General features: G+C 44.5%; 1 protein-coding gene and 1 long non-coding RNA gene across 4 annotated transcripts; one reads left to right on the top strand and one right to left on the bottom strand.

Moving 5' to 3' along the window:
* Positions 1–27,243: 27,243 nt before the first annotated feature.
* On the bottom strand, positions 27,244–154,179 carry LOC101432510 (uncharacterized). 3 transcript variants are annotated; one of them, XR_011646079.1, is made up of 8 exons: positions 143,834–143,971; positions 74,805–75,340; positions 66,686–68,498; positions 61,478–61,643; positions 58,049–58,232; positions 54,700–54,876; positions 33,044–33,116; positions 27,244–29,306 (listed from the first exon to the last, which is right to left on the bottom strand). It is a non-coding gene; the product is annotated as an uncharacterized lncRNA (long non-coding RNA). The 3 variants fall into 3 exon arrangements; XR_011646078.1 differs by having other exon boundaries at positions 66,602–68,498; positions 75,026–75,340; positions 143,834–143,906; XR_011646080.1 differs by lacking the exons at positions 66,686–68,498; positions 74,805–75,340; positions 143,834–143,971 and adding an exon at positions 153,931–154,179.
* A 2,172-nt stretch (positions 154,180–156,351) lies between these two features.
* POU3F3 (POU class 3 homeobox 3) lies at positions 156,352–159,439 on the top strand. Its single transcript, XM_058278260.1, has one exon. The coding sequence runs from the start codon at positions 156,352–156,354 to the stop codon at positions 157,858–157,860; it is 1,509 nt and encodes a 502-aa protein (XP_058134243.1). The 3' UTR covers positions 157,861–159,439.
* The last annotated feature ends 128,919 nt before the right edge of the window (positions 159,440–288,358 follow it).

A 288,358-nucleotide genomic window follows, 5' to 3' on the forward strand; every position in this document is an offset into this window, starting at 1 on the left:
AGTTGAAAACCATAGGAATGCCTCATGGTACTTTCACTAACCACTCCCTTACCTCCTCCCCATTGTGGGGTGGCATCACCCTCTGCACTCACTGTGAGTCCCTGGCCCTATTCCAGAGGGAGCAGAGCAGTCCCTATGTGCATAGCGGAGTGCCTGTAAGTCAGTTCCAATCTATTGGGTGGTTACCTAAAGGACTGAACCTGGACACTTACCTCTGGCTTCCCCTGCCAGGACTTGCCTAACAGACAGAAATAGCTTATTCATAGCTAAAGCAATGTATATCAAAGTCACCTGGGCAAAGTATTACAGCTTTATAGAACACCTGGGGGAAGTGAGGAGTCTGTTTCATAGGGAGTTGAGGGGGCATTTGGATTGCTATAACAAGGGAATGCCCAGAACAAGGCACAGGCTCAAAAAAGATGGAGAGGACCCCACATTTCTCACACTGATCTTCTTGTTACAAGGGGTAAATTCTGTGGGAGAAGACCAGCCAACTAAGACCCAATTAGCAAAGACTGTGAAAGATATTTTTTTCTTTCCATTGGTTTGTTTGTTTTTGCTTGGCACTCAAGGAAATCTCTCTCATATCACTAGCTCGATACAAATTTAAGGAGCAAACAAATTAGGAAATAAATCCTGGAGTTAACATATTAAAATATTAAAATGTACAGTGTGCAACAAAAGATTACAAGACAAACCAAGAAACAGGAAATCATGTTCCATCCAAAGGAACATGATAAAAATTCAGAAACCATCAAAAAAGATCAGACTTTGGACATACCGAATACACACACACACACAAAGAGGGAGAACTTCATTATGCTCAAAGGGCTAAAGGAAAATACAGAAAAAGAAAGAATAAAAGGATATCAGGAAAATAATGAATTATCTATATAAGAAACTAAATAAAGAGAAATTTTTTAAAGGAACCAAACAGAAATACTAGAGTTAAAGACCACAATAACTTAAAATTTTTAAAAATATATAAAATCTATAGAGGGTTTCAACAGCAGCTTACAGCTGGCAGAAGAATCAGTGAACTTAAAAAACCAGATCATTGAAATGGTTCAGGCTGAGGAGGTGAAAGAAAAAAGAATGAAAAAAAAAATGTGAACAGAGCCTAAAGGACCTGTGGAAAACTATCAAGCTTACTAATATATGCATTATCAGAGTACCAGAAGGAAAAGAAAGAACGAAAGGGACAGAAGAAATATTCAAAGAAATAATGTCAGAAAACTTCTCAAATCTAACAAAAGACATAACTATACACATTCAAGAAGCTCAACGAACCCCAAACAGAATAAATCAAATAGAACCACACTAATACACATTATAATCAAACTGTAAATAGCAAAGAAAGAGAGAATCCTTAAAGCTGCATAAAAAAAGCAAAAAGTCATGTATAAGGGAACCCCAATAAGACATATTTCTAATTTCTCATCAGAAACCATGGCAGCAAGAACAGAGCAAGGGATGCAGCAAGGGAGCAAGGGATGAAATATTTACAGTGCTGAAATAAAATAATTGCCAACCAAGAATTTTATAACCAGGAAGAGTATTGTTCAAAAGTGAGGCAGAAATTAAGACATTCCTATATAAAAAAAAAAAAAAAAGTTAAGGGAGTTCATTACCACTAGACATGCTCTATAAGCAAAATTAAAGGGAGTTCTTCAGAATAAAAGGAAAGGACACTGACAGCAAAGCAGCATAAAGAAACAGGGATGTCTGGTAAAGGTAAACATAAAAGTAATTATAAACATCAACACTACTATATTATATTATTAGTCTGTAACTCCACTCTCTAGTTCTTACAGGTCCAAATTACAAATGCATAAAAAGTAATGATAAATCTATGGTTTTGGACCTACAACATATAAAAATATAATTTGTACCAAACACAACAAAAAGGTGCTGGGGGGAGGGATAGAGGAGTTTAGTGCCACTGTCTGTGAAGCTATTAAAGTTAAGATGATACCAAATAACTCATGACTGTTGTAGATTTTGAATGTTAAATTGAACCTCGTGGTCACTAGAAAAAAAATATCTGAAAAAAATATACAGAAGGAAATGAGAAGGGAATCAAAATGGTAAAACAAAAAATAAATAAAATAAGAAAGTAAGCTTTAAGGACAAACAGAGGGACATATAAGAATTGTAAAGACCAAAAAGCATAATGGCAGAAGAAAGTCCTGCATTATCAGTAGTTATTTTAAATGTAAATGGATTAAACTTACCAGTCAAAAGGCTTAGGTTGGCAGAATGGATAAAAAAACATCACCCAACTATATGTTACTTACAAGACACTCACCTTAAATTGAAAGATACAAGTAGGCTGAAAGTGAAAGAATAGAAAAAATGTATATTCCATACAAACAGTAGTCAAAAGAGAGCTGGGGTAGCTATACTAATAGCAGAAAAAATAGATTACAAGTCAAAAACTGTTACAAGAGACAATGAAGGTCACTGCATACTGATAAAGTGATCATTTCAGCAAGAAGATACAACATTTATAAATACATATGTGCCTAACTGTAGAGCCCAAAAATATAGGAAGCAATTATTGACAAATCTGAAGAAATAGGTGGTTCTCCCTTAATAATAGAAGACTTCAATATACCACTTTCAGTAATGGACAGAACATCTAAACAGTATACCAATAAGGAAATAAAATACTTGAATGATACTATAAACCAAGTAGAATTAATAGATATACAGAAGAATTCATCCAACAACAGAATGCATATTCCTTTTTTTTTTTAAAGATTTATTTATTTATTTAATTCCCTCCCCTCCCCCGGTTGTCTGTTCTCTGTGTCCATTTGCTGCGTCTTGTTTCTTTGTCCCCTTCTGTTGTCGTCAGCAGCACGGGAAGTGTGGGCGGCGCCATTCCTGGGCAGGCTGCACTTTCTTCCGCGCTGGGCGGCTCTCCTTACGGACGCACTCCTTGTGCGTGGGGCTCCCCTACGCGGGGGACACCCCTGCGTGGCAGGGCACTCCTTGCGCGCATCAACACTGCGCATGGGCCAGCTCCACACGGGTCAAGGAGGCCCGGGGTTTGAACCGTGAACCTCCCATGTGGTAGACGGAGGCCCTAACCACTGGGCCAAGTCCGTTTCCCCCAGAATGCATATTCTTCTCTGGTGCACATGGAGGTCATTCTCCAGGATAGACCATATGTTAGGTCTAAAACAAGTCTCAATAACTTAAAATATTGAAATCATACAATATATCTTCTCTTATCGCAATAGAATGAAGCTAGAAATCAATAACAGAGGGAGAACTAGAATGTGCACAAACATGTGGAGGTGAAATGAGTCACTCTTAAACAACCAATGGATCAGAGGAGAAATCATATGGGAAATTAGGAAATATCTTGAGAAAAATGAACAAGGAAACACAACATACCAACACTTATAGGATACAGCAAAGGCAGTACTGAGAGGGGAAATAACAGTACCAACTGCTTATATTAAAAAATAAAAAAAGATATCTTTTCAGAGACCTAATTTCACACCCGGAGGAACTAAAATAGAAAAACAAGCTAAACCCAAAGTGAGCAGAAGGAAGCAAATAATAAAGAATAGGGCAGAAATAAATGGAATAGAGAAAAAAATAGAATGAATAAAAACAAAAATTGGTTCTTTGAAAAGATCAACAAAATAGACAAACCTTTAGCTAGATTGATAAAGCGATAGAATTCAAATAAATAAAATCAGAAATCCAAGAGGCAACCTTTAGATTGTCCCCACAGAAATAAAAAAGGGGCTATAAAAGGATTCAAAGTGCAATCATATGCCAAAAAAGTAGATAACCTAAATGAAATGGACAAATTCCTAGAATCACACAAACTACCTACACTCACTCAGGAAGTAATAGAAGATCTTAACAGATCAAAACAAATAAAGAGATTGAATTGGTATTCAAAATCCTCCCAACAAAGAAAAGACCAGGACCAGACACTTCATTGGTGAAGTTTACCAAACATTCCAAGAGAATTAACACCAATCCTGATTAAATTCCTCCAAAATATTGAAGAGGAGGAAACATTCCCTAACTTATTCTATGAGGTCAGCGTCATCTTTACACCAGAGCCAGATAAAGATACTGGAAAAAAAAAATTATAGACTAATATCCCTCATGAATATAGATGCAAAAATCCTCAACACAATACTAGCAAACCAAATCCAACAACACTACGAAAGAATTATATACCATGATAAAGTGGCATTTATCCCATATATGCAAGGGTGGTTCAACATAAGAAAACAGCACATAACAAAATGAAGGGGGAAAAGCCCATGATTATCTCAACTGATGCAGAAAATGAATTCAACAAAATCCAGCACTTCATAAAACTAGGAATAGTAGAAATATCCTCAACATAATAAAGGACATACATGAAAAATCCACAGTTTCTATCACATTCAGTGGTGAAAGACTGAAAACCTTCTCCCTAGTATCAGGAATAAGACAAGGATGCCCACTATCACCACATAAACAATAAGCATTTAATATCCAGAATATATAAAGACATCCTACAAGTAACAAAAAGACAAACAACCCATTTTAAAATAGGGCAAAGGACTTGAATAGACATTTCTCCAAAGAAGATATATAAATGGCCAATGTGCACCTGAAAAGATGTTCAACATCATTAGCCATCAAGCAACCACAGTGAGATTTCATTGTATCTCACACCCACTATCATGGCTACTATGAAGAAAGTAAAAAAAAGCAAAATAAGTGTTGAGAGGATATGGAGAAACAGGAACTCTTATTCATTGTTGGTGGGAATGTAAAATGGGGTAGTAGGTGTGGAAAGAATTTGGTGATCCTTCAAAAAGTTAAATATAGAATTACTGTATGACCAGGTGTTTCCGTTTTCTGACTGCTAACTCAAAGACCAAACAATGGGAATTGATTGACTCACAGTTTTGAAGCAAGGAATATTCCAAATCAAAGCTTCATCAAGGCAAGGTGATGCTCTCTTCTGGATGACTGATGTTCTGGGGCTGACAGCCAGTGATGCTTGGTCCTGGGCTTCTCTATCACATGGCAATGCAAATGGTGGCTTCTCCTGGCTTTTCCCTTCTCTTCCATTAACCTCCAGCTTCTTGCTTCCCAAAGTTTTCTATCTAAATTTGATTCTGTTTATAAAGGACCCCATAATAGCATTAAGACTCATCCTGATTGAGTGGGGCCACAACTTAACTGAAGTAACCTCATCCAAAGAACCTACTTACAATGGGTTCATGCCCACAGGAATGGATTAAGTTTAAGGAAATGGTTTTCTGGGGTAGATAGTTCCAAATCATGATACCAGGTAATCACACTTTTAGATTTATACTCAAAAGAAAGCAGCAACTCAGATATTTTAACACTGTTATTCACAATGGCCAAAAGATGGAAGCAACCCAAGTGTCCATCAACAGATGAATGGATAAACGAAATGTGGTACATACATACAATAGACTATTATTGGACATGAAAAGGAATGAAGTTCTGATACCTGAAACAACATGAACGAAACTTGAAGACATCGTGTTGCGTAAAATACGGCAGATGCAAAAGGACAAATGTTGTATGGTCTCACTTATGTGAAACAATTAAGTATGCAAATTCATAGAGCCAGAAACTAGAATACAGGTTTCTAGGGTGAAGGAGTTGTAGGAAATGGGGAGTTAATGCTTAATTGATATAAAGCTTCTGTTTGGGGTGACAGAAAAATTTTGGTAATGGAAGGTTGTGATGGTAGCACAACATTTTCAATGTAATTAATACCACATGAAATTGTATATTTGAAAGTAGTTAGGATGGAAAACTTTAGGTTGTGTATAACTTACAGAATAAAAACTTTTAAAACTGTAGAATTGTACAACACAGAGGGTTACCCTAATGCAATTCTAATAGTCTTGTTTCTCTTGTTTCCTCAATTGTAACAAAGATCACACTAATGCAACATGTTACTAATAGCTAAAACTGTACTGGGGAATGTGAGAGCTTGAAGCTGTATGGACCCCAGAAAAGTATGTTCAGAAAGCTAATCCATTTCTGTGGCTGTAAACCTATTTTAGGTAAGTCCTTTTGATTAGGTTATTTCAATTAAGTCATGGCCCTGGGTGGGTCTTAATCCTCTTACTGAAGTCCTTTGGAAGAAAATGAAATTAGGCAAAGAGGAGAGAATGCCACAGAAGCATGAAGCTGGAAGCAATGAAAACTGGAAGAGAAAGGGGAGACCACCAGATGCCACATGTGTCTTGCCATGTGACAGAGGAGTCCAGGATCACAGGCAGCTGGTCTTCAAGAAGAAGGTATTATCTCGATGATGCCTTGATTTGGACATTTTCAGGGCCTCAGAATTTGTATGCTATTAAATCTCATTGTAAAACCAATCCATTCCGGTTATGTTGCTTTCAGCACCCTAGCAGACTAACACAGGGAGTGTATATGGGAACTCTGCATTTTCTGCATGATTTTTCTCCAAACCTATAACTTCTCTAAAAAAAGGGGAGGGGGGGTGGAGAATTAATTTTATTCTATATTATAAGCACGAGGATGACAAATGCAGACCAAAACACTCTACAATCAATTATGAAAAGTGGGATGTGGAGGTGACCTCAGGTGAGAAGTTTAATCTAGTTTAATGTAGGGATCATATGTGTGAAATGGTATCTGATCCACGAGAATGAACAACAGCTTCAGGGAGAGAATGCCAAATGAGAATTGGTGAAGGCCAATGACGGCGGCCCAAGGTGCCTGAGTTTAGTCAGGGATAAGCACGGGGAAAGCCAAGAGGCGTGTGATTAGTAGGAGAGAGCAGTCAATTGCTGAACACTGCTGAAGGTGGCAGAGTCAGAGAATGGAGCAGCTCCTGCATTTGGCAACCTTGAGAGGGACAGATTGAGTGCAATGGGGACAGCTGAAGCATGACCATGACCTGCTGAAGAGTAGATGACTAGTGGCAAAGCAAAGGCAATGGCCAGGGCAGCCACACAGAGCTGGTGCTCAGAAGGGTGCCATGGGTGGAATTAAGGCTCTGTGACCAACAACATGAAATTCTTATCAAATTTATCCTTGACTTTCTGTCTTGCAAGTGAAGTCTGATGAGATGATGGGACAATAGAGCCTGCTTGGGGTCTCTGAACCTAAGCACTGCCCTGCCTCCTCCTCTGCTCCCCAGGATTGGTTCCCATTCACCAACTTCCCGCCCCCTGGCACCTCGGGCTTCCCCCTCCTTAGCCCTCCTCTACAACCACCTATGATGGCAAATGGACCCAGTCATATTGGCAAGAGGAGGCCCACATTATGCTGTGGCCCTCAACCCCTGGGGGGAACATGGATGAGGGCATGGGGAAGATTGATGTCAGTCTCATATCCCATAGCATCTCAGGGCAGGGGAAGCTGATGGCCATTGTCAGCCCAGGCTGCAATGCCATGGACCCGTCAGCTGCAACTCAGTGGTGTCTTCTGATCTACCCCAGGTACATCCAATTACAGAGCCCACCCAGACACAGAGGTTGCTATCTCTTGAGAGGCATCTATCCACCATGGGATAGATTGACTTCCCTGCCCCAGCCAGGCTCTATATTTTCATTTTGCCTTGGACCCTCCCTGAAAATAATGTAGCCAACTCTGGTAAAGGCAATAACTTTTTAAAGTTTACCTTTGAAAAGGAAGAGAAAAAAATGAAGCAAAAAGTGGCCAGAGATGTAAGGTTCAACAAATTTTGTTATTTTTTTCAGTACGGCAAGTATTAAGATTGTGTGCATGCTGTTGGAAGTAATAGAGTACAAAGGGAAAGAATGATGGAGCAAAAAGTGTAAGAAGTATGGTGGGAGGAGGATAGCAGGTGAGGGTTTTGGAAATCAAGAGGGTCAAGAGCTAGAACCAGGTGAATAATTGAACCGCTTCTCTCAAAATAAGAAAGAAGACAGAGGATGAAACTGTACTACATGTGTAAGTTTGGTGGTAGAAGGATGAGGTGGAAAGTCTACTGGCTTCTGCTTACTCAGTAAAATGTAAGAGATGGTCATCAGCTGAGCACAAAAGTGGAGGATGTAAGAAGTTCAAGAAGAGATGCAAGTCAGAGAAATGAGAGAGCAAGAGAAATAGAAGATACAGCATAATTAATGATTTTCTCCATGCCACTTATGACAGTTTGGATTTGGTGAATCAAAAAAAAAAGACTAAGTTCTTAAACTAATCTATCCCTGTGGGTGTGGTACACTTTGATTGCATTAGATTCACTTCAAATCATTTGATTAGACTGCTTTTGATCGGACTACATTGGAGAGGCATGACTCAGTTGAGTTTCTGTCCACTTACTGAGTCTTATATAAACAGAGTCACAGAGAGAGAAAAACACAGAGAAAAGGGAAGCTGCCATCTTGATCCTGCCATGTGTGAGAGAGGAATTCAGGAAAACAGAGAAGTTCCAAGAGACTGAGAGAGCACCCAGAGTCTGGAACCAGCAGAGCACAGAGGCACGGAATGAGGCCCCTGAGGGGCTGGGCCCAGGGAGCAGCTCAAGGCTGAGAAGACAAGCCCTTCCATATGCCTGATTGCCACATGGCAAGACACAAAGATCACCAGGAGCTGACTTTTCATGGGAAAACATCTCTGATGGTGTCTTGATGTGGATATTTTATAGCCTCAACTGAACTGCAGGAATTACCCCCAGATAAATCCCCTTGATAAAAGCCAGCACATTTCTGGTACTTTGCATCGGCAGCCCTTTGTCAAACGAAGACACCACTCATCACAATGTTTGCTTTGTATATTGACCTGTTCATTTGCATTTTGTTTCTCTCCCTGATGAGGATGTGTAGTCCATGAGAAGCAGAACATATCATCTTTTTCAAAGCTTTGACCTCAATGCCTACTGCAGGGTCTGGCTTTTGGTAGAACGCAATGAAGAGTTGTTGGAAAGAAGGAAAAGAAAGAAGGAAGGGGAGGAGGGAGGGAGGGGAGGAGAGAGTCAGGTATGATGGTCTAACGTAACTGTTATTTATATTTAGGCTATGACTCCTAGAAAAATGTGCGTTTGACATAATTAGCATGCCCGGGATCAGATAATAAGAAAAAACTTTGCACCCTTGTGAAATGGTGCAAATGTGAGTGGCCTTAGGTTGTACATTTGTGAAGTAAGGTCTCCATCCTGAGCAGACTCTTGCCTCCCCCACGCAACTACTTCCGTCTTCTTATCCCCTACTAGATATAGGTAGAACTCCCTTTTGATCACTCCCTGTCTTGGTTTGCAGTCATAACTTCCCTGAGGGTAGAGATGGTTATGAAACAATTTGTCTTCTCCTGGGGTGGCTGAGCCCTTCTAATAGACAGGAATTGCCTTTCTTTCCAGTGTTTATAAGGCAGCAAGTCAAAGCCTGGCCCAGACGAGAAGGTAATTGCCATGACTAAGTTCAGGCCCTTTCCAAAATCATACCGGGCCAGCTGGTGAGGGAGGTAACTGTTTAATGAATAAGGTCCCAAGTGCAGGCCCAGGGGCTAAAGGTTAATAAGCAGGGCTTTAGTGTTTTGAAGCAGATGTGCACCAGAGTAGTGTCGACAAAAGCGTTCAACTGTCGCCGAGCCACCTCATCATCCCCACCAGGGAGAGTTTAAACCCTGCTTCTGATGCACTAAATGCAGGTATTCTGCTATTGAGTAGTGTTGGCTTTTTTTTAGCTCCAACATATGCCATTTCTGGAAAGACCTACCTATAGTCCATGTTCTGGATAATGATATGCAGGTCAAGTTAATCCGCTTAGCAATATTTGCTACTGTGGAGTACATTTATTGTCTTCAGGACACTTTCTCTTGCTAGTCATTTCTAGCCACATAACCCTCCTCTGAGCTAAGCTGGAAGCCAATGCCAAGCTCCCCATTTTAACCATAAAGAAACTGAGGCAGAAAATGTGAAACAAAAGGACTCATAGATCCTTATATTGTAGAAAACTTCCCAAATTTACAAAACATGTCCACATCTATTATCTCATTTGGTTTCCACAACAACTACCTAGACAGATATTATTGCTCCCATTTTACAGAACGGAAATGGAATTCATAGGTGGTAAGTGTTAGATTTAGGAGTAGAGCCCAAGTCTTTGGATTTCTAGGTCAGTTCACTTCTGCCCTCACCACTCTGCTTCACACAATCAAATGAGGCCAAAGAGAGCCCCAGCGGAGGAGTCAGTTGCTCCCAACCGCTGGGGGCGCCGGCTGGAGGTCACTGGAGACTGGGAATCCCTTTATTCCTCTCACAGGAAATAAGTTCTGAAGACCAGAGAGCAAAGTGGAAAGGATACCCAATACGAGGAAAGAAAGTTCTCCACGACCACTATAAAATAATCGAATGATACTTTCCTCAAAAGGGAAAGAAACTCAAATAGATTTGCAATCATTTTGAACCTCAATGGGAAATGGCCAAAGTGTCAATCCCTCTTGTTCTGTGTCAATCTCCCATATGGAATCCATGAGTGCAAAAAGATACATGGCATGGGAGACTGCCCCACTCCCCGGGGCTGCTTCCAAGATCCAGAGTTGCTGGGAGCAGTGAATGTCACCGTGTGCCAAGAGCTTGGGGCGGAACCTCCTCAGTGCTTTCACTTTCACGAACCCCTTTCTCCATCAAAAGTATTAACAGTTATAGTCTACAGCAGCACTGGTATAGAGATGAATATATTACTATTATGAATATATTACCGGTATAGAGATGAGTATATTACTATTATGTATTAACACATTTTGTTTGACCTAAAAATTCTCTCTTGCCCTCTGATTTTAAAAGAAATTAAAACATTTTTGCGAGCCCCTGAAAGAGTGTGGGCCCTTGGTGCTAGCCTCCCGTGTTTGCTGGGAAAGCTGGCGCTGGCCTCAAAGCTCTGGCCCTTGCAAGCCACACGCGCTATCAGCTTTCCCTGTTGTTCTTTGCTGAGTGTTTCAGGTTTCTAAAATGATGATGCATCACACCCATGTCATATATAAGATCAAAGAGAAAGAAAATATCTTTTATTTCTTCTCTGTCATTTAGGATGTCAGAGAATCTGCAAACCTCTAGCTATGATTTTAATCTCTGCTTCTGTTAAGCTTCCAAGAGCTGAACTGCCACCAAATATGTTAGTACAACAAAATATCATTAAGTCAGCTGAGCTCACCCTTCCAGCTGTTATAATAAACGGACAAAATAAAGGGAAACCAAAACCCCAAGTGGTTTTAACAACACGATGACTGATGATTGATTTCTCTTTCCTCCTCCCCTGATTTTGGCCACAAACAACTTAACTACCTCCCCAGTATTTTTGGCCCTCGATAGGAAAAGGCCCGTTTCCAACGTGGCAGAACCGAGCTCGGCGCCCATGCCTTGGAATCCGCTACGTACTCAACCCCCCAGCCTTTTGAACTTCAGCCATAATTAGATGTAATGTGTTTACGGGGCCAAGAGAATTTAAAACATGAAAGACATAAGTCAGGGAAGGATGATATCAAAATCCCTGTTTATTCTGGGTTTTAGTCTAATCTCATTGGGTTCCACACGCCTTGTTTTTCTTGAATATTAGCAATGTAGGGAGGGACTGGAAAATCCCCCACAGGATTTAGACGTTCAGGCCTCTACCAGACAGCTTCAGATTTCCTTGTGGAAGGGTTTCTGCTCCTCAGACTCACATCCAGGAGAATAGGCTTAGCCCGGGAAGGTTATGTTTTGTTTTTCTTTCATTTGGCTAATAACCCGGTACATATTTGCTCTCATGACCAAAAATTATCTTGACATATAAGGGAGCAGATTGAATGTCAGAAAGCACTGCCTACAGTTAAGAGCTGTGATATTGGAAGCCGGATGCAGCACCAGGGGGCGGCGCTCCCTCTGTGCAGCCCTCAGAGCAGTATTAAATAAACGAAGCAAACTCCTGATAGGGTGGTTCGAAACCTACGTTACTTTCAAAAACCTCGTGTAAATGTTTCCCATTTACATGACCCATAATTTCTACAAACACTTTTTTCAGAAGACAAAGCCTGGACGGCTTCAGAGAGCAGCAAAAGAGGCAACTCGCGCCACAATGTGATTTGAACCCCTCCCAGAAAGCCCCAGAAAGGATCCTTTCCCCCAAGGAGCTCCTAATCCCCACCGTCTCTATCCCACCCCTCAGCCTGGCAGCAAGTCGAGATTCCACCTTCCAGGTCATTGTTTAGTTTAATGGAGAGCTCCATCGAAATGCAAATGGTTTCCCACGGTGGCCACAAGTCACTAACATTCCAAAGCGGAGGTTCTTAGCCTGGGGTCCATGGGTGGGGAGGAGGGGCATCTGTAAACTGTATGCATAATCGGGACCTGGGGCGGGGAGGGAGAAAGAGAAAACACAAAAGGATGGGGTTGGGGAGATCATTTTCATTGGCTTCTCCAATGAGTCTGAGCTCCCCCTCCTGCCCCAAAAAGTCCCAACCTTACAGGACATTAGTTTACCGTGTTAATAATGCCTTGTCTTTTGGGGGGAGAGAGGAATAGCAACAAATACCAGAATTGTTGTAGCTGTCATTTATGGAGTACATCTTATGTGCAATGCACTCATCAGATCATTTCTCCCTGTGACTTTGAAATTATTTTTTGATCCCCCAAAAGGGAAAAGATTATGTTTGTAAACCAAGCTATTCTTCGGGGTGTGATACCCTTTGATTATACCAGATTCCGTTGAGGGGCCCTTGATTAAATTACCTGTTAAGATCAGGGCTTTGATTTACCCCATCAGTAAGGCGAGACTCAGGTTGAGTCGGCTGTTCCCCGCCCTCTTGGTGACTGGCCCACCACTCACTCAGGAAGACACACAGAGGAGAGAACTTTGTGGTTTTGATCCTGCCATGTGACAGAAAGAAGGTTCAAACAGCTAAAGCCCCTGAGAAAGATGGACCATTTGCCTGATAGCTTACAGCTGACCTTGGGAAAAGAGCTGACACTGATACAGGAAGCCCAGAGGGGACAGCAGAAATCCCGCAGAGATCACTGGCCATCTTACTTCAACACATGGCAGCTGACTTCGGTGAGAAAGCAATCTTGAGTTGGACTCTTTACAGCCTGTATCTGTAAGATTTTATCCCAAATAAATACCCTTTGTGAAAACCAACAAATTTCTGGTACTTTGCATTGGCACCCCTTTGGCAGACTAATACAGTACCCTTTGTCTCAAATGATTCTTATTACAACCCAGCACAGAAGCTGCTAGTTTCATCTTCATTTTACAAATAAGGAAAGAGAGACTTAAGTCCCTTGCCCCAGGTCTCTCAGCTGGCTTTGCCAAAGCCAGAACTTGAACACAGAGAGCTAGACTCTAGAACCAGGCATTATATTGTATCTAGAAGGGGCAGAGCAGGAAAAAATTGGATCTGATCTCACCCAGTTACTAAAAGTAGGCAGACTCAGGCTATCCAGCTTTGTCATGTTTACATCTCTTGTCTCTTTACTATACTCTACCAACGTCCAACAAGCACTTACAATTTACTGGATAAATATCATAACATTACAAACCATTAAAAAGAAAATGAGCAAGAATCAAGTAACAGACAAATGTGTGATGAAGCAATAAGGATATAAGAAGCCCCATCTTCTTACCTGAATGTAAATGGTGGCAAGTCTTTCTGGAACATCTATTTTACTCATATATTGAGGGGGTGGGGAGCATTAAGTTAATTCACTGGTATTTTTAAAGCATATTCTTGGACTAGAACAAATTTTGATACAATTTAAACTAAAATACAAAAGTCACATGAGGGAAACGGACTTTGGCCCAGTGGTTAGGGCGTCCGTGTACCATATGGGAGGTCCGCGGTTCAAACCCCGGGCCTCCTTGGCCCGTGTGGAGCTGGCCATGCGCAGTGCTGATGCGCGCAAGGAGTGCCCTGCCACGCAGGGGTGTCCCCCGCGTGGGGGAGCCCCACGCGCAAGGAGTGCACCCCGTGAGGAAAGCCGCCCAGCGTGAAAAGAAAGTGCAGCCTGCCCAGGAATGGCGCCGCCCACACTTCCCGTGCCGCTGAGACAACAGAAGCGGACAAAGCAACAAGACGCAGCAAATAGACACCAAGAACAGACAACCAGGGGAGGGGGGGAAATTAAATAAATAAATAAATCTTTAAAAAAAAAAAATTTATCTTTAAAAAAAAAAGTCACGTGAATTTTTATATCTACATTTTCGTAAACTGTTTTAATGAAAAAATTCAAACATAAGCAAAAGTAGTCTTTTAACCTAACAAGGCCCTGGCTAGCCTCACCGAGACTCAACTCTTATCAAAACTTTTGCATCATTTATTCCTTTTACACTTTTCTCTATTGGCTTCCCTTACTTTCTTTTGTTGTTGTTGTTTAGTACAATATTTTAGAATAAGTTCCAACATCCATATCATTCATCTCTCCTTATTTAGCATATGTCTCTAAAAAGAGACATTCTCTTACATAACCACCAAGTCATTGTCACATATATATGCTTGATTCTTTCCCTTTAATTGCCAGTGTTCCCACAAATAATTTGAAGTCCCAATGACCTTCAAGGATGACCAATGAATTATTTTGTTTGGGGTTGTGTGTGAGAGTGTTTGTGTGTCGTTGTTGTTACTGCTGCTGTTGCAGCTGCTGTTTTTATCCCCCCTCCTTTACAGCATCACTCAGAAGTCAGGTTTTTAACTATTTAGTGTATTTCAACGAATTACAGTCATCATATTTTTGATGCTCGGATTGCTCAATCTTTGGACAGCATTCGCCTTCGTGTTGTCTCAAGTGTGTCCTTTCGACATGATCCCTTGGTCTTTGATAGCCTCCTTGCTTTCTGACACACCCAGATGTCTAGGCTTATTTGAATATTTCCTGTCCCAGAAACTGGATCCTTTCGTTGGGGAAGTATTTCTAGGCACTAGGGATGGTCACTGCCACAGAGTTATCTTTGTTTCTAGACAGGGCTAGAAAATACTTTTTAAAAAAACATCATGAGTCAATGCTATTTCTAATTCACATTTAACATTGTAGGGATTTTGCTTACCCTCTTTGATTTTATGCTAGTATTTCTTTTCTCTCATGCCAAACCTACTGGCTCCAAATTACATATTTGCTTTATTATAAAGAAAAATGCAAAATAATTTCCAAGTAATAATAACAGTATTACTAATAACAATAAAATTACCAAATGAAGTTTAATACCACGATGCAGCCCTTTTTGTCCTTATGAAACACCTACTACCATGTGTGCACGTGTCAATGTCTTCTCCAGCGCTTGAAGTCTTTCTTGTCCCTGGGCAATTATGATGCAAAATTGATATAGAGTAGATTCATCCATTTCAGTTAGTTCTCAAATTTTAGGGATTTTTAAATTTTATATTTTTTGGAATCATCAAAGCAATGACATGAATCAGAGCAATCTCATTTCCATCTCGTCCCCTCTGTCCTCTCCTGTAAGAAGTAATCAGTATCATTTTTGGCTTACCACATTAGTATTATCTTTTGATAATATAAGCAAATAGGTAAATAAATTCATATTGCCTCCCTTTCTTACACAAAAGATTTGTGTTTTATACTTTGCCGTTTTCACCTGTAATATACACTAGAGATCATACCATATCCATGCATGGAGATCTTTCTCATTTGAGGCAGGGGCAGGCATTTAGAATTTTGTCATGTGGACACTCTATTGTTTATTCCCACAGTTGCCTACTGATGGAGACACCTGTTCTGTTTCCAGTTTTTTGCTAATGCAAATTTGCTGCAATGAATAATTTTGTGCATATGCCTTTTTAAATTTTTGGCAGTGTATCTATGGGATGGATTTCTAGCAGTAAAATTTATAGAGTAAAGAGTAAAATCATATGTAATTTTTCTAGCTATTGCCTCCTATCCCCCTTAAAAGGTTGTACTATTTTATATTTTCACCGACAATATAGGCTAGGGCCTGTTTCCTCACGGCCTTACCCACAAATTTTGCTGAACGACATTAGAGATTTTGCCAGTCTGAAACATAAAAATGGTGTCCAAGTGTACACTTAATTTACATTTCTTTCACTCTAAAGGAAATTGAGCATCTTTCCATGTGTTTTAGGGCCATTTTCCTTTTTCTGTGACCTGCCTATTGATATCTTTTACCCATTCTTGTCTCAGGTTGTTCATATTATTAAAATTTATTAATAATGACATTAGCCCTTTATGATACAGTTTTGCCAGGATTCATCTCTTTACTTTGTTTATGGTATATTTCTTTGCCTACTTGGGTTCTTGAGGTGACACCTGATATTTTAAAGACGTTCCAGTTATCAGCTCTCTCTTTTCCACTATCCCAGGAAAAAGTTTGAGAAGCTGCCAGTTAGATGAAGTGAAGCTACTGAAATTGGTCATTAAAATCAGCTCTGAACTTTCTGGATCCTGCACTTCAAAAGCCAGTCCACTCAGACGTTTCTTGGCAGACAGGAGGGTTCAGCTTGGTCCCTTTGCCCTGGAGGGAGTGGAAACGTCTGATCTCAGGGAGCCCTTGGGGAGGAGAGCCGCGGCAAGGATCAGAAGCAGCTGAGGCCTGCTGAGGCGCCCCCCGCCCCCAGCCAGCGCTCCTCATCTCGAACGGGGTCAGCAGCTGCGGCTTCCAAGAGGCCACAGTTCCCTGCGGGTGGCTGGGCCTTCCCACCTGGGCTGAGGGAGAACCGTGTCCTCCCGACTTAATGAGGGCTCCACATCATTCAGATTCCGAAAAAGCGGCTGACTCAGGGGCTTCCCTATTTTAGAAGCCCGGGCACACCATAAATTCTTGGTGACAGACTCATTCTGAGGCTCTGATGACTTGGGGAGGAGGGACCTAAGACCACGGGCAGAAGTTGGCGGTGGTTTGCGTTACAGAGGAAAGCGAGGTGGTGTGTTCCAGTGATTTGGAGCTCGGGGAAGCCTAGAAGGATATCAAGTCATTTCACTTTAAGGCCAGAGAAGAGAAAGTTACATCCTAAGCTTGTCTATTCCCAGCCCTGATCACAAGCCAATAATTTAAAACGTAAAAAATAATAATACCTGATTTTATATCACGCTTTAAAATGTACAGAGCCTGTCCACACTTGATGCTCACAACAGCCATTTGAGTGTACGGTAAAGTGGCTGAATGAGGCTTTACAGACCAGAAAACCAGAACTGCACGAGGTTAAGTTGCTCAAGATCACACAGTCAGGGAACAGTGGAGTCAGGACTTGAATCCAGACCCCAGGCCGGCCTCAAGGTGCGTGACCAGAGCAGTTGCACAGAGCCCGGTGCCCAGAAGGGCCTCCCGCTGCGTTCCATGGTCGGCCATCGCCACCTTGAAGTTCTCGGCAATGTTGGAGCACGGGCCCTGCGTTTTCACTTTGCACTGGGTCCCGTGAACTAGGCAGCTGAGCCTGTCCAGACTCCATGGTTTCTCTGCAAAAAAACTTATTAAAAAACAAGATTTCTTGAACAGCTTTTGTTTCAAATAGAATTGATATTTAGGTTTTGTTTAAAGATGATGCCCAAATTATTGAAAATCTTAGCGCCTAAAAAGCAAAGCTCTGGCTGGTTCCCTGGACTTGGCCAAGTGCAGGTCAGGACCGCACAACCATTTTTCTCAGCATCTTTGGTGCTTAAAATGCATAGTGAATAGCAGCTTTGTTATTTAAATAAGGCCAGCCCACCCCCACCCCCAAAAAACAACAAAAAGCAAACATAGTAAAAGGAATTTTTTAAAAATTGCTTGTTTTCCTGGAATTTTATTATGCATCATACTGATATATCCAATACACGGACCATCACGTGGAACTCTAAAATCTATTTTTTGTCAAGTGCTATGTATTAAAACCCTGTTTGTGTTAATAAGCTGTAATCAGTAATCCCCCAGGTACTTGATTCCACAATAAGACCCAGAGAGTCTCACTCGTGGTGTCATTCTAGGGTCACAAAAGTCTTTCATTTAAAAGACATCTTGGATTTTTCTATAAAAAATGTATCCAGGTTGCTATTTAATGTTTTAAAAATCACAGAGTAATTAATTTTAAGGATGTCGGAGGACAAGAGAGGAGAGAAAATGACCAGTGATGGCTATAGATAAAGAAAGTCTGGTCAACGGATATTTGTTTATTCGGAAAGTACTTTAGAGGGAGACCTTTATATCCAGAGCCCCTTACTAAGCATTGGGATTCAAAGAGAAACAACATAAATATAAAAAGCTTTCTAGTAAATATAATTACAGGGGTCCTAATTACTTAAGGAACATGTAAAGTATCCATTGCTTTCTTTGCTGTCATGGGTCAGAGGCTAAAATACATAGTCCAAGAAACGTCGCATACATTTTAAAGGAAAGAGAAATGCTTCCAAACATCCATTAGTGGGAATAACGTAATGGCCGAAAGTTTAAGCAGTTTCTTAAACAAGTCGATTAGAGGAGATCTCTCAGGTACCCAATTTGATTTATTATTCACTTGGGAATGAACAGCGAATGGACCCTGATATGAATTCCTCAGTAGGTTTTCTTGTATTGACATTTCAGTGGATAGATAATATATAGAACCCCTGGGTATATCACTATCAAGGACACTATTGATTCTATCAGCAGCATTATCCTGCAATTTTCCCTCATAACTATTTATGCAACTCTTCGCGATTTGTAATTCAGTAGTAATCATTTTCTGTGGCTGCTGCAATTTTCTTTCCACAGGGTACCTAGACTATATACTGAAGCAAGACTTGATTTTAAGCCAAAAGATTTGGGGTTTCGTTTTAGAATAATGGCGAGCAGATCAAAGACATTTTCGAATTAGAATTAATTGTTAAGGATGCGAAGGAAACGTTGGTCTTTTTATTTTATTAGTTTCATGGAGTGGATAAGAGATAAGCAGTGGCAAAGTGGAAGGACATAGATAAAATCAGAGGCATTTTCATAAGGCTAGAGTGAGAGGAAATTAGCAGGAACCTGATGCTTGAACAACGTTGCCTCCAGTTTTCCTTGATCTCTGTCTGTGCCGGCTGCCACCCTCTGGGAGCTGCTTCGAGGGCTTGACAGGCCAGAACCCGAGGCCGGCTGAGGGCAAGGTGGAGGGAGAAGGGGGTGCTTTCACTGCTGAGTCGAAGGGTGGAGGGGAGCATGAAGGCGATTACAGAAGACGCGTCCTTCACTTTTCTCCATCCTTCGCCAGGAAGAAACTAACAGAAGCAGATTGATATTGAAGCACTCGGAGTGCAGATGCAGCAGAAGTAGGTCCAAGACCTGAAGCGGATGCCGAGGCCTTCTTTGGAAAGCTCGAAGAAATTGGAAAAGAATACTTTGATCAGATCTACACAAAGCAGGGTAACTAAAATTCCAGAACCTTTCACTCACAAGTTTGCTCAAACTTGGTCTCCGTGATCTCATGTTCTCATCACAGAATCACGAGGCTCTATGTTTGTGCAAAGGTTCTTCCGCTGCACAGCAACCTGCCACATCTAGAGCCCTGGCCTCTTTTTCCCGCAGATTGGAATGTAGAAAACAAGCTACCGCCACCTTGCCCAAGGAAAACTCTAGCGCACCATCGCTTCAAACCATTGCATTGCAATTTATATGATGCTGCAAATTGGACAACAGCTTCTACCCTTCCCCACTGCTTTGGAATGGCACCTATTCCTGTGTTAGAATCTCTCTCCATCCACGGCTCTTATATGCCTGCCTTATTGAATGCATCATTTCCTCTTATTGCCTCTCCGTGGCAAGACTTTCTGGCCAAATCTCGTCAGTGCGGTTGACTTCGCTCTACCTGCACATTTCTCCCAAAACCTAGAAGGAAGCCTCCCTTAACACTTGCTTTCTTAATCTGGGAAACACACAGAGCCTCTTGCCTTGTACTACACAGTCTGTCTCATTCATAAAGTCTTGTCCTGGAAAATGCCTCATTCATTCCTGCAGAAACCCACAGTTGGGAGGGCACGGGCATTCAAAACCTTGGGAGATAGAAGACAATAGCGGGATGCTTGGCAGCAGCTTCGAGGCTGCTTTAGCAACACGCACCAACGCCAGGGAGGAGATGAAACGCTGCAGTTGTTTCCTTGTCTTTCCAAGGCAAAGGACTCTCCTCGCCAACAGTATAGATGCCAACTCCTCGAGACCTGAGCGATGGAACGAGGCACTGCGCCGGGGATCGGCATGAAGTCATGTTCTCCGGGATAGCGAGGCCCTCTGCTTGAAAGCGTTTGTTGTTTCGAGAGAAAATGAGGATCGTGGGCTTTTGTTGTCAAGCAGGGGTCAGCTGGCTTCCTCTGCCACTGGAAGTTGCACAAAATGCCCACAGTATACTCTCAGGCCCCGCGACCCAACCAGGCCCGCCTTCTTGGTTGCCACCGAAGGCATGTGCTCCCATTTCAGAATCTAATCATAGGCAACTTCAATCTTTCCAACATCACCCACATTAGTAATTGCAAAATAATAAACATGACAAAATTCAGATTAATAGGGCATCCAGTGTAACTCCTTTTGCAGCGAGAGCCCTCCGGAATTCTAAGCATAATAGGTCTGTGTTTATTTCTCAACCAGCAGCATAATGTGACTGATTTACAAGAGTTTAACTCAAGTGTTAATCTGACAGTGACGAAGAGCTTCTGACTGGCAGAGTCCCTTACACTATCATATTAGTTGCCTCCTCTATTAAAGCAGTGTGGTCGATAATTGGAATGCTTTTATGTCTAGTGGTTCTGACGAGCCTCTCTTCAGGTCACATATGGGCGGTCTAGCTCTCCGCTCAGCCCAACAGTGGCAAATAATTTAAACTGAGAAAGTATTGTTCTCCTCGTATTGTGGAGCAAGGGCAATTCAAGGAAAGTGAGACTGTGCACTGGCTACCTGCTGGTGTGTAGTAAAATAAGATGGACATGATACCGGGTTGGGAGTACAATTAAATCTATTTTGCACCAATGTGTTGGTGGACAGATGAGTTTCCACATGGCAGAGCTTTATGATCTTTAAGGTAGACTGAACTAATAGATTGGTGTGGAGCGTACTGAAGTTACTAAGGATGAGAAAGCAGGCAGCAGTACATTTGAACTACAGGTTTCTCATATGCTCCACGTCATGCTGAGTTTTTATAGCTCCTGGCTTTCAAAAAGCCTGTTTCAAAGAGGTTTGCGCTAGACTGGGCATGCAGTTTTGCTCTGCAGATATTGTCGCTACCGATTTAGTGGAATGCAATTAGGAAGCCTAAATTAAGTGGTAATGGAGAACCAGCTCTTGAAACTGGGGTTTCCACGGCAACCACTGCTTACAATACAGCCTTCAGTTAGTTTTCCCACTTTATCTGCAAAATGCACAATTGAGCTTTAAAACAGCTCGGTGCTGAAAAACGCACTGTAAACAACTGTTTGCAGTGAGAGTTTTACACTGTCTTTAAATACAACAAACTATCACATAAAATTTACTTGTCCGCACTAATAAAGAAAAAAACCCGGGTTGCCAATCAGGGAGGGATTTTTAAATTTATTACTCCTTTCCCATTTGGGGATTTGTTTTTAAGGGAAGACGTCACGAATCATTAGGTCTCTTAACTTTGGTCATTCTTGCTCAGTTTTCAGCTCCCCTGATGATCTCTATGTACCATCAGTCCCTGGTTGAGATACATCTTTTCATTTCGGCGAACACAGAATTATCTTAAATACGCAAGATGCTCCTTTCTCTTTTTTAAGGTTCTTTTCGTATTTTAATAACATCTTGCCGGTTTCAAACATTTCCTGTGTGTAACATATCATGGACTTGATGAAACGTTCAGATTTATTGATTTGAGTTGGTCCTCTCTCCAGACTGCTACCCATTTGAGTCTTTTAAAGTCCACGTTCCATTTCTCTAGACATTCAAGGGTCGACGACAAGTAACTTCTTGTGGATAAGATCAAAGTTCAAAGACAACACTGAGGTCGGGCAGTATTTTTAAACGCACAGTTGTTTAAAAGAACCATGGAGAATTTGTGTTTGTGTAATAACCATTTCCTTTCATGGGAGGGAATCCCTTTTTTATTATCAAAGGGGTTGTTGAGCTGAATCAAGAATCCACACACACATGCGTGTATACAAATATATGTACACACGCATTTATTTAGTGCAAAACTCGAATTGGGCTTTGCAAAGAAGAGCGGAGGATGGAATCAAATTTGGGATCTCTTAGCTGCAACACTGTTTAATTGCCAGTCTTAACGGGATGAGCACTGGAACATGTCTGGACAGATTCAGGCAGCTGGTGAAAACTCATGAATCCTCTGCAGCGCAGAAGGTAATGTTTCCCAGCAGTCTGTGCTCTCTCAAGGTTGTCGTATTGTACGTGTGCTATTTTCACTGCGAGAACATGCAGAGAGAGAGAGAGGCAGAGAGCATGTGTGTGTCATAATATTACCTCCCATTTAGGTGGCTTTGGGTGAGAAAACCAGATTCTAGTGTCAGCAGTCGTGTCTGAGGCTCCATTTGATGTGTTCTCTGTAGACTTTCGGTATACCAGGTGGGGAACCTGCCCTTGGCTGTAAGCCCAGGCGGCAGCAGTGTGGACAGGCTGTTTGAATTCGGATTTGTGGCTGTCTTCGGTTTTGACCTAAAGCAGATTTAGGCGGTGCCGATGAGGTAGGGAGAACACCATTTTCCCCATGACTCCATGATGCCCTCTAAGTGGCTTCTGACCGCTCCATTGTGAGAAGACCAACTAAGCTACCTGAAATAATAATAAAAGTACGGCTGGGTCTTTTAAATAAGGCTCGTGATAGTTTTGAAGTGTCTTTGTTCTATAGGTTGACAATGCTGTGACCCTCCATGTTTTAAACTGTAACTCTCTGAAAAGAGGCCAGCTCAACGTAAACCTTTAGGAATCTGAATTTGGTTCCTTTTGTTCAGTGATGGCTAAACTTGAGAGAAATCACTGCCTTTCTTTCCCATGTCTTGAAATGCCCATCGTTCCCTGAATCCTAAGTCTAAATCTTCTAGGAGAGGACACCGAGCCGGGTCACGCGCTCACGGCTCTCGTAAGGCTTCTCCTCTCCATGGCACCAGCGTTGTCTCCAGAATGCACAAGGACATCCTGAAACCATTCCACTCTGCCACCAACGCGCCTAACGGCGTTTACGCGCTCAAGGCCCCTTGACACATCTTGGGGGGGGGGGGGGGGGGACCAAAAGGGAAGGTTCTAGGGTGGGGAATAGCTCAGCATATTCCAAAACGCCGGGTTTCCAAAGCACCAGTTTTGGACGAAACACGTGCTCAAGGGATGGGCGCTCTCCAGGGAGCAGGTTTGAATTCGCCCGGGTCGGCGCGCTTCCCACGGCGCTGGCGGCGCGGCTCCCGCAGTGCGAAGGGCGCCCGGGCCCCGCGGGCTCGCCGTGGGGAGCGGCCGCCCCGCCCGGCCGCCTCTGCGCATGTGCGGGGCTGTCGGGGGCCCGAGGCGGGAGCGCGCGCCCGAGGGGAGGGTCCTCACCGCGGGCTTCTTAGCGAGTGGCCGCGGGCGCCCCAGCCCCCTTTCCCGTTCTTCTCGGTAGACGGTCCTGTCAGGTCTCTTCTGTAGACCAAAGAGGCCACGCGCTGGAGAAGTAGCAGAAACATTCCTCGGGGGTCTTGGGGGGCGGCCCTCCGCCTCATCTTGCCACTCGGTCATTCCAAGTCACGCCCGAGGAGTGGCAACGCGCTTCAGCCAGGACCGTTTTTCTACTGAAAGTCACGTCTTGGATTTTGGTTCCAGTCGGTGTTATTTGAATCACGGGGTTGGATAGTGTGCGTTTCCCGATGAGAAAGTGTGCTGGGAAAGTTCTAGTGGGCCTTTGTTTCGGTGTTAAGGACGAAGCGCGTGTTTAATGTTTAAATAAATATTCGAGGCCGTTGACTTCCTTTCTCAAGGAAGCTATGGTTAAATTATTGTGTGGGATGATTATATTTCGTCCTGCCTCCGTGGGTGTCTGGGGGGAGGAAGGGGGGTAGCGGAGATAGGTGTGTTTTTTCGTAAACAATGTTCGTTTTAAACATTTAAGAGACCCAGAGGTTAATGTGGATTAAAATGCTGCCCGCCACGAACTTTAGAAATGGAAATGTCTGTAAAAGAAGATGATCTTTGTTTTGATTACATCGAAATTCTTGTGCAGTCCGTTTCTTTCAGGTGAAGTAAACATCTTAAAAATAAGCACAATAAATATGTTTCTAGGCACGGTGTATTGTAATTGTAATTAGCTCTTCCTCCTTTATGAGGCTGCAGGCAGCAGCTTACGTCTAATTACTCCCAGCCAGTTTACTAGTTTCCTATTTTTGTGAAAAGTCTAACAATACATCTTTACAACCATAAAGACACTCATTTGCTTATGCCGAGGCCTTTATGGGCAACTAGGCTTTTTTTTCCCCCTGAGGGAAAAAAATTAAAGGTGAACATCATTAGGGGTTTCTCTTTAAACCCAGCAATCTTTGCATACTGTGAAGAATCAATGCCCAGTAGGCTGACCGGTAGTCTGCAATAAATTCTTGCATTTATTGACATTTCCTTGACCAGGTAGCTGGCAATGCCATAGAAATTGATTGTTTGTGATGCTCTTATCACTGCTTAAAATATCTAATTGCTTTTCCTCCACCAATTTGAATTTGGCTTAGTGGATGCTGGGCAACTAAAAGGAAGCCCTTAACTGGACAAGGGAGAGAGCACAGTGGTGTCGATAACAAATCTGAGCTGCATGAATTGCGTCAAACTTGATTTCAACAGAATGTAAGGCCTCTGAAAGGAAGATGCACCTGAGTTTTCTGCACTTCAAGCACTTCTTTTAATAAAGTCTTGAAACCCTCTAGAACAGGGGTTCTTAACAAGGGGTCAATGAGCTTGAATTGAAATTCAAAGAAAACATTATTCTTGTGGGGACATGCTGGTGCGGGTGTGATATATTTATTAAATACTATAGAGTGTGGACTTACTAAGGGGTCCACGATTTTCACCTGACTGGCAAAGGGGTCTGTGGAACAAAGAAGGTTAAGAACCCCTGCTCTAGAAGGTGCTCATAGCCTATAGATTTACTTAGAACACCTGGGTATTTATAAATCTATTTTACACTGATGTAGTACATTCTATGGTATTATTTTGATTAGCCTCTGAGGACATGTCACTTGTAAAGCTGTGGATGATATTAAATGCCTAAAATACAAGTCAATACAATTCACAAGTAAATTAAAAAGAGAACTGTAGATGCAAAGGACTAATCCTCCAGGAAAAAAATATATGTAACATTACAGCAATAATCTAACAGCAGCTACGCTTAACCTCATAGGTGCATTTATTTGATTTAATAGTTCTGGATATTACATGGTCTCCTGATTAGAGTTATATCAATTCACAGCAAAATATTGTTTCAATACCCTTAGACAACCCTTATCATAAGAACTGCGTTCACTGAAATAATTTTACATACTGATATGCTGAATTAATGGCTGGATAAAGGTTTCTTTAAGTTGGAGTTCACTTTCTGATAATATGCTAACAATTTTGGGTTGAGCCAAACAAATTATGCTTCTGTTTTAATAGAAAATAGCTCCACTGATCTCTAAACCTGAGCACATGTAAGTGTGGGAACTTGGGCCTTGGAAATCTCACATGAAAATTTTGTTCTCAGGCTAAAAACAACACAGATAAATTCTTTAGGTTAAGTTTTCCTAAAACATCAAGTCAGGCTAACCCGGTTTTGTCCTTATAATATGCCAAGTGTGCCCGCATCCGTCTGTTCCTCCTCGTTCTGCCATATTCTAAGATGCATCCTGCTTTTCCAAAGCAGCACTATTGCTAAAACTCCAGTTCCTTTGCATGTAGTCAGCTCTTAATAAGTATTCTCTGAATTTAATCTAGAGAAGAAGAATGAAAAAGTTTAATAATAATCACATTGCCATATTCTACTATATCATAATTATTTGCTGAAGTAACTGTCTCCTGCCCATTCGGTGAGGCCTTGGAAGACAGAGATTCTATCTACTCATCTCTGTCTCCCCAGTGCCTAGAAGAGTGCCTGACCCTGGGGTGGACTCTGAGGACCCCTTGCATGGCTGCATGCAAAGCATTCTCGCTCAGTGGCTAGGGGAGTCCCGACCTGAGCAGAGTCGGACATTTTCATTTTGCAGGAGCCCTGCATCAAGATGAAACCACGATGAATTGAGATGGAATCATTTTTAAGAGCCAGATATAATTTGTGCATGGCCCCATGGGGATCAGTGTCGTTTGGGAAAAGTATCATTAGGCTTTGAAACCAAATAAACCAAATATAAGTTCTCTCTCTGCCACATTCCAGCTGCATGACCCAGGGAACATCACGTAACCTCTCAAATTCTCTGTTCTTTCCTCTTAATTGAAGAAAATAAAATCCTCCTTCAGGTCAGCTATGAAGATTAAATAAGATAAATATGTCCAGTACTTAGAACACTGTAAGTACTACCTACCGTTTAATACTGTTCCCTGCTCCTGATTTTTGGTGAAATGTAATCCTTGATTTTCATATTGAAAAGTCAGAGACCCTGACCTCCATTAAAAGAGTTCATTCTTGGGAAACGGACTTTGGCCCAGTGGTTAGGGCGTCCGTCTACCACATGGGAGGCCCGTGGTTCAAGCCCCGGGCCTCCTTGACCCGTGTGGAGCTGGCCCATGCGCAGTGCTGATGCGCGCAAGGAGTGCCGCGCCACGCAGGGGTGTCCCCCGCATAGGGGAGCCCCACACGCAAGGAGTGCACCCCGTAAGGAGAGCCGCCCAGCACGAAGGAGGGAGCAGCCTGCCGAGGAATGGCGCCGCCCGCACTTCCCGTGCCGCTGACAACAACAGAAGCGGACAAAGAAACAAGAAGCAGCAAAAAGACACAGAAAACAGACAGCCGGGGAGGGGAGGGGAATTAAATAAATAAATAAATAAATAAATCTTTAAAAAAAAATAAAATAAAAGAGTTCATTCTTATGTGTCATAAATTTTACCTCTCTCGTATTTTTGATTGTTCGGTTTCATTTATTGCATTGGCTGTTCCTTCAGATGAAAGCAAAAAAAAAAAATAGTATAAAGGACCAAATTTTTGTTTGGTTTTCAGAAATTTTTAGGAGGAAAGGAATCTTTGTCTCCCCAGCCTCTCAGACTGTGTCTGGAATATAGTCTGCACTCAGCAAATCCTGCTTTTCTTTTTTTTTTTTTTTTACATTTTTCCTCCCCTCCCACCTTCCCTTCCCCCTCCCCCTCCCCTCCCCTCCCCTCCCCTGCTGTTTTTGTTGTGTGTGTCCATTTGCTGAGTGAGCTTCTGTATCTATTTCTCTTTTTGTCTTCTTTTCTTGTCTTTCTCCTCTAGGATTCACCAGGACTTGATCCCAGGGAACTCTAATGTGGAGAGAGGTTCCCTGTCAGCTGCGCCACCTCAGTTCCTGGTCTCTGCTGCGCTTCACCTTGACTCCCCTTTGTCTCTCTTTTTTGTTGCATCATCATCTTGCTGCGTGACTCACTTGTGCAGGCACTGGCTCATGGCACAGGCGCTTCGTTTGCTGTGTGGGCACTCAGCTCACCATGTGGGCACTGGTTCACCACGTGGGCACTTGGCTCGCCACATGGGCCTTCAGCTCACCAGGCGAGCACTCAGCTCACCACACCAGCACTGGCTCGCCACGCAGCCATGCTTTTTCTTCTTTTTCACTAGAAGGTCCCAGGGATCGAACCCAGGTCCTCCCACATGGTAGGCAGAGGCCTTATCACTTGAGCCACATCTGCTTCCCAGTAAATACTTTTTGAGTGAAAGCTGACTGAATATAAAAAGTGCATCTATGATATGAAAAAGTAAATAAAGAAAATCAACTGTTACACACACACCTGTGTGTGTCTGTAGGCTTATTACTCCAGTTTGGGTAGTAGAAGTGAAGAATGCTAGCTTGTCCAAATACCTCATCTACCCCTTCTAAATCCCCCTATCCCTCCCCTGTGTTATCTTGACTATTCTGCCCAAGCCTCTTAGATACCTCTAAGTAAACTTCTTCTCTTCTAACACTACCACCAACCACTGCCCCCCTCAAATACCTGCTGCCCCCAAACGTTTTCTCCATTCCAACTTACCCCGATGTCCACAACTCCCACTTGGAAAAGTACTGCTATACTCTCTGTCCTATGTCTCTAAAATATCCTATAATTTGTAGTTGAGACTTTTTTCTATTGACTGCCATAAACCATTTATTCATTGCTAATGGAAAAAAGCTTTTAAAATTAATAAAAATTATATGTTAAATTTTCTTGCTCTTTAAAACCTTGTCCTGAAAACTGAAGTTATATTTAATGAGTTATCTAACCTGCCCTGATGCATTTCAGGAAATGAAACGCTCCCCCCAGTCCCATAACGTTATTTGAAAGGAGACTGTATATGATGCCTCAAGATGCTTATCTGAGTCCATTATTTGAAAGTGACAAGGCAGATGACCAAATAAACTCTTCCATGCTGCATGTGATTTTTTTGTTCTGCCACCCACCCTTTCCTTTTAAAGAATTTCATCCTTTGTATAGTTAGTCCACATTCTTCCGATATAAAATTTGCTTCCTTCAGGTAGGTCATGTCTGAAAACATTCTGTTTGCAATTTAGACTTTTCAACAACTGGAAACTGGGAGCCCTCATTTCTTCTCATTGCTACCAGCTAGGAACAATTGTTAGGGAGTTTTCACTTTGTACGAAGAGTTCTCTTCTGACTGACAAGTGACTAGGGGAGATTTTCAAAGTGGTCTGGGGAACATGTGCTCCTCTCAAAAGCAGGAAAATGCAGTTCCAGTGTTGTCCCTCTATTTGAGAGCAGAGCTGAGCCTTATGCATTTGTTTGTCATTTACTGCATGTTTGCCAGGAACCATGCCAGGCAAAGTCTACATGGAAAGGCAGACATGAACACACATGAGTATTCAAAATAATAAAAATCATAGTATTAGCAAAGGCAAAATGTGATTAGAGCATAGATGTGAGAACGGCTCATTCTGCTTGGTGGGGCCTCTGGAAGGTATATTTTGGAAAGCCTTTTTTATTTTTTATTTTTATTTTTAAAGCAACTTTTAGATTACATAAATGATACACCCAAAATATGGGGGGGAGCAGATGTGGCTTAACCCCTTGGGCACCCACCTACCACATGGGAGGTCCCAGGTTCAGGTCCTGGTGCTTCCTAAAAGAAGACGAGCAGATCCCACCTCCCACCATAACAAGCTATACTCCACCCCTGCTGCAACAAGCAGATGCCACAGCCCACAGGGAAGAGATGTGGCTCAGGTGGTTGGGCACTCGCCTCCCACATAGAAGATTCCAGGTTCGCTTTCTGGTGCATCCTGGAGAAGGTGAGCAGACAAACAAGAGAACCATCTGGAGGGGGATAAAGAAAAACAAACAAAATAAATCTTAGAAAAAAAAATAGAGGGATTCCCATGTACCCAACCCCCTCCTCCTCCCACACTTTCCCATATTAACATCTTTCATTATTGAGGTACATTTGGTACGTCTGATGAACACATATTGAGGCACTGCTACTAACCACGGACAATAGTTTACATTATAGTTTACACTTTGCGCTGCACGGTTTTATAGGTTTTGCCAAAATGTATAATGGCCTATATTAGTCATTGCAATGTCGTGCAGAACAATTCCAGTGTTCGGGAAGCCTTTTATGTCTCAGTTTTCCAATTGACATAAAGGTGGAAAAATATGACACCAAGAAAAAACAGCATGTGAAAAGGCACAAATATCCTAGAGTATTCAGGGAAGAACAAGAAGTTTGATGGAGTTGTAAGGTTGTAAGAGTGGGGAAAAAAGAAGTAAATCAGATGCTTTTGAAGAAATAGGCAGGTAAACTGATTTATTCATTCATTCAACAAATATTTATTGAATGCATACTAGATCAGAAGTTAGTATGAATTGGAGCTACAGCAGTGAGCAAGCAGACAGGACACCAGCCCTCGTGGAACTTGTAGTCCAGTGGAGAAGTCAGATATTAAGAAACAATTAACCACTGGCCCAGAGTGTGGCGTTCTGAGCTACATATTATTGTGCCTTGTTACTTTAAAGCATTATAGTATAAGAAAAATGGAACCTAGAATTTTTTTAAAAACCATCATCCAATTTGTCAAATCTTTAATAGTACACATCTTCCAAAGTATGGAGTTTTCTTTGCCTCTTCACTCAAAAGAGCAACAATGGAAACAAAAAAACACCAAGAAATAAATGTAATGAAGAATTGGGCAGTGCCTAAATGAATAAAGATTTAAAAGTCTACTAAGGGGTGTGAAAACGGGATCAGCATCCTCAGAAATTCTAGCAACACATGCTAGCACTTTGTGTTCAGCCTAAACTTCGTGCCAGGTACTCTGGTGAGAATTTTACATGGGCCTTCTCATTAGTCCTCACCAAAAATCTTTTGAGAGAAATGGACTTGGCCCAGTGGTTAGGGCGTCTGTCTACCACATGGGAGGTCCGCGGTTCAAACCCCGGGCCTCCTTGACCAGTGTGGAGCTGGCCCATGCGCAGTGCTGATGCGCGCAAGGAGTGCCCTGCCACGCAGGGGTGACCCCGACATAGAGGAGCCCCACGCGCAAGGAGTGCACCCTGTGAGAGCCACCCAGCGCGAAAGAAAGTGCAGCCTGCCCAGGAATGGCGCCGCCCACACTTCCCGTGCCGCTGACGACAACAGAAGCGGACAAAGAAACAAGACACAGCAAAATAGACACAGAGAACAGACAACCGGGGGAGGGGGGAGGGGAATTAAAATAAATAAATAAATCTTTAAAAAAAAAAATCTCTTGATAGCCGCAATATCCATCCCTATGTTAAAGATAAAGAAACTGAGACCCAGAAAGGTGCAGCAATTGCTGGAGGCCTCACAAGATAAAAGAGCACTGAATCGAGGCGACTCCTGCGCAGGCCACTTCCTTGCTGACCAGGCAGTGCTGCCTTCCGTAGTTCTGGGTGGGGAAGCAATATGTTCAAGACGTCAACTCTAGCTGGATTAATCCAGTTGGGTTTGTTTTCCGAAACCTTTACAAAAAGTGTCTGAATTTGATCGGCATGAGTTAACTTGTTATTTTTAAAACAAGATTACCAAAGTGTGATGATACAGAATCAGACAGAAAGATCGATGGAATAGGATAGGAAATTCAGACCCAAGTGCATGCAGGAATTTGGTATATAGTACAGTAACATCTAAAATCAATGATAAGAGAATGGATGTTCTAAATAGTGTGAGGACAATTGGATAAACAATTGAAAACACAAAGTTAGACTCCTAGTATATATTATACACCAATACACATCACAGATGGGTTAAATACTAAAATGTAAAAATAAAACCAAAAGGTACAGAGGAAAATTTATATAACCATGAAGTATAAAAGAAACTTTTAAATTTTAGCCCCAAAAGAGCAGCCATAACAGAAAAACTAAAGATTTTTTGTTGAATGTGAAAATATTTTAACTTTGTATGAACATCTTTCCAAAAAATGAAATAAAGAGAAAATATATAATGAGCTCCTACAAATCAATAAGACAAAACTAGGTACACCTATATAAAAACATAATTAACAGAGATTTTTTAAAAAAAGAAACACAAATTAGCCAGCAGAACTGAGAGAAATGTTCAGCCAATGAAATGCAAGTTAAAATAACAAGGAGATACATCATTTACCAAACTGAAACTTAAAAGGGTGCTAATACCCAATGACTTGAAAGTTAAGGAAACCAACATTTCCATCCAGAATTGGCCTGGTGGATACTATTGACGGTCTCGTCCAGCATCCATCTCATCTTGCTTTTATTGTGTCTTCCAGTACTGCAAAAGCTGGAAAGCTGAAGTTCATGTTACCCAGACTTCCTTGGAGCTAAGGTTTGGGTGTGATTTAGGATCCACCAATCACGTACACTCACAAATAACGAGGGAAAGAGATTAGCCTGTGGGACACCCACCTGGCAGTTGAAATAGACTCTTCCTGTAATACCTGTAGCATCTCTCTCAGTTGTAGTGAAGGTGATTCTAGATGGTACTTTTTTCCTGAGGACTTAGCTAGAGCCTCACTCTCCACCATTATAATGATTTTGAAAGTTACCTAATTACTTAATACCTTTCTGCCTAATCTACATAAGACAATTTGTTTTGGCTGCAACTAAATCCTAGCCTTTAGAGTAATTAATACCAGCCAGTCACTGCGTAACAGACTCTTGGGAAAATGGGGAGCTGGAATTGGATCCTGTTAACATAAAAGGACCGACACTGGTAGTTCACAGCATACAATGTGAAAACTTTTGCCCAAATGGCCACCTGAGGCCCCTGAGAATGAAGGACCTATTGAAGGCAAAGCTTTGGCCAACTGAGGAGCTGCTTGGACCAGCCATTATGTCACAAATTAGGAATGCAAGGGCTGTGGGTTGATCAACTAGAGAACTCTAATTGTGCTAGAGAACTTAAAGAAAGAAAGGACAAGCTCAGGGTGTGGTGGGCAGAGGACCAGGATGGCTTCTTGGCTTCCCTAAGAGAGTCTCTCTTTTCTTGTAGCAGGCCTAGAATAAACCAAACTGGAGCAAACTGGTTCTGATCTTGTGGATTGGTAAATGACAGTAACTGGTAGCCTTACAAGGTCTCATGTAAGTGTTAGCGAACTGACTACAAATTGAGGAGTCCTAAGAGTTGGAATGGGGACCTCTGGGGGCACTTGAATGACTGAGTCCCCTCAATCCTCAAAGTTCTCTGAGCCTCCCTTTGCTAAGAGAGCCCCACTATGGGATGAAGCTGTTCCTGACTTGATTGAAGACCCTGCAATAACCTCTCCTGCGGTAGTTACTTTGCAAGAAGACACCCATTCCCCTCATGTCCCTGCCTACTATTTACATACCTTCCAGGCCTATAACTAGATCCTAGCGGAGGGGAGCAGGTGCAGGGAGAACACAGTTCCACCAAGGAGGTGAAGGTTTACTCACCAAAAGAGTTGCGAGATTTTTCTCATTCAGATCATCAGAAGCCTAGGAAATGTGTGGAAATAGACTGAGAAAGGGCTAGACTAGGGAAGGAGAGGCATAACTTTAGATTGGGCCAGGTTTATTAATACAAAGGCACTTACCAAAGATTTGCTGTGCTGTTCAGGAGGCTGAGAGCAGGTCTTTGCTTGTCTGGTTGCTTGCATGGTAGCTATGCTAAAGAAAGGAAGTTCTTAGTATAACATGGTAAAAGAAATCCAACAATGAAAAAAGACAGTAGTGCTGGAGTGGATTCATCACGTGAGACTCACTCATTTACCCCTTCACTACGTTTCTCAAGAAGGTCCAGCAGAATCCCATTCCCCAAGGTATTCAGACCTACACTGCAGGGGGACATCTCCACAGCCTTAAAAAACACAATCTGTATTCTATAGGACAGAAAGGAAGGTAAGAGATACTGCCAATGAAATGGGCTCCCTGATTTCATCAGGGATAATGGGACCCCAGATTTACTGAGGCCAAGTGGCAGCTCTTACCCAGTGAGGCAAGGGGCATGGCTACCATAAAAGCAACACAACCAAAATGGCCATCAAAGTGGTCTGGTCCAAAAGGATCTTTGGCAATGGCTAATTGAGAGTGGGATCTCCTGGTGTGAAATGAATGGGCAGTCCGCTAAGATCCTACTTGAACTGTATATTACTCCCCCCCACACCCACCCTTCACCCAAGAAGACCTTCTAAGTTTGGTTAATGAGTTCTGACTTGAGCAGCATGAATGGAGATTCACATCAGCTTATCGAGTTTCCAGACTTAAATCAACTCACAGACTAAGAATTCCATGTTTGACAGGAATTCTGGGTACACCTGAGAAAGGATCCTGTGCTAATACCACAAGTATAGACTATATGCATTCCTCTTGCATTTTTCCAGAAGGTCTATGGCTCTTTACTTAGTTAGCTATGCTATGGGAAAGGAAAATGCCCAGATTATTCAAGGATTATTACATACTGACTCTGAGTTAACACCAATTTCTGGAAACTCAGAATGCCATTGTGGTCGACCAGTCAAATTGAAGAGCTGTGATGATGAAGTGACAGGTCTGTGAACTCACTCTGTAGTTATCATCTCAGTGCCTAAGCGTAGAGCTGAAATAGCCATGCTTAGAAATTGGGCCATGCAGTGAGCAAGGGTCAAGTGGAAGCTCTTGGAACCATAACTTATTAGAAGCAATTTGCTTTCACCTTGAAGAAGTACACCATTTCCATCTCACTCAGGGCTATGTCAGTTCTCTGGCTGTGTCATAATTTAGTCCACAGAGTTCCTGATCACTTCACCATTGCATAAGCCATAACCTTGAATGCAGGCACCCTAGATTTCTTGGGGAAACACAAGAGTACCAGAGAGTAGGGCCATAAAAATTCAAAAACTTGCCATCACATTGAAAGTTCAGTAGTTTCAGTTGTTTAGGCCCTATCTGGATATGATGTCTGCATAGTACCTCTGAAGTACAAGAAAATATATTCTGTCATGAACCCCTACAACTAAAAAACAGGTAATATAAGGCCTCTGAACTTAGGGGATATATATATACTATACATTAAATTGTGCTGCTTCTATCCATTTACCAAGTAACCCATGGGAGCACCACCTTTTAAGGAGGTCCAGGACAAGGGAAGACTTTCTATATGGTCCAGGTTGCTGTCAACCTTTGGGCCTTGTGAGCAGATCCAATTGTGCTCAAAGTGTCTGAGCAGAGTATATGGTGCCTGCAGCAAACCCTAATGGGAAATAATAGTCAAGGCTCATAGGACTTTGAAGCCAAGTCATGTTCCCAAGAAAATAATTGTTCTCCTTTTAAGAAATAGTTCCTGGCTTACTTTGGTTCCTGGCAGACTAAATACCTGACTATGGGACAACAAGTAACCGTGAGTCCTGAGTTGACCATCCAGAACTGGGTGTTATCTGAGTCACCAATCCATAAAGTCAGATGTCCCCTGCACTCAAGCATGTCAGGCCCAAGCCACATGAGGAGTTCTCTACGGACAGTTGGTTAAAAAGAGAAAACAATGCAACCTGTTTACAGACAGTTCTGATGATAATGCTGGTAACAATCACAGGTGTATTTTGCACCATTACAACTACACTCTGAAGAAAATGGTATAAAGAAATCCTCTTATTTAACAGAAATTCAAGTGGCACTTCTGGTTTTTTACTAGGCTTAGAAGTAGAGCTAGCCAGAAGTACTGATCTATATTGATTCATGGGACATGGTTAATGGTTTGGCCAGACAGTCAAGGTTTTGGAAAAGCCAAGAGTAAAGAGTTAATGACAGGAGGTTTAGGTAATAGGTATATGAATGCATATGTTAGATTGGGCCCAGAGTGTGGGATATGAATGCTCACCAAATCGTCTCCTCCTTGCAGAGGAGATTCTCAATAATCACGGGGACAAGATGACTAATTGACTAGCTGTCAGTCAGTCCTTTTCCCCAAATACCCCAATGCTTTCTCAATGGGCTCATGAACAAAGAGGCTATGGTGGCATAAATGGAGACAGTACATGGATTTCCCTTCTCCAAGGCTGACCTAGCAGGCATCTCAACTCAAAGGGGCCAGCCAGCCACCTGGTAGCAGATCAGTTATAATTATAATTATTTTTATTAAAAATTATTATCAGTTATAATTCCAAAATGGCAGGGACAACAATATCATTCCTGGTAGGGAAGTCTATGGATCTGGATGTTTCCTCAGCTGCCTGCCTTGTTTCTGCCGACAATGCTCCAGGACTTACTGACTGCAACATTCACTAACACAGTATCCTCTGCATTGTTTCTGTTCAAGGAAATGATTTTATAACCAAGTAAGTGATGGGATGATACTCAAAGGATTCACCAAATTCACCATGCAGTACATCCTCAGAAGCAGCTGGCCTTAAAGAATAATGCCACGGCCCTACTGACGTCTCAGTTTGCGCACTAACTAGAAAGCAACACCTTGCAAACTCAAGGTGCTCTTAAGGTTGCATTATATGCTCTGAACCAGGAACCCATATATGGTGTTGCTTTTTTCTTGCTGGAAAACGTGGGGTCCAGTATCCAAGGGATGGAAGTGAGCTTATTTCCTAGTTTTCCACATACTAAAGCACCCATAAAATTTATCTGCTGCTTGTCCCTGAAACTTAGGGCATTCCTTCTTCAAAGGATTTAGCTCCCAGAGAGGAATGCTTTCAGAGGGGAATGCTGCAACAGTACAGTGATGTGTAGCTTGAAACTGCTACCTCTCCACACTCTGAGGCCACCTATCAGGATCCTCTGTGGCCCTCATAAATCATCGGTAGGTTTTAGTGGTGGCAGGTAGGGTTTATTACCAGCAGCTTCTTGATTCAGCATATTCCTACAGCAACAGTGACTTTCTTCGTCATGGAAAGGGTAATAAAATTCCGGGGATTCATTGTTCCCTATAAATTTAGCCTGGAGACAGATCCTCCAATCTGCCAAAAAAAATTTAAGTACCAAATAACTGGTAATAAATTCCTTTCTATCTAGAGTGATTTTGGTTGTTTGCAACAAGTCAATAACCAATCAAATGGTGGAAGCACATTTTGGTAACATGGATCAAAAAACTTTTAAATTATGTGCACTCTTTAACACAGAATTCTCTTCTAGGAATTTACCCAAAGAAAATAAATGAACAAGTGCACAAAAATGCATGTGCACAAATGTATCTTTTGCTAATTCAGAAAAATTGAAGTTAACTTCGATCACAAACAAAAGATTGTTAAATGAACAAGAGCATGCTATAGAATCAAAATTAGCCCAGAATATTCAGAATATTTTACTTTTCAATATAGAAGAAGTCTCTTGTGGAATTTAGAGTTAATGAGCTTCCCAAAGAAAACTCAATGCAGGAAGACAAGTGACTTAGTACTTAAATTTCCATAAATGGTTGTTCTTTCATCTTGAATTTGGAGAAAAGGAGAAGCAGTGAAGAATAGCAGACAAGACTCTGAAACACTTTCTATTTAACTTGCCAGATTTCCAATCAAAAAATAAAATGTGGGGTTTTTTTTTCCTATTTAAATTATAGGAACTCATGTCATAGTGCACACTTGAATCATTATTTATTTCAAAACCATTTATTGAATGCCCACCACATGACACAAATGCTAAGAAGACAAAGACGTAAAGGACATAGGCCTGCCCTCGGGAAGCTTTTGGAACAGGAGGGGGACTGAACTTATTGGTTACATTTCCAGGGTTGGTCCTAATCACACTGCTGTTCTCTCCTCCGGCGCTCTCTTTCTGCCCACTGGTCGTGTTAGGATGGCGCTGCCAATTGTACCAGAATATTATCACAGTTCTACTGTAATGTATGACAAGAATCTTAAGTATTTTCCTTCTCCTACTTTTTAGATTCAGGGAGTTTGTCACATAAGAACTTTAAATCTTTTCTGACGTGTGTTCTTTCTTTGCAGAGCTCGGGATTTTATTAATATAGTCCTGCCCTTCGGTCCCCAGCTTATCTAACATTGTTATTGACTACAAAAGTTGGCTGCCTTGACCCAGAGGGAGTGCTGGTTATGCAATTTGTGGCACAGCCCCAAGTTGTTCTTTTCTTGGCCTGAGCAAGTTAGTTTCAGTTGAATGAAGTTCCCAGTGTTATACTATATGACACACTTTCGAGATTTCTTCTCATGCTTCAAGTTGAATTGACAGAGGCACCGAAATCCACTGTGCATTTGATGGAGTAAAAGGACCTCTATAAGTAAGTCCTGTTTTACAACCAAATTTTTATGAGATGAAGAAAAGGACAATACCACCAACTGTGCATTTGAATTAAACAATCAATATTCAAGTGTTGGAATGTATCAGAAGAGCCCCTGGTGCACCTCTCAAGCTACCCACCATGTGTGTTTTGGGGCTGCAGGAAACAAAGTGTTTCCACTACACTTATAGCTCTTTTTTAAAAACCAACGACCAATCAGTTCACTCACTTAGTATTTATGTTTCATACCCTGAGCCCTGCCCCAACCAAGACATGGTCCCTATGCCCAAAGACACATGGGCAGGATGGAGAGGAAGAAGGCAGATGAATCAGTATCAAAGATTTAAGCATTGTATATAATTATTAAATTCTGTGCTAGGGAAGCTCAATCTAGACATGACACAAAGATAGAGATGAGAGATGGGAAGATAGATCTAGAAATCAATAGGGATTGCCCAGCAAGGTAGATAAGATTAAATGGGAAGATAAAAGATATCCCAGCTAGAAAAGGATAGTGACCTCAGAAAGGACCCTGAGCCAAGAGTGATGTAGGGAGCAGGAAAACAACTTTGAAAAGGTCCTTAAAAACTTCGACCATCCAACTTCATTACATAAAAGGAACCAATGTGCCATCATGATGCCAGTCCCTGTGTTCTGTGCTTTACACTTTTCCTAATTAATCCTAATAACAACACTCTGAAGTCAGCATTATTATAAAAGGAAGAAGCTAAGGCTCAGAGACATGAAGAACTTTGGCCAAAGTCAGCAACCAATAAGTGTTAAAATCAGAGCTGAAGCCCACATCTATCTGGCTCTAAACTGTACTTTTATTCCCTCTGTGCTTTTTTTCCCTCTCCTCATTTCCTCATTTCCATGCCATAAATTCTAAGTTCAGGGTGAATCCTTCTTGGCTATCATAGCTGAAACTAGAGCCACCCTAATTTGACAAAAAGCTTGGGGTCACTGACTGTGTATTTGGATTTTTTTTAAAAATCAAAACTCAGAAATGGAAAAGCCAACCATCACATTTATTTAGAAGGATAAGGAGCCCCCAAACAGTGAAAATCATTTTGAAAAAGAATAAAGTTGGAGGACTTACACTTCTGGAATTTGAAATTTCTTATAAATCAATAATGTCAAAAGAGCATATAATGATATAGGCCAATGAATCAAACTAAGTACAGAAATAGGCCCTTATATCTATGGCCAGTTGATTTTGACAAGGCTGTCAAGTCCACTCAATTGGGAAAGACAGTCTCTTCAACAAATAGTACTGGGAGAATGGGATATTCATATGCAAAAGAATGAAGTAGGACTCTTATTTCATACCATAAACAAAAATTAACTCAAAATGGATCAAAGACCTAAATATAAGAACCAGGACTATAAAACTCCTGGAAGAAAATTTAGGGAAGGATCTTCAGGATCTTCTGTTAGGCAATTGTTTCTTAGACTTTACACCCAAAGTACAAGTAACAAAAGAAAAAATAGATAAATGGGACCTTATCAAAATTAAAAACTTTTACACTGGACTTTATCATGAAAGTGAAAAGACAACCTATTTGACAGGAGAAAATATTTGTAAACCACATATCCAATAAGGGTTTAATATCCAGAATATATAAAGAAATCCTACAACTCAACAATAAAAGACAAATGGTCCAATCGAAAAAAAAATGCGCATAGACATTTCTCCAAAGAAGATATACAAATGGCTTAAAAGAGCATGAAGGTGTGAAGCCGATGTGGCTCAAGTGATTGGGCTTCCAACCACTATACGGGAGGACCTGGGTTCAATCCCCAGGGCCTCCTGGTAAAGGTGTGCCCATATGGCGAGCCAGTGCCTGCACGGCGACCCGTGCAGTGAGACAGTGCCTGCATGCCAGTGTCCCATGGCGAGCCAAGCAAGATGATGATGAAACAAAAAGAGAGATGAAGGGGAGAGTCAAGGAGAGATGCAACAGAAACCAAGGGACTGGCACAAGTGACAGGGAACCTCTCTCCACATTGGAGGTCCCCAGGATCAAATCCTGGTGAATCCAAGAGGAGAAAACAAGAAGAGAAGACAAAAAAGAGAAATAGACACAGGAGATCACACAGTGAATGGACACAGACAGCAAAAACAGCAGGGTGGGGGGTGGGGGGTGGGGAGGGGAAGGGGAAAAAAAACATGAAGAGAAGCAGATGTGACTCAAGCAATTGGACCATATGGGAGGTCCAGGATTCAAATCCTGGGGGCCTCCTGGTGAAGGCAAGCTGGCCTGAGCAGAGAGCTGGCCCACATGGAGTGCTGACCCGTGCAGGAGTGCTGGCCCACACGGAGTGCTGGCCCATGGAGAGAGCTGGCAGAGCAAGATGATGCAACAAAAAGGCACACAGAGGAGAGACAATAAGAGATTCAGCAGACCAAGAAGCTGAGATGGCACAAGAGATTGAGTGCCTCTCATCCAATCCTGAAGGTCTCAGAATCAGTTCCCAGTGTTGCCTAAAGAGAAGATAAGCAGACACAGAAGAACACACAGCAAATGGACACAGAGAGCAGACAGCAAACACAAAAACAATGGGGGGGGGGGTAATAAATTTAAAAAAAAAAAAAAAAAAAGAACATGAAAACATGCCCAACTTCATTAGCTACTAGGGAAATGAAAATCAAAACCACAGTGAGATACCATTCCCTCCCCCTAGAATGACTATTATAATATTTAAAAAAAAAAAAAAAACAGAAAATTACAAGTGTTGGAAAGCATGTAGAAAAATTGAAATGTTCATCCATTACTGGTAGGAATGTAAAATGGTGGACCCACTATGGAAAACAGTTGGAAATTCCTCAGAAAGCTAAGTATAGCATTACCGTACACCTGGCAATCACACTACTAGTAATAGTCCCCAAAGAATTGAAAGCAGGGATTCAAACAGATATTTGTACATTGATAATCATAGCAACATTATTCATCATTGCAAAGTGGCCATCAACCAAAGAATGGGTAAACAAAATGTGGTATAGAGATACAATGGAATATTATTCCACATTAAAAAGAATGAAGTTCTTGCCATATGATCCCACAATCCCATCACTAGGAATATACTCAGTAGAACTGAAAGCAAGGACATGAACTGACATCTGCTCCTATGTTCACAGGAGCATTATTCACCATTGCTAAAATATGGAAACAGCCTGAGTATCCATCAACCTATGAATGGAAAAGCAAAATGTGGTATATACATACAATGGAATACTATTCAGCGATAAGAAGAAATGAAATCAGGATGCACATAACAACATGGATAAAACTTGAGGAGATTATGCTGAGTAAAAAAGCCAGCTAAGAAAGGACAAATAATTACACAATCTCACTAATATGAACTAAATATGATGGGTAAACTTGCAGAGGCAAACTCTAGAGTATAGGTTCCTAGGAGATAAAATGTGGGTTGAGAATGTGAACTGGTGCTTAATGTATGTAGAATTTTTAACATGGATTATTTTTAAAGTGTAGAAATGAATAGAGTTGATGGTAACACATTATAATGAATATAAATAGCACTACTGATCTATAAATGTGATTGTGGCTGAAAGGGGTAGTCTGTGGACATAAATGTCAATTAAAAGGAGGCTAGAGAATAATCTAGGGACTGTGTAACAGAGATTTTGGTGGTGAATGAAGATTGTGGTTAATTGTATATATATAATATAAATTATACAAATATAATCTGCTTTTACGAAGTGTTACAAATATAGTGAAATGGGAAAATTACAACTAAAATGTATCTTATGGATGATAGTCAACAGTAATATTTTAGTATTTTTGCAGCAATAGCAAAGAAGATATTATATCAATTCTAAGGGACAACAACAGGCAGGTAGGTATAAAAGGGTATGGATGAAACTTGAAGATACCATGTTGAATGAAACAAGCCTAACACAAAAGGACAAATGTTGTATGATCTCAGTGATGTGAAATATTTAGAATAAACAAACTCATAGAGTCAGAATCTAGAATATAGGGAAATATTTAGAATAAGCAAACTCATAGAGTCAAAATCTAGAATATAGGTTACCAGAGGCTAGTTGTTGGTAAAGGACAAGGAGTTCATCCTTAAACTGTACAGAGTTTCTATTTGGGTTGATTGCAAAGTTTTTGTAATGGAGAGTGGTGATGGTAGCAGAACATTGTGAATTTAACTGAATTATACATGTGAATATGGTTTAAAAGGAAAATTTTAGGTCATATATATGTTACTAGAATAAATTTTAAAAAGAAAAAAAACAGGACTGTACAACACACTGGACCCTATTGTAAACTACAGGCTACAGTTAATAGTACAATTATGAAAATGTTCTTTCACAGATTATAACAAATGTACCACACTAATGCAAGGTGTTAATAATAGGGTGTTAAACAAGAGCTCTGTATTTTATGTATTTTATACATGATATGTCTGTAAACCTACAATTTCTCTAACAAAAAAAATGTTAATAAAAAAGGTGAATCAAATATTTTTAAAAACCAACACACAACAGTGAGGATATGTAAGGGAAGTCCCTGGCACAACCCTCCACATAGCCCCCATATGAACTGGGGTGCCGCATGCCCACACCCCTGGTTTTCAAAGGGCACACCTTGCCAGACATGCACCAGTTGCTGGGCTGATTGCTTTTCTAGGGGTGGGCCTGTCTCCTTGGAAATCACTGGGGTGGCTGGGGAACAAGAGCCCTGCCTCTGCCCTTAGGGAGGCCTTCCCTCAGCCCGCTAAGATACAAGGGAAGGATCACTCCCACTGCATCTCCCTGGGCACTTAGGGAAGCAAAGGAACGTATTAGTAACCGTTACTGCTATTGTGACAATGTTAGTTAGGCACTGGGCCGCCACATTGGGCTCTAATGCTGCCATTTGCTTAGCAATTCCATGGGTTGGGGCGGGGGAATTATCTCTCTCCACATGAGCATCAGGAGGTGTTTTAGTTTGCTAAAGGCTACCAGTGCAATATACCAGGAATTGGTTTGTTTTTACAAAGGGAATTTATTAGGTTAAAATCATACTGTTCTGGGAAGTGGATGTGGCTCAAGTGATAGAGCTTCCACCTACCACATGGGAGGACCTGGGTTCAATCCCTGGGGCCTCCTGGTGAAAAAGAAGAAGAGAAAGCGTGCCTGCATGGCAAGCCAGTTCCTGCACGAGTGCCCACTTGGTGAGCCAGTGTCCCACACAAGTGAGTCACACAGTGAGATGATGGCACATCAAAAGAGAGACAAGGGGAGTCAAGGTGAAGCACAGCAGAAACCAGGAACTGAGGTGGCACAATTGACAGAGAACCCCTCCCCATCAGAAGTCTCCAGGATTGAATCCCGGTGAATCCTAGAGGAGAGAAAATGAGAAGACAACATAGACAGCAAAACCAGCAGAGTGGGAGGAAGGGAAGGGGGGAAAATAAATAAATAAATAAATCTTTAAAATATATATATATAAAAAACATTTCTGGGGAAAAAAATCATACAGTTCTGAGGTTGTGAAAATGTCTGAATCAAGGCATAAGCAGAGATGGATGTGCCTCATCAAAGGTCAGGGGCTGGTCATCCTGGACTCCCACCATGTGGCAAGGCACAATGGTGGCCCTGCAGGTCTCTGTCTTCTCCTCCAGGCTCACTTTCTCCCTGAGCTCAGCTATAGGCAATCGGTCACAAGGCAGGGCATAACGGTGGTGGCAGCTAATCTCTCCTGGCTTCTTTCTGTCTCTGCAGCTTTTTTTCTTGTGTCTACAGCTCTTTATTCCTCCATTTATAAAGGCCTGCGGGAAGAAGATTAAGACTTACCCTGAGCCTAACCCTACTGGAGCAATCTAATCAGATGACCCTTAAGTGATCTAATCTAATCAAAGGTTCATAATAGGTCCAATTTATGAACATAATTTTCTGGGGTCCACACAAAAGACTCAAACCAAATAGGAGGGAAAATACCATTGCATAAAGGAGATACTTGCCAGTGTGGTGCTCCTACAATGCATCCTTAAATATGAGCTCCAATACCCACCATAGACATCTGCAAAATGGAAGAACCTAAGGTGAACTGGGAAGGTTTTTTCCCTTTTATTTAGGGAGATCATGTGATTTATCACCGAGACTTGGACACTTTAAATAGTGAAAGGGATGCCATTAATAAACACACTGAAACAACAGGTATAAAGCAGTCACCTACTTCTCAGGCTCTCTGGGAGAAATTACATTTTAAAAATTGTATTATTTGTCTACCTAGCAACTGCTATTAGATACATCATTTGTGACTCAAAGGAGGGGATAGGATTTGAAGAAAGCCAAGGGAGACAGGAGAATATTTCAGGATATTTCAGGGAAGCAACCTCACAGATGTTATAGTTCATATCTAATTGGATAGGATATCATAGAGTGATAAACAGCACAATACAAAGGTGTATAATTTTGCCCACATTCCTTTACAAAGAAAGGCCATTTTCATATTGAATAGTGATTGCTATATTTTTGAGTTTTCATTAGTTGCCAATTGCATTGGTTAGCTATTACTGTATAACAAACTGCCTCCCAATGCAGTGGCTTAACACAGCCAACATTGCTCATGCCACTAAGGGTGAAGACTCCAGGAGTGGTTTAGTATGTGGTTCTGGCTCAGGGTCTTCTCTTATGATGTCAGCTGGGGCTGCCATCATCTGAAGGCTCGACTGGGGCTGGAAGATCAGTGTCTGTGCTCACACACATGGCTGTTGGCAGAGGCCACAGTTCTTTACCCCAAGGTCTCTTCAAATGCACCCATCACAACATGGAAGCCAATTTCCTCCAGATTGATGGATCCAAGAGAGAGAGAATATGACCAAGCAGAAAACTGCAATTTCTTGTATAACTGAAATCACCATCACTTCTTCTGTGTTCTATTGTTCACACAGACCCACTTTTGTAGCAGAACCTACACAATCTTGTCAACACCATAGGGTGGAGATCATTGGGGAAAACCTTGGAGACCAGCTACTACACTGATTTTTAATTTTGCTAAATTTTTTTTATCACTATCTAATATCACAACTATTTCATAAATATAAATGAAGCTTTAATTTCAAAGCACTAAGAACAATATGGTTTGGACACAAAGGGCAATCTTTTCATACAGTTGTATGAAAACATACTACATTCTCCTTATTTCACCAAGAACAATTATAAATCAATTTGTTTATTTTCTATTGTCTCTCTCTCCCAAATAGGACAAATGATTTTGTCTGTCTTATTGACTGCTATATGCCCAACATCTAGCAGAATAGCTGACATAAAGGAGACACAGAAATATTTGTTGACTAAATGAGTGATGAAAACTTTAACTTGGATTGGTAATAAATAGCGGACCAAAGCATGGGAGCAATGCTCTTGGGCCCCAATCCTGAAGTTATTCTTTCTGTTGAATGCGGAACACTAAGGGATAAGACAGTGATGTCACAGAGCACTGAAGTTAGAGCGACAAGCTGCAGCACAGGCAGACTGAGAAACCACGTGAGGGATTTTCCTGTGACTTAAGAAGATAACCTCACCAGGAATAACGTTCCTAATATTTGGCCTGTAAAGGAAACTTAGATCAATTATAAATGTAGATACTGAGAACAGTGGTCTTAGAACAATTTCTCTGCATTAGCTGAATTTCCATGTCCTTTTTACAGGGGTAAAGCTAAGCCCGAGAGAGGTGTGAAGCCTTCCTCAAGGTCATAGAGCCTGATTACAGTAAAGCCAATGGCTTCTCCCCCTTGTTCTTCACTGGCCTTCAGGACCAGGGATCATCCCCTTCCCCAGCCCAACCGCAAAACAGAAAGGTTCAGCCCACCTCCACCATCTCCCCACTGGAAACCCAAGGAAGCCTGGGGACCGCCCACACTCCTCCAAGTGTGGTAAGGCATTCAGTGCAAGTGGCAGCAGTGCCTTTGTGTCTACAGCGGTGTGCTTCTTCCTCTCTAAAGGAGTCTTGGTAGAAGTGGTCGCTTGGAGCTCCAAACCCCAGAAAAACTTTCTTAAACTTCATCCTTTCCTGTGGGTGTAAACCCATTGTAAACAGGACATTTTGGTGCATTTTCTTCAGTTACAGTGTGGCCCAGCTGAATCAGGTTTGGCCTTAATCCTATTGCCAAAGACCATATAGAGAAGGCCATAGAGAAGGAAAAAGCCAAAGGGAGCAGCCAGAAGCTGGGAGCCAAAAGAACCTGGAAGAGAAAGAAGCCAGGAGCAGCTGCCACGGGCACTACCATGTGATGGAAAAGCCAAGGATCAAGGACGACCAGCAGCCAGCCCCAGAGCACCACAGTCTTCTGGGAGAAAGCACGGCCTTGATTTTGAGCTTCTCCTAGGCTTAGAACCGTGAGCCAATAAATTCCTCTTGTTTAAGCCAACCCCATTGCGTGGTGATTGTTTAAGCAATGAGTAAACTGAAACAGTAAATATGAGTTATGATGTAACCTAAAAAAAATTGCTTAGGAAAAGAAAAAATCATTCAGCTTTTCTTTAATTGACATACTTGTTTTATGCAACAGGTGTGTTTCTTTAAAATAAAATTTTAAAAAAAGAACAGGAATTAATTTTAAAACACACACACCAGTAATTTAAATTCACCAGAGAGTTAGCTATTTAGAGGAACCCTGTTGTAAATCCTTTCACAAACTGAAGAACATTTAAGTAATTACCCTCTAATTTACGTGCTCTGTAAGGTCAACTATTTAAATGTCTGGCTTTCTTAATTCGAGGCACACCCGCATTTATAGAACCTCTTTAAAACTCATTACGGCTAACAAATGTATTTCTTTATTTTCTTTAACAAAACAAAAAATATTTTGGTGAAATAGGCCGAAGATGCCAATTATTCTGGCAACTGTTGAAATATTTGCTTATTGCAGAGAGAATTTCTGTTGTACTAACCTAGGCTAGATATGATCCTGAACCAAACTGTCTTATATTCAAAAACATATTGTTAGCACATACATTTTAAATCCCTGTAATTTGTACTCAATCTTTAAATCCCTATAATTTGTACTCAATCTAGTGATAATTTATTTGGTGGTTAACCATGATGTGTTTTTAGTTCTCAGCAAACTTAAGGAAAAGCTGTTATCAACCAGTATACATTAATAATAGGAATACTGGAAAACATTTGAAACATCGGAAAATATATGAAATAGTCAAAACATTCAAAAATACCCTTAAAAATATTCCTTTAATGAGAAGTTCTCTTTCACATGTCATTAAGCCAGGGTTAAAAGACTCAATGAAGAATCTGCTCCTTATTTGTGACAGTGTCATTTTCTAAACACAGTCTCTGTTTGATGGAAGTCAGCACGCTGTGGCAGAGTACACCAAAATGAGTACACTCAAGAGGAACAAAAGTCTGTCTATAGTTGGGGGATGGAAGAAACTGCTTGGCCATCCAAGTGAAGAGCTGAAAAGAATGAAAACAGCTGAAAGAAACATGCTGCTGAGAAATATGCCACCAGAGCTACCAGAGCTGGGGAACCATGGCACACCTCCAATGGTGCTGTTCCCACAGAGCATGGCAGGAATGGCACCCCCTAGAGCACAAGCCAAGGACAGATTTTCATATTTGTGACTGGTGCCTCCTGGACGTGTACCACGGCCCTCTTCTCTTCTCTCTTCAGGTTCAGCTCCACAAGGCTCTGGTCTAAATACAAGCCAGTGAAGAGGTTTGTGTTGGCCCTTCCCAGTTCAACCTAAACATACTCAGAACAAAATGGCAGCTGCGCTGTAACTCTTCCACCCTACCAGCCACTTCTCCAGATGTCAGGACCACCTGGGAGATGGTACCTTTCAGAAAAAACTCGTGAAATAGCTAATAAGGTCAGAGAATGTGGTGGAGCTATAGCTAAATGGGTCAGGGCAGTTCCTTACTCAGGGCATTGCGAGTCACATATTTTTAAACTAGGGGACCAGATTCAACTGACAGGCTGCCAAACGCTGGCCCACACCAGGGAGCAACACCGAGGATGTGTCTACAGTATGTAACGGCATCCTGGGAGGGAGACAGGCATGCTCCATCTGTACATTGTTGCTTGGTTCTTTATTCTCTAAAGATTACGACTATCATCACCATCACAGCTGACTTTTTTTAAAGATTATCACACGCCAACAATGTCTGAGTGTTTTACCTATATTCCTTTCAACTGTGCAACAACAATCTGTGTGCCTCCCTGCCCCCATCCTCCCAGCCTCGCCCCTGATTCCAACCGCAGCTGCAGCCATCCGCTTGACGCCGGCCACAAGCGGTTTTCACAGGTGCCACATGATGGTGCTTTGCTTCAGGTCTGCTCCACACACCTGCTTACTCCCAGCGTTCCTCTCACGGCGCAGGGTGGGCCCCAGACACCTGCTCAGCCCTGACGCATGTGCACCCCCCTAGAAGTGCCAGGGTATTAGCACTCCACTGGACAGCCTTAGGGTGAAAAGGTATACAGTTCTGAGGCCCAGTTCATAAGCTCCCAGGGAACCCCACAATGGCATCATGGCCACTGCAGTGAGCCATCCTTGTTCAGGGTCATCCTCCTACTACTTTCCTCTCCCATTGCTCCTCACTTTTTGAGTTTGAGATGCCATGGGACAGTCAAATAGAGATATGAATAAATAAATGAATCTGAAGATACAACAGGATTCCCTGGATTTTTAGGAGAAAGCTCCCCACTGAAGGGTGCACAAATGGGGTATAAATGATGGCAGAAACTGCAGAAGAGCATGAGATTTCCTAGGAAGGGAGTGGAGTAAAAAAAAGACAACTAGCCATATGATATCATTAGCAAACCCAGTATTTAAGAGTCTAAGACAAAAATAATCTTCCATAAAGGAGACTCAGAAGGAACAGACTAAGTTGTAGGAGGAAAACGGAGAAATGTATTCTTCAAATAGAAATGTAATATTGTTGATTCACATCAAAAGGGCATGTAACTAGAGCTCTCATACCTAGAACAATAATAGTTATACCTCAATCCACCCCTCTCTCTCACTCCTGTTCATCCTTACTGCCAAATGACAGACATACAAGATGGTTGGCCAAGGTTGGGTAACATTGGTAGTCACAGGGCCAAAGAAATCAATTGCCCCATAGGATGATGATGCCTACATTGTTTTCCTTATTTTTATCAAATGAATGAATCAGGTCCTGACAGTGCTAGGCATATTCATAGATGCAGAAATCCAAATGTAAATGAGATTTATGTACCAGATAACACATTTTATCTAAGATTCTAAATATTACATATAAGTACTCAGGTTATTGCTGGAGAATAGGAATTTGAATTCTGTGTATAATTGCTTCAACTGTCTATTTTATTTTATTTATATAATCACAATTACTTCATGAGTATGAACTCATGAAAGCAACAAGCCAAAGAAATAAAATTGGCTGCATACAGCAGACAAAATGAGCCCTGTCTTCCAGGTGTCCTATTCATTTTTATTAGCTTTTTAATTGATGCCCATTACTGCAGAAATCAATTAGAAGCTTTTCTACCTTGAATATTTTGGCAGTTTGATATTATTTATGAATTCCAAAAAGGAGATATTGATTATGTTTGTAAACTGGTCTGTTCCTCTAGGCATGATACCCTTTGATTATATTAGATTCAGCTGAGATGCTTTGATTAAATTATGTTACTATTAGGGCTTTGATTCAACCACATCATTAGAGCCCAGAAAGAAATGAGCACTGGAGAGAGAGAGGAGCCTCATGCCAGCTTACAGCTGAGATCAGAAGAAGCTGGGACCACGGAGCCTTAAGAGGAAGAAGGAAGACTGAACCCTCACAGATATCACCCTCCATCTTGTTTCAACACATGGCAACAGAGTTTGGTAAGGAAGTAAACTTGAGTTGATTTCGTTAGGGCCTTGTAAGGTTCTACCCCACATAAATACCTTTAATAAAAGCCAACCGATTTCTGATAATTGGCATCAACACCTCTGTGTCTGAGTGATACAACCATTAAATGCCAAATTCAGTTATTGAACCCACTGTGTTCTGAGGATGCTCATTTCAATTATTGCCGATCAGATGATTTCTTAAAACCACACTTGACATCATCCCAAGCCAGATATGAGATTCTCAGATTCTTGGATGGCCTAGAGACTATAATTGAAAAATAACTTTGGAAGAAGGTTTAAAGGTAGGCTTAAGCCTGGTCATGATGAATTTGCCTTTGAAGTCAAAAGGACATGGAAGATTAAGTAGAGGCTTCATCATCACCATCATCATCCTCATCATCATAACTTGCACTGTTGTTTCTTACTCCATGGCCACAACATGAAAAAAGAATTGGGAGAATTATCTACAAAACACCCAAATGATGCTTTAAAAAAATATTCCAAAAAATAGAAAAGAAAAAAAAGGAAAAAGAAAACCCAATACTATTAAATATCAGAGGACAATATTGATATGGCCCCCTGAACAATGCATTTGTTCATTTGAACATTTCTCTGACTGCACTATGTCAAGCAAATATGAAGCTTAGTGTTAAGGGAAAATCCTAAAATAATGCAAAAAAAACTGCAAAAGTACATCAAATATTTTTACATTTCAAAACATCTTAAATTTCAAGACCTTAAAAGACCTCGGCACTTCTTGGTTCTTCCATATCTTGGATAAATCTGAGTGAAGCAAATCTGAAGGTCTAGCAGTGCCCCTTTCACTCTCATTGCACCACAGCCAACACTAGGGAACTACAACCAGCAGTGAAGTTGTCACCAACCTCAGACCTGGGTTGGTGCTTATTGAGCACAAGCTATGTGGCAGGCGTTATTTCATGTATTCTACCAAAAGACAAAAGCAGATGACATAGGTATCATCAAGACCATTAAATGCTTGAGGGAACTGAGGCCAAGGAAGTTAAATCACAGACCTGAGACCCCACTAGATTTCACGTGCCAAAGCCCAGGGGCTACTCACCAAAGCCCACCTACCCGACAGGTGAGTTAATAATCGGTAGCACACTGACCATCTTCCCTCTGGATAATCCTGATCCACTTCACTCCTGGTTTTATCTATTCACAATTTCATGGAAAGAACACTTTTAAACACTTTTCACCAGTCGGTAAACTGATTTTTTTTTAACTTGATGAATACTGATTAAATGACCACTCATCAAATAAGTGGAATAAGGTATTTCTTTGTTGGATAAATTCTAATGTTCCTTCTGACTCTAAAATACTAGGCCAAATAACAAGACTGACCAGCTTTTTCCTGAATGGATTATTACATTTATTTGTACAGGAAGTGGTTTGCTGCTTGGAGCCAGGTAAGCAGAGACTAGGAATCTTTTCTTGGTTCTCTGCAGGAAGGATTTCTTTTCCTTTAATCACAAAGAATGAACCCTGAGGTTCTACATTTGATTTTATGGTAAAAAAAATAATAATTTCAGGTTTTTTTCTCTCTCTTATTACTGGAGGGAAGGTAGACAGGCTGCTCTGTTTCATGCAATCATTCCGGGACTTGGGTTCCTTCCAACCACTTTCTCCACCATGCCCCAGGGTAGTGCCCTCATCTCTAAGTTCAAAGCTGGTTTAGGTTATTCTGTATTTCAGCACCCACCAAAGGGAAAGGCTATGTGTTAGATAGATCCTAGGCCTAGACATGCCTCCTCTCACTTCTGCTCACATTCCATTGCCAAGAACTTAAGACACATGCCTGCAAGGGAGGCTTGACATGTGGTCCCCAGCTACAACTGTGTTATTACCTTGAAAGATATGGGAAAATAATTCTGGTGGACAGCCAGCCTTCTTTACATTGGTGTATGTCCACAATTCTTAGGCACATGATAAAGCAGACGCCTACGTCCCCAGTACAAAAACGAAGCAATGAATCGAAAAAAGAAGATCTGATGAATTCAAATCAACCATAAATGAAATACTATTTTACCTGCGTATAACATTGTCAGCCTGAATTTTCCACATAGTTACTTTGGATCTCCATTTTACTTAGAGTAACTCTTTAAGAATAAAAAGCCGCAATACCTTTCTAAGCATATGGACAAGGGACCCATCTAGGAAGAGCAAAAATATTTCCACATGACACAGAAGGTCAAGGAAGTACCCAGGATGCCTCCAAATCTGAAAATGATGCCGAGTTGGAAATCAAAACAAAATCTCAGACTCTCCAAGCCAAAACATAAGGGCCTTAGACACACATATGGTTTCCATCTCTAGCTGAAAGAGCTGGATCTAAACGGAGTTTCAAAGCACATATGCAGTTTCATAAATAGAATTAGGTAGATCAAGATGCCTTCCAACCCAGAAGTTTCAGCAATACCATTTGTACAACTAAAAATTTGCTGTTCTGAAATTTAGTCTTTGTTAAAGTTTCCTGGCTGATTTTGAATCCTCATATAATTTGGTTCTCCTATGTTTGGGGGAGGTTTTAAAGGCTTGCCTTGTGAGAAGCCTAATGAGAATGCCAGAGTTTTCATTTGGGGTAAAGTGTATAAACTAAGCCATCTACCCAAAATTTTAACATGTGAAAAGTATCTCAACAATATGTATTTTGGGGACACCTTAATAAAACATACATCCCATTCACTGAGCTTGACCAATGACCTAGTGATATAAGTTCAAACTAAGATATTTCTATGGTGAAGAAGAATTTGCAGAATCTAGAATTGTAGCTTTTTCAGTTTCCATTGTCAAAATACAGTACCCTGCTTCCTCTAAGGACCATAAACATGAAAAGAAAAAAAAAATCTAAAATTATAAATCCAAGAGGGAGCAAAAGGAGTGATGAGGCTGTTCTTTAAGGACCTAATTGTCCCTAATGCCTCAATGATCCCCTGTTCAATTCTCAATTTTATCAAAGTAATGGAAACCCACCAAAAAAAATCCAAGTGGAGAGTTTTTTTCACATGGGCATTTTGCCTCCTGCCTATATTTAAGATAAATACAGTAACAAATTGTTTCTCAATAGGTGTCCATGTAGATGTGTATGTGAGGTTTGTTTTACAACTACTTTTGAGCTGAAATGGACTCACATCCTATCTAATCCTCTAGTTGCCCTGGTGCTAGTCAAAAATAGCTGGACTGATACCTAGTCTTCACATCATGGTCAACTGACCAAACTCTTGTCATTTTAATAGATTTTTACGCAGCCAACACTATCTAAATACAATAGTTACTTAGAACCTTCATGAAAAAAATTCCCTTTGAGGTATCTCAAACCAGGCTGGATGTACAAAAATCAAATTTCTCAGAAAAGTTCCAACCTGCTCCTTTGCTTTGTGATCTGAAGGCTTGAAAGCAAGTGTCTGGATTAATTAATCTACTTTGTTAGGTAAAGGCTGGAAGTCAGCCAGTTTACAAACCTCATGGTGAAGGTATCGAAACTGTGTCTTCAGTGTTAAATTAAAATAGGGCAGGTACTAGGTGAATTCTGAACTCTCTTAAAACTAGTCTATACTGTTTTGATAAGAGAGTTTATAAATACACAGTTGCTACAGTGCATTTTCTTCTATAGAGCAGACTTTCATGTGAATTATAGGGTTCAATAGGTATTAACAGATTCATCTTTAATCCAACCTCTTAATTTTATAGATGATAAGAATGAGGCTTAAGGAGGTGAAGTAATTTGTCCAAGTTTACAACGCCTTTGGACTCCCACTCCTTGTCAGGTAGCTCGCTGCCAAACTCGTCCTGATACTCATCTTGAGGAAAACTGGTTGTGGGAATCCTGAAACCACATTGCCAATTCTAGAATAACTTTAGTTTCTAGTCAAACATTTGAAAAGCTGATAAGAAGTTACAGAAGTGGAAAATGTGACAATCACAAGCTATTACTGAAGGAAGAGGAAATCCTCAAGGATTTCAAGCTCATGCACAAGCTGCTGCTCTTCTGAGTCAGGATAAAAGGGGTATTCCTGGAGAGGGTCCTGGAAAGGAGAAAGAGAAAAATCTCATTTGCTCATTCTCTCCTTTCTCAGAAAGACAAGAAAACGTTGGCAACACACCCACCTGGAGAACAGATATACTAGCCTTCAGGACAACACTCGGGCGAGCATTCACCTGCTAGAGACAGGGTTACTGAACACATGTGGCAATTCTTGAAGCTCCTCCTTGAGGTTGCAAGTCAAAACAAACCTTTTCCTTCCACCTTTCTTAGAAGCATCAGACTAAAGAGTCTCCTCTCTCTCTTTCAAGATGAAAGTCCGAAAGTCCAAAAGTCGGATTAGAAAGGCAGCATGTAGTCAGACAAAACCCTAGGGTCTTTGGTTGTATTAGAAAGTGGTTTTCCTTTTAATGCAATACATTCTCTTATATCCTAGTGTTAGTTTTTGTGTTTCTTTCTGTATCGAGGGTTTCTCTGGAAGCAGCAGAGATAACACACAAGAGTAGTATTTTTCAAGTGCACTCCGGCAGCAGTTTGGCTTCGACAAGACTCCCCTAGATGCAGCCAGCTACTATTCTGTGGCTGGAACGCGTATACCCATGAAAATAGAAGGGCGAATGCAGGGCAGAGAATTCCACTGGGATTCCAATGGCAAGTCCCAGCCAGCTAATGCAGGTTTAGCTATCCCAACTTTCTGAGTCTCTCTATTAGTTAGTAAGCTGTATGGGAGAAGATTAGAACTAGGATTTATGTACTCTTTCCTCCTAGTCAGAATGAGTTTTTAAATCATGATCTCTACTACTAATTGACATTTTTACTCTTGACTCATAGTCACCATTTGAGCAATAAATATTCACTTAGGGCTTTCAGGGTAACTGACACTGGGTTAGGCACTCTTCTAGCTTCCAAGAGCACAACATATGGATTCTCTGCTATCCTAAGCATCTTTGGGGTTTCCTTTCTGTCTCCTACTTCTCTAACCACAGTCCCAATTTGCCAATATTTCAGGCACGTATAGAATGGACACAGTATCCTCCAGGGATTTTCTAGCCTGGCGTGATAAGTGTTTGTTATGTTTGGTGATTACTAATGGAAGCTGAAGCTTCCCGTTCTTGGCTTTCTCAAAAGGCAGGATGGTAGCATAGAGATTCCGCACCACGCTCCCCTTTTTACTAACCTGCCGGAGCACCTGTGTCAGGCTGACTCGTGGCAGAACAGCATGCCAATTAAGCAAGCAGAGGCTCGAGGGCTTTTCAGGGTCCCTCCTCCCAAACGCGTCTCTCCAGCGCTGTCTGTCAGTGTTTTTCTTCTGTACTTGCCACTTTATCACTTCATCTCTTTAAAATGATGGCCACTTAAGAAAAATAACACAAATAAGTGAAGGCTACAAAGAATTCTTCCTTCCTTCTAATTCCAAACATCCCCTGACTGTCAAACCTTTGCAATCTATTAGACATTGCAGAGTATCTCCACGATGGAGCTGGGCAAAACATATATAAATTGCATATTCTCTGCATTTGTTGGGACACTCTCTGCTATGCTATAATAGCAGACAAAAGCCAAAAGAGCAGGGGCTTAACCTAAAGAAAGTTTCTATCTCACTCCCACAGAGCCCCGTGCGGGTCGGCAGGGCTCTCCTCCAGGTGGTGTCTCAGGAATCCAGGCTCCTTTCATCACCTGGCTCTGCTCTCATTCCAGATTGTGGCATAAAAGGAAGAGCAGGTATGGAAAACCATACCCTCTTAACTGCCTCTAACTGAAAATGGCACACTTGGCTTTCACCCCGAGTCCACTGAACAGGACTAGCCACAGGGCCCAAACATGGCCGGGGCGTGCACAGGAACGAGAGGCGCTCCAGCTAAGGGAGCTACTAGGCATCTCGACCACTTCCAGCAGTGGCCAAACTCACACACTCTGTAGCCGACATTTTCAGCTAACCATCTTCACGATTGTTACCAGCTGCCATGTCCGAAGAGGATACCAAGTCCTGTTACTTCAGAGACAGGGAACTGATGATGATCCCAAGGTCCTGTCCTACAGGCCCATGCAAGGGCCAAGGTCTTTTTACCTGGAGCTTCCAGGAACATCATGACATCCCTTTCTTATGTAGAGCTGTAGTTACTTTTTGTTCTACCAATCTACCACCAAAATATCAAGAGTTCCAAGATAAGAAAACTCTCAGTCTCTAGAATTTTGTATAACATGGGATATCAGTTTGGGGTTAGAAAAATACTTTGATCAATATTTAGGTATAAATTCAAAAATGCTGAGAAATCATGTGTTAGACAAGTAGAGTAGAAGTTACTCCAGGGCAGGAAGGAAAAGACCAGGAGGGTGGGGCCAAAAGAAGTCCTCAATGCCTGAGATATGCACCCTCACTAGGAATTCCCCTAGTCTTTGATAGAGCTACTAAACTCAAAATGCACACGGGTAAGGGTGACCTTTGCAAAAAGCAATGGCATGGTTCTAAGAAGGTAAACTGAGGTTAAAAAAAAAAAACAAACATGAAGGAAATGAGCACTAAGAATAAGAAATTGCAGGAAGGCCTCTGGCTTCTCCCAAGGCCGTGGAATTAGAATTCCAGTCAAGTTGGACCAGCTCTTCAAGGGCAGGAGCTCTGCTGATGCCTGGCTTACCCAGGACAATGGCTTTAGTCAGGTCATTAGGAATTCAGGCTCTTTGGGCCTCCTGGGTCAAGTACTGACTCAGCAGATCTTATAGGCAGGACAATTCAGAAAGGCCTTACTGAAGCAGGCTCAGATTTAAACCACTGGATGTAGACTCTCTGAAGGCCCCAGCTAAGCCACAGGAACTGAGATGTAGCTGGTGTAAGGAAGAACCTGTCTTCTCACCCCTCTGGTTCCTGAACATGACCTCTTTTGAATGCCTACACTGAAAATATGTCTACTTTCACCTCTTATAGAACTTGCACGGCTTTGTAGTCATTTGGGAAGTCATTTTAACTTCTTCCACCACTACTCCTTACACACACACACGTTGAGGAACTAGAATCTAGAGAAAGTTGCTTCCTCTACAGGAATCAGCACCATGCCTGGCCTCTAGCAGACACTTGATCACCCAATCACCTGCCCTATTGGGTGGGTACGGTTACAAGGCCATACAGGATCAAGGTATAATGGTTAGCAACAGGGAGAAGGAGAACGACAGTGCCAGCATGCATCCCAGCTGCAGTTCCTCACCTCTGTTAAGAGCCTTCATCTCACAGGGTTGTGCTGATGATTAAATGAGAAAACTAAAGTAGAACTACGAGCACAAGAGCTGTCATGTAGTACGCTATGTTGACTGCTATAATAATTACTGCCCTCGATGAATATGGACAACAGAAAGAAATGGTGTCTTGGAGGTGGACTCACCGTGATGCCAACTCAGCTGGCCTGGGGAATATTGCAGAGAAGAAGAACTGGCACCAGGAAACCTACAGGTCACCCAGAAAGGATCACAGCATGAGAAAGTCCATTTTGTTTTTAGGAAAGATGAGATGCAGTTTGTGAAATTTTAGGTATCAGCTAAGTGGCCTGGAAGTTGTGGACAAATAAGGGAAGGTAGAATGCATGTCCCAGAAGCCCAGAAGTTATACAGTGGGACAGCCTGTTAGTGGTCCCCAGTACCACAGTACTTGGTCTGAGCAGGGCACTGGTCGCCAGAATGAAGACAGCTAGATGTAGCCAAGTGACTAATGCCTGGCCAGTGTAAGGAGCAGCTTCGCAGACCCTTCCTTAAGAGACAGCAGGCATATGCTTTTACCCCTTCTCCTTCATCCCTCTTTCATGCTGGGAAGGTTGCAGGTGCAATTGTCAGAGCTGGAACAGTCATCTTGGACCAAGAGGTGTTCTTAGGAATAGATACCCATGTGCAACCACAAAGAAGAAAAGGCAATAAGAAATGGAAGACAGACATCCCTGGAGCCTAGAGCAGTAGATAAATGAAGTCCCATTTACTCCAGAGGAGAGAGAGAAAAGAGGGGAGGGTGGGACTAGCAGAACTTTGACCATCTATGTCTAAATTTTTATTTAAAAGGGAAACAAACCTTTATCTTGTTTAAGCTACAGTTACTCTGGATCTCATTTTACATACAGTTAGACTACAGCTTCTGTGGTAGTAACTTATTCTCCTATGTGGCTGGTGTGACATTTCCACTTGTTCGACCAGCCTTGGCTCTTCATTATATTTCTATTCAATTGTTCTAGAATGCTAGCATTTATTATAACATTAATCTTCTTTTAACAATGTTATAACCTCACTCCCATTCAAAATGAAGATTGAATGTCAGTCCTAATATTGTCCATCTTGCCTGGATACTGTAGTGGCTTTCATACATTTAATAAAAAAAAATTTTTTAAAGGGGGGGCCAAGACAAAGCTTCACAATGTTACCTAGAGCTGGCCCAAGGAACAGCTAATTTAGCCATGATAACGCATACAAAAAATTCTTTGAAAAAGACTTCTGGCCTCCCTTCAACCAGAAGAGTCACCCTCCCACATGAACCCGCATCCTCTAGTACTCACCCAGCGTAAATCAGTGTTCATCATGGGTGAGCGCCGATTGACAAAGCTCGCTGAACGCAGGGGCAACTCCTGAGAATGGCCGGGCTGGCAGCACCAGCCTGCCCATTCACACAGCGTCTCCTCCCCAGAAGCCGGGTCCTGGAGATACCAGCTGCTGGCACCGGGACCTGTGCTGCCGACCGGGCTGGCGAAGAAGAAAGCCAGGGGAGGGGACGCAGATGCAGCCAGGTGGCACTCGGCACCCCAGCCGCTCCAAACGCCATTATCTTCCATGACTGATGGGAGGTCACGATACCAGGGTCAAGGCTCTTTACTGTCCTCCAGGCATGCAGAGTTTGGCCTGGGGATGGAACTAATCCATTATGTACTTGGCAGGGATTTTTTTTAACACCTTGGATGATTATGCTGCGTTATTCTTTTGCAGACCTTAAAAAAGTGTGACCCCCATTTAATCCTCATTAACGACCTTTAGGAAGCAGGCACCGAAGATAATGTCCTTGGTATTTAGAAGTGAGGAGAGCAGGGCACTGAGGTTGTCCACCGTTTGGCCCCGCGGGGGGCTGTGGGCCGCACCTGAGGCTGGGACTGCGCCACAGCCATTCCCCGGTGGAGCACACAGAAGGCGCCCCCCGGCTATAGCCCCGCCGGTCCCCCTGCTTCAACCCCTGCTCGGCCTCCCCAAGGGCTGGAGGCCCACCCTGCTGGGGCCTGGACCTGGTGGCACAGAAGGGCCCTGGTCCCGTGGGTGCAGACCCACTGGAGCAGGTTGACGGTTAAAGCGTCCAGTCGTTTGTGGACAGCCTCTTGAAGTTCCTGATTAGAGGCTGAGTCGGGGCCTTGGCCTGCAGGCTTGGAGTCCTCCTAAGGCCGAGGAGCTTTGCCACCATCAGAGAAGCCACCGGACACCAAGGAGACGCGTCACTGCGGCCGCCCAGACTCGGAAAGCCAGCGCCACCCTGATATGGGACTTCAGCCTCCGAAGCCTCAAGATAGTAAAGCCCAGTTGTGTAAGGCAACCAGTGTGTGGTATCTCACCCACGGAAAATGGAGACACGCCCCCAGCAGCGCAGGCGCCAAGCCCGTGGCAGGTAGCCACCGGCCTGCAAGCGAGGCGCAGAGCCGCAGCACGCCACCTTCCCCGCCCCTCTGGGGACAAGAACCGCATTGGGTCTGCCGCGCTTCTGCAAGCTGATGGCTTTTTCATTAGAGAGGGGAAATACATGCAATTTCTTCTCTTGGTTTTTTGCTACAGCCCAAGTAGTAAATGCCACACTTTGCCAAAGAGAGCAAGAGGCTTCTCTTTTAGCCTCTTACAGAGTAAGGGGACATTTGACCTAAAAAAGGAAGTGTTGAGTTTAAAATGATTAAAAGGGGACAACAAAATAAAAATTTTAAAAAACATGGGCTGGAAAAATAAATCAAATTTTAATGTTCTCTGGCACAGGCTTCTCTGTCAAGTAATATAGTCTTCCGGGCAGTCAATGGGCTTAGGAGATCGCTAGCACTCAGACTGATCTGAGAGTGTATAAACACCCCAAAAGGAGCGCACTGGTGTCCGGGACATCCCTGGCTGCTCTTTGCACATGGGCACAAATGAGCAATGTGCATCAAGCTGCGTGTTATCCTGTTATGAGTTCAACACTGAAGGACCGAGGAAAGGTTGTGATGCAATTAACAGAGCAGAGTGACCTGCGACGAGGGTTAACCCAAGAGGGCAGAGGAGGCCATAAATCAGCATCCAGGCTTCATGCAGATGACATCAGAAAGAAATTAGAAAGCGGGGTTTTATCTCAGCCAAATGAAGAGCACTACTATATCTAGACAATATTTTTTTCTAGAAACTCGAGTAGGTCTTTAGAGACAGATGGACTTTTGGTTTTTGAAAACTGTAAAACAGGGAGACAAAATGCAATATGCACAGGGAATTGATGTCAGTTGTGTTTATGCCTTTTTTTTGGCTTGCCAAAAAAGAGTAGGTTCTGTTTTCTTATGTGGTGAAGGCTCTGTTTTCTTAAAAATCTAATAATACATTTCATCGCAAAATAGAAAAATCTGGACCTTCCTGGTCTTTTTTTTCTTCTGAGAATTGATGAGAGCTTATTTATGAACAGACATAAATTGGTCATGTTGTGATGAGAACAAAACCATTTGTTGAATGCCTACTACGTGCCAGGGCTTACCTACCTTATCTCTTCTATTTTTTTACAACAGTCCCCTGAGGAAGGTTTTATTGGGACCATTTTACAGATGATGAAACTTGAGGCTTAGGAAATGTAAAGACTTTTACCGAAGTCACACAACAAATAAGTGTTAGTACTGGAACTCAAAAGTTTGAAGGGCACAAAATTCCAGTAAACATCTCAGAGTACTGAGGGTGTTTCACTTGGAATTCACCAACTACTCAGTATGGGTAAGAAATTTACAGAGGGTGAATTATAGCTGCAATAAAAGGCCTAACTTTTCTCGAGGCTGGATTCTGCACAGTTGTTTTCCTTGGATTGTTTGAGACAGTCAAGGTGAAGTCCTTAGCCTACCATCTACCTGTCAGCACTCCATGTTTGCAGCTGTAGTTTCTGCTCCATGCAAGCCTCTCAACACACCTGCCACATATATAGTTTCATACCCATTCTACAGGTAAAGAAAATAAGGCTCTGCAAGAAGAACGCACTTACCCAATGTCTCACAAAGCAAGGAAGTGCCAGAGCCAGGAGAGACACCCAAAAGCCTCTTTGAATTCTAAAGCTCATGTCCGTTCTACATATCATATGAGTCTCTATCAATAAATAAAAATAGAAGAGACCTGGAGGCTGAGCATTCCAAACCCTTTATTATACACAGAGAAAACAACCCAGGGCTCAAGAGGAGAAGGAGCTGGCCCAGCTCACAGAGGCAGGCAGAGAAGGCGCCAGGTGGGTGGGTTCTGGGTCTTGGCCGTCCCACCACGCCCACGGGGGCATGTCAGGGTCCTGCGTTAGAGAAGGGAGGCCGGTGCATCAGCTTTCAGGGGCTGCAAAAGGAACACCTCGGTAGTTCATTTAGAAAATGACACATGGATTCAGGGAAAGAAATTTGGATGAAAAAGGATTGGGCCCTTTACGTGAAATGTGAGCTCAGAAAAGCTTGCAAGTGGCCAAGGTTCCTAAATAATTAATCCGGAGCAAGCAGGTGGCAGTTTGAAATGTAAATGGGAAGGATGAAGGTGTGCTGCTGTCATCCAGGAAAGGGTGATGTGACTGGAATAGCGAGCTGATTGACCGCACCTGCCCCCAGCAAAGACACCACATCGCCCGAGGGGCCCCAGAACCCCTAATTCCTGCCTTTGACCTGCAGTTCACTTTCATGTCTCTGTCCCCAAAGAGATGTTAAAAAATGATGAAGAGCCAGCTAGGCGTGAGGGAGGGGAAGCGGCGCCATCTAAAGAAATGTTACCTGACAAGGCTGCAGGCGAGGCACGAGAGAGCACCTTTATTTTCCTGATGTTTTCCTGCTTCTTGAAAAAAAATGCACCTTTTGTCTCTCCTTCCTCCCCTTTCTTCCCAAATTCTCTAGAGCTCTTCCTGCAAGTGGTTGTGTGTGACTCAAAAGCAGACGACAGCTGCAAGCAAAGGAACAAAAAAGAAGACTGACAATGGGGAAGGCGGCAGGTGAGACAAACGCCTTTACCTTATCAAACCAGGAAATGCTGTGGCTTTAAAAACAAACAACCAACCACACAAAGAAATGAAGGCTGTGGAAGACAAAATGTCACTCCTTTAACTAAACAGTGATCAAAAACCTCTGTTCTGGTAGACTCCAAGAGCTGGCGTTCACTCCCAGAGTCTTAGATCTGGAAGGCATATTCACGCCTCGCACACACACCCTGCCTGGTGCATAGTAGGTGCATAGCAGGTGCTAATGTGCATTCCTTCTGCTTTTCTCCCTTTCCTCATGGAATGCACCTCCCCATATGGGCCACACTCCCCTGCAGAGCGTTTACCTGTGGAGGCTTCACTTTACTTCTCTGTACACTGGAGATAAGCCCGGCACCCACCTCACAGGGCTGATGCCATCTTACCTGGCACTTAGGACAACTAGGGGAATAGTGGTGCCACCCAGTGAGGGAGCCTGGCCTGCTTGGGGACCCTGCCAGTACTCCTGGGCAGCACATGCACAGGGTTCAAGGCAGGGAGGGACAGGAGAGGCAGCTGGCGTGGTGGGCATAGACTAGAAGCCAGGCCTGGAAGGACGGGGGTGAGCTTGGAGCCACGTCATCCACCGTGTGTGACGGGAAGCTTGCTGCAGCTCCGAGGAAGGGGGATGAAGTGGAATGGAGCCAAACGAGAGAGAAGGCTCAGGAGGCTCTGAACTAGGCCAGGGACCATGAGAATGCAGAGAGAGTGGGAACTGTGCAGGGACAGCTTTGTGTTACCCTAACCCCACCCTTGGGGCTCAGCAGAGGCCAAGCGGGAGGAGGGGGACAGATGCTAAGCTGCTAGTTCAACCTGGGGACCCTCCTGCCTCAAGATGGTTATTTTCTGGTTCTTTTCGCAGCTGACAGCTGTTTCCCTGCCTTTGCCCTAGCTTCCTCTCTACTTTCCTTCCCTTTATCATTCTTCCCTTCTCTCCTTTAGAACAACAGGAGAAGTGCTTTCTTCCTCACCAAAGTCTGCACCTCCATGTACCTTCTCATGTTCCTGACATTCCACTTTTGCTGGTGGTTGTGATGGTGAACGTCAGTGCCAGGAGTCAGAGTCAGGACAGCTGAGCCGAAGCAAGAAGATTTTTGTGTGGTTGAAAGTGATTCCTGTGCCCTTGCCCACTCCCTCTCTCACCACCCCCCCATCTCTGATCTTTGCCCAGTACAGTCAGGTATTGTCCAGCTGGGAATCAACTATATACTTGGAAAGTTCTGGCTACTTTCTGAAAGGAATCTCATAAATTAAAATACATATATACAAAAGTAATCCATAATGGAAATAAAACTAGCACCAAGACAAGCACTGCAATTTATCCTCCTATGTAGAACAAAATGTTATTTTTCCGAACGTAAAATCTACTTCTTGATATTTTGAAATTCAGGAAACAATATTACATAACTCTTACATTCATGGACACTTTCTAAGAATTTCTTATTTATGTATTCTATAGGAATGTATTTCTATAGGAAGATGGTCTGTTCATACAATGAAAAGTTTATTGGCAGAACTCCTGAAACTCCATAATCTCAAGGACATCCACCATTTCACTATAAAATATACATTTTGAGATTGGAGTTCAATGTGTCAACTAGGAAATATTTTTTAAGAGATTGAAAATTACTTTGCATTTAATCTGGAGACCATTTCCAGACGAAAAAATTAAACCTAAAGACAAAACTCTCAGTTCTTTGCAATGGCAGTGAGAGTAGAAGAATTGGGTTGTTAAGGGGTGTGTGTGTGTTTTCATTTTTTGAAGAATTGTGGATATACGCGCAGGATATTGTAACCAGCTGTTCTTCATTCCTATCTAGTATAGAGTAGGAAGATAGAGGCTTAAAGTAGAATGAGAAGGATTTAAGGTTCAACAGGAAAAAAAGAGTTCTGGGCAATGAGGACTGCTAAGTCATTGGTGGAGGTTGCCAAAGCAGACAGCAGCAGCGTTCTGGAGGGCATTAGCATTTCAATAGATTCTCATCTCTCTGGGATGGGCTTAGGTTGTCAGCTTAAAAGGCAGGCAAGGAGGCAATTTCCCCCAAGTTCATCAGTTGCTCATATCTCTAGGACCACAGTGACTTTCCCATGGGCAGGATGGTAAAAAGAGTCCATTCCAAGGTCAAAGAGCTGCTCAGCCACTCACCAGCCGTGGCATCTTGGGCAAGTTACTTCATCGCACTCTGCCTCAATTTTTCAGCTACACAATAAACATGATAAGAACCATGTATGATAGCCATACATCACTCCTAAGCTTATAGTGAGAGTAAAAATAGGTGTGAAAGTGCTTATTAGGGTGAAGCCTCCTACAAGTGTTGGGCCTTATTAGGTGTTGCATGAAATACACAGATTGGTAGGTCATGATCCCTGCACCAAGGGTATTAGAAACCTGCAGAGGTGCTAATAAGAGTTTCCAGGCCCTTGGGTCTATATTGCAGGGTTTTTACACATGTAAGAAATGTGTTAACTTGTACAAATAGGCAATTCAAAGCCCAAATCAATGCATAGCCAATGTCCAAGTCACTGATGAGTTCACACCATTCCCTTCAGTCCGTATACTTACTAAGAAAGGCCCAAATGTCTGTTTGAACAAGGACTCCCATGAGTTGAACCATCGGTTCAGTGTCTGTCCACACAGAGGGTCAAAGACCCCAGAGTATTGTTCAGTCTAACCACATAGATGAACTTCACTGGCTGACTCTGTGAGTCGAGTCTCCCTGTAATAGTTCTGCAGATAGAAAGCCTCACAGACACATCATGGTCATCATGTGCCATCATGGGTGGTGCACCTATGAGCTCCTGGCTCCCCAGGCAAACTCTGATGTGCAAGTCCCTCGAAATCTAACTAGATATCGTTAAGAGGTCAAAGCTATTTAGATATGTGATGCAATCCCAGTCAAAATTCCACCAGCCAATCATTTAATCCATCTGGAAGGGCAAGGGTCTCAAATCATCAAAACCATCTTGAAAAAGAGGAACAAAGTTGGAGATCTCACATATCCTGATTTAAAAACTCATTACAAAACTAGTCTCATCAAAATGGATGGTACTGGCACAATGACAGGTACAGAGACCAACAGAATGAAATTGAGACATCAGAAATGAACCCATACATCTAAGGCCAACTGACAATTGACAAGGGTACCATGTCCACTCGAACAGGAAAGAATAATCACCTCAACAAATGGTGAAAACTAGAAATTCACATGCAAAGGAATGAAAGTGGATCCTTATTTAACACCATATACAGAAGTTAATTCAAAATCAAAATGGAGATGACCTAAACAAATGAGCTAACACTTGAAAACTCTTAGAAGAAAAGATATGGAAATATCTTCAGCACCTTGTGTTAGACAATGGATTCTTAAACTTTACACCAAAAGCATGAGCAACAACAGAAAAAATAGATAAATGGGATGTCAACAAAATTAAAAACTTTTGTGCATCAAAGTATATTACCAAGTTTGCAGATGTAGCTCAGTGATTGAGCAGCTGCTTCCCATGTACAAGGTCCTGGGTTCAATCACTAGTACCTCCTAAAAAATGTTTTTTAATTTTTAAAAAGTGAAAAGATAACCAAAAGAATAGGAGAAAATATTTGGAAGCTATATAGCTGATAAGGTTTAACATCCAAAATATATAAAGAACATCTACAGCTCAGTAACAAAAAGACAAACAAACCATAAAAAAAACATGGGCAAAGGACTTGAAAAGACTTTTCTCCAAAAATATACGTATGGCCAAAAAACACTGGAAAAGTTTTTCAAGATCATTAGCCATTAGGGAAATTCAGATTAAAACCACAGTGCAGGGGAAACGGACTTTGGCCCAGTGGTTAGGGCGTCCGTCTACCATATGGGAGGTCCGCGGTTCAAACCCCGGGCCTCCTTGACCCGTGTGGAGCTGGCCATGCGCAGCGCTGATGCGCGCAAGGAGTGCCGTGCCATGCAAGGGTGTCCCCCGCGTGGGGGAGCCCCACGCGCAAGGAGTGCGCCCGTGAGGAAAGCCGCCCAGCGTGAAAAGAAAGAGCAGCCTGCCCAGGAATGGCGCCACCCACACTTCCCATGCCGCTGACGACAACAGAAGCGGACAAAGAAACAAGACGCAGCAAACAGACACCAAGAACAGACAACCAGGGGAGGGGGGGGGGGGAATTAAATAAATAAATAAATCTTTAAAAAAAAAAAAAACCACAGTGCAATATCACCTCACACCCACAAGAGTGACTATACTTTTTTTAAAAAATGGAAAGTAAAAAGTACTGGCAAGAATGTGGAGAAATAGAAATTTTAATACATTGTTGTTAGGAATGTAAAATGCTGTGCAACCACTATGGAAAATGGTTTGGCCGTCCCTCAAAAAGTTAAACATATAACTACCATATGACCCGGTAATCCCACTTTTAGGTATGTACCCAAAAGAATTTAACACAACCATGAGGACAGGTATTTGCACACCAATGTTCATAGCAACATTATTCACAATAGCCAAAAAGCAGAAGCAGGGAGCAGGTATAGCTCAATGGTTGAGTGCCTGCTTCCCATGCACAAGGCCCTGGGTTCAATCCCTGGAACCTCCTTAAAAATTTAAATTTAAATTTAAAAAAGACAGAAGCAACCCAAATATTCATCACAGACGAATGGATAAACAAAATGTGGTATATATTAGGTTGGTGCAAATGTAATTGCAGTTTTACATTGTTGAAATTTGCCATTTGATATTGGCATACATTCTTAAATAAATGTGGTTATGTTATACATCATTTTAATGTGCCTTTCTTGCTTTATGTTTTTTGCTAATGACTTATTACTTGCTTTTTATTTTACATTTATTTAGATTATAGAAATGATATTAGACAAAAAGCAAATTTGAGCGATTTTCTTACTTGAGTTCAAAATGGGTCATAAAGCAACAGAGACAACTCGCAACATCAACAACGCATTTGACCAGGAACTGCTAATGAACGTACAGTGCAGTGGCAGTTCAAGAAGTTTTGCAAAGGAGACGAGAGCCTTGAAGATGAGGACCGTAGTGGCTGGCCATCGGAAGTTGACAACAAACAACTGAGAGCCATCATCAAAGCTGATCCTCTTAAACTACACAAGAAGTTGCCGAAGAACTCAATGTCTCCCATTCTACAAAAATTGTAGTTTTGAAGTGTCATCTTCTCTTATTCTCCACAACAATGAATGATTCCTCTATCAGATTGTGATGTGCAACAAAAAGTGGATTTTATACAATAATTGGTAACAACCAGCTCAGTGGATGGACTGAGAAGAAGTTCCAAAGCACTTTCCAAAGCCAAACTTGTGAAAAAAAAGGTCATGGTCACTGTTTGGTGGTCGGCTGCCAGTCTGATGCACTACAGCTTTCAGATTCCCGGCAAAAGCAGTACATCTGAGAAGTATGCTCAGCAAATCAATGAGATGCACTGAAAACTGCAATGCCTGCAGGGAGCATTGGTCAACAGAAAGTGCCCAATTCTTCTCCACAGCAATGCCAGACCGCATGTCCACAACCGACGCTTCAAAAGTTGAACGAATTGGGCTACGAAGTTTTGCCTCATCCGCCATATTCACCTAGCTTCTCGCCAACTGACTACCACTTCCTCAATCATCTCCACAGCTTTTGGCAGGGAAAACACTTCCACAAGCAGCAGGATGCAGAAAATGCTTTCCAAGAGTTCGTCGAATCCCAAAGCATAGATTTTTATGTTACAGGAATCAACAAACTTATTTCTCATTGGCAACATTGTGTTGACTGTAATGGTTCCTATTGATTAAGAAAGATGTGTTTGAGCCTAGTTATAATGATTTAAAAGTCATAGTCTGAAATTGCAATGCCTTTTGCACCAACCTAATAAAGCACCAGCGTCCAACCACAGAGCAGGAGCACAAAAAATAGCTCCTGTTGGAGGTTTCCAGGTGCTCAGAAAGTGGAAGGGAAAAAAGGGGCTACTATTTAAAATGGTGTTTAAGAGGGTTCCAAGGAGTATGACAGCACTGGGAAGGAGGAGTTGCAAAATGCTTCCTCCACTGACTACTCCTAAAATAGTGGAAAGGGAATTTCTTGCCACACTGCTTCTTTGAGGATGCGTGTGGGAGACAGAGGGGTCTGTGCCTCTGTCACTCTACTGTGGCACTAGCTCCACATCGGTCCAGAACCCATTCTGGGCTGGTAGCAGGTTCCTCGGCCTCGGTGTGGCAAGGAGGTCAGCCACAGCTGCAGGACTAGCTATTGCTTGAACTTGAATGAGTGAGTGTATGTTCAAAGTGCCCAACAACCTGAACTCAGTCTTCTGTTACTGAAATTACCAGAACGAAGCTTGTATTCCTAAAGCTTGAGGTCTGCGCCTTGTTCATCATTGTTTTAGGGCTCCAGTTTCCCACGTCCATAACACAGGGACACCAAAATATTACCTGTGGAGAGGCTTGGAAGAGGTAAAGCATTTGACAGCCCTTAGCCCAGGTCCTGCCCTGCAAGACTGCTCAGTGAACGTAAATTGTAAAGTACCAAGACAGCTTCTACAAAATCCCACAATTGCAGAAATCAGAATTTATACTACTACTAATATATCTCAACCAAGTTGTAAAAGAGATTGCAATATCATCATGTCTTCTTTTAGGCCACACTCTTCACATTTCCCCAGGAACATGTTTTCTGCAGGAGATCCTGGCGCTTGTTTTCTGCAAACAACTTCTTGTGGTCTTTTAAACCAGGGTCCAGAAGAGCAGTGCCAGAGGGCAGAGCAGTGTGGCTTCAAAAGCAGTGGAGGTTAACAACTGCAAGAAAGAAAGACCCATCCATCAGCCATAGGCGATTGAAGCCCCCTCTCAATTAGAGGGGAAGTGGGCATCACCATCCCTCAGGATTGGGGAATAAAATATGGACTTCACTGGACTTACTGGCATTCCCCTATAGACTTATTGCAATTCTAGCAATGGAAGAAATTATGTTATTGAAATGGAGACAGTGGCCACTGGAGATGCTAAAGTCCGGGACAAGGAGAAAGAGGTGTGATACAGGGGCATTTTCAGGAGTTGGACTTGTCCCTGAATGACATTGCAATGACAGATACAGGCCATTACCTATCCTCTCATAATCTGCAGAATTGAGTGGGAGAGAGTGTAAACTGCAATGTAAACTATAATCCATGCTGGGTGGCAATGCTCCAAAATGTGTTCATCAATCGTAACAAATGTACCACGCTAATGAAAGATGTTGTTAATGTGGGTAAAAGTGGGAGGTGTGGGGGGTGGGGCATATGGGAATCCCTTATATTTTTTTATGTAACATTTTATGTAATCGAAGTATCTTTTTAAAATAAATAAAAAATATACTTAAAAAAAAAAAAAGCAGAGGAGGAGCTTTCTCTTCTTAGATCACTAGCTGTTGCTTGCCTGGGAATGCCTTCAGCAAGAGAGTCAATGCCTCCAGTCACGGCTGGAGAAAAGAACTTGACCTGGAAGCTCAGAAGTTTGGCTGCAGACCCTAAGCTCGGCGGGGGAGGCGGCGGACTTGGCCCAGTGGTTAGGGCGTCCGTCTACCACATGGGAGGTCCATGGTTCAAATCCCGAGCCTCCTTGACCCGTGTGGAGCTGGCCTATGCGCAGTGCTGATACATGCAAGGAGTGCCGTGACACGTAGGGGTGTCCCCCATGTAGGGGAGCCCCACGTGCAAGGAGTGCGTCCCGTAAGGAGAGCTGCCCCGTGCGAAAGGAAGTGCAGCCTGCCCAGGAATGGTGCCGCACACATGGAGAGCTGATACAACAAGATGACACAACAAAAAGAAACACAGATTCCCGTGCTGCTGACAACAACAGAAGCAGACAAAGAAGAAAACGCAGCAAACAGACACAGAGAACAGACAACCCGGGTGGGGGAGAGAAATAAACAAACAAACAAATAAAAGCTTGGTGGGGTCAGGGATGGCATCTTTTGAGTCACCACTGTTTTCCAATGCCTGGGACCACAGTTGACACAAAGGAGGCACTCATGAAGCAGCGATGAATGCACAACTGCGTGAACCCTTGTAAAATACCCCCTTGGAGGACTGCATGGCCCCTGCAAGCTCCAGGGCACTGATGGAAGAAGCAAGTCCAACAGTGGAGCTATGTAAAGATGGACTATGCTCCCAGACTGAAGGGAGGCTGAGGGAGATGGGCCTCAAGGGGGAGAGGAGCAGCCAAAGAGGCTTAGCATCAAAGGTATGCTCTGTCAGCTTGGTGGACATTGCCTGAGGGCAGCCTTGCAGCAGAATCTGTCACCCCATTTCCACAGCCATGTTAGAGAACAGACAGGCCCAGGTGAAATGTACAGTCTGAAAAATGTCCATTTATAGCTCCTACTGCTAATGTCTTTCATTTGACATACTTGAGCCCCAAATCATGCATTATTACTTTCCCATCCCAGGGGCAGACTCCACAGGTTGTTTGTATCCACCCCAGCCTAGCTCAGATCTGGTCATGTAGCAAAAGAATAAGTACCCCTGAATGAATGCTTGGTAGCATGCTGGTATCCAGGAACTGGAAATGCTCAAGCAAGGAAATGATGAATCATCTCAGCAATACCTTTCTGGAAGCGGAGTAAGAACATTTTCTTAAACACATTTCCACACCATTAGGGAGATGGCTCCTCTCCGGAACTGAAGTCATTCTCTTTCCCCCCAGTCTACTTGCTTTCTTCTGAACCTCAGTTAATGTCATCACCATCAACCTCATCATCTAAGTCTCCTCTCCCTCCCTCTTTCTCTCTCTCCCCTTCTCTCTGAGTCCTGTCTACTGTACTTTCTAAATGTGTCTCCAATCCACTCCTCCCTCTGCACAGCCCAAGACAGGCCCCCCACCCCCTTACCTAGAGGGTTCAGTGCCCCCCTCACTGGTCTGGCAACCTGCAGCACTCCACGCTCCTAACCCGCCTATCAAAATATCTCCAAAGTGTTCTTTATGAAACATAAATCTAAGGGTCTTCCGCCTGTGACAGACCATCAGTGACTCCCCACAAGCCCCCAGGGGGCTACCTTCCTCACACCGGGCTCCCTGCACCGTGAGCCCCAGCAACACCAAACTACCATGCTTGGGTCAATGGCTACTGCTCGGGACCCTGCCAACCTCCTCACATCTAACCCCATCTCATCCTCTTAGCAGCACTGGCAGGTGGGCAGTGCCGTCCCCACTTTACAGATGAGGATGGTGAGGCTTGAAGGGAGACGTCATTTGTGGCTGGTAGGAACCCGCAGGGCCCTGAGCCTCTGCAGAAAGACACTGCCCTCCTCTCGCACCTCCATCTGTTCCCAGTGTCACTTACAAGTTCTAGGCCCTTCCCAACCACCAGAGCCAATGGCAAGTGGCTTCTCACGCCCTTGGAGCATCCCCTTTCTGTAGCTTAGCTGCAAGTCTCTATCCTCCCCACAAGACTAAAGTCCTTGGAGATGAGGATCATTTTACATCCCCAGTGGTCAGCACAGTCCTGGCTCTCAAGAAGCATTAACTGAATGAAATAATGGTCGGATAAATGAAGGAACGAATGAATCAATGTGCTCAAGTGGTCCCTCTCCTCTGCCTCTTCCATTATAAAGCTCAACTGATTTGCTTGGCTATATGAGAAATTTTGCAGATGATTTTACCGGTTGAAGACTATTATCAGAACAAGGGTAAATCCTCATCCTCCAAGGGTCGAAATGTCCTGATAATAAAAATGCTCTTGTTTTTGCCATCCCTGTTGCCGTTGTTGTTTACTATGGAATGTCACCACGCTTGACTTTTAAGCAGATGGGTTCGGGTCCCATTCACAATTTCCCTGATTTAGGAAAAGTCATTATCACAGAAGGGGACAATATCGCTTGCCAACTGCCAGAGCCCAGCAGCAGGCTGTGGCCTTGGCACACGTGGATGCTGCTTTGCTTTACCAATGATCTCTGCACCAGCAACCTGTGCCACTTGTCCTGCTGATGACGTGGGCAAACCGTGACACCAGGGCTCACCCTTCTAGGGAGGACACTGAGATTCCTGGGCATTGTACCAATTCAGCCATATGTCCCCACAGAAAGTAACTGTTTTCCATATAAGATCATAACTAATGTAGCGGGATCCTTTTACAGGACCTATGCAAAATATGCTGTGAGCTTTCACTCCAGATTTCTCTCTTAGAATGAATGGCTCTGAACACACTTGGGAAAAAGCCCCTAATCTCTTCATCAAGAATGATAATTATTCCATAGGCTAATTCCTTCTGAGGTAGTTATATGAGGTGACATTCTGGCTCGTGAACAGAAGCCCATGGAAACCAAGATCCTAATGGCCAAACACATCCTAATGTTCTCCTCTCAATTCTTTCATTTTTTCTGTCTTTACCTTTTAGAAAATGTTAATGTATTCCTGATCAATTCAGCGTGAAAAAAATATGTTTATCAGCTTGGGTTTAAAATTTTTATTCATAATAAGAAGATGGTAACACCACCAAGGCTCTCCAAAGTCAGTGAGTTAATCTTTGCCAGCTACTCAGGGCACCGGAAAATAAAATGACCACGGGAAACAGTTAAATGTAAGGAATTCCGATGCCCCAATGACAAGCCAGTTGTGTTCCATCAGGTGTGAAGCTTTGTTCTCGCCATGCAGGGGGGTGAGAAAAGCAGACGCCTTGGAAGGTGTCATTTGGTAACTATTTAAGTCGTGCCTTTAGCCAGGGCCAAATGGATAAGTTTGTCACTGTTAACAGGCACTGGTGATTTGGAGCAAGCCAGGCTTTCTCTTCCAATATCGAGCTACTGAATTTCTTGAATACATTTCCTCACGTATAAAAGGAGAATTAGGGAAGATAAGCTCTGTGGCCCTTTTCCACCCAGGCTCAGAGCCCAAGTGCCTTTCCTTTCCATTGGCCCCTCTTCTCCCTCAGGATCCTCAGAGAGGTCAATCTCCTTGCCCCATGTGGATGGCCCCCAAGAGAGCCCACCTCCACAGCGCCCGTGCTCCCCCAGGGAAACGACCGTGTGTGAGGAGCCTGCAGGTTCACTGCTTGCACCCAGCACCACAGCTGGGTTCTTGAGTTTGTGAAAAGAATTCCACTCTCAGCACAAAGTGCTGAAGTGCTAGGGGGAAAAAAAGAGAACGCCTCTGAAAGAGAGGCAGCGGGAGGAGAGAAGGGCGCCTGGGGCCAGGCTGCATTCTCGCAGGCCTCGGGACCTGTTGACTTTGCTTGGCTCTTCTCAATGGCAAACAGAACTGCGTGGGAATCACCGAGGCCCAGAAGATCTGTCCCGGCGCAGGGGCGCCTCGAACGCCTCCCCAGGTGTCTGGAGCAAACAGTTCGCTTGCTCAGTGGTCAAAGTGGGGACAGCTAGGCCTCCAGTTGTTTGATTTCTAAACCTGCCTCCACATCCCCGAGGCCTCTCTGAGAGCTCAGGGCTTGCAAATCGACATAACATTTAATTAACTGCACATTAAAGTTTCCATCTTTCAAAGATGGGAATTAGGGACGGTGCACCTTCTGAAGCGTTCATTAACGGAAAAGTAAATTCTAAAGCCTCCGGAAGTTAGGGTGGTCCTCGCCATTCCAGGTGGTGGCCTGCCCAAATTCTCGCAGTGGGGCCAGTTCTTTCAAACATGCTACAGTATTCGGGTCCTCGAGCGTGCAAGCATCTTTAACCCTCTGAGAGCCAGTTGTGGTTTTGCCACACCCAAGGGCACCCTCAATTATCCTTAAGTGTTTTCAGGAAATCCTCAATTTTTTCTGATTAGACCTAACTGTGAATTACTTTGTATTAGCCTAAAATGTATACAGAGAGCACTTTTAAGTGAGCCACGAGTAATAAAATTAAATAGCTGTCTATGCCATCTCTGGTATAGCAGTCCAAGCTACTGCTCTACCCAAGGATTACAGGTTCACATGGACCACTAGCGAGGAGAAATGGAGCATGCCCAGCAGCAAGGAAGAGCAAGTGATCAGCTTGACTCTAGAAAGCAAGAGAGATGGCCAAGGAAACAAAGTGACAGAGAGACCAGAAAATAGCCACGAACATGACACCAAAGCGGCCTGCTGATTCCGGCTGTGGCTACACATATGCACGGGCGCACAGGCACCCCTGGCGTGGGGGGAGGGGGTCAAAAAGCCCAGTAAGTCGAAAGAATATTGCTCAGGAATAGGTGGGTACTCATGCTCTTTCTACCATGAAGATGCTTTGCTTCTCTGCTTTCCCTTTTCCTCTTCCAAAAAGCAAAGGAACCTATCTACAAGATTGCCAAGACCACTCATAACCCTTTCTGTTCTGTTTATTGTCATGTCCTCGTTGAGAGAAAATATCATGCCACGCCTTACTCAGTTATTTATCTATGTGCTTGGCTTCCCCAGAATTGCCCAAGTCTTTAAGTAAAAGGATCTGATCTTACTGAACTTTGTGCTATGCATTCTGCCTATTTATTCGGTCATGCTCCAAAATTTTATTTCATTTCTATTTTGTGCCAGGCCCCATGCTAAGCATTGGGATCCAGACACCAGCCAGCTCCTCCTGGATGAGGCAAACAAATAGGAAGTCAACTGATAAAACAATTATATATTGTAATTCATGTTGTGTAGAAAAAACAACAAGGGGCTAAAATAAGAAATAGCGCCGAGGAGAAGACCTAGTTAGATAGAGGCTTAAGGACAGCCACACTGCAGAGGGGACATTCAGGGAGCTGGCTGTGCAGAGTGGGAGGCAAGCTCTCCTGGTGGAGGTAGGCTCCACACACCAGACACAATCAATGCTTTTGCTCTATGGATGAAAGATTATGCAAGTAAGTCTCATAAATTCAAATTAGAAGAAGATCTAGTCAAAATATGTTTGCATGTAGACCACGCAACCCAGAAGTGAATTTCTCACGTTCCAGGAGACTTTAGAGCCTAATGTGGATATGAGCATCTTTGCCCTGGTGGATCCACCTAAGCCGGGTGAACACTCCGCAGCCCCAGCGCTCACTCACCCATGAGCCTTCTCTTTTTTCAGCTCTCTGGTCAGCGCCACACATATATTTATAGCACTCTAGAAAATTCAAGGTTTCTGTCCACAAATCCTTTAATTAATCTGTTATTTCTCATTTGGGGCTTTTTCTCACCTATGGGTATCATGGTGGAGACAGCATAATTTCTTATGTTTTTCTCCTGGAAATAGTCCACTATGTCATCCCACAAAACAAAAATACAGAGCGAGGAGACATAGTCATCAGATCCCATTATGTGTGTGGCAGCATTGGATCATTTAAAGTTTGGTCACATCTTGAGAGGGAAGAGGACGCGGAACAACTGCAGACTTTTCAGCACTCTGCTCTCACTGTACCTGCATCAAGCCATTGCCCCCTCAGCGGACCGGCCTTCCGCATCTGCTTGGTGAGAGTGGGGCTGGCGCTTTGCAAACCACACCATTCTCTGGGCTCCCCGCCAGGCTCTCCGTATGGGAACTTAGGTGAAGACTGTGAGGAAGAAATGTCCAGTGTTGAAATCCCAGTGACATTGGTTATCCTGGCTGGTTCCTGATTGACACGCCCACCCCGGGGGGATAAGTGCTTCTCTTCTTAATTAATCAACAGCGACCGCCCATGTGCTCAGGAGCCTTGTGAAGCAAGAAATGCCTTTCTCTGCTTGGGACCTAGGGCTGGAAGAGGAGAGATAGGTCAAAAACGAAGCATCTCTAACAGTAATACCTGATCGGCCTACCCACCCCCTAAAATCATCAGATGCCCTTGCTCTCCCATCTCCCTTCCTTCCTCCCTACTGTACTTCACCAACCAAGCCCCTCTCTGTGCTGAGCCCTGTGGGGTTACATGGTGAGGGCCACATGCTAGGGGCTCACTGATCAGGTCCAGTCCGTACGCTCAAACTCCCCACCTAGTGGAGACACATCAAGAACAGACGCTTCCATGACAAGGGGACGGAGAGACAGTTCCTGGGATGGTGGTGAGCAAAGGGTGTGTAGGGAACACAGGAGAGGGTCTCACTGGCAGGCCAGGGGCAGCAGGTGGAAGGGTTTTTGGAGGAGCAGGAAGGCCAGGGCCAACTTTTGAGCTTGATCAAGAAGCAAGACTGACCCTGAGTAAACAATAGGACAGAGAAGAGATGCTTTGTCAGTAAGGCATTTCTGGAATTTCTAGGCTTATTGTTGGTTCTCGTGCAGGGCTATGGATGGGGGAAATGAAGATGGCCAACACCCCCTCCCAAAGATTTCAATTCTGTAGTTCTGTGTTGTAGCTCCAAAATTTGTTATTTTTAATTTTTTAATTCTCAAATGGGGTAGGTAGTAAGTGTCTGAGTATTTCATTCTCCAGACATTTCTGTGAGAGTCAAGGACCAACTTCACCCCATTAAAAACCATTAGCAGGGATCAGCCAGTCCAGTGAAAGTGGACATTCCAGGTCATTCATACAAGAAATCGCATGATTGACCCCCAACTGGTTGGCCAAATGCTTTCTGCTGCTTTCTACTGCAAAATTTTGATGGATGATGCTTTCTTAGCCTGGGCCAAGATTTAATTTGTGTTGCAATGAACACTTTCAATTGTCAACGACAAAAGGCAATGTTTCAATACTTCTTGAGAATAGGCTTCAAAGGTTTCAGCTCTTTTTTTAAAAAAGCATTTCAGCTTTATTTTGACGTGGCAGAAAAGTTTTGCATGCATCCTCGCATCCCACTGTTGTGACAGCTGTATTTAATGAGTGTAAAATGATCAGAAAAACATCCTTTGCTGTGGGTTGCCAGTTGATGACAGGGGAGAGGTGATGCTGTAATCGGAGCAGTGAAGTCATTCGCACATCTGCTGAGGCGGTACTCTTGCCTTCCTGGTCTATGCCAGGCTGCTCAATGCATTGCCTCAAAGCCAAATAAGACCTGCAGCTCCATAGTCCATGGCCCATGGCCTCCTCCTTCACACAGCAGAGTAAAGACACAACAGGCTATTGCTGCGGGCAGACTCATCCAAAGTCAAGTTTCTCTAAATTTTCCAGGAATCTGTCTTACTTAGAGAAGCTCTTTCTGGGTAATCTAACCTATTTACAATCAACAAACTCATAAGAAAGCAAAAATGGAAAACTTTAAATAATCATGTGTAAATCAGAAAATAAAGGTCTTTAGTTAAAGATAAACAGTCATGGTTCATTGTTAATTACTGTTCAACAAATATACCCTTCCTTGTCTCCCTGGCCCCCCACTCCCACCCCCATCATACACACATTGCCCTTCAAAGAGTTTACTTTCCTACCCCACTGATGCTGAACTTGGCCGTGGGGTTTCCTTTAGTTAGTGGAATATAGGCAGCTACGGCCATGTGCCAACCTGGGGCCTTAAGGCATTGCATATTTTTGCTCGCCTTTCTTAGAGTTTCCACTTTCACCTTGAAAACCACATGAGCCAGGCAGCTCTATGCCTTCAGTGATTGTAACAGAATGAGAAGAGTAGAACAGACCTGAACTCAACCCACAGCTTGAAGCAGAGTTGTCTCAACTGGCCCATACACTTGCAGAATATATTTAAAAGAGAGTTGCCTGAGCCCAGCCTAGATCGGCCTAGTCACAGCTGACTTGCAGCCCAGTAAGCATGAGAATAAATGATTGTTAATTTACGTCACTGAGATTTGGGGTTTATGTGGTTTCATAAGATTTTGAAACAGACCACCAACAGTGTGTGCCTGGTTATGTGACAGAAAATATTCTGCCCATGCTAGATGCAACAGGTAGTTCTACCTATTCCTGCAGCTCTGTCTACATGGTGTCAGGGAAAGCAGAGGGAGCAAAGCCTCAAGTCAATCAACCCTATTTATACAAGGCAAAACTAATAACAATTCCATGTTTAACTACACTTTTCCATTCGGTTCTATTTGGGGGTCACTGAGTTGTGCTTAATGCATAAGGTTTCCAAGGTAACTACTTTGTTACAACATTCTTTATTGGCTGTAACTTTCTCACACCTTTATAGGGTATAACTAAAAGAACCCAACTGTGCCTATCTCCCTTTCTTGGGTCTGTTTCATTTTCATATGGCTCTACTTCCAATATTCTCTCTTTTCTTAATCATAAAAAGAAGACAGCAAAAATGGATTGTCACACTAAACCATTATGACATTTTACTCTTGATGGGAGAGTCCTGTGGGTATCTAAAAGCTTGCTCTAAGTTATATTTGCTTAATTTATGCTTCTACTGATGAACAATTAGGATAGCAATTAATTTTAAAATTCAAATGTACAAAGGGTCTCACTGTTTTGTTTTGTTTTAAATATCCTTTGTCCCCAGCTCTACTTGTGTTAGAGTCTTAATGGATTTAGTCTAGCAAAGGAAGGAAATTATTTTTTCAAAAGCTTTATTTACTCGATTGAATCGGCCTTTTAATCAAATATTGACTACAAATATTTGTTCAAAATCATACACAATAGAATTTAATAGAAATAAAAACCTGTGGTACAGAGCCATCCTAATTTAGATGTTTTGTTAAAGATCTCTCTGAATGATTAATCTGTGAAATCAAAAAAGTTTTATAACAATGCACCTGTTTATATGACCAATTGTTTTTTTAGTTAGAGGAAATATTTATTATCTCTGAAAATATCACATAGATATGCTTTGCAAAGAGAACGTTCTCTAACTCTAAAGTCAAATAAAATTAACTTTTATTTCCTTTCCATTCTCCAGTGCTAGAAAGATTGGGAATGTAGTTATATATCTCTCAAATATTCATTTCATTTGCTCATTCATTCAACATTCATTGACACTGAGTTGTGCTAAAGTGCCACTTGATGCTTGATATACCAGTCCTGGCTCTCAGAGGATTCATAGTCTACTGGGAAAGTCAGGCAAGGAAAACCTCTGTTATATTTTTATCATAGCACTTCCTGGCATCATTTATGGGTCTGTTTGTTACATTTCTCCAATTAGAATGTGAGCTCCTCGCAGGGAGGGGCCATGTCTGTATTCTCTCCATCTCGACGGTGCCTCCCACATGCCAGGCACTCACTAAATATCTGTAGCGGTGGAAAGAACCAGAGTGATAGTCTACAGATGTGGACAGGAGGAAGTGAAAAGCCCAAAGGAGGAATGTCTTTCTCAGTCCAGGATGTGGTAGAAGTGGATTGACTGGAAAGCTTTTCAAGGAGGAGGTGACAAGGGAACCTGGGCTGAACCGTGTTAGGAAGGGCATAGCGGGTGACGGGTCATGGAGGTAGGAGGGTCCAGGTGCATTTGGGGATACCAAGGAGGCATGTTTCCCTGGAGCAGAGGATCTCTTGGCGAAGGGCAGCATCTGGGACCAGACCGGAAGGAAGAGTCATCTTATAGCCAGATGAGGGAACCCTGGTCTTTACTCTAGAATCAGTATTAGGAAGCAGACTTGGCCCAGTGGTTAGGGCGTCCGTCTACCACATGGGAGGTCCGTGGTTCAAATCCAGGGCCTCCCTGACCCGTGCGCAGCTGGCCCATGCGCAGTGCTGATGCGCACAAGGAGTGCCCTGCCACGCAGGGGTGTCCCCGCGTAGGGAGCCCCACGCACAAGGAGTGCACCCCGTAAGGAGAGCTGCCCAGCACAAAAGAAAGTGCAGCCTGCCTAAGAATGGCACCACCCACACGGAGAGGTGACACAATAAGATGATGCAACAAAAAGAAACACAGATTCCCGTGCCACTGACAACAACAGAAGCAGACAAAGAAGACGCAGCAAATAGACACAGAGAACAGACAACTGGGGAGGGAGGGAAGGGGAGAGAAATAAATAAATCTTTAAAAAAATAGAATCAGTATTGCTTATTGATTGAAATATTTCAACATTGAATTACTAATGGAATTAGTGTGAACATTTAAAATAAAAGGTTGTCTGCTTTTGTCAGAAAGCTGGAGCCCTTGTTCTTTTTAACGCTGTTCCACTGGTAGTCACCTTGGTTTGAGAGCACAGCCAGAATCCTAACCTACTAACCCAAAGGAAGTACTTGGTCACAAACCAGACACATCAGAGATAGCTACTTTTTTTGCCCCATTATCAAAATATCTAAAGGGAAAGCAGGATTTTGGTCAGAATTATCTGAATAATTCCACATTTCTCCATTTCCCAAGGTAAGGAAAAATTAATATTTTAAGACTGAATTTTATTCATATAAATGTCCCAGAGACTTAAATCTTCTGGCTGCTCAGAGGCCGGGTGAGTCCTAAATCTCAGCAAAGTTGCAGCCAACACCCACTCTAAAGTTCATCAGACTTGCCAGGACAACTAACAAAAGGATGATGATGGACAACACCCAAAGCAAGAAGTAAAGAGTATCTTCAACTGCAAGCAAGACGGTTCTATCCATCTGCCCCATGGGATCCAAGCCCCCTCTCGGTTGGAAGCAGAGTGGGCATCACTATCCCAAAATCCTTAAGACAGAGGAATGAACAAATGCAAGGGGGAATGCAACTATGGACTAAAGTAGACATTATTATTCTAGTGATGGAAGAACTTGTAATACTGATGTAAAGACTGTAGTCACCAGAGGTTCTGAGGGGAGAGAGAGGGAAGAATAGTTGTAACGTAGGACATTTTTCAGACTTTGGAATCGTTCTACATGATATTGCAATGATGGACACCAGCCATTATACATTTCATCAAAACTTATAAAATTGTGCCATGCAAAGTGTAAAACATAATGCAAACTATGACCATGGTTAGTAGCACTGCTTCAATATGTGCACACTAATGAAAGATGTTGTTAATGGGGGAAAGTGGGAGAGGGAGGAGGTGGGATTTATGGGAATCCCCTTTATTTTCAATGTAACATTTATGTAATCTAAAGCTCTTTAAAAATAAAGAAAAAATTATTTTTAAAAAGTCTATCTTAAAACAACATCAAAGGTATTTGTCTCTGTTTCCACTCATTAAGGAAACATTTCATTTACCGAAAACTAATAAATGATCACTTGCCAGACTGATTTATTGTTTTCTTTTGTTTCACGGGCTTCGGCATTTTATAGGGGGAAAAAAGACAGTTAAAAGGATCATGTATATAGATATAATCATTGCCTTCTGCCTGACGTGGGTTAAGGTGATCAATAACCAGTAGCAAGTTACTTCTAATCTAATTGTGAATTCCTCTCATGTGTATACAGACTTCAGCCAGGGGATGACAAGGATTTTTGAACTTCAAAAAAAAAGAGGAGGAATCACAATAAATATTTCATTGTCTAGTCAACCCAGTTTATGAAGTCTGATTCTCTCCCTCAGCTTCCGGAGCTTACTACTGAAAGCCTCCCCAGGTGTTCTCCCTTTCAGCCAAGCTTACCGTTGTATGGCAGGGTGGTGGCCCAGCATCTCCACCATGGCAGCTGCCAAGGGAGAGAGAGAGAGTCGAAACCACTGTGGAAGAGAGCAGGGTTTCACTCACCACCCTCTGCCAGGCCACTTGACCAGTTTCCGAGTTGGATTAATTGACCGATGATTGACCCAGCCTTGTTCTAGTCTGGCTTAAACTTGGCTCCAACCTGTGATGGTCAGGGAATATATGGATTGGGAGTTCCTGAGGCCACAGGGAGCTGATCGCCTTCACTTCCTACATCAGGAGACATCCTTTTCAGGATGATATTGCACAAGAGTATGATGAGGCCTTCTGGGGTCCTTTGGGTGTGCCGAGACACTCTCCTTTCTCTCTCCATTAGCCCCGTGGCTTTCAGTAATGATGAGACTATGTGGGAGTATTTTGCTTTTCATCTTGTGTAACTTTTAAAATTCATGTTACTTATTACAGCGCTTCTGATTCTGGCATTCTTTCTTTCTCCCTTTGGATCACACCTGTATGTTCAGTTTTTCCTTCCTCCAGTCCTTGTCCTAGTGGTTGTACCACAGAGATTAGACCTAACGTGAAACAAGGCAGAGCCTAACACCCTTATGAGAGACTTTTCTGCCACAAAATAGCCCTTAGGAGCCAGACCAGCCAAGCTAAAATTCCTAAAGATCTGTTCCAGAAGAATTACTTTTGGTAACTCCAAAACCACAAAATCAAAATTTCGAAGGTAAATCTGACACTCCTGCAACCTGGCTCTACCAGATAAAGAGCACATATGTTGGTGACAAAGAATACCCCTTGTCATGCTTGCCCCTCCTCAGCAGTCTCTGAAGGCCATAGCCAAGGACTTAATGGCAGAAAACTTGAGTTTACATGGGAGATTAGAATGTGCCAAACATGAGGCGTCAGAGGATTTGCACATTTCGTATTTGCTTGGCAATCTCAGAAAAGATATTAAGTTGGGTTGAACTGCACATTTTCTTTTTCCAGCCCAATTTTCAAGGGATCAGGAGTTTCTGGGGCTGTAGGTAATGATAAATCATTCATTACATACTGACCAAGGCTTCCGTACCATTTGTGTCTGCTAATGATCAAGTTTACTAAAAATAGAATGAAAACATGAATGAAATATAAATCATTTTTTAAGATACTGGATTTCTGCCTGTTTTTCTCTTACGAAATTCTGTATTGGTCCCATAACTTTTAATTATTAAACAAGAATGTTATAATACCAGTACAAAGAGTGAACTATTTCACCCATAAAAGAAGAGTTTTAAGTAGGCATTTATTTATGTTCTTTGACATTAATGAGGGCAAAGGGTTTTGATCTTTAAAAAAAGTTACCTTCTCAAATGAAAAAGGTACAATAAGATCCAATTGCTAGCTCACCTAATTAGAATGTCTAAAATGCAGTTTTGAATTTTTTCAACTAGCTTTCATGATCCTCCAATAGAAAGCTTTATGTAAATTTCCCTTTTAGACATGTCATTTTCATTAATACCACTGTGCTATAAAACTAGTAACAGGTAAGTGTAATTATGACAGTATTTAGAAAATAATTGTGGTGAGGCCACAGTTAGCAGTTGGCTTGTGCCCTTTGGGCTTTTCCCTTCATCTCTGTCCATTCACAGCCTCTCCAGAAAGTAGATTTGGGGCATCACAGGTATTGGAAAGGAAAAAGCATTTCTCATGCATTATGATTTTTCATTTTTGTTCCACATTATTTTTTCTTCATTTATGATCTAATTCTTTAGCCTTTTCTCTCAGAATGGAAGTGATCACATCTATAAAGCAGTGATTAAATGGCTATAAGTTTTAAAGAGTGGTGTAACGTTAAAAATAAAGAACTTAGTTTACCAAAATGTCTAGTAGGTTCAGTCATTGTTTCGTATGTTTTCCTGTTTGCTTTTTTCTTTCTCCTTTCCTTCCTTCAGTCCTCCCTCCCTCCTTTCCTATTTCCTCCCTTCTTCCCTACCTCCGTCCTTCCTCCCCTTCTTTCTCTCTCTATTTTTTTTTCTGCAATAATAAGCAGGAAACTTAAGACCTTCATATAAGTTGATCGACTGAGAAAATACCCAAGATGGTAGTATGGTATTGGCATTCACAGAAATGTCGAAATCCAGTGATTACTGTTTTTCTCTCCTGCGTTCTTCTTTTAAAAATAAGTTCAATTTTATTCATACATATTAATAAAGCATACAATTCATCCAAAATGTACAACCAATGATACTGGGTTGTGCATTCATTACTTCAATCATTCTTAGAGCATTTTCATTATTAAGAAAATTCTTTACCTCTCAATCTCTCTATGCTTCCCCTGCTGTACATCGCTGCAATTGACTATTGTTTTTATATTGTCTCACTGGTGAGCTATCATACTGAGAAGTCTCACACACATACACACAAAAGAAGTTTTCAGAGTGAGTTTTTGAAGGTTAGTTACGGATTTTAAGTGATTGAAAAGAGAGAAGAGACAAAGAAGAACTCACAATTTTGTAAATAAATAGAAGAACAGAAATGTTCTGTGAGACAAGGCTTAGAATGAAAGATGCTGAAAGCATCAACTGCGTTTTTAAAAAATAAATATTTCACAATGTATAGCATAGTGATAAAATCCTTACTCCCAGGTTTATTGGAGAATGAGAGTACTGTCATAAAGCAGACCATGAAGAAAGACTCAACAGGCCCCAGGAACTATGCAAAGGACAGAATTTTTAAAAATTAAAAATTTTCCTTTTTTAAAAAAAGTGGAAAAATAAAACCCCACTGCAAGTGAAAGTTCATTTGTGGGGTAGTGTGGGAGAGGGGAAATAATTAAGATTTTTGAGGCAAAAGAAAACAAGGAGTCTGGGGGGGAAAAAAAAAGTGTCCAGCAGTGAAAAGGCACAATAATGAACTCAAGTCCCAGGAAGGCAGTGCTGCACAGGGAACTAGCGAGGCTCAAGGGCCCTGGGTGGAAGAACTGCTAGAAAGGACATGAAGACATTTTCTTGCCCAAGAGTACCAGGTTTCAATTTAAATGAGTCAATGAAATTACATACAAAAGCTGGGCCTTGGCTTCCCTGCGTAAATTATCCCAGTTTGGAAAAAATAACTTGAATATGAATTAAGGATTTTTTTCAGAACCTAAACCAAAGCAATCAATGGAAGATGAGTATCAATCCAAGGTAACAGTTTTATCCTTCACTCACTCAACAAATCTTTACTAGGCACCAAATACCTGCATTCACTGCTCTAGACGCTAGAAATCAAGGAGTGAATGGGCAAAGTTGCTGCCCCCATGGGCCTTGCACTGTTGAAGCATCCATCAGTTCGGCTGTGGTGTGTCACACAGTTCTAGTGTGCAGATGTGTTCTGTGTGGTATCTGCCACCACGTCCTTGCCGTCTGTGCCTTTCAAAAGGTGAAAAACTCTGAGAGACCTTGGGTGAGTCCTTTCAAGACCATCCACCCATAGCAATAAAAAGTAAGTTTTTATACAGTTATGGATCAAGAAATCCAAGTCCAACACGTCTGAGGAAGCTGTGGACTTCCAGTCAGAAGCTGCAATGGGAGGGTGAACGTGCGTTTGCGTTTATTCGGGGTGCTAGGAGAGGGGCTAGAGTGGCCAAACTCTGCTGCACTTTGGAATCACCGGGGTTCTTTAAAAAAAAAAAAAGCAATTTAATTGGTGTGAGGCATTACCTGGGCATTGCAAGCTTTGGAAGCTGCCTGGGTGATTCTAATGTGCTGCCACGTTTGGGATTTGCTGGCCTATAAACAAGATGATGGGTTTCACCTGACTTGTCATTGGGTTCTAAAGTATGTCCAAAACATACCAGTGATTCTTAGCCCTGATAATCCACACGAATCGCCTGGGAAACGATTTTGCTTGTTTTTTAAGTTAAAAAACTGTATTTTTTTTTAAACCCTCCCCAGAGATTCTGATCTGGGGTTTAATCTGGACACAGGGATTTTTAAAAGCCTCCCAAATGATCCAAAGTGTAGCCAAGCCACGGCCCTCGCACCGAACACTGATTTCCACCTTCCCTGGAATTAGGACTCAGGTGGAACTCTTTCCAAAGAGAGGGAAAAGGCAGGGTGGGGGGACCCAGGGAAGAGGGCTGACCACCAGTGTGCTAAACAAAGGCCCAAGGGTGTTGTTCTGAGCAGTAAATTTGGGGAAACCCTGGACTAAAAACAGTTCACGTGGGGAAAGCAAACCTGATAGAGTGAGGAGTGAGCGTGCGGGGTCTGGGGACTAAGGAAGAAGCAGAAGCCTGACATCTGGCCTCCAGAGGGGGCAGGTCCTCAGATAGCCGAGCACCCCGAATAAATGCAAACGCACGTTCACCCTCCCGTTGCAGCTTCCAGGAGACTCTCAAAACGTTACTTCCTGTAACCAGTTTCCAACTTTACAAGCTCAGAGGATTTAACTGACCTGCATTCACTCCCTTAGTTCGTGGCCCAGCCGGAACTGGACCCATCTATTTTGACTCTCACACGAGTGCTCCTTCCACGAAAGTGTGATTTTGGAACCGCACTCCTCCTGCGTGAAACCCTCCACACCCCACCACCAAAAAAAACAGTCATTGCTAATGGTCGAAATGGGTATGTAGGCGAAAATTAAAGTGGAAAGAGAATGTACTGTGGGCAACTTGAGAGAAGTGACCCCTTGATCATGGGTTGGAGCCAGGACCGAAAGCAGCGGCCATAGGGAGATGCCCTGTCCCCACCGGAGGCTCTCCTGGGTCCCTGACCTGCCTCCTGCTCCCCACCACAGCACAGGACCCATGAGGCAAGGGGTCAGCTGTGCCGCCAGAGGCTTCCTGTGCAGTCCATGGGAGATGGCAAGAGTGAGCTCCAGGCAAAGGACTAGCAGTCTGTCACTGACCCTTGGATCTGAACACCCAACTTGATTCATTTATTCAAACTGCCTGTGCAATTATTCAAACTGTGCACCCTGAGCCAGGTCTGTGCTAGAGACCCACTGGTGAGCAAAACGGAGCAACTGCTGGGCCTGACCTAGGAACAGGCTGGTGACCTCCCCTGAAAGCTGTCGGAATGGAAAAACCTCCACCCCATGTCAGACCTACTGGATCGGAATCCACATTTTAAGAAGATTCCCATCTGATTCAAATGCACACTAGAGTTTGGCCAGCCCTGGCTTGGACACTCATTTCCATGAATGAAAAGGAGACCAAGAATTCCAAAGAAATGTAATATGGGTTTCCTTCCCTTGGCCATTTGTAAGAGTTTGTAGTAGAGAAAATAACTCTTCAACGTGAGATCTCCAAGGGACCTTGGAGTCCATCCAACTTCAGCCGAGAGGTGAAGGGATTTGTGCGTGAAAAGGCCAGCACTGGAACTAAGGAGTTCACTCTCAAGCTTAGTGTGCCTCTTGCACCGCAAATGCTCACGCGAACCACCGACACCGAGGAGAAGGCTGAGGAAAGCCAGCAGTGGTGTCTGTCGTCTCTAAACCTCAGGGAAAAGGTGAGGGGGATGAAACAGGCAGAGGAGGGAGAAGAGCCCGCGCTGGCCCCGCACGCAGCAGGCGCCCAGGGCGCGGGGAACGTGGGGGGCTGCTCGCTGCTGCGGCCCGTTTCCAAGCCTGCTTCATCCGACTCTGAAAGTTGACGCAGGTGAAGAGACACCGACCCTCCTTGACTTCCCCGCGGGGATGTGCGCTGGCTGTGACGAGGGCGCTGCGGCCCGAGGCGGGGACGGTGACCCCGGAGGTGACTGCGCGGGCCCCTGCGCCGCCCTCCGCTGGGGCACGATGCGTGACCTCGGCGAGCCCAACACGCTCCTCCGAGGTTTACTCCAAGGCCCCTAAAGCCCCGGGCGGGGTGGCTGGACTCACGGGGTGTAGGGGTGTGTGGGAGCCACAGCACGGTGTGCTGACACCGGCTGCCCAAGCAAGCTCGGCCCCGCGCCGGCCCGCAAATCTCAACTGCCGAGCAAAGATGGCCCAGGGCGCCCACGGCCCTGATCCTTCCTCTCCCCTCGGTTTTAGGTTTCCCGCACAGACGGCTTGTAAATGCAGACCTAAATCAACCTGAAAGACTCCTCCCCAAGAACCAGCACGTTTTGTCAAAAACCAGACAGATGGAAAAGGGGGCGCGGTTTGCCGCGGGGTAGCCTGGCAGGTCCTGCCAGAGGCGCGCGGCCCGCCTGCTGCTCCCCCTTCTTCCCGCCCCCACTGGAAGTCAGTCATTTGGGGGAGAGGATAGAAAGAGCCAAGAGTGAGAAGGGGGCATGACACACTGATGAGAAGGGGTTTCCCCGAGCTGCTTAAGTCGAGGGCCTTTCCTTTGCCAATCACCTTCAAGGTAGGAAGATACCTGCTTCGCGTTCCCCAGTCACGGCTCGTCTGTATGATTGGGGGGATCACGTACTAGCGGGAAGGAAAAAATCAAGGGAAAGAACGGCTTGGCAAGTTTAAAAATGTATATTGTTTCCAGTTTAGAAACGGAGAGAAAGACACCACAGTCAAATCACTGGCTATAGGATAGAAACATTTGTTTCTAATTGAATCCCCAGAAAAAGCTCATTGAACGTGGATTCTGACATGAGAACAGAGGACATTTTTATGACAGTTGTTTTGGGATTTTTTGTCTGTTTGTTTTTTACCCTTTGCCCCAAACCTGAGATTGTGGAATCGCAGCCCTCTCTTCACTCTGTACTCCCTAGTCTTGATGGCTTAAGTAGAAGTAGTAGTTGTCAGCACCACCAGCCAGTATTTCCAGTGAGGCTGATGCTGTTAAGGATTTGTTACTTGATCTAATGGCAATGGCTTTCCAATAGACATGCACGGAATCATTGATTGGTGTGCCCTCTCCTTGTTTGCATTGGAACACTGTTCAATTTACACCAATTAAAGAATGCTCGGTTTGGGTATTGAAGAATAATTAAGGGATGCAAATCCCCAAGGGCTTCTAAAAATGACATCTGACTAGAATGGTGATTACAGCATGAAGGCAGCATTAGTACTTAAATAGTTTGACTGATATATAAAATCATTACAACATCTCCCCAGGAACAGTGACAGTAGGTCAATGTATGTACTTGCCTGGTCACCCTAAACAAATTTGACAAGTCTAATTTTAAGTAATTGCTCAGAGTTTAGTGGCAGCCTCTGTCACCACAGGGAAAGCTGTCTGGACTACATCTTGTAATTGAGATGTGTCTTTAAACTGTATGTGTCAACCCAAAATGCAAATGCACTCACAAAAAAGGTTAAGGGTTAGTGATGTCCCGGTTGAGCCTTTTCCAGTCAAATTTCAACATGAAAACTTTACTGTAGTGATTAGTCTGTTAATCAACTAATTTTATCTCATCCCCTACAGGAAAGGTGGAATGTTCTTGCTGGCCCATTCTCTAGAGTTCACCTTGAGAATGTGTGCTCCCTGGACCAGCAGCCTCCCATGGGAACTTGTTAGAAATCCAAGGTCATAACCCCCACCCCCATCCTGCTGAATCAAAAACTCTGCGGATGAAGTCCCAAAGGTATGCTTTAACAAGTCACGATTCTGAAGCTCGCCCAAGTTTGAGAACCACTGATCCAGACCCACGGATTCACTTTCTAGATGATGACACGGAAGCCTAAAAGGGTAGGTAATTTGCTCATGGTAGTTCAGCCCAAATTAGAGCAGGGCTTGGGACTGATAATATTGTGTTCAAAACCTTTAATTCATGAAATTTGGTGCAATGTTTCTCTCAAGTCTTAATCTCAGATCGTATTTTGATGAAAACCCGCTAATTAAATGATAAGACTGCCTTTGAAGATTCGTTGTAGTGTTGAAAATGCTGCCCAACCGTCTTGCTCAGCACTGCTTAGTGCTGAGGGTCCGCCCAGGGTCTGCACTGGCCTGTGGCCGCCCTCCTCTTTGTCCTGGGCCCCCGGGCCTCAGTGGCTGGCTGCAGCCCTTAGAAAAGTGGGAACTGCAAGAGTCTCGCAAGCAGGAGATTTAACTGCTAGTGCCAGAGCCTTGAGAGGGTCCTTCTTCCACCCAAGGAGTTGGTGGCACGTGTAGAGAACGGCCTCCCATTGCCCTGGCTCCCTGAATGGCTGCCACAGGCAGAGCCCCTGCTGACCCTCAGGGACCGGGTAACAAGAAGGATGGACTTTGTGATCACGCTACTGAGGTTTAGAGAACATGGATGCCACTTTTTAACTCGGCATATCACAGGACCCTTTGGAACTTCCAGACAGTCCCCTTGCAGTAGTGGGTGTTTTGATGGGCAGAAAAAAAGGAAGTTTAAAAATAAAAAGCATTAAGAGTCGAATAGAAGAAGATTTCTAAGAGAAAAAAAATGAACTAAATTTGAGTTATCAATCAAATAATAGTTTGGATTTAATGTTCTTTTTCACTAATATACATACCTTTCGCCATTTTTTCCCCCAGCCTGACAAACCATTAGCCACCTTTAGCCCATTTACCTAACTATGAATGAGTGAATCAAATCAGAGCTGAAAAATAAGGGCAACCTCATTTGCAGGCTACACAAGCTCGTGTTCCAGTGTCTCGCCCCGCAGCTCGGCCATAGAGCTATAGTGTGAGAAAAAGCGTTTTGTTTTTTTTTTGCATTTGATCAAGGCTTCCAGCAGATTGATAAAGCCTATTCACAAGTCTCACCCCATCTAAATATACCGCCTCCCTCCCTCTCCCTCCCTTCTCTCTCTCTCTCTCCTTTTCCTTCTTTTTTCTTCTTAAGCATGCAAGCCACCCAGGTGAGCCCAGGCTGCCAGCACCCACCGACCCCTCTCTCCTTCCCCTCCTTGTCCAGCTTCCTCCGTCGCTCCCCACAGCAGTCCTACGCACTGCAGTGATCTCATCCCAGGGCTCTCCGAGCAGGGCAGGGGGTAAAATGTGCCTCTGAATGCGGAGGAGGAGACAGGGTGGATTAATGGCAGCGGCAGAAGAGTGATACAGCCCGAGCAGAACAAAACGAGGGTGACCCAGGCAAAACAAAGCGCCACAATAGATCATTTCTGAAAAGTCATCCGAGCAGCTTTGAAACCCTGGGCTGTGTGTCCCAGGGCAGTTTCACATCCACGGGCTTTCAAGAGACATGAATGGAAACTGAACAGTAACTCTTTTTCATACCTCTTTTCAGGGGTTCTGTCGGCAGAGAAGGATTTACCATTCAATTCCCCTACTTTTATGTGGGAAATTAGGAATTGGCCCCTTAAAAAGAAACTGCTGTTTAAACTCTCATAAATTTTGGCTATTTGATAGATTTACCAAAATCTCTGCCTCCTTTCTCCCCTTGCACGTTTATTTCATAAAAAGAAAAAAATGCTCATAAACCCACACACCAACATGTCCATCTTCTCCACTTTTCCCAGGAGTCTTTTACTCAGAAAATCTCCAGTTGAAAAGCTATTTCATCTTTCTGTTGGACATAGCGTTTGGTTATAGTCCTTAACAATTGCTTCATTTCACCACATCTCATCATATGGCCAACTTCCTTTTTGAACAAAAAGGCCCACACTGGAAAAGAGTAATCAGTTGTATATTTGAAAAGGTAGCAAGTGTCGGACCAAGCTGGTGAAATGGTCAGAAGCAAAATGAAAGAGGACACACATTCATTCATTTATTCAAGGGGCCCTATTGACTGCCTACTGGTATGGATTCTTTGCACGAGCCCTGCATGCATGCTACTTTAAAACTGTCCAGTAAAAACCATCAAGCTTCACTAGAATACAGCTCGCGAAAAAGCCTCCAACTGGAATGGACGGGCCCCCACTTTCCGCAGAGGATGGCGTTTATCCTCTCCGTCCTTCCCTGAAGCTCACAATGTTTTGCCACCTTAATCTCATTAACCTTCCCTATCCGTTTCAACAGGACAGAAAACAAGGTTTGAAAACGTGGAGATCCTTGCCTGAGACGCAAGCCCAGAGAAGTCAAGCTCTGGCTCTTGGCCAGCACATTTGCTCCTACTCCCCAGGCCTCTTCCAGGGGCTTTTTTGGAGCAGAGGAAGAGAGCACAAACAAGGGAACTCTGCCACAGCAAAGACAGCCATGTGTGACCCCACACTTCCCTCTCCCCCGTCCTCCCCCCGGGAGAGCCCGTCTCCCGGGGCAGGCTCCCCCCGCCTCGGGAAGCCTTTGCCCAGGCACGGAGGAGCGCGGGGAGCAGCTGGGCTGCCGGCCGGCCATTCTCCCAGGGCAGTCAAGCATGCCCCTGATTCCCTTGGAGAATCCTTCGGGGGTGAGAGATGGAAAGGAGCGACGGGAGGCAGAGGGAGAGTGGGGGACGGGGGATGGGGGATGGTGGGGGGGGGCGGAAAGCTGGGTTTTCCTTCTGAGGCAGGTCTGTAAGGAGAGACTGGGACACACTAACCATTTCCTGATGTGCGAAAACTGAAATTTGGACTTCTTTTCTTGTTAGATTTCTTTGATATACAAAAAAACTAACCCAACAAAAGCAAGTCTCACAAGAAACTTAACTTGGAATATTTCAAACCCTAATGTCATTCCCCATTTAAATATATATATATATGAAGAAGAAATGAAACAATTTATTATTTCTGAGGACAGTGTTAAAAAAAAAAAACCTCAGCAAGAAAACCATAATAATAACTGCGTTAAAATCTGCATGTCTTTGGTTTCCTTGCTGAAGAGGCTTGCACATTAATGGTTATGTCAAGAGTCATGATGTGGCTTTTTAAGAGGCAGCATCTCAGTTTTATTTATGATTATTTGAAGGAAATGACAGCTTTTAAATATGGGCCTAACTTGCATGAGATAAAGAGGTTGTTTTAACTGATCTTTTTATCATTTTATAAATTAAAATATTTCCATTTCCTTCTTTATTATCTCTAAACCAAGGGTAGAAATGCCGACATCCAGGCCCTGTAGAAGGCTTGCGAGGCCCCACCACAACACTCTCACAAATTTCAGAAATGGCCATGATTCACACCTCTGGGGGAAACCGCCTTTTCAACAGCCTCACCCACAACCAAGTACTACAAATGTTGACAAGATGACAGCACCACTAAACGCTCAACCAGCAATTCCCAGTCTGCTTGAAATTGGGGCAGCATGTGGTTTAAAAAACCCTTCTTCCCAAATTTACTCTTAAAACTACTGGCTCATATACATTTTTTAATTCAACTGAGTTCAGATATTAATTATGTGATTGCAGAAAATCTCCTGTGATTGTGTTATAACCTTTGCCAAGCTCCACTGCCATGACCACTATGGCCTATGGTAAATGCAGAAATTCTTATCTTTTCACAATCTTTTCTCTACAGAGCAGTAAAAAGTGATCTCAAAATATAAATTAAGTGAATTATCCCACACACACACTTAAGACTTTTCAATGGCTTTCTGACGCATTGAAAGTAAGACAAAGACTTGCCCCCACACACACACTTCCAAGTCCTACTGTGCCTCTCTCTCCTGTTTGTTCTCATATTTAGCTACCTGTACTCAATAAGGTCTTCCTTGTCCCAGGACCTTTGCACATGCTCCTCTCAACTTGAATAGCCATGTCCCCACTCTCTGCTTGCCTGACTTCTTCTCTTCCTTTAGGCTTCAGATTAAATACCACCTTCTCACCAAACCTCCAACCCCCAACCATCTTATTTAAAGTTGCTTTCTCCCACCCATTCATCTCTGTCCCAGACCCAAGATCACATCCTTCACAACACATTCTGCAATCCGTAGGTGCTTTATTTTTATGCCTGTTTACTAGTTTTTGTCTGTCTCTCCTACTAGGATGCAGGCTCCAAGAGAGGAGGGGCAGGCCCATACCCAGCACACTGCCTGGTATACAGCTGGTGCTTAGTAAATGTTTGTGGAAGGAAGGAACACAAAACATTGACTTGGAATGAATGCTCTGCTACCCAGACCAGAAATGTTCTATATTATTTAGGGTAAAGTCCATGCTCTTGGAGGAAACAGATCCCAAATGCAGTGGTTCAAGCCAATTGATTTCTCTGTTGCACAACCTCCTGGAGTTGGGCCGTCCAGGCTGGCAGGATGTTCTGTTTCACCCAGAAATTAAGAGATCCAGATCCTGACTATCCTGGAGGGCACTGCTCATCTGCTCAGTTGAATGGGATTGCCAGCACATCCAGTTTCCAGCCCACTGCAGGGAGAAAGGGAAGATGTCCAGGAGGAGCAATTTCCTTTTAGAATGCGAACCAGAAGTTGTATATATTGCTTCTGCTCACATATCATGGGCCTAACTTAGCCTAATGGCCTACAAGGCAGGTTGGAAAATACAGTGTCTAGCTAGATGGCTTCATATCCAAGAAGAAAGGACAAATGGATTTTTCCTCCTTAGTTCTGAAGCTCAGAAAAGATCCAAGGGCATTTTTGTTTTAGCACCCAAATTCTCTCATTCAATTCTTCACTCACCATGGAAAAAGAACACACAAAAAGCAATGCACCTGAGTGCCAGCTATTCTAACTTGCAGGGAGGGAAACACACTGTGGGTCCCCAACACAACCCACCTTAGCAGCTTCCTTCTCATGTGATCTTCTACAAATTGCTTAATACCCTTAAGACTCGGCTTGCTCACCTCCAAAATGGAAGCACAGATTGTTATTGTTAAATTATATTAGCTAACATGTGCAAAGATCTTGGTGCAATGCTTGGCACATGGGCATTTCATTTCTTTTTCTTTCAGTGCATGGCTTTTCTCTTGCTAATTCCCAGTCTAGTAAGTCATCTCACTTCTGTACCTAATCGAATTCTTCCAGACTTTATTAAGCTCCCTCATTGCCTAAAGTCTTCCTGAAACTGTCCAGTGGTCCTTGTCAACTCCTGTCCCATACTAGTTCACATTTTTAGAAAACCCCTTGCCCTGTCCTGACTGTTTCGTAAGTAGCTAGCTATCTGGTCTCATTGGCTAGATGCAAGCTCTCAGAAAACTGTTAAGTACCATCTTGGGTTCCTGCAGCTACTATGGTCTAACAATGGGGGCTGCATAATGTCCACACAACAAACCCTGGGTTGAGTTATTGAAGTGGAGATGTCAGCAGACTAAAGTTAGGTTGACATAACCCGGGAAAAACAAATTAATTCAGCAGATTAATCCCAAATGTTGGTTGATTCTGGATTTCTTTTTTAAGTAGTAAAATGTTCTGCTTATGTGAACCAAATGACTGGCTTACTATCCCTTCTTTCAGAAGAAGCTGAAAACGTTGCCTAAAACTATATTACACACTGGAACTTCTGGTAACTCACGACACTGCCTTCTGGGTGGTGTTTATTCTATGCCACAAACACCTGAATTACTGAAATTGAAATCAATCCAGATTCTGTGTTTGGGGTTCCAGCACTTTGTGGACTGGCACATGTGTCTGACAAAAATCTGGGGAATGCTTGGCCTTTCATTTCTCTGAGAATTATGCCATTTTCCAAGAAAAGCTAAAGAGCTCATTCATGTTTCACCCTCTGTTCTCCCAGCCTGGTTTCCTGAGGATATTTTTTAGCCAGACAGTTTGTTTTTTTTTTTTTCCCAAATAGCCTGCTATAAATTGAGAGTTTTAAACTTAAACTTATATTGAATGATTCTTGACCATATTATTAAATGAAGACTATTGTCCGTATTTCACCTATACAGATGAAAACAAGGCACACATGAATGGCATTTACTCATTGGTTTATGAGACAAATTCCCCAGGAGTATAATTCAAATCCACAGGAAGTCTCAGTACTGTTCCTGAGGGGAGCTAATTAATAAGGACCATCAGGTAACAAAAGCTGGGTTTTTTTTCTTTCTGCATCACTCTTCTCCAGAGAAATGGGGAAACACATCTTTCAAGGGCATTTTGCATAGGAAGTCCTCGTATGGCCTTAGAACAGACTGCAGTCTCTAAGGAATGATGGCGGAACCTGAAAACTTGAACAGTTGGGAAAATCTCCTTGAACAAATGGCATTTATCAGGGGCTTCCGGAAGGAAACAAAGTGTGGGAAACTAAGGGACTGATAAGTTTATATACTACCCACAAACGCGGAGCACATTCCAGACCACCTGAAACCTTGGTCCCTATTTCCAAGAAGAGGAATGCCAGGAACTGCCGAACACCAGGCCCAGGTTCACTCCCCAAAGCTAAGCAATGAACTGAAATGCAGGCAAGGAAAACACTGGGTTTGACTTAAGCAGACAGCTTCGGTCAGCGAGAACTGTGCAGGCAAAAGGAATCCAAGACCCTATATAAAAGTTCTTAGGAAAACAAAAAGACACTAGCTGACAGAGATGGCACAAGGATACCAAAATGTGCTTCCCTGAAGCTAAAGGTAAAGCACCCCTCCTTGAAATTATTAAATCCATGGAGGCTTCAGAGAGGAGGGACACTTGAACCGGATCTTTAAATCACAGAGGACTAAAAGTGCACAGCTGATTTAGGGAAGTGGCTCCGTGAGCAGAGAGCTGGGGTGGGGGGGGCGTGGGGGCAGAGAGAGCAGGGATGCATGTGCCAAGGGAGGTAGGGGTTCAGAGACCATATTAAGGGGTTTGGACGTCATCCCGTAGGTTATCGGGAGCTTGCTGAACCAGTCTATGAATGAGATGTTTGTCTATGATGCTTACTGCGCGAGGTCCTGAGGACAAGCCAAGCCTTACGGAGGACGGCTGCTGCCTTCAGAGGGCATGCAATGGAGGTCCCCTTATTTTATTGCAATGATGAGGAATTCTGTGGCTTATCAATGAGGACCTGAGTCACAAGGGACAAGGCAGCCCAATGCCAGCTGACAGTCCAAAAATGTACAGGTGACAATGAATAAGATTATTGATGAAAAGGGAGTATGGAAGAAATGACATGTTTTCCATAGCACTGATGGCCTTCTGACCTTCAGTAAGTTGGGTCCCCATGGGAAACAGATGACTGCTTTTGGGGGGAGGCTAATGAAGGATCCGTTTACAGAAATGGAGTTAGGTTTAAGAACTCCTACTCTGGAAGGAGCCTGAAGCAGCATGGTGGGGCGGGGTTAAGGCCATGAGTCACCCACCTGACATAAACTGTGGCCTGCCATAGAGGAGCTGTGCCATCTCAGTCCAGCGGGAGGGGCTGGGCAAGAAAGTCCCCTGGTCTCACTTGCCTGCTCATCTGTCTCCAGCTCTTGCCCCCTTTGAGCTGATGCTACCGGAACCTGAAGGCAAGGAAGACATCTGTAGTCTCTCGAAGAGTCTCCTCCACCAGGTTTCCCCAAAGAGCAAGGTGGAATACGGCAAGGAGGGGGATGGAGGGGCAAATGGGAAACATCCAGGAACTCTGAAATGCTCGTTTCTGATATCCACCTTCCTGCCACTAGAATGTACACTCCAGGAGGGCAGTAATTTTACTTGTCATATTCCAAATACGTATTCCAAGATACCACGATCCAAGTCCAATCACACAAAAGACACTCAAAAAATATTTGTTGAAGAGTGAAGAGGCACAGAGAAGAAAATTGTTTGTTCATATTTAACAGCAAAGAAGTAATACAAGACAAGCAGCCTTTTTAAAAGGTAAAAATGTTCCTTAATGGGGAATTTCTCTATGGTAAACTGGTTCCCATTTTGGCCATTCTGCCCAAAGAAAAATATAGCCAAGACATATAAGGAAAGTATAGTGTGGTACCAGATTTGCTGAAATGATCGAATGTATGCTTAACGTGAAGAAAAGTTTCAGGAAGTTGGCTGAAGTATTTTCAATTGCCTTTAAAAAATACAAGAAATACATCTTTCTCCTAACTTTTCAGACCTCTGGTCTAAGAATGAGGGACAGTTGCCAGGATTATTTTAAAAACTCTGTGTTGAACAGTGGAAAGATGTCAGGTTATGGAATTTTCTGCCATGGGAGGTTTTAGAGACCAACATTGTCTGGATTTGATGACAAGTAATGACATTAACTAATTACAAAACTAATCACATTTGTAGCTGTGGAAGCCAACATCACGATAAGCGTAATCAAATCCTTGACTTCAGGGCCTCAGGAATCAGAGGATAAGTTTTCTCCCCTCACAAAGCTTGACCAGATGCTTTTTAGGGTCCTTTGTCTGAATATTTTGGAAGCTGCAGATACCAACGTTCTGAATCGCAGCACCCAGGGGCCCAAATGGCCCCAAATAGGGAAACCACAGGGACTCCGCCTGAGTTCAGACTGAGCTGAAAAGCCTGGCTAACCCCACCCTGAGCTCGAAAGAAGTTCTTGGCCCTCGATCCCCTCTCCCTTCCCTTAAAAGCTTGGAGGTTTGAGTCTGGGTCCAGTGTATCCCTGCTGCCCATCTCCTTCCTCCATACTGGTTGGGGATACTTGGACAAAGTATAACCTATTGGGACCTCAGTTTATTCCTCTACAACATAGCCATAAAAGGTCCTGTCCCCTTTGCTTCGGCCAATGGATGTGAGAAGCCAATGAAATAGAGTTGACTTGATGGGCTAAAAACCACTATACATATAAAAAGGATTGCTGTTATCAAACCAAACTACACATAGTCCAAGCTATGAATCACCATAAAGGTGGAGCGTTATTACAATAAAGAAGCCAATCACCTTCTAGTGGGTCAATGTCTAGTCCCTTCCCTCTTCCCTCTGGCCCTCAGGGCCCCCTGGGAGGAAGGGGCTGGGGCCAATCTCATTCAAAGCATTTCCAGCCCTTCCAGGAGACAATGGAGGAGGGAGCTGGGCCTTTGGAAATGTGCTGATCATTCTTCTCATCTAGTAACATTCCTTAAGTCCCAGTGTAAAACTTGAAAGGAAATGAAATCCTAAATGTAAACACTATTTTTCAGTCACTTGGAAAATTATCTACCTCTACTTTCCTACCTCTTACCAATTCACTCACCCTCAATTAAAGCCGTCCTTTGAGTTAAATCTCACTTTTCAGAAACCAAGCAATTGCTTAAGAAAGAGAAAAACATTAAGAGATCCAGATTTCAATTAACTTTGCCATTGATTTTTGTGTAATTCTGGGGGAGTTATTATTCCTTTAGTAAAGTGGGGGCAAAGAACTCAAAGATTAATGAAGGTTCTAATGATGGCAACGAGTAAGGTCTGAGACGTTGGCCATCAGGTTCCCTGGGACCCGGTTAAAAGCAAAACTATGACAGAGATGGCCGGGAAGTGAGGCCTGCCAAATTACCCACAACAGTGGAGTCTTTCATGCAGGTGGAAAGCCTTTGTGAATAAAGTGTTTCCTCTTACTTTGTCATTTTAACGTAGCTTATGTATCTGGCATTTTCCATAACTGTGCAGTTTTTTCTTTAATTGGGCTATAAAATATATATCCAAACTTAACTTCTGATAAGCTGCGACTGTTTCATAATTGTTGAATACACATCGACCATAACAAGGGACTACTGGGTTAGCACATGTACACAGACACACCTACATACATACCCACACATACCCCACACACCCTCACTCACATACCCACCCAGGGACATGCTCTCCCACACACTTACCTACCCATCCACTTGCATACACCCATGCTCACACACAAAGAAATGCCACAGAAATACCATAGAGGAAACCACTGACACAGATAAAATTTTCAGTGTGTTGTTTCATTGGATGGCTATTGGAGGGAAAAAAGTCTCTGTAATAATGGATTTAAAACAACTGGCAGTTTTATCAGATAAGTACACAGCATTCATCTCTGTCCCCTCGAAATATGATTGCAGCATAATGAATGAAGGGAAGGAACTCATCGGAATGCATCTCCTCTAAGCAACATAGTGAAACCGACTGTCATCAAGAACTCTTCCTGGGGTGGGGGCTGGGATGGGATGTGCTGCAATGATCATTATTATTGCTATCATCAATAGCTTATCATTAGCATTGTGCAAAGGAAATAAGATGTAAATATAAATGATGTAACTAGGAATTTTACCTTAAAAAATCTATCCCAACAATATTTAAACTCCGAACACAGTCCTGTGACATCACTGGCCAGAAAAAATCAGAGGAGCCCCTACTCTTTCTTTGGAGCTATATTCAAATAACCTATTGTTAAGGATGAGCCCTGAGGAGAGTACTTGCTCTGGCACAGGTGAATCTGCAAAGACTGGGAAAGGTTTTTCTTTTTTGCCTTTTTGTTGTTAGCCCCTGGCATTCAAGAAAACTCAAATCATAACATTAAAGAACAAACAACACAGAGTTTAAATTTCAGTGAAACATATTAAAATATCAAAATGTCCAGGTTTCAATAAAAGGCTACAAAATATGCAGAGAAACAGGAAGTGATGGCTCAGACTGAAGGGAAGATTAAAGCATCAAAGAGCATCAATGAGGAAAAGCAAACCTGCAAACATACCAGACGACAACTTTTTAAAAAATGGTCATAAATATGCTCCAAGACATAAAGGAGGACATAGACAAAGAACTAAAGGAAATCAGAAAAATGACAGATAAACACAAAGAGAATATCAAAAGAGAGCTGGAAATTATGAAAAGGAATGAAACAGTTTAAAAATTTAAAATTCCCTACAAGGGTTTGACAGCAGATTGTAGATAGCAGAGGAAAGAATCAGTGAACTTGAAGGTAAGACTACTGAAATCAGCCAGTCTGAGGGGCAGAAAGAGGAAAGAATGAAGAAAAGTAAACAGAGCTTGAGAAACCCATGGAAAACCATCAAGCATACCAACAGATCTATTGTGGGAGTCCCCAAAGGAGGACAGAGAGAAAGAGACAGAGAGAATATTCATCTAAATAATGACTGAAAATGTCCCAAATTTAATGAAAGTCATAAATACACACATTGAATATGCTCAACAACTCCAAACAGTAAGAACCCAAGCAGACCCACACTGTGGGATATGATCATCAGACTTTCAAATGCCGACAACAAAAAAAGAGAATTCTGAAAGTTACAAGGGAGAAGCAGCATGTCATGTACAAGGGAACCTCAATAAGAGTTATGTGTCAATTTCTTTTCAGAAACCATGGAGCCAGTGGGATGACATAATGTACTGAAAGCAAAAAATTGCCACCCAAAAATTCTATATTTAACAAAACTGTCTTTCAAAAATGAAGGAAAAATTAAAATATTCCCAGATAAACAAAAGGAAACTAAGGGAAGTGGATGTGGCTCAAGCAATAGAGCTCCCATCAACCACATGGGAGGTCCTAGGTTCAGTTCCCAGTGCCTACTGGAGAAAATGAGCAAGACAGTGAGCTGGTGTGATGGGCAGGAATGGTGAGCTGACACAACAAGGAGACACAAAGAGGAAAGACAATGTGAGACAAAACAAAGCAGGACGCTGACAGGGATCAAGAGATTGAGCGCCTCTTTCACACATGAGAAGTCCCAGGTTCAGTTCCCAGTACCTTCTAAAGAGAAGATGAGCAGACACAGAGAGCACACAACAAATGGACACAGAGAGCAGAGAGCGAGTGCAAACAACAAGGGTGGGGAATAAATAAATAAAATAAATCTTTAAAAAAAAATAGCAAAAGCTAAGAGAGTTTGTCACTGCTACAGTAGATGCTGAAGAAAGTTCTTCAGGTTGATAGGAAGGGAAAAAGGATCATAGAATGAAGCCGTATGAAGAAAGAAAACTCTCCAGTGAGGGTAATGACATACATAAACATAAATACCAGTACTGTTGTATTTTTGGTTTTAACTCAACTTTACTTCCTACAGGATCTAAAAGGCAGCTGCATAAAATGTAATGATAAATCTCATAATGTATAAACATGTCATTTGTGACAAGAACTACATAAAGGTGGGAAACGGACTTTGGCCCAGTGGTTAGGGCGTCCATCTACCATATGGGAGGTCCGCGGTTCAAACCCCGGGCCTCCTTGACCCGTGTGGAGCTGGCCATGCGCAGCGCTGATGCGCGCAAGGAGTGCCGTGCCACGCAGGGTGTCCCCCGCGTGGGGGAGCCCCACACGCAAGGAGTGCGCCCGTGAGGAAAGCCGCCCAGCGTGAAAAGAAAGAGCAGCCTGCCGAGGAATGGCGCCGCCCACACTTCCCGTGCCGCTGACGACAACAGAAGCGGACAAAGAAACAAGACGCAGCAAATAGACACCAAGAACAGACAACCAGGGGAGGGGGGGGAGTTAAATAAATAAATAAATCTTTAAAAAAAAAAAAAAAAAAAGAACTACATAAAGGTGAGTACACATGAGGTATAGGAACATAGTTTGTGTACAGGCCTACCTCAGAGATATTCCAAGTGCATTTCCAGACCACCACAATAAAGTGAATATCACAATAAAGCAAATCACACACATTTTTTGACTTGGCAATGCATATAAAAGTTTCACTATACCATAGTCTATTGTGTGCAATATGCTTGGGAGTAATTAAGATGGAAAAGTTTACATTGTATATATATAGACCCACAGTGAAAAAAAAAAAAGAAGAGCTACTCAAGAAAGTAACAATGACAAGTAAATGCAATACATAATCTTTGAAGGGATTTAGCAGAGGAGGAGAAAAGGCTTAAAGGGACATTATTGGGATATATGGAAAAACTGGAATAGAGACTATAGCTTTATGTCAAATTGCTTGGATTTGGTAACTGCACTTAAGAGGGTACACAGGTGAATATTCTTGTTCTTAGGAAATGTACAAGGCAGTATTAACTGTTCGAGGAGCATAATGTATCTAACTATACTTGAGCAGTCACAAAATGGATTGAGAAATAGAAAGACCAGACAGACAGACAGATGATAGAATGATGTGGCAAAAAGTTAAACTATTGGATCTGGGTATCTGGGAAGAGGGGGAGGGGTATGTTGGAGGTCTTTGTACAGGGCTATTATTTTTGTAAATTGACCTGTGCTTTTGAACATAGTTAGAAATAAAAGGTTAAAAATGAAATGCCCAAGGCTTTCCTTGCCCCTCAGCAATCTTCAGCCAAATTTCCATGTGCGCTGCAGAGACACAAAATATCTCTCCTTCCAGACACCAGTCCAGGAATTGAGAACCACTTTGAAGACTGCTAGGAAAAACAAGGGGTCAGTAGCAGAAGTCGGCCCCACAGCCCTCACCCAGCCCCAAGGGCCTCACCCTGCAGCGGGGCCCATGCAGGAGTGCAAGACAGGCAGGCGCTCGGGCCCCAGCAGCAGCATCCCTTCTAACCTTGGGCAGGGTACCTCCATTGCCCTACACATCCAACCAGGAGTTGGTGTGATTCCCAAGCCACAACTCCAGAATACAAAAAAAATAGCTATTTTCTAAATTTAAAACATTTTTAATTTAAGGTGGCAAGAACTCATGCTTGAGGTTTCTCCCTCCCCCTAAGACAGGACTAGTTTGGGGGATTCTTTAGTTCTGAGTCTTAGGAGGGGAGGGCCATCGACCCTTGAAGTCTTGTGTCTATTCAGGTAGCCTCTGAGAAGTCCATCAATCCCTCCCCACGGTCCCCAGGCATCAGCGTACAAGAGCCACCATGGACACAGTCTTATTCTGCCTATGGCCATTTAAGAAGTGGTTTTTTTCCCTGGTGGCAGAAGGGCAAGGAGCTGGTCCCCTTCTCTCTAGACCCACCACCATCTTACTCCTTCCCCAGACTTTCCTGCCAGTTCTGGTGTTTAGTTTGCTCTCAAATCTCTAGCCTGGCCTTGAGGCCATTCTGTTGCCCTAAGGACTGGACCAGTTGTGCAAGGACACAAGTGTTGAGTGAGGCTTATGTTTCAATGAATGTCACTGAAACCCAACAGCAAATATACATTTATTAGGGAACATCACCAAAAAATCTGGTACGGTGCTCAATGCTGCTCTCAAGGAACCAGGTTCTTTCCATCTTCCAATCCTTCTGCCATTCAGCAGCACAGCTGTCCAGAGCATCACATGCCTTCTAAGCAGGAAGAAGCTGCAAGTAAAAGGAGTGGCCTGATTCATGAGCCAGCACTGGAGTCACTTGACCACTCCAGTTTGAAGGGAAGTCTGGGAAGGTGAGTTTTCAGCTTTCTAGCCTCCAAAAAAGCAAAATGCCAGTTAGAAGGAGACTGAACATTGTATTGAGAATGCTGACATAAAGAAATCTACCACAAGCAGGTGGGGGAAGAGTCTTCTCTCATGAAGCAAGGAGTAGGTACTGGTCTAGTTGTTTGAATGAGGTAAGGTGAAAAGAAAAATTGAGAGTTTAAAAAGTTGGATAATGCCTCATAAAGTATTATCCTGACTCATGAATTCAAGAACACCTTGGTCTGGATATATGGGCCAAAACCTCTTCACTCCATTGCGGCACGCTCAATGAACTAGAAAGTGCTGACGCTAATTCCTGCCACTAGCCTGCTGCATGACCTTATACCAAGGGCCCCTGCTTTTTCATCTATATCCTGGCTTGGCCTAAGGCACCCAGAAGGCACTTGGTGCATACGTGTTGGACTAATGGCACTTCCGCATTTGTGACTGAGGAGGCTGGGCCAGATCGCAGCAGAACCTTGCTTTCCTCATGCATCTAACACCAGGAGACCGCAGTTCCTTCAGGAAACCCAGAAGGGCCAGCTCCCAGCTCAGTGCATCCCTCATGTCCAAGGATCCCTCCCCTTTACCTCGTCTACCGCTTCTAAATCACTTTAGCTAAGACATGGTGTAGCAAAAAGTCTGACAACCTGAGTATGAATCTTAGGTCTCCTACTGCATTCATTATATTGGAAGAATAACTTTGCACTGAGCTTTCATTTTCTTGTCTGTAAAATGAAGATAATAATATCTACCTTGTAAATTTGCTATGAATATTAGAGATAATGAACTGCCAGCCCAGATGGGCATTTTAGTGCATGGCAATGGCTCTTCTTCCTTTGGAAGAGTCCAGACACTTGGCTTCAGCTAGGAAGACAACCCAAATTGGTGCTGCCTTCTAGTCAAGTGAAGGAGAAATATTTTCATCTTGGTAAGCTTCCTCTAGGCCAGAAGGTGCTCCAGAATTGATGTTTGTTTTGTTTTGTTGGTAGGCAGGTAGTTGACTGAGAACACACCACAACCTGGCAAGGTTGATTGGTACTTACCTGTGGAAATAACCTACAGACCTCAATTCAGCCTAAAACGAAATTTATGTGTCCTGAAATGGGCTGGTATTTTGCTCACTAACCTATAACACTCTCACTAGCAAATAACCTAATTATTTTTGGTTCTTTCAGTGCCTTTAGTACTAGCAAATGCTTCCATTTAGTCGTCTGTACCCAAGCCTAAGGAGCAAGCATTTTAATCAGCACTAAGTTTAGTTCAACTCAGAAGCGATGTGCTTGCCAAAAATAAAGAAAATCCATCTTAGACTATATTAGCGATATAAGACATCTAGAACAAGGATTCTTTAGTTGTAAGACTAGTTGTAGGACAGCTAGAGAGTCCTGCATGCTTGACCAGACCAAGCCTGGAGTTCTAGTGAAGTTCTGTGGGTTGCCCTGTCAGGAGGGTGGGAGACGAACTGCAGCTTGTTCAGAGGAGAGGACTGTGCAGCCACATGTCATCGCCTCCATAAAGAAGTGAAGAAACAGGGAGTGCTTTGCCTGGTAGGAAAAAAAGGATAAAAACTGTCTTCAAATACTTGGAGAGAGCTTTCATGTATAAGACGAATTCGCCTTATTTTATATGCATCAAAAAGTGAAACTGGAGCCAAGAGTGAAGAGCTACAAAAAGATGGGTTTTGACTCAAGGAAGGGTTTTCGGTTATCTCCTTTGAAGATGGAACGTACATCCCTGAGAGGCACTGAGCAGCAAAAGCTAATGGTATTCAAGACTGGAGAATGAGCGGTTGTTGAGGATGTCACACCATACCTGCTTCATGGAGTTGGTGTGTGGACTAATGAGATACTGCTTTGGACCCATCTTAAATGGCACCTGAGAATGATTTGGCCATACTGCTTTTGAGCCCCTTGGCCACTTGTTTCACCCCAACAGCCATGAGACAATGGGGTCAACACGATGGAGTCTCTCCTGCATGTACTTGACCCACCTTTCACTTCCCACCCTGAGGCTTCCCTGTTTCCCCTGAAGCATGAGACACCCCAGAAGAAGTAAGTGCCTAACTATGCTTAACCTGGAGGTAAGAGGGGGAACAGAGAGAATATTCATACCCCATAAGGACCACTGACCCACTGGAGTTTGTAACTGACAAATTCTTTTCCCTTTCTCCCAGTCCCTCCATTCATTCTGGCCTGAGACATGCTTAAGAGGAATGTCTCAGCATTACTTTACCATTGCAACTGTAACAAACCACCTTAGAGGTGGTGACTTAAAACAACAGAAATTCATTCTATCACAGTTCTGGAGGCCAGAAGTCTGAAACTAGTATAACTGTGCTGAAATCAAGGAGTCAGCAGGGCCACGCTCCTTCCAGAGGCTCTAGGGAATAAGCCATTCTTAGACTCATCCAGGTTCTGGTGGCTGCCAAAATTTTTTAGGTTGTGGCCATGTCACTCATATGACTTCAACCTCTGCCTCCACAGTCACTATGTCCTCTCTTCTACCTCTTCTCCTACTGCCCTGGGATGAAACTTTCTACTAAAGTAGCAGCACATGACAGTTTCCTCAAGCTCTACTTTCTGGGAAACCCAAAGCAATATAAATAAACCGTTAAGAAAACTACATGTGGTAATGCTACCAATAGTAGAAGCAGTAAGAGCAGTAAGAGTTACTACAGCTTCCAAATAGATTTAACTTTCTTCTAAAGGATTGCTTAATCACTGAAAAAAATAGGCTTATACACTGTAGAAATAGAGGTCATCTACCTCAGTGGAGTTTTACGCTGTGTTGAAAGATTTATTTCCCCTTTACAAAACATTTCCAGCATGGTGACAATTTTCAGTAGAACACCTGCTAAAAGAAAAGAATTAGAGAAAGAAACTTCCAGTGTATTCCAGAGTAAACAGAAGAAAATGGACTCTGTTCAGAAAAGTTAAATAAATTAATGTTTACAAATTCCTTATAGGTGAAAAGTTTTATACACACACACATACACACACACACACATATCGGTGCTAAGACCTATTATGAATGTGCTTTTAGTATGCTGAAACAAATTATGCTTCTTAAAACAGCTGTGTCCTGCTCCCAGGGAAATGTAAGAGAGAACACAGCTTCATGGATGAAGCACCAAATCAGATATCACTGCCTCCAAATTCAGTCAGGAGGGCTGTGACTGCCTTGTGGGGGTAGTGGGAAGAGCCAGCACTTTCTACTGAACCTCTCAGAGGTCTCTACAGGTGACAACTGTTCCGTGGAAGATTCTGGAAAGATTTTTTTTTCATCAGGCAACTCCATGCCAATGAAGTTATATGACTTTCGGGTTCACGAATAAACCTGCAGAGAACAAGTGGCCAGCAACATTGAATATGAGGAAAATATTGGCAAATTTCCCCTCTGAAAAAAATCAAGTATCAAAAAGTCAGAAACTTTCAAGAACTTAACTTTTCCCATCATGATCAGGCAAATTTGACCTTTTGGTGGAACCTGCTTCCTCCAGGCACATTTGGTAATTATTATCTCAAAAATTACAAAACATGTCACTCAATGAATAAGGCAACATTCTGGAGAATGACAGGCTTGTTCTTTTTCCATCCCTTCTTCTCCCTTATTCTCCATATCACAACTCCTTGAGCAGCACAGAGAAAATGAGGAGGAGACTCTATATAATTTTGGAAATTTCCAGTCACAGGTATCCAAGAACAAATGATTTTGAGAGTTTTCCAACTCTTTTTTGTGTAGTCATCACTCATCCTGCAAAATTTAGCATTTTTTACAGATCACAGAAGATTCTCAATGGTGAATGGTGAATGAATGAATGAACAAACAAACAAATAAACTAATGAACTCAGGAACTGAACATTTCTGAAACCAGGGAAAGAGGCATTATCATCTACTAGAAAAAACAAAGGCTTAGAGCCAGGGCACTTAGCTTCCAGCTTATCTACTGACTTATAGTTTGATCCTGGGTATTCTATCTAAGTCTTATTTCCCCACATGACAAATAGGGATAATATTATTTATTCTGATATTTTTTTATAGATTATACTATCTACTCCATGTATATAGGACTTTATGGTTTAGAAAACATATGGACTCACATTCTCTCACTTGATCCTTCCAACCACCAATTGGTGGCAAAGGATATCCATCTTTTGGCCTGGAAGCAGAAGTACACAGTGCTGCCCATGGATCTTGAAATAGTTAATAAAATGCATCCTAAGCCAGAAGTTGCCGCCACCTTCTCCAGGCAGCAGAGCCCGACCATGATGAATGACTTGTCACTGAGACAATAATGGCAGAAGCTGTTCACAAACCATAATTTCTTGCCCCAAATTCTTCTCACTCCCTGCCATTCATACTACCTGTACTAAACACCTAAAACTCCAGGACATCACCCAGGACCCCCGGCATTTCCTCAAATGAGCGCCACTCTAACAATTTCTAGGAATATTCTTCTCTGCATGTAGTAGGTATTTAGTAGGCACTCGATGATTTGGATGGATTATATCAGGGTTCAGGAAATTTTTCCTGTTAAGATCCAAACAGTTAAGATTTTAGCCTTTGCAGGCTATATGGTCCCTGTGACAAATACTTGACGTTGTAGCACAAAAACAGTGGTAGACAACACATAAACTGATGGGCGTGGCTGCGTTCTAGTAAAACTTTATTTACAAATGCAAGCAGCCAGACAGATTTAGCCTGTAGGCCACTGTTTGCCAACCCTTGGACTACATCAACTTTGAGAAAAGTCTTAATGTCAAAAATATTGTTTTAACACTTTCTTTGGGAGACAGGGTCCTGAAAACTCTTGACTAACACATCTATGCAGGCACTTTGCCCCTTATCCTCTGATAAACAACAAATGGCAGAGGAAGGCATCAAGCAGCTATACTTGAATTACATTTATTCTGAAAGACAAAGCAGGGATAGAGATTAAAACCGGAACAGAGGTCTCTGTGATATACTTAGCATCTCAAGTATCCCTCTCCAAATTGTACTGGGTTAGCTGCATATCCTAATAAAGGAAAGAGAACTCTTCTTTCTCTTAAAGGAGTTTTAGTAAGGATATGGGGCAGGGGGACAGGTTTTTTATAAAGACTCTTACAAAATGCTGCTTAAAAGGAAGTAGTGCTCCTTGGCACCATAGAATCGTTTTCATGAGAAGCTACATGATCACTTTTCATTTTGTTTCTCAAGCACCCTATGGCACCCATCCATGTGTTAGGCTAATAGCCGGACAAATCTAGTTAAAAGTAACCAAGCAATTATTTTAATTAGAAGAGAGAAAAAAAGACAACACTCCTGACTTCTGTTTGAAGGGGCAAGTAGGAAGTAGCCAGGGTTCAAAAAATCCCACAAAATATTTTTGTGAAAGAAAAAATAGTTAAGGCCAAATTTAAAATGTGTTTGCAATCAATGAGCCAAAATAAAATGAATGGCACCACTGTACTAGAACCCATTCATATATAAGAACCCCAGAAAGTCTGTTTTTCATGTGACACCATTTTGAAGGTATGGCCAGTTTTGCAGAGTAAGTGAATGTCCAGTGAAAGCTTACAGATTCTTGTGAATTTCTCAGCAATTTCTTTAAAATTTTCCTTGTAAACTCTCTTATTAATAAGAGAAAAGGGGAAAGGTATTGGTCAATTTATTTTTTAAGTGGGGTTTTCTTTTTCATTTAAATTCTTAGAGTAAATTGCTGAAGTTGGTTTCTCTGAAAATTTATCTTCATGGAAAATCCATGTTGCTAGCCCATTCTATAGAAAGCCATAAGAGGGCTTTAATCAGTATGGGCTGAACTCAGTTATAAAGGAAGAGAGTATAGCTGCAGCTTTTCTTTCCTGTCCACCCTTCTGGTGATAGTGTTTGGGGCATTTTATTTCATCCCAGGGTCCCACAAAGAGATGAAGTGAAACTCAGACTGCTAGCTGGTGTACCTTCCCTTCAGATCTGCAAATGTCTATTGAGTCCTGTCAGCTGCCACGTCCACGGCAAGTTGATGGGTGTCCATGGATGCCCAGGACCCGGACCATGCCCACAAAGGGTTCATAGTCCAGTCAGAGGGACAGAGATGTGGCAGAGAAGAGGCCCAGGAAGCCCCCAATGGGTGGGACCCAGAGGTACCTGACCTGAGCTGACTGATGAAGGATGGTTTGGGTAGGTGAAAGGCAGGCATTGTTGATTCCAGGAAGACAGCTCGGCCGAGGCAAAAGCTTGGGTGAAAAGAACCCCAGGGGTAAACTGGGGAACTGTACTCAGCTAGCGCTGCTGGAATGTGAAGCCAAAGACTAGTGCGTGGCAAGGGGGCATGAAGGAGAGGTAGCAAGAATCAAGAGCCAATTGTGGGGGATCTTCTATATAATGGTGACGAGCCTTGTAAACAAAAGGAGAGCGCCCAAACAGTATTCAGCAAGCAACTATCGTGGTCACTTTTCCATTTTAGAGAGAATGCTCAGAGGTCTACAAGACTATGAAGACTAGGTGTCCAACAAATGTCATAGCCCAAGCAAGAAGTGACCAATGCCTTGAACTAGGAGGAATGGCAAGGAGGCGTGAGATATGAGCTAGACGGTATGTAAGGAGGTTTTGAAAAAAGTTTCTCTGTGGAACAGTGACTGAAGAGGTCAAAAGTAGGAGAGAAACTTGGCTTTGAAGATTCTCCATGGGGATCAGTTGTTTTTACCAGAGTGCCTGTCCTATGGTCAAAAGACTGTTCATCTTACAGGTTCTCCTTTAAACCCGAAGGGACCTTGGTCATGGTTTCTGGAATTGAGATGCAGTAACAACTGTCAGTCTTAGACCCATGAGTAGTATATACTCCTGGGTGCCATCTGGAAACTCCTAGCAGGCATTTTAACTTCTATTTACTATTCCACACAAAATACAAAATTCACACAAAACTAGTTTCATGCCTTAAATTGAAGTTAAAATGTACAACTAACTTAAATTGAAGTTAAAATGCCTGGAAAGAAAGAAAATTATGGTGAATAGTTTCTTAGGATAAACTACATATATTTTTCATTACTGTATTAAATTAGACTCATTTATGCTTTAATTTTAAAAAGACTGTAGAGAGGACACTTCTCAACTTACTTGATGAGCCAGCAGAACTATGATAAAATACCTGATAAGGACATTATAATAAAGGAAAATGACAGATAAATTTCACCCAGAAACATTATTGTAAAAAAATTTTTTTAAAACGAGCAAAACATACACAGCGGTATATGAAATAAATTAATACATCAAAACGAAGTTGGGTTTAGTCCAGAAATGCAAGATTGGTTTGACATTAAAGATCCCATTTGACCCATCCTCCCAACCCTAGCCCCGCTCAAGCCTGCAAAGCCCCACCCAATATTATCCCTATGCCCCCATCTTATCCCTTCCCTGCACAACTACTTGCCTCCACTTTATCACAGATTTCACCTATATAGGCCATCAGCTCAAAACCTTTCTCTCCCCCCCAAATTCCTTTAAGCCTATCTTCCAGTCTCTAGCTCTCAGAGACAGCTTGGTTTGCTTGTTTCATATCAGAGAGGTCATGTAGTATTTGTCCTTCAATGCCTGGCTTGCTTCACTCAACATAAAGTCCTCAAGATTTATCCATATTATCCCATGTGTTTGTGCTGTATTCCATCTTACAGCTGAGTAGTATTCCATTGTATGTATATACCACATTTTGTTTATCTGTTCATCTGCTGATGGGCATTTGGGTTTGATTCTAACTTTTGGCAATAGTGAATAGTTCTGCTATGAACATTGGTGTACATATACACAAGGCTAAGAGACTTCAAAATGAGTCGGGAGGTCATTAGAGGGATCGCACTTATGCACGTCTCAGCAGTATCCCAGATACAGCCGAAGTAGATACAACCCTGAGGTTGTTCCTGAGGGCTTGGAGACACGCAGGTTCTACAATCAGGGCAGTTGGCTCAGGAGTTCGGTGCCTTGCCAGTGGGCCCTACTTTGGAATTTGTGCTCCTGAATGTGATGGAGTTGGACTCAGATGTGACCTTTCTACACATGCCTCTTCTGTCACTTTTACTGAACCTGTGGTTGGTGCTGGGGTTGGTGTATATTCAGGAGACTTGAATCTCTGGATTAGCCATGTGCCATCTGGGCCCTGAGCCTCAGCAAAGTTGTAACACCTACTCTCCAGTTCCTTGACTTACCCAGGTCAGCTAACAGAGAGGTGAAGATGGTTGACCACCACACCAGGGAACCGAGAGTACCTACAACTGCAAGTAGGAGAATCGCATCCATCAGCCATGTGGAATCTAAGCCCCCTCTTGATTTGAAGGTGGAGTGGACATCACCATCCCAGGGACCACAGAGTGGAGGAATAAAATATGGATTAGAGTGGACTTACTGGTATTCTACTAAAGAACTACTGTGACTCTAGCAAAGAAAGAAATTGTCATTGATGTGGAGACAATAGTCAGGATAGTTGCTGAGGGCAGGGAGAGGAAAGAAGAGATGAGATATGAGGGTATTTTCAGGACTTAGTATTGTCCTAAATGATATTGCAGGGACAGATGCTGGACATTAAATATCCTGCCGTAGACTGGGGGAGAGTGTAAACTACAATGTAAACTATAATCCATGCAGTGCAGCACTGCTCCAAAATGTATTCACCTCATGCAATGAATGTTCCACAATGATGAAAGAGGTTGGGTTGATGTGGGGGGGGGGGGGCGTGTATAGGAACCTCTTATATTTTTTAATGTAACATTTTTTGTGAACTATGTATCTTTTTAAAAAAAGACAATTTAAATAAATAAAAAGAATGTTTAAAAACCCATTGAACAATCACTGCATTAACAGAATAAAGGAGAAAAATTCAAATGATCATTCTGTAAATATGTGGGCACCCTATTTATGACAAAGGCACTGCAGAGCATTGGTGCAAGGAAGTATTTTCCACTAATGGTGTAGGATAAGTGGATATCAAGGAAGGGAAAAAAGAAAACATAATCCCAACCTCACACCATATACAAAAATCACTGCTATGATGGTTGTGGATCTAAAGGTGAAATGCAAACCAATGAAGCTCCGAGAAGATACTATAAGATAATACTTTCATGACCTTGGGGCGAGCAAAGCTCTCTTAAATAGGACATAGAAAGCAATAACTGGGCGGCGGACTTGGCCCAGTGGTTAGGGCGTCCGTCTACCACATGGGAGGTCCGCGGTTCAAACCCTGGGCCTCCTTGACCCGTGTGGAGCTGGCCCATGCGCAGTGGTGATGAGCGCAAGGAGTGCCCTGCCATGCAGGGGGTTCCCCCACGTAGGGGAGTCCCACGCACAAGGAGTGCGCCCCATAAGGAGAGCCGCCCAGCGCGAAAGAAAGTGCAGCCTGCCCAGGAATGGCGCCGCACACACAGAGAGCTAACACAACAAGATGACGCAACAAAAAGAAACGCAGATTCCTGGGCCACTGACAACAACAGAAGCAGACAAAGAAGACGCAGCAAATAGCCACAGAGAACACACAACTGGGGTGGGGTGGAATAAATAAATAAATAAATCTTTTTTTAAAAAGGGGGGGGCAATTTTAAGATGTACAATTAAAAAAAAAAAAAAAGAAAGCAATAACTGGGAAGCAGAATTGGCCCAGTGGTTAGGGCGTCCGCCTACCACATGGGAGGTCCGCAGTTCAAACCCCGGGCCTCCTTGACCCGTGTGGAGCTGGCCCATGTGCAGTGCTGATGCACGCAAGGAGTATCCTGCCATGCAGGAGTATCCCCATGTAGGGGAGCCCCATGTGCAAGGAGTGCGCCCCATGTGCAAGGAGTGCGCCCCCTAAGGAGAGCCACCCAGCGCAAAAAAAAGTGCAGCATGCCTAAGAATAGCACCGCCCACACGGAGAGCTGACACAACAAGATGATGCAACAAAAAAAAAACACAGATTCCTGTGCCGCTTACAACAACAGAAGTGAACAAAGAAGAAGACTATAGCAAATAGACACAGAGAACAGACAACTGGGGTGGGGGGTGGGGGGAAAAGGGGAGAGAGAGAAATCAATCAATCAATCAATCTTAAAAAAAAAAAAGAAAGAAAGCAATAACCATAAAGGAAAACACTGGTAAATTCAACCAACATTAAAACTAAAATCTTCTGCTTATCCAAAGACATCATAAAAAGAATGAAAAATCAGCAGTGGTAACATGATTTTTGTAACGCATATAACCAGAAAGGTTCATATCCAGAATATATACATATTGCCTTCAAATAAATACAAAAATATGAACAAGGCAATCAATAAAAGAGCAGGGAACTTGAAAAGACCCTTTCCAAAAGAGAATATCCAACTTGGCAATATACCTAAAAAAAATTGCTCACATTACTAATAATCAGAAAAGTCAAAATCTAATTAAAACCACAGAGACACTACTGTCTTCCCATCAGAATGACCGAAGTCAAAAAGACTGAGAAGACCAAGTGCTAACAAGAATGTAGAGTAGTTATCACTCTTACCCATTGCTGGTGGGAGTGGAAACTGATATATCCCCTTTGGAAAACATCCTCTTTGGAGAACAGTTTGGCATTATCTTTTAAAGTTGAACATATTCATGCCAAACAACTTAGCCATTTCTCCTTTCGTATATATGCCCAACAGAAATGCAAACACGCACGCACCAAAGATGTATACAAGAAAGGTAATGGCAGCTTGACTCTGAATAGCCCAAAACACTCCGAATAAAGTATGTTATATTATTGGGTATGATGGGAGGAGGTACAGCATGAAAAATATACTATAATTACACCCAACAACATAGATATTGCCTACAAATATACTGCTGAAGGCATGAAGCCAGACACCGTGGAACACCTACTGTTTGATCCCATGTATATGAAGTTCAAAGAAAGGAAGACAAATCCAATGTGTTAGTAGTCAGAATAGTGGTTATGATATAGCCTATGAATAAATTCAAAATTGTTTCCAAATGTACCTAGTCCCCAAAATGGCCAAATAAGTAATATAGGCCCTATAGTCTTTGAATGTTCAGATAGGATGTGAGACTGAATGTGTATTCAGGGTTGCCTCCAGACGGAATGTGGAAGATATGATAATCCAAGCTGGCTTGGATGTGGAGAATATGTAACTCACCTGGAGGAAATAACCTATCTGATACTAAGATCAAACACTGAAGAACCTAACCAAAGGTCTGTTTGCATACCATCACCATTAGTCTCCCTAATCCTATATCCTCTGTATAAAAGGGTCTGAAAAAGGCTATTCGGGGCTTGGTTTTTATTAGGACTAGAGTCCGCCGAGTCCGGCCGGTCGAAATAAACCAACTTCCTTCTCGGTACTCTTGTGTCCTGGCCTTCGATACCGCGCACACCCGATTTCTCTACAACATTCCCATTGCAGAGAAAGGAAGAATACCTGACAGGGGCAAGCTAGAACATTTCCTCTTTCTAGACTTTGTGTAGTCTTTACTTTCACTTTGCAATATGGCATGGAGTTACACATTTCTGCCTTGCACTGTCCCAAACGTGGAATGTCAATAAAACCTCAAAAACATTTTTAAAAAATATGCATTTCCGTTTTCTTAAATGAAGCAAATGGACTCATACCGAAAATACTATATCTTTGTTTAAATCATTCAATGGTTTGTTCTTCCTGTGTTCAGTCGTGTGCCCCTTGATCTCAATTTAAGAGCAGAAAACAGGACGGACCATGTATATTATAGGTCTGCTGGACTAGCAGGAAGACATGCCCTCCCCTTGCCAGGGAAAAAGGAGTAAAATAGGAACCCTGTGCAGTTTAGCAAAGAGGTGAGGAATATGTGAAGAGGGAAAGAAGGCTCTAGTCCCGTTGTATAAAATGACAATCATGATGTTCCTAACCTTATTACATAAAGTGGGATTCAAAGATAAATTTAGGCTGGCTTCAAGGTAATGCTTTCTTATGAAATGTATAATTAACCAGTAGCCAACTGTTTAGTAAAATAGTAAAAATCCAAAAATCCAACGCCTCCTTTTAAAAAAAAAGAAAAAAGGAATATCTATTTATAGCAGCCGAAGCAGCATCTACAGTTACACTGCTAGTATTGTATTACAAAGACTCCCCTGCTTCCAGGCACAGACTGATCGCCAGCTGGGGTCAGGAAGAACATTTTCTCTTTGGTGTATTATTTCACAGCTCTGTTATCTGATACCGAACAATTCGCTGGGCTGCGCAGCCTTTGCGCCTTCCTTCCAGGCACCTGCCATGGACACTCAGCTCTGGGATGCTGGATTAAACAGGCTATTGTTTTAATCTGGGGCGGCAACACCTGTAGGCCTGTATTTAGGCAACACCTTGTGTTTCCAAAAGGTAAACACAATGAATGTGATCAAAATTGTTCCCAACACTACTGTTTTTACAACAACAACCTATAAATATATGGAAGAATTCAATATAAGTGTGAAATAAACAGAGCAGGCATGCCTACACTGAAGTAATTCAAAGACAGCTCTGTAATTTAGCAGCTTGGATTTTCAATTGTTGCATTTTTAGGTATGAAACATTATGAGAAACACAGATATTATTCATCAAAGTGATTGTCCTGTGCACTTGTATACCTTATATAATTTATTTCTTCGGAGCTTTTTACTTCAAAGAAATCACTAGCTAATGACATTTCAGACTTTGGAAATTTTTCTGATAGCACACTGCAATTCCCTCAGGGACAGGACTGTGAATAAGTGGATTTTTTTAAAGATCATTAACAGATATTACAAACCAATTCAAACTGAGCATTTTCTTTGCAAATTACCTTTAACTTTTAAAGGCACTGCAAAAAAAAAGACAGTGAGTGATTTAATTTACTTAACCTGTCTACAAATTGCAGCTTTGTACCCCATCAGTGATTGCATTTCCAACCAAAAAATAAATCTCTAACTATCCCTAATAGAGATAGTTTTCCAAATCATCACACTCAATGAGTGATATTTCAAAAGATGGTAATATTTATTTTTTCATTTAGCAAGTTGCACTGAAATTGAGGATGCTTATTCTAAGTCTGAAATAAAAACAGAGCCTTGCACTGTCTCTATTTGTTGCTTAATTAAAACTCTACAGTAATTAGCACGTTTGTCAATTCCTGAGCAAAGGGACAGAGGGACTTTAGTGGCAGGTTGTGGGGTTTTTTTTGTTTTGTTTTTGAAGGGGCAGGGCTCTTTTATTTAATGATCAAACCATCGTTTCTGTACTAAAGAGCTAATACTTGGGGTGAGAAGCACCCTTACTCCCTGCGGACACCACGCCTGATTCTTATTTGCATCAACATCCCCGTTGTGTATGTTTTCCATTCAAAGAGCTCCTGTGGACTTCAAAGGAGTTGCATGCAAGGACGGGAGAGGTGGGAGTTCTGACACGCTCCAGAACAGCCACAGCCTTGGAGAAACCATGCCAAGAGCAGCTCACGCCAGAGTCCCCAAACCATATCACAAAATTAAAGGGTCTCCCCTGCCCACACCACCCCACAGTGCACGGAGGAAACGTCCCCAGGACCACCAAGCAGTGTTGGTTTCTCTGGCTACTACTTATAAATATATGATGAGTAGAGCTCCATTGATAAGAAAGTATGTTAATAAGAATATTCTTTGGACTTGATGTCCAATGCAGACATTAAAAAGGCTCATTGTTTGAGGCACTTAAAAGGTTTCTTCTTTTCCCTTTTAAAGTGCAAAGTCAACTTACCACAAGCCAAACAAAGGAAGTTCACATCCTTTTGGATGTCCAGGCAGGGGGAAAAAATGGGGAAGATTCTATTGTGAAGGGATGTTCCCCTTTTAGGAGGGATTCATTAAGTTATTGGAGGTGTTAAGGGAAAACTAATATTTCTTGAGTGTCTCTTGTGTGCCAATAACTTTATTTCATCTCAGTTAATCTGCACCGCCATGAGGTAGATGGTAATACCCCTATTTTAAAAATGGTAAAATGGGCCTTTGGGAGATTATACAAATTATCTACTCCAAAATCACAGGACAATAGGTGAGTGGTCTGCAGCGAGGACGAGTCTAGAGGAGGAACCTCACACTAACTCCCAGGTGTCTGCTGATTTCAAAAGTCAAGTTCAGGAAGCAGACATGGTTCAAGTGTTGAGTGCCCACCTCCCACATGGGAGGTCATGGGTTCAGTTCCCAGTGCCTCCTGAGGCAAAAACAACAACAACAACACAAATGAGAAAGCCAACTCAGGGAAGCCAATGTGGCTCAGTGGTTGAGTGCTGGTTTCCCACATGAGTTCCCAGGTTCAATCCCTGGCTCGCGGTACCTCAAAGCAAAACAAAGAAAAATCAAGTTCAAGTCTTGTGCCAAATTGAAGCTAGAACTCATAGATGGCCTGCTCCTTCAATTCAACTTTGGACACATGACACTTTATTCAGCAAACTGATAATTAAGTTGTAAAGGAATTGTTTTGCCCCCAAAGGATTCCCAGTGGGCTCCTGCAAGGAAACATAGAATCCAAAGAGGCTGGAGATCATCCCTGGCTAGTCTTAGTATCAGGCATCCCAAAATGCTTTCACCTACTTGATGAGCCCCAGACAGGAAGGAGTGATCCTTATCGTGAAAATAAGTAGCCTCTCTTGGATCCTAGAGGCTCAAGGAGCAGAAAGGGCAAGAGGACCAGGATGGCGACTGAAGTCCCAAATGCTCATCTGTGGAGAGGTAACACATCTAAAACCATCAGAGCCTCATAATTTTTAAAGTATTGAAAAGGGCGGAGGATTTCAGAGCCCTGGTTAAGCTAGGAAGTGGAAATTCAGTGGTCGTAGAGTGAGACTAGGGAGGCAAACTCTCCTGTCTCCCTGGCAAGCAGACACGAGTCAGGGTTATCTGTTGCTGGGTACAGCTACCTATAAGCTCCTACCTGCTCCCAGAACGCCTCTGGGGTCACAGGAAAGAAGCCCATGCAACTGAGTCTGGGTACCTCAAATGTGATTTGCCCTGGGCTCCGCTCACAACTCTGAGACCTTGACAAGTCTTTGTTAACATCTCTGAGGCTCAGTATCCTAAATTGTACCATGGAGGTAACCCAAAGAGCTGCTTGGCCACATGCTAGGTTATCTTGAAGATGGAAGGAGATCATGTTTGTGAGAGCCCTTCTCATAATGCGTGCAGCCGGGAAATTGCTTCTCATTAACATTTTCTTTAATTTCAGGCATATTTCTAAACATCACACTTTTTATCTCACCATTGTAACTTGGTCTTTACGTGAAAATAAATTTTAATGGAAGAGATTTTTCATGTAATAGAAGTCAAAATTGGAATTTAAAAATAAAATAGGATGTTTTCCAAGCATGGAATATGGATCCACTGTATTTATTTTGCACTCATTCAACAAACCTTCATCACTCTCTGAGATGGTGGCTCAGGCACAACATCACTATGTTGCAGTTCTAAGCACACTTCACCTTGCCTTTATGCTTAGAATAAAATTAAACTTCGAGCTGTGACTACGTGGCCAGGCATCATCTGGTCCCTGCCTGGTTCTCACCTCACTCTGAAATGGACCTCAGCCACACCTGCTGCTCTCCAGACACACAGGGCATTCTGGGAAGAGAGCAGGCTCTTTGCCACCTGCTAGGTCCTTCTCTAAGGTCCTGGCTGGCTTTATATATCCTCTTCTCTGAAAATCCTCCATCACCTCCTGATCCAAAACAACCCTCCCCACCCCACCTCCGTGTGCTGATAGGCTCATGGAACCTTTGTTTCCTTCAGAGCAATCATTACCACGTGTGACCCTCTGTGGCTTTAGTGGCTCATATCACATCTACTTCCCCAGCCCCAAATTTGACTGTCACCTCCAGGCAGGCAGAAGTGGTCTCGGTTTTGTTCCCCACTTTGTCCCCAGCCCCTATCACCGAGCACGTGACAGACCGAGGAAACAGTTTTGCCTTAAAGCAGTTGCCTGACGTAAAATCAAGTAAAACCCCAATCGGATATTTTCTTTCATCCACTGTAATGACAGTCTGTGAATTGAAGGAGAAGAAAGTTCTCGTTTTTCCTCCTCCACCAAGCTCAAGCTCTTTTCCCTGCTCCAACTCCAATTAATCAGGACCCCCTTGCTTCCAGGAGGCAACTCACCCCTGGCCTGGAAGGAGCCAAGGGTCTGCTGCTGGCGGAGCAACAATGTCCTACCTGAGGGCAGGAGTCCTGCCCACCCAGGGCGGTCAGGAGTAAGAGGTGAGGAACGCGGAGCTGGGTACCTCAGGGCTGGCAGGGGAGGGGGTGCCGGCGGCCCAGGCCTTGCAGCGGGCCCTGGTGGTGGACTGAACGAGACTGAACGGGAAATCCAGAACCTGACCTTTCCGGGGCCTTAGGAAATCCCCAACGAGCCAGGGCGGGCGGAGGACGACAGGAAACGTTCCCAACATCCGGGTCTTTTCTGTGCTTTGTTTTCTTCTTCCGGGTGATTTCAAATCACGGAAGTAAGGCATACTTATTGGAAGAAGTGAATCAGTACTTCAAAGGCTGAATAAAGGCCGAAGTAATTATTTCTCCCTGTCCTACCCCACTTCACGACGCCTTTCTTGAGCTTAACAAGGACACGTATGCGTAGGCCGGCACCCACGGGTCTAACGTAAAATTCGACCTCAGTGGGGTCGCAGACCTGCTGGGGGAATTTCTTACTTTTATTTAATTAGCCACCTACTTACCGTCGTGTGCCTTGGCTAAGTACAGTCACTCCGTGACTCTGTGGAAAGCACCGGTGGGCCCTGGCGGCGGGACCGTGCCCCGGTCGTGCCTGCGCAGTGGCGCGTGTTCCCCTTTCCCCTCTCGGAATCAAACACCTGCCTCGGTCACACGGGAACTCAGGTGAGTCTTCAGAGAAGCTGCACTGCTGTTTTTTTTCTTTACTTGGTCGGTGATTTCCGAGCATCTGAGGCTGCCCCTGCTCCACCCCCACGTCAGCCTTTTTGTTCCTCCCTTCCGGGTGGCCACCAGTCCGCCTCCTTCCCTTCTGTTCCTGACTGCTCTCCTTTCTAGTGCTCGCCCTGGCGTTGTCTCTGATTTGTTCCGTTTCCAGTGACCTTCTCAAAGTAATAAACGTCCAGGCCAATGGCCTCCTTCCATCTCTCCACAGAGGCCTCCCCCTTTCCTTCTCCAGCAAGAATTACCGGAGCCTTCTCGGCGACTGACCAGCCCTTGGCACACATTCCTTCTGATCCTTGCTCTACCGAGACGTGCATTTGATCAGCACATCTGCATATCACTCTGTAGGTTTCAAACATATTCAAATAGATTATTTCAAATAGTTCTAATAGTAGCCCTAGGAAATGGGGCTAAGTAGATGGACCCAACAGGCAACCTGCAAAAAAGACATTAAAATGGCCACGTGAAACAAACAAACAAAATCCTCAATTTCACTATTAATAAAAAGAAATACAAAGTATAAGAATATTCATAGGAGCGGAGGTGGCTCAAGTGATTCGTTGCCCCCGTTCTACATGGGCAGCCCCAGGTTCAGTTCCTGGTGAAGACAAGCAGAAAGCAAGCACCAACAAGGGGGAGAGAAATAGATAAATAGAAAGAAATCTTTTAAAAAAGAGAATATTCCTATACTTTTTGCCTACGAAATTAGCAAATATTTGTAAGAAGGTAGATCTCACTGTTCAGCAAGGGAAGAGAGTAGAGATACACGGAATCATTCTGGGTGCAACTGTAAACTGGTGGCACCTCTCTGATGGGTAACGTGCCAACACAGTGAATGAGAAAACCGTGGAACCGCGGGATCCCTCTCATATGAATTCATCCTGAGGAAATGAGCAAAGCTATGTCCAAAATTTTAGCTATAAGGATATTTTAATATGCAGTCAATTATGCTGAAGTACAGTCAAACAATAAAATGATCTGAAAAATTAAAAATGATAAATTGGAAGAATATGTAATATGCAAAGCTTTTTTGATATGTTATGTAAAAAGGGCAGATTATAAAATAATGTGTACATTCTGCGCTCCAAATATATAATAAATTGGTACACATATAGCTACAGACATTATGTACCCTAAAATGTCACAAAAGGTTATCTCCAAGTAATGGGAGAATGGATAATTTTTATTTTCTTAATTTCTGCTGATCTCTATTTTCTAAATTATTTTCAATAACCATGTCTTCTTTGGTAAAGTGTGAAACAAGGAAATATTAATATATTTTTTAAATTGCCCTGGTTTATTCGATCTTTTCATCCATTCACTTATTCACTCATTCATTTATTCAACAATATTTATTGAACCTCCATCATGTACAAAGCACTCAGCTAGGTGGTAAGGATATAGTAATTAAAATGTAAATGAAAAAAAGAAAGAGAAAAGAAAAAAGAAAGAAAGAAAGGGAAGGAAGGAAGGACGGAGGGAAGGAAGGAAGGAAAGGAAGGATGGATTTGCCCTCTGCCCTTAAGAAGATGCATGTGACAAATGGGAGACGGGAGATTTCTGTATTCAACAGCAAATGCCAGCAGGCACAGCTACAGCTAAGGCATTATTCTTACCTAAATTGGGGAAAAAAAGGGCCTCGGAGGGTATCAATGCATCCAGTCGTGGTTGGGTGAGATTTGACCTAGTATTGGACCTGAAAAAGGCTTTGGGAGTAGAAAACAGAAAGAACAGGAGCAAGAATCAGACTTGCTCAGTGCTTTTAGCAACTGGGATTCCTGACAGCTTGAGACAAATGACTGGAGTGGCCTGGCTGTGGGAAGAACACAGTCCTATAGGTTATACGACTATAGATATTAATTGGAAGAGCCGAAATGGTCCAGGTTTTGAATAAGTGATTAATGAAAATTCAGCAGAAACCTCCTAAAGCATCCCTCTGATTCTGCAAAGTATTCCGCCTCCTACTGTTATTATACAGCACTCCCCTTTAACTGGTAAGATTGGAAACTCCCACACACATGAAGCAGATTTTGCCAGCACATCGGCTGCCCTCAGGAAATGTGGCACTTGCACATCTGCAAGGAGTCTTTACAGCCTCCAGGGTACCATTTTCTTAGCCCCTGGGATTATTGGCATATTCCAAGTTAACTCAAGGCATCTGCTATGAGTTGTTTTTCCCACAAATGGTGAAGAATTCCGTTGATTCTCCCCCGGAAGGCCACTGGTGACCGATGATCATCTGAAGGCCTGTCTGGGGTTAAGAGGGAGGTGGGCGGTGAGGGACCTGGAGAAATGAACCAGCTCTCCTGGGAACTCAACCCACGACCTCATTAGCACAGGGTTCTAATCAACTGAGCCACCAGGCACACACCTCATTTAAGGCACTGAGGCAGTAATTTGCTAAATGTTAATTCTTAGATTAACTACAGATGAGTAGAGTTCCTAGGGAAAAAAATTGAGAGAGATTTGTTAATTCTTGAAAGAAAATTTGGGTCACCAGTAGATGATCCCTTTTGGTTAGTTTTAAGGTACAATTCTGAAATCTTAAGATGATACCCATCAGGGTTTATGCCTCCATAATTTTTTTTTTCACTGTCCTGATCAAGAGCCCCCAGGGAGAAAACAAAGGGTGTCACTTCCACACTGGCAAAACACTGCAAGGCTTTTCATCTAGATTTCCTCAGAGTTTCTATTTCTTAGGCACAAAACGTAGGTCAGATTAAGGGACATGTTCTATATCTGAGGCAGAAGCAGTTCTCCCGGAAACAGAAAAGACTAATCCCATTACCAACCCGCCCAGGCCCCTAATTCCTGTGGCGAGAAGAGCTTTCCCCTCTGGGTGGAAGGGGCGCCCCCAGACCTGCAATCCGGCATCAAGGCAGGCAGTAATCAACTCCATTCTGCCTTCTTACCTTATGCCCCAGCCAGTCCCTTAGGAGCCAGTTGTTTAAAAGAGCAAATATGGTTTGGAACAAAGCTTTGACACTAACTTGGTATCCTGTACTCATATTAAGTTTCTATGAATATTCCACCAGCTTTTCAAGTCCTAAGAAAAGTTTCCACTCCGAGGCTACATTTAACATTCAGACCATTTCAACTTCAGTTGCTCCCGCCTGACAGCAATCTTTGAAATTGATATGGCCCTGAAAGAAGCCAGAATAACTTTTTAAAAATATTAATAATAATGGGCTGGATTCCCAGTCTTTGTAATTTTATGGAAGAACCTCTGTGGGAAAGCACCCTGGGAATTGAGTTGAATGTGTGCCCACGCTAGCCTTTCTACTTAAACATGCATGGTTGTTTTGCAGGAGACTTTCTATGAAGTGGAAGAGGATGGGAACCTAACCTCGCATTTTGCCCTCATCACCTTTTGCCCCAGGAGCTTTCAGACCAGATCCCCCAACCTACAGTCCCTGAGGCTTCCTTAAATCCCCAGGCATCTGCATGTTGTGGGAGAGGCAGCAGGCTGTCTGCTTAAGAATGACCAGCCTGGCTTCTCAGTAGCGCCCCAGTTCTACCACTTGCCCACCAGGGAGTTTAGGGGAAGTTAGATATCCTCTTTGAATTGTCAATTTCCTCACCGGCAAAATAATTGTAATTATAGTTACTAACAAAATAGGCTTGCAGTCTCCACATGAGACAATGGACATAAAAATTATTTAGCACATTGCCTGGTATGTAGTACTCAGCACTCATTAAATCTTAACTATCATTATAGCTACTATCTGTCTCCTGAGCAAAAGACGGTTGTCTTAACACAATATATCCCTTCCTTGATAAATCTAAAATAAAAATTAAATAGATGCTGGAGTTGTACATCCATCCTATGTAGTATGCTCTGACTCAAATAGCTAAGAGGCAGCCGCCTAAAATGAAAATAGCCCTGATTTCTAAATAACACCTTTTAAAATATTTTCTTATGAAAATGCATTATATAATGACATCAGGAACTTTTCAAAATAGCATGATCAAAATACATAATCTTAAAATCATCATTCTCTACAACACACCAAATTTCTAGTCAAGGGTTTTTAAAAATTCCGAATTCTGAATGTATAATATCCACTAATTCAAATAAAATCAGACTAAGTACATTTTTATCTGAAAATACAATCTGAGAAAACCCCATTAAATATTCAAGGAACACTCTTATAAACATTTAGTAAGTTACAATTTCAAACTTTTACTCAAGTTCTAGTTGACAGTTAGGAACTAAATAAATAAAAACTGAACTGCTGAATCGTATCTATCTTCCGGTTATGAACTCAAGTGCTACTTTAACATCCAGCAGGGAATATTAGTTCAATAAAATAAATATTTTTAATTTCCTCTATGCATTTATTCAAACCATGCCAAAGCCCTTTTCTATGGCTCACTTAAAGAGTTTGTCAAGCAGCCCCCTGCTTACTTAAAAGAGGATCTTTGATTTTCTTATGAAGATGGAGGAATAGACCAGAGTACTCATTGTTTTAATGCCCTGAGCCCTTAATCACTTCCAGTTCTGATTCATCAAAAAAGTAGTACTCTTGAGGGTTCTTGCTTTCTTTTTTTGTCGGTCACTAAATATTGTCTTTCATTTGGGGATATTTATTTCTTGACAGAAAATGATACTGTAGTTTTTTCCCCCTAATGATGAAGGAAGAAAGATGAAGAGAATTCCATTTGGTGATTATTGGACCACGAAGAAGTAAACTGATTCAGAAAACAAATCCCAAAAGGAAAAAAAACAGCAACAAAACATGTGAGGTAAAAGCATGGAATTCTTGGCAAACAATCAGTTGGAGCCAGGATTAGTAATTTAATAACAACCTGGTTTTATTAATAATTGGGGGAAAGGGGGTAAAGCTACTCTTGGGCCATAACCTTTCTACACTCCACCACTCCCCCAGGCATCAAGGGTGTTTAAAGATACAAACACCTGAGAACCTTGCAAAAGGCTGTTAAAATTACACAAGCCAAGGGCAGAGGCCCCCTGGACACCATCTCTCCCCACACAAGCCGAAGGCTTGCTCTCCGCAGCTCAGTGGGCAATGGCAATCACTTCCCAAGCCCGTCTCTGAAGACAGCTCCCAGAAACCGGGAGCATCACCCCCAAATCAGAGCAGACGGGCAGACCGGTGAATTGAGATCCACCAATCGAGATGACTGTGCCCAACCTTTCTGCTCTCCTGTTGGTAAATGTCCGCTTCACTTTGGACCGGTCCTTCTGGCTTCCTCCTGCTGGTTGCTGAGCTGAGTTCTGCAGGAAAAACAGACCCACCTTTGGAAATCTTGGCCAAACCTGTGCACTTCAAGGGGTACATCTGAGTATTATATGTGGTTAAAGGCATTAGAATTTAGTGCTGCAGTGATAACACAGCCCCTTCCTGGGACCTGTCCCTTTTTTTGAGGTCTGAGCTCTCCTTCAAGTTTAAAGAGAGAAGAAAAGTGCTGCAGTAAGAAAATGGAAAGAAAAAAAAAGGACAAATTCAAAAAGGAGAAAGACAGTTCTAGTCCAAACCCAACCCCTAAAGACAATTTATAAGCTGCCACTTTCCTCCCATAGAATTTTTTTTTTTGAGGTATCAGGGGCCGGGGATTGAACCCTGGGAACTTGTATATAGGAAGCCAGTGCTCAACCACTGAGCCATATTGGCTTCCCTGTGTTGTTTTTTTTTTTCATTTGTTTTGTTCTCATTTTTTCAGTAGGCACTGGGAACCAAACCTGGGACCTCCCGTGTGGGAGACAGGTGCTCAGCCACTTGAGTTACATCTACTCCCCACAGAATTTTTAAATCCCTGAATTAGGCAATGTACATAAAAAACACTTCATTGCTGAAAACCTTACCTGATTTTATGGCCTCTAAGGTGGTCTGAACATTACATGGTTCACGCAAGTTTGTGTTTGTAACAATAAATGGTAGTAATAGTGGTATCAATAATGGCAGTACTGGTAGTACTGGTAATAGTGATGGTGTTGATGGTTGTAGTGATGATGGTGATGACAGTGATGACGGTGGGGGGGGGTGATAATCATGGTGGGGGGGTGATGGCGGTGGTGGTGATAAGCGTGGTGGGGGGGTGATGGTGGTGGTGGGGGGGTGATGGTGGTGGTGGTGATAAGGGTGGTGGGGGGGTGATGGTGGTGGTGGGGGGGTGATGGTGGTGATGGTGATAATCATGGTGGGGGGGTGATGGTGGTGGTGGTGGTGATAAGCGTGGTGGGGGGGTGATGGTGGTGGTGGTGGTGGTCCTGGTGATGGTGGTGGTGGTGGTGATAATCATGGTGGGGGGGTGATGGTGGTGGTGGTGGTGATAATCATGGTGGGGGGGTGATGGCGGTGGTGGGGGGGTGATGGTGGTGGTGGTGGTGATAATCATGGTGGGGGGGTGATGGTGGTGATGGTGGTGGTGGTGATAATCATGGTGGGGGGGGTGATGGTGGTGGTGGTGATAAGGGTGGTGGGGGGGTGATGGTGGTGGTGGTGATAAGCGTGGTGGGGGGGTGATGGTGGTGATGGTGATAAGCGTGGTGGGGGGGTGATGGTGGTGATGGTGGTGGTGGTGATAATCATGGTGGGGGGGTGATGGTGGTGGTGGTGATAAGCGTGGTGGGGGGGTGATGGTGGTGATGGTGATAAGCGTGGTGGGGGGGTGATGGTGGTGATGGTGGTGGTGGTGATAATCATGGTGGGGGGGTGATGGTGGTGGTGGTGATAAGCGTGGTGGGGGGGTGATGGTGGTGATGGTGATAAGCGTGGTGGGGGGGTGATGGTGGTGATGGTGGTGGTGGTGATAAGCGTGGTGGGGGGGTGATGGTGGTGGTGGTGATAATCATGGTGGGGGGGTGATGGTGGTGGTGGTGATAAGCGTGGTGGGGGGGTGATGGTGGTGGTGGTGATAAGCGTGGTGGGGGGGTGATGGTGGTGATGGTGATAAGCGTGGTGGGGGGGTGATGGTGGTGGTGGTGATAAGCGTGGTGGGGGGGTGATGGTGGTGGTGGTGATAAGCGTGGTGGGGGGGTGATGGTGGTGGTGGTGATAAGCGTGGTGGGGGGGGTGATGGTGGTGGTGATGGTGGTGGTGGTGGTCCTGGTGATGGTGGTGGTGATGGCCGTGGTAATCGTGGTGGTGGTGGTAGTATTGGTATTGGTGATTATAGTCAAATCTCCCCAAAAATAAGTTTAAGTCTTACTTGTAGGGTCTTGAGAAATCTATTCTACCTATTTTCTGAGTCTTAGCCCTCCTTATACAGCAAATACTGCTTAATCTGATCACAAAGATGTTTTTTTATTAAGACTTGAAAGTCACTTTAAAAGAAAGAAATAATAGTGGCATTAAAGCAACCACTTAAGGAATGTATTTTTCTCCATGCCTGTTTTTATTCTTCACTATTATTTTCATCATAATCATTACTGAAAGCATTTAAAGAATCAATAGCCCTTGAAACCCATATATCATAAGATTCCAAGGATGCACGAATTTTAATTCATGGGGACTATTGTAGAGATATGTGACAACACTTTTCTACCAATGCACCAAAATGTCTGAAGCAGAGAAATTCACTGCGGCATCACCAGTCACCATGGATATACAGAAATCCCTTCCCTGTGTGGTTATGTTAATGGATGATGGGGCAGTCTTAGGGCAATTCATAAATATTTCTCTTCTCTTCTCTTCCTCCTAGGCCCAGGGTAGGACTGAATGACCCCTACCGCTCTGAAGTTAGGCATGGTCACATAACTCAGTTGAGAAATGATACGGGAGCAGAAGGGACCTGTGTCACTTCTGGGCTGGAGCCTTAAGAGCCAGTGTGAGATTCCCCACGTGCCCTTCCCCTGCTGTGAGGAAGGTGGAAGACTGCACGGAGACGGAGCGGCCAGCACGTGCCCCCTAAGTGTCTTATTGGCAGACTCCTTGGCCCACAATGAGCATAAAGTGGGAGCAAGAAATAGATTCTTGTTTTAAGCCACCAAGAGTTTGGTGGTTATTTTTACCGTAGTATTACCTACCCTTTCCTAACAGATATAGATGACAGCCAAAATTTAGAGAGTTTAAATCATCGGCAGTCACAGTGAGGAGGATTTCTCCCAGAATCAAGCAAACCCTCAAGGCTTTGGGTTTTCAGATCACTAACGCTGAGACACTTAATCATTCCCCAGTGAAGGCCTTTTGTAGAGCAAAGGTGCCCAGGAGAAAGGTATGCCATGGCTGCAAGCACTTCACAGTCTCTCCTGCCCACCAGAACGGCAGCACAACTCGGACCTCCCTTTTGGCCGAGCTCTTTCTCATACAATGAGCCACCTTCTTGCCACTCTCCCGGCAGCCTTGCACAGATTCCTTATCGTTTTCAGAACTGTTCATATATATAAAGCCTGCACTGTTCAAGGCATAAGCCTCCATTGGAAACTCTATTTTTAAGTAAACCAAATCTCCCAAAAGTGAGTACATTTCCACCTTCAAAGCGAGGCGGCAAATGTGAAGAGCCCATCTGCACCCATCCTCCCTCCACCCCAAAAACTCTACCACCACCCAGAGCTGGAGCTGTGCATGAAAAATCTAACACGTGCAGAGTATAGAGGCTCTTTGAAAATCTGGCCCAGCATGCCTTACATGTGAGTTGCAGTATTACAGAGTCTTGCCAACAACAACAAAGAGGAAAGAAAAGGAAAGGTTTGCTTTTCTCTGAACTTGGGAATGAAAAATAAAACTCTTTTCTGCAAGGCTGAACAGCTCCAATTTTCCACACTCAGGATGTTCTCTTACTAGCCATTACATTCATAATATCCAAATAGCTTTCCAGTGGGCTTCCTTTTCCCCTAAACTAATCACGTGGCAGAAGTAGCCCCACAGAGATGCTCAAGCTCCCTGCTGAGGGGCCTGGGCTCTGTCCTCAGGGTCACTGTGAAGGTAAAATGAAATGCAGGATATAAATATGCTCTGAAATATTAAATGCGCCATATTAATGGCATTATTTCTACCATGTCTAGCTTCTACCAAGTCTACTATGTCCAGTGTGTCTAACTTGTGCTGTTTTAAGTTTTGTGAGGTCTCTACCTACATAAATGTAGAGAGAATGAACACGTACTGAAAATGCTGTGAGTGCAAAATCCTCACACAACCCTAGGGGTTTAATGCCATTATTTCCATCCTACAGGAAAGAGAGGCACAGAGGATTCAGTGATTTACCCAGAGTGGCCCAGCCGGGCTAGAATCCCTGTCTGTCCATCGGCACCACAGGCACACAGCACTCCTTCCCACCTAAGTGCCTTCCCTGCGACCAGCAGGTCTTCACCAAAAAGAATGGGTTTTTGAACTGCTATCTAGAAGAATGTACTAAAGGCCCAGGTGAAGTTAGTAAGGCCAAAATCTCAACCTCTGTGACCTACGACCCAAAGCCTACCTGACAAAGAAAGATGTGAGCAAGCAAAGACAGGGCCTGGCCCCTCAGGAAAAGGAGGCAAGACCGAGCAACTGTGGAAAAGAAATTCAGAAGGCATGTCTAATTAGAAATCTAATGGAAACCAATTGAAAAATTAGTTGTACATCAACATACGTTGGTTTGAAATTTCCAATGCTTGGGAAATCCCTACAGGAAAAACAAAACAGACTATATCCATAAAAACAAAGAGAACAGGAAGAGCTCAAGATGCCATGGATAAAGGATAATTGACAGATGCTTAAGGAATATTGATGGGCTAGAGAGGAAATGCCAGCAATGTCACGAGGAATAAAGTAGAATCAGAATAAAGCAAATAATAATGTGGGCATGGGAGATAGATATTAAACATTAAAAGGGAAAAAAAAAAGAAAAAAGGAGATATCCAAGGGGCAAAAAGAAAGAAAAATAAAAATGGAGGGGTTTGAAATGGCCAAAATTATGTCCACAAAATACTAACACGTAGTACATCTCCTTAGAAAATGAACTGAAACAAGCACCCAGAGGTGCCAGAAAAATCACGAAGGGCTAAATCATCTAACCTAGATATAGAATTCTGAAAAAGACATTAGCCAATTAATATGAGAAAGGGAGGTCATTTAATATTCAAAACATATGCAGGCTTCTAAAAAAAAAATCTCTGTTGTAAACCTCAAAATGATTATTGAAGTCTTCTTCGTTCCATTTATTTTCTACTTTATATAAACAAAAAGTTATATTCATCTCAAACAATTACAAAAGATATTTGCGATCTATTTCTTCACTCCTGTGCAAATTACACCACAAGAAATTCCTTGTTTTGGGGGCTATGTACATATTCCTTTATAGCATTCTCTTTGATTTAGCTAGTTGAACCAGCCAATTCATTTTTTAAAATTTAGCCTGACTTAATTCGTTTACTGAATTAACTGGTTCACCAATTTAACTGGAATTTAGAGCTAAATGTATCTCTCATTTCAGTAAAAATGGTCCAGCCATTTAAGCATATAGACACTGATGTGCTTTCCTCAATATTAATTAATTTGCACTGCTGCCTCATAGAAGATTACAGGCAAAAGGTTTTTTTTCTAAGATCTGGATCTACAGTATGAACATTCGCTATTGCTCTCCCAGACCCATACACCCACCAAGTTGGAGGGACAATTCAGTAGCCCAAGCCTTTTCTTATGGAGAACTATACTTTTAAAAGGAACATGTCTTGATCTCCTTTAGTAATCTTTTCTAGCAGAAATGTCTTCCTGGTTGAAAACATGAAGAAAAGCGGAAATGGAAGACCTTGCATAGTATTCTCAGAAGAACAAATAAATATTTAAAACATAATGTTTTCCAGTCCAGAACATAAAAATTCAGTTTACTGGAACTGTCCTGGGCCATTCTTGCAATATCAAGATCATATTTTCTAAACAACCTCCATGAAAGAATCAATTACATTTCTGGTCTCAGGGTTTCCCCTGGAGAGAAGCAAGGAGGCATGACATTTAGATTTTTTTTTCCTCCTTACGTGCCTGTTTCACATATACCTAGCAAAACTGCTCTGGAATTAACATAATTAAGGAAATAAATATAAACATTCAAGAGACATAAGAAAATATTCTTTACATGGACCCCAGATTAGAAATCCAAGAGCTGCATGGTTTCAATTCTCACCTATGCGAATGCATAACCTCTCCGAGGTGGAGCTCAGCCCCCAGCTCTGTATGACAACACGCAATCCAAAAAGTCCTGATAAACAAATGGTGTTTCCAAATCAAAAGGATATATGTTCCATGGCCTGAGGGAAAGGACTTGAGAAAAAGTCTGAATAAGGTGCTTGGCAGGAGAGGTGGCAGGGGTGTTTTCTTATTTCTCTCTCCCCTTCCATTTCATAGGATGTCTTTTGGTCTCTGCAACACAGCAACCTTGAGTCCCTCTGAGTGTAATACTGCTTTTGACTTGTAAAGCAGTTTTTTCTAGGGAGCTTTCAACACCCTTGATTTCATTTCTTCTCCCCAAGTCTTTAAGATACTGAAGTCAAAGACCATTAGCCCTGTATATATGCATGTGAATGGAAAAATTCATTGTTGATTGGGGAGATTATAATTAAACCTAAAGCAGCTAAATTTTATCCAGAACATGCTATTCCACTGTACTGCAGGCACTTTGTCGACAATAGGCTCAAAGAGTTTTCCACGAGAACATTCCTAGGGAGAAAGCTGAAGTGTGGTTGACCAAACCATAGACAAACTGCACACGGAGTGGAGTGCCGGCAGGGAGAACCGTCACTGGAGGGGGAGCCGAGAGAATCAAAGGGAGACAACACACGAAGGCGCTCACAGGACAGTTTCGGCCATTTCAGATCTCTTCCAGTGGAGACAAAGGAGCACCAGAAGCAACGTTTTATCCCCCTTCCTTCCAAAGATGAAAACACAACATTATTAGTCAAATTTACTCCCAGCTTCCGCCTCCCAGGTGGAGCATGGTACCCAACCTCCGGTTGAATCAACATATCGTTCCATCAAGGTAAACAACAGCAAAAAGCAGGTCAGTAACATAACTGCTGAAGAAAAAATTCAGTTGCAGGATTCACTTGCAGTTTTGACAAAACTTGGGAGCATTAGAGACAAAGTCCTTTAGGAAAAAAATATCTCTATACGCTGTTGCCTTCCTCACTGAAATTTTGTTTGTGATATTTCAATTTTAATCGTATTTTGTGCTTTGTCCTTTTTTTTTATCATTTCAATAGGTCGTGAAAAGTTCTGCCAACCATTAGAAACATGAATTGGCAAGAAATAAGCAAATAATAACTCCCAATGTTGTCAGGTTTCTGCATGTCCCTTAGGTCAGGCTCCATCTGAACTTCACATCCACAGTCATCCTGGCTCTCTAGGACCCTTTCAAACCATTCTCCCTGAAAAACAGTCCCCCTGGGAGGCTGAAATCAGGAAAAAAGTTATCCTTTCTTGTTATGATGAAAAGGTTTTAATTGGTCTGCGATATGAATAGATATCTGGGGAAACATAGAAGGAACAAAAGGTAAGGGGCTGCTCATGAGCTTGGAATCTGGTTCGTAGCACACACACATGGCCTTCTTCACATGTACAACTGCCATGCTGACATGACCAGGACTATGGGGAGGGGGAATCTAAGAGAATCTGTCCAATTAATACCTCTCAAATTAAGAATTTCTGCACAAGAGATATATCCACTTTGGAGGTTGGGTCTACGGCACCCATAGTAACTGACCATAAAGGGCAAGATTTAGAGTGCCTTCTAGGTGTTGGAACTACACCATGTCAAATACATAGAAACTTAGAAATACGTCCCAGCCTGAGGCCAGCGGTACTCACAAGATTCATACTGTACTAGGTCAAGGTCAAGGTAGGTCTCTCCCAGCTGACCAGGGCACCCAACCATTGAGAGGTTACCATCCCCGTGGTACAACTATAGTAGATTCCCTGGCCACATATTCTCTTCTTCATTTGCCTGCTCTGAGGAATTCTCTCTGACCTCTGAGGTTGAAATATCAGGCCAAACCTTTTGGAATTTATCATAAGCCCCAGTATCTGGAGTTCTCTGAATTCAAAACAGGATTGTTTCCTGGCTAAGATCTCCAGCTCCACATTCCTGAGGCTCAAAACTGATGGGGAAACAGATCTTCAGCATTCTTCTGATTTAGGTATCACTCAAACTGACAACAGATAAGAAATTGACAAGGAGATACTAAATCCTTAATTTGCATAGCTGTCTCTTTTTTGCTTCCACATAGTGAAGAACAGAGCGTCCTTAGCCTGGATTTTCTCACTTCTCTCAGTTTAAAGCACAGCCCATAACATTAATTAAAGTGTGTGTGAGCTGAAGGGGAGAAGTTATATTTCATATGCTGCACCACATGGCACTCTAGAAGAGCTGTACAATTTTTAGGTGTGCTTTTTTTCCACTAATTTGAAATGTTTGCAACTATCCAGCAGCATCTCACCTATACTCCACAGAAGACTTCCATGATCACAACCTAAAAATGAATGTGTTCGAGGGCACAGGGAGCTGAAGTGCCTTAAAATAGGGGGAGGTCAATTTCGGACTCAGAACCACAGACTGATGGAGCTAGAAGGGGCAAGTGGGATTACCTACCGCGACCCTTTTATTTTACAGGTGAAGCCAAGAATAAGGTAAGTAGCATGGGTAGTCAAGGCTAAACAACTAGTAAGGGGTAACCCCAGGCCTTTCGAATGATTCCAAGTCTTTACACTGAAAAGGGGTCATAAACCTCTTTGAGATACCGAAAGGAGTTAAGCCTTTCCAGGAAAAAAATATATATATACGTTTACTCACAGAAATGTTAGCATGTAAATTCAGGAGACTCATGGGCCCCCAAAACTCATCTCTGGAAATTTAACAGGTCTGTGATCTCCGGGTTAAGAACGCCTGCACCTCAAGAATGCAGATTTTCTAAAAGTAAGTATAAAATGCTACTTCAACCCCTTTTAAAATGTACCACCTTTGAAAACAAACTAGACTTGATGCAATCTATAAAATTCAGGGGGAAAACAGTTCCAACTACTCAAATGGATGATTTAATCCCTAATCAATATTACCATATTTTTAACACATGTAGAGTTGAAAAAAAATGTGCAAGAGAAATTTAAACCTACATGTATTTTACTACTGATTTCACATATGGACATAGAATAACTTTTCTCCTAATATGGAGATGGCTCAGCAGTATTTAAATGATTCCTTATTCCAAGTCTTATAAATATGCACCAGATGTATCTTTTGTAAATGTTATGTTTTTCAACTTCTCAGCATTTGCAAGTAGTTGAAAGCTATGTCAAGCATGCTTTAATGGGGCATAAAAGTGTACTGTATTCAAAGAGATGGCACAGCTCTGTAATAGGTGAAAATACAAATGTTGTCAATGGACGCATTTTCATTTTATTGATTTACACTGCATAATACAATGCCCTGTATTCTTTTTTACATGCAAGTTCTCTATCAATTGAAATATAACTAGATATAAAAATCATGCTTACATCAATGGATGTATGACAGAAAATTCAAAACACAAAATTTTATGGCTGGAAGCCAACTTAAAGATCAACTAATCCTACACCCTGATTTTATGGATGAGAAAAACTAAAAACAAGAGGGTAAATGAGGCAACCAAGTCACTCGGCTACTTATACTGAGAATGCATAATTTATAAACTCCTAAATTTAAGGACCTTTACTGAGTTCTATGTATCATCTGCCTCTTGACTACCTAAACAAAAAGGACGAAGAAACAGTAAAACATACATCATTTATTGATTTCCTGGGATTTACTGGGAAGAAGCAGAAGATGATCTATAATTTTGCAAACAGTCAAATTGTCTTATGGGAAGTAAAATGCCAATTGCTAGCAGTAAAAATTGTCAAAGAATATCATAATGCCCTTTCTCCAATATATAATTTCTAAAGGACTCAAGATTAGCTTTTTATTGTGAATACGAATGATATTGTAAATTCCCCCTCAGAATGTTTTTCTGCATTAAATATATCAAAGATGTTTTGGAAATATTTTCAAATCACATGTTCCTCTTAAGAATGATGTCTTTTAAAATAAAAGGTAAGATAGATTTGATAGCTCGTTTTCCAACTTTTTGTTGTTGTTGCTAGGGAAAAGGAAACACCTAATCTCCTGCCATTTTATCGGACTTCCTAACATCTCCAAACTGAATACCATACACCTCAGGGTATGCATTAGTTTACGCTAACAGTGTCCTGGCTGATTTTTCCCACATAGGTTTCTTTCCACCACGTATTTTGGTAAACTGCCTCGAATTCTTTCTTGGAAGGAGGCAGACTACAGATTAATGAATTAATAGGAGAAAGTCATTTTCTGAAAACCAAGTTAACATTTTCACTCTGCCCTTTACAAGTACCATTTTGTCCTTTGGGGGCCGGTGGTAGCAATGGGTATTTCATTAAATCATTACCGACATTTTTCAAACTTGGGCACTTTGCTGCTGGTGGAGTACCAGTGTTTCCAAGAGCTCCATCGCTATTTTGCCTCCTGGACCCGAATGAAATCTAGTGTTTTTGCTACAGCCAGGAACCAGCGTGGGCACAAAGGCGCACAGCCACACCCTGCTACCCGAGAAGAGCACAGAAAAGCCATGGCCAGGTTCACACCCTTCCCCGGAGGGGCGTGGCCTGCCTCAGAGTCCAGCCTCGTCCCTGTATACTGGGCGTACCTGAAGCAGCGTTCTCGTTTCCCAAAGGACGCTGAGGACATCAAGCAAGTTTAGGACATGGCTATCCCCCTGGGCACTGGGAGGCATCCACAGAGTCCTTGCTCAGTTGTGAGCAAAACGAACACAGGGAGGGACAGAACTAGCCAAGACGGCCCCAGGGCTCTCTGGCTGGGTGTTCCTCAGCGTTCCTGGGCATGAATAAGCTCCTGAGTCCATAAGAGGCTTGTTTAGCAGCCCTGCCTCCCATCCATAGGTTATATTCTTGCCCAAGTGTCCACATACAGAGAAATGGACATAATATCATACCTTTATTTAGTTCAAGAGAGTTTGTACGTACACACACATTTTCTGACACCCTAATCATAACTATCTAATAAGTCTAAGTGCTAATGAACCATCCAAACCAAATTGTAGTAATAATTTTGGGTTAAGATGCTGAGCCCTAACTATTCTCATCACCCTGTGGGGTTGGAAGATGCAGAAATGACTGTATAAAGGACATGCAAAGGGCCTGTAGGAGCCTCCACCAACCATTTCTGATCTGAGATGGGATGGTGGTCTCAGTTCACAGGACTGCTTTGCAAGCTGGCACACAGGTGCCCCTCAAAGGGTGATTTCTAGGGAACTACAAGAAGGGGGGAAAATGGCAGGTTCCTCCAGAATCTGGAAATCAATAAAGCCCTGTCATTAAAATGACATGGTCTTGAAAAACCATGGCCTGAGTTCAAAACCTGATGCCACCACCACGTGATCACGGGCAGGCAATTTTACCTCTGGAGGCCTCGTTTGCTCACCTGGAGGAGAACTGAACTCCAGAGGGCTTTTCGAGGCTCACATGCAAAGATGCCTGTGAGGTGCATGATTTGCTACCTGGTATGTGATACATCCTCAGTCAATTTATATCATTGCTATTATTATGGCTGTTGTCATCTCGGTTGCTGTTGCTATGGAGATTCTCCGTCCAGTCATCACACTGGGAAATGAGAAAAGATTTGCTTGAAAGGGCTCACCTTGCCCCCTCTCCCCACACTTAGAGATTGGTACAGGTGGAGAAATTCAGGTGGACAATTCTCCCTCCATCCCATCCAGAGGAGTTTAAAACGGCAGAGAGAAAAGCGAGTGCCACGACCCAGCCTTCCACCCAAAACTGCTTCTTGTCAGCAAGGGCTTTGGAGTCCAGCTACCGGCACCCCCGGGCGAGGCCACCTTGACCCTTGACAAAGCAGAGGTAGAGTGTGGCAGAGACATTTTCAGAAGAAGCTGGACTATAACCTGAGAGGTTGGTACCTCCCTGGGCCCCTCTCGGTTTATCATGAGGACAACATAATAACTTGGGTTTCAATCCCACGAGGGTAAAAAGGGAAAACCCCAGCAAACTTAATATGACAATAAAGAGGTTTCTGGCAGGGTCGTCCACACTGCAGAGGCTCGCTCACCTCTGGCGGGACAGCTCTCCGCAGGCTCCATGAAGAACACTGGCCGTGCGCAACCTGAGAGCACGCTGGCCAGGACGGTGTTTCTTCAGAGCATCTCCCTACCCCACCCCCATTCCACGACCCGCCCTCCTTCCTCAGTTTCCCCAATGCCCTATAAAACCAATTCAACGCTGTAGCAAACCCCACTGTGCAGAACTATGCCATCTTTAAAGGGTAAAGCTGGGCATGAAGAAATATAAAAATAAAAAAACAAACATAGTCAGTGCTTAACTCTTAGGAAAGCGTATTAGAAACGTGCTTTATTTTTCCTCTCCCCAAAACCAACTCAGCTGTTACCCAAGGCCACTGAACTTGCCACCAGCACTGCCCGCAAGCTAAAATCAGCTGACGGACACACCCAAAGCTGGTCCTGCACTGACTTCTAAGACCCACAGAGTAGAGGAAATGTGTGCCCAGGGGCCTGTGTCAAGGCTTCTGTGAGCGTGAGGTATTTTCTTTAACTTGTACTGCAGCTGCCCCCCCCACCACAGGGCTGGAACAGGGCCTAAAAGGAAATAGTGAGCTCTGTGTGGCCTGGAGAAGAGAGCAAAGATAAAAATGTGGCCAGATCCACGCTCTTTCGTCTCGGAAGGGTTATCCACGTTGACGCAAGTTAGTTTTTGCTGTCCACTGATTTTACTCCAAGGGCAGCTCGTCACACTGGGCCTAGGAGCTCACAAGTGTGGCCATGCTGCAGCTACCAGAGTGGTTGTTTATGTATCCAGTTCACCAAAATCACCATTCAGAAACAGCATTCTGTTCAAGGTAATTTCATATTTACAACAAAGACCTCTTCAAAAAAAAAAAACTCATCTAAACTGTACTTAATGTCTTCCGGGGTTTTCATTTTGTGTGTGTGTTGTTTTTTCTGTAAGGATTCTGTGTCTTGGGCTCAGGGCAGTTAATAGTAGACGGCCCTGATTGGTCAACATCTGTTTCTTTATAGGAACCTTACTTGCCAAGTAGCTGGACAGCAGTACCCATTTGGTATTCATGGGAAGCACTTGCCGAACAATAATGACAATAATTGCCTCTGATTCTTCTGTTTACAACACTGCCAAAGTATCATTAGGGCCTTATTTATAGACAATAATGCTTATTAATCACAAGTATTTGAATTTTGGAATGTATTAGATTAATATTCTTTTGTACCTCTGTTCTGTACTAATGCTGTGAAAGACATTTACTGAATGCAACTCATTGGGAATGCTTATTTTGAGCTGCAAAATAATGCGTGTAATTTGCAGGTGAAAGATAAAGAAATTACATGACTACCTCGCGACAGCCTCCACCGTGCTCAGCGGCCAGCATGGAGAACCAGGCGCTAACTCTCAAGCGAGAAAGCAAAAGCAAGATTCCCATAGGTACTAGTCAAGGAAAAAATCTGAATTCTTATGGCGGGAAAACTTCTTAACGATAAGTCTATTGTTTTGTTTTGCCTTAAATCTTCAATGGAGGCGATCACTTTATTGAAAAAGGTCTAGAGTGAGGAATAATTAAGGATTCTGTAACCATGTCACATGTTATAATATGTTTTCAGGGAAAAAATACCATAAGGACGAATAACAGTTGTAACCAACAAAAGAACAATCTTAGGGCTAAGTGCCCAGTTGTTAAACACCCTGTTTTCATTTTTTCATGACTACCTTTCTATACATTTAATTTCTCTGCCAGCAAACACTAAAGCTATTATTTCTCTTTTTATGTGTACCTAGAACTATGAATCATTTAAACTTTCAAAAGATTATCACACTTTTTCTACAATTCTTCTAGAAATATAGTTTCTGTTCATGTAATGAAACAACCTTGTAAATAAATATAAAGCATTGCTAGTCCATAGTTTGCACTTGGCCACTATCTCCTGAAATTATAGCAAAATGAAATTAGCAATATTTTATCTAGCATAATTTTTATTTGTTCTAGGAGTATTTATACTTTACTTCTTAGAATAATACTTCAGCTTATTTAATTACATGAATGCAAAATGCAGTCACATGATTTTCCAGAAAATTGTGAGAAAGTTTATTAATATAGCCTCTAAGTGGCATCTTACAATAGTATTTGCAACTAAGTGTTTTTAATTGTCTGTAATAAATGTTTACTAGTATTCTGTAGACAAAATCCAAATCATCCTCAGTCTTAGCCTACTCTATCAAATACTTTAAAATATTCTGTGTTCTTAATCACCACCTAAAATACACAACCTTGTCCTCTCTTATTCTCTCATTTACTGATCCCCACAGAAAGTAAAAGGACTGTACCTTTCAATTCCCCAAATAACACTGATAAAATTGTCCTTCCTAATACACCCTTGAAGATTTACTCGGCAAACGTTACCAAGTCAGAGCTTTCAAGGAGATTAAGACCTTAATTCTTTAAATGTATAACGTTAACATTTCTAATCCATTGCTAAATGTAAATAATTTCAGTGTTCCCAGCTGGACTATTTAATAATAAAGTATTTTATGATATGTGCGTGTGTCTCCTCTCAAGGGGCAAAATAGAAAGGTGAACAATTATCTGACATCTTCAACCAATGTACTCAGCAAAACCTGGCAACTTAGGCTCAACTCCCTTTATTCAAATCTGAGCAAAATATTTTAACCCATGTCATGACCTCAAAATTCCACCTCACTTTATACACGTAGATGCGTATGTATCCATTCATCTCTGTTAACACTGGTAGAGTGAGGAATTAAACAAGATCTTAATAGAATTACTCAATATCATACGACTGTAATCAATATAAACAGCCTATCTCTATGGTTCAGAAGTTGTTGTTTTTTGTTTGTTTGTTTTTAGTAGCCAAAGAATAAGCATGGGCAGCAATGGCTGAATTGTCCAGATAATGAATTCAATACTCCAATTTATGTTGCCTTTGGTACACATCGCCTGGTTCTCTCTTTAAAAAGATGCTGGTAGTTGGACGAGGAAAGAAAATAAATGTTTTGAGGGAGCGCAGATGTTCTCAGTATCCTTGATGTGTGTTTGCTAAAGGGGTTGGAGATCTGAGATCCTCCTCGGTGTCTATCTGAACCTTCCTCAAGTGCTTCACCCAACTGCCTACAGACTTATAAAAAAAAAACACAGAAAGAAAGAGAGTAAAAAGAAAAACCAAGGTTACTCTATTTGGTTGGAGTTTACATTTTAGAGTATGGAAAAGGTAATTCATTATGAAAAATGGCTTGACAGAGTAACTTGTACCCCTCCAACATTTTAGCAGTTTCCTAAGAGCCTAGTTGGATACAAAATTTGAGATCTGTCAACATTTTATAGTTGCCCTGATTTAATAAGCATTTCTCCTTCTTTTCTTTAACTGCCAAATTTTTTAATTAAATGGAATCTTGGATGCCTACATTCTGGGGAGTTTGCTGTGCTAGATTGTAGTTCTGCCTCTTCTTGAGATACAAAATGCCTAAGTTGTTATTCTTACAAATCTTTCTACATGTGTAACTTGAGCCCGTTGAAATAGTCCTTTTCCCACTTCATTAATTAAATCTATAGAAAAGATTATTTTACATTTTTAGAGTGAATGACTCTTCATCCAATTTTTTTGAATGGACATTGTGCTCTTTTTAAATCATGAGCCTGTGTCTCCTTCTATCACATGACACCTTTAGATAGAAAACTTTCTAAATAAAAGACAAAGTTCTTTTTGCACTTGATTTTAAACCTCAACTCCAGTAAAATGTTTTTGCTTTTTTCCAAGAAATGGTCTCTTTTTTTCTCTCTTAATTGACACTTGGGGTATTTGCATCATTTTAACTTCAAACTTTTTAAGAGATTAAAAAACAAACCTCAAAAACTAGTTCAGCTAAACTGATTTTTATTTTAAAACATCATCACTAATATTAGACACCACAGATGAGTCATCAGACTTTTAAATACTCTCTATGAAATAAATAAGCAATAAATTACATGTGGGAATAAATGTCATCATAAGGATTGCATATGTTTCACAGCAAAGAAATAAACATTTAGATGAACATGAAAAAGCAAAATATTTTGTAATAGTAAAAATAACTCTTATTACATGAGAGAGCTCCTTCTATCGTGGTCTTCAAGAGCAACTCAAAACTTCATCATTTGTTTCATTTATCAACTAGGACACATAGCTTTTAAAGTATAAAATTCAGGTATAACATTTCTTTACATTTGCTCACCGCAAATGAGCATTTGGACCATTGCCAATGAATGCCAATGTATTCATGTTAACTGTAATTCTCAATTTAGCCAAAAAAAAAAGGCCTTTGAATATCCAAACATCCAAAACACCATTTAACAAGAAGCAAATAAGTAACATGCCATCCCATGTTATACAAATTATTTCAAGGATAAATATATGCTTCAACTTTGCCTTTACATTTTGAATTATCTCTAGCCTAGTGAAAGTTTTTAATGCATATAGAGGGGCCCATAAAACTAACTACTTAAAAATGTTTTCTTCACAGTAGAATGGAAAATAATGCTCTATTTTTTAAAGCATTCAGAATTTCATTTTTGTTCTAAGATTTTAGGAAAAAAAATTTGGAATAAAAAGAAAAGACAAAAATATGTACCTGACTTTAATTTTACTAGGTAGATTGTTTATATTTTAAATATAATATGCTGCTGCTTTTATTTTTTGAAAAACAAGTTAATAGTACTTTTCAATAGAATGCTTAAAATATTAATGCTATGGGTGTATTATTTACTGATTTCTGTGGTGTTATCTACATTTAGAACAATTCAGATTTCAAAGAAATTATGAAAAATTTTTCCCAAATGAATCCTCTCTATAATACTGACCAAGTTCTTAAGTCTAGATGTCGATGAGTTAAAAAATGTATAAAGATTTTCTCAGTCTTCCTCTTATTTTAAGACAATCTGTTATTAAATGTATTGTTTGTTAATCATAGAAGTTTGCTATATTGCACATGGGCATGTTAGATGCAAATGTATTCATTTGTGGCATGTATATATTTTGTTACATTATGTACATAAACATCTACCCTTGTGCATATGTATATTTACATCATGTATAAATATGTGTAGTATATTACCAAACTGTACTATACTTAAGGGTGAGGATGAGCTTCTGAGGATTCTCATACAATATTTTAGTTAAATGTTAACTGAGCGCTGCTGTGCTGCTGTGCATGAAAGTAATTAGTGGACTTTTTTTCCCCCCACAATCCCAAAGGTGGGGTATTTATAGACATAGTTTAGTTATTTGCTGTTTTCCAAAAAGTTAGTTATATAATTTTATGTCAAACTATGCCTTAAAAAATTGAAAGTGATGCCCTGCCCTTCCCCTCCTCTGAGGAAGGCTTATGGGTAAACAGTTCGATCGATGATTCAAAGAAGAGCTAAACTGTGCTTCTAAAAACAAAAGGTCATCAGTCTAAACACTAATATTTTAACTTTACCATTCTTCAATAAAATGTAGCTGTCTATAAATTATCTTATAAAAAGGAGCACTTGAAACTGTATCAAGACCCTGTGTAATGAGAGCCCTGGAGGTCACCTGTGAGCCTGCGTAAATGCTGCTTAGAGCCTATATCCGGACTAAGAGAACCTAAAAAGCACGATGGCCAAAAGTAAAACCATCTAAAATGAAGTAGATCCAAGAAGCAAAAAAATATTTACCACAGGTATTCCCAAATCCATTGAAAATGTTCAAATGCCTATTCTAGGGTAAAAAGGGAAGAGCTTCGAGTTTTTGTAAAGTTTCTTTTTAGAATCCAGTGAAACCAAGGGTAACAGAAATAGGGTTTGGCAATTGGGCTCAACTCTTCAGGGAAGGCAAGAAATGGTGAGCCCCCTTCTCTCGGCCCTCTTTCCCCTTTCCCCTTTGAGAGTTGAACAAACTTGATGGGATTGGGAGAGGGAAGAAGTCCCCGGGTAATGTTTTGAAAAAGTAAGAATTTAATTTGGCCCAAGTTTCCTTCTGCTAGTCTGTTTTTCTCCCTCCTCCCAAGAGATAATTGACAGCCCCTGCTTTATATGAAATTATGGAAATCACAGGATGGAGGAAAGGGGAGTCGTTTCAGAACTGAAAGAAAAGGTATGGGCTTCTTTTGCTTTCCTCGGAATATACCCCATGACTGGAAAGGAGCCAGGAATTCGCGGAGAGGCCGAGGAAAACGGCACACAATAGGGCCAGAACTCGTCGGCCAGGCAGACCCCCCCAAAACTGACTTGCGATTGGTTCCTACATCTTCTTTATGCGTCCAAAACGCCAAACGACCTCCGTGTACCCATATTTTAAGGCAAAGGCAGAGAGGAAGTAGATACACGACTCCCTAAAGCGGGGCTTCCCTGGGGATGAACCCCAGGCTGGATGATGAAAACGCTCTGGGTGACACTTCTCAGCGACCACGGTCCCTTCCAGCCCTACCCTCGCCCACGTGCGTCAGGGTGTCCCTGAATATTCCCGGACCACAAGGGGGATCTCTCTGCAATCAGATGGGAAGAAGGCGAAAGAGGGAGACGCGTGTGTAGAGAAACAAGATACAAAACACACTCTGCGGGGGCAGATTTAGATTTCAAGGCTGACAAGGTTACGTTTGCACCAACGCATCACGCAACGCCTCCTGCCCGGCCCTGCGCGCGCACCGCACTCACACGCACACACGCGCACGCACCCTCCTCCAAGCCGCTCCGCTCGCCAGACCGCAGGGCCCGCAGCCCCCCTCCGAGGCGCGCTCGCGGGGAGGTGAGGCGGCCCCGGGCGCCCGGCGGAGCCCCCGCGTGCGGAGGGTGGCGGCCCCCCGGGGGCGCAGAGGCGGCCGGGGCTCGGGAGCCGGCGGGCACGGCGGGCGGGCGCGGCGGGCGGCCGGGGCTGCGGGGCAGCGCGAGAGCCCGGCGGGCCGCACAGCCGGGCGGATCCCACGCTCGGCGCGGACCCAAGAGGCGGCCGGAGCGGAGCCCTAGAGCCGCCGTGGGAAGAGGGGGGTCGAGGACGCAGGACGCCGGCTGCCCTCCCCCCTTGCCCCGTCTCCATCCCTCTCTCCAGGTTCCCCTCCCGGTCCGCCTCTCTCACCGCCACTGGGAGCTCCCCCGTTTGGAAAACGCACGTGGAGACACGGCTCTGGCGGGGCCGCGTGTGCGGGAGCGCGCGGGCGGGCGTGGACGTGCGGACGCGGAGGCGCTGGAGAGCCACGCGGGCCCGCCCACGACCGCGCGAGGGACTGCGTCACCCGGAGAGGTGCGCGGGCCACCTCGCGGCGCAGGCCTCCGGGCCGCGCCTGCAGGGGGCGCGCGCGAGTCCGCGCCCCGCGTGGGGCCCGCCACGGAGCGCGGGAAGGAGTGGCGCGGACGGCGCAGGAGCTCGTTCCCTCGCGGCCCTTCAGACTGGGCCGGGCCGAGCCGGGGTAGCGACGGGGCTGCCCGGGGCCGGGGCCCCTCCCCGGGAGCGGATGGGGGCGCCCTCACACTTGGCGCTTCCGAGGGCCCGCCGCAGCCCGCGACCCCCGCGTCCCCGGCGGGCGCAGCGCGGGGTGCGCGGGGAAGGGGGCCTCTCGGTCGGTGGGCTTGACCTGACCGTGACTGTGGGATTGGAGGCGGCGAGGCTTCTTTTCCTCCGCTCACAGCCCCGCGCCGGGCGTTGGGAAGTTCCCTAACCCTTGCGGTTGCGGCTACGGCGGAGGAAATGCCACCCTCGCCACTCGGCAGGGAAGGGCCCGAAAGTGCCAGAAGGCTTGACAGCGGGCTCTGCCCGCGGCTGCCGGAGCGCTCGCCCCAGACGCACCCCACTCCCCTGGCCCAGAGGGGTGGAGGGCCCGGCCCCGCGAACCCCGGGCTGCGGGGGGGAGCGGCGCCAGCTGGGGGATCCGCCCGCGACGCCGCCCCGGGCCGCGGCCGCCTCGCGGCGCCGGAGCTCCGCGCGCCCCCCACGCCGCCTGCCCGAGAGGTGGGGGAGTGCGGGAGAGGGAGCCGAGCGCGGGCCTCGCTCCCGGAGGCACCAAGTTCACGTCCTCGCTCAACACCCGTCGGGGGAGCGGGGGGAACCCGGCCCAGAGCCCCCAGAACTGTGAGCTGGGCTGGGCACAGACCCCAGGCGCGCGCCCGGGGCCCGAAGCGCCCTCGAGGACACCTAATGGTGCGAAACCCCGACCCCGGCTGGTCCACATCGATTTCTTACTCCTGAGGTGCAGGTGAGGTTTGGGTGGGGACCGGTCAGGACCCAGCCCGCCCGCCGAGGCCAGAGGTGTGCGGGTTGTTGTTTTTTTAACCCCCATCTTATAAATGCGAGATTTTATCAGGCGGCACAGATGACTTAAAGCGTTCTATTTCTCCGCGATCCAATTTTATTAGGATTTACTCTCATTTGTGCTCGACTTCTCTGGGGAAATAATGCTTTGATTAATGTAATCCTGGCTCGGGATCCGCCACATGCCCCTCGCCCCTCTCCCAAGAGAAGGGGCCTGTTTGACAAACAATAACAGAGCAGCAACTCTTGCAATCTGCCCACACCTGGGGGGGGGGAGGCCTGGGGAGAGGGTGACCCTCGTTCCCACGTTGCTTGTTAAATGCAGTGGCGACAGGAGAGCCGCGGGCCCTACGGGGAGCGAACTTTCCAGAACGCAGAGCCCTGGGCTCCGCGCAGCGGGTGCTGACCGGGCAGGCTGGGCGCCCTCAGGGCCGCTCCCCGGGGAAGGGACCCCGCAGGGTGCGCGTGCGTGTGTGCGCGCCGGCTGTCCGCTTGCTCAGGGTGTCTGCCTCTTTGTCCCCCGCCACAGGCCTCGGCGGCGAGGATCCTCGCGCGGCCCGCGCTCAGCCCCGGACCCCGGCCCCGGCGCAGCGGAGCTCGGCCGCAGCGCCCACCCGCGGCCCCCGCAGCACCTCGAGAACGGATCTGGGGCTTCAAGCAGGCGCCGACCTGAGGAGCCCCGCAGCTTCCCAAACCGCTCCCGCAATCCTCGAGCGTGGGACCCAACGCAACGCCTCTCCACACACAGGCACCGCACACACGTACAGTAGGGGTCGGAGAGGCGCGTCCCCTGCCCGCTCACCCGCCTCGGAGGGAGAAGAGCTCGATTAGGGAAAGGAGGGAAGGAACGAAATCGCAAGTCGGCGGCGACCGCGACGCTCCCCCTCGTCCCCGTCGCCCCTGTCCCCACCCCCACCGTCCTGGCTCGGGGAGGGCGGAGACGCAGCGGAGGCGGAGAGGGGGTCCTGCCCTCCTCCGCGGGAACAAAGCCCGCCGCGGGAGCTCGCGGCCGCGCAGGGAGCCGGTGACAAAGGCGACCGGCCGCGCCAAGCACCGCGTCCTCGCTGCTGTAGGCGGGTGGGAAGGAGGGCCTGGAAGATGGGGTGCAAGTTGCACCCGATTTTCCCGAGGATGCAGCCTCTCGCTGCTGTTTACCCAATGACCTGTTACGGTGACTCAGCGTTTATCGCGCTCGCGCTCCAGCCCCACCCCACCCCCAGCTCGCTCTCTCTCTCTCGTCCCTTTTCTTTCCCCAGTTTTCTCCAACTCTCCCTCCTTTTTCCTCCATCTCATTTCATTTACCTTCTGCCCTTCGCCCTAAATCCTTCTTACCTCTTTTCCATAGAAAAACAATGCTAATTGGCCTTCTGAAGGCTGCTCTGGGGGCTGAATTAACAGGCTAAAAGACCTTACGGGACAATATTGGGGGGAGGGAATGGGCTCCTTTTAATTTTATTATGCAAACTGTGCTTTAAGTAAAATAGAATGCCTTTAGAAGGCAATGGAAGGTAGCGGAGCTCAGCCCTGGGGCCCCACAAATCGCCGCGGACTCGGAAGAAGCCTTCCTGATGCCCACAAATCACTGGAATGCGAGGGGAGGCGATGGACGGCGAAAGGAAGCGCCCCGCCACCGTGGAATGGGGGCCTCGGAGCGCTGGTGTCCCCAAGGCAAACCTTTCTGTGGAAAGTTCTAATCCTGAACAGCAACCTCTGGCCAGACTTCTGCAATAAGAATTGTAGTGTTTTCGAATTTAGGATACTTTAATAGTGCTTTTCTAAGTGAAACTTTATTTGTTGGGTTTTGTGATGTGAATTTAAAATAAAGGGAATCCAGCCTACGCCATTTGGACAATATATGCATTGACATCAGCGACTGTTTGCACCCTGATATACCATTTAAATAAGATTTTAGGTCTATCAAATAAACCACTGTAAGCCGGGGATCCTCCTCTTGGGCTTTACTGAGTAGTCGGGATTTAAAAAACAACAACTGGCGGGGGTGGGGGGTGGGGGGAGGGTGGGGGGGGTGAGCATTCATAGAAATAACTGACCCATAACTTTTAACTTGGGACAAACAAATCCGAGTTGCAATGAAGTTACAGTGAACAGAGTCACTGAATTCTAACCCCCTAAGTAACTTTACAAATATTTTTTAATTATACTGCTGCCAACCATGGTGTATTTGAAGTAACCAGTACCGAGGAATACACTTGGTACATATTTTAAAAGTGAACAACAGCCACACTGTCCTGAAAACCTCACTGAGCTTGACTGATCCAGGGTGGACAATGGCATGGGGCCGAGTCCAAGGAGGGAAGGGCAGTGAAGTGGGAGCTTCTGCAATCACCTCCCAGAACACAGGGCATGAGCACTGTTTGGGGGAAATGCCAAAAAGAACAGCCTGGCACACTGCAATCTCCACCCAGCTCCTCAGACAATAGCTAAGTTCAAATGTCAAAAAAAAATCATAATAAAAATCAGAGCTGCAAGAATTGTTTTCTGGTGTGCCACAGTTAGTCTCTTATCCATCACAAGATTACTTGGCTCCAGCCCAGAAAGGAGATGCTGTATAATGTAGAGGGAATGTTTAGGGTAGGGAGTGTCCCCGAAGGAGAAAAGAGCTCTATTCTGTTAGAACCACAAGCTCCAAAAACCCAACCATCCCTCTGTTAGAGCTCAGTTAATATTTCTGGGTTCTGTTTAAACACAAACACACACATATACATGGGAGAGAGAAAACACACACACACAACACAAAGCAACCCACCAGTGTGACCTTGCAATATTTTTCCAGCTAGGACATACCCACATGTTGTTGGTAATAAATCATCATCATCATCATCATCATCACCATCATCAACTCTCTGGTCAATCAGCTAGGCTCTATGTTATCTAGCCCTGTGAATTTTAATTTGAAGAAGACAATTGGGGGGGGGGAGCAGGCAAGAAGAGTCCATTACCGTGTGTCAGCTACTGCTTCCCTAGTCAGTGGAAGCTCTCATTACCAGACTCATCAGGTGCACGCCTGCAGTTAGAGTGAGCAAACTGTTGGAAATGGGTTGCTTGAAAAGCATCCCGTCAATGACCAACTGATTGTGCCTTCTCGATTTAGATACCACGGGCTGAAATGCCTTGTAGTTTAAAGCTGCCCCTAAAAGAATCAGAATGAAAGGTTCTTACTTAGGCTGAGAAATCACAGTGTCTTTAAATTTATAATTACTCCTCGAAAGCCATCTAAAAAAATAAGACCAAACCAAATGTGTGCTCCTTTCCTACAGATCGGATAAACCAGTTATCAACGTGGTCCAAATAACTGAAGGGAATCCATCAGTTAGCTTAAAAAAACTTAGCAAAATGAGAGCCAATTCATCCACTGCTAAGATGACAAATACTTATTTCCACCCAAATGCTACTGTTGAAGAGCCCTCTCTCTTGCCTATAGCGCAGTGTGGATTGTATGTTTTAACATTTTAATTTGTAACTATGAATCCAGGCAAGTGCGCTTCAGCACTGCAGCAGTATCAGAACACCTTCCTCTCAAATGGAAGCACATGAGTAAATACCCATTTTGTGTATTGCACATTTGACCCAGGTAATGTGCTTCATTCTCTCATTTGGCAAAGCAATTGCACCATCCCCAACAATTAAAAGTCTGTTGCTTTGCCCAGCACTTTGGATCTTAATTCATACACAGCTTGATTGTTTCCACCCCCAAATCATTACAGAATGCTAAAGTAGTCTCTAAAATGTCAGTCCTTCTAAAATTAACTTGTTGCTTTACTCAGAATTCTTATTTTCTGTTAACTTTTACCTTAGAGAACCTGGATCCCAGACATCATGATGGGCAAGCATTTTTTCTTTCGTTTTTTTTTTTAAGTACATTTGCAAAAAAAGAAAAGTGAGACAGTGATAGCAACAATCTCAGATCCCATAAGAAGTGAAGTTCTAAATATGTATAATTATTGCTTAACCAGTGTTTTTGCAAAATGCCTGATGAAGTATAAAAGTTCCCTCCTCCCTTCCCCCAGTACTGTTTAAATGCATTTAGCCGCCCGAGGCATGCAAAGTACGCTAAAGCTTTCAGACTTTTGTCCAGTTCATATGGATCTCCCTGAAAATCTTTTGTCTGAAATATCCAGAGAGCTGAAGAAAAAGCAATGTTTGGGCTCAGGTTACACAGTTTCCTCAGTTCTCCATTTTGTTTTATTAGCACAAACCTGACTGTACATTTCCTGACTCTAAATGTGAGAGCTTCTGGATGAAAATCATGGAATTAAAATGCTTTCCTTTGCTTATATTTATTTCCATAATCCCTCAACCCGCCTAGATGAAATATCATGTAAATTCAACGCCTGACTTTTAAAAGTTAGTTTCAAAGAAAAAATTCTCATGCCTGGAACCTGGCTGACTTCGAGTTCAGTTAGGAAGAATGGGGTGGCGTTCCCCTCTCTTGCCAAGCAACCTTAGAGCTTTCACGCCGTGTGCCCCGTCCTCACAGGCGCCGTGACACATTCACAGGTGCGTTCAACTACTGAACCGTGGAAGCCAGCTTCTTCTAGTCACTCATGGCTTCCCTTTCTTAGTCACGCTCTCCAAATCTCCTTGGGGAAAGTGTTAGTGACAAACTGACTAATTCCTCAGAACTGGTCAGGATTTGCCCTTCACTGTTCTAGGAACTTTTCCACACATCTCTTCTCATGCTTCGCCACAATAAAGTTCAGTCCTTATTGGTAGTTTATCTAAAAATCTCTGGGGCAGAAACCTTGTGCTCTGTTAAAACTTTTCTCCAACTGGGTTACGTGATAGTGTACTAGAAAGTTTCAAGCCCACAGTTACTTCTACCAGACAGCTATTTTGTATTTTACATTCCTTCTGAAGGATAAATTCCAAACATTTCCCAAATCATAGGCACGACCAAGAATTAACCTAGACATTAAATATCAAAGGGAGTAAAGGAGTTCCTGGAGGCCTTGGCTAAATCTCCAGGGACTTGAGTTTTATTTAGAAGTCAGTGTATGCATCACGTTGTAGAACGTTCATTATTTAACAGGTCTTCCTTAACATTTTGTTTTCTTAACCGTGTCCCAAAAAAAAAAAAAAATACAGCCTGAAAGGTAGCTACGTAAGCAGCCTACTAAATATCCCTAAAAATAATTTTTTCAAGTGTTCCTGTTTTCACAGCCCAAGTCTGATTTCCAGTCCTATCTATATATACTCCACTGAGAGAACCCGGGTGAATACTTTTTGAACTGTTTTTCTTTCAGGGCCATTTCACAGACACTGGGGGGTGGGGAGGTCATTGTCCTCATATTTAAAAACCCTGTATTATGCAGTGTATTCACTCTGCACTGTGAATATGCATAGAAAGGTAGGGGTGGTTTGTTCCTTTGGCAAGTTTGCAGGAGCAGATTTGCTTTTGAAACGGCTACATTTTACACAGTACCGGCAAAGGCGAGTCAGTGCGCCCCCTGCTGACATGTCAATAGTGCTACGCCCGAGCACTTCCAAAGTTTATTTTGTTCAGTAAACCGTGTCATATAAAATTAACAACAACCAATAAAATTAGCTTATATGTTTCAACTGTAAAAGTCCAAAACAAAATAAAGCTAGTTTTAGTGGTGCTAGAAATCTCTAGCTTGGCTTCTTCTCTTTGGCTGAACCAAGGTCCTTTTATCTAAAGCCCAGTGCACAAACATATAGCTTAATGTGACTAGTGTTCTTCCTTTTATTTCTTTCTCTATGGCAACCAATATGCTCTGCTCAGAAATGTTCCCCATCAAGGAAACAAATGATCTTCAGGGAGCAGCGCTATATGGCATCTGATCCAATGGAGCACACAGAGTTAACCCCAGTCAAAAGCGACGCTGCCGAGCACGTAAACAAGGAGGGGAAAACGGCGATTCTTGCCCCCCTCCCCATCTGAAGCCTCTTCCTCTTCGTTACAAACCATTTCCTTGATTTGGCATCAACTGTTACCAAAGAAATTACCAATTCTAAATTGCAAGGTGTTCTGTGTGCAAAAGTGTAATAAAATTCTAGCCATTTGATCCCCCGCCCCCCAACACCCCAGATGCGGCTTCCTTTAAAAGAATAGAACCCAGAAGCTTTTAAAAAGCTTCTCCAGCCTTTTTAACTGAGGTAAGGCACTCAAGGGGGCCTGGACTTGGCCTGTTTCATCCAGCCATATTTATTTAATGGCACCTAGCAAGTAACTGCACCCTCAATTTTTACAAATCCCAGGGGCAGGGGGGAGGGGGGACAGTGAGGCCAAGGCAGGCTGTCAAAACTGGAAAACAAAGTAAAATCTAGGTTGTGATGCTAAAGCTCCAGCCTCTTTGGGAATAAAATGTGGAGATGTCCTGGTTAGTTTTGATTGATCACACTCATTCTGATGGGCTTTCACGACCCAACTGGGAGACTGCGGCTAACCGCCTGCTCCCCAGACGCAGCATTAACCAGGGTGCACCCACTTCCTGCCTCTTCTTCCTCCCCGGCTTCCTTCTCCTCCAGCTCTCTGCTTTCCCTTTGCCAAGACCCCCCCCCCCCACTCCAGCCCTCTGCTCTCAGCAGGAGTCCCCCTACCCTAATTCCGGGCAAGCACGTACAGTTCGCCACATCACCACTGGCTACAGAAAGAGGTTTCTTTCCCTCTAGTTCCAATTATCTGGGAAAGAAATAAAAACATTCCAAAACGAGAAATGTTTATAATCCTGCATACTTTTTAAAGGGCTCTTTTATTCTCACAATCAGCAATTAAAATTAATATTACCACCCCCAAGAGTAAAGTACCACCACCAAAGAATTGCTTTGCTATGGAGGGCTTTGGAATGAGTCCGTCTTTTTATGTCATCTTTTAGCCGGGTTAGTTTTGTTTTTATTTTACCCTACACACACACACACACACACACACACACACACACACACACAGTTTCCCTTCCTTCAAACAGTGCTCTATGAACCCTCTCTTGTCCCAAGCAATGAAAATAATCTCCCAAACCTACAAATACATACATATATACATACATACACGGGAAAGGAGGGGAAGAAAAAGAAAGCAGGGAAAGAAAATGGAAAACACTTACCGAGCAAACTTCCCGGGTTAGAGTTTTAAAGGAAAGATGGCTTATTTTTGGCCTTAAGTAAGTTGACTGAGGGGTGGGGGGAGACATATTCTCAACTCCTCAGAACCGATGCATCCTTAGCCTTCCCTTAACACCGAGTCCTCTAAGCCCAGCTCTCCACTAGTCTATTATTTTCACCAAAATATATGAAAATGTATGCAAATGAAAATCAGCACTAACTGTTCTCCCCTTGTTATATACTTTGGATTTTTTTTTCCCCAGACAAAACAATCACACTCGGCAAAGGGAGGGGGCGGATGGGGTGGGGCGGGGGGGGGGGGGTGTTGCGGGAGAAGGGAGGCTGGGGAGCGCCTCCGGAACCCAGTACGAGGAGAGCGGGGCCGAAGAAGGGGACAGACCACGCAACAGAAGTCTATTTCTGTTACCGAGGAGCACGGTGGTTTGGGGGGCTTCCCATCGGCGCACACACCCTCCTTGAAAAGAAAGAAAGTGGATCTGTTTGCAGAGGCACTATCACGTTTCATCAGGCCACCTGAGACTGCTTTTGAAAGCGTGTACTGTGAAATTCATAGCAGTAATTTAGACAAAATCCTCACTGTATATTAATGAAAGGCGGCCCCATGGCTCTGTTCCTATCCTCCCCATTCAGTGTAAACAAAACCACGAGACTCTCCGGGTTTTTGAGCCGGATCCAAGCAAAATCGGCAGGAAAGGAAAACACGGGGTGCTGGCACCGACTATTCAAACGTCTGCACCTGGAGATCTCAGATTTATTCAATGAAATCTGTGTTCCATCTTTTATATATACATACACGCATCCATAAATCCAAAAAGAGACCTTGGGGGGACGCAGGGGGAGGACAAATCAGTTCTGTTTGGGGTCGGGCGGCCGCTGTCTTTCCAGATCTACACCTTGGGCAAGAATGGCTTGGCTCCAACCTACGTACGAAGACATCTCCCCCGGCAAACTGGAGTTGGACGAAATCCTACCCAAATCCTACGCGCCCACGGCTAAGCTCGAGCCCACGCCACGGTTGCGGGGCTGCGGCGGGGCTGGAGGGCTCGACTTTTCACTGAGCTCCCCTGCCGGTGCTCGGCCGAGGAACTATACCTCGGGAAGGCAGGCCCGGCCGGTTCTCGTGTGCCTCGGAACACGGCCGCCGCTCCGCAGCTCCGTCCCGGGCCACCGCGTCGGCCGCCCGCGCCGCCGGGGCTCGGGACTGCCCGCAGCCGGGGCCGGCGGGGGGGGGGGGGGCGGCGGCGGGCGCGGGGAGGGCGCCCCCGCAGCAAGGGGGGGGCGTGCGGTGCACGCACACGCCCCCTCCTTAAGAACGAAGCATTTATTGAATGTCCGAGCTGGGTTGGTTCATTGGAAATCCCCGAGGAGGGCTCAATTTGCCCTTGTTTTCGTTGCCACTTTCTCTTTTTTCTTGGTTCGCTGAGGCTCCTCGGTGCCGCGTTTCCGCTTGGCCGCGTCTGCCCACCCCCCGCCCGCCCGCCCGCCACCCCCTCTTCGCCTGCCTCCCCGGCGCGCTCCCCCTCCCGGCCCCCTTAACCCTTTCAGGCCGGCTGGGGCCAGGCCAGCGTAGCGCCGGGCGCCGCCGGCCCCAGCCCGCCGGCGGGCCCCGGGCGAAACGGAAAAGCCTGGAAGCGCCACCCTCCGGACCCCGGCGAGCGAGCCCGACCCCGCCACAGACCAAGATCGCGCCGAAAATAACCCTGACCAATCCCACTGCACACACACTGTCAGCGGCGGCGCGGCGGAGGGCCAGGCCCCGGCGCCCCCGGCCCCGGGGGCCGGCGGCCGCGGGGGTCCCTCCAACCACTGGGCGCGAAGACACTTACAGGATGTACCCACGGGGCCAGGTCGGGCTGGTGGGTGTTCACATCCACCGTGCGGCTCCGCTGACCAGCACCCTCCAAACTCGCAAGGGCACGCGCGCCACTCGTCGGGATCCCAGAGGCGGGGGGAGGCGGGGAGGGGGGAGAGGGGGTGAGCGGGGGTAGGGGGAGAGCGCGAGCAGCCGCGGGGAGCCGGCCGGCCGGCCCGCGCGGGCCCCGCGCAGCTCCCGCGCCGCAGGCTTCCCAGCTGCTGGCATCCGCGAACTTAAACAAAGGGCGCCGCCGCCCGCGCCCCGCGCCGGCGGAAAGTTGCGGTGGCCGACCCGCCGGGAGCCCCGCCGCGATCCGCGCCTCGGGCCCGGCCAGCCCCCTCTGCGCACCCCCACCGCGACGGAGCCGGGGCCGGCGGGCGAAGGGAAGAGGACCCTTGGAAGTCCCCGGGGACACCTCTGTCCCTGGGGATCCGCGAGAAGGTGCAGCCGATGCGCCGCGCGCCCCGCCAGTCTCTGGCAGCGCAGGGCCAGCGGGACGCTGTGTTGGGTGGGGCGGGTAGGTGGCTCTGGGTCCCCGATCGGTCGCCCTCCGCCGGGTCCTCTCCCCTCCTCTCCCCTCGCCCCCGCCCTGACCCTCTTCCTCTCCTTTCTTCCCGGCTCTCGGGCCCATGGCGACCGCCCAGAGCCGCCGAGGGAGCGCCCACGTCTCGGCCGGACACTAAGAGTTAAGATGTGGCGGAGGGGGCCTGCGGGCGCCGCGCGGGGAGGGGACAGGGACGAGGGGGAGGGCGCGCGGGGTGTGTGTGTGGGGGGCGCCGGCTCTCCAGCTCCGACGACGCTTTGCCTAAATTAAAAAGCAACCAATCGGAACGGCCGGAAGGGGGGCCGCGCGCCCGGAGCCAGTCATTCGGCGGCTGCCAATCACGCAGCGGGTAGCCAATCAGCGGGGGCCCTGGCGCTCGACTTCCTTGTATTTGGGAAAGTGTGGTGGTGGGTGCGCGCTCTCGGCGGAGGGTAAACATTCGACAGTCCCCGCTCGGAGAGGGAGGGACAGAGAGCGAACTGTCAGATCGGAGGCAGAGCGGGCGAGCGAGCAGGAGGGAGGGCGCGGGCACGGGAGCGAGGGAGCGAGAGCGCGAAAGAGGGCGCCGAGCTGGGCTGCGGCTGCAACGGCTCCCCGCACGGCCCGCGCCTGCACCGCCGCCGCCGCCAGGGCACCCTCCCCGCCGCGCAGCGTGCCCGCCGGAGTTGCCTGTCCCCCCCGGACCCCCTATATGCACACACACACCACCTCCACCCATGCACTCGGCTTCCTCCTCCTGCAGCCAACGGCCGGGACCAAAATAAAACACCCACCCCAACCGTCGGCGGCCAGGTAACCGAGCGATCAGACCTCGCTTTCCTTCTCCGGGGCCGTGGTGGTTTTTTGTGTTTTTTTTTTTCTGCCATTGCCTCCTTTCTGCCCCCAAGGAAAGATGTCGCATCAGACTGTGACTGTTGCGAGGAGAATGAGAAAGGACTCTTGTTTCAGAGGCGACCGAGAGCTCCGGCAATAGCAACTTCGGAGACATGCAGCCCCGCCAGAAGTTTTCCTAGGACCGCACAAAACTTGCCACGGGAGGACCCGAGGGGCAGGGCAGGAGCCAGCCTCCCCTCTCCGCGCACGCGAGCCGCCGGCAGCCCCGCGCCGTCCAGGAGGGAAAAAGTTTTCCTGCGCCAAGGGAGGAGGCCAGTGCCATGCGTTCCTGAGGCGGACCGCGCGCCGGCCGGCGAGGAGCGGGGCCGGGGACCGAGCGCACGTCCGCAGGCGAGGAAGGCGAGCCCCGCGGCTTTCTTTGTTGTCTCCGGCGAGCCCCGCACTTAACAGGTGAACTGAGCCCCCCGCGCCGGGGCAGAGTCCACGCGCGCCCTGCGCCCGGGAGGCGGCGCGGGAGCCAGCGCGCGCCCAGGAAGAGTGGACCTAGCGCGGGTCCCCTCCCCGCCCGGCGAGGCCCGCTGGAGCCAGCCAGGCGCGCCGGGGCCGGGGGGGCGCCACGACCCTCCCTGAAGGGGGCGGCCACGGAGGGCGCCCCGAGGAGAAGCGAGCCCCCCGCCCCAGAGCGCTGCTGCTGCTGCTGCTGCCTCGGCGGCGGCCGCTGACCGAGGCCAGGCGGCGACCCCCGCACCCTGCCGAGCGGCGGTGCCGTTGCAGCTGCAGCCGGGGGCCGCGGCGGCGGCGGCGGCGGGGGCGGAGGCGGAGGCGGAGGCGGAGGCGGAGGCGGCGGCGCAGGCGGCGGGGCCGGCGGGGGCCCGGCGCGGGGGAGGGGGCGGCCGGGGGGGAGGCCGAGCGGCCAGGCCGGGGGGCGCGGCGGCGGCGGCGGCAGCGGCCGCGGCTGCGGCTGCGGCGGCGGCGGCGGTGGTGGCGGCGGTGGGGTGGCGGGAGCGGAGCGGCATGGCCACGGCGGCTTCTAACCCCTACCTGCCGGGGAACAGCCTGCTGGCGGCCGGCTCCATCGTGCACTCGGACGCGGCGGGGGCCGGCGGCGGCGGCGGCGGCGGGGGGGGCGGCGGCGGCGGCGGCGCGGGGGGCGGCGGCGGCGGCATGCAGCCGGGCAGCGCCGCCGTGACCTCGGGCGCCTACCGGGGGGACCCGTCCTCCGTCAAGATGGTCCAGAGCGACTTCATGCAGGGGGCCATGGCCGCCAGCAACGGCGGCCATATGCTGAGCCACGCGCACCAGTGGGTCACCGCCCTGCCCCACGCCGCCGCCGCCGCCGCCGCCGCCGCCGCCGCCGCCGTGGAAGCGAGCTCGCCGTGGTCCGGCAGCGCCGTGGGCCTGGCCGGCAGCCCCCAGCAGCCGCCGCAGCCGCCGCCGCCGCCCCCGCAGGGCCCCGACGTGAAGGGCGGCGCCGGGCGCGACGACCTGCACGCGGGCACCGCGCTGCACCACCGCGGGCCGCCGCACCTCGGGCCCCCGCCGCCTCCCCCGCACCAGGGCCACCCGGGCGGCTGGGGCGCCGCCGCCGCCGCCGCCGCCGCCGCTGCCGCCGCCGCCGCCGCCGCGCACCTCCCGTCCATGGCCGGGGGCCAGCAGCCGCCGCCGCAGAGCCTGCTCTACTCGCAGCCCGGGGGCTTCACGGTGAACGGCATGCTGAGCGCGCCCCCCGGGCCCGGCGGCGGCGGCGGCGGCGGCGGCGCGGGCGGCGGCGGCCAGAGCCTGGTGCACCCGGGGCTGGTGCGCGGGGACACGCCCGAGCTGGCCGAGCACCACCACCACCACCACCACCACGCGCACCCGCACCCGCCGCACCCGCACCACGCGCAGGGGCCCCCGCACCACGGCGGCGGCGGCGGCGGCGCGGGGCCCGGACTCAACAGCCACGACCCGCACTCGGACGAGGACACGCCGACCTCGGACGACCTGGAGCAGTTCGCCAAGCAGTTCAAGCAGCGCCGCATCAAGCTGGGCTTCACGCAGGCCGACGTGGGGCTGGCGCTGGGCACGCTCTACGGCAACGTGTTCTCGCAGACCACCATCTGCCGCTTCGAGGCCCTGCAGCTGAGCTTCAAGAACATGTGCAAGCTCAAGCCGCTGCTGAACAAGTGGCTGGAGGAGGCGGACTCGAGCACCGGCAGCCCCACCAGCATCGACAAGATCGCGGCGCAGGGCCGCAAGCGCAAGAAGCGGACCTCCATCGAGGTGAGCGTCAAGGGCGCGCTCGAGAGCCACTTCCTCAAGTGCCCCAAGCCCTCGGCGCAGGAGATCACCAACCTGGCCGACAGCCTGCAGCTCGAGAAGGAGGTGGTGCGGGTCTGGTTCTGCAACCGGCGCCAGAAGGAGAAGCGCATGACGCCGCCCGGCATCCAGCAGCAGACGCCCGAGGACGTCTACTCGCAGGTGGGCGCCGTGAGCGCCGACACGCCGCCGCCGCACCACGGGCTGCAGACGAGCGTGCAGTGAGGGCCAGGGGCGCCGAGCGCAAGAGGGCCGCCGCCGCCGCCACCTCCTCCGCAGCTGCCGTCAGCACCGCCGCCGCCACCGCCGCACCGACCGCGGACCCAGCTGTCACCCGGCCCGGGTCGGCCGCCGCGTTCCCCTCCGCCCAAAGACAGGCATGCCCACCCTTGGAGGAGAAAGGAGAGAGAGACGGACCCCGGAGAGTTGTTTTTTGTTTTTTTTTTTTTTTTTGAAGCTCAAGAAAGGGGAGGGGGCCAAAAAAAAAAAAAGCATACTAAATACCCAGACTCTTTTATATATCCGTATATATACATAACAACGAACGAAAACCGCAAGAGAAAAAGGGGGCGATCACGATATCTCGTTTATGCTGTGGTGGTGTTTCGTTATTGTTTTTTTAAAGAAGGGTGAAGATGCCTGATGCACCAAAACTGCACTCCTGAGATTTGTCCCCACCCCGAGGCGACCTGTGTGGCAGCCGTGGACAACACCTGCCTCAGCCTCTCCTCCTAAAAAAAAAAAATATTTAAAAGCCGCCCTCTTTCCACCCCCTCCCTGCAAAGGGCTGTCTGAAGTGATTCGCGGAAGATTGCTTTTCTGGGAGCGGCCTGGAAAGAAAATAGAAGTATTGGGTTTGAGCAGGGGATGACCCTCTGTGCCCCGGGACCCTCTTTTTCTTGGCCATATGAAAGTCATCTGGGGACAAGCAGAAATCGACCATGAAATGGGAGGGGGGAGGATCTGTCTCCAGGAGAAGGAAATACTCACCGTTTATGAGATGAACAGACTGGAAAGGCAAGCCAAAAGGAAAAGGAAGAAGTATCCTCCAAGTACCCTTGGAAATCAAAGCATCTCTAACGAGCCGAGGGATGGGGAAGGGAAAAGGGGGCGTCGGTCGAGGAGTGGCGAGAGCTTCCCGGGCCGTGTCGCAGGCCCCGGCGGGCAGACTGGGCTCGCAGCGAGGGCACAGCCAGCGAGGCCGCCGAGGGAGGCCCGGCCGGCCGACCCTGGCGCTGACGGCCGCCGCTCGGGATGCACGGACGATGCCTCAAATTTCCACCGCTAATATTTTTTTTATTAATATTTTTTATTTTTTATTTCCGGACTGACTCAGATCAAGGGATTTAGAAAGACTGAGCACCTGCCGCTGCACTTCTCCGGACTTCACTTCTCAATCCATTGCCAACTTTGATTGAATGGGTGCTGTGGAGGTGATTATATAATGCTGCCCTTTCCAAGCAGTGTTTTTGGTAGGTTTTAATAAACAGACTTTTCAAAAGACGGCAATATAGAATTGTTAGATCCGTTGTTGATCTAAAAATATTTGCTTTATATTTTCATTAAATGACTTCTTTTAATATTTTATTCAGAATACTTATGAACTGCTGCAAAACGGTAATTTATTTTTCCCCAGATCTTGTATTACGTGTTTTTTTCAGACGAGCACAAATCAAAATGAAATGAAAATATGGACAGTTGTTAGGTAATAAGGGTATCTTTTGATGTGATAATTTGATTGTAATTTAATTTGAGTAGTGATTCCGTAAGAGCTGATCGAGAAAATAAATTTGTTAGAATGAAATAGTCTGTGTCTGATGCGTAAACACTGTGTGGGAAGAAGAGTTCTTTAGAAAATATTTTTTTACTGATGCAAATCCTTAATGATAACATTGAGGAGGTAGAACTTTCCCCTCTTAGGGTATCTTTGGAAATCTGGAGTAAAGGACAGACACTACAGAAACAGCTAGTATTTTAATATAGTTGTCACTCCTTGTTAATCTGTAAGTTTCACAATATTTTCCTCTCCCCTAATTTTAGGGGGTGATTTTAGTGGGTAGGTGAGGTTGTCTAAATGCCATCCCTTCTCTTGGAGACACCTGTGTTCTTTACCAGAAGACTGAGCATCACCAGTAAAACTGTGCCAACTGGTTATTATGGGTTCAGATTGAGCCCTCTCTCCTCCCCTGCCCCCCTCCCCTCAAAGTTTAGCCTCTCTTGTCTCCACCATATTACTGTCTCTTTCCTTTTCAATTGTGAAGGATAGCTTTCAGGTTCATAGAATATTTTTATGTGGGTTATCATTTTCCATTAATAACTCAAATGTAATGAAACTTAAATGATTGAGTTTTTTTCACCCTGTAATGAAAGAATATACTACTTAAATCCTGATTTATGGGCCACACTGTGTGATTACCACTCAGAGTTTAGGTTCTACATTTCTGTGTCTCCTTCTTTCCCCAGTAATGATTCTGTATCTTCTTAACTGGTGCTGGGGGTTTTAGCTTTTTAGATCACTTTCTAAATACACCTGCAGAGTGCTCACATTTCTCAAGTTAATATAGCAATATATCCAAATGGGAAAACGAAAGTGTAATGCCTTGGGTTGTCAGTACTAAAGATGCAGAAACGCTTTAATTAGTTGAGGCTTTTCGTATTTTTTAAAAAAAGTATTTAAGGATGAGAAAGCAATGATTTCTATAGACTAATTTCCCCCTACTCTCACTCAGCTGTCACTCACTTTTTGCCTTCTCCCCTCATCATCACTCCCTCTCCCTGTGCAGGGGTTAAAAAACCCGGAAAACTGTGAGAGAAACAAGGAACAGTTATTTCTTCCAGACAGGCTCTGTGTCACTTTCATAAATCAAGCCCAGCCAGATGGCCGTGTATTGGGTTGCATTATTTTAAACACCAAGTCGTACTAAAAATCACAATCATTTTGATTTGTGAAATCTGAAAAAGGCCATATTTATGAAATAGAAAGAAAAAAAAATCAAACCACAATTTACTTTTTGTTGCCTTCTTGTTTCCTATTTCTCTAGCTATTGTAATCGCTCTCCCAGCGAATTTACAACCTGGAGGGGATGGCGGAGCGAAGGGCATGGTTTTTTGAGGGTCTCCAAGGGCAAGCCAAGAAGGCCTCATTTGAAAGCTGAGCATTGGGTGGGGTTGTTTCCATGTGGTGGATACTACTGGCATGTGAGATGGAATCCTGGATTTCCTGCTGGCATGGTGGTGGTTGATTAGACAGGGAAGAAATCTATTTAAAAATTTGGGAGGTATTTGCTTATTTGATTTGGCTGAAAACAAAAGAGCTACCATTAGATTTCGCCGTGTTTTCTATTAAAAAGTAACCTTTGCTGATCACTTGGGAAGAAATCCTGATTTAAGGATAGCAGAGTAACTTTTAATTGGAGATGTTGGGAAAGCATGCCCATTTTGTTTCATTATTTTGCGTTTTATAAAGTGAGCTAATACTTGCACTCAGATTTGGAAAAAAAATCAACCCTCTGAATGTATTTACAACATGAAATTCGTGGTTGGAAAACAAAAGAGGGCAGATATGACTGAGAGGTTTTGTGCTAAGGCTTATATTGTTACACATGTAAATAATGAAAATATTGTTATATATCACCAGATCTTTTTTAATGAATTTGGTCATTGTGTTCCTTTGCAGCACCAAGTGTCTTGTGCTTCGTAAAGTGTCCATTTGTTTCCTCCATTTCAATCTACCACCTCCCCTCCCCTTCCAACCCAAAGGAAAGTGACAAAGTTCTGTCCCATCGGTCTGGCTAATCTCAAGCTAGGCCCATTTATAGTTTACAGTCTCCTGAAACTCTAACCCAGTTGCCCAAGCCTCAGTCTCCTCATTCACCCAACCATCCTCTCCTGGCAAGCTTGCGTGATAAATCATTCAAGGTGTATTTAAAATAGTCACTTCGCTGTTGTGCTGCTGCCTTTTTTCTTTCTTTCTTTCTTTCTTTCTTTCTTTTTTCTTTTTAATACTTAGCCAAGAACAACTTCTTTGTTCCAAAATAGAACTGTTCATTATTGATCTTAGAGATTCCCTCTGCTTCCCTGTAGCCTCCAGTGTTTCCTCATTACCATGCTCATAATCTGTTTTGTATGAATGGTTTTCAACATTCAGAGAATAATCGGTTCTAATATTAAATGCAGTATATACTATTAATAGTTTTATCGATAAGTGTAATATTTTAAATAATTTTAACAATTAAATTTGTTTTTTAAATTATATATTTGTAAAGTATTTATCCTGTTGGAAGCAACAATATATTGTTGTATTTATTCATTTATTTTTGTAATAAATGATCAACCTCTTCAAGCTAAATCAAAAATGACACTTTTATATATTTATACAAAATGCATTTTAAGACATAGGCATATTTGTACCAATTTGTATGTAAATAGAGTCAGCTCCATCAATAACTTGTAGCTTTCAGAACTAAATTGAAGGAAGAAACACTGTCCACATGGAGTTTAGTTTGCCTAAGTTCCAGGGTAATTAATCAAACTCTAAAATGGATGCAACAAGTATTGGCACTGGACACAGACTTGAAATTAATTATTTTAGGAGGTGGACCTGTTTGGGTTCTTTGTTTTGTTTTGTTTTTTTTAAAGGCAGGAAGGTAGACCTGAAAGAATTCTCTTATTTCATGAAATGCACGTGGCTGGATGGAAAGATTAGAAGAGATGCTATAAACGAGTGATAAAACCTAATACCTGGTTGTGCTTAGACAACTTTGCTGGCAAAGAATGTTTAAGGGATTAAAAATTTGAGGTTATCAGCGACCCAGAAGCAAGGTGATGTAGAACAGAGAGCTGTGGTAGGTTAAAAAGAAGAAGAATTAGAGTCTCTTAAAATGGCTGTGAGGGAAGGACCCCTTCCTCCTAGTCCTGTTACTGACCTCATAAGGAATCAGCACAGGTGTGTTGTGTTGTTGTTGTTACGAGTTTTCGTAAGGAGTGTGTGGTCACCTCTCTGGCTCTCCAAGTTCTGTAGGTCACTTGGTCATCTCAGTTCCTTGGGCGATGGCTCCCAGTGCCTAAAGGTCACCCACGTGATCTCCCTGCTGCTGGTGCCTTGGGCTGGATCTTGATTTCAGTAAGGAAATCACTGGCCTCTGGGTCTGCCTCCTGAACTTTTCCGTCTGGGGAAGGAAATAGTGCGGAGGCTGGAAAAACGGGGGGTGGGGGAGCAGAGAGAGCAAGAGGGGTCCTTGGCTAATCAGATTCTTTGATTTTGTTAGCCTGGCTCATGGCCTATTAATTAGATTACTCTCTCTTGCATTCTTGATTTCACATCCGTGTTTGTTCCTGTATCCTAAAGTGCGGGCGCGAGCGTGGCGAGCAGGAGCCTATGATGTCACTGCTGCCAGCCGCGGCCGCCTGGGCTTCTGGCAGGCGGTGGGCTCTGCAGTCCTTGATGAGTCCGGTTTTCCTCCAAGACGAGTCGGCTCTGGAAGTGACCTCAGAGGGGTCTGGGAATAGGGCAGCAGGCACTCTCGTGCGACAAGATGTGTGTGCTGGTGTGTTTGGCCGGGCAGCGTGCCTGGGGGGCGGAAGGGGGTGGGGATGCGGAAATTCAGAGTCTTGCCTCAGAAACCCCGGGGGTGCCGGCCGCTCGAGGGGTGCAGGCAGCCCCATCAGGTGTAGGGCCCCTGCCTCAAGTGAAAACAGAAGCTTCTAAGGGACAGAGGAAGGGGGGCGTGGGGACCCCGGGAAGTGGGGTGTCAGAAACCCAGCTTCTCCCCAGGAGGGAGGGCCGGGTGCGAGGCGGGGAGGTGGCGGTGGGGTGGCCGGGGCGCTGCTGCCCGCTCTGCTCGGCCGGGCCGGGCTGTGCGGCCCAGGAGTGGCAGCTGCTGCGGGTCCCACAGTTGTTTTCCTCGTGGCGACCATTCAGCAAAACGCACGATCCTTTCTCAAAGATTTAAATTTCGCGGATGAATTACCATACACCGGTTGCTTAGCAACTAAATTCAAGCAGGGCTAAGAATATGCAAGCTTTTTGTATTCTCATTAATAAAAATGCCACTCTGACACAGCAACCCGACTTTGGATCATTGCAACTTCTGTAAAAGCCGTAGGAGAATACAAACCGATCCTGCCATTTAATTACAGATCAAAATGGCTTGAAACGCGATGTTTTGTTCATCTATCTTCCTAAAAGCGATGGAAAAAAATAACGGCTTTTCAAGAGCTGTAGTAAATTCTTCTTTTTTCTTTTTTTAAATAGAGTTGTCTATTGGGGTTACTGATAATTGCCAGCTGAAACCTGTGGAGATACAGGTGGAAATACCGTTTTGCGTCAACATTTCTACCCTCCTCCTCTGTCTCATACCGTCTAATCCTGCTCTCCTTCCCCAGACAAATAATAACAATCATTGGTACTATTATCCTCGAAATATTCAGGTCTGGGGAGCTCTAGAGAGTGAAGAGCATTTCACTGGCAGAGTAGCGAGCAAGCCCGCGTCGCTGGAGAAAGCCTACGGAAGAGAGGAAGGAAAGAGAAGGAAACTTCTGAAAGTTTCCTGGGAAGCTGGGGGAGTTGCTGAGAGCTCACGTGGGCTGCTGGGGTGGGAGAGATTCTGGTGGTAACTTTTTGGAAGGCTTCTGGGAAGCGGAGGTGGAAGTGCCTGTGGGCCTCTGCGGGACGTCGGCGGGTTCTCCGCGCCGGGAGCGGCCTGCTCCCCCGGGAAGCGGGGCTGCGCGCCCTGCGCTGCGGGCGGTGGGGTTCCGCGGGGCTGGGGTGCCGGGCCTGGCCTGACCCGGGCTCTCTCTACCATCGCTTCCGCCGCCGCCCTGAGCCCTGGAGCCCGACTACAAAGTCGAGACGGAGCTGGACTCGTGGCCCCCTGGTTCTTCAAAGACTGTGGCCTAGCCAGAGCCCAGAACCTGTAACTGACACGCGGGGCTGGGCACTTTGTCTCTCCAGCGCCCTGCGGGGGCGGTGGGGTGGGGGTGGGGGAGAGGCGGAGATGGGGGGGGGAGCTGTCCCGGAACCCACTTCCAACCTACCACCTTTGGCTATAGGCCGAAGGTGGGGGGACAGGGGGTGCGTCTATAACGGCCTCGTGAGCAGACAGGTCGCACTGTCTGGGACTGTCCTGAGGTTTGGAAAGCTGGAACTGCGGAGCGGCGGGGCAGGGGGGTGGGGGCCCGGGGGACTGGACTTCTGGGGTAGCCCTGCGTGCCTGGCGGAGGCAGCAGCGCCTCTGCTTGGCCCTTGCCGAGCGCCCTGCAAACCCCGAGGTGGGTTGCCTATGTCTGTCCCCATTATGATCACCCCCCTTCCCCTGAACCCTCTTTCCCGCCCAGGGATCTGCCGGCTCCGGCCCCATGCGGCGACAATGAGATGGCAGTGTGGGCGTGGGGGCCACAGGGGAAGGCCGCGATGCCCACAGGGCGCGTCTTGCCCCATCTGCCGGCCCAACAGAACCGCACCCCGGCTGGGCTCTTTGAAGCTGCAAAGGGGAGTGTGTGATTAGCTGTAGAAAGAGGCAGAAGCAAAAGTGAAATACTGGAGACTGATTCCGATAACATTCCCAGGGAGCCAAAAGTCCTTCCCTTTCCCCTGTCCCCACCCCCACGCACTTTGGCAAACTTGAGAACTTAGAGAGGAGCTTCCACAGATGGTCCTGGACGCTTAAGGAGAACAGTGTTCACAAATGACTCGGTTTAACTCCATTTTTCCCCCTGGCGATTAAGAAAAAAACCAAACTGTAAATCAAACGATAAGTTGAAATATTTGCTATATTATTTGCATGCTCGGTCATTACAGTTGGTTTTTTTTTTCAGTAAACCATACATAATAAACAGGAAGTCATTTATTTACAAATACTATTGCCCTAGACAAGCCAACATTCCATGTATGTAATTCATTAATGGAATGTGTTCTTTTTCTTCCCTTTAGAAAGAGAAATTTTATTTTAAAGTAGCTGGGTGCTTGGGCAGTGGGGGATGGGGAAGAGAGAGGTTAGTGTACCTGATCCGCGGAAAGGGAGCAGAGATGCTTGGCTAATTCCCATCTGTGGGGATTTTAAACAGTGAAAAAACAAAAACAATCATTTAAAATATATGGAGTTTTTTTCCCCTTCTTTTTTACTCTTCAGGAGAGTAAAAGTAACTCTGTCACCAGAGTTGCCCAGTGGAAATGTGCTGATGATATAACTCCTGTGGGTATAGTGCGTGTGTACATGTGGCAAACAAAACTAAAATTTAAATATATAGAGCTGATGGGGAATTGACCACAGTTTTGTTCGTAAAACTTTCCTAGTTGCCATAGGTTTAGAAACGTCTGTGGAAATGTGCCTGCCAGCCTTACCCCTGGCAGAGAAGTTATACCTAAGTAGAATGGGAAGGACAACCAGAGTAACTAACTTACCTTGACAACCTCAACTTGGTCTTTTTTAATTCAGGGAGTTTTCGCCTGCCGATCGACCTCTTGGCTTGACTTCCTCTGCCAGTTGGGACAGGGGCATTGTTTGGGGGAGAGCTGTCCAGGGAAAGGAGGAATCAAGTGTGACTTCTCCGTGTGACCCAGTGAGTGGTGAGTGAGCATCAAAAGTGCAGGACACATTTGACGTGTGTCTGGGCCTTCCTAAGTTTTGATACCAGACATGTTTACAAAGGACAAAAAGAGTAACTGCTGTCGACGTTTCATTGTTATAGTTACAACCGACTGGATGGAAATGGAAAGGGAAGCGGAAATATCCTTTTAATATATTAAAAAAAAAAAAGACGAGGTATTCTGATGAAGAGTTTTCTGGGAGAGCACACGTTAGTTTTGTCTTCCAGGACTGACTCAGGGCAGAAGGCATGGTGAAATAGCATAGATATTCATTTCAAAGAGTTCTCCTGCACCAGCGCTGAAAGAAAAGGTGCCAAAACCTGCCACCCTCACTCAAACCAGGTTCGGAGAGGGGAGCTGTGAGCCGAGGCCCAGCAGGTTTGCTCCAGCCAGGCCTCAAAAGGAGGGAATCTGTCATCTACGTTTCCAAGGTTGAAAATTCTCCTGCAGAGTTTAAAAAATAAAAAATAAATAAATAAATAGGTCTAATCCTAAAGCATAAGCATCAGCCGGAAACTCACAAAATGAAAATAAATGTCTTAGTTACTTGATCTTGAGAATCCTTAAGTGACAGTAGCGAAAAACCAATCAGCGAACAAAGTAACAACGACTAACTTTTAAATCAATCTCTTTTGGAGAAATCTTTCAAAATTGCTCAGGCAATTCGACTGATTCTATTTTGCACTCCTCCAAGATTTCTTCCAAACGGGGCTTGTTAAATGTTTCGATCCTGAGAGGAACGCCTTTAAGTCTTCCAACAACTATTGAATAGTTGTCCTGGATGTTTCTAACAAGCAGGGATGCCCGGCAAACGGCGTGAAGGTGGTGGGTACGGAAAGGCGCCAGGCAGTTCCCACCTGATAGAGGCTTTTCGAATCTTTAACTGCGGAGAGGTGGGCCCAGGTGGACATTATTTACCCACGGACCCGCTCCCACGCCTTCCTGTATTTATCAGAGAGGAGGGCCTGCAGCTGAGGGGTGGACATGAGGGTTGAGACCAAAAAAGAGCTCAGTTACCTTTCCCCTTTGTTCCTCAGCCTTGAGCTGAGGCTTCAAAGAGGAGAATAAAAGCCCCTGGGGAACGAAAGGTTCACCCCTATTTGCATCACTCTGACACCCCCTCCAGAAAACCACTTTCTGGCTGACTTCGGGTGAGGTGGTAACTTGAGGACGCCCCCACTTGAGTGTTACCTAACACACACAACCTCTGTGAGGAGAGGCGTACAGACTCGATTTCTCAGGGCAGAAAAGCCTGGAATGGAGGAAGGAAGACAAATGAAATAGGAGGCCTGTGGAGAAGTGGGGAAATGTGTGACCACGAGGAGCATATGATCCAGGGTAGGAGTGCCCCTGTGCCCGCCAGTGGCCACGCTTCTGCCTTCCAGGCGCCAGAGCATCTTTCAGACATCCTGCCTGGAGCTGCGCTTTGGCTAAGGAGGAGTCCCACCCGGCGGAGGGGTGGGTGGGACAAATCTCCCCTGGGGCCCTGGCACTTGGCTGCCCTGCGGTCAGCAGGAGCCCCGCTTCCTCCCGAGCTGTGCCATCCTCATTCTGCTTCCCGAGTGCTAGACCGTGCGCTGTGCCAGGCCCACCGCAGTCACCCCAGGTCACCCCTGCCTGGGGCGGGAGAGCTCGTCATGGCCCGCAGCAGGGCTGCCCCGCCGCGGCCGCCGGGGGTCACGTTCAGAGAGCCGCTGCTCCCAGGAGGGCCTCGTCCCCAGCGCGCAGGCGGGGAAAACCGGGCTGATGTGCCCCCAGCACGAGGGGAGAGGGTGGCGGGGAGCCAAGGGACAAGAGGGCACTTGCCAGGGGTGGCCTGCGGCAGGGCAGGGGACCCCGGGCCGCGGCCTCGGCTCCCCGGCGCGGGCCCCGTGCGGGGGCGGGCGGGCGGCGAGTGCAGGGCCGGGAAGGGGGAGCCGCGGGGGTGCGCGCACACCGCGGAAGCCCGAACAAAGGCTTTCTGCGGAACTAGCACCCAGGCTCCTGAAAGGCTCACACACCTTCCAGGCGTGGACCCGGCTTCCAGGATGGAGGAACCCGGCGATGGTTCCCCGGGCTCCGCAGGCGGGCGGGGGCTGGCAGTGTGCGGGGCCTGGCAGTGTGCGGGGCCTGACCTCACAGCCCCGGCCCCTTGGCCCGCCGCAGGCCGCGGCCCGCAGGGGTGGGTGGCCCACGCCGGGGCCTCAGGACCTTGTGGGTGGCTGCTGCTGCCCCGGCAGACCCAGCCCGAGCAGCGGTGGCCTTGTGGGCCAACAGGCCTAGCCCTTGGCCTTGGCTGGTCCTGGGAAGGTCGCGGGCTGTGAGCAGGCCTGGAGATGCGGGCCGCCCCAAGCCTCCCTGCTGGGCGAGGGGAAGAGCCCTGGAGAAGGGAGAGGCCGGGGCCAGGGCTGGGGGTGGGGGTGGTTGGCAGCAGAGGTCTTTGCAGGAACAGAATGCAGGAGGCTTGGGAAGGGACAGCCCCAGGACGCGCTGTGGGGGCTCCCGCGCGCTCCGGGGGGACGAGGGATCATTCCCAACCGTCAAACCTGGCCACTGGGCCCCTGCGGGGGCTCCCGAGGGGGTCCCAGCCCCTCCGGTTCCTCTATCCCATGCCCCTGGCTGCCGCCACCCGCACCCTGGCCCGGTCAGGCACCTGCGCGCAGCCCCCACCTCGAGCTGGTGGATAGAAGGGGTCTCGGTGGGCATTTCCTCGGCGCTCAGCGCATCCGAGGAAGGGGAGAGTTGAAATCAACACCCCGAAAAGAATGGGAGAGGAAACAAACCCTGAGGATCCCCCACTGCACTCTAAATCTGCCCCCTCTCCCCACCGCCCCGGTTCCGAAGGTCCCAGGTGTGACTCCTGAGTGCCTTTAGCGGGAGAGGCACTGCTCCAGGAACTCAGGGCCCAGGAGTCGGACTGGCCCCCGCAAAAGACGGGAAGCAAGAAGCTTGGGGTCCGAGCTGAGATTCAGGACTAGAAGCTGGTGGAGGAAGAGATCAGGGCACAGGGGTCCACCCTGCAGTGGGAAAATGGGGTTGTAAGGAAGCAACTTTGGGACCGAGGTGGACCTGGACACAAATGTGTCAGGGGCTCCTTTACGTGGGGGGCCCCAGGGAAGCCCGAGGAGTCGCTGCAGACCTCGGCTTCCAGTTGCAGGCCCCCACCCGCCACGCCTCGGGCTCTCTGAGCCGCGCACGGAGCAGGCCGGCTAAGGCTGGCCCAAACGCTCAGGGCCAGATCGAGGGGCCCTGCCTCCCTCCAGCCCCGCCGGTCTGGTTTGGGGATTGGGCTCCCACCTATCAACTGGCCGCTGGCGTGGGGCTTGCTGGGAAATTCCAGCCAGTCAGCCCGCATGGCGGCCACAGCTGGCCCTGGCCGGGAGGCAGTGAGTGACAGGAGCCCTTGCTCCTGGCTATATACAAGTGCAAATGAGATGCATTTTGGCTGATCAGTCCACTGTATTTTATGCAACTTAATGTGTGTATGTCTTGTCAACTATTCTAGTTGTGAATAGCAGAAAATTTCAAAAAACAATTTTGTGTGCGTGTGGTTTCCAATAATTCCGCAGTTGGGGATGGGCTGAGGGTGGGGAGAGGAGGCTGCTGACAGGAGCATTTTATAAACGCTCCTGAAATGCAACCTGAAGTCACAAAGCAACACGAAAGGGGTGCGGTGGGATTAGGGTTGCTGACAAGAGACCTTGAAAAAATTAGGTTGATTCCAGCAGGGAGAAGTTGGAAGCTGTAACGTTTCTTTCTAAGAAACAAAACTCGTGTGTATTTACTGGAGGGCAGAGAACAGACCAACCCCTTCTCCCAGCTGCCCTGACCTCCCCAATGATGGGCAGGGGCCACCGGTGGGGTTTCAGGGGTTCACCAGGAGAGGAAAAGAGGGAAGATTTTCTGATAGGATGGAGGCCCCCTCTGGGCTGAAGAGTGTGTATGCTCTCTTTCTTCCTATGTTCATTTCCAAACACGTTGTAAATTGAGAGAATTTGCCTCAACTCTCACTAGACTCCGCACCCCATTCCTAAGTAAGTTCTCTTAGACAGGGGTGACCTCGCCTCCTGTGAGATAGGAGGACGGGATAGCAGGTCTGAGGGAGCAAGTGCCTCTGGTGTTCCCCTCAGCCAGCCTGCCCGGCTCCCGCGGGGCGCTCGGGGAAGGTTCTGGCCGGTCAAGGGCAGGGCCCTGGAGCTCCTGGCAGGACCACAGGGCCAGAGAAGCTCAGGGCCATCTCTGGCAATCCTACCCTCTCTTCTCAGGTATTGTTCCCTGCCGGCCCTGCTGCTGACCTAAAGAAGGGAAACTGAGGGCTTTTGATAGCTCTCTTCCCTTTCTGCACCGCCTCTATCCCCATTTCATGGCCAGCAGGCGCACGCTGCTGGGAGCTTCCAGGGAGCCGTGTCCCGAGCTCTTTCCCTCTTTCGTGGGAAGCCTCTGGGCCTGTGCAGTCCCCAGGGATTTGTTGTTGAAGTATGAAGCTCCCCTCTTAAGATCTGTCTCTGGGGTGACAGATTTTAAAGAAGCCACCGTAGGTTTACTCTCAGGACGCAGGTTCTCACGTAAGTTGCCAACAGCCTGGGCCAGGCAAAGAGGCTTATACCCAGGGAGCCCCTGAAGACTACCCGGCCCATTTCATCCAAATGAGGTTTTAGGCCCCTTCTGGTGCCTAAAACAATCCCACGCCATCCTTTGAACCTGTGGAGGACTCCTTCCCTGCTGCATTTCTCGGCTGGCCTGAGGTGTGAGATGCCCCACTGCAGGGCAATTAATCCTGACAAAATAGGAGGAGGGGGGGTGTCATGTGCTTCCCATCAAGACAAGGGGCCACCCAGAGCTCTGAAACTATCAAAACTTCTACGCTGCTTAGAAGAGCAGCCCGCGGGTCACAAGCAGCACAGCTTTCTGCCATGCAGCCTGGGCATTTCCATCCCAGCCTGGTAAACACATCAGAACCAGATGTGGGCTGCTGTGGTGGGCATCCACCTGGAGCTGAGGGGCTGGGGAGGTGTCCCCAGGTGGACAGGACGGATTATAAATTCACTGCCCCGCCACATCCAGTGTCCTGCAAGGCCCGGATGAAGACAGAGGAGACCTACACAGAAGGACTCGCTGGCTTCTCAAGTGCCCAGTTTCCTACCCTGCCTGCTGCCTGTTGACTGGCCCGAACCCCTGCAAGCTGCCCCCTCCTCTTGGCTTGCTGTAGACTCCAACAGAAATTTATTCCCTTCCCCTCCGCATGCCTCCTCTTTTCATTCCAGAAGTATGGACTTCCATTTGGGGTAACAAGAGAGTCAACAAAGAGGCAAGGATGGGTGGCAAACCACCTTCAATAACAAACCCAGCCAGAACTGCCTTTAAGCCAACAGACTATTCTCAGTAACCTTTTCTTTTCAAAAAGTTACTCAGCTTATGACTGGCCAAATCTTTTGCAACCCATGAGCAAAAGGAAATTATTCAAAAACTTAGACCTAGTTTCTTATTTCTCCTCTGCTTTCTAAATTCATGACCACCATCCTTCCACTTCTTCACAGGAAGATTTAAAACACTCATTTCTTAAAATCTTCCGGGTTTTCAGCATTAGGAGAGAACTTGGAGAGAGAACTGCAACCCCCCGCCCCCATTCTGCATCCAAATCAAGTATGCTGTAACCAACATCATCGATTACAGCTCCTATAACTGGACATGGCCAGAAAGGAAGACTCCATTGTTTCCCAGAAGGAGCAATAAACTTTACCTAGAGTAAGAAATTCACTGTTGACCATGGATACCTGCTGGCAAACTCTTGGCAAACATAATTCCAATATTTTCACCTCCTTTTCTGGGGTGGAGTGCTGTGAAAATCTTAGGTAGCAGAATTTTGAAACAGCTTGGATTACCCTGAGTGGATCTGGAGCCCTCAACTCCAATCATTAATAATAAACTCATTAATAGTCATAATTGGTATTTAATTACTAGGTCTGATTGGTGACCTGATTTAGTTGCACAGAAAGGCACAGGTGGTCCAGAATTGATAAAGGGAAGCCATTTGCAGGCAACTTTGTCAAGCAGAAGGGAAAGTACTTTTGTTCAATTTGCAGACATGTGTCTCACACTTTCTTTTTCTTTTTGTAAACTAAGAATAAACACTGCAGATTACAGACCTGGGTTTTAATTTCTCCAGATGGGATCATCAAGTACCTAGTGGTATATATATATATAGTAGGCTGGAGGACACGTGGCCGCCGTTCACACTGAAAGCCTTTAAGAAGCCTAATGAGAGAGCAGAAAGAACTGAACCGTAAGTGGAATCCAAGAACAGAGCAAGTTCACTTTATTCCTTCGCAGGAAGAGGGTCGGCGGCGGAGAGAAAGCTTCCGGGGTCTTTGCAGGGCCCTGCGGCCCCGCGGGCCGCGCTTTCCCACGCGCTGCGCGCCTGGCTCTGGGGGTCCCGGCCTCGCTCCCTCGATGGACCCCGCCCCCGGCCGCCCACCTCGGCGTCCGGGGACTTCCTTTCAACCTGGCTGCCGGCTCAGAAACCTACCAGGGAACTCTCTCGGCCGGGGCGCCTCCTCGCCTCGCCCGCCCCGCTCCGGCTGCGCCTTCGCCCCGCGCCCCGGACTCACCCTGCGCAGTTCTTCCACTCGATCCACAGACAGGAAACCGGCCTTATTCTGGGCAAAATCTGAAACCACTTTTTATCAACGCCATCAAAGCCAGGCGTGCCCACTTGGCGCTGGGAGCCCGGGAGCCCGCTTCTGGCCGAAAACCGGGTCTGGAGGAAGGGGGGCAGGGCGAGGCCGCCTTCCCCCGACCCCGAGTCCAGCTTTCTTATGGAAATGAACTCAGCGGCCCGCTCCCTCCCGGCCCGACTCCGCGGCCCCAGCCCCCTCTCCGCCGACCGGGTCCTCCCGCTAATCCTCCCCCACCCCCCAGCCTCGCTCGCTCTCTCCGTGGGAACACCCGTGTTTACAGCCACCGCACCCGCGCGCCCGAGTTCGCGGCCCCCGCGCGGGGAGTGCGGCCCGCGCGCGCGGGGGGCTCCGGTTCGCGTCGGCCGGAGCCGACGACCAATCTGAACTATGCCTCGGGGAGCTCTGCTTCTCTCGAGGAGAGCCTACCAGGCGGGGAGGTTCACGGCCGAGGGAAGGCACAAAGGACCTTCCCCGCTCCGGCTTTTTCTCGAGTTGCGGGCAAACGCAGCCCCTGTCCAAGGCGGCGCACGCTCCCCGGCCGTGGAGGAGGGAAGTAGGGGCTGGAGCCGCTTCCTCGTGCATCACTCCGCTCGGAGGATGGGGGAGACTCGGTGAACTTGGCGCGGGAGAGCAAGGGCGCTCCCTGATCACTAGTTAAACAGCGATTTCTAAATCAGCTGCTGCAGCCTACGCCCTGTGATCCCCAGCGGCTTTAGAAAACAAAAAACAACCAAAACAGAGGCCGCTGGACTTCACCCGGGCTCCACCGGGGTTGGCGGCGAGCGATCAAGTTGGCCTCTGTGCGGCTGGAAACACACGCACGCACTGTTTATTCAACCTTACACGGAACCAGTTCCCTCTGAACGAGGAAGAAACCACCGCGGGCCACCGCAACGCCTGCCCCCGCACCTTCCTCTTAAAAAGGAGGTTTGTCGGGAGGTCGGCTCGGAGAGAGGGGGTGCGTGGCCGCGGCGGCCTGTGCGCCGCGCTTCTCCACTCGGAAGGTCACGGTTCGCTTTCCTGCTCGACCCCGAGGTCCCGCGTGGAGGCTCAGCCAGGCGCGGGCCTCCGGAGGCCGCCGCTCGCGCCGCCCGGCTCCCCGGGGGGAGCGTTCCCGGGGTCGCAGGAGCCACCCGAAGTGGGAACGAGAGAGGGGCCGGGCGAAAGTTCTCGGCGGCCGTGCGTCGGGGCCGGAGGTCAGGGGCTCCCGCCGGCACCGCGGCCCCCGCCCGCGGGGCTTCCCCGCGCAAGAAGCCACGCGCGGCGCCACGACGAGGCGCGCGGCCCGGCGCGCGTGCGCGCACGTTCGCACTCACACTCACGTTCACGCACACTCACACTCACACCTCGCGGTTCTTTTTGTTCCGGCCAGGCGCACTTTCCCCGGTAGTTAGAAAGTCTTGAGCGCCATCTAACGGGAGCCGCAAAAAGGCGGCTCTGGGTGGAGGTTAGCACTGAAGTGGCGCGCGGGGAGGGCACCCCTGCTTTCCCGGACCTTCACCTCCCCAACCCCCAAACGCGCGCACGCACACACGATCTCGGAAACTTCCCTGGGGTCGGGGCGGTCCCACAGCGCCCACCCACCGGGGAGCGGCTTCCGCGCCCGCCCTGGCTCCTGCGGGTCTTCTCCCCAGAGGACAGGAGAGGAAGGACCGTCCTGCACCTGCTTGAATAGGACCCTGGTGTCGTTCAAACTCTGTCACTTTTTCCATCTTGCCTGTGACCGAAGGTCCCATGGAGCCTGGCCGGCGCACCTGTTTTCCAAAAGAGCAGGCACTTGGTGGAGAAGTCCCAGCGAGAGAGGAAAGAGACCGACTGGAGAGAGGCGAAAGAGGACGGCGGCGGCACAGTCCCCAAGGAGTGGGCAGCCCATGGCTCTTGGGCCTTGCAGGGGCCCCAGGAGAGCGGAAATGTCATGTCTCCTCAGGGTGGGTGGGACTGGTGCCGAGGACCTGTCCTGGAAATTGGGGGCCGCTCTTTGGAGAAGTTTGCCAAGTGGGGAAGCTGAGGCCGGGTCTCTGGAGAGGGCAAAGCTGGACGCCAGAGGGAGTGGAGGGGACTCGTCCACGCAGAAGCTGGGGTGAGAGCTCGCGGAGGGAGATTAGAAGTCTGGACTCCGCATCACTGTCAGGTCAGAGGGACTTTCTCCGAATCTGGGAAGGGAGCAGACAGGGAGGTACCTGGTCCCGCTGGAAAATGTGGAGAAGGACTTAGGCCACATGCCGGCCAGGCCCAAACCACTGTCCACAGGCGCCCCGATTGCCATCTGACCTGGTGGTTTTTTTTTTTTAAACAGTGTGAGGGAGCTATCTCCATGTCTCCAAGCAGAGGGCCAGAGGGAGGGGACAGGCTCAGGGCCGGTCAGAGACACCGAGGAAGTTGGGTCTGACCATGCAACCAGAGGCGGCTGGTCCAAGTCTGGATTCCCCAGGAAAACCGTGCATCTCGCGAGTCTAGACAGATTTGCTCCAGGACTGAGCAACTTTCCGGCCCTGCTCCCCTCCAGGCCTCACTCTCTGAGTTTACTAAATGAAGACTAGAGCACCTGCTTCTTCTCTGGACTCCGTACTTATTGTGAAGCTCGAACATGATGTCAAACTTTTTTTTGTGTGTGAAAAAGTATGAATACACAGATAAAATGCAGTAATACTTAGAAGGAGAATTAGCCAAAGGTTGTAACTAAATGAAAATATCCTGATAATTATTTCTAGTGTCTGATCTTTCACTTCTGAGTTCTGGTGCTAGAAAAAGGATCCCCTCCCCTTTTCCTTTAGCACGTTTTATGATTTAGTGAACAATCGACATTGTAACAATATTAGGGAAAATAAAAAATGGAAGACTCTGGTAAATAAATGAGACCACTCTTGGTTTTGTATCTTGAGAATGCATATGGAAATCCAGTGGTGTGTAAAGTTGGCTTGTGTATATTTTTAAAATCTGTTTTCTCCTCAAGTTACATGGTTACATTTTATAAATCCATGCCTCAGGAAGATGCTTTCTCTGTGTATGAGTGGGTGTGTCTGCAAACTGACATGGAGTCCAGACACCCTACACTTTTCCCAAGACGTTCAGACCCGAGAATATTTTCTCTGGCTCTCTCTATAACCCAGCCACTCCAACTACAGAGAAGTCCACTCTTTCACTTTCCTCCCATGGTGGTAAAGGCAAGCAGTCTTCTGGGAGGAACTTTCTCAAAGAAGGAATTAAACATGAACCGAGGGAAGAGGAGAGGAGAGAAGCAGTGTCGAGCTGTCTCTCCTGCCTTTTCAGGCAGGATTGGGCATCAGATGCCCAGCAGCCTCCTTCTTTGGTCTGAACTTGCCCTGGAGTCCCTGGCAACTGGTGGAACAAAGAGCAGGGCAATTCCACGAACTTTGTCTCTCCTTTGCTCGGGGAGCTCTCTTGTTCGGGGAGCATCCGGGATCAGGGAGCACTCTGCCCTCAGCTCATTCTGTCCCTGGCCTAAAGCTGCTTGTTAAGAGGGAAAGAGGAAAGGCCGTGATTTCCTGCTACTGGCCAGGTCAGTGCTATGCAGTGTCCTTCTTGAACCAAGGTGGTTTTTCCGAATTTGCTCCTTGTACCTGTTCCAGCTGGGCGAGTGCTGTCTGCCCTGGGATGGAGGAAAAGTCACAGATGGGTACAGATGGCAGAGAGGTGGGTGCAGGTGACCCAGGAGGTGTCTGCCTGGGAAGAGCTGAAGAAAAGCTGGCATTCGTACAGTGCATTTCAACATGCCCAGATCCTTCAGAGGATCACAAGGCGAGCCCTGCAGTTGTCTCCATTTACAGATGAGGGCATCAGGGTCCAAGCAGGCTGTGACTTAAAGCTATGTTATTTGGAGCATCAGGATGCAGAGCCCTGAAACTTCAGCCAGAATCTGATGTGATTAACAAGACTGGGATGCAAGATTGTTTACATGTTAATGTGTAAATGTCCTTACCTGACTGACAACCTATATTTATTAGCTTCAAAATCCCAAGAACAACTTTTTCTCTCTTTCCTCCACTTTATTTCCCCAGAAGGTGTCAACTGAAGATAGAAGGGTATGCCTCCAGATTATTAAAGGAAAACATGGATTCACTTTTCTTCCAAGTCTCTAGGTCTGACAGGTGGGGTATATACACCAAGTGGTAGCCTCTGTAGTGAGAGGATTGATGCTAAGGACTGTGGTGGATGGGTAAGACCCTCTTGTCCCCCACCCCAATCACAGTATTTAATGCCACATTCCAGGCGTTCTGTCCTGACACCAGGCAATTTTTTGCTAAATCAGAGTCCCACCTTGGAACTGGTTTGACCTTGATTCATGATCAGTGAACAGCCTCATTTCCTTTCTTCTCTGAGTAGAGAATTGTCTATCAAAACCTTTTTATTTCTAAGTTGTTTTTCCTTAGGGTTTTGCTACTCTGCTTTCACTTCCATTCCTCACCCCCTTTTGTTTGTGTATATATATAAAAAGTGCAAATCATTTAACATAGAAAAAATGGAATAATGTCACCAATTGACTATCTAAACAGGATTTGGGTTAAAACAAGCCACAGCACTTAAGGATTCTGTGACTTGTGACCCTTCCTTAAGAAAGCTGCCTGAAAACCCTAACATTCTCACCTAATTCCCAAAAGGAATAAACAATAAGAGGGAGGGAATAAACTGCAAAGTCATGGATTCTAAGAGGGGTGGGGAATGATTTGGGCAGGTGTGCTGCACTTTTCAAATCTCCCCTCCCCTCAGCCCTGTGAGTCAGATGGTGAGCGTCTTCAAACAGAGTGGAGAGGTGGCAGGAGAGCCCCATGCCACGAGTGGTTTCAGGGGAAGAGGAGAGCGGAGAGACTTTTACAGTCCACGCCCATAAAATGACCAAGATGGGGGAGTGCACGAAACTCACCCTGAGGATCATGGTTTGGTCCCTCATAACGAGAAGCTGGAAAATTGAGGGGCTGTGTCTTATGAGTGAGCCCTCTTCCTTTCTTGGTTTCTAGATGGAGACTAGAGATGCCCCCTCTCTTAAACTGAAATGAAGAGATGCTAGAACCCCAAACCTTGGCAATGGGGGCAACTGGTGGGAAAGAAATTGTGAAGTCCTTTTTTTCTAGAAAACAGCTTAGAAATAGCAACTGTGCAACCAGGAGAGCTGTGATTCTACTCCCAGAACTCCCTGTTTGGGATGCTTTGAATTTGGAGCTATCCCCAAGTACACATCACCCTTCAGCTTCTTTACATGGTCCTGCTTGTGGTAGCGTCACACTGGCCTTAGTATTTATGTGCAGTGTATTTACAAAGGGCTCTAGTATCCATTCCCCCCCCCCCCCCTTTTATATTGGTTGTTCCTTTTTACAGCCTGGGGAGACAGGTTCGTGTTTTTACTCCCACATTTTAAGTGAAAGTACCCAGAGCGGGCACAAAATAATAAATGGAAAGGACTGTGGTGACAGGGTCGTGGCCGAGGCTCCCAGTCTGAGCTTTTACGTGGCCCACTGAGCCACAGTTTCTTTCATCTGGCAGGCGGGTTGGCACGAGGCAGAGATGAGAGAAGCCAGAGCAGCCAGCCTTGGCAGAGCCCTGGACCTCCCTTCCGCCACTGGGCCAACTTTGCCACTGGCTGAGCTGCTGAAGCTCAGTGGTGTTTTAGCTCTTCGGGGTTCAGGGGGCTCGGTGGGAGGGGTGGTGGAGGCAGTTCCCAGCCCCGAGAGCAACCAGCGTTCGTCTGGCCCTCCCCTTTAATTGCTGTGTCTGCTCCCGGGAGAGAGTACTGTGCCACACATCAGGAGCTCCCTAACTTCAGACAAAAGGGGAAAAAATCACCAGTGTGACACACACTCACACACACACAAAATTACGTCCTCTCTCCTTGTTAAAAACTACTTCCACGTGAAAGAGAAGAGTGCAGAAGGGATTACGTCCCGGGGACACTGGGACCGGGGGATCTCTCAGCCTTCTGAAAGGGCTTTGTAGTGCTTGGATCCCAGCCATTTGCTTCTAGAGACAATCACATTGGGTAGGCGCTCGCTTTTTCCATTTGCAATGGCTTATTAAGTATGAGCGTCTCTCTTCTCGCTGTTTACTGAGTGATTAGCTCTCTCTCCAACTGACCCTGCCAGGGGAGATAGCCAAAGTGCGTCCTTAACACACAGTCACCCTAGCAAAGTGTCCTTCCTGTCGCCCCAGAGAGCACAGCCAGGACTCTGGTGAATTCTGGTGTCTCCGTTTTCAAGTCTGCGCTGACGGCGAAGGTGGTGCACGACGTCACCTTTATGTACACTGGTCCATCCTGCTCGCAGTGACGAGAGAGGGCTGGAACCTGGCGGAAAGAGGCGAGCGGGTGTCCCGCCGCGGTGGTGTGTCTTGGCTGGGAGGCCACCGGGGCCTGGGGCCCAGGTGTGGTCAGGAGTCTTTTCTACCTTGTGCAATGATCCTTCCCATGAAAGGCCACCCTTCCTGCCTCCTGGGGGCTGCTCCGAGGGGACAAAGGCAAAAGGAAGTCTCCTTCACCCACCTGGGGGCTGGCAGCCTACAAAACTGGGAACTTGTCGGCAGTAAAGATTAACCAGATACTGGGTGATTAGTAGCTGGTTGCCTGGCTAAATTGGCTTGGTTCCAGCAGGTCAGTTCAGTATCAGGACAGACCGGCTGTGCTAGCAGAGCCAGCCTTAATAAGTCGGATTCCAAAGGTCAGAGTGGAGACGAAAATCATGCAATTTACCCAAATTTCAGAGGCTGAATTCAATTGTAGGGTTTGGTCAGAAAATGAGGAAGATTTACTGCCACCTAAGTGGATTCTTTTTCTTTTCTATCGATTTATTTTGCTATGATATAGGGAGTGCCTAAGGTAACTCATTTGATACTGTTATATAAATATTGTCTACCTGCTTATACCGTGGTATAGGCTGTAATGAAATAATTAAATTGAACGATCTTTCAGCCTCCTGCAAGTTTTCACTGGCAGCTCGGTGCTTTTATTCTGAATTAGGCATTTGTGATCAGGCTGCACTCATTATTTTATGGGTCAAATTATTGTACGGATGTATAGATCATATTTATTGTATGAATCTAGTATTATCGTACACTTGGTACAATACGGGGCCGAGGCAGAACCTGGATGTAGGAACTGGCATCTCGCCTAAGGATTGGGGTTATTTCATTTGCCATTCACCCCATGTTCACCATGCCGTGATGAAAAAGAAACCTCTCATACCGAATTACTGAGTGGGATGGTTCTGAGGTGGTGCCAAAGATAGACTTAATCTCCGTCTCTCTGTTTTAGATACTCATTGCAGAATAAGTATATATATATATATCTATAATATATATAAGCATATATACATACACAGATATATAAACGTGTGTGTGTGTGTCTATATATACACACACACAGACATATAAATGTATATATGGGGAGAGAGGGGCAGAGAAAGGCAGACTGGAAAGAAACCTGTGTGCTAGGTCATATTGGGCTCCACCGGCAGTCTGTTCTCTTCTGGATGCCCAATAGACAGATTCTAGAAGGGTCTTGAGCTGGCCCTGGGGTAAAATGGTGACCAGTCCTCTGACATCAAGTGTGGTTAGCTCAGGTGAGAGAATGTGGAAGGGGCGAGAAAGCTAGCTTACTCTGTTTCTTATACTCTATTTTCCTATTCTTTATGATTTCTCCCCCCAGTCTTTTTGAAGGAAAAAAAATGACCTGACTCAGCTAGGCTAAAGATAAATCACCAGAAGTTAGCTTTTTTCCTTACTGGGGCCCAAAGTTTTAAAGATGGCCGCTCAGTCCTGAGGTAGGCAGAGTGGGGCCGCAGGAATAGAGAGAGAGAGAAGGCTGCGGAAGGGAGGAGCTGGAGCCGGCAGTCTCCTTTCTCCACTATAGGCCTCCTTCTGTTGCTGGGGCACCTCTGCTGTGTTTTAATGACTGAAATCCTGCTCCAGAGCCACACTTGTTAAACTCACACCTACTGAGGGTGCAGGGGCTGTGTCCAGGCCAGAACGAGGGAGATGCTTCTCCCTGGAGCATCAATTCGCCAGATGATTCTTTGGGAACAAGGTAAGTAACACGACGGATACATAATTTAAAACAGTACGTGTATGTGAACACAAGCACAGATAATATTTTCCAATAGCATAGAAAATCATTGTGTGATTTAAATACAAACACCAAGACTTCAAACGCATTTTCTGACTAGATGGTGCCTGTCCAGCAATACCTGCCCCTGCTCCTCATCCAGGCACTGGCAATTTCTTGTGATCTTAATGATAGTTTGGTGGAAATTTTTAAGACTACTACCTTTCGGCTTATTCCGTCTCCTTTATGGGGCTCAGATTTAAGTTTCAGGACACTGCATCTTCTGATTCATCCTGTCCCCACCCGCCCCCAATCCCCACCGCACAGACAGATTTGGGGCCACCTGTTCACTCCACAGCCAGGAGGATGGAAACGGCTCCTTCTGCCAGATTCCCTCCTTCATTCTGCGTCATCTACAACAATGCCACGGGAGGAGTAGGCCCTTGCTTGGCCCCACTTCCAGATTCTCTGCTTGAACAGAGTGCAATCTGTACAAAGATTAACTCAGCTGGGGCTGACCGGAGAGGAGGTGAAGGATGCCCACGAGAAACCTGTTGTTCTAAGGGGAGCGGGTGCGGGCCCCGGCCCAATGGCATTGCCTGCCTGGCCCTGTGGGTGCCCTGGGCCCAGCCGAGCTTTCACGGGGGACATGCTTTCACTTTTGTCAACATCGTTGCTCGTACTCTTGGCTTCTCTGTTTATTATGTAAGTCCACTTTTGTTTCTTCGGGTTGTGTGGTCAGACCCATTCTGCTCCGTCCTCTCCATACTGAGGAGTGGATACCAGAGCACAGTAAAAAGAGACAACCTCTCCACACTTTCCCCTGTTCTCCCCAAGCTCAGGGTGCCTTTTGCTGGCACAGCCCGTAGTGAGCTTCATGCCCATTGCTGTGGTCCCAGCACCCTGGCCGTGAGCTCAGTGCCTGCTTCTTCTTGGGGGGTGGGGGAAAAGTGTGGGACAGTTTATACCTGCTCGGGGCATGGGTGAGCTGGGTGCTATGCCATTACATAAACCAACAGAAGGCCGTCCTTTACCCCGAGGACAAGACCGTGGAGTTAGGCTCAGTTTACTGCTTACAGGCTCTAAAAAGTTAACGAGGCAAAGAAAGTGTCTCCAAAGCAACCTATTGCCTTAATAGGGCGAAAATGTTATTTGTCATAGATTTTGGACTCTTAACGAGATGGACATCTAGGTTTTTCACATATAACTTTCTTTTATTTGCATATAACCATCTTTTTCGTCCATATTTGTTGGTTACCTAGAGGTTGAACATGCCAAATGAGCACACACACACATATATAACTGGCCTTTCAACCAGTTGCCTTGACCTTCTTCAGACATAGCCTTAGGTGTGTCCATATACACTAATACATTTGCCAAAGTTCCTGTCTTGATTAAAGTTTTGAGCTATGGCTGTTTGTTGGGGGCGGTGGGTCCAGGGGGAGGCTCCGGGCCACTCATCAGAGTTGTTTGCTTTCCAGCCCCCTAGACTGGTGCTGTGTGGACACGCTAAGGAAACGAGAATGAGCCCCCAGCCTGAGCCTGTGGCCTGGGGCAGGAACCCTTTCACCTGGATAACCACTGAGAGATAATTATCACCACTTCCTCCACCCCTGCCCCCCAATCTCATGGTTGCTCTTCTTTACTTCCCTTTTGCAAATGGGGAGGAAGAAGAAATGAATCCCACACTTTTAAGGAAAATAATGAAGCAGGTTGATGCTTCACGTATTGTTTAGTAGGTAAAGTTATCTACTCACCAAAAGATTAGTAGAAAAGATAAAATCTGTTAAGGAATGGGTTTCTAAAACATATAAAGAATATTTCAAAGTGAAATGTTGTTTGTTTGTTTTTCCAATCTTAAAGCCTGAATTTTTTTGTTTTTGAGGTAGAGGTTGGGGATTGAACCCTGGACCTTATGTGTGGGAAGCCAGCACTCAACCACCGAGCCACATTGGCTCCCCTATGTTGGTTTTTTCACTTGTCTCTTTGTTGTTGTTCTTTTCAAAGGAGGCACCGGGAACCAAACCTGGGGCCTCCTATATGGGAAGCAGGTCCTCAACCACTTGAGCCATATCCACTCCCAAACCCTAAGGTTTTTTTTGGTTTATTTTTAAGGATTTATTTTTTATTTATATCTCTCCCCTTTTCCCCTCCTCCCCCCAGTTGTCTGCTCTCTGTGTCCATTCGCTGCGTGCTCTTCATGTGTGCAGCACCATTCCTGGGCAGGCTGCACTTTCTTTTGCACTGGGCAGCTCTCCTTACAGGGCACACTCCTTGTGCATGGGGCTCCCCTACACGGACACCCCTGCGTGGCAGGGCACTCCTTGCATGCATCAGCACTGTGCATGGGCAAGCTCCACATGGGTCAAGGAGGCCCGGGGTTTGAACCTTGGACCTCCCATGTGGTAGGCGGATGCCTTATCCATTGGGCCAAGTCCGCTTCCCAAAACCTAAGTTTTAATTTTTGGTTATTGGTCTGATTTAACAAGTGCAATCGTTCTGACTGAAAAGGAAACTTGGGTGTCTTTACTTATCCCTTTTTTCCTTTAGCTTGAGCTAAATACCCAGCAAATATGTGGAACTAAAATGTTGTCCAAACATTTATGTCTGAGTAATCCCATGATCGTCACCAGATTCATCTGGTATCTGACATTGTGTGACTAAAACACTTGAAATCCGAGTGCAGACAAAACTTATATTTTAGGTGCTTTGAGAGTTATGCACATCTTCTTACATGATTCTTTTCCTTTCTCCTTTTAATTTAACTTTCTCCCTCTAGGAAAGAATCAAGAAGAAATATCACAGAATAAAGCAAAAGCTTTCCAAGGTGTATTGGGGTAAGAATTGAATACCAGAACAACAGGTGAAAATGACAGGTAATAGGAAGTAAGAAGACTATTGAGTATCAGAAAATCATTGCCAGTTAAATGTAATTATGTCCTAGGTAGGTCCTAGGGATAAACCAACTCCATGTCAGTTTGCAAGGCAAACACATAGCAGAGGCAGGGGACTCGCCCACTTGGCTTCTTTGTGAAAAGCAGGTCTTTCCTGTGCAATTGCAGGGATTACCCCTAAAAGGATTAAGGGAAGTCTGCAGAAAATGAGCCTGCATTTTCTGACCACAGTTCAGTGAGAGGCCCACCTCAAGAGCCCAGGGCCATTAGCGGGGGGAGGTCCCCAGGTGGGTAGTTCACCAGCAGCGCAGCCTGGTGCAGGAGCAGCAGCCCCTCTCCGCAGGCCTGGCGCGGCCTTGACATTGGGCTTTGTGAACCGAGTTAAGACCTTGGATTAGCTTTGGGCCATAGAAGCTGCTCACTGACAGGTTTTTTGTTTGTTTGCTTTTCCAATTGGGCATAAACTTAAATTGTTCTATCCTTCGGCAGGGAGGAAACGGGCAGGTCTTCCCCCTGTAGGCCCTCCATGCAATGCGCTCTCACGCTTAGAGGAGCTGGCCAAAAAGAGCCAGGAAGATTGCACGGTAGCTTTGGATTCCATCCAGCTCACAATTCTCAGTCCATTTCTCGCCTTTCAGCATCTGGGAGGCTCGAACAAATGCAATTCTCTAGTTCCAATGGAGAAGGAGAAAACATATTTCCAGGGCCCCCCAAAAGCCAAAGATGTGTTCAATGTTAGGAAACCAGCACGCTGGATTCTAAAGTGGAAGACATTCAGAAATTGATGGCACTGTGGTCCTGACGGCCAGGGAGGATGTGCAGGAGTGGAAGGGGGTTTGCAAAAGGCCCTTCCCTGGCGGGAAGTAAGAACAGATTCTTGATAGTATGGCGTGAGGTTCCTTGAAAGACCCTTGGTTGGAATTGTGGGCAGCTAATGGACAGAGCTGGGAGAAGGGGTAGAATGGGAGGGGGGTGGAAAAAGAAACTTTCCTGCCATTCTCCCTTCCTTGGGTGACTCCCTGGTGGTCCATGTCAAATCACTTCAGAAGATGTAAAATTTCTTTTACCTATAGGGACCAATTAGAATTGCAATCATGCTCATAAAGTTAGCAATGACACCAACCTGGTATTATATGTAGAGAGAAGATGGGGATAGATGGTGGGATGGGATCAAAATTTAGAAAGTCTTTGGAATAATGGTAAAAAATCAACACATGGGAAGTGGATGTGGCTCAACTGATAGAGCATCCACTTACCATATGGAGGGTCCAGGGTTTGATATCCAGGACCTCCTGACCGGTGTGGCAAGCCGGCCCACGTGCAGTGCTGCCGCGTGCAAGGAGTGCCGTGCCCCACATGCAAGGAGTGCGTCCCGCAAGGAAAGCCGTCCCATGTGAAAAAAGCGCAGCCCGCCCAGGAGTGGCGCCACACACACAGAGAGCTGACGCAGCAAGATGATGCAACAAAAAAGAGATGCAGTTTCCCAGCGCCGCCTGACAATGCAAGTGGATGTAGAAAAACACACACTGAATGGACACAGAGAGCAGACAACAGGGAAAGAGGAAAGAAATAAAATAAATCTTTAAAAAAAAATCAACGCACTTTTTTGGGGGTGATAGCAAAAGAAATCAATAAGGAACAATTTCAATGTAATATCAGAGGATGGAAACACCCAGTGGCAGAGCATGCCTGGTCAAGTATAGGATGATAGCTCGTGTGACTCAGTGCTCCTAAACCTCGACACTCCCTGCAAAGCCCTTCTGAGCCCCAGCAGAGGAGGCCCTCTCACTGCCCCGCTGTGATTCCTTAAGTTACTGGTCTCATGGCACCTCTCCAGGAAACTGCTCTTCTCTTCTCCAAGCATCACGTGCACTGACTAAAGAAAAGCTTCTCTATGAGCCTAAAACCAACTCACAAAGTCTCTTGGAAGCCCCCATCGCTGAGGAAGCCAGAGCACGCTGGGGCCCTTTTCCCTTTCGCGGTGGTCTCCCCACTCCACCCGCTTTCAATATAACTAATGGGGAGAGTTGCAGGGCCCACATGTTTCTGCTGAGTTAGGCAAAACCTCTCTCCCTATGAAAAACCCACAAGGATTCGGTGCCACAAGCTTACAGGGAGCTCTTCTGTGACGTGGCGGCACTAACGCAGATGGCCGGCAGTCTTGCACTGCAGTGGGAAGACCCAGCTCCATTCTGGGATACTCAAAAAGGTGGCAGGTGGAAAGTCTTAGTCATTCCCTCATTGTGGAGGCACTTCCGTTCCAGAAGCCACAATTCCAGAAGGACAGGAGAAACTTGGCAAGTGTTCCAAGGGACAAGAAGGCTGATGAGGGAAGCCTTCAGAAGAGGGGGTAGTTTAGTCTGGAGCTAGGAAGCGAGGGGTCATTTAAACCTGAACAGCTCAAGGTGGGTAATTAGGCTTATTAAATGTCTGGCATGTCCTAAGAACTAGTAGGCATGACTGAGGGGTTGGAATGCAGTGCATTTTCAAAAGGTAGAGTGCACATTCCTGGGCTGTGTGAAAAAACATGAATTTTCTTCCCTAGGACAGAAAAAAGGGGGAATTGGCTTGAGCATTAAGGATCAGGGACTGAGGTTGAACTCTCTGTCACTGGAAAACGTCTGACCAGTGATGTGAATGGTAGCATAGTCATCAGCTGTGCAGTTGGTCCAACTATGTTTTGTGAAAGCCTTCTAATTAGTGGTATGTGTTGCATAGGTAAGGCTGGCAGGAAGAACCCTGTAACAATGAAAGAGTCCCTGGAAACTTCCTTCCAAGAGGGCGTTCAAGTTAGACTGGAATCTACCAGTGGGGGGATGGGGGGCATTTCTGACACGGAATTGCTCATGTCTTGAGCCTGGATGAAAAGACACAACTGGATGCAGTGGGTCTACCACACATGCCTCACCTTGTCAATGAGATTTTAAACGTCTGAAGTCTCTCACTACTTGTATCCCCTGCAGAGTCCCGAAGCATGCTAGTACCTACTGGGGGTACCCGCTAAATGTGGGTTGAAGTGCCCCATCCACCAAGACCTCTTGCAGCCCCACCCTCTTCTGCTGGCCCGTGTCAGGGGAACTGCTCGAGCTCGAGGACAGCCTGGGCTACCACTCGGGCCTCTGCACGGCCATTCATATGCAAAAGGATTTCATTTTCGGGCTTTAAACAGAGGAACTAAAAACAGTGTTAAAAGGGGGAAATGCTGAAGAAGTACAACCCTTTATTCTGAATAACAATTAGGAACAGTTAGGCGTTTTAAAAATTGTCTTTTGTGGATTCACTGCCAATGCTGTACAGCACCCGCTTTTCAGAAGAATGAAGAGCGGGTCCTGACAATAAGGAAGTGCTATCATTCATTAGCTCTCACAAGTGCATCCATTTCAGATATAATATGCCTTTGATAACAATGCCGCGCTTTAAAAAGACACCTTTCATCTGAAAAGCGCGCACCTCTCTTTCTGGAGGCAGCCCTGTTATGTGGGCAAAAGGGGCATATTTTTACAGGTTCTTGGGGGGGGGGGCAAATGTTAAACGATTTTCAAAGGGCTAAGGTTTATCAGGAAGGTCTAACAGGTTAGTTTGTGCTGTGTGAGAAATCAAGACGCTAATGTGGGTTTTGGATAAAGAGGAAATGCGTGAAGTGTTCCGCAGTGAGAGAGAAACGTTCCTGGATAAAAGGGCAGCTGGGATGCCAGGCTGGCAGCAGGTTTGCCATCTCCTTGTTTTTTGTGTGTTTTTTTATTTTGCCGTGATTTGGAAAGCTTTCAGAACATGGCGAGTACATTTTTTGTTGTTGTTGATCAAGGATTTCTGCATCTTGGAAGGCACGTCCTTGATTGTGGGCTGAAAATGGGAACTGTCTTTCAAGGCAAGGTTTTGTTATCTGGACTCAAGAAAACGCTTATGTAAATCCCACCCCCATGATAAGGAAGGAAATACGAAGGGACTAGCTGCTAAAACTCCTCATGTGCAGTCCCTGGCTTCTGGGCTGGCTTGGCCACTCCTTCCCCACCCATCCTCCCACTCGAATTCCTTCCCCCCAGCTAAGGGAGCCACAGTCACGGATTTGGGGTTTGGGTTTACCACCTGCGAGTCCTGGCTCAGAGCCCTCCCTCTTTTCTCTGCCCCCCTTCACCACTACCACCACCACCACCCATCCAGGCACCGAGTCAGCCCCTCCTAAATTATCTCACTGCCGTGGCACTGCAAAGGCTTAAAATGTTCATTTTCAATGTGCCTAACCCATCGCCTTTAATCAAATTTTGATGGCGGTTTTTAAAAAAACGTGCTGAAACGAGCTTCTGCTCCATCGAGGCCTCAGTGGCACTGGCTGACCCTGCACGGCACTCAGTGGAAGTGGGCCCGCCTTCTCAGCTGCGGCGATGGCGGTCGACTGGCCAGCACCTGCCGTGCACCTGCCGTGCACCTGCCGTGCCACGCGACGCCTTCCACGCCTGCTTAATGCTTTAGAATCGAGGAAGCTGAAGGCCAGAGCAATGAAGTCACGTGGCCAAGGCGCCCTGGCCAGCCAGGGGGCCCGTGTGACAAGGGACTCTGGACCTTTGCACGCCCGGACTCCTGACCCCGAAGCTTAGGACCCACACAGAAAGGGGCGTGCCCCATCCAGGGTCCGTTGTGCAGTGGGAAACTTGTCCTCCTCACCTTGGCATTTCCGCCTGGCACTGTGCGGGAGGGCACACAGCAAGCGCCAGGTACATGCTTGTTAAGTTGCATTAGTTGACAACTTTTTCAATTATTAGCTCTTTCGTGTAAGGAAGACGTTTGACGTGTCTAATTAATAGACACTCCTAATCTATAGTGACTATGTCATTAAACAATCTCATCTTGTCAGTTTTGATTTTTAACCACGGACTTAGAATCCAAAGGGAAAGTAACAACTTTGACCTTGGTGGCCCGTCCGGCTGTCAGGGGAGATGGCTTCGTCTTCAGACCGAGCCTCCTCAGCTGGGCGCAGCGCTCTCCCTACTTTGCGAGGGGCCTCTCTTGCACCTGTTACATCCGGGGCTGACCCTTGTGGAGCTCGAAACTCAAGAATTATCCTTTCCTAGGTCTCCCCTTGCCCTCCACGGCTGCAGTAAAATAGGAGGGGGAGGCGCCTCACCGGTGGCAGCCGGATGAGAGAAGGGAGCGGCAGCAAGCGCCCTATGAAAACGCCCCCAGAAGAGGTCTGAGTACATGAACAGTTGGTGTAAAAACACAGGGATTTCCCACCTTTTCCTCCCTCTGGATGCCCTGGGTCTCCTGCCGCCCGATCCAGTGCCAACCACACTGCGAAGCTGCCGTTCCATCATTTCAGATCGGTTTTGGCAAGTGCACCAGGGGGCAGCCAATCTGGTGGGCTCGTCCAACCCAGGGCTCAAGAGACAGAGGGCCTCCCACCCCCTCCTTCTTCACCCCAGGGCACCTGGGTGCAGGTTAATCCTGGACTTCTGGAGGCCAGGACAAGGTCTGCTTTCTAACCCAGCCGAGGGAGCCTAATGATAGACGTTTCAAACGGAGCAGGGATGACTACCAGACCTACCAGGGAGCTAGTGTAAGGGGGCTAAAGCGGGTAAGGGCCTGGTCTTTGGAGCCGGACGGGACTAGGTTAATATTCAGGTGACTCCAGTTACTAGCTGTGCATCTTCAATAGATTTGCTTTACCTCTCTGATCTTAAGTTTCCCTAGCTGGTAGGTTGCAAAAAGTAGGATTTATCCCCTAGGTGCTTGTGAAGATTCAATGAGATAATTTACGAAGCATCTAGCACCATCTCTCACATCCACTGAATATTTAATAAATATTAGCCCTTTTCTATTGAGGGTCTGGTGGCTTTTTGAATCACTTTACTTACCCATATATATTAGCCCTGAGGGATGTCATTCAATTCAATTTAATATATTTTATATTATTGATTGTACATAATTTATAGAAATATTTCATTACTATATAACAAATAGTAATGATATGCTAATCTTTTAGTATATTAAAAATAAAAACATGTATTATGCACAAAGCATGAATATCATCAGTATTGGCCTATTTTTTTGCAGCTCAGGTGATCTAATCATTTTGACCAACTACTCAGGCTCGTTAATTCATAGTTACAATGATAACAAAGTAACATGCATTAATTTGAAGATCAAGTCCAAACTGTGTTAAAAGGGTTTGAAAATAACTGAAATTCCAAGAAGCGTTTAGGTGGGTAGATTCTCAAAGTGGGAGTGAGTGGCCATGTGTTTGGAAGAGGAAGTTGATGTGTGGGGAAAACAGAATCCTCTCTTCAATCACCAAATTTCATAGTCATTCAGTGAAATATAAAGTATTTATGGAAAAAGCTTTTATATAAATCTTTTCTTTTCTCAGAGGAGTTTAAGGCAGTCTATCCAACATCAAACATTCCTGTGAAAAAATTAAAAATTCAGTCCATCGACCAGCTGTTTCTAAATATACAAAAACGTGGTACAAACCATCTGAGTTTTTCACTTTTTGGTTGGAGAAATATATCATTTGGACACAGCCTAAAGCACATTATGCGCAGGCAACATTCCTGAGGCATAAAGAGAGATATTTTACCAGCCAAATTTTTCCTTCAGATGGCCCGAGTGGAAGCCCCTGCTCAGGCTAAACTCACTGAGGCGTGCGCCCCGATTCTGACGTGACGACCCGGGCTGAAGTCCGACTGACCGTGCTCCCTCTTTCTGTGCCACAGACTGCTCACCTCTCAAACGGCAGGGTTGGACTGAGCGAGCCCCTCGTTCCAAAGTTCTGAACCCACGGTTCTGCCTTCGTGTTCTGTGGTGGAAGTGTCTCGCCTGGGAGTAAGAGCGTAGAAGTACTTGTACCGCCTCAGTGTGGGGACAGGAACCACCAGCTATGCGACACCAAACACGACTTCCTCGTTCAGTCAGTGGCAGAATGAGAGAGGAGCAGCAGCTCTGAGGCAATGCAACTCTCTTTTGTATTTAATCATCTGTTTTGAAGACTGGACCAGCTGTCATACTTGAGGTTATGATGGAAGACGAGTCACGAAGATTTGAGTCTGACACCTTTCTAGGAGAGGTTTACCCTCAGAAGACTCAATTTAGTTATTAATCTTCAGCATTATTATTTCATCAAACTAAAATGGAGTGGAAGTGGCTCAAGCAATTGAGTGTCCGCTTCCCACATAGGTGATCCCAAGTTCGGTTCCTGGTGCTTCCTAAAAACAAACAGGCAAACAAACAAAAATCAACTCAGGGGAGCTGATGGGGCTCAGCGGTTGGGCGCCCACTTCCCACTTACGAGGTCCTGGGTTCACTCCCCAGCACCGGTACCTTAAAAGAAAAAAAAATTAAAACTGCCCGCTTTTCACAAACAACTCTGAACGTGCAAGGAGAGGGTGACCCCTGCAAAAATGAAGTTTTATATCCATTGGGTAGCGTATCTACAACTTCCATGAGCACTAGCATAAAGCCTGAATTTCCAGGCTCTCTGAATCACTCAGGGTTGTGCCTACAGACCCGGGGCTTATACTTGCTCTCTGAAAAAGAAATAAACACCCGTTAGCAAAGATGGATTAGAAACACTGAGAAGGCCCTGGCTGTGCAGCGATAGGCCGTCGTGAGCGCCCGGCGGGCCCCTTCACTCCCTCTGAAACAGCCTGGGCCCCGGGCTGGAGGGCGAGCGGCTTCCACCGGCCCTTCCACCAGTGGAGTAAAACAGAACCAGCCCAGGCTCTTGCGGCCAGGGTCTGGGCATGCAGGGGAAGAGAAGGCGTCCCTGGGTCATCTGCCAAGGGCGATGGAGGACCTTTAATTCAAGGAGAAATGTCTTGGTTGGAACTTGCCGTGCAGACCGTGGGTCTCGTTCTCAGGCAGGGTGCTGTTGGTGCTGCGAGGATTCAAAGGTGTAGTGTCTCAGAGGCAGGGCACACGGCTCAGGCAATCAGCACCCTGCGGGGCCCTATTCGGGAATATAGGATAATCTATTTCCCCAGTATAGCGTAGGGATACTCATTTATAATTCCCTAGTTATGATTCTTCTATCCCTTTTATTCAAAACTATCATTTTCAATGTACCTGTTAAATATATTCTTAAGAGACTTACATCGGATTATTCACATGCTGATGGAGCCCTGAATGCCATCCCCCCAAACAAGGAGGAGCTACAGCTGCAAGCAAAACAAGTCCTTCCGTCTGCCCGTAAGAGCTAAGTCCCTCCTCAGCCGGAAGAAATCAGAATGGACATCACCCCAAATCCCTGCAGACTGAGGGATGAACAGGCACAAGGGGGGAGTGTCACTATGGACCAAAGGAGACCTCCTGTTACCGCAGTTATTATCTTGTGCTAACTTGTAACGTTGATAGAAGGCTAGCGGTTGCCAGGGGTTCGGAAGGGAGGGGGAGGGCTGCATGGGTGGGAGATGGCATATTTGGGGCGGTGAGATTCTTCTGTATGATGCTGCAATGAGAGGCACATGGCATTATCCATCATCAAGACCTGTGGAACGCGCAGCACCAAGCGTAAGCGTAATGTAACCTATGGACTTTGGTTAGTAGCGATCCTTCAGCACTGGCTCATCAACTGTACCAAATGTACCACTCTCATCTAAGATGTCAATAACACGGGGACTGTGTGTGTGTGAGAAAGAGGGTATTACATGGGAATGCCTAAGGCTTTGGGTGTAATGTTTTTGTAAATGTAAATTTAAAACTTCTTTTAAAATAATAGGTATGGTGCATGTAAAGGGACTCACACAATGGACGTGCTTAGTAAATTGTGACTCAGTATATTATACAGGATATATAATGTGTCTACCAATGCAATATATACATATAAAATCCTATAGCTATAGGCACCAGCATACTGGTCATGCTAAATGCTCGTGGGGGGAGAGTGGGCTAGCAGGTGGGTGGACTCCAGAGCCTGGGTCCCCGTGGAGATCCTGGCTCTGCTCTCGGCACGTTCCTCAGCCTCTCAGTGCCTCGGTGTTCTCTGTGTTAAAGCTGTGTGGAAGTTTCTGTGAAGAATAAATGGGATAAGATAGGAAAAGCAATGGCTGGCATTGCTTTACCAAGTAAGTGCTTGGTAAAGGTGAGGTATTATGATGATTATTTAAATTAATTACCCTTGGTAGAATTGCCCCTCCCTGCATTTACCACCCTGACGGCTTGCCTCAATTTCATGGCCCAACTTTTAAAACTGCTTTTCTTTCCTTAGATATCATTTAATTTTCCCATGACCCTCATGAGATATGGGGACCAAGAATTTCCACTTACCGTCAGGTAGTGGGCTCAGGTGAGTTGGTCACACGGCTCAGGGGGCAGCGGGGCCGGCCAGGCCTGCAGAGCGCAGCCCCCCGCCCCCCACTGCCCTGCCCTCTCCATGGCTGCATCTGCGGGACAGGGGGTTAGGCACGTCAGGACGAGTCCAGCCACGGGGTAGCTGCATGAACTGAACACAGGCGCCCCAGTGCCCTTGCCGGGTGGCCGAGGCGGCTCCTCCTGACAGAGTCAACCTGAAAGAGCCCACGGGAGCAAACCGCAGAGAGACGAGCCATTTTAACAGGAGAGTCTGGCCATTTCGGTAAAAAGCTGCACAGATGTTGCCCAGAACAGCCTGACAGACTAAGGGGCGTCGGCCCCGCTACCTCTTGGTCCTTCCTTTTCAGCTCAGCTGGGCACCAGGGGGATAGGGCACCCCACTCCTCCCGCCAGTGTGTGAACGGAACACTGGAGGAGGCTCCCAAGTTTCCCATAGGGCTGCTTAGTCTGTTTGTGGGCCCGGAGTTTCATTTTTTTCTGGGCATGAGCTCATCTTCTCTCTTCGACATGCTATTTTCCTGAGGGACTTTCTCTAGAGCTTAAAAAAAAAAAATCTTCATAAATTAGTCCTACCAGCCCAGACTGGGGCATAGTCTACTGTGTATAGATTTTCTTCACTGGCTGCCATCCCTCTAGCATCTTCCCTACTTTAAATGTAGCCTCATCTTTTTGTTCTAACCCTTCTTCAGTGCCTGTGTTTTGTTTCGTTCTCTGCAGAGCCCTACAATTTCAAAACCAATCAGACTTCATGGAAACTCGAGGGTTATTTTTTAAAAAAAATTCTTCACTACCAATTGACCACATATAATATTTCCAATAAACAGCAACATACAACCAGGTCATTGTACCTTCCTTTACTTGATTCAGCTCCTTTGGAGGCTGTTAATCTACAAGATTTCACTCGCTCTCTCTCATGGTTGTCTATTTTCCTTAATAGCCCTTTATGAGGGGCCTTATCAGAAGCTTTCTGAAAAGTACAGTAAATGATGTCTACTGGGTCAACTTTGTTTGCTGTTTTATTAATCTGGAAATTATAACTGTAATGCTTCCTGAAAATATCTGATACTACGGAAGCCACAAATGGGGAATTAACATACAATTGGAAGAATTTTTTCCCAGTTATCCAAGCACAGGGAACAACAGAAGGGCTGTGGAGGCAAATAAACCCTAATGAGAACTTCTACCACCCACCCCTGCACCTTTAGGTTACTTCCCACTTCCTGTGCCCTGATTTCTATTTAACCTCTGAGGTAAAAGTTGTGTCCACTTGGGCTTTTATTTCATTTTTCTTTTTAGCCTTTTTGTAACCATATAGGGTTTGCTGTGCCAGAAATAGGAGTCACCAGATAAAGGAAACTTCTGACCCAGGAGACCAGGTTGTCCTGAGGAGCAAATTTTCCTCTCCAGGAAGTTTCCAGAACAGCTGGCCGGGTAGGTGGCTGAGAATGCGCTGGCAGGTAGGTAAGTGGGGCAGATGATCAGGGCAGCTTGCTTTAGGCACAGAGAGTCTTGGTGGATGGGCAGTCAGCAGTAGGAAGGCTGCGACAGGGAATAAAATGTTTCTTGGCTCTTGCTTTCTGCGCTCATGTCCACTTCCCTGCCTGGAGCTGGGTAAAGAGAGGAAAGGTGGGGGATGAGGAGAAGAAGCCACCACGCCCCCTGCCAAGCCAACACGCAGTGGCGCTGCTCGTCAGCCCGCAATCCCCCTCGGGGGTGAGCAACTAAACTTCCCTTTAAAAGGCACAGGACAGACCCACGGCTGCAGTGGGGCCGCCCCTGCCTGGAGCCAGCTCGGTGGTCCCAGGAAAAGAATCGAGAACTGGACAGGGAAGACTCAGAAGTCAGGCTTTTGGCTGCATGCTATTGAAACATTTGGACAAAAGTGAAATATCACCTGCAGCCAGATATTTCGTACACATTTCAGGTGATGTTTAGATATTTGTAACCAATGGATGCTTCCTGACATTTCAGTGTCCCAGCAAAGACCAAGAGGCAAAGGCCTCTCCCCTTCTGAGGCATAACGGAGGAAGATGAAGAGATATACTTGGCCAGGTTTAAATTGATGATTTCCACATCCGGTGGCTACAGGAATAATTAATAAAAAATATATTTTCCTACATGAAGATGTATCTAAATATGCACCTTTCAGTGGGAATATTGCTGTTATTGCTGTTTGGATTAGAGACATATAGATATGGTTACAGAATAAAATAATAACCCTTCCACCCATTGCGATGGATATTATTATCAAATTTAGGCCATAATTGCTCAATAAACTTTTGATGTATGACAGAATTTTTAGCATCAAAAATATGAAATATTTGGCACTAGAATTTCCATTGCATGAAGGTAGCTTAAAACAGACAGTTTGCATATCTTATGATTCTGAAGTAAAGCATGACCATAGTGGTTCTTTGGTAGTTTATACTAATAAAATGTAGAAAAGATATATACACATATACGAGAAATTTTGAAGTTGTTTTTCTTCACTTGCATTTTTGAATGTGATTTGTAGATGTTAGATTTATTATAAGACCATTTCCCACAAGTTTGTGCCTTGCTCTGCTTAAGTTAAAATGCTCACTAAAAGGCAGGCTGATAATGGCAGGATAAGGAGAGCGTGTTTTCCAGGAGTCCACTTGGGGGAATCGACATTTTTTTCCTGTTAAATTTTTCATGGAATTCCTGCTAATAGTATGACAGGTATCTGACAGCAGAGTCAGAAGATAAAATAGATACAGAAAGTTATTCGATTAGCGATGGGAAAGAAGGGGGCAAGACGTGTTCAGTGGCTCCTCAGAATTCTCCTTGCAGGTAAAAGGAAAGCAATGAATTTTGGCCAAGTTAAGAAGTCTGCGTTCCAAGAGAGACGCTTAGTGGCCCTGAGAGGCGCAGAGGCTGGAGAGCAGGCGGAGGGAGCGCCGCCCTCGGTGGTTCACTCAGAGCACCTGCTGCACTCCGTGTGTGCGTTTCCACACCCACGAGAGGAAACTACCGCCACGGCACACCAGGCGGGCCCAGAGCAGATCCTTCCCTCTCCCCTTTCCAGTAAAAGGGAGAGACTGGAAACAGACCCCCTCCCCCACCCCCACCCCACCCGCTGCCTGGGACTATTTCTGGCACAAAGGAGAGAATCAGATCCTTAGGAACCAAACACAGCTCTCTCTACAGAATTTAATCTATATTATGGGTTTTTTTTTGCGGGGCTGAATCGGATTAAATTCTGAATCCAAGTCATCCTTCAGCATAGGAAAATATTGGCGCGGAAAAGATTTTTCAGTCATGAATATAATGCAGAATAATGAACAGTAGCCAAAAAGAGCGAAGATGTAAAGCCAATCAAAGGAAGGGCAGATGTTTAAAAAGTCTTTTGCTTTTTGGGATGATGGCCCAACAAAAGCAATTATGTTTCTGCTTTCTCAATTTCAAAACAGGAGGGAAGCGCTTTGAGGTTTCCCAGTGCTCACGTCCTATCCTTGCTTCACACACGGCCAACGGCAACCGGTGCCAACCCAGGCTGGTAATTTGGGGCAGCCAGTGAGTTTAAGGCACTCCGGGTCAGGCAGGTGACATATGCAAAGATCGCCCACAGATGTATGTGCATGGATATACCTATATCAGGAAGGCTAAACGAAGCCCTGCTTCCCGTCAGATAAAAGAACCGTAAAAACAAATCCATAGGCCCAAACTTGGGCGGAAATGATGTTCAGTAGCTTGTCCACAGACGGAGGAAGAGAGACGAACTTTGCCCTTGTCAGAAGACGAAAGAAGCGGCAAGATGGGATGTCCTTTCCTGCCAGGACGCCTGGTGCCTGCTTTTGCGACCCCCAGTTCTATTCACCGACGGAGGGCTGGAAAAAATATCGCTCCTCGGGTTTGGGTGCATCTCCGACGAGGGCCATAAAATATGTATACTGCATACGGTTAGGTTACGTGTTAGCAACTGACGCCTTTACATCAAATAAAGGTGTCCTTCCTCGCCGCACAACTTGATAGAAGAATCCGGAATGGTTACAGAAGAAAGGAGAACAGTGTGCAGGAGAACCATTTCATTTTATTCCTTATATGTACAAACATGAATAATTTGACATGATGTTTAGACAGTTTTTCCCTAACTTAAGTCTTTTAATTAAAATGAAAGGAAGGAAATACGCTTTAAATATGAATGCAAGAAGGTGTGAGTTGACAGTCCCAGCCTCCCTGCTCCTCTCTCTGTGTTGTTAGAGAGCACAATAAAATCTCATCTTCCCGTGCCGTCTTTTCATAATGTTTACGGTTGTTTAGGAAACACGTAAACCGGGCTGCGTGTGATATTCTCCTTATTGCGTGTCAAGGGCACATATTAAACTGGAGCGTTTCCCTTCTTCTGCTATTTACTTTTGTGGCAAACCAGTCAATGTATTTTCCTGGACTCACCAGGCCATCTTGCTGGGCTGCCTGCGGCCAGGTAAGGTAAATGCTAACTTTTCAGCCTGTGCCAAGAGGCAGGCCCTCAGCTCGCCACCGCCTGAATGAAAGCAGTGTATTCTGGGCTGAAAAATGGGCTCGGACGTTGGCCCTAATAAATTATGTGATTATTAAAATGCCGCCCGGTTCCAGCCCGTATTATTTCATTTTGCCTTTTGCAGGCTCCCCCGTTGCCTGCTCTGCTCTGCCTCTGTGTTCTGTGTGCTTAACTGGTAAAATGCTAAACAAGTTTTGATATTTACCTGTTTATGATTAAATTGCAAAATGATCTGCTTAGTTCTGTTCTAAATTAAGGTCTGCATTAAATGTCATAGCATTTATCTTTCATAAAATGAGACAGCAAGGACACTAATTTCCTAGGTATTCAATCACTGCCCCGTGCCACTTGAGAGGCAGCCCAGGAACGAGCCGGCCCACAGTTCACAGCTCACTGACAGCCCTGAGATGGAATCATAAAAGTCAATTAATCATTAAAAGCTGTTACAAGCACATATCGAACCAGTCTGGCACAAAATGTTAATCAGTCCAATATCAATATAATAAATTCCTGCAAATTGGAGCGATCGATACGTTTAGGGCCTAATGAATCAATTTGAGGGCGCTGGGCCGCTCCTCGGGGTCCCCGTGACACGGCTGCCAGGCGAGTGCTACATCTCTAGGCGCTCTGCCAGCAGAGGTCACCTATCCCAACAGGCTGTTCACTTCAGCCGCAGTTACCACGGTGACAGCATGTCACCGTTGCCCTGGTGTCCTTCTAGGTAAGGTGGAAGCCAATGCATCACTGCCTTTGATGGATTTGTCAATAATACTTAGCAGGGGCGGGGGCTGTTCACATAACACTCCAGTCCCCGAGCAGTTTGGTGGTGATTTAATTGTCTGAAGAGGTGTGTGCTTCTGCATATATGCAGGAACTAAGCAGTGGCCATAGGAAGAGGGAGGTGGCACTCAGGCTGGCTGCGTTCGGAAACCTTGGGAAAACAGGACAGAAAATAATAGGCAGCCTGAGCGGTGGCCGGGTTAGTGTTATATTAACCAAGTCGCTGTGTGAGTAAGAAATAACCTGGAGCTTCTCAGATGAAGAATTTATTAGCTACAAAATTTTAATACATTACTCATGAGTGGAAATGGAGTTGCGTATTAATGGCCCCAAGGCTCAGCCTCACCCACGACGTTTCTAGACACCTGCTTACAGAAGAAGGTAGATGTTCGCCGAGAAGGTCCATCGGGGGAAATTTGGGGCAGCAGGAAGGATTGGGGGGGCGGCTCTCTCTCTTTCCTCCCCACCCCCCCACCCCCACTCTCCTCACCATCTATGGCCTGCGGCCTACCCCTCGCCCAAACAGCCTGTCTCCGCAGGCTGGAAGCAGACAGGACACCCGGAGACGTGGGATTTTAAAACCAGCCTCTTCATCAACTGCTTTAAAAAAAACAGTGTTTTCGTGGCTCAAACCGTTTTATCTTACATTGCGCCTGTTAGAACTGACCAGGGAAGGGAGCCGAGAGCAGTTGCAGGATGGCAGAATAGAATGAAACCTCTTTAGAGATAAAAAGGAATCTCAGCTGCTCAGACTCTGGGGACATATCCTGTTCCAGAACCTTCACTGTCATTTAACATAAAACATAAAGGTTAACATTGAATAAAATAATACCCTTGTTGATTATTTTAATAGTCTCAAACTACGACTTTTCCGCCTGCCTGGGCTATACATGCTTTGGAGTTATTTTATGCTTTTCTGCTGCACCAATAGGCTGGGTCCCTTCAGTTTCATCCTGAGCTGTCCTTGTGCAAACCTCCCTTGCAATCATTTATCCTCCTATAGAAAAATGGAAGCTATGTCAATCCAGAGAAACGTTCGTTTCTACCAACCAGTTATTTTTAAAGATTTTTTTTTCCGACCTGGAAGAGAAAAAAAATCATTTCTTTATAATATAATGTTGGTCTGAATTATAGGAAACATCAAAATAAATTACGAATTCTACACTAAAGAAATAACCTATTCAACACATTGAGACAGGATGTTGTTAAGGGTGTGCAGACAAAGGTAATACCAGGCCTCTCCTTAATTGCTCTGCCACGGAGCTCAGTTCCTCCCGCTCCACTCTGAGAGCTAAAAATCTCTCATTGTTATTAATTGTATTCCTTTTAAAATGTAATGTCATATCGCTACAGGCTGAGCTAATGAAACATACGCATATTACCAAAATAGGCATATTTCTTTTTGTTCCACATGTTCTATCAGAACTGTCTACTCAAGACGTTGTGCTAAAGATCCTTTCATAGGGTAATATAAAGAATATCTCAACTACCTGAACATTTCTATTACACAATTACTAAAATGCCCAGGAGGACGACACACTATAGTGTGAACTCAGTTATCCTATAAGACTTTAGAAGTATTGCTAATTCCTGCCTCTGATTTACGTTAATATTAATGCTAGATCCCACGCTATGGCGCCTGAACAGCCACCGCATACCAATGTGCACAAAGGCAGTGGCGCCCGATGCGCCGGAGCTATATGCCTCTATTATAATGAAAATCTGAATTATTAATCTCTATTTATCCTACAGGAGTTCACTCGACCCCAGTCACATTTTCTTTTCCCATCGCACGTCAACGCATGTAAACATGACTTCATAGCTGCTGCACACTTCATACGTTCTGTTCTTTTTCAGCCACAAGGCACAGCAGTAGACAGTAGACAAAAATGTTACCCACTCAGAGAATTCATTTAAGCATTTATTTGAGGTAAACTCTCCTAATTAAGTCAACTTTAACACAGACACGCAAATGGCATCGTGCTCGTGTGCCTGGCGCCTGAACATCATCTGGTAAGCCCCAAGGAAGCCGAGCGGCAGCAGGCCAAGGAGACGGGTAATAGGTTCAGCCTCTCCTTCCTATAACCTTTCTCTCAGCAAAACGTTTGTCTGTGGAGGGGCGGAGGGTTCCTGCGCAGGACGGTCTTCCCAGCCTTTGGTTGTGGGGTGAAAGCTTGCATCTAGATCAAGCCATCTTGACAAGACTTGGTGGCTTTTAATTTTGCTCTTGATACTCAGGGCTGCCTGGAGAATGGCAGGACTGGTGTTTCTGGGTCTTCTCATTCAGGGACTGTGGGAAAAGGCTGCGGTGTCTTGATATGCTAGAATGAATGAAAGTCTTAGGGAGGATTCGACCTCGTAGCTGTGGAATGGCCTGAGCTCTCAGGGATCAGGAAGAGTTCAATGGCCCTGGCGTATGAAATGGGATGTGGTGGAGTACTATGGCAGGAAATTCAACAGCTTTATTTTGTTTTTGTTTTTTTTTCAAAGATTTATTTATTTATTACACCCCCCCCCCCTTTGAGGCTTGTTCCATTCTTCGCTATCTCTTCTCCATTCGTTGCGCGTTTTTTCTGTATTTGCTTGTCCCCCTTTGCTGTGTCATCTTGCTGCGCCAGCTCTCCATGGTGCCCGGGCCATCAGCTCTCCACAGCGCATGGGCCATCAGCTCTCCAGAGCGCATGGGCCACCAGCTCTCCACAGCGCATGGGCCACCAGCTCTCCAGAGCGCATGGGCCACCAGCTCTCCACAGCGCATGGGCCATCAGCTCTCCAGAGCGCATGGGCCACCAGCTCTCCACAGCGCATGGGCCACCAGCTCTCCACAGCGCATGGGCCATCAGCTCTCCAGAGCGCATGGGCCACCAGCTCTCCACAGCGCATGGGCCACCAGCTCTCCACAGCACATGGGCCATCAGCTCTCCACAGCACATGGGCCATCAGCTCTCCAGAGCGCATGGGCCACCAGCTCTCCAGAGCGCATGGGCCACCAGCTCTCCACAGCGCATGGACCATCAGCTCTCCAGAGCGCATGGGCCACCAGCTCTCCACAGCGCATGGGCCATCAGCTCTCCACAGCTCATGGGCCACCAGCTCTCCACAGCGCATGGGCCATCAGCTCTCCACAGCGCATGGACCATCAGCTCTCCAGAGCGCATGGGCCACCAGCTCTCCAGAGCGCATGGGCCACCAGCTCTCCACAGCGCATGGGCCACCAGCTCTCCACAGCGCATGGGCCATCAGCTCTCCAGAGCGCATGGGCCACCAGCTCTCCACAGCGCATGGGCCACCAGCTCTCCACAGCGCATGGGCCACCAGCTCTCCACAGCGCATGGGCCATCAGCTCTCCAGAGCGCATGGGCCACCAGCTCTCCAGAGCGCATGGGCCACCAGCTCTCCACAGCGCATGGGCCACCAGCTCTCCACAGCGCATGGGCCACCAGCTCTCCAGAGCGCATGGGCCACCAGCTCTCCACAGCGCATGGGCCACCAGCTCTCCACAGCGCATGGGCCACCAGCTCTCCACAGCGCATGGGCCACCAGCTCTCCACAGCGCATGGGCCACCAGCTCTCCACAGCGCATGGGCCACCAGCTCTCCACAGCGCATGGGCCACCAGCTCTCCACAGCGCATGGGCCACCAGCTCTCCACAGCGCATGGGCCACCAGCTCTCCACAGCGCATGAGCCATCAGCTCTCCGCGGCATGTTGGCCAGCTTTGCCTTCACAAGGAGGCCCCAGGACGCAAACCCAGGGCCTCCCATATGGTAGATGGGAGCCCAACTGATCGAGCCACAGCCACTTCCCTCAACAGCTTTAGAAAGCTGATATTTCTGTCAGAATAAGCAGCATGAGTGTCGGCAACAAGATGGTCTAGAGTGGCCTGTTAAAGGAACACCCTTCTCTCTGCTGCTTGCTGGGGTGCTGTTTGAGGGTCAATGACTTGGAACTAATTACAGTGTGTTCAACAATTAAAGCCCTGGAAGTTGACCAAATTGTACCTTCCTTTCATCTGAACCTACTAGAGACCATCAGATGCCACTTGCAGGCTGAAGGTAAGGCATATGTAAAATAGGCTTGAAATAGTTTAAATGAAAAATTCTGAAAACATGAGTTAAAGTCCTATATATATATCCGAGAATTGACAAAAGCTCAATTAAGTGGGCAAAGTATTAACAAACATATAAGGCAAACGACAGTGTAGTAAAATAACCAATGATTTCTGATAAAGTGAATCTACAAGAACCCCAAAATATTGGGATAATGGTATTGGGACTTGGAATCATGTGGGGTATAGTAGTATTTATAATATTGTTCTTTTATAATGTTCCTTATCCAAGTCATGGTTCAATATGTAACACAGTAGACACACTTCCATCCTGCATTCTATAGAAATGCAAACTCTGATATAAAATGAGATTGGGGAAGCAGCTGTGGCTCAAGCAATTGAGTTCCCATTTACCATTTGGAGGACTCCGGTTCGATCTGCAGGACCTCCTGGATAAAAGAGAAAAAAGGCGTTCCAGACCAGCCCCCCTCGTGGTGAAGCAACGCACCCAAAAGACGATGACGCAACCAAATAGAAAAGAAAAAAAAAAAAAAAAGAAATTGTTTATTGGTTCCTGCACTTTCCAAGTTCCCACAGGGGAGATATTCAAGTTCTCAGGGTTGTGGTGTGGTGCAAGAGAAGGGACTTGGAAGGAATGGCAAGGCAGGCACTCCAGTCCTGGAAAGAAGAGGGAGAGGGTGGGTCTCCAGGTCTACTGAAGTCCTCAAGCCCAGTTCTCTCCAGTTGGGCCCACGAAACAGGTGCCAAGTAACTGGGAAATTCCTGGATTAGTGCCACTATCCCAGGAATCCTAGCCAGCCCCAAGAATCAACTCCAGGGATATTTTTTCCAGGGCAGACGCTACCACCACTGTGATAAGGTCCAGCTGGAACCAAGATGGATTGGGAAGCGAGCAGGTGGATGCCTGGCACTCTTGGCTGGCTAGCTGCTCATGTCATCCTGGTCTGTTACTCTCCCAAGAATGTGACCTTTCATTTTACACAATTGAATTTGTTAGGCCCCACTTGTGGCTTGGTGGCAGTCTTTTTCTGCATACACATATATTTTTTTCTTTCTTTCTTTGTAAAATTTCATTCTATTATAAAAATAATATGTGCACCTTATAAAATATTCAGACCATACATATATGTATAAAGTAAAGGTCCCTTTAATCCCACCTGTCAAGTTAACCACTATTACTTTGAATGCCTTTTTCAGATATTTATCTATGTCGGTATTAATACATAACTGAAGAAGAGTTTTGTTTTAACAAAGTTAAGTTTAAGATGCCTATTAGACATTAAAGTGGAAATATTTGGCTGGAGATATCCTTTGGATGCCCATTTTAATTTACTTTGGTGAGGAATAAAATAGTGATCCATCCACTTGCCTTGCCAATTTGCATACAGGACAACACTTATTGCTATGATGGAAGGCAAAACATCAAAAACAAAGCTTTTGCATTTTTAAATTTTTGATACCCCAATTTATTTTTACTGTAATTTTTCCAAATTAATATGTATTCTATATCTAACCTTTAAACTCATCGCTATATTTCATTTTACTATTAAGGGAACCTGGCAATATATTGGGCTTCACTTTTCAGGAAGTTTTGGATCACAGAACGTTTCAACAATGGCAGCAGAGGAACACTGGTGTGGGATGTTATTGACAGGGGACACATGGTTGGCAGGGAGTTCTCCAGGGCATATATCCAGAGTACATAAAAATGTTTGGATATTTTCATAGTGGATACAATTAAAAACAACAACTGAGGGAGTGCTGAGTTCCTAGCCAGGGGAGCACTATCACAGTCCCTAAAGGAACAGCAACAACCCCCCAAATGCAATGGCAAAGACCAAAAAAGAAGGAAAGTCCAACAATGAGCCCTTGATACTAAAGACTATGCTTGTGAGCCTGTGCACCTGAAATAAGAACAAGGCCTAGAGCTGCAGGGTGCCTAAGAGTTATCTCCTGAGAGCCTCTGTGTTGCTCAAATATGGCCAGTCTCGAAGCCAAACTCAGCATGTAAATGTGTTGCCTTCCCCCCAGCGTGGGACATGACTCCCAGGGATGAGCCTCCCTGGTGCCGAGGGATTACTACCAAGTACTAGCTGATGAGGTAACTAGAAAATGACCTTGGCGGCGGACTTGGCCCAGGGGTTAGGGCATCCGTCTACCACATGAGAGGTCCGAGGTTCAAACCCTGGGCCTCCTTGACCTGTGTGGAGCTGGCCCATGAGCAGTACTGATGCATGCAAGGAGTGCCATGCCACGCAAGGAGTGCCCTGCCACGCAGGGGTGTCCCTTGTATAGGGGTGTCCCTCACGTAGGGGAACCCCACAAGCAAGGAGTGCGCCCTATAAGGAGAGCGGCCCAGCGTGAAAGAAAGGGCAGCCTGCCCAGGAATGGTGCCGCACACACGGAGAACTGACACAACAAGATGACGCAGCAAAAAGAAACACAGATTCCCATGTCACTGACAACAACAGAAGTGGACAAAGAAGATGCAGCAAATGGACACAGAGAACAGACAACTGGGGGTGCGGGGGAGGGAAGGGGCAAGAAGCAAAGAAAGAAAGAAATATTAAAAAAAAAAAAAAAAAAAAGAAAATGACCTTGAATGAAAGGGTCAACTCGGACCAGCAGAATATCTCAGTCTACATATAATACCAGGAATTAAAAATGCTTTTTGACCTGAATCAAAGGGGAAATGGAAAGGACAAATGAGTTTATATGGCTATGAGTCTCCAAAAAGAGCCAGGAGGTTATCAGAGGGGTTGCCCTTATGCGTACCTGAGCAGAGTCCCAGAGACAGATAAAGTAGATACAACCCCAGGTAATGGTTCTTCTGAGGGCTACAGAGACCCACGGGTTCTATGGACATGGCAGATGGAGTTCAGTGCCATGTCAGTTGGCCCTTCTTTGGAGTTTGTGTTTCTGTGTGATGTGAACTTTTTTCACAAGCTTCTCCTGTTACTTTTACCAGAACTGTAGTTGGTGCTGGGGTTTAATATATACCCAGGGGACCTGAATCTCTGGACTGAACATATGATAGCCAGGCCCTGAGCCTCAACAGACCTGCAACTCCTACACTCTGGTTTGTTGGACTTACCCCACTCAGCTAACGTGGAGTTGAAGAAGGTCAACCACCACACCATGGAGCCAAGAGTGCCTACAACTGAAAGCAGGAGGATTGCATCCAGCATCCATGTGGAATCTAAGCCCCCTCTTGATGTAGATGTGGAGTGGACACAACCATTCCAAGGTCCATAGGATGGAGGAATAGAATATGGATTAGAGTGGACTTACTGATATTCTATTCATGAACTATTGTGATTAGTAATCAAAGAAAATGTGGCATTGGTGTGGAGAAAGTGGCATTGGTGGCTGCTGGAGGTGGGGAACGGGAGGAAGAGATGAGATATGGAGGCGTTTTCGGGACTTGGAATTGTCCTGGGTGATGCTTCAGGGACAGTTACCGGACACTGTATGTCCTCCCATGGCCCACTGGGTGGAACGTGGGAGAGTGTGGGCTATGATGTGGACCATTGACCATGAGGTGCAGTGATGCTCAGAGATGTATTCACCAAATGCAATGAATGTCTCATGATGATGAAGATTGTTGCTATGGGGGGAGGAGTGGGGTGAGGAGGGTGGGGGGTATATGGAGACCTCATATTTTTTTGAATGTAATATTAAAAAAATAAATAAAGACAAAAAAATAGTGATCCAACTTTATTTTTTCAAAGGGCTAGTCAACTAGTCCAGCAGTACATATTTAATAATATAATTTTTCTGCATGGATATGCCACTCTTATAAGGTAGAAAATGCCTGAATAATTGGGGTGTATCTCTTGAGTGTCCATTCTGGTCCATTAATCTGGTCATCTATTCCTGTACCAGTAGCTACCTGTTTTCATTACTGTAGCTTTATTTTATGTTTCAGTGGCTAGTAGAGACATTTTCCTGGCATTGCTCTTTTTTCCCCCAGAAATTTTCTGCCAATTCCCAAATAAATGTTGATTCTTCCAGATGAACTTTGGCAGCTCTGTGTTATATTTAAAAAATGAAAACAAAAACAAAAATAAATAAAGTTGCCTTGAGACTACACTGGGGTGGACTGATTTCTTCAAAATGCCGAGTTTTCCTCTGTCAGAACAAAGTTGTTTCTCCCGTATCCAATCTTCATTTTTCCTTTTCTCTTTTTCCTCTTCCCTCAGCAGGTTTTTATAGTTTTCTTCACAGAGGTTCTGGACCTTTCTTGGGTAATTTATTCCTAGACATGTCATGCTCGTATTTGTTTTTCTGTTGTGAATGGCCTCTTTGAATTATACCCTGATTTCTCCTCCCACTCATTCTGCACATCAATCTGTTATCAGGCACTATTGGGTCTGCGTGTGAAATATACGCCAAACCCATGTGTGCTTCTCCAGGGCTGCCCCGTTGTCGTCTACTCCCACCTCAGCCAGAGAGGATTCAGCTTTCACGCATGCTTCTTACAATCCCTTACCTACCTGTCAGCCGCCGGTAGGTAATACGCTTTCTCAGCAGTGTCTTAAATCACACCAACAACGTTGCCTTGAAAGGGCTTCAGCCATTCCCTGCTGCACTTGTCCTGGCCTTGACCTGGGAGATTTGCCCTGAGTCCTTCCTCACCACACCGGCTCTTGGCTGTTCCTCTAGCCTGCCAAGCTCTTTCCCCACCACTCTTTCCCCCTTTCCCTCTGGCTTTTCTTTCTTTAATTTCTGCCCCCCTCACTTTGCATGATTGGCTGTTTGTCATCCTTCATGGCTCAGCTCGTATTCCACTCCTAGGAGAGGCTTTCCCAGGCCACCCTAAATATCGTAGGAGCCCCCCACCCAGCACCCTGCTCCTGACTTTTCCCCAGGTCCATTATTCTCTTTCATTCCTTCCCAGCACTCACCCCTGTCTGAAAAGTCTCATGTGTCTGTTTATCTGTTTGTTTATATATTATTTATCTCCTCTAACTGCAATGCAAGTCATTTGTGAGCCAGGACTCAGTCTTATGTAGCCATATCCCCAGTGCTTGGCACAAAAGAACCTCTCAATGAAAAGACATTGAATAAACGAGCAGGATGCCCTTTCCCCCTTCCCTCCTCTGTTTATTGTTTGTATTGTAAAAAGCTATTACTTTTTTTAGTGACTGGTCATCTATTTCTTTTGCTTTTGAGTAAAGTTTTATTTAATTCTCATGGGATTTCCAGATATACAATTGTGTCTTATCACTTGAAAATAATAAAAATTTTGCTTCCCTCTTTCCACTATTTATGTCTCTAATTTATTTCAGAAGTACTAGGAACTGAACCCAGGACCTCTTACATGCAAAGCAGGCACTCAACCACTGAGCTACACCCGCTCCTGATTACATTCTTTCAATTTTCTTTAATAGCACTTCTGAAACAATTTTCAGTAATATTAATGATAACAGACACCCTTCACCTGCTATTAACTTAAATAGAAACACTTTTCTACTAGGGTTTTACTGTAAAACTTATTACTTTGATACTGATTCTGGAATGGAAGTGAATTTGTGTGTGTTTATCATGTTAAGGAAGTTTAGATCTAGACCCATTAAAGGAAGTTTTTTTAAAAATCAAGGTTAGATATTATCTTAATTTATGCACATTTCAGCATTTTTTCAGACCAACAAATAGTGATTAGTTTATTAAAATGGTGACTTATGTTAATCGATTTCTTAATATTGAACTGTTATTGTATTACAGTGAACTGCATTTTGCCATTTTAAAAATACGGTTAACAGTTTCTATTTGCTAATATTTTATTCAGGATCTTTACAACAGTAGACATGACATTTAGGTAGTAACTCCTATATGTTTCACTTTGGTGAAACATACTTAGGAGCAAGAGCGTCCCTGTAAGTGAAGATGAGATAGAGGAGGAAAAAAGGAAAGAGCAGATTTAAGAGTTTGTAATCTCACACAGCTTTATAAAGTGGCCAAAATGCAATAATTTCATAGAAATATCTACGGTTCAGCACAGTGGGCAAGATCCCCGATAGCAACAGTGGAGTCATCCAGAACGTGGCTTTTAAAACTCTGGATCGAGAGATGAGATAGAATTCCTTCACAACAAAAAGTAACGAATTACAGAAGAAAAGCTGAATGATCTTTCAAAGGCATGTGACCTTCCCACCCAAGGAGAAAGGGGCAGGGAGGATAATCTGGGCTCCTCTATGATCTAAAGATCCCCCATGATCTAACGGTGCTGCTAAGCAGAGGGGTAGGATCTAGCAAGGCTGAAGAGGACTTTCCTTTCTCCCAACTGTATAACTGCTCAGCTTCACTTCACTCAGTTTAAATGTGGTTCAACTACAGAATTTTCCAATAGTTGACAGCAGGAATGCACGCATCAATCAAGCCATGCACAGAGACATTGACCATGCCAAAATATTTAACTTACTTCCTAAATTGTTAAGACTAGATAACAATGCTTATTTAATTCTGGCCTGCTAATAATACTAGAAAATACTTTGTTTGCCAAAATGGACATAGGTATGTTCTTAAAAATATTTAGCCATATTCCAAACAGCAGCATAATAGCATGATTTACACTTTAAGAGCAACACTATTCTCTTTTCGTTTTTTATTCATTTCCTCCCTTCCTCTTTCTTTCTCTTTCTCTCTTTACCTCCCTCCCTACCCCACTCTTTCTTTTTAATATTTGCAGTTTTTAAAGAGCCCAGAGAACCAGATGGGTGATGGTAAGTCTCAAAATACCAGGTTTCACATGTGATACTAATATTGGGAGAAAAAAGTGACACTAGAAATTATTTAGTTATTCTGAAATCTGTCACTTTTTGAAAACAGCATCAGGATTAGAAAAGAATTGATCGTATAACGTTGTGTTCCCACTTTTTCAGTGCAACTAGTGAATCAGGGGGCAAAAAGCTTTTCAAATGGTTACTCCAGAACACAAGTCTGAATGCAGACATCTCCTTTGCACCTGAGAAAGAATTCCAGAATGGCCTGGCGAGAGGGAAGCTATGATGGTCCCAATAGTCCAGAGTATCCCCTGAGGACCCGGGCAGGAGCCCAGGTGATGTGCAGGAGATGGCCTCCAGATGCTAGCCTGCCACAGGATAAAGAGGGAAGGCTTCTTAAACGCCAGCCAATTGAAATCAGAGTCATTCCAAGAAGCCAGGGTATCATGACATGAAATCTCTCAGGAGACCTTGACTTCGGAGTCATCCAGGTGTTTGACCTCTCTGGTCCAGCAGGGGAGACAGTCACTGATTCTGTGCTGCTTTATGCCTGCCACCACAGCCTGGCTGCACACAGACACAGCCACCGGGGCCAGGTCGCCCCTTGGCCGGCTTATCTGGCCACAGGTTGGACCAGGTCAGGCTGCTTTCCAGCTGGGTTCTCAACAGTTGCAGTCAATTCCCATTTTGGAATGAGACCATTTAAATGGAAATCCAGTTTTATAAAAAGCAAATGACTGGCAATGACGATGTGAATGATGCTTATGAGCATTTTATTTAATTTTAAATCAATTGTGTATTCTAATTCATTAATAAAGGGAGAAAGAAAGAATACAGGAATTCTTAATCTCTTGCCATTATTCAAACTGAAGGGAGTACTTCGTAAAAAATTCTTAGAGAAATTGTCAACTTCCCATTTGCCCTGAAAATCCATTTTTCTAGAAGACCCCAGGTCCAAGTCATTCTGTAAAAATTAGATTTGACTTTGACATTAGGTAAACAAGAAGAAGAACTTCCAAACAAGTGTTGACTGAATTTTTAACAATTTTATCACTTTTTTTGTTGTTGCATAGGTGGTCTACAAACAACATCTATAAGCAACAAACATTCGATTTGGGTAATATTAATGAACCAGAGGAAAATTTGGTAGACCATATGATATAATTAAGGGCTTAAAGTGTGCTATGATTGAGACACTTGGGGATTCTTTATGGGGTTGAAGATCTTCAACCCATATCTTCCTTGGGCTGCTCTGCTTTCCTGAATCACTTAGCTTGTGTTCTCCAAATAAAAGTTTCTGCATCTTATTTCTTATTGATGCCTACTTCACAGGACTACTGTGAGAATTAACTGAAAAATTATTTATCAATTATTGTGACATTGAAGTGCTTAGTAGATGTCAAAGACATACAATATTCCAAAAATACCAGCTAATATATTTATTATTATACTTGAAGGAGAATAAAAAGCTTTCCGAACCAAAGAATGGCTTTGAACTTATTCAGAGCTTAGCAAATAGTTAGGTTTTTTTGCAAAGTGGGATCAAGTTGACTTTTAGGAAGAGTACAACTCTACATGTTTAAGCTTGCTGAGCTGTCACTTATGAAGTCATAATAAATTGCAAGGGATGCAGTGAAAAGAAGCTGCAGCCTGTGATAGCCCACGAAGCAGGTGGGTGCTCTCCTGTGCTGCACTATGATAAAGCTGGCAGGTCAGGATGAGGGGAGCATAGTGGGAACCATGTCCTAAAGGTGTGTGAGAAGTACCTTTCATGCCAACCTTCTTGACTTTAAGTCCACTAAGTGTCCCTGACACACAGAAAGTGGAGAATATGCATTTATCCCCAAGTATTTCAAGTCAGGTTGAAAGCAAAAGTAAGGAAGAAAGTGGAGGAAACCATGGAAGAGAGAGGAAAAGACAGCTATGGAAAGAGGACTCCTCTTAAGCTTGGATGTATGAAAATCAAATTAAGTAAATCCCACCTTATCAGAGATCCAAACAAACAGGCCCAGTCTCTGATTTTTGGTATATTTACTCTTCTACTTTTGAAAACATAACAAAGTAAAAACAAAAAAGCTGTGTGGAATGGGCTTTGTTTAAATGAGGATACAAATGCAAGCTATTGTATCATGTTATTAGATTAAAAATTTAAGAACCAGTATAGAAAGTCTTCCCACTGCAGCCAAATGATCAAACAATAAATGTTGTTGAACTGCTCCTCTATTGACATCTCTTGGAGGTATTCACACTGCCACGGGATAAAGTCCAGAATGGATCAAGACCGGAAGCTCAACGGTTGCTCTCTGCCTCTGTCCAGCATCAGCCCATGAACCCCACGGCTCTTGGGGTGGTCGCTGTCATGGAACCCATCGCTTTTGATGGCACTGGGATGGCCTAGTCAATGGCTGTCACAGCATAAGGGCAGGGCCACATTTAATTGTTTGTAGGACAAGCACAAAACACAGCACGAAAGAAGTGGTCAACGCATGTTTTCTTGAATAAGGGAAAGAAAGGTTTTTGGAGCTGGGAAACCTTTCTACCATAGATCAAATCACTGTATGTAGGTAACTGACCACTCTGTTTTCATGGAAAGTTGGCTGTGAGTAACAGTGTTTGTAGTTCCTCTTCAAACCTGCTCAGTGCCATTGCAGTGTAGATGACCTCCTTGGTACTAACAGGTGGAAAGGTGTGCTCAGCTCAAATTAACTGCATGTATAGTTTGGCCACCTCTCTCTCTCTCTCATCTCTTTCATCTGTCTATTTCAAAGGCTCATTTTCCACCCCCATTCTTCAGAATTTGAAAGAATTAAGGTATGTATGATATTTATTTTATTATTTTATTTTGGAGCAAAGCTGCTCTGATCTTGAACATTGGACTGCAACCTAGTTCATGTCTACAATATGACAAGATTGGGTATAACTCATACGCCATTCAGTCAACTGGGGATTATTGTTACCAGCCAAGATGAGTACAAACTACAAGAAGAACTTGTCTTGCTTTTCTACAATGATGTCAGGAGCTTATGGATTCTGAGGTGTATGACATTCACTGTTGCAATGCCATTGTCACCTTGCAGACTAGCCGGGGTCTGCCTTGGACAAAATATTCTGGAATGTGTTCAAAAATTACTCATCTCCAGACTTTTTCACCCATTAAACTTTAATACTTGAATTATGATTCCTAAGATTCATGGTTTTATTTCATTTACCTAAAATGAATAGGAAAAAAAGTGGTGGTGTTTTAGTTTCTTGGCTGCTAAAACAAACACCATTGCAATGGGGTGGCTTAAACAATGGGAATTTATTGGATCACAGTTTCTTGAAGCTAGGAGAAGTCCAACATCAAGATATCATCAAGGCTGTGCTTTCTCCCTAAAGACTGTGGCATCCTGGGGCTGGCTGCTGACAATTCTTGGTCCTTGGCTTTTCCATCACGGGGCAGTGTCTTCTTCTTCCTCTTCCGTGTTCCACTGACTTTGACTTCTACCTGGGGTGTCCTCTCTCTCTCTCTCGCTCTCACTCTCTCTCTCTGTGATCTTCCTTATGAGGCTTTCAGTAAAAAGATTATGGCCCATCCTGATTCAGTTGGACCACACCTTATCTGAAGTAACCTTATCAAAAGGTCCTACTTACAAGGGCTCATGCCCACAGAAATAGATTACGTTTAAGAACATGTTTTGGGGGGATCCTTGGCTCCAAGCCACCACATGGGGCTTAATGAGCAGAGTTTCAAAGGGTTTCAAACAGTCCAGATGCCATGAAATTCAAGTAAAGCATTATTCAGCTTTGTTCTCCCGTCCACAGGCCAAAGGTAGAGCTTTGTAACTCTGTACGAGCAAAGCATCAGAGGACTTTAAAAAAACAACAACAACAAAGAATAAAGTCCCCAGCTTCTGATAATGTTACTGTCACTTTTCTCTGTGTTTATTAGAGCTTGGAAAACACATACTCTCAGAACATTAAGGCTGTCAGCTCTGAAATAGTCACTTGGTCCAGGAATTAAACAATCAACTCTACTGCAGGGTTTTAACACTGGAGGGAGCATTTTATAAAAATACATGTGAGTCATATAACTGTGAACTTCAGCATTTGGCATATTTTATTTTATTTTTTACCTTTTAATTGAAGTATAATATCTATACAGAAAACACAAGCCTACCTATGTATCCTAAGTGCTTAGCCTGATAAATCATCACATCATTATTTTATTTGTATTATTTGGATTAATAGATATGAATGTACTTTAAAAAATAACCAGAAACTATGTCCATTTTGATTATCCACCATTAAAATGAAAAGGAAAGAAACTGGCCATTTGTATACAGAATCCCTGTCTTTGAAATGAGGCTCATTTACAAGGAATGTCCAGTTATTTCAATTGTGAAACCTATGTATGGTACAGAGATGACAACTAGATTTTCTCTTGTCCCTCCAGTTCTGCTTTCATTCCAACTCCTCTGTCAAAGCCACATACTTATTTATCCTCTCTGCATATGTTCTTGGGATATTTCTATTTAGTAGGAAAGCAGTATCAATGAGCATCTCTGTTTTATTAAGTTTATCAAACAACAGAATATCTGGTCTGTTGGCCAGAATTTGTTAATCTGTCATCACGGCTCTGTCCCAATACATCTTGTAGAGGCTGTTTTCCAAAACATTCTTGGGTTCATACTTTTCAGTGCTATTAATTTGCTGTTACCTCAACTGAGGGCTAATGATTGATGTAAAATCTTAGTGATACTTTCCTGTGCGTTATTTGTGTTTCCAAGGAATCTTCCTCTGCCTCCTCTCCTAGATACTCTGCTGTGTTTTTGTAGGAACCATAAATGTCTGCACGTGGAACGTGAAAGTTGAAAGGGGGAGAAACTGAAGAGTAAGACCATCTGCTTAAAAAGGAAACACCAAGGGCAAAAATTCCCCATCTCGGCCTAACCAAGGGCCCCCTGGACCTGATGTTTTCCAAGCACTGTCTATGGAATCACGTGAACTAAACAGCCGCGATGTCAGCTGCAGCCTGGGCTGGGCTGCGGTGAGAAGTCAGGCGGAGCTGGCAACTGGGAGACGCGCTGAATGAAGGCCAGCTGCGCGGGGACTCGGCTTCCGCGGGAGGAGGGCGAGGGGCGCGGCGTGAAGCTCCCGGGAGAAGGGTTGGAAATGGGAGGAAGGCAGTGTCTGTCTCCCGCCCCCTTTCCACACTCGAGAACAAGCTTTGCTCCCTGACGCGAGGGTTCCTATCGACACGCACTAAAAACAAGGAGATAATCCCTGAGACCGTCGTAAAGATTAATTTGACAATGATTGTCTTTGGGATCAGGTGACAAGGGGGACACGGAGGCGGGGGACGGGACACTCGGGCACAGAGAAGGCCCCACGCGAGCCCCCGGCGGGAGGCAGCATTCCCGGCGGTGAGGCGGGGGTCGGGCTGGCGCTGGGCAGGGGTCTCTCTCAGGAGGCCGGGGGCTTTGGGGGATCTGCAGCAAGTGCGGGCCCCTGCCTAAAGGGAGACGCAAGAGCAGGGAAATCGGAATTATTTCTAGCAAATTAACTCCCATCGGAACTCACAGCAGGGAAGGAGGCAACGAGGGCAAGGAGGGCTAATTCAATAACAATGCCAGCGGTTTCCAAACGGTATTACTCTTCACTTTTTTTTTTAAGATTTATTTTTTATTTCTCCCCCACCCCACCCCACCCCACCCCACCCCACCCCAGTTGTCTGTTCTCTGTGTCTATTTTGCTGCGTCATCTTCTTTGTCTGCTTCTGTTGTTGTCAGTGGCAAGGGAATCTGTGTTTCTTTTTGTTGCATCATCTTGCTGTGTCAGCTCTCCGTGTTGTGGCGCCATTCCTGGGCAGGCTGCTCCCTCCGTGCTGGGCGGCTCTCTTTACGGGGCACACTCCTTGCGCGTGGGGCTCCCCTACGCGGGGACACCCCTGCGTGGCACAGCACTCCTTGCGCGCATCAGCACTGCGCATGGCCAGCTCCACACGGGCCAAGGAGGCCCGGGATTTGAACCACGGACCTCCCATGTGGTAGACGGACGCCCTAACCACTGGGCCAAGTCCGCTTTCCAGTCTTAACATGTTTTTGACACGTGCTTTCATCCAGGTACGGACCGTCTTCCCAAGGCAATGCCTGAAATTCGGGCTGGTGATGTTGATACCTGTTTTTTTGTTTGTTTTTATAGTTTTTTAGAGATTTATTTTTTATTTTTCTCCCCTTCCCCACCTCCCCCTGTTGTCTGCTCTCTCTGTCCATTCGCTGTGTGTTCTTCTCTGTCCACTTGCATTCTTGTCAGCGGCACTGGGAATCCGTGTTTTTTTTGTTGCGTCATCTTGCTGCATCAGCTCTCCGTGTGTGAGGCACCACCCCTGGGCGGGCTCGATTTTTTCATGCTGGGCGGCTCTCTTTACAGGGCACATTCCTTGTGCATGGGGCTCCCCTATGCAGGGGACATGCTGTGTGGCACAGCACTCCTTGCACGCATCATGCTGTGCGTGGGCCAGCTCACCCCACTGGTCAGGAGGCCCTGGGTTTGAACCCTGGACCTCCCATGTAGTAGGCAGAGGCTCTATCCATTGAGTCAAATCTGCTTCCCATGATACCTGTTTTTGTGAACTAACCAAAGGCAATTTTGATCCCACCCCAGGTTCTTTCAGTAAATTGGAATATGTCCAATGATGAGACGTGAAGTCTGTATGTCTCCGCCTCTACAACCCTTTGTTGTACAGACACCATGTCACACGTCAAATTATGCCACACAAACCTTTGTTAGCAAACAGAAAAGAAAACGTGTCATATGGGCCCATTTGCCTAAGCTTAGGGCTATCCCTGCTCCTTGTCCCCAGTGCCACAAGGTTGGTGGTGGCGGGCACTGTGGTGTTGTCATGGCCAGCTCAGCTGTCCTCCAGGTCAGCGCGGGAGAGGCGCCTCCTCTGAGAGGAGTCCAGGCTTTAGGCGCTCTTGGTGTGCAGGTAATGGCAAGCCCCAGACCCTCACCAGCCACTCCCAGGGTGCAGGTGAAAGCAGATTTGCCTCCCTAGCATACCTCTCACCGTTTGTACTAGCGTGCTCAGGCAAAGTGATAGTCATCTTGCTAGAGTGTGCACCTAGGGCAAGTGTGGCCTTCACATCAAATCAAATCGGCAGCAGCGCAGGTCACTTCTAGAACATATGGTAAACGTCATGAAATAAAGGCCATGTGTGTGCTGTCCCTTCAAGTTTAAAAGCACTCTCACCCATAAGATTTCATGTAATCCTCTTTTTATAGATGAAGAGATCATTTTACTGATGAAGAATTGCAGATTTACAGAGTGTGCTTTACACAAGCTCCTGATGAGGGGACCCATTCATTTATGCAGTATTTATCCAACTAACATTTTTTGACAGTCTACTATGTGCCAGACATTAGGATAGACACAGAGGCAGCAGTGAGCAAGTGTGTTCAACGCGTACTGCAGCGTAACAGAATACCCTAAAGTCTAGCAGTTTTACACAACAAAAATTATCTCACAACTTCTGTGGGTCAGAAGTCTGGGTGTGGTTTAGGTGAGGGTTCCGCCTCAAAATTTGTCCAGAGCAGAGCGGGATGTAACTCAAGCAGTTGAGCACCTGCTTCCTACTTACAAGGTCCTGGGTTCAATCTCTGATCCTCATATCTCAAAGAAAAAAAATTTTCCTCCTCTGGAGATTGCAGTCAATCCGCTGAGGTTGCGGTCATTTCAAATCTCCAGTGGGGCTGAAGGATCTGCTTCCTGGCCTACCACGGGGGCCTCTCTCCATAGGGTTGCCTCAAACACGGTGATTGGCTTCCCCAGAAAGAGTGACCCAAGGACCCAGTATGGAGGCCACGGTCTCTTAACTACTTTATCTCAGAAATGACATTGCACTCCTAGCATATTCTTTATGTTAGAGCAAGTCAGTAAATTCAGCTCACCTCAAGGGGAGGGGATTTTATGAGAACATAAGGATCAGACAGTGGCCTGTCAGAGCCAGCCTTGCACTGACCTACTCTCAAGGTGCCTACAAGATGGCTGTAGAGTCAACAATTCATCACATAACTACACTTAGACTTCATGACAACGATTTATGTGCTATAAAGGAGGGGTACAGAATGTTATGAGTATGTAAGACAGGGGCCTAAACTACCAGAGAGAAACAGAAAGGTTTCTTTGAGGAAGAAAATTTGAACAAAATTTGGGAGTCAGTGGGAGTTAGTAGGGAAGAAGGGGAGGGAGCACTGCCTGTATAAGGGCCCCAAAGTGGGAAGGAACCTGGATTTTTAAGGAACCCAAGGGAAGTCAGAGCATTCTGAAAATTAGACATTGGGACCTGGGTAACATAGAAGTTGATTTCCTTCCAGAGAAGGAAGAAGGACACACCCTCTCTCTTTCCAGATGTGACCTAGAGGTTGCATACCGGCCAGAATTTAGTTACTTGCAAGGGAGACTGGAAATGTGGTCTTTATTCTGGGTAGCCATGTATCTGTATAAAAATGAGATTCTGATATTTTGAGAGCATAATGATAATCTCTGCAACAAACTGTTCCTTTGACCACCCAAAGGGCTAAGCATACCCTTTTCCCCCAAAGCAAACACTTACCCCACTTCCCAAGTGAAACCCAGCTTATCTGGATACTATATCTACTTGGAAGCCTATCTCTTGTTGATGCTAGGTTCCCTTCATCAGACCCAGGTATGGGACTTCATTTCTAAAAGACGAAGTATTTGTCCTTGACCGATTCATTATGCAATGGAAGAGGACAGAGTAATTGTAACACCCCCACCCCAATCCTTAATTTGGAAAGAGAATATGGAAAATTTACAGTGGTTATTCATCCCTAGAAATTTTAAGAACATTTTTCTTGGCCATGGAATAAATTGTGTGTGTGTGTTGTGTATGTGTGTGTGTGTGTGTTGGTCCATCCTACAGCCCATGATTCTGCTCTCTGGGAGAATCATTCCTGTGTTCTGGACTTTGTCTTCTGTGTTCCTGGATTTTGCCCCCTGGGAGAGTCCCCTTATCCATTATCCTCCATGGCAACATGTGAGCATGGGTGGGTATATCCTTCTTGGGAGCTGTTCAGCTTTCACAGCTTTCACAGCCTACGTGCTGTTTTGGGACCCAGGAGTGGTTGTAGGGATTGAATGGTCACAGGCTTTGGCAGAGTAAACATGTGACTTCCCTGGAAATATAGTTATCTCAAAACTCAGTCATTGCATGGTCTGTTTGCTTCTGGTCAGTGCCATATGCAAGGAACTTCAGCCAATCCCCTCCTCTCCTTCTGTGGCTGCATTTTCTCCTTCTCCTCCTTCTCCTTCTCCTCTCCTCATCTTCCTCCTTCTCCTCCCCCTCTTCTTCTTCATCTTCATATTCTTTTCATCTTCTCTTCCTTCCTCCTCCTTCTCCTCCTTCTTCTTCTCCTCCTCCTCCTCCTTCTCCTTCTTCTTCTTTGTCTCTCTCCAGCCCCCCACACTACCTTGCAGAAAAACCAAAACCAAAACTTGACCAGAGATGCCAGAAAAAGAAAGGGCCACACTCTTGTCTCCTGCTAAGCCTGTAGTTTCACTTACGATTGCTGCATGCGGGGAGTCAGAAACACCTGGCTTTGAAAGCAGTCTCTCAGTCAACTGGGTTGTACGTCACCAACATTGAACTCTGCCCTTTGCAGAACAAAATCCCCTTCCATCGCTGTTGACCAACTACTATCTCTAGCCTGAGTTCATTTCTCTCTTTGCTAAAAGCAGCAAAAAAGCAGACAATACCCATCAATGTTCCCCATTTTCCAACCATTTTCTACTGGACCTAAGACATGATCTGATTCCCAGGTTATTGCAGGAGTTATTTTGACCAAGTGCTTTGCCATGTCATAAAAAGGCTTACTGACCCTCTAGCCTGCAATTTCAGAGTCCTTGAAACTGGTTCCACTTCAAAGCCAATGCCACGTATTTTAGGCACCTCTGGGTCACAATTGTGTTTCATATGACTGTATGCATAGCTGTATGTAGCAGGGATCTAAAATAAAAATGACTTAAATTACATAGACATTTATTTCCACAGAGGTAGGTGACCCAGGGCAGGTGCCTGGCTCTGCTCCATTAGGTCATTCACAGACGTCTTGCCACCTCTAAGGTGTAACTTTTGAGTATATAACCCAAGAAGGCTCATATCCACATTCATGTTCAAAGCAGTCAGATAAGAAAGAGGAAAGAAGAGGGCACAACATCTCCCTTTAAGGACATTCTCAAGAAATTGCACTCAACACTTTTGCTCTGATCCTCCCATTTAGAACTTATTCTCATGGCCATTCCTGTCTAATAAAGCTGAAAAATAGTCATTATTCTATGAGGCCATAGACTCAGCTAACAATTGGGATATCTATTCCTAAGGGAAAGAAGAAAAGAACACATATGGAAGGAACCAGCAGTCTCTGCTTCAGCCTGTGCAGCTGGACGGCAGTGATGAAGTTGAGGATGTCACGTGGCCAGGTTGGTCACACAGGCCTTATGTGGAATGTCCAAACCGGACACTTGTGGGTGTGAAGAGGTGCAAACCAGACTGTCCCAGGCAAGCATTGGCAGAAGGTCATCTTATGGAGAGGTCATGGTATGGATTTTGGATTGTTATGAACAATGAGAACCTACTGAGCAATTCTGACTAGGGTGAGGAAATTATATGATCAGGCTTGACTTTTTAGAAGAGCATTTGGGCTGTGATATGAAAAGCTGATTGGGGGTAACTCCAACCCCAATCTTCTGACTCTTCAGAAACAGCAGGTTATTTAGGGAAATGGAAAGACTCATTTGCTCCAAATAATTCTTCCTTCAACAGATGCTGATGCCTTTGTTCTCACTGCTATGGGTTAAAAGTAGGATTTGTCTCCAGAAAGTGAAACGTTTCACAATTGTGTCTGTAGTGATGTTAATATGATTTCCAACAATATGAAGCAACTACAGATACCTCTTCTTTACAATCATTAACCAGAGCAGTTTTCTCATTCCCCTTTCACACCTGCTTCATCATACTCTTGTCTCTCTGTCTTTTGGTTCATTCTCTCTCTCTCTTTCTCTCTCTCTCTCTCTCTCTCTCTTTCTCTCTCTGTAATAAGAAATCTTGCAACTCTTGGTCCCACTTTCAAGCTGTGCATAATTCTCTTAGTTTAATTATGAAATGTAGCCTCTACTGGTCACACTGCTCAGGAGTTCCGTAAACCAGTGCCCAATTGTTTTCTGGTTTGTGAGAGGAGATTAATTCTACACCTCTTCCTCCAAAAATCTAGGGCTTTGTGAACAGAAGCCTGCGTATGGATTAAGAGCAGCACACTTTTTATAATGCATGCAACATTACAGACATGGTTCACTTTTGCATTGAAAAGATATTTTAATCAAGCAACTCTAAGGGCATGAAAGAAACTTGCTGTTTCGGTTCTACCATGAAGTCCTTTGAGAGGAGAGCAGTGCCTGAAAAGGTGAATAGTCGCTGCTGGTCTTCCTTAGATGGAGCTGTGTTTCCATGCTTTTGGTTTTGTAGGCAAGCCTATAAGTAACTGGAGGAACTGGGAAACCAACTTCTCTACGTTTTGGTAGACATTTTTGGACATCACTTGTGTCTAGGAAAGGTAACCCTTTTTGTGTTTATCAGAGAGCCCTTGTGGTGATTTCCTTAGCAGATTCCTATGTGATAACTTGAGAAAAGGCTTCTTTGGGAACGACACAGAATTGTTCCTGGGAGTTGGAAGAATGTACTGCTAAGATTGGAAGAAAGAGAAGGAGGGAAAGAGATGGGTAGGAAATGCCCAGGGTTTTCTCTGGCTTCCCTGGACCTGTGTCCCTTAGGCTAACCTCAAAACAGAAGTGAGGGGGCAGGAGAGACTCTGGCTAGAGTAGTGGGACCAGTGCTACGGCGGTGAGCCATGCAGAACAAGAGAGAAGGCTGGGAGAAAAGTCCTCCAACCCCCACGTAACTTAAAAACTGTAAACAGTATGGCCACCAAGGAAAGAGGAGTGACTAGTGATCATTTAGCTTGGAGTTAAGCATAAGGAGAAAAGCCTATGAATTTTCCTCAGAGTTGGAAAAGTCTTTGGAAGACTTTCTCGTAGCAGCTCCGAACCTCCACTCTGGTAGAATCAGAGAACATTAATCTGGCAGTGAAGGATTTAGACTCTGAGGTGGAATTTCCTGATAGGGAGTTATGTTTTATTGTTTGTTTTAAAATACCATTTTGGCCTAGGTTGGGAATGTTCTCTTTTGGTAGTTCTTTTAGAGACTCACACGAACACCCAGAACTGAGGGGAATGGGCAGACAGAGAGAGATTGATTGATTAACTATCTGACAGAAACCAGCGCATTTAGACTTAAAAAAAAAACAACAAAACTCATGACTTGACTGAACAAGGAGTAAGGAGAGGCGAGGAAGAACCCAGGATTTCCTGATTCTCCCACCACACCCAGTGCCAGAGCTTATAGAATATTCAGTGACAAGATGGAGGGTTCGACGTTGTGACCCCCTTTTAAAATCAGTCTCCAATGAGGAAACTCCTGCACACAGAGATTAAGTAACATCCCCAAAGGCACACAGCTCACCAAGGTCCAGGCCAGGGTTCACCACCAGTCTGTCTGGGCCCCGGTCGTGTGACGCCGTCATCCCTGCGGCACATGCACGTCAGGACACACGTGTGACCAGCGGAGGGGCCTGGGGGCTCAGTGGCCCCGGCACCTGGTGTCCCCATGAGGCTAGTGGGCTGGCCAAGTACCTCTTCTTGCTCCAGACGTGGTCCTTCCTTTTACCCATCACAGTCTTGTGGAGCTCTATGCTCAGCCAGATAATTTGAAAAGTGCATTTCACTCATGTGAGAAAGGCTATTATTGTAATAGGTGAGGTAAAATATACACCTGCCCACAGTAAAACTTCAAATACTAGGGAGTAATAGAAAACATAAAGAAAAGCCTTCCCTCCTTCTCCTGACCTGTCCCACTCTGTAGAAGAATCACCATGCTTCCAAAGACTTTCCTAAGCACATACCAGGTCCAGTTTTAGTAAGGACCTTCCGTGACAATTTCTTCACCCAAAGGAGTAATCAACATTGTCAGAAATTTGAGGTACAATGATCATGAGAAAACAATTTAATTGTGTGTTTTCATTAATTTTAAACACTTTACGTAGTGACAATAGCTAAGGCTTATTGGAAACTCTTTGAGGTCAGGCACTGTGACAACTTATTTTTTTTTTAACTTCCTATTCTGGTAATATACATACAATTTCCAAGGGTACAACACAGTGGGGTGAATCACATTCCCAATATTGTGCTACCGTCACCACGTGACAGCATCTTTCCTTCCTTACTCGCTCTTCACAGCAGACTTATGAAGTAGGTATTATTCTCATAGCTTTACAGAGAAGACACATGGAGACCCGGGAGAGGATAAGTCTAAAATTTTACGGCATCAGGAGGTGGACCCAGGATTGAACTGGGCGGTGTGTGACGTCGTTAACCAAGACGACAGGTCCGCATTCATTCCAAAAACCTCACAGACACTTGGGGAAAACAGAGAAAATAAGAAAAAGGCCACTCGGAGCCCATCTGCCCAAATAGAATCCACAGTGCCATTCTTTTCAAACTGCTTCCTTACAGAGGCTTTTGTTTCCTGAACTCAGAATCTAGACATAGAACCCCCCACCTGCTCCAGCTGCCTCACCGGTGAGCGTGTTCACACGGCAGAGTATAAAATGGGAAAAGAATTCCATCACTGTTGGCGCTGCAACAAATAGCACACTCACCTGAAAGGACTGTCTGGGAAAACCCAGGGCTTCCCTCCCTGGACCCAGGTGGGAGGAGGGACAGGAAACGATGCAGGTGCACGCCGTGTTTCCATAAGGACAGTCTTAGCAGGGACCCCCAAAATAGTGAGAGCATGTGGCTGGCAAGGGGTCGAAACCTGGAAGCCGGGGAGGCAGCTGGACCCCCGCTGGCAGAGCCCCTTCCTGGAGGCCCTGACAGGTGGCTGACCCTGGCCCAGGACCAAACGGCCAGGCAGAGTGGCTGGTGACACGGCTGTCAAAGTCCAGGGTCTCCTACTGTAGACTGACCCAGCCCACAGGACCAGGGTGAGACTACAGGAAACACAATAAAATATAAGGAAAAGAATACTTGCTACACCGGGACTTCACTATATTTATAATTTAATAACTAGTCAGGCAAAGGAAAGAGCTAGAGAAATTGATTTACAAACTGTCTAGCTGGGTATAGATATTTGCTTTTATTAATTATGAAGAAAACAGGAATTCTAATAGCATTCTTACATGAGAGTCTTGTAGATGTTATTATTTTTTAAATGTGTTTAAGGAAAAACCAACGGAAAAAAGCCTGAGTTGCAAATAGCATTCTAAGAATGCTGCTAACCAATACATATTTCATATCACTCCTGAATGTGGTCAGATATAAATAGCAGCACAGACATTTAAGAGCTATTCTCACTGAAAAAAAAAAAAAGTAATTAATTGGTGTTATACACAAAGGACTTCTCTCCCTCTCTCTCCCTCTCTCTTTTTTTGTAACCAGCACAGCTTTAATTACAAGTAATTGTTCTCAAAATCAGGCTGCTCATAAGTTCTGCATTCTAGACAGTGATTATGCATCAATACACTAATCTATCACTTTCATTATTTTAGTCATTTGGGTGTGTAAATTTGTATTTAATTCAGACAACAAACCAGGCAGTTCCCACCGCTACTTTCTTTCAAAGTAGAAAGAATTTGGATGATTTCGATTTTCACACTTTTGTTTTTCCTTGGAAAATAAGAGTATGTTGTGGTTTTCTCTGGCTGACTACGAGGTAAATGCAGTGGCATCTCTTGTGCAAGGAGCTGGGTTTGTTACCAGTCGGTTGGAACTTGACTTGGTGTTCCCGGTAGAGCTGTATTTCCTGCCTCATGGTAATGAGCTGAAGCTTGCAGAAATCCCCTTCAGAAATCAGGTGGATTAGTAGGAGGCCATCCCCTACCTCATTTAGAATTTGTAGGCGTCTTTCCTCCAACTTAGACGCTAGAACCATCACCTGGATCACTAATCTCCAGGATACTGTTTCCTCTCTACAGGGCCTTTGCGTATCCAAGTGAATTTCAAAAATCAAATTCAAAAGCCTTCCCCGGACAGCTGACAGAAATACATTAGATTTGCCTGTCCTTGCGGGTGACATCACTATTTTGTTTTTTGAGCTCTTGTGCATGCATGAAGAAATTCTTTGTTTTCCCGAATAAACTAAGTTTCCTTGCATGGAAGACAAATGGTGCTGCCCTTGGTTTCTGTTCTAATTTGCTCTTTGGTGTGATAGATCAAATCATAGGCCAGAGAGTTAAAAAAAAAAAAAAAAAAGAAAGAAAGAAAAAAGACTTAAAAAAAAAGTCAACTGCTGTCTTTGGTAAACACTGGTTGACTAACTTTCATAGAACACATAAAAAATGTTTCTAATTGGCAAACTGGGAGCAGATGTGGCTCAAGCATTTGAGTACCTCCCTCCCACATGGGAGGTCCTGGGTTCAGTTCCTGATGTCTCCTGAAAAAAAAACCAAAAAACAACAAGCAAAACAAAGGGGAAAAAAAAATCTCAGGAAAGCTGATTTGGCTCAGTGGTTGAGTGCCAGCTTCCCACATACGAGGTCCCGGGTTCAATCCTCAGCCCTGGGTACCTCAGAAAAAGTTTCAAATAAACTTGGGACTACATTATCTGATGACAAGTATGGTGCTACCCATTTCAAAACCTATTTAAAATTAGATAGTAAAATTGAACAAAGTTTACAATTTAATTATTCCTTTTCCTCATTAATTCTTTTTATTAGGCCTTCTTATTGGATGTACATAATATAGAGTTGCGTAATATAGACTGCTTTATGTACTCTTTCCCAGGTAAAATTTTTACTGAAGTGATGGGAATTCTTCATCTTTTTTTTTCAAAAAAAGCCAGTAGTTTGACAGTTTGTTGAATGACGTCTGTGAACAAAGATATTCAGTTAGCATAGGACTCATATTTTAAAAAGGAGGAGGGAAGCGGATGTGGCTAAAGCAAATGAGCTCCTGCCTACCACATGAGAGATCTGTGGTTCAGTTCCCAGCGCCTCCTAAAGAAGATGAGCAAGACAGTGAGCTGATGCAATGGGCTAGTGCAGCAAGCTGACCCAACAAGATGATGCAACAGAGACACAAGGAGGAAAAACACAATGAAAGACACAACAAAGCAGGGCATGGAAGTGGCTCAAGTGATTAGATGCTTCCCTCCCACATGGGAGGTCCCTGGTTCAGTTCCCAGTGCCTCCTAAAAAGAAGACGAACACACAATGAACAGATACAGTGAGCTCAAACAATGAGGCGGGGGGAAGAAATGAATAAATAAATCTTTAAAAGAAAAAAAATAAGGAGGAGGAGGAAGAAGGGGGGGGGGGGTGGAGAAGGGAAGGAGGAGAGGGAGGGGAAGAAGAGAAAGGACATATTCCTGTCCTGAAGGAATTCACAGTCCATGTACTAACATGTGCCTGTGCACATGCACACACAAACACATGCGGTCAGGCCTTGTTCACGATACACAGATGAATATAGTAAGAACTGGAAAACCGAGAACGTAGGAACCAGGAGGGTGTCTGAAAGAGGGGAGACCAGAATAATATTGGGGTTCATTTGGAAAGCTTCTAGAAATATAGTGAAATGAAAAATAACAAAGCTTGTTATCAGATAAAGGAGTCCCAAATGCATTAAAGAATTAAAGAATTTTTATTCCAGAAGGATTGTATAACCAATGCTTTCCAGTACTTTACTAGAATTTTTACTTAACTGAAAACTTCAGAAAGTTGTTTTTGGAAAAGGCAAAAGATTATAGATTGGGGAAAACTCCATATAACTAAATGATATAAGAAAGTTTCCAGACCGGAATGAGCAAATCAAGAGCAAAATGAGAACGAAGTTGGTGAAAACATTCTATCTGTATGTTTAGAATTCGTGAAAAAACCTTAAATGACAGAGGAGAGAGGGGCCTTTAAAACCACCTAGACTTGCTGTGATGGGCAACAGGGCGTTATGGGTATCAGTGTTGTTTTCATATTGTGATTACCGTCACTTTATATATGTTCTTGTTTAAACCAGTCATCCAAACCAAAGATAAGTAAAAGTGAAACATATTATAATAGTATGTGTAAAATCTCTGCCTACAGGATCTCAAAGCATGTCAACTTAGTGAGATAAAAAGCAGTTGATGTGTAAGAAGAAAAAAAAAACAGGCAATTATTAAACTTTTTAATTTCCATTCCCTTTATTAGTGAATATTAGTGTATTGCCTAAGACTGCAGTAATGGCTAGAGAGCCCTGCCTGGAATCACATCACGTAGCGACCAATTAAAGCAAACAGCACCTCACTTGTGGAACTGGGACGAGCCGACTGTTTCCAATTATTGACGTGAATGAGGAAAACTGAACCACACCATGCCACACAGCCAGCTTCCCAACTAACGTGTTTTCTTAGTGCTTTAGGTATAACGCGATCCATCTCTTACTCTGCATGGATTAGGAACTGAGTAAGTGTTTGCTTGAATTAAAGAGATTGTGTTGCCTCTTTACAATGTGGTTTCTTGTACATGTGAAGAGAACGCCAGTATCACAGCAACTGACTGTGATAGCCCTTCAGCCCATGGGGAAAGCAAAGGCAGACGTTTTGAGTTGCACGGGCAACCCAGTAGTCAACTCAACACACTGAAAACACATCTGTATATTGTTTTTCCCCATTTCCTTTCAAGGGAATAATTCTGCAATGGCCAACCAGTGTTGCAAGCCGTAGGTTCCTTCAGTAAAAATTAAAGAATTATAAGTGAAAAGATAAATGGACATCGTTAGAAGTTTGAGAAACTAATTTACAACTACCCATTAAAATTTTTCAACCATCAGACTCAGATATCCATATGGATTTTTATCACGTTGGTGCGAAATTTTGTGGAGAGAGATCGTGTACAACGATAGAAAATAATGCTGCTAAAGAAACGTTCTTGTAACGCAAAACAAATAAAGATTGAGCAGATCAAAGTCACTGCCATACAAAAGTAGATGAAAACGATCCGTCCTGCGCCTCCGACTCAAACGGCTTGGGTAAAACGAGAACGTTGTTACTGGGCCGGATCACAAGGCCTGCTGGGGCAGAGCACAAGGGAAGCCGGCACGAGCGTTCCCTGGAGGCAGGGGCCGGCAGTCGCTGAAGTCGCCTCGGTGCGCCCGGGCGGCCCGGGCGGCCTTCCTGGATAAAAACACATGTAGCAAGCCTGTGCCGGAGAAGCGCTGTCTTTTCTGGAAAGGCCTTGCTTCTCTCCTTCCACGGGTGGAGGTAGCTTCGAGCGATATGTCACTAAACGGGCTTTGGATCCTTGGCTGGGAAGATTTTAACCTTCGGCTGCCTTCTGGGGCGTGTTACTTTGGCCTCACCGTCACCCATCCTGCAATAAACCAGCCTTAACGGAGTCATTAGGGCCTCGTGGCCTTGAGGAGGCATCCCGCTGACGTGGAGGCAGGGGCCACCGGAGGCTCTGAGGGGAGGGAGAGGGAAACGCAGGGGTACGTGGCGGCATTCGCAGGACATTGCAGTTCTCCTGCATGGCGATGCAGTGACGGATACAGGCCACTGTGTATTTTGCCATGACTGACGATATTGTGCGGGGCAGAGTGTAATAATCCACTGTGAGTGACAATGCCTCGGTTGTAACAAACGCACCACACTACTGAGGGATGTGTGGGAAAGGGAGGGACTGGGGCATATGGGAAAATCCCCTACTTTTTTTTAATGTAACATTTATGTAATCTAAAGTTTCTTTAAAATAAATAAATTGAACTTGCTAGTCCTTCCCTTTAGGAAACGTCCAGTCTGCTTAGAAAGAGAATAAATCCATTTCCTGGGCATTAAATGGGTGCCACCTGAGCAGGGCAGCGTGCTCCCTTCTCCAGGAGCCCCCAGGCCAGGGAGCGGCCAGGCCAGGGCGAGGATGGCCGGCAACAAGGTGGCCGCTGTGGGGGCGGAGGGGCCCAGCGCAAGAGGAGGTCTGGCCCAGGCGCTGAAACCGTCCCCGTCCCCTGGGTTTGCGGGGGCGTGTGACAAAGCTGTCTGAGGAGAAGAACGAGCCAGGCAGCCTTCTCCTCCCTGCTGCAGCCTCGTGAGGTTTGTCAGAAGGAAGCTGCTCTTTACCCTCTCGCCCCACATGTCTGCTAAAATGATAATACACTCCAGCCAAACGCTGCTCCTCGAGAGAGGAAAGAACCAGGCCAAGAGCAATTTTTTTTTTCTGGAAGTTTCCCTTTTTCTACATAAGCTCAACCTGTCTTTTTCTACACTGATTTGCAAATAGGCCTAACTCCAGATACCTCATTAAGTCTGCCTTGGCTGTTTGTCGGGGCAGGGAACCATTCACGGTATTATTATTATTTTTAATCTTATTTTTCTATCTTTCCAATAGCATCTGGACAATCTTTCAGTTCTTGTCTGGCGATAATGAAATCATTAAAGAAATGTACCAGAACCCTTTCTTGCTTATCTCCGTGCCATTTGGAACATATGTGAATAAATTGAACACCACTTGCTCCTTGAGTTTCTTTCTTTTCTTTCTCTCCTTGTTTTTAAAAACGCTGTTTGAATTCAGCCACTAAGCGAGCTGGGCATCTGCGTCCAGTGTGACGCTGGGAGGTCCCCTTCAGTGTCCCCCACATGGCCTTGAGCTAGGCAGGGAGCCACAATCCACCCCGCGCATTTTTGTGGCGTAAGTGACTAGAGTCTGGGGCTTTCTTTGTTGAAGTTTTTCCTTCGGTTCCAAGTTGCTCTTAAAGCGGGACACAGCCCCCCCAGCTTGAGGCTCTCACAAATATTTCATGGACGGCCGTGGGGAATCTGGCTGTGCTGGGGGACCAGTAACTAAAATAGCCTCGAGCGTTTGACGTAGGTCAAAGAACATCTTTCCCTTTCTTGGAACCCACGTTGCCAGCCTTTCCAGCCACGGGGCCCTTGTTCGGGGAGAAGAGAACAATTCCCTCTCATCTCCAAGAGAGGCCTCCCTGGAAGAGATGGGAAAGATTTTTCCAGAAGGAGCTTGGGCTCCAAAGCATAAAAGGTTCAGCCTCCAACCCACCATTCAAAAAAGTTTTTAAAGCCTTTTTAAGGAAACAATTTAAACCCAGCTGCACGGATCGATGAGTGATTTGATTTTGCTTTGTTATGAGGATTTGTAATCTGCTTTTAAACGTTTTTTTGTTTCTGGCCTTCATTGATAGCAAGCTCTGCCTGAGGCGTCTTCTCAAAACCGGTCACTGGAGCTTTCACATCCAGGCGAAGAACTACAATAATTTTAATCTGGATCTTTCCTTTTTTATTTTATTTTATTATTTATTTTTAACTACAGCAATTTTAATCTGGGTCTTTCCTATTTTATTTTATTTTATTTCATTTATTTTATTTTTAGTTCTTCCCCTCTACACAGAATGAAATGTTAGGGGGTGGTAAGAATTTTTCATCAAATTCTGCCAAACCTAAAGACTATAATAATGAATCCGTTATTGTTAAAAGGGAGAATAAGGGAACAAATTCTATTTTAAAAAGTCAGAGAGAGTCAATCATTTTTCATTTTTTCAAGTGCATTCACTTAGTCTCAGAAAGTATACAACTTAAAGCCTTGCCTCTCTCTACTGGTATACGATGCAATTAAACAAATATGCCTCAAAAAAATCTGAATTGTAGCAGAATATGCTGGTTTTTTATTAACCAGGTTTTAGAGAAACTTTTTAAAATTTATAGCTTTTGGAACTTGTAGTTGCTTCTTTTGTGGCACTGCAGAATATTAATATAATGTCTTTAAAACTACCTTAAAATAGCGGTTGTTTTATTATTATAGCATAAACTACAGAACAGAAACTGTGCCCCTAATTTAACTAATCACTTCTGTTATTTCTGAAGTTTTTGGAAAACAAAACCACTTACAAGATGCCTGTTCTTTAATTTTTAAGAATAAAATGTACACACGTTATTTTTATAATATAAACATATCCTTCCTCATGTATGATCTTTACAAGTTTATTTAGCAAGAAACCAAATATGTGAGGAGAGCAGATTTTTCAAATGGAGGCTTAATTGTCTTTCATGCATGTTCTACAGATCATTACTGAATGTTTACAGATCCTGCATGGAATGACTTTACACCAAAGAAGAGGGTAACATATCTTCATTGTTTATAAAAATGACAGCTCCTAATGGACCATATTAGCTTTAACACAAACTATTAAATCCCCTTCATTAAATTTTTCTGTGTTCTGTTTCGGCATCTCGTTAGCTCTGAGAGGAGGTGCAAACTCCTAAGGAAACCTGAGCACACATTGAGACGATTAGAGATCATGGTTATTAGATAAGCCTCGGGAGGATGTTTTTCTTGGGCTGCTCACAAGCATTTTGAAAGAGTCGTGTTCCAGGTTTGAGGTCCCATGTTTCTTCCTCTTAAACTATGAGCAGCTGTAGCACATGACCTACTTCTGTAGAGCCCTGTAATGATTTCCTTCCTTCGGAGGCTTCAGGAGTCCTCCTTCTGCCCTGTGCAAAGAGGGACAAATATTTTAATCCAAGCAAAATGCTGAAGCAGGTTTTGTTGGTTTCAGGGAAGAAACTCAATACAGCTCCAGGACTGAGTGTAGGCCTCAAATTGGAACCATCTGGCCTGCAGAAGGGCTCCGAGACCTTTGGGGAAGGCAGGGAGAGCCTAGCCTAGGGCTGCAGCCCATACACCTGCAGAGACGGCCGACATCTTGGCAGGCTGGCTGGACTCTCCCCGGACTTGAAGGCTTTTCACACAGCAAAAAGCCCTCACTGCCTAGGATGAGCGGTTCTGAACATCACGTAAGAGAGGGCCACAACTGCTCAGGCAACGGCTTAGGCAGGAGATATTCCTCCTTAGGTGAGGAAGGCCTCGTTTTCTTTTGGAACGTCTCTGACACAAATCAGACACACACCAAGTCCTCAGGAAACCACAAGTTGGTATACCCAGTACTTTTAGAGTTATCCTTAAAGATAGGGGGTGGGGTGGGGAATTGACATTTAGAAAGTAATACGTGCACGTTTGATATTCTCCATATACCTTCCATCTTTGTTATTTATTTTATTTCTTTATTTTTGTTTGGGTTATTGTTATTCACATTGGCTAGTTTTACTTTCCACGAAGTTAACATGTCTTTCAAGTGTGCTCTAATATCTAAACATTAAAGATCAGGCCAGCTCCTGGAAGGACACTTTAAATGAAATATTTTTTAAAACTTTGTATTGCAAACTCTGTATTGGTGAGAGATGAGAGTATCAACCCATTTCCGAATAGAAACGATTAGGTCTTTTATTTAGTCAAAGACCAGAAATCTTATCACTTAATTCTAAAGCCAGCTCAGAATATATTTTCTGAAAAGAAAATGGAATGTAAAGAACAGATTGAAATTGTACACAGGTTATCCATTTAATTAATATCTTTTTCAAATATTGGTTTATGAGAAATGTATCATTTTCAGTCTGGGTTTTATTTACTGTAGTTAGAAGAATAATGATTCTAGGGTGGGCATTATAGAAATTCTAAATAACCAAACGTGAACTCTTGAGAGTGGGAGCCCCTTAGAAATCTTAACACCAAGGTCAGAGAATATTATATTAAGAAAAGGTAGGTAATTGGAAAAGAGAGGTTGCTGAAATTTCGAGTTTAGTTAAATTCTCACAAGTGCAAATTTATCTGGCTTCCTCTCACTTATCCTTTTAAGTAAGCCAATGGGCAAAATTTTTTTTTTTTGCTTATTGAAATTAAATTTATTGGATTTATTGTAACTAAATTTATCAAAGGATGGAAATTAAATAGGCAAGATGCAGGTACTATACATGAGATCAATATTTTAAATATTTTAAAGTAAATAATTGTCAACCAGTAAATATGTATTTTTTAATTCCTAAAGGGAAAATAAGTATTTAAAAATACTATTTTAATAGCAAGGCCCACAGAGCATACCTCTCTCTCTTTTAAGTTCTAAAAAGCTAAAGGACGTATGCAAGGTTTCCAAACACGTTTTAAACGGAGGTAGGATTGGGTTGTGTTTCAGTTTCTGAAGCATTCTCACTTGCATACTTCCTTATAAGCCAACTGTGGGGAGTGAAGGAAAGTTGGGTCATTAGGGCTTACTTTTTATGTGTGTGGATGTGTGCCCTGTTCCAAATTTATATGCACGAACCTAAATTTTTAGCCAAATCTTTGTTCTCTTGAAGACGGTTCACTGTCCTGCCCACGGACCCAGCTGCACCCGGACAGCCCTTTCTACCTGCCCACCGGAGCAGCCTCCACTGGTGTTCACGGGCGAGGCTCAGTGGAGCTGAGCGTGCGTCCCATCGAGCTTCCTGTCGAGAGCAGTCAGTGGAGGCTGGAAAAGGACAGGTTTAAAAAAGAAAAAAGGTCCAGTGATGGAGAATAAAAGGGGTCGGGGAGTGAAAATCAAATGGGGAACAGCATCCAGGAAGCTTCTTTTGCCAGTAGGGCTATTATTTTTTCACCTAGGGTTTCTCCACAGAACACTGGACCTTTCTCATTCATGTGGAGCTGAGGGAAAGCCGGTACCCAGCATCTGGGGAGCTGCATAAGAGCCAGTTGTGAATTTCGGAGGAGTGTCAGTACGTGGATTCAGGACATTAAGAAATTCTGTGGTGTGTCTTCATTGGTATTTTTAAATGCAGGGTTTTATATGAACGTCACCCTTACATTAAAGGAACGATTATATCAATCACAAAGCAACTAAGTCAGTGTTCTGATTACTTCCTTTGAAAAGCATCATTCTCAACAAACAGGAATTCTTTAATATAAAATACACACATATTTGAGGGAAAAGCCCACTCTGTTGTCAGGGAAGGTGTACAGTTGGGACTGGGCAATTTCAGATTGATTTATGAACTGGGAAACACCTTCCGATTTAATTTTCTTTTCTTTTCTTTTTTCCTTTTTTTGTCAAAATGGTCAGGAGGCGATGAAGACTGACTTCCCAGCCCTTCGCAGCCAAATCTTGACTGCCCGAAAACTTACAGAAATGCTTGATTAAAACGAGAATAAAAATCTCCAGTTGCCTTCAGCAAACCACAGCACAGGGGTGGGAAAACCAGTGCCAGGTTGCAGTTTAAGTATAGTTACTTGGCGCCTGCTGAAAGTACTGCTCCCTTCCTGTTTAATAATTAATTCAACTTTAAAGCCCCAAGGATCTGGACTCAGCACCAGCTTCACAAAGCCGTACAGAAACAAAATGCTTCCAGAACTGGAGGGGGGATAGAGGAAGAAAGAATCTAACATTTCAAGAAACATCACCACATGGGGCCAGGGAGAGGGGGTAGGCTTTGGAGGTGGAAAGAACCAGGGTGGAGAAATGTAAAATAAAATAAATACACACAAAAGAAAGGTTATTCACGGCCACTGGCACCCAGGCCGGAAGCCACAGCCAGCCAGAAGTCATCACTCGGGAGGGACGCAGGCCGGGTGCCCTCAGGCTAGCGAGGACCAAGAGGGTAATGCGCTCAGCCTCTGGAAAAGGGGCGCCCCAGCCTTGCTGTTCATGAGCAGCCTCTGCTCCTTAGTCAGAGCAGCGCGCAGGCCAAGGCACGAAAGGTAGGTGGCCAGCACAATCTCCGCTCTCCCAGCCCTAGAGAGCCCCACACTTGTCTTAGTGGGGAAGTAGTTGGAGAAGTCACTGAGGCAAGGGCCGGCCAACGAGGAAAGTGCGGGGACACGCACACACACTCGCAGCTGAAAGAAAGGGAAGGCCTCGTGCAGTGGTCGCTGCTCTGGGCATCCGGAACGATGCAGAAAACCCAGCCAGTTCCCAGACTTTGCGGTGCACTTTCAGAAGTTGACACCCAGCCCGGCCGCGGGCCACTGCAACCCAGAGCCGGACGTTCAGTGGCGCCCCTGTGCTGTGCTTTGTGACACTTAGAAACCGTTCGCTTTCTCCCAGCTGGCGAAGCCAGCCCACAAAGTCCTACTGTGCGGAGGCTTCAACCAGGCAGGAGCCGCTCACGCTCGCCTGGTCTTTTCTAGCACACGCGATGCGAGGAAGACTGTGGTTAGCAGGAAGGCCACGGGCGCATCCCCTCCAACCACTGGCCCCGATCAAACGACACAGACCATTCTCTTGTACACTAGGAAACCAAAGCACCTCCAAGCACTGCAAAGATAGGGTATGCGCCAGCAACGAGCAGATTAATTAAAAGAAACGAAGACCCGGGTGACCGAAGAAAAGAGGAAAGCTATTTAAAGGCCAGATTGTATTTACTTTTTGCTTATTATTAGAAAGGAGACATAGCATAGAACCCTCACACAATTCCTCTGAGATTGTAGTAGGGTATTTTGAAAAAGACACACAAGTAATTAAATGGTCGAGGGAATATCTTTCCTACTCCTTAAGAGGGGTGTTTTTTAATACACGACGATGATCAAAACTAGGTGATTTTTCCTTAGGTTTTGCTTTATGCGTACATTAGTCATAATGTGTTTAAATGGCACTTCTTTTGTATGTGTCGTTCCCCCGTCAGATCGATGGTGTTGCCTTAAAAGGCAGCAGCCATCATTTAAAATAACATAAGTAGGGTTTTGTATTCCTCTCTACTGATCCCGTCAAAGTGTGCCAAACTCAGGTTGGAAACCAGTTTCCAGCTATTAAACAATTTCAAAACCAGAAGGTCAGGTGTGTTTGCTCTATTTTTCGGTCAGGGACAGTCCAGCTGCTATTTTGTTTTTAAGTTCAGATTCAAGCCAGCGTCCCTGTTTTCTTGCAAATCTCCTGAAGATTAGCCCTTCCAGAGGGACCCAGGCTCAAGCAAGTGACCTAGCTCTCCACCTGTAGAACGGGGATCATCTTCACTGTTAACTCGCAAGTGTCGTGAGGGTGTCATCCCATAACGCACGGGGAGCACTTCCTGCATGGAAAGTTCACCGCAGATTCGGGAGGGACCCTTCCTCTCGTGTCAGTTAAATGTTCCTTGACCAACGCTACTAGGATGTGATTCTTTAACTCTTCGGTACAGTCCATAAGTGTTCCTTTTCACTTGACAAAATAGGTGAGTTTTAAAGAGTTGTAAATTGAATTTCCGTAAAGCCACTCGTATACTCAACACACTAGGGGAAGTTGCTATTTAAAAGGGCCTCCACAGCGAATCCTTCTTTAGAGTAGCAAATGCCCTGGTGATGAGAATAATTATCTACCAGCTGATTTTTTTTCCTTTTCTTTTTAATAAATTCAGATTTACTGGTGCTCTGGTGAAAAGAGGACTGGGTCGTGAGCCAAGCCCGCCTCCGGGGCTGCCCAGTCACTCGCCGTGTGACCCGGGGCCGGCCCAGCTCTACAGGGTGCAGGCCTGTGTGCCCGTTAGTGCCCCAGCCACCGACGTCACCAAACGTGGACTGGGCTCTGCTCGTCCCTTTCCAGGCTGGCCCTCTCAGTGCAACCCACCATGGACCGTGGCATAAACACATGGGGAAATACCCATGTATCTCAATGCATCCTAAAAAAGAGAAAAGCTGCTGACTCTATGATTGAAAGAGTGGATATCAAACTTGACCCTGGGGTGGCTAATGTATTGCCTAAGGCAGCTGGATTCTAGTCAATATTTATCCATGCCATGTTTAAAAGTGTTTGTCAGAAATTAGCGGGTAAAACAGGACGCGAAGAAAACTTCGCTGTCTCTTTCCTGCCAAGCACTTCTTTTGGGATCCTCCCTCAGCCATGTTTTGAAGGATGGTGTACTTTGCTTGGTGGCCCAGTGTGGGCTCACGAGTCTGAATGCCAACTTCACCAGCTGGACGACCTTGGCTGGGATTCTTCACCTTGTTTTTTTCATCTGAAAAGTGAGAAAACAACCTCGAAAGGTGGTGTTGCTGATTAAATAACTTAATAGGTATAAATCTCTTGATAGAATCCACAGCACTTACTAAGTTCTCGGTTGGTATCAGTCATCATTAAGATACAAGCTGTGCTTAACCAAAGAGCCTCTGACTAGCATTACCTAACTAGCATTACCTAACTAGCATTACCTAACTAGCTTACCAAGCTGAGATATTTTCACCTCCATACCAGTAAAAGCACTGCTTACAGTAAGCTTTTAAAAATAGCAGAAATTCAGATTTGTATTCACAGGTGGACAGCAAGAAAGAATAGAGCACATGCTCCATTCAAATTCTTGACATCCCATCCGCAAGATGAAGCAGTGTGGGTTCTGTGAACTGTTTGAACGGACTCTCTCTGTCTGTGGACAAGTTAAAAACCAAACAAAATTAAGAGCTATTATAACACCAGAAGAATTGGTAAGTATAATACACTTGTTGTCTCAACTCATGTAACCTTTTTTAAAAAAAGATTTCTTTTTATTTATTAATTTCCGCCCCCCTCCCCCTTGTTGTTTTGTGCTCGCCTTCAGCTCTCTGTGTCCGTTCACTGTGTGCTCACTGTGTCTGCTTGTCTTCTCTCCGCAGCTTCTTTTTAGGAGGCACCGGGAACCGATCCTGGCGCTCCAACGTGGGAGAGAGGCACTCATTCTATTGAGCTGCTTTAGCTCCCTGGTTTGCTGTGACTCTCACTGTCTCTCCTCTTTGTCTTTTTTGTTGTGCCAGTTCTCCACACAGGCCAGCTCTCGGCGTGGGTCAGTTTACTGCGCAGACCAGCTCATCTTCACCAGGAGGCCCCAGGAAATGAACCCAGGACATCCCGTATGGTAGACAGGAGCCTTTTTGCACAATGGCTATGTCACCCCAGCCACAGCACAAGAAGAGATAGGGCTAATTATTGGACTAATTTCTATTTTTAAATTTCTTGCTTCTCTAAGGATAGATGTATATTCATGTTCCTTTCAAATTTTTCTCTTTTGGACTCTCCTAGACCCTCATCTTGGGATTTGCCAAATATGTCAGTCCAAGGAAAAGATTTGAGTACCATATAATTTCGTTAGATATTGGTAACCACATTGCTTGAGCATGAAGCTTTCAAAGAAAATGAAAGTTTAAAAAAAAATAAGATCTGGTGTTGGTTATTAACTCCACTTCAGGGTGACTTCTCTTCAGGGGCAATTAAATAGCAGCTCTGGGCTGTTAAGTTTAGTGGCTTCCTTGCAGGTGGCATCTCTTCTTCAAGGACAACCGCAGCTCAGACTGCTTTTGATTTTGCATGATGAAACCAAGGCTGCTCTCAAAACCAAATTTTATTTGAAATTTTAGGTGTGCGTTCTGACCTTTCTTCTTTAAGAAGCAGGTTTTGCATTACCAGGTAAATGCCCTTGCAGTGTAATTTTCATGGAACACTGGTGACATCCTGTGGACAATTTGGTTTAAGACAGCTACTCCTGCTCAGCAACTATCTCAGGGAATTAAGGAAGAAATGCCCCTCATAAATCCTAGTTCGTTTTGCAAGACCAAAAAGGAAAAAAGAAATACACACTTGCTTCTAATCACTTTTATTATATGGAAATCTCTTTTTTGAATGCAGTTTTTCAAAGGGAAATGGGACAGAGCAAGTTCTGGCAATTACTATTTTTTAAGGACAGATATTTCATTGAAATGAAATGCAGCTAGATCAAAACAAAGGAGAGCCCTGATGGCATGCACCGCTCTTCAATTCTACCTGGTTCTTATCATTCACTGTTGTAAGTTTTCTGTACCTTGGCTCAACTTCTAGTCCTCGCAGGCAACGAATAGCCTTGCATTCTGCAAAAGAGCACACAGCATGACTTAAAGGGAGAACAGTGGGTATTTTGGCATTTTTACACTGCAGATAGTGCATCAGTGGCACTAAATTGAAGTTGTTTAGTTGTAAATGTGATATTACACTTGACAGTTTCCCCTGGCAAAGCACTGAGCGGCCCATATTGACGAGATGCAAAGAAATGCGACTCGGGGAGCAGAGCCAATCACCGGAGTAGCCGACCACAGGGGCTCGTAAAAGCATTTGTCAGTAGTTTACAATCATAACTCAGCTCAACACACATGGTACCAGGAGCAACCTGCTCTGTTTGAGCAGTGGAGAGCAGGCAATGGAGTTTATGTTGTTCTTCTGTTTATTAAAAACGGATGGGAGCACTTGACAGAAAAATCAAACTTCTGGTCATGGCTCATTAATCCCTGTTGTATCTGTCAAGGATATGTGTCTGGAGTTCCAACAAGCTTCTAGAAGGAAGACCACTGCTGAGCTTTGGTATTTTCTCTAATTCTGGGTGGAAAAAGAGGATGCCAATCACTTCGAAGGGGAGATAGGATATGAGGTTATTTTTAACTCCCTGACTTTAATGGACATTAAATATAAGTGACTTGGTTTGAGATAAAAATGATTATGGTTAATAGTTTTATTGCCAGTATTTGTCATAGCACCTTCTCCAGGAGAAGCCGAAAGCTGAAGATGAATGTGCACGAAAGCCTAACGCTAGGGTTGTTTTAGGAGAGGCACGACCCTTGGAAGTGGATTCGTGGGGGCAGGGGAACCCGCATTTACTATTTAAGTCTGCATTTGGTCATAGTCATTCAGTCTTCTAGCAAATAAACTCTGGGTAGTGACCTCACCTGGAGATGGAGATGAGACCCTGGTGGGTCCAGATTGTGTACAGCAAACCAAAAGGAAGCACCAGCAGTGCTCAGATCTGCTGGGAACCCTCCCTCCGTGCCTGATGCATCCTCACTGTTGAGCAAGGTCACCCAAAAAAAAAAAAAGATGGTCTTTCCAGCTGTATCAGGTCTTGCTCTGAGCCCACGTTTCTGAATCCCCCAGAGCCCCGGGTTCTTTGAGTGTAAAGGTGTCCAAAGGCAGTAATTTCGCACACAGCTCAAAGCCTCTATAAAGATTCAATGAGAGGGAAGCAGACGTGGCTCAACTGATAGAGCGTCCGCCTACCATATAGGAGGTCCAAGGGTTCGATACCCAGGGCCTCCTGGCTCGTGTGATGAGCTGGCCCACCTGCAGTGCTGCTGTGCGCAAGGAGTGCCGGCCCACGCAGGGATGCCCCTGCATAAGGGTGCCCCCGGTGCAAGGAGTGCCCCCTGCGCAAGGAGAGCCGCCCCATGCGAAACCGCAGCCCACCTAGGAGTGGCGCCGCACACACGGAGAGCTGATGCAGCAAGATGATGCAACAAAAAGAGACACAGCTCCTTAGTGCCACCTGATGAAAATACAAGCGGACACAGAACACACAACAAATGGACAGAGAGCGGACAAGGGGCTGAGGGGGGGCGGGCGGGGAGAAATAAATAAATAAATCTTTAAAAAGCAAAGAAGATTCAATGAGATAATGCATGCAAGTCACTGAAACCAGCACCCGGCCCCCAGGAAGCACTGAGGAAAGTTGGCTCGTCAAAGCATTAGCATTGGCGCCGTCTCCTGGTGGGGGGAATAGCGTTGCTTGCTCTAAGTCTGCCCTCTCCTCACTACACTCTCAAGTTACCACTTAGGAGCACGTGGGGAGGAGGAATGCTGATGTCAGAGAGGGCCCCCCGGGGAGGCGTGGTGCAGGGGCTGGGGCTCCTGCTTCACTACCCGCTTCGAGCCCTGTTCCAGGCTAGGTGCTGCGCCTGATCCTGAGAAGTACCAAACGCAGCAGTGCTCTCAGTAAACTTCAGTGGAATCCACATCAGGGGATACAGGAAGTTTTCTAGGTAGTCAGCCTCGAGTCAAGAGCTGCAAAGTAAAGTAGGAGAAGCTTGGGAAGAGAGCAGGGCCGAGCGTGGGAGAACTCAGGAGTGAGCGGGGACCCCACCTGGGGACCCACCCCGGCCCTTGCCACACATTTGGAGCAAGAAGCGGAAGGATTAGCTGGCATCACGCGCCTGAGGGCTTCCGGGGGTCCCAGACCCGAGCCTCCCGTTTATCCGTGGCTCTTTAAAACTTGGTCTTTGCCCTGAAATGTACACTGTGGGGGCCTTCTTTTGCCTAATGTTCTCTGCCTTGGAGACCTGGAGAACCTGAGCTAGGACACCCAGCTGGCCCGCAGCGAGTCTGAGAAGGAAGTCAGAAGTGCTGATAGCTTTCCCATCACGGTCCTTCCTTTCTTCATCCACACCTTAGACTCCAGGTAAATCCCTATAAAAATCGTTACGGAACACCCACGGCAGTGAGTACAGACCAGGACGGCAGGCCAGGCCGGAGAGACCAGGACGACTCGGCTCCTCCTGGGGGGAACGTACGTTTTAGGCAGAAAGGAGCGAGGGTCTGGTGTGTGTGAATAAGCGACGCTCAGGGCAGGGGCGCAGAGCCAGGGGAAGGGGACAGAGTTCAGAGCAGGGATGCAGCCCTTCGAGGGGGAGGCTCGGGAAAGCTCTCTGAATTGAGTGCGTCTTTTCTCGTCCTGGGCCTCGGGGGTGATTAGGAGCTGGGCCTGTGTTGGGGAGGTGTCTAAGGGACGGCCTTCCAAGTACAGGGACAAGCAGCGCAGAGGCTGAAGCCAAGACAGGAGGGAGTTTCCACAGAAAGGAGCATTTACTATCCACTGGAAATCTCTACTGGATCAGCACTAAAACATTTCAACGAGTACTTTCATGGGAACTTTTGTTCCAGTTCATCTGGGGGGAAGCAGTTCCTTCTACCCAAGAGGTGGATCCAAATTTAGGATTCTAGTTAGCCCTACAGTTTTCATGTATGTTCTATCTCAAGCCTGTTCGCTTCTCCCTTCCTCGCTCCACCAGAGCCCGGACTCTGTGGCCTGTAAGCAGCAAAATAAAGGACCATCTCGGCTGGGAGCCGTAGTTTCACATTTTTTTTTATTAGCATTTCTTATTTGCCCACAGCCTGATTTCTTTTAGGCTTGGCATAATTTGCATGATTGAGTTAATCCAAGTGTGAAATGCAGTAGGGACCTGATTCAATAGGTGGCCAGAAAAGCAGCATTATGAGAACATAAAAGAGATTGAGCAGGGTTCTGCCTCTCCAACTCCAGGTGCAAACAGACTACAATGAAAGATTCAAGCCGATCGGCAAAATGGGGAGACTACCCCAAGAGAAGAAACTGGGTGCACTCTGTGTACGAAATGCCCTCCTCAAGGCCCTTCTTGACAAAATATTTCTCAAACCAGGCACATTATTTGAGCTGGGTGAACAGACGCATTCCATGTGGCATCAAAATCTCTCAGGCTTACCCCTCTAGCACTCCTTGTAGGAGGGACACCTTCAGCACAATATATATTTTTTAAAGACTTCTCATTTGGAAATAATTTTGAGATTTACAGAAGAGTTGCAAAGCTAGAATGGAGAGTTGCAGTATACCCTTCACCCAGCTTCCCCCTTGTGTTAACATTACGTATTATTATGTATGGTACATTTGTCAAAACTAAGAAATAAACAATGAGTACAACACGAACTCCTAAACTACAGACTTGTTCAGATGTCACCAGATTTTCCACAAATGCCACTCTTTATTTTAAAGAGATATGTCACCGCTACTCATTTTGGTCATTACCTTTAACATAAGATAGAAAAAATCATTCTCGACTCCACTTTGTAACCTAATGGCCCTTTGGGCTCACTGGGGAAAAAAGCACACTTCCCATGAAGCCAGGCACAGCGCTAGAGCCCCTGTGCGCACATCCTTCCCAGGACCTCTGGGGACGACAGGTTTGCTTCTTGGCACAGAGAAGTGCAGAAAGCCTGCTCTGCAGGCAACCAGCCCATCCTGGCTGTGCTCGCAGGTGACCAGAGCCAAAGCAAAGACCTCAAATGATGGCCCAAGGAAATCCAACGAAGGAGGCATTTGATGGGGTTATTACCAAGCAGACATTCTTGCCTTTTTCATTTTTTATTACCAACTCCTTTAATAGTAATATAAGATTTCTTGTATCTCCTTAGGAATTTTTCTAACCAATTTCACTGTTTTGTATATTTCAGTAAAAAAAAATTCATATCAGCCTTATTAAAATTATATCTTAAAGTTCATATTTCACAATCTTTAAAAATGATCAACTATAATATATAATACGTTCTTTACCCAATTATCATAAGTGATACAGGCTGTTTCAGCTGCTTTAATTAATAATTTAAGAAAAGGCACATTTTGTTGACAAATTGTTAATAATTTTAAAGTGATATATTGTATCACTCTTGGAGACTGAATGTATATTAAAATGCAGTTTGACAGTTAACCTCACTTTACTGTGTCAAATGTTCTGAAAAACCATTTCATGGCCTGATGTTTAGAAATCTTAAACAGTGCCCTTAAAAAAAAATTTAACTGGCTTGGATTTCTAATTTTTGTGGGTTTTCTTTTCTCTCAATGACGAGATAAGGGAGAATGTTTCACATTATCTATAAAAACCTTTGTAAATAGAGCACAATTGAGGAGGACAGCCTCAGCTGAGTTTCATTCACTCAGTGCAGCAGAGGAGACACACCGAATTACGCTAGGTAGGAAAAGGGTTTAAACGCCATCAGGAGACTAGAGATTTACGATCTCAAATTAGCCTCCCTGAGCTGCAGAAATTGTAATATTTTTATACCACTGGGATGCTAATGAATAATTGGGGCGAAGCTGAAAACAGGTTCTTTCACTGATAAACAAGGTTGAACAAGGTAGGGAGGTTACCAAACCAGGTTGGTTACAAAAACGGTCATTATCAATGATCAAGGTTTGGGGGAAAATATATCTTACAAGGTTTTCCAAATGGATATTAAACAGGAGGGCGCAGTGGTTTCCATCACTATTGCAAGGAGACACAAGGGTGAGCCAAATTCTGAAATAACGTTAAACAAAGTTAAGTTCTGTCTAGAATTACCATCACAGCAATAAGTATACGCAGGGAGAGGCTACATGTTGTTAGTAACCATGAACAGGGGTGCGACCTGTTTAGAATGACCATGAGAATAGTAGGTCTAGGCTAAATCTAGTCAGTGTCAGTGATTTCAGATATTAACCTTTATCATTTTTAAAACTTCATTTGTTTTATTTTACATTTTTAAAATTTCTCTCCCCTTCCCTGTCCCTCCCCCCCCCCCCAAGTTGTCTGTTCTCTGTGTCCATTTGCTACGTGTTCTTCTTTGTCTGCTTCTGTTGTTGTGAGCGGCACTGGGAATCTGTGTCTCTTTTTGTTGCGTCATCTTGCTGCGTCAGCTCTCCGTGTGTGCAGTGCCACTCCCGGGCAGGTTGCACATTTTTCACACTGAGCGGCTCTCCTTATGGGGCACACTCCTTGCGCATGGGGCTCCCCTATGTGGGGGGGCACCCCTGCATGGCACGGCCCTTCTTGTGTGCATCAGCACTGCGCGTGGGCCAGCTCATCACACAGGTCAGGAGGCCCTGGCTTTAAACCCTGGACCTCCCGTGTGGTAGGCGGATGCTCTATCCATTGAGCCAAATCTGCTTCCCTTCTTTTTTTTAAAAAAAAATATAAAGACGACTACGTAATGCTTAACCCTCAGTTACAAAGGTTTAGTATAATGCCTCAATATTCAAGCTATACTGGGTTTTTCTAGTATTACATTGTGGGTATGGATAGTTTTACATTTTTGATTCCCAATAAATAAAAATCCAAATTGGATATGTTTTATCTTTTTAAAAAAAACAAATCAATTTTATTGATACATATTAATAAAGCATAAATCCATCCAAAGTGTACAATCGATAGTATTCAGTGTAATCACATACTTATGTATTCATCACTTCAAATATTCTTAGAGCACTTTCATTATTCCAATAATAATAATAATAAACAAAACTCATCAGCACTCAATCTCTCTATGCCTCCCCTTCTGTACATAGCTGCTATTCTTTTCCTTCTCTCCAGTATATTTGCATTTATATTTTGTAAAAAACAGTCTTATATATGCAATGTCACCCATATCTGTATTTTACATGAGGTTTCATTATCTTATACACTCCCGTGTTAGCCTGTAGCTTTCCTTCCAGTAATATACATGACCTTGCACTTTCCCATTCAACCAGAGGTATTATACCCATATAATACCTCTGCTAGTTACAAACACCACAATACGTTTTCACCACTTCTATTCATTTACAAAGATTTACAAACAACCTTTTTACCAATTTTGCACAGATTAACCCTCAGCTTTACATTCTCTACCCTCTTTCTATTTTCTGGCAAGCTATATTCTAATTATTAACTCCATGAGTTTACACAATATATTTAGTTCAAAATAGCACAGTCTTACAGTATTTGTCCTTTTGTGTCTGGCTTGCTTCACTCAACATAATGTCCTCCAGTTTCATCCTTGCTGTCATATATTTCACAACTACATTTCTTCTTCCCACTGCATAATATTCCACCGTGTATATACACCACAATTTGTTTATCCATTCATTAGTTGATGGACACCTGGGATGTTTCCAATTTTTGGCAATTGTAAATAACGCCCTTATGAATATCAGTGTGCAGATATCTGTTCATGTCTCTGCTCTCAGTTATTCTGGGTATTTACCTATTAATGGCATTGCTGGGTCAAAAGTTCAACTTTCTTAGGAACTAGCAAACAGTCGTCCATAGTGGCTGGACTATTCTACATTCCCAACAACAGTGGGAATCCACATCCTCTCCAACATTTAGTTTTCCGACTTTTTAATAGCAGTCAGTCCAATAGGTGTGAAATGATATCTCATTGTAGTTTTGATTTGAATTTCCCTATTTGCTAGTGACGTTGAACATTTTTTCGTGTGTTTCTTTGACATTTTTATTTCTTCTTTGGACAATTGTCTTTTCAAGTCTTTTGCCCATTTTTAATCGGGTAGTTTGTCTTTTTATTGTTGAGTTGTATGGCCTCTTTGTATATCCTGGATATTAAATTTTTATTGGGCATGTGATTGCCAAATATTTTCTCCCAGTGAGTTGGCTGCCTTTTCACCCTTTTGGACAAGTCCTTTGAAGTACAAAACTTTAATTTTGAGGAAATCCCATTTATTTATTTTTCCTTTTGTTACTTGTGCTTTGGGGATAAGGTTTAAAAAACTACCATCAACCACAAGATATTGAAGATGTTTCCTACATTTTCTTCTAGGATTTTTATGGTGGTTATTTTTATATTTAAGTCCTTGACCCATTTTGAGTTAATTTTTGTATAAGGCATGAAATAGGGGTCCCCTTTCTTCCTATTGGACGTGGATATCCAGTCCTCCCAGCACCATTTGTTGAATAGACTGTTCTGGCCCAGCTGGGAGGGCTTGACCACCTTGTCAAAAATCACTTGACTATAGGTGTGAGGGTTTCTTTCTGAGTTCTCAATTTGATTCCATTGGCCAATGTGTTTGTCTTTATGCCAGTACCATGCTGTTTTTACCATTGTAGCTAAGTAATATGCTTTAAAATCAGGGAAGTGAGAGTCCTCCATCTTCGTTCTTCTTTTTTAAGATCTTTTTTGGCTATTTGGGGTCCCTTACCCTTCCAAATGAATTTGATAATTGGTTTTTCCATTTCTGCAAAAAAGGCTGCTGGGGTTTTTATTGGGATTGCATTGAATCTGTAAATCATTTTGGGTAGAATTGATATCTTAATAATATTTAGTCTTCTAATCCATGAACACAGAATGTATTTCAGTTTCTTTTAGCAATGTTTTATAGTTTTCTGAATACAGGTCCTTTATGTCCTTGATTAAGTTTATTCTAAGTATTTGATTGTTTTAGTTGCTATTATAAATGGAATTTTTTTCTGATTTCTTCCTCAGATTGCTCATTAGTAGTGTATAGAAACACTATTGGTTTTTGCATATTAATCTTATATCCTGCCATTTCTGCTGAACTCATCTATTAGTTCTAGTAGTTTATATGTGGCTTTTTCAGGAGATTCTAGATATAGGATGGCATATCATCAGCAAATAGTGAAAGTTTTACTTTTCCTATTTGGGTGCCTTTTATTTCTTTATCTATACTCTAGCTAGAACTTCTAGCACAATATTGAATAACAATGATAACAGCGGGCATCTTTGTCCTGTTCCTGATCTCAGAGGGAAAGCTTGCAGTCTTTCACCATTTAGTACAATGCTAGCTGTAGGTTCTTCATATATGCACTTGACCATATAGAGAAAGCTTCCTTCTATTCTTATTTTTTGGAGTGTTTTTATCAAGAAAGGGTGCTATATTTTGTCAAATGCCTTTTCTGCAACAATAAAGAGAATAATGTGATTTTTCTTCTTCAATTTACCAATGTGGTTTATTACATTAATTCATTTTCTTGTACTGAACCACCCTTGCATACCTGGGATAAAACACACTTGATCATGGTGTATAATTCTTTTAATGTGCTTTTGGATTCTGTTTTCAAGTATTTTGTTTGAGGATTTTTGCATCTATATTCATTAGAGATATTGGCCTGCAATTTTCTTTTTTTGTAGTATCATTATCTGGTTTTGGTATTGGGTGACGTTGACTTCCTAGAATGAATTTGGTAGCATTCTTTCCTATTAAATTTTTTGGAAGAGGTTGAGCAAGATTGGTATTAGATCATCTTTGAATAATTGGTAAAATTCACCTGTGAAGCCATATGGTCCCAGGCTTTTCATCTTTGGGAGGTTTTTGATGACTATCATTCTCTTCACTTGCAATTAGTTTTGAGGTTTTCTATTTCTTTCTGGGCAGTGCAGGAATTTGTTCTAGGAATTTGTCCATCTCCTCTCCATTGTCTAGTTTTTGGCATACATTTGTTCATAGTATCCTCTTGTGATCTCCCTTACTTCTATGGAGTCAGTGGTAATATCTCCCCTCTCATTTCTGATTTTATTTATTTGCATCTTCTCTCTTTTTTTCTTTGTCAGTCTAGTTAAGGGTTTGTTGATTTTGTTGATCTTCTCAAAGAACCAACTTTCGGTTTTGGTGATTCTTTCTTTTGTTTTTTTTTGTTGTTCTTGATTTTGTTTATTTCTGCTCTAATCTTCACTATTTCTTTCCTTTGTCTTGGTTTGGGATTAGTTTACTGTTCTTTTTCTAATAGTTCCTCCAGGTGTGCAGTTAGATCTTCAATTTTAGCTCTTTCTTCTTTTTTAATGTAAGCCTTAAGGGCTATAAATTTCCCTCTCAGCACTGCCTTTCAGTGTCCCATAGGTTTTGATATGTTTTATTCTCATTTTCATTCATCTCAAGATATTTGCTGAATTCTCTTCCTATTTATTCTTTGACCCACAGATTATTTAAGAGTGTGTTGATTAATCTCCATATATTTAGGAATTTCCCCTTTTTCCATCAATTGTTGATTTCCAGCTCCATTCTGTTATGATCAGAGAAAGTGTTTTGTATAATTTCAATCTTTTTAAATATATTGAGATTTGTCTTGTGACCCAACATATGGTTTGTCTTGTTGAAGGATCCAAGAGCACTTGAAATGAATGTATATCCTGTTGCTTTGGGGTGTAATACTCTATAGATGTCTGTTAGGTCTAGTTCATTTATCATATTATTCAAGTTCTCTGTTTATTTATCCTCTATCTAGATGATCTATTCAATACTGAGAGTGGTGTATTAAAGTCTTCAACTATGATTGTAGAGACATCTACTTCTTCCCTCAATTTTGCCAGAGCCTGCATCATGTATCTTGGGGCACTCAGGTTAGGTACATAAATATTTAGTATAGGTATTTTGAAGTTTTGCATTTGAAATCTATTTTGTCTGGTATTAGTATTGTACTCTAGCTCTTTTTTGGTTACCATTCGCAAGGAATATCTTTTTCTAACCTTTCATTTTTAACCTGGTTGTGTCCTTAAGTCTGAGGCAGGTCTCTATATAGATGGTTATGTATTTTTCTATGCATAACTTACTTTATCCATTTATGTCCTTTGGCTTTCTGTTGTCATATTCTATTGTCTGTCTTCTTACCCTTTAGTTCACCCTTCCTAATAATCTTTATTTCTAAGCTCTTCTCCAAATTGCTTGCCCTTCTTTTATCCTATTAGACTGTAGCACTCCATTTAGTATCTCTTGTAATTCTGGTCTTCTGGTAACATATTCTATCAGTTTTATTTGTCTGTGAAGACTTTGAACTCACCCTCATTTCTGAAGGACAGTTTTGTCAGATACAGAAATCTTGGCAGATTTTCTCTTTTGATACCTTAAATACATCATACCACTTTCTTCTCTCCTCCATGGTTTCTGATGAGAGGTCGGCGCTTAATCTTATCACATTTCCCTTGTATGTGATACTTTGCTTTTCTCTTCCTGCTTTCAGAATCCTCTATCTCTGATTTTTGTCATTCTGAACAATAGGTGTCTAAGGGTAGGTCTATTCAGATTTACACTGTTTGGGGTGCACTGTCCTTTTGGCTATTGATATTTATGTCTTTCATAAGGGTTGGGAAGTTTTCAGTGATTAGTTCCTCAGATATTCTTTCTGCCCCTTTTCTATTCTCTTCTCCTTCTCAGACACTGATAATAAGAATGTTTGTGCATTTCACGTTGCCATTCAATTCCCTGTGACTCTATTTTTTCCACTTTCTTCTCTTTCTGTTCTCCTGTCTTTCCAGTTTGGATGTTCTCTCTTCTGTTTTATCTTTTTAACATTAAATATTGAAGTAGTAGTGACACCATTGTATGGAACCAGGACATTCTGTAGCTCAATGCTGATAATCTTGAGAGGAATTTGCAGATTCATCATATATGCTCCTTATTAATGATTTTGCAATATCAGTGTTCCTTATGCTTCTCTTTTTAATCAAATAGTTAATAAGAGACTAAGAATAAAAGTAAGTTAAAACTTGATGGAGGTTGCCACCACCCAGCAGTGTGAGATGCTCAGTGAGTGATAAATCACTAATGGGCCACTAACATGGCCACACCATCTCAATCAGCCCCAGGCACACTCACTGGATACCTTCTGGAGGACTCAAAAACTGTCTTATTTAAAAGGAAAAAATATTCCAAAAATTATTTTGTCTATTAAATCCATGGGATAGGGTGGAGCCCTGGGGCATTTGCCATATACCTTAAACTCACGTTGCAGAAAGGCACATGAACAGAAACTGCAGGCTTTGGACATGTGGGGAAGAGGGAAGGGACAAAAGTGAAAAGGAGGAGGGCTAGCCTGGAAGCCAAGTCCCTTTCTGTTAAAGAGATCCCTTCAATTTTGTCACCTTTGGCCCCCTTCTCTCCTATGTTTCTTGCATCCGAACATTCTTGTCTCTCAAGACAAAACTTGGAGATCACTCCAAGTGGGGAGAGGCAGATAGCCAAGAGGAGAGAAGAGGGGAGAAAGAAACTTATGTACTCAAAGAAAACTCTCATTGCAGTTCTCTGTTATAGAAAGAAAAATATATAACTCGCTTAATCTGGTAGGAAAGGCTTGAATATGTGTGTGACAGAAGACATGAGTGTTAATTAAATTAGCCATTGTCATGGACACAATGCTACAACAATAAGGGAGGTAATATAGTTGAATTTAATTTTGCTTTTTTTCTTTTCTTTTCATTTTATCACAGAAAGTCCTGCATTCTTATATCAGATCTACTCTCCCCTTTCCACAGATAAAGGGAATAGGTGAATTTCTAAGTTTTACTGTGATCAGACTACCTGGCACATTAGCATATAATACAACTTTTACCAAAAGATATACCATTGGCCAAAGAAAGATACTATGTTTCTTCTATTATAGGCGTTAACCCTCAGCCTCCGGTTCTGGGAGGGGAAGAGAACAGGAAATCAATCTGTTTCAGAACAAATTGTAAAGGAAAACTTTATATTAGTCAATGACTAATTCTCAATAGATGTGTGGTTTTGGCAAGCTCAGGTCTGAGAGTCAATTTCTGTCTGACATTTGAGCTAAGATTGGGCTATGGGAAGAAAAATAAATCCCTGGCCTATTTCAGAAGAGTGATGGAATGTGAACTGCCCACCGCGCCTTGGCTATACCCTTTCTGCTCATCCATTACTTTAGGTTTGGGACTGTAGATTTTAAGGGGCACAGCCCTTGCCTAGTTAGCTCACTATTGTATCCTGAGAAACATAAGAAAACAAGAAATATTTAATTAACAAATGAATGGATCTATGCATTAAGGGAGGGGGTGACAATGGTGAAATCTATATATGGATCAATTAATTCACACGAAGAACCATAAGAGGCTGCACCTTTCCTGGCCAGTCAATTCATAAACTCAGACCTGTAAACACTAAAAAAAAGAAAAAAAAAATCTTGCAATGCATCTGCAATGCTGACAGTGGGTAAAAGAATATTTGCAGACTATTTCTCTTCTTTTATTTTTAATTATGGAAAACAAATATTTTTTTAAATACTGGGGCCGGTGAATGAACCCAGGACCTTGTATGTGGGAAGCTGGCACACAACCACTGAGCTATATTAGCAACCCTGAGTTGGTCTCTCCGTTTGTTTACTTGTTTTTTTTGTTTTATTTTTTAGGAGGCACCAGGAATGGAGCCCAGGACCTCTCTGAGAAGCAGGTGCTCAATTGCTTAAGCCATACCTGCCCCCTGGAAAATGTTAAATATATGCAGAAGTAGAAAGAGTAGTGTAATGAGCCCCATATACCCATCACTCAGCTCCAAGAACAATCTAACACTCTATACCCCACTCGCTCATCACCCCAAACCTGCACTGGATTATTTTAAGCAAATCCCAGGAATTGTATAATTTCATGCATAAATATTTCAGATATAACTCTAAAAAAAATGACTAGTATCATATCCAGAAACATTGACAAACTATCACTTATATTATAGATACTGTGAAATTTCCAATCACCGTTAACATTTTGCAGATAGTCTTATAATTTTTTAAAAAACCTGGTTTGTTCATATAAAGATCCAAACACATTCCAAATGCATTTGGCTCCTGTGGCTCTTTGAATCTGTAGGTTCCCCTTTATCTCTGCACCCCCCACCTTGCAATTTATCTGGTGAAGAAATAAGGTTGGTTGTTCTACAGAATTTCTCACATTCTTGATTTTCATTGCAGCCCCATGGTGTCTTTTAATATCTTCACCTGTCCTCTGTATTTCCTATAAACTGGTAGTTAGATTTAGAGGCTTGTTGAGATTGTGCTGTGTACTTACGATTATATCATGTCAAGAGGTCACGATATCTCTCACTGCCTCTCTTTTTTGTAACGTTAAGATTAATAGCATTTCCAGCCTGATCCATCCATTAGAACATTCACCATCAGCTAAACCTAATAGTTTAGCGGCATTTTATGAACACTGACTAGATTCATTCTTTCATTTGGGGTTTTATAATGGTGATATTCTTCTTCTACCATTCCTTGAAGAAGAAGCACATTTCTTAAGTACAAGGTATTTTTCTAAGAGCCTCCATCATCTCATATATAAAATGGGATAATAATCCCTGCCTCACCTAACTCACAAAGATGCTGGATGGATGCATAAAGCATTTGGTAAGCTGAAGTCACTGTACAAATGTGTGGTGGTTGCCATGGTTCATTCCCCAAGATTCATTCCACTTTAGAGGAAGCACAAAAAATAATTCTATTAGTAACTGGTTTAGGAATGGGCTTCTGACCCAACTCTTATGGTTGCCTTGTGAGAGGAAGCCTCATGGAAGCTTCTGGGGAAAGTTCCTTTTTTTTCAGAGCCATAGGAAAGGACAAAAATTATTTTTTCTTCTAAACAATGTTATATTTGGAAAGGTCACTTACAATAGTCAGAGCTACCTTGCTGCCAGCCTTGCTACTCCATTGAGGAGAAATGGCAAGAACTTGAATTTTTGATGACACTATTAATCCACTGAATCAACCAACCCTGGAGGGCATCGTTGCTACGAATCTCCTATTATGTGAAATAATGTATTTATTAATAGCTACTTTGAGTTGGGGCTCCTAGTGCAGTGGAAATCAGCCTAACCTGAAGCCAAGGTCGGGAATGATAATGGTGGTGGTGAATACAGAGTTCCTTTCAGTTCCCAAATTGATTCAATAATAAAAACTATCAGGACCGAAGTCTCTGTTAGAAGTGCTGACTAGAATTCAGCCATGTAAGCCATTTTTCATTGTTAGTCAACACTTATTTGTCTGTATACTCTGTATAAAGCATTATACAAAATACAAATGAAATTGAACAGAGAGAGATTTCCAGGAGTGGACTACACATGATTTCTAGATAAAAGCTGTCAACTCTGATTTCTATGCTGGGACATGGTACCTGCCTATGACTTCAAGATCCTTCTTGAATTTGGTTTTCTCCTTAATATGAGACCATTTTGAAATTTCTTTGGAGGATATAACCTTTATGAATGGAGATAACATTGGATTCAGTTGCGTCTCAGGAAAATATTAGATGCCTTCCCAGAATTGTGATTTTCCCTGCATGACTTGTGAGACACTGTTGAAAGTACTTAAAAATATACCGTGTCTTTTCATGTGAGGGCTATTTTATTTTCAGAACACAAAATAGGGTAATGCCTTCTAAATGGTATTTTTAAATCCCTGCAATATCCTATATGCAAAAAACCTTGCATTGAACTTTGATAAAATATCACATCCCAGACTGCAGTGTAAAAGTATATATCTTGGAAAATGTAACAGAATGCATCTGAGATTTTAGGTGTATTCCTCAATTTCCAAAATGCAACTGAGAGTTCCCACTGTTAAGAGCTTGACTGAACATAGGGGATGCTGAAAACCACAGCCTGGTGAAAAATACTAACATCCATCTACTTGGCTGGAGAAGGAAACACTAGAAATCCAGCCCAAGCAAAGAGGGGCCAAAATCAGGAAAGAGAAGAATATGTGAATGTAGAAAATGGAAAAGAAATTAAGGATAGGAATCAGGACTCGACTCCAGAGTGTCAAATTTCAGGGCTGAGAAGCCTAGATGAAGGAAACACATGCACACACACATACCAGACTCCCTCGAACAAATCAGACCTAAGATTTGATGCAGGACATACTGTCCAAGATGTCTTGAGACAGAGGAAAGGCTGTGTGTCTGGTTCAGGATGATAAGGGCCACTGAGGTTTATAGGGTCTCCTAGAGAAAAAGGCAGAAGGATGCAGAAGTAACTTTAAGATTGGTACAGATTTTACTTTAAATCTGTGTGGTGATCCCGGACACTTAAGGAAATGGCCTTCCTTTCCAGGGCCCAGGAACCAGGGTGACTTAGAGAAGGTGATGAGTGCAGGAATGGGCAGAGCCAGGGATGACTCAAGACTCCTGAGAAGGATAAAGCTTCCAAACCGACAAGTCCATCTCACTGTTTAGTGGAATCAAAGCATTTAGGGGAGTGGAGATGAGAGTGCTGGAGTCAGATACCAGGAGAACAAGATAACAAACCAAGGATCAATAACAGAAGGGCTAAAGTCAGTGTCAAGGATTCAGTCAACTCGAGGAAGCCAAACCCTCACAAGATTGATATTCATTCAAGGTCCAGGAGAATCTAAAGTCAAGGTTGTTGACACTAAAAAGAGGACAAGGTCCAGTGTCACTACTCAGTCAGGACATGGCATTTCTTGTTGCCAGTGGACCTCCTCTGAAGGCATGGCTTGCCTGGGCTGCATTGCCCCCTGGCTTCTGGGTAGATTTGGCCAATGGAAGACTCTAGCCAGGAGGGTAGAGAGTGGAGGTAGGGTATATATTCCTTCCCTGTAAGTCACTGTGAACTGACTGCAACATACAAAAGGCCACAACTGTGCTGGTATCTCCAGACCTCTCATCTGTGCTCCAGGCTCATATGCAACTGTTGACTTGAATTTCCATGTGCATATTTATAGGCATTTTAAGATTATCCTATCCAGCCTGGTTCTCAGTAAAGTGTCATGTGTTTCTAAAGAAATCTGAAAGTCTTCCTTCACTGTTCCCTCATTCTTCCTTATCCCATCCAATCTATCAGCAGGTCCTGTTCGTTCTATTTCCAAAATCCATTTTAAATCCATCCATTTCCCTCCATCCCTGCTGTTACTTCCCATGCCTAGGCCACCTTTATATCTTGCTTTGACTACTGGAATAATCTGCCAATTGGTCTCTCCATTTCTACCCCAATCATTCTATTCTATATACAGCAGCTAGGCTGATTTTTAAAAACTTAATTGTTTTATTTAAAGCTTAAAACATTTTAAGGACCTCCCATTGGATGTAAAATAAAACCCCGCACAGCCTGTAATGTATCAGTTCATATGTCACCTGGTCTAGGTTATGATGTCCAGTTGTTCTGGTCAAGCAAGCAACAGTCTGATTGTTACTGTGAGGGTATTTTGTAGATGAATGGGATCTATAATCAGTTGATTACATCTATGGCTGATTGCATCTACATCAACAAAGGAGCTTGCCCTCAACAATGAGGGCAGTCTCCTCATCCAATCAGGTCTTAAAAGCCAGAGATGAGGAGTTCAGAAGGCCAGAAAGAAGAATTTCTGTCTCTACTTCAGCCAACCAACTTCACCTAAGTAATTAAACTTGTCCTTCCAAGCGATTAAACTTCAGAGTTTCCAGCTTGCATCCTGCCCTATGGAATTGGGATATTTTGGTATTTCACAGCCTCATTTGGACATTTCATGGCCTCAGAATTGTAAGCTTTTATCCTAATAAAATTCCCATAATGAAACCAACCCATTTCTAGTATTTTTGCATTGGCAGTCTTTGAAAAACAAATAAGCATCATGGCATGCATCACAACTTCATCCTGTTTTACCGCCAAACAAAACTTCAAATTTTATCAGTTCTTCTGTTGATGGACAGTTGGGTTGCTTCCATCTTTGGCAATTGTGAATAATGCCACTATGAACATCAGTGTGCAAATACCTAAGTGCCTAGTTTCAATTCTTTTGGGTATGTACATAAAAGTGGGATTGCCAGGTTCTGTGGAAATTCTATGCTTAACTTTCTGAGGAACTGCCAAACTTTTCCATAGTGACTGTACCATTTTACATTCCCATCAACAATGTACAAGTGCTTCTATTTCTCCACATCCTCTTCAACACTTGTTACTCTGCATTTTTAAAAAATGTGTAGCTGTTGAAGGCTAATATTGTTGAGCTTTTTTCATGTGCTTATTAGCTATTTGTAGATCTTCTTTGGAGAAATGTCCATTCAAGTCCTTTGCTCATTTCTTAAATTGTATCGTTTACCTTTTTGTTGTTGAGTTGTAGGAGTTCTTTATATACTCTGCTTATTAAGTCCTTATCAGATATGTGGTTTCCAAATATTCTCTTCCATTCCATAGGTTGTCTTTTTACTTTCTTCTTATTGACCTTTGATGCACATATTTTTTTTCTGGAGGTACTAGGGAGAACCTCATACATGGAAAGTAGGTGGTCAACCACTAACTTATGTCCACTCCCCAATGAGAGTTGGTTTTTCATTTGTTTGTTTTGTTTTTAGGAAGTACTGGGGAATGAACCCGGGACCCTGTACATGAGAAGCAGACAATCAACCGCTCTAACTACATCTCTTCCCCCCAAAATTTTAAATTGATTTTTAAATTGTGATGAAATCAAATTTTTATTTATTTTATTTTTTCTTTTGTTGCTCATGTTTTTGGCAGAGATCCCTGGGTTTATTTCTGAACTGCCATTGCTATACCATTGGTCTATATGTCTGTCCTTGTGCCAGTATCATAATCATACTGTTTTGATTACTGTAGTTTTATAATAAGTTTTGAAATCAGGAAGTGTGAGTCCTCTAACTTTGTTCTTCTTTTTCAGGATGGTTTTGTATATTTGGGATCCCTTAAACTTCCACATAAATTGGATAATTGGTTTTTCCATGTCTGTAAAGAAGGCTGCTGGAATTTAATTGGTATTGCATTGAATTTGTAAATTGCTTTGGGTAGTATTGACATCTTAACAATATTAAGTCTTCCAATCCATGAACATGGGATGCCTTTCCGTTTATTTGATCTTTTAAAATTTCCCTAGCAATCTTTTGTAGGTTTCTATGTATAAGGTCTTTACATCCTTGGTTAAATTTATCCCTATATATTTTATTATTTTAGTTGTTGTTGTCAAATGGAGTTGTTTTCTTGATTTCCTTTTTTGGATTACTTATTGCTCATTGCACAAAACACCACTGATTTTTGTGTGCTGCTCTTGTATGCCACCACTTTGTTGAATTTTTGTATTAGCTCTAGTAGTTTTCTTGTAGATTCTTCAGGATTTTCTATATATAGGATTGTGTGGTCTGTGAATAGGAAAGGTTTTACTTCTTCCTTTCCATTTGAATGCCATTTCTTTCTTTCTGTTGTCTAACTATTCTGGCTGAAACTTCCAGGAGGTAAGAGTGGGCATCCTTGTCTTCTTCCTGATCAAAGAGGGAAAGCTTTTAGTCTTTCACCATTAAGTATAATGTTAGCTGTCAGTTTTTCATATAAGCCCTGTATTATGTTGAAGATCCCTTCTATTCCCAGTTCTCTAAGTATTTTTATCAAGTAAGGGTGCAGGATTTGGTGTTATCTTTGTTGGGTACAGATTATGTACTGGGTAATAAGTATACCAGGTACCAGGGATCTAAAGATGAACTTGAAACCTTATCTGCCATGATGGAAGTTCAGAGGGCAGGCAAACATGGAAACAATGAAAACAATGGTAGGAATAGGTGCGAGATAGGGAGGGAATGTGTAGATTTACATGTGAAAGAATATAAAGACTGGCAGTTTGTGAACATAGGGCCTGAATCCACTAACATTTCCCCCACGGGCAGATGAGCTCTTTGTTCTCTCCGGTTGGACCCAGGTTCTGTAACTGCCTGCCTGTCTGGATACAGCAGAAGTGATGCTCTTTCAGGCCTTGTGAGGCACTGAAAATTCAGGAAGAGAGGTGCAGGCCAGTCTCCAGCCACTCCAGCCCCTTCCTGGTCAAGCTCCAACCTTTGCTGTCAGGGCTCCACTGGGGGGTTCTCATGCAGTGGCAGCCAGCAGGTGGCTGGGGTCCATCTGAAGGCTCAACTGGAACATAAGATGCCTGACCTCTCTTCCTCTCCATGTAGTCTCTGGGCCTTTCCACGTGGCTACCTTTGGCTCCCTCTGCCTTCCTCGCAGCATGGGGGTGTCAGGGTAGTTGAACGTCTTACACAGCAGCTGGCTTCCCTTAGAGAGAGTGTTCCAAGAGTACAAGGCAGAAGCTGCAAGGCTTGGATTAACCCAGCCTCAGAAGTATTGCTGCCAGCCCAGATTCGAGGCTAAGAGGACCACGGAAGGGCATAGATACCAGGACACAGGGCTTATTGTGCGGGTGGGTAGCTTAGATATTATCCTGCAGAGAATGGGGAGTTGCTGAAGGCCTTGAAGTAGAAGAGGGCCTTGGTTAGAGTTTTGTTTAAAACAATCGTTCTGGAGCTCAGTGGGTGAGATTAGGAGGGAATAACCCGGGTCCTCTCTGGGTGACACCAGGAAGAGCACGGGAGGCCCGGAGACTGAAACACCTAGAGAAGGTGCAGCACCAGAATCCCTGCACCCCAGATCAGAAAGTCTCAGCCAACAACAAACAAAAAACCCAGAGCTGCCTCAGTAAAGAAGCATAGGCACAATTTAAATTCTCGCTGCCATATTCCAGTGTAACTTCCCAATGTCCCAGAGGAAACAAAGAAATGGGAAAATGTTGGAAACAAGATACAATGTGAAATCAGCAACACAGATTGTACAGCACAAGCCTTGGTGCTGTTTGTCGTGTGACAGTGTGGCAATGGTGATCACTGGGGGTGGGGGGTGGGGGTTAAAACTAGAAACGGAAAGCCAAGGACAGTGGTGAATCCTACCTCACGGCGAGAGTCTATGCCTCATCTTCTCGCCAGCCTACTCGGTTTCGCCTTCGGGAAGGGCCTCAGCCAGTCTGGGAGTTTAGGGAAATGAAAGCTGACGCCGGCAGGGAAGGCCAAAGAGCCGACATTGCCATGTCTCTATTAAACGCCAGGCCCTAGCTTGGCTCTTTACAGACGAGTATCTGGTTTAATTTTCAGCACAACCAGCCATGGCAGGTGTCCCTGTCCTGTTTTTCGAGGCGGGGAAACTGGAATGTGACTCAGCCAAGATTTCCTAGCTTAGAAATACTGGAGCCAGGAATTGAAACCAGGGCTTTTTGACCCCAAAGTCCATAGCACGAACTACCTAGCTTTTACAAGTTCCTTTTCAGTATTTGGCTGTCAGGGAATTTTCAAATAAAAAATGACCTTACGGTTAGATATAATTCCCTGAATTGTGAGGTGTAATTCAGCACAAGAAGTGTAATATCTGCTTCTCAGTGGTACTCTAGGACTTCGGGCCAGAGGCGCTCTAACCCAGAGGTTAAAATTCTTTTATTTTTACAGGTCCGTTTAGGAAAATAAATCCCTCTACTCTCCTATTTAAGAATTCTCTGCGGAGTTCAGCTGGAAAAATTGACAAATGCTGCTTTTATAGCGTCTATTTCTATCGTTTCTACAATGCTTCTACAATGCATGGATTTTTTCAACCTGTTAAACAGGAAGCAAAGTTGGGCAGGGCCAGAGATTTTCAGCTGGCGCCGACCTCACCAACCTGCAGTGCTTCTTTGTCATTGTGCAACTACTGAGTTGACAGCTCAGTGTCACGGAGTGCTGTTGGGTGCAGTCTCAGAATTCAGGACGGGGCTGAAATCTCAACAAGCCCGTCACTGTCAGTCATGGTGGCTTCGCTGTCCCTTAGGTATTGCACAGGGTCCACTCAGGAGACGCCAGCCACGCCAGGTATTTTAACAGCAATCATTTAACATACACAAGCGTTCACTAGGCTTTGAGGAACTGAAAAGGCAAAAAGGAACACGAAGATTCAGGGAGCAGTCAACCTCTCTAGGACCTTGGGAACAGAGGGAAGAGACCCCACCAGGCTGGGACCCAGAATTCTGAGCAGCAGACAGTGTGTGTGGGGGGGTACCACTGGTGTCTATTGGGTGAGACAGAGCTGGTTCTGTAAGTTCTGGAAATACAGCAAACTAGACCCAGCTGTTGGGACTGGAACAAGCTCTGTTGCCTGGAGGAGTCTGGAGGACACTGGGGGAGCAGGAAGCCCCCAGGAAGGGCCACCTCCTCGGGCACCCCCTCCTGGCAGAGTCTAACAGGCCAGCCCCTGGTGACCCAAGATGTGCTCTGCAGAGGGCCAGCCCCAGCATCAGAGCACCATACCGAGGTGGGTGGGAAGCCGAGAGACAACAGCTTAACAACTGGCACATTTAATAAGCCTTTGAAAATAAATTTGACACCAGAATACCTCCTCCCACCCCAAAAAATCACAGCACTAAAAGACACTCATTTGGGAAAATGTTTTGAATTTAGCCACTTGCTTTTTTATATTAAGCCATTGCCTTGGTACTGGGAGAAAAAAAAAGTCTTACATTATTATTGGAAACCCTGCATTCAAGTAATGCAAATCTGTCTTCAAGTTCATTTAACAAAGTGACATTTAAATTACTAAGAAGAATGGAATAAACTCTATGTTGTTTGCAATCTCCTGATACACGGGGATGAAATTGTCCTGGGATCAGCAACTGATTAAGCTGATTATATACCTCATACATGTAGGATGTGGTTTTCAACCGGCCACAATCAAAATACAATTTACTTCCTGTTAGTGTAATAATGTAGATGCTATAAAAGGCATCTCTTGGTAAGTGTTTTTCATTTACATTTCTCCCACCATTAGCAGGGTATTCTCACAGCCTCATTCTATCTTCTCCCTGCATTTAACTCCAAATTCTTACCGTGTAATTTTTTCAAACTTCTCTGAGTTGATACCTTAGGCAGAGCCTAATGCATGGGGTGAAGTGAGGTGGCCATGCCGTGGGCTGGTGTAGCTTGAATAATGACAATAGGAGATGGAGGGTTCCTGAAAAGGGGCTGGGCAAAGTATAAGGTAGGCTAGTGGAGCAGCTGAAAACTGTGCCGAGCTCTCAGAGGAAATGGACCCACCAGTCAAAGCAAAGGCCTTCACCGCGTCTTATAAAGAGGACTAACAATTTCTCTTAGCGGGCAGGAGGGCAGGGCATCCCCATAGACAATGGTTCATCAAAAAGAAGGAAACTGTATTTATTCACTTACCTTTTGGGTAGCTGGACTAATACAGGTTGACTCTCCTCTAATCAGCACGTCGGTGAAACCCCCCTGGGCTGGATCCTATAGAGGAGATGCTACCTGAAGTCGTGGAGGTGTGTGGCCACTCTTAGGCTTTGCTTCTAGTTGGTCCAGGAAGCAGGAGAAATGTGTGATATCCTTACGCCTTCCCTCCGTCTCCAATGCTGCCCCCTGGTCCAGTCGATCAGCAGGCTTGCCTGGACTTCTGCCATCATCTCCCAGCTGGTTTTCCAATTCTCTTCCTGTCCCCTTCCAACCTATTCTCCAAAAGTAGCCAGAGTGAGTTTTTAAAAACTCATGTTGGAGGAAGCGGACGTGGCTCAACTGACAGAGCGTCTGTCTACCATATGGAGGGTGCAGGGTTCGATCCCCAGGGCCTCCTGACTCGTGTGGTGAGCTGGCCCACGCGCAGTGCTGCAGTGTGCAAGAAATGCTGTGCCATACAGGGGCATCCCCGTGTAGGGGTGCCCCATGTGCAAGGAGTGCTCCCTGCTAGAAGAGCTGCCCTGCATGAGAAAAGCACAGCCTGCCCAGGAGTGGCGCCGCACACACAGAGAGCTGGCGCAGCAAGATGATGCAACAAAAAAGAGACGCAGTTTCCCAGTGCCGCTGGACACAGAACACACAGTGAATGGACACAGAGAGCAGACATTGGGGGGGGGGGGAGGGGGAGGAGGGAAATAAACAAAAAATAAATCTTAAAAAAAACAAAAACAAAAAAAACTCAAGTTGGATCACACCCATATTTAAGAAGTTCCAGAAGCTTTCATTTCACTAAACAATTTTTTAAAAGGTAGTGGCCCTTACGGGGCTCTGCACGACCTCATCCCTGCTCAGCCCCGTGACCTCCCTGGGTGCCACGCTCCTTATTCACCATGCTGCCGGGTGTCTGTGGCTCTTTCCCTTTCCCATTTCCGTCTCTCTGGGATGTTCTTTCCTCCATGCCCGCATATGTAACTCCTACTCATTCTTTATTCCTCAGCTCAGACATCACTCCCTCAGAGGAGGTCCCCTTGCTCCACCTGTCCTTTCCCCAGTCTAGGTAATGTCTTTGCATTATTCATTTCCTCCCCAGTCTTAATCATAACTCATCATCCAGGTGTGCTTAATTAGTTATGTAAAGTGTGTTTATTTAGCTAATATCCTGTTCATCTACTTGATGGTAAGCTCCAGGAAGGTAGAGATCTTGCCTTTCTCTTTCTTCAACAGCTGTTGTTGTCCTACTGCCTAATGCAGGGTCCGGCACAGAGTAGCATGCAATAAATATTTGCTGCATGAATTAGTGGTGAAAAAAATATCATTAGACATAGCTGTCCTCAAAACCCATTGTCCATTTCCCGACCTGGAGAATTTCAGGTCCATTTCCACTGACCAAGTTTAGCCCTTACAGCCCAACTTGTTGGTATCTTTTCTAGCCACTTTCCCTCTTAGCGATACCCTTCCTCTCATCACTAGCTCCTGGCTGCTAACATTCAACTCATCATCTTCCTCAATAAGCTTCTCACTGAACTAAACTAAGCGCCAGGTCTGCCACATTACATCCCCAAATCCATTAAGGTGGGAAGCAGATGTGGCTCAAGTGAGTGGGCTTCTGTCTACCATGTAGGAGGCCCAGCATTCAAAATTAATTAATTAATTAATCTTTTAAAAATAAATTATTTATTTATAAATAAATAACTCTATAAACTTATTTATAAAAATTAATCCTTAAAAAATTCATTAAGGTGATCTGCTAAAGTAAAACAGATCCACCCTTTAACACCACTGGGAGACCTAAACTGAGTGTTTGTCCCTTAGCATAACAAATATCTTAGACAGGGGTCCTTCCAACACTAGTTCTTGTAAGTAAAGAAGAAATGACAAAAAATATATATATATATTCTTTTCCTTTTCGAATCTCCAGAACAACCTCTCATAGCTGTGAAATATTTTATTTCCCATCACATGTGGTTTATGTGGTATCTGAACCCAGCCAACCAGAAGATGGTCATAGAACAGGGAAATTGTCCCTGAATTGAGAAAAATTTAGCCACTTTGTTGTTTTTTTTTTTTTTTTTTTAAAGATTTATTTTTTATTTATTTTAATTCCCCTCCCCTCCCCCGGTTGTCTGTTTTCTGTGTCTTTTTGCTGCGTCTTGTTTCTTTGTCTGCTTCTGTTGTCGTCAGCGGCACGGGAAGTGTGGGTGGCGCCATTCCTCAGCAGGCTGCTCCCTCCTTCGCGCTGGGCGGCTCTCCTTATGGGTGCACTCCTTGCGCATGGGGCTCCCCTACGCGGGGGACACCCCTGTGTGGCACTGCACTCCTTGCGCGCATCAGCACTGCGCATGGGCCAGCTCCACACGGGTCAAGGAGGCCCGGGGCTTGAACCGCGGACCTCCCATGTGGTAGACGGACGCCCTAACCACTGGGCCAAAGTCCGTTTTCCAATTTAGCCACTTTGAAGTGGAGTTTGGCTTCATTCATTTATTCAACAAATATTTGGGAAGAGGATGTAGCTTAAGTGATTGAGCACCTGTTCCCACACATGAGGTCCTGGGTTCGATCCCCAGTACTTCTGAAAAACAAAACAAAACAAAAAAACCCCAACTCTCATTAGGGAGTGGATGTAGCTCAACGGTTAAGCACCTGCTTCCCCTGTATGAGGTCCTGAGTTCAATCCCCGGTACCTCTTTAAAAACAAAACAAGTATTTATTGAGTACTTGCTGAGTGTCAGGCACAATTCTGGTGAGCTCATCAGATAAGGCCACTGCTGTCGTGGCACCTGCATCCTGGTGGATGGTGGACAACAGGAGGGAGCCTAAAAGTGAGCATAAAAGTGCTGATTTTTAGGGGAATTATTCTCATTGTTAAAAATTCCAAAAATATATCAACCTGTTTTCAAAATAAGGGGTGTTGTATGCTTTAGGTCACAAATATTTCACTTCTTTAATATCTGAAGTAGGCGGCGGACTTGGCCCAGTGGTTAGGGCGTCCGTCTACCACATGGGAGGTCCGCGGTTCAAACCCCGGGCCTCCTTGACCCGTGTGGAGCTGGCCCATGCACAGTGCTGATGCGCGCAAGGAGTGCCCTGCCACGCAGGCGTGTCCCCGCGTAGGGGAGCCCCACGCGCAAGGAGTGCGCCCCATAAGGAGAGCCGCCCAGTGCAAAAGAAAGTGCAGCCTGCCCAGGAATGGTGCTGCACACACGGAGACCTGACACAACAAGATGACGCAACAGAAAGAGACACAGATTCCCGTGCCTCTGACAACAACAGAAGCGGACGGAGAAGACGAAGCAGAAAATAGACACAGAGAACAGACAACCAGGGTGGGGGCGGGGGAGGGGAGAGAAATAAATAAATAAATAAATCTTTAAAAAAAAATATCTGAAGTAACCTAGACAGAGCGGAGAATATTTGACGCTAGGTAAGTGTTACGGGTTGAACTGTGTTCTCAAAGAGATGTGTTGCAGTTCTTGCACCGGTGCTGGTGAGGATGACCTTATTTGGAAATAGGGTCTCCGAGGCTGTAAGCAAGTTAGGACGAGGTCATACTGGATTAGGGTGGGCCCTGACCCCGTAAGCCTGGTGTCCTCGTGAAAGAGGAGACGAGACACAGACACACGGAGGAGGCCGCGTGCGGTGGAGCGGTGCCCCCGCAGGCCGAGGCCTGGCCAGGATGGCGGGCAGACGCCGCAGCTCGAGGGGCGAGGGGGCATGCTCCCCTACCGGCTCCGGCGGGGCCACCGCCACCTTGACGTGGGGCTTCTAACTTCCAGAACTTCGGGCGATGCGTGGCTACTGTTTGAAGCCCCGAGGCTGTGGCGCTTTGTGCCGGCAGCCCCAGGAGACTGTGAGGATGACGAGGCGCCACCTGCACATGGCACACTCATAAAGGGACGACGCCAGGCCCACGGAAGGGGTCCTCGATTGTCCTAATGACAGTAAGGACCTATGCAGTGCTGGAGGCAGGTGGCGAGCTGACTGTACCGCCCATAAGAGAAGGCTAAGGGGCATGGGAAAGGTGTGCGAAGTCATGCCTGAGGCAGAACGAATACTCCAGTATTAGCCAATAGTAAACGAATAATAGTCCCTTGAGCAAGAATCAACGTGCTTTTACCTGCTGACTACAATCAGATTATGGCCTATCACATGGACCAAAGCCTCGAATGGAACCCAGTCCCACCACAGAGACGCGGGCAAGCCCCTCCAGGAGCCATTTGCCAGCCGAGTTGCCGAGATACTAGATTCTAAATGCACTGATTATATTGAAGGAATTCATCAGCCCTAAACACAGAGGAGGAACTTGAAATTACTAAACCATTGTAAAACGGAACGTAGGACTTAGCAATATCAAAGAAGCCCTGGAATTTTCACTCTGTCCCTAAACTCACCTATAAGCAGTATGGCTTTATTATTATTATTAAAATATTAAACACATGAAACAGAGAAGCATGAACTAAATGGGACATGAGACCATCACACTTTGAACTTCCAGGAGCACCTTTCTTTCGAAGGTTTTGCTCACTCTTTATTCTGGGGGCACATTCTCTACAGTAAACTCTACTAGGAAAGAGCTGAGCTGAGACAGCCAGGGGGTCCAGCCAAGGCCATGTGGGGTTAGGGGCAGAGCTGGAGGCGGGCCCTGGCTTCTTGCTTTGCAGTGAGCACATTGGCCACTAATCGCTGCATCTGCACCCCCCCCCCCAATTCCAAAGCATTCGAGGAGCAGAAAAGGGACATTTCAAGAAGTGAGCCTAGTAGAAGCCCAAGTGGTTTATTGAGGCTGGTTAATTTCATGTTCTACAATTTAAAATAAATTTTAAAGATCTTATTAAGGGTATTCTTGATTTAAAGAGGTACTTCAGGAAGTAATCAACTGTTTTACTGTAAAATTGAGATAATAGCTACTTCTCAGCCTGTATAAACTCAAATAATCTCCATAACTTGGTCTAAGCACAAAGAGAATGAAGCATTTTAAAACAAACTGACTGGAAAGGGATCTTTACAACTAAAAATCCATGAGGCACTGATCATGAGGCAACACAAACTGAACAAGGAGATGGGATGAAACAAATTTTATTGACATCAGTTTATTTCTGATTATTCAGTGAATGAGAAAGAGGAAAGGAGAATGAGTAAATAAAAGGAATTAAGAGAGGAAATAAGAAAGAATGGGGATTTTACAAACAACTCACTGATGTCAAATATAAAACCCCTCTCCATTAGTCCAAAATCTCTAGTTTATTTAACCAACTTACTCAATTTAAAAAGTCATTTAAAAATACTTTTATCGTTATGCTTCCTTTACTGATGATTTCACTGTCCATCCATTTTTTAGATGTCGCAATGCTTTGGCTCTTACCATGTTGAGACAACGCGTAAAGCCAGCCCTTTAGGATGGAGCCAGATGATCACGGACCCAGAGGGCCACGAGAAACGCCCACCGCCGCCGCCATGTTTGTTCAGGTCAACGTTAAAGCAAGACAATATTTCTTTCACCTTGGCTAAAACCTCCTTTAGATCTGTTTCCTCTGCAAAGGACACAGCTTCCTTCCCTGCAAATGAGGAGAATGACTTGGGAACGAGGCACACGAAGTGTCTGAAAACTGCTAAGGCAGGAGGGAGGCCGGTTTCCAGAGCTGGTTAGTTACACAGATAAAGCCCTGCCTGGTGAAGGATTATAATTCAAAAGGAGCCTGTGAATGAAGTCCAGTGTTCTGGCCCTCCGGGGCCAGCTGACGTGGAGATGACTGGAAACCCCTCACGTACGCTGTGGGGCATCTAGTGGCCCCTTCTATGTCTAAGATTGCCGGATGGAGAGGGAAGGACTCCAAATCCCTTCTTCCATTGCAATTCTCAGGGCTTCTCACTGTCTCACACTGTGTGGCTGGGTAGCTTCCCTCGGAACGTCTTCCCTCAGGGATACCTCTCCCTTTCCCCTTTACTGTCCAAAGTAATTTTACGTAATATTCTCTACTGAAGGTCTGGGGACAATTAAAGGGGATGTTACACCACAGAAAATATTGAAAACAACAGAAAAGGAAATATTGGCTGTTTTTTTCAGTCTGGGTACTCTTTGTACCCAAAGGTTCCTTGTTCTTTAGATGCCATCATGTATCTGGGTTTCACCCTCTCTTCTAAAATCTTTCTCCCATCTCTCCTCTCTGAGTCTTTGGGGCCCCAGCAAAACTTCCTCTCTAGCAGCCAGGACAAATTCTAGATTATCTCTACTCTGTTAGAATTAGGATAGATTCAATGGCCAGGAAGGGGGAAAAAAGCCTAATTAAAACCACATGACAGCAGAGTGGGTATAGCTCAGTGGTTGAGCACCTGCTTTGCATGTCCAAGGTCCTGGGTTCGAACCCTGGTACCTCCTAAAACAAACAAACAAAAACCAGCCACATGACATTTGTGATTTACTTAATCAGAGTTCAGCTAATAGGTTATCTCAGAATTGGCCCCACAGCTTAACCACATCCTGAATGAAAGACCAAGTGTTGTAGTTTCCCAGCTGCTAAAACAAACACCACACAATGGGTTGGCTTGACAACAGGAATGTACTGGCTCACAGTTTCAGAGACAAGAAGGCTTCCTCCAGGGCTTGGCATCTTCTGGCTGGCTGGCAGTCTTTTGGGCCCATTGGCTTTTCCATTACATGGCAATGTACATGACCACATCTTCTCTTTTCTCTTGTGAGTTCCATAGACTTCCAGTTTCTGGCTGATCCCCATAGTTTCTCTTTCTTTCTGTGGACTTTTCTATAAAGCCTCCAGTAATTGGATTAAAACCCATCTTGATTCCAGTGGCCACACCTTAACTGAAGCAACCCCATTAAAAAAGGTCCTATTTTATAATGGGTTTGCACCCGTAGGAATGGACTAAGATAACGTGTTTTTATGGGGTACATAACTCAATGCCCAATACCAAGGTTATTTCTTCTTTCCAATTGAATAGCCTTTGAGTGTGACTTTTCACCCTCATATTGGTGGCTTTCTGTTGCAAGATGGCTGCTGTGGCTCCAGACATTACATCCATGTTTAAGATGGGAAAAGAGTAGTCATAGGTAGCTTTCTTCATATGCCAATTCTTATCATGAAAGCAAAGCTTTCCAAGGTACCCCCTCAATTACTAGAAGTGGGTTATATGATACTGAGAAAGTATGTACCTGGCAAAGGAAAACAGGATTGTCATCGCTGGTTCATTACTGCCCTGAACAAATTCAGATTAGAGGAGCAAAGAAAACAGAAGGCATGGCAACCAATGGTGCCTGGTGTAAGGCTGCACCTTTAATCACCACATAGGGCAATAAGACTTGGTACCAGTCAGTACACTTTTCTTCTCCAACTCGTTTCTTTTTCCTCTGTTACCTTCATTTGTTCTCGCTGCAGACCAGATTCCCCTGCATAATGGGGAACACGTCAATAGAGCGCCCCCTAATTCTCCATCTTACACTTCCATCACAGGAGAAAGGGACTAGTTTCTCAGAACTAGATAAACAAAACAAAACAAAACAGCAACAGGGAGATCTTGGGTCAGGTGGCCCAAGGAAGGCCTGGCCAGGTTGTCAGTCCTAGATTAATTGAATGGGACAGGGAGGAGAGACAACCATGAGTCTCGCAGCTTGAATTAGTGCGTCCTTGGGACAAATTAACAGTGACATGGGCAGTAGAATCACCTCAGAAAATGGAAGCTCCTGAGATGGACTCACGGAAGAGGACCAGCTGCCAGGAGAAGGAGGGGAGAGGGCTGCTAGGAGCCAGTCCTTCAGGCATCTGTTACTGCTACCTCCTACTCCCTCACACCCCAAAAGTAAAAGGAGCCAGTGCCGTTGCCTGGGTCCCTAGACAGCAGAGCCAGGCTGCCACGACTTGGTAGTAAGCTCAATGAGCCGCTCAATTTCATAGGACTGCCTAGGAAGGGGAGAGAGGGAGAAGAATTTATGCAGCTGCTCCTGTCTCCTGTCGATCCAAGTTTTGCTACGGGGACATTTACTTCTGCACTGGCCATCCATGCCTCATGGATCCTTCAGCATCTCATGCCCCAGTGGGCATGAGGAGGTCCCACAGGAGGAGGCGAGAGGGGCGTGCAAGGAGCAGGAGGCTGGGCCCAGGAGGTTGGACGCTGGGGCGTCTAGCGGGCCCAAGCAGAGTTAGGGAGCTTGGTGGCTGTGAGGGAAAACAAGTGGGGAAGTTTCCTGAAGGCAGACGAAGCTGAGGCATCTCAGGTGGGGCCTAAGAGGTGTCCACATACAGAGTCATCTCTTTTTTCCATCTCAAATGTTCATAGTAAACATACTGTGTGCTGTGTAAGGTGCTTCACCAGGAGGGAAAATCCAAAACCATCTGGACAGTGTTCCTGCCCTCAAGAAATTAAAACCTGGTTAGGGAGACAAGATATGAACTTACACAAAGAAAAATAACATAGGCTGACACATGGCAAAGATATGTCTACACCAACGTACGATTCAGAAATATTTGCATTTCTTCATTTGTTCATTCGCAAACATTTACTTAGAACCACTATCTGTCAGGCAATGAGGCATTCGAAGATGCATGGTATTAGAGACTTTATAGTATGATTATGCTTTCTGTTTGTAATCATAATCATGAGATACTTTTAAAACATTTTAGTAGAAATTTGCAAATCTGTATAACAAGATCTAGGTTCATTTATCCTGATGGGTTGATGAAGAGGTGGGTTTTCAAGAACACCATGAATGAATGTTAATTTCCTTGCGTTTCCTTTCTTGAAATATTAAATTCCTGATAGAAAAAAAATGACATGTTGTTTTATCACTGTGAGTAGTATTGTAAATAGGTAGCATACGCCATTGGAACTGTCCATGAAATGAATAAGAGGGATAGATTTGGGAAGGAATCAAGAGATCCAATTTGGACTCCCCAGGGAAACGGATTTGCCTCAACTGATAGAGCATCCCCCTACCACATGGAAAGTCCAGGGTTCAAACCCAGGGCCTCCTGACCTGTGTGATGAGTCATGAGCTGGCCCATGCACAGTGCTGATGCATGCAAGGAATGCTGTGACACTCAAGGGGGTCCCCCACGTAGGGGAGCCCCACATGCAAGGAGTGCAACCCTCAAGGAGAGCCGCCCAGTGCAAAAAAAGTGCAGCCTACCCAGGAGTGGTGCTACACACATGGAACGCTGATGCAGCAAAATGACACAACAAGAGGAGACACAGACTCCCAGGGCCACTGACAAAAATCAAAGCAGACACAGAAGAACACACAGAAAATGGACACAGAGAGCAGACAACATGGGCGGGGGGAGGGGAGAAAAATAAATAAAAAATAAATCTAAAAAAAATTAAAACACAAACCATTTCTTTAAAAAAAAAATTTGGACTCTTCATTCTTCCACCTGTGGAGCTGTTCCCTGCTTACCTTCATTATTTAGGGGATGGGAATTTCAAGACTAAGGAAACATTAAGGCGCTCCTAAGAAGTCTCCAACCATTGTGTTCACACTGCCAGGCCTGAAGACTAACTCTCCATTCACAGGCTGAGTAAGCAATAGCACTTTAATCTTCAATTGTGAATTTTTCCTCAAATTTTTAAACACTTTTACTGACACACTTTATAAAACTTGACAACATTTTCATGAAAGAGTAGTAATTTTTATTCTTCATATTTTGAAGCCTGAAAACAGAAGAGTGATGGGAAGCCCTTGAAATTTCAGAGTGAATTGTTGGCAAAGGCTGAAGGGAAAAAACCCAAAGCCAACAAACAAAAATTCCTTTCCACTAGATCACTCTGCCTACCAACTCTAAAAGCTTCAATGAAATTCCGTTCTGAACTCAAGTTACATACAATTAAGACTTCTATACTTATGGAAGAGAGCTTTGAAAATTTAAGACACTTTTCTTATTAAATTTAAAAACATCCTAAATGTAAGGGAATTGTTATTTTAAAATGTTGCAACTCATTTTTCATTCAGTGAGTAATGAAAGTAGAAGGCTGAAAAAAAATTTTAAGCATTCTTTTTTTAAAAAAGATTTATTATTTATTTTTAAAATTTTCTCCATTTCCCCTCCCTCCTCAGTTGTCTGCTCTCTGTGTCCATTTGCTGTTGTGTTATTCTGTGTCTACTTGTATTCCTGTCAGTGGCACTGGGAATCTATCTCTTTTTGTTGCGTCTCTTGCTGTGTCAGCTCTTTGTGTGTGCATCGCCACTCCTGGACAGGCTGCACTTTTTTCACGCTGGGCGGCTCTCCTTACGGGGCACACTCCTTGCATGTGGGGCTCTCCTATGTGGGGGACACCCCTGCATGACACGGCACTCCTTGTGTGCATCAGCACTGCGCATGGGCCAGCTCCACACGGGTCAAGAGGCCCAGGGTTTGAACTGTGGACCTCCCATGTGGTAGGCAGTCGCTCTATCCCTTGAGCCAAATCTGCTTCCCAGAAGGATGAAAATTTGATAGAATCAAATCACAGGCTCAAAAATAAGACTCATCTTACCTTTCAGCTTCTACAGACATGCCCCCTTTAATTACTCTTCATCACCTAGGTGAGCAGGGCTTAATGAAAATAACTAGTTTCTTTCTGATAAAAACAATGTTTATTTCACATTTTAAGCTGCAGCATAATATGTTGGTTATATTGACAGCAGTGATTGTTCCAGAGACTAACAAAAAATTCTTTTAGCATTGGAAACATTTTCAAGAACATTTATGTATTTATCCCTCGTTTACATGAGGAAGGGCTATCACTTCAGTCAGAGGAAATATATTCAATCATTCACTGATCCATTCATTCATATATTAATTGAATAGGCCTATAATGCTTTCTAAATTCCAGGGATATAGCAGTGGAAAAACAAAATCAGTTACACTCACAAGTCTCATGCCCTACATGCTAGCTGGGAGACACAGACAATAAACAAAAGCAAATAAGTGTATAATAAGAAGGTGATAAATACTTTGGAGAAAAATTAAGCAGGAAAGGAGGATAAGAGTTGTAGCAATTTGGTATTGTTTATGAATTCTAAAAGTAGATAGTAGATTATGTTTGTAAACTGGCTTCCTCTGGGCATATTAGATTGTGTAAGATTAAGAGGTGTCATACTACTTGATTAAATTATGATCAAGGTTTTGATTTGGCCACGTTAGTAGGATATTGAGTCCCTTTAATGGGCAGGGAATCACAGAGAAAATGACACAGCAGAGGAGAGAGTTTGAGTTTTGGTGCTGGAGCCCCAGGAAGTAAATACACAGAGAAACAGATGCATGAGGAAAGAGAGAAGGCTCCACTAGACGGGGTACCGGCCCCAGGAAGACAGTGGGCCTAGTAGTCTATGAAGAGAGCAGAGTAGCTGAGTCCAGAGAGAAATGAGTCCAGGAGAGAGACAAGCCTTATACCAGCCACAGTTGAGACCAGAAGAAGCTGGGACCATGGAGCCTGAAGAGGAAGGCTGAACCCTTGCAGAGACCAGCAGCCTTCTTGCTCTAACATGTAGCAACAGACTTTGGTGAGGGAAGTAACTTATACTTCATGAACTTGTGACTATAAGCTTCTACCCCAAATAAATACCCTTTACAAAAGCCAACAGAGTTCTGGTACTTTGCATCAGCATCCCTTTGGCTGACTCATACAAGGATTGAAATTGCAATTTAAACAATGCCTCACTGAAGGAGTCATTTGAACATACCCTGGAAGAAGTGAGGGGGTTATGTGAATGTGACATGGACATCTGGGGCAAGCGAGGCCCAGGAAGCGGAAGGGGCAAGAGCCAGGGTCCTGAGCGGGACCGTGCCTGACATATTTGAGAAACAGCAAAAAATAAAAAGTAAGTGTGGTGAAAACAGAGTGAAGTAGCAGAGGCGTTTAGGCAAGTAAGTGGAGTGGGGAGGGGTGTTAGGTGTGAGCTGATCTATGGGCCTTTGTAAAGATCACAGTAAAGAGTTTCCTTTATTCTGAGTGAGATGGGAAGTTTTGAATAGAGGACTGACATGATCGGCCTGACCTTTCAAGATAGCAAGAGTGGAAGGAGAGAGATCACTTTGGAGGTTTCTACACTCTAGAGAATATATCGGAGTGGCTTGAATCAGTTTGGGGTAGGGGTAACAGCAAGAAATCAGTGGAGTCTAGACACGTGTTTGAAAGTAGAACCAACAGGACATCCTGCTGGCTTGGATGTAGGGCACAAGGGGAAGGAGGGTCAAGGCGGCCTCCAGGTTTGGGGGCTGAGCACCAGAAAGGTGGCGTTTCCATGAACTGACACGGGGCAGAGTGGAGCTGAAGCAGGGCTGGGGCGGGCGACAGACACCATGAGTTCACTTTGGGGTGTAAGTTTAAGATGTCTATTGGACTACCAGGAAGAAATGTCACGTAGGCAGACAAATTTATCAGTCTGTAGTTCAGAGGGTTGATCAAGACTGGACATACATTTGGAATTTGGAGCCCTAAGACCGCGATGGTATCATCGATGGAGTGAGGGCAGGTAGAGGAGAGAGGCCAGGCCAGTCTGGAGAAGCAGGGAGCTCAGGAGGCCCCCGCAAAGGTAAGAGGAAAACCCAGCCGATGCGGAGCCCTAGCCGCCGCATGAAGGAAGCTGTGCCACATGCTGCCACTGGTAGCATTTGGTCAGATGAGACCATGACTGAAAGCCATTCTTTGCATTTAGCCGGGTGGAAGCCATTGCTGGCCTTGTCAGAGGAGTGTAAGGAGGGAAGCCTGATTGGAGTGCGGTGGAGACCGGACAGGAGGGGGAGAGGATCAGCAAATCGTCCTGTGAAGAAGAGCAGAGAAATGGCACAATGGTTTGCCAGGGAAGTGGAGCCAAGGAAGGAGAGTGTACATATAATACTGCCTAGATAGGGCTCACTGAGAAATTATTTGGACTATAATATGATACTCTGAATGATGTGGGTGGGACCAAGGGGTAATTGTACTACTAGCATTTAAAGTAGCATTTAAAATAAATGTTATAAAGTAAATGTAAAGTAAAAATTTAAAGTACATTGATGTAATAACGATATTTAAAATAACATTAAAAATAACATTTTTAAATAGCATTTTTAAAAAGTGGTCATATTTCGACATAGTTAGCCTGGGTGGGATGAATACTATCAACTAAAATGTATAGTATAAAAAGGAAACAGAACTACAAATCTCCTGCCTCTGAAAGCATTGCTTTCCCATGGCACCATATAAAGCGCGAACAACCCAGAATCAGGAACTATGCCTGAGGACTCGGTCCCCCAAGAGCCCATTTATGCCTTCAATTGATGAAAGTGCTCCTGGTGAAATCATGATCAGGAATACTAATGTGTGTGACAGAAGGTAGGAGCCGGATGAATATATGAACTGAATGTTCTATATGCTATAAGGAAGCTTTGCAGGATATAGCATATGTCAATATATATAGGTTACCACTATGAAAAGTACGATTATAACAATGTCTACTCTTTAAAACACACCTACGAAAGTGATATCCCTTGTCGCTAATTATCACCAACTACCTGCAGAGTTTGTGCTATCGACTTAATTACACAGACAGGGGGATGGAGGTTCGAGGAAGTTTGTAACTCGACAGCTAGTAAGTGACAATGGTGGATTCTGAACCAAATTGTTGGTGTCTGACAGCAAAGCCCATGTTTTTAAATTTCCACCTAGATGTCTTATGAAAAAAAAAAAAATTAAGTAAACTTCCTACTCAAAATGCACAAAAATCTTCTTGGCGGGGGAATGAGAATAGTGCATCAAAAGAAGGTAATGCACTGATGAAAGAATTTGGTGATGTGGGAGGAGTGGGGGGATGGGGAGTGGGGGTATATGGGATCTTCATATTTTTTAATATAACATTTTGTATGATCTATGTATCTTTTTTTTAAAAAAAAATTTAATCTATTTAAAAAAATAGAGAAAGAAGGTAATGCTGCTTCTTTAATGGATGAAGGCAATTCAGAAGCCTGAAGTATTGACTGCATTCTTTTCTTTCTGGAAAATAGTAAGAAAGCTCAAAAGAAGCCTCAGAAAAAGTGGTTGGCAAGAGGATATCTTCAAATACTTTCTGAACTCAGCTGGTTAAGATTGTGGGTATTTGAATAGCTCCCTTCTGAGATCACTATGAAATGTTATTATGTTGTGGCCAAAATAGCAAACTGTGCCTTTGCTATACTTTTTAACAGTTTTCATAATTCTGTCATTTATCCAGAGACACAAATATAGATAATATTCAGCAAAGCATCAAAATTTAAATTGAATGGGTCAAGTTTCCATCATCATATTATATCACATTATATTGCTGTTTAAGCAATAATGTCAGTGATTACATATTGGCTACCTGCCCAAAGGCTGGTTCACATCTATAATTTAAATACATATCATACTAAATAGTGTCATTATGCAAAAGCCAAGAGCAACTCAGTGGTTGGTGTTTTCCCCATTCCTTAAACACAAAGAAGTTCATTCTGTTCTCTAGTGTGCAGGTGTAAGTTGGAAAATGCCTTCAAAATTCCACCCGTGCATTTGCCTGGGAAAATAACTGATTTTTTAAGTTATAAAAATATACTTGCTTTTCTATCTGAGTGGGTGGATGGGAATGGGTAGAAATGTATCATTTCCAGCTGATATATTTATGTATTGAAACCTTGAAAACATTTCAAAATAAACAGTCCAAAATAGTTAGGCTAATTTAAATTTTGTCCTGAAATGTCTGCCATACATATTGTTTTGCATTGGAACTTCATTTGTACACATGAAAATTAGATTAAGTACATTTCATTTCATTTGGATCTTGCCTTTTAGAAAAGTCACTTGCTGTGATAGAAGGTCACCTTTCTAGCAGACTGGCTTGGCTATTGCTAGTCTCCTATTTTCTATTGCTTGGCTTATTTTGGGGGGAGTTGAGAAGGAGGCATAGGAGTCTTAAAGCACTGATAGATTACTAAAAGTTATAAGTAACTCCTCTCATCAAGATGTAACGTCAGTTCCCCCACTTCTTCAACCTGGGATGCCTCCTGACGTGCTCTGAACAATAGAAAGCAGTGGACGTGACATGTGAATTAGGCCTTTCTGCTTCTTCTCTTACTTCTGGGAACTCTTCTGCCACCAGATGAACAAGACCAGGCAGGCCTGTTGTAGAATGAAACACCACTTGGAGAGAGACCCTAACCATCACAGCTGTCCCACTCTTCCTGGCTGAGGCTCCAAACATGCAATTAAGTGTTGCCAAGAGGAGCCATGCGGGGTACAAACCAGAAGGGTGGCCCTGCCAAGCTCAGCACAAATTACCTAAGTTTGGGGTAGTTTGTTACTCAGCAACAGATAACTGATACAAGCACTGAAAAATATTAAGTATGACCACATACCACTCCTTTTATATAATGTATCCCTCTCTTCTCTCATCCTTCCTATTGAAGGGAGACTGTTTCTAACAAATCCTTGTCTGCCAAAGGTGATTATATTAGCAACTGCTTTATCTACTTTGACACAGCTTAATTGTGAAAATCAAAATATTTCTCGAGTTAGGGTATGTTGACCAACACAAAATTAACTCTACTCCATTGAACATGTGAAACCAAATGATAGTTACTACATTGAATTGTAAACATAATGTGCTATTCACTTATTTTTCCAAAGGTGAGAAAGCCATAATAATTTAGGCTTTACTTTTATCATCATACCTCTGAGATTAGATAATCACAAAAGTTTTGAATGAATCTCCTATATATTGACACAAAAAGTCATTGGACTCACAAAAAAATATAATATGTTAAAAAGAAGCAAGGCATGATCCAAATTGGAAAGGAAGAAGTAAAACTTTCACTATTTACAGATGATATGATCCTATACCTAGAAAATCCTGAAAAATCTACAACAATTACTAGAGTTAATAAACGAGCTCAACAGAGTGGCAGGACACCAAATTAATAGGCAAAAATCAGTAATGTTTCTATATACTAGTAACAAGCAATCTGAGGAGGAAGTCAGGAAAAATCCATTTACAATAGGAACTAAAAGGATCAAATATTTAGAAATAAACTTGACAAGGATATAAAGTACTTGTATTCAGAAAACTACAAAGCATTGCTAAAAGAAATCAAAGAAGACCTAAATAAATGGAAGAACATTCTGTGTTCATGGTTTGGAAGACTAAACATCATTAAGATTCTACTCAAAGTGATATACAGATTCAATGCAATCCTGATAAAAAACTCCAACAGCCTTTTTTAAAGAAACAGAAAACCCAATTATCAAACTTATTTGGAAGTGTAAGGGGCTCTGAATAGCCAAAAATGTCTTAAAAAAAGAACAAAGTTGGAGGACTCGCATTTCCTGACTTTAAAGCATATTACTTAGCTACAGTGGTAAAAACAAAAACAATAACACAGCATCTTACTGGCATAAAGACAGACAGATTGACCAACGGAACTGAATCAAGAACTCAGAAACAGGTCCTCTATGGTCAAGTGAGTTTTGACACAAAGGCTGTCAAGCCCACCCAGCTGGGGCAGAACAGTCTGTTCAACAAATGGTGCTGGGAGAATTGAATATCCATATCCAGAAGAAAGAAAGAAGGCCCCTATCTTATACCTTAAACAAAAATTGACTCAAAATGGATCAAAGACCTAAATATAAAAGCTAGAACCATAAAACTCTTAGAAGAAAATGTAGGGAAACATCCTTAAGACCTGGTGGTAGGTGGTGGTTTCTTGGCTCATGTTTTTTCACCCATTCTCTCAGCCTGTATCTTTTGATTGGGGAGTTTAATCCATTCACATTCAATGATATTACTTTAAATGCACTATTTACTTCCTCCATTTTATTCTTTGGTTTTCATACGGCATATCTTATTTTTGTCTGTCTTTTTACTCTTTCAGTTATCCTTTCTGCTACTCTTTCTTATGTACTCTCCTCCAAGCCTGTCTCTCCAATCTTTTTCTTTCAGGTGCTAAAGCTCCCTTTAATATTTCCTGCACAGGTGGATTCTTTTTTGCAAACTCTCTTAGTTTCTGTTTGTTTGTGAATATTTTATACCCATCTTCACATTTGAAGGACAATTTTGCTTGATAAAGAATTCTTGGATGTTATTTTTTCTCTTTCAGTATCCTAATTGATCATACCACTGTCTTCTCACCTCCATGGTTTCTGAAGAGAAATCTGCACTAAGTCTTACTGGATATCCCTTTTACATGACGGTTTGCTTCTCCCTTGCTGCTCTGAGAATTTTTTCTTTATCTTTGACATTTGACATTCTGAGTAGTATGTGTCTTGGAGTAGGTATATTTTGATTTATTCTGATTGGGGTATGGTGTGCTTCTTGGACATGTAAGTTCATTTCTGTCATGACAGTAGGGAAATTTTCAGCTATGATTTCCTCAAATACTCTTTCTGCTCCTTTTCCCTCTCTTCTCCTTCTGGAATTCCCATGACACATATATTGTTGTGTTTTGTGTTGTCATTCAACTCTCTAAGCCCCTGCTCAAATTTTTCCATTTTTTTCTCTCTGTTCTTTTCTCTTTTCAATTTTAGCTGTTCTGTTTTCAGAATCACTTATTCTTTTTTCTGTCATTTCAAGTCTGCTCTTGTATGCCTCAAATGTACTTTTGATCTCACCTATTGTGTCTTTCATACCCATGAGCTCTGTTACATTTCTGCTCAGGATTTCAAATTCTTCTTTGTGCTCACAAAATATCTTCTTGATGTCATTTTCTCTTTGACCATATTGTCTTTCAACTCATTAATTTGATTTTGGGAATTTGTGTGCATCTCACCGATTAGTTCTCTCAAATTCTATATCTCTTCTGGGGCTTTGATATATTCCTTTTCTTGGGCCTTGTCTTCTATTTTCCTTAGTATGGCTCATAATTTTTTGCTGATATCTAGGCATCTGATTAGGATGTAGTTTACTCAGATGCTCAATTTCTTTCTCTTTTGTAAGGATTTAGTGGCAGGGGGCTGTGTGTTACCACTGCTCTTTGATCCTTGGCTAGACCTAGACCGTTAGGATTGTCCTCCTGGTTGCTCAAAACTGCGCACTGGACCCAATAGTTGGTTGTAGAGTCACTTCCTAGGGCCTTGGGGAGGAAGTCTATTGAGGCCACAAAAAGCCTCTCCTATTTGTTTTTAATTTTCTTGCATGTAATTCCTTGGTCTGCCAGCAGATAGCACTCTTTGGAAGCTCTCAGTTCAATGCCTGGTTGGACTGTATTTGTTGCAACGCAGACTGGATCCAAGTGGTAGAGCTTCCTGTCTGGAGGCTACAAGGTTTGTAATTCAAACTTACTCTGAGACAGTTCTCCAGCCTTCTCTGGCAGCCCCCTCCCTTTTTCCAGGTTGGAAGTATTTCCACTCCCCTCTGAGTCCTCAACAACCAGTCCCTGTTAGTAGAGAAGGAGGTTGGGAGGGTCCTGTATCTTTAGCCCCTTGCTGGTTCCCAAGGCTAACAAAGGTGCAGCCCCACACAGCCTGGAAGGCTCCTGGCACACAGCAGACCAAGTTTGTGAGTCAAAGCTGAGTCAGCCTTAGGCTGTGTTCCTTTCTCTCCCCTTTCCTTGGACATCTTCAACAGTTAGTCCCAGCTAGAAGAGAGGGGTTGGGAGGGTCGGATTTCCACAGTCCTTCCCTGGCTCCCAGGGCAAACCAGTGTGTGATCCCACCTGGCCTGGAAGGGCTTGTGGGACACAGCAGATCAAGTTTGTGGGTCAGAAGCTGAGTCAGCCTTAGGTTGTGTCCCTCTCTCTTCCCTTTCCTGGGGTAGTAGGTCCCTGTAGCCCCCTTTGCAATAGTTGCAGGCCCAGAGGCCCGAGAATTCTAAAGTTTCTTTAGCGTGGGGGTGATACCCACCGCAGCAGTTGCTGGTTCAACTCACAGTTCTGTCGTTGATTTCCCTCCTTTGTCCCTCTCTCCTCTGGGTGGTGTCCAGCCTTTGCCTGGTGTTCCAAACCCTAGAAGATCTTCTTCCAGGTTGTTTCAGCCTGTCCTCTAGCTGTTTTTCTGGAGAAGAGAGTCCCATGTTTTTCTAGGCTGCTATCTTCCTGGAAGTGGTGGTGGTGGTTTCTTAAACCTTACTCCAAAAGCACAAGCAACAAAAGGAAAAATGGATCAATGGGGCCTCCTCAAAATTAAACACTTTTGTGATTCAAAGGACTTCATCAAGAAGGTGAAAAGACAGTCCACTCAATGGGAGAAGATATTTGGAAACCACATATGTGATAAGGGTTTGATTTCCATGATGTATAAAGAGATTTTACAACTCAACAATAAAAGGGCAAGCAATCAATTTAAAAATGGACAAAAGACTTAAAAAGACTTTTCTCCAAAGAGAAAATACAAATGGTGAAAAGGCCATAAAAAATGTTCAATTAGCACTACCTGTTAGGGAAATGCAAATCAAAACTACAATGATATATCATCTCATACCCCATAGAATGGCCATTAATAAATATAAAGATAAACAGAAAACAACAAGTGCTGGAGAGGATGTGGAAAATAGGAACACAACTTTACTGTTCGTGGGAATGTAGAATGGTGTAGAATGGTGGAAGACAGTTTGGCATTTCCTCAGGAAGCTAAATATAGAGCTGCTGTATGATCCAACAATTCCTCTATTGGGAATATATCTAGAAGAACTGAAAATAGTGCAATGGACAGACATTTGCACTCCTATGTTCACAGCAGTGTTATTCACAATTGTCAAAAGATAGAAACAACCCAAGTGTCCATCAACCAGTGAATGAATAAACAAAACACTGTGTATACATACGAAGGAATACTATGCTGCTGTAAGAAGAACTGAAATTGGGACACATATGATAACATGGATGAACTTGGAACACATTATGCTGAGTGAAATAAGCCAGACACAAAAGGACAAATATTGCATGGTCCCACTAATATGAACTAAGTAGGAAGAATAAACACATGGAGCTAAAACCTAGAGTATTGGTTACTAGGAGAGAGGAGGAGAGCTGAGAAGGGGTATTGATGCTTAAAGTATGTAGAATTTTATTGGCTTGACTGTGAAACTGTGAAAATGGATAGAGTTGACGGTGGCACAATGTGGTGAGTATTACTAAAGGGCTGGTTTGTGAATGGGACTGTGTCTGAAGGGGCTAGTTTAGGGATGTGAATGTCAACTGAAGGAAAGCTGGGGAATAATCTGGGGATTGAACAGCCTCTAGAACCCAGAGGTGGATGAGGATTTTGGTTAATGGTACAGATACAAGAATGCTCTTCTATGAAATAGAACAAATTTATATCACTATCACAAGGTAGTAAGAGTATGGTGATGCATGGGGAGAATACAATTGATGTAATTTTTGGACTATGGTTAGCAATATTGTAACATTCTTGCATCAAGATCAAAGAAGGTACTATATTAACACTAAGGGTCAATAATAACGGCCTATGGGATTTTTTCTTTTGGACCAAAGAAAAAATGTTCAAAAATTTACTGAGGTGATGATTACAAAGCTCTGTGATGAAAGTGAGTGCCACTGAGCGTACACTTTGCATGGATTAAAGAAGGCATGGAACTGTATAACAGTGAGCCACGTGGTGGAAGATGGGCTGTAGTTAGCAGTACAAATATTAGAGTGTTCTCTCATGAATGACAACAAATGCACAATACTAATACGTGGTGTTGATAATGGGGGATGTATGGAAAAAATATACCAAGTACAGGCTAGGGACCATAATGGTGATGATCTGATGATGTTCTTTCAAAATCTGTAGCAAACATTCCACAGCAATGCAAGTTGTTGGTGGAGGGGTGATGTAAGGGAATTCTGCATATTGTGCATGATTGCTCTGTAAGCTTTCAACTTCTCTAATAAAAAACATATATTAAAATTTAAAAAATAATATAATGATAATTTAAAAGCCCACAGAAATGTAAATTGGCTTTCTTATTAGATTACCAGGGGTGTGTGTGGTGGGGTGGATTACCACCTTGGCAGAAAAGGCAGCAACAAATCAGCAAATATTTCCACATCCCGTTGTAAATTGCATCTGTGATTAAGTCTTTGCTCCCTATATTGACAATTATTCCTTTCTCTATACCTCTTTCTTAATTTTGATCCATTGGGGTTCAAATTCTACACCCTAGATCTGAATGATTAAAAACATTAAAGATATGTTTCATACCCTCTATGTTGAAAAATCCTACAAAAGAGCAGTGGAATATTCTCCTGGTTTCATGTTACAGAGAGCCTATGGCTGGCGTGTCTGCTAAGTTAGGAGGGACCACACATTGCAAATATGCAAATGTTTAGATGGCAATCTTAGGGCAATAAAAGGAGAATGAATTTCTTCTGAAAAAAAAAAAAAAGAAGCAAGGTATAGTGGGAAAACCACCATATGGGCAGATATCCAACTTCTTCCAGTATTCAGCCACTGAGGTGTACCATCTTGAGCATGTTGCTTTCTCATTCTGGGGTGTAGTTCCTTCACTTATAAAATTAGAAATTTGTACAAATGAGATTTGGGAAAGAAACTTTATAAGTTTGTCTTATGAAGTTGAATTGATTTTAATTAACCAACCCAGACCTCCCAGGTTGTGGAAGGAAAATTAATTGTTCTGCTTATCTAATGAGGGAATAGTATGGGCAGACTGTGGCAGATTTGCTCACCATATGATAGCCTGTATTTGTCCTCCCAGTTCCATACATCATTCTCCTCTGCCAGGCTCTGTACAAGCCTATATCTTCTAGGCTTCTTTACAGATTTGCTTCTGTTTTGGCTTTGGCCAGTTGGAGGCACTAGCAGGTGACTGGAGGACATGGCATGTCTGGCATGTCTGTTTCTCCCCCTGACTATAGCTTCTGCCAGGCTGACTGTGGGTCCTTCTACCTGGTAGATCTGTCTGGAACTTAGTAGATTCTTGAATTCCACAACCACCCATTAAAGGAACAGGAGAACCTGGGAAAGGATTCATGGAGATGATTTCTGTGGAGAGAAATTACTGTAACTCCCCCAATCCAAAAGAAGAATTATTGAGGGGTGTATGTTCTCTTTCATTTCAAGTCAAGAAAGGGGTTTTAAAAGAGCCTCTTTCCTTCCAGTTAAAGGGATCCTGTGGACAGGTATAACTTCCACCTGGGAGATTTAGAGGATAAGGCACAGGCTGGCTAGTTGTTCTGGAACTAGAATGTAGGAGAGTTGCTGATGCACTGTGATTCATCTGGACCCCCAAAGTTTGTTCAGGTAATGAGTGTGTGAGTGTGGCCCATGGGCCCAATGTGAGTGAAAATATTTTCAAACTACATATCAAATAAAGACCTGTATCTAGAATATATAAAGAATTGTCAAACCTCAACAGTAAAAACACAAACCAATTAGGAAATGGGCATAAGAGATGAACAGACATTTCACTGAAGAGGATATACAGGTAATAAACAAGCAGGTGGAAAGAAGTTCAACATCATTAGCCGTTAGGGAAATACAAATTAAAACCACAATGAGATATTACTACACACCTATTAGAATGGCTATTTCACTACAATGCTCAAGCGGTCAAGACAGTGTGATACTGGTGAAGTGATAGACAAATATGTCAATGGAACAGAGTAGAGAGCCCAGACGTAGACTCACTCAAGTGAAATCAACTGATTTTTGACAAAGGAGCAAAGACAATTAAATAGAGAAAGAACAGTCATTCAACAAATGGTTTTGGAACAACTGGGCATCCATATGCAAAAAATAATAACCTAGACACAGACCTCACAATTTTCTCAAAAATTAACTCAAAATGGATCATAGACCTAAATGTAAAAAGCAAAATTATACAACATCTAAAAGATAACATAGGAGAAAATCTAAGTTACCTTGGGTTTGGCAATGCCTTTTTAGATACAACACCAAAGGCATGGGTCCATGAAAGAAAAAAAAATTAGGAAGTTGGACTTCATTGAAATTTAAAACTTCTGTTATGCAAAAGATACTTTAAGACAATGAAAAGATGAGCCATAGACTGGCAGAAAATATAGCTGATAAAGGACTTGTATCCAAAATATAAAACTCAACATTAAGACAACAAACACTACAATTAACAATTGGGTGAAAGATCTGCACTGACGCCTCACCAAGAAAATATACAGATGGCAAAAAAGCATATGAAAAGATGTTCAACATCATTTGTTGGTAGGGAATTGGAAATTAAAACAACCATCAGATCCACTACACATCTATTAGAATGGCAAAAATCCAAAATCCTGACAACACAAAATGCTAGGAAGTATTTGGAGCAACAGGAACTCTCACTCACTGCTGGTGGGAATTGAAAATTGTATGGCCACTTCGGAAGACAATTTGGCAGTTTCTCATAAAGCCAAATATAAGCTTACCATATGTTCCAGCAATCACATCCCAGGGTATTTACCCAAATGAGCTGAAAATTTGTGTCCACATGAAAATCTGCACACAAATGTTTATAGCACCTTTATTCACAATTACCTAAAACTGGAAGCAGCCAAGATGTCCTTCAGTAGGTGAATGGATAAACAAACTGGTATATTCACATAACGGGGTCTTATTCAGTGAGAAAAAGAAATGGGCTATCAAGCTACAAAAAAGGCATAGAGGAACCTTAAATGCATATTGCTAAGTGAAAGAAGCAATCTGAAAGGGCCACATATTGTGTAGGATTCCAATTATATGACATTCTGGGTGAGGCATCTATAGAGACAGCAAAAAGATGAGTGATTGCCAGGGGCTCATGGGGGAGGAGGATAATGAATGAATAGGTGGAGCCCAGGGGATTTTTTTGTTTAGTTTTTTGTGTTGTTTTCTCAAGGGATTTCTAAGACAGTGAAACTATTCTGTATGATAATATAATGGTGGATACATAACACTAGGCATTTGTCAAAACCCACAGAACTGCAGAACACAAAGGGTGAGCCCTAATGCAAACTACAGACCTTAGTTAATAAGAATGTATGAATATTGATTCAGCAATTGTAAAAATATATTCCACACTAATACAAGATGTTACTAATAGGGGACATTGTTGGGGGAGGGAGGAGAAGGAGTATGTGGGAACTCTTTGTACATTCAGGGAAATTTTTCTGTATTTTATAACTGCTCTAAAAATAAAATCTATTTGTAAAATACACTGAAAAATAGTGATAGCACCAAATGTTGGTGAGGAAGCCGAAGAACTAGATCACTGATTTAATGCTGGTGGGAATGTGAAATGGTACATCCTCGCTAGCAAATAGTTGGGCAGTTCCTCATAAAACTAAACATGCCGCTGCCATATGACCCAGCCAACACACTTCGGGGAATTTATCCCAAAGAGATGAAACCTTTTATTCACACAAAAACCTATCCAAGAATGTTAATAGCAGCTTTATTTGTAATAACAAAACCCTGGAAGCTGGTCAAGGGTCCTTCAGTGGGTGAAGGCTCACACAAACTGACACTTCTCTGCCTACTACACAGAGATAAAAAAAAAAAAAAAGGGACACATTATGGACACACACAATGACTTGGGTGTAGCTCCAGGAAATTATGCTGAGTGGAAAAGTCAGTCTCAGGAGGTTACACGTGGTACGACTCCATTTACAGAACATTTATGAAATAAGATGACAAATGGAGAAGGCACTCGTGGCTGCCAGGGGCTGGGTTTGGTGACTGGAGGGGAGGGAGGAGTGGCGGTGAAGGGCAGCGTGAAGGCAGCGTGATGACGCAACAGTCCAGCGTCGTGAGCGTGGTGCTGGTGTCGTGCATCTGCACACGGTACATGCACACGAGCGCACATTACACTCTTGGAATCTGAAAAAGCGCCGTGAACGCTCTCAATGTCACTTTCCCGGCTGTGATATGTACTGTTGTTAGGGGCGATACCGCTGTTGGGAGGTGCTGGGTGGAGGGTGCATGGGACCTCTAAGCACATTCTTTGAAACTTCTTAGGAATCGATACTTATTTAAAAATAAAAATTTTTAACCAGCCAACCAAACGAGGAAAAGAATATAGGACGGGCAACGCAGTCTACACAGCAACAGCGAGGATGAGGTGCCACGACTTCGGGGGACAGGTTCCCACACATCTACCATTCAACATCGGGACACTTGGGACAGGTCACAGCACACGAGGCCGAGCGCGCGTGGGCCAGCTCGGCTGGGGGAAGCCAAGGGCTAGGCAGGTAGCGCCCATTCTCCAGCACAGCTTCATTTCATCAATCCTGCTAACTAGTTACTCAGTAAGCAACCCCAACAAGCTGGGTCTGGCATACAGTCGCACTCTGAATTCTCACTTATTTTGGATCTCATAGAAGTTCCTCCTAACAAATTTCTAAGTTAGTGTTGTATGGGGAGTCAGTCAAGGGTTAAAACCTCTGGCACCCCTAGAGGTAGCTAGAGGAAAAGCCGCGGAACTAGTTTTCACCACCTTCCACCATTTCAATACCACTTGACATTAACTATAGTTGCCAAACATTGAGAATTGGGCTGTACAATGAATTTCAGTCTGAATATTTATGAAAATAAGATTTTATTAAAATAAAAATGATCTTAACACTATATTCACACTCAGAAACCAATTAGATGAATCCTTTCTCATTCTTGGAGGAAGCATTTTAAAAATTTTGTATATGTATCTATAAATATTTTTATTCCTGATTAAGAGATATAGACTATCATTTCAAAAATAAAGGGAAAAATGTATTTCTAAAACAGGAGAGTTTGAAGTAACAATCAGGCTTCTTTTTTTTTTTTTTTTTAAAGATTTATTTATTTATTTAATTTCCCCCCCTCCCCTGGTTGTCTGTTCTTGGTGTCTATTTGCTGCGTCTTGTTTCTTTTGTCTGCTTTTGTTTCTTTGTCCGCTTCTGTTGTCGTCAGCGGCATGGGAAGTGTGGGCGGCGCCATTCCTGGGCAGGCTGCACTTTCTTTTCACGCTGGGCGGCTTTCCTCACGGGCGCACTCCTTGCGCGTGGGGCTCCCCCACGCGGGGGACACCCTTGCGTGGCACGGCACTCCTTGCGCGCATCGGCACTGCGCATGGCCAGCTCCACACGGGTCAAGGAGGCCTGTGGTTTGAACCGCGGACCTCCCATATGGTAGACGGACGCCCTAACCACTGGGCCAAAGTCCGTTTCCCCAGGCTTCTTTATTAGGGCTCAATAAAAAATCATGTTCTCAATGAAACTAGGAAAAAAAAAAAAGGGAGAAAAGAAAATTCACACCAAGAGCAAAAGAGAGCTGACTGAGATAAGAATGTATTAAAAATAAATTACAGAGCCAATACCACAGCCACATCTTCAGGTTTTAAAATGGTGAGGTAGAGATTGAAGATTGCCCTTTCTCCTTCAGAATTCACCCTGGAATATTAAGAGAACAAGAAACAGAAGGAACATCCATTTGCAATGAACCAAGGAGATACCTGTAGCACGGAGCCACAACATATGAGGAAGTGCTAACAGTAGGGAAGGTTAAACAGAAGTATGCAAGCTGCTGAGAAGAGAGGCCAACAAGCGCAAATCTGAGACAGTACCGATACCTCTGGTATAAGAGTATATCAGGAAGGCTCTGCTGGTTATGAAGCTATCGTCTTTTGGCCGCAAACCCAGCTACCTTTCTCTTTTGCTTTGTGCTACTGGGTTTTGGCAAAGCATACTTCTCTTGCAAGATTCTGCCAGCAGGGTGCTAGAGAAAGGCTGGAAGGGAGGAGAAGGGAAAATGATTTGTCCCTTTCAGTTCCTGATCACTAATCCTGACAGTGTCACTAAGGACAAGGGTGGAAGATGTTTCCAGAAGCAGCCAGTTCCATTTCCCAGTTTTACCTACATTGCCAGAGCACCAGCCTTATCTTATCCTCTTTGAAATACTAGCACCAACTGGTTGGCAACCCCTCCTCTGAGGTCCGAGTGCCCCACACCACCAAGCTCCTAGGGTCCAAAACCCCATACTGTCCCCTTTATTCTTCCAGTACTAGGAGTGCAGCTGCTTTCTGCAGCAATCTCTGTCAACTCAGTGACCCCATTTTGCATTTTCTATCCTTCAATACATGTTTAATCTATTTCCTATACTAAATTCACTCTGCTAAAATAAGTGGTGCTGTTCTGTTTACTGGACTGGACCCTAACTAAAACAAAATCACCATTCTAGAAACACCCCCTGAGGGGCAAAATTGAGACTTTTTTTAAAAGACTGGTCACTGGAATTTCCCCAGACCTCTAGTTTGACATGAAGGTTCCAGAAGTAGGGGAGGTGATACTAGATTAAATTTAAAAATCACAGAGGTCACAATTGTAGAAAGAGGTGTCATGGTGAAGCAGGAGCAAGGCCTATCTTATTAACTAGCTACAATGCTTACATCAGTTGTCCAGGCAGAAGTCAAATATAAACGAACTCTTGCACTCATGGTTCTGTCACAAGAATTCCTGCTGGCCTGGAGCATGACCTGACTTTTCCCTCATGTGTACTAGATAACTAGGACAGGAAGAATTCACTTCATTCAAAGGTGAGCTAATAATCAAAATGAACTTGGACATAAATGATATGCATTTACATACTAGGTTTAGATGGGAACAAGAATTTCAATCCCTCTGTACTTAGGGAGAAAAAAAAAGAATGAAACAAGAAACTAAAGTGACAGGTGAAAAATACTCAACCAGAAAAACATTATTACAGAACAGATGAATATTAAGACTGCACATACTAAAAATTTAAAGTTTACATAATGAAATAATCTGTTTTATTCCATAAAATGAATATATAAACAAGAGCAGTAAAAGTTCAGGAGGAAAGTAAAACAGAAGCTGGCAATTCTCAGAGATAAGAAATGAAGAGCAAACTAGAAGCAGCATTAAAGAGATTAGATACTGCTTATGAAACAGGAGAAATGGAAGACAAGACTGCAGAAAGGGAGCAAAAAATGAAATGGAAACCAACGAGGAGATAAAAGAATCAGGTAAAAATAATAGATTTGGAGTCCTTGAAAAAGAAAAATGAAAAATAAAGGAAAGATATAACTCAAGAAAACTTCAAGGAAAATTTAAAAGCCCAGACCTCCACAGATTTAGGAGTTACAGAATGCCCTAAGAAAAATTAATAGGGAATGATCAATAAAGAAACATACAGAGAAGCAAATTTGGCTTAACAGATAGAGCATCTGCCTATCACATGAGAGGTACAGAGTTCAAACCCAGGACCTCCTGGTCCATGTGATGAGTTGCCCATGCACAGTGCTGATGCCACGCAGGGGTGTCCCCATGTAGGGGAGCCCCACATGCAAGAAGT

This window comes from Dasypus novemcinctus, chromosome 17 (genome assembly GCF_030445035.2).
Source record: "Dasypus novemcinctus isolate mDasNov1 chromosome 17, mDasNov1.1.hap2, whole genome shotgun sequence".
NCBI classification, from domain to species: domain Eukaryota; kingdom Metazoa; phylum Chordata; class Mammalia; order Cingulata; family Dasypodidae; genus Dasypus; species Dasypus novemcinctus.

Excerpts from the sequence above, each read along its gene's own strand:
- POU3F3 (XM_058278260.1), top strand. The coding sequence starts at position 156,352 with ATGGCCACGGCGGCTTCTAACCCCTACCTGCCGGGGAACAGCCTGCTG.